At 36.4% G+C, this 288,358-nt stretch overlaps 1 protein-coding gene across 4 annotated transcripts; it reads right to left on the bottom strand.

Annotated features, from left to right (window-relative positions):
- Window positions 1-105,281: 105,281 nt before the first annotated feature.
- On the bottom strand, window positions 105,282-273,061 carry LOC131152416 (ATP-dependent DNA helicase 2 subunit KU70). 4 transcript variants are annotated; one of them, XM_058104282.1, is made up of 20 exons: window positions 272,970-273,061; window positions 272,722-272,872; window positions 272,556-272,633; window positions 259,592-259,708; window positions 239,134-239,248; window positions 224,502-224,607; window positions 224,247-224,364; window positions 224,082-224,165; window positions 223,939-223,997; window positions 216,565-216,698; window positions 216,380-216,423; window positions 214,729-214,805; window positions 179,717-179,877; window positions 161,539-161,596; window positions 124,408-124,468; window positions 107,108-107,200; window positions 106,909-107,029; window positions 106,412-106,514; window positions 106,108-106,288; window positions 105,282-105,684 (listed from the first exon to the last, which is right to left on the bottom strand). In XM_058104282.1, exons 2-20 carry the CDS (start codon window positions 272,785-272,787, stop codon window positions 105,571-105,573), a joined length of 1,890 nt encoding a protein of 629 aa, XP_057960265.1. In that variant the 5' UTR covers window positions 272,788-272,872; window positions 272,970-273,061; the 3' UTR covers window positions 105,282-105,570. The 4 variants fall into 4 exon arrangements, with proteins under 4 accessions (XP_057960265.1, XP_057960268.1, XP_057960267.1 ...); XM_058104285.1 differs by having other exon boundaries at window positions 161,539-161,600; window positions 179,730-179,877; XM_058104284.1 differs by having other exon boundaries at window positions 272,722-272,862.
- Between the last annotated feature and the right edge of the window lie 15,297 nt (window positions 273,062-288,358).

The raw sequence follows: 288,358 nt of genomic DNA, 5'->3' as shown, positions 1-288,358 counted from the left end.
TTTATTTCCTTAAATAAAATTTAAATTTACATAAAAAAAAAAGAATAAAATTACCTTAGCTTGGAAGAAATAAGAGTGCCATAACAAAAAAGACCATTTTTTTTTTTTGCTCAAGGGGGTCCTAAGGGTGTCAAATACCTCTCTATGTTGGCTACTAGAAAAATCCTTGAATGTGAGAGAATGATGAACATTAGCACAATTTAGAAGCATAATGATTATAATGAAACTTGTTAAAGATTTGGTGCCAATGCATTTATGTTAAAGAATGAAAGAAACTTCTTAAGATTTGATAAAAAGATGACTTCCAATTAATGTTCACTTGGACGGTGGAATAGGCCGCAACTTTGGTATTGTCAATAGTCATTTTTTACCCTACAAATGATAACTTTGGGTGGTCGATTGACCCCTTTCCCACCAAATGTAGCTTGGTGTCCCAATCGGCAGTTGACCAGCCCTAGTAGAATTTAAAAGTTTGAGTTATCTGCTTGTGATTGGTTAGGGAATTTTCGCATGCCACATGTCCCATTGATGTCATATGTCACACAACGATATTGGCAGTTGATGGTTGGTAGTTACTAGTAATTATTTTTGAATTTGAATTTTTGAATTTCAAATTTAAAAGGGGTTTTCCCTCGTTTTTATTGGAGGTCTATAAAAGGACCTCTCTAGGGAGAGAAATGGGCACGACTAGGTTGGGCCAAGGAAAGTGTTTGGGAGTGAGATAAGGGATTTGCAAAGGGGAATGGTTTGAAATAAAAGAAGAACAAATTCATTGCCAATTTGTTTTGCTTAGAGCATTTAGGGGGTAATTTAAGAGAGAAGGTCCTCCATTTGATCTATAGAGTGAAATTCTTCATTAAGGTTAGTGCCTAACCCTTCTCCTTCTAAAGATCCATTCATTTCTTAAAATATTATTATGTATGCGAGTTCTTTCATGTTTATAATTAAATTTGTTGTGTTCTTGACATTATTCCATGTCAATAATTACATTGTAGTGGTGTTAGCATGTTTAGTTTCCAAACCCACAAGGAAAAACATGTCAAAATGTCAAAAAATTGCATGTTTAGTATTTTTTTTTCTTGTAGGTGGTCGACTGGCCTATTCAGGTGGTCAATCGGACCTCTATCTTTTGAAAAAGTAGCCATTGGGCTACTAGGCGGTCGATCGTCCCTCTATAAGTGGTCAACCATCAAATCCTGAAAGTGTATTATTTTTTGCACTTTTCTTATGATTTATTTTGGGATTTTCATGTTTTTGAATCTCTGCACTCATTAGAGTGTAGTTGGTCAATTTTGCTTGTTGTTTGGATGAAGGTTTATATATATATATTTAAAAAAAAAAAAAAGAAAACCATTTTTTTCCACTTTAAAGACAAATTCACTCAATTTTTTTATATATATAAAAGTCTTCAAGTTTTTACCAAAATTTTTCAAACTTCCTTGGAGTCATACATCTATGATGCAGCTTTTGGATGTTCTCCAAGTTTCCAAACGTGATTTCAAGGCAAGATTGTTGTTCTCTCACAAAAAATCCACAAAGTTTTCAAGTTTTTACAATGAAAAATCATTTTCCCTAAGCAATCACATATGAAGTAGTTTAAGGGGGGAAAAGAGAATTTCTTAATGTTCAAACTTGATTTCAATCCCTTTTTCATTGAGTTTTCATTGAAAAATCAGTTTCTATTCAAGAAATAATGATTTTTCAATAAGGTTTCAAGTATTTTCAAAGAGTTTTCAAGTGATTTCAAGAGATTTCTTAAAGTATGCACCAAAATTGTTTTTTAAAAATTGTTTTTAAAAGTATTTTTGGAACTACAAATGGCTTGATTCCTCCAATAGAGGACATGTAGGTAGTCTACTTTGGTAAATTCAGCCATAACAAAAAATTTCACTATTTTTTTAAAATTTTTTCTTTGTTTTGTTTTGTTTAAGGATTTGTTAAGGCACTGTGGGATTCCCATGGCGCTTATGCCTTATGCCTTTGTATGAATTCCATAAAAGCCTTTTCAAATGGAAGTTAGTTGGGGGGGGGGGTGTGAAAGGTTCAAAGTTTGTAACAAATGGAAGAAACAAAAACTAGAGAGCAGTCGACGACCTGATGCTACAAGCCTTATTTTGAGCTATTTTCTTCAAAATTATCATTTTTAAGTAGAAAACGCACACTCATAGAGGATAAGTGCTAAAACCATTCTTAGAATAGGTGATTTAGGGTGCTAGGTCTTTGAAATCTCAAACTGAAGAGATTTAAAAGCCTATCTTTCTTATTCACAATGGTACTCTTGAACTGGATCTTTGAAAAGAAAACAATTTTTACTTTATTTTACCTTTCTAAAAAATTAAAATAAAGTGGTGACTCCATTTTAAATAAAGTTTGTAAGTAAGATAACCTAAGATGGCTATTTTACTTTGATTTATTGCAAGCCACCAAATGTTGGTAAGCCAAAATGGGTCCATAAAGCCATTGTCAACAACTTTGATGACTTTGTTGGGGACACTTGAGAGTTGGGCTACCTCTTATGTGTGTTTGCATGTTTGGTTTTTATCTTAAGTGTGCTTGCATGTGTTTTTCCTTCTATATTATGTTATATGTGTTGTGTTTGTGAAATGATGTGCCTTGAGATAAATACCTTGCCATGTTCATACATCCTTCGCATTTCCATTACACCACATGAGTTCTATATTGGACTCCTTGCCTTTTAGGTTGTAGGAGAAGGAAGAAGTAATGAGGTCCTTCATGGGGCTTTGTTCTCCATATAAGTCTTATGAAATTATTTTCACTCGATTTTTTCTCTTTGAATATAATCTAGGAACCTTTAGAGTTTGTGATATGTAAAGTATAACTATGCATTAGAAAACTTTGTCCTATACCTTAGGATAAAGCTTTAACTCAGTGTTTTGAGATGAACAAAAATGTTAAGATATAAGGGCCATAGACATGATCCTTAGCAACATGCTAACATGTCATGTCATAGCATCTTGCCTTACTTATTCTAGAATTGAATTGCATAGGTATACAACATGTAGTAACCTGAACCAAGAAAATAAAGAAATAAATAAAGAAAATCAGAAGGAAAAATTGAAAAAAGGGCAAAGCAGCAGGACTCGTCGACGAATCCCTGTTTTCATCGACAAGTGCCCTCCTGTAACTTGTCGACAAAGTGCTGGTGTCGCCAACGAAACAATCCAGAGAGCTAGGAATTCTTAGTCTTGAGGTTTGTCGATGAACCCCTTCTTTCGTTCATGAATGTTCTTCTGCAACTTGTTGATGAATGCTCCATTTCGTCAACGAATGTGGCTGGGTCAATGGCTTATAAAAGAAGCCACAAGAGATTTTTTTTTTAGAAAATAAAATATCTTCTCTCTCTCTCTCTCTCTCTCCCTCTCTCTAACCCATGAACCCCATATCCTGTCTCTTCGATTTCTCACCGTTTGTTGCCCGAATTGATGATCGGAAGTCACCATGATGATCTAGGAGCGTTTCTCTACAAGTCTAGCAGAGTAAATTTTTTAACTGGGCTTTCTAGACCCCACTCCAAGGCTAGGGTAAGATTTAGAGAATTAAGAAAATTTGATGTTTCTGTGAGTTTAATCATTTATTTGGAATTTATGGGCCAGGAAAATGTTAAAATAGTACTTTACCTGGGGTTGAGCTGATTAAACTAGGAGTTATGAATTCAGGGTTCGTGTGAGAGCCGTAGGCAGTTTTGGGATCCCTACAGGTGTAGCTTTAGGAAAACTGGTAAGAGGATTATATTATGTTAGTTATTTTTGAATTATGGACTCATTAGATTGCAATTTATGTTTATAGAAATGGTATGTATGATTTTATGAATGAATTGGGAATATGAAAATGGTAGTTTTGACTTTTATATGTTTTTGGGGAAAACTAATGTGAATAGTTTGAACATCTCCTATTTTCAATAAAATATGTAGTTTGAGTTAAATAAAACCCTGGAGATGCTCATACCCCTGTTTTCAGCAACTTGTATGTTTCCCCGTCGGTTTATTTTATTAATAATTTATCAGATAAAAATTGTGTGACATGAAAACAATTTTTGAATGACATATTTGAATAGAATGTTTTAAGTGATATAATATAGTGCGATGTGACGACTATAAGCCGAGATTTGATGTGACGACTATAAGCCAAGATTTGATATACCGGTTTTATACTGAGACAGAAAATGATAGAATTATGAACAACATATGTTTAATATAATGTTATGAAAAATGAATTATGATTTTTGTATTATTATGTAAATTGCCATATATGATTCTAGAACCCTGTGGATATGAGATGTGATATTATGAGCACGGTATTGTAGCTAGATTTGGGAGATGGTGCAATCATACGGGGATGAAAGTGTGATATGGGATAGTCGATTGGAAACCTGGGTACTGTACTAACCCAAGGCAATTCTAGGGGCCCCATCCGATGCAGTTCCAGGTGACCTTTAAAGGTAGGCACAATCGTACTTACTACCTTTTCTGATTCAGTTATGGTCGGCCGACTATACGTCGAGTCCAGCCTTCGGGCCGCCCAACCTATCATGGGGGGAAGCATGTCGTATGAGTATGTGATAGCATGATGACACTAATTCAGCAGTCCATGTTGTATCTTTTATGCATATATGAGCAAATTTACTATTTATGGGCTATATTGAGTCGACAGTACAGTTTAAATGTTACATTTTCATATACCGTTAAATAATGGAAGTTTTATATTCATACGAGAACTTATGCTAGCCGCACACTGATAATAATATAATCCATCTTACTGAGAAGTGTCTCATCCCATTATACAGATCATTTTTCAGGTCCTTTAGGGAATCGTGTCTAGTTTACTTCGGGGCAGAGATTAGACTTTTGAGGGTGATAGACAAAGTTGGTGAGTCACGAGTGGTTATATTTTGTTTTTTTGATGGGTTTTATTATATAGAGAAGTAGTTGCATGTATGTATTTGGAAACAATTAGAACTCTGGTAAAGTGTTTTGATGTTTTAGCATCTTCCGCTGTATGATTTTTAACTCTAGTAATGACAGGTGCACCCGAGATTCCTAGGTTAGGGTGGGTTGCAATATATATATATGTATGTGGTATCAGAGAGTATTTATATTTTTAGCAGGTTAAATTATCAGGTCATTATAGGTGGTATCAGAGCCTAGGTTGCTACGTTTTCAGACTAGGTCGGATGATCTTATTAGGGTATAGGTTCAAGTAGGATGAGGATAGGAATGGGTAGAATAGGAATTTTGAGTTTTGCTTCGTAAGCCTAGAGGCAAAAATTTCTTGACGAACTTTTATGTTTTTCTGAATTAGTCGAAGGGTTTAGAAAATCATGGCAATCCATCGATGGTTTTGTTTCCAAGCAGAAGGGCAAAAACTTGAAAACTAGAATGGAAGTATGAAATTGGCAAAGTATGTCGTAAATTAGGGGAGAAGATTTAGGCCAGTATTTGGAATTTATTTAAAGTGAGCATTTTAGGGTTAAAATTGCACCAGACATGTTAGGATATTAGAATTCTAAATTCGTTTCAGTTCTATCTTCAGGATGGATCCCAGGGACAGTAACGCTATTGCTAGAGGGAGTAGTAGTGAGGGGGCTGCCCATGAGGGTGGTAGTGATTCTACAATGGCGCTTTGGGATTTTGCCCAATAGTTTATGGCCAAGATTATGTGGAGTTCTTGGGGGCAAGATCGTTCCACTCCTGAGCTGGGAGGTTCTACAACCAGTTCACTCGCCTGAAGCCTCCTACCTTCGCGGAAAGTACCGACCCGATCCTTGAGAAGAATTAGATTTAAGAAATTGAAAAGATCTTGGCCGTATTGTGATGCATAGATAAGCAGAAGGTGCTCTGTGCCAAGTTTAAGCTGATTGGAGAGGCCGAGAGATGGGGGGAAGTGGTAAAGCTACTAGAGAAGCAGAGACTGGTACCAGTGGTGATGACGTGGAGCCATTTCAGAGAGGTTTTCTTTGATCGGTATTTTCCAGCCTCTCTAAAGAAAGCAAAGGCAGAAAAGTTTCTGAACTTGACTTAGGGATAGCTGACTATTTAGAAGTATGTCGCTCAATTTGACATGCATGATTTTGATATCATTTTGGGGATGAATTGGTTAGAAGCCAGCTATGTGAGTATTGACTTCCATAAGAAGGAGGTAGTGTTTAGACCTCAATGGGAACAAAAGTTTAAATTTGTTGGGTCGTGCATGCGTGCTGCACCACAAATTATTTCAGCTATTCAGGCAAGGAGGCTACTTATGGAGGGATGCCAGGGTGTATAGCATTTGTGAAAGAAGCACCGAGGGAGGAACTTAAATTGGAGGATATCCTCATGGTAAGGGAGTTCTCAGATATTTTCCTAGAGGATTTACTAGGATTGCCTCTTGATCGCGAGGTGGAGTTTGCCATTTACTTGCTTCCAGGGACAACATCTATTTCTAAGGCTCCATACAGAATGGCTCCAGTGGAACTAAAGGAGTTAAAGGTGTAGCTACAGGAACTTCTTCATAAAGGGTTTATTAAACCAAGCGTATCACCTTGGGGAGCATTGGTGTTGTTTGTAAAGAAGAAGGATGGGTCGATGAGAACGTGCATCAACTATAGAGAGATTAATAAAGTGACAGTAAAGAATAAATACCCGTTACCCCAAATTGACGATCTGTTTGACCAGTTACAGGGCACATAAGTCTTCTCCAAGATCGATCTGTAATCTGGGTATCATCAGGTGAGGGTTAAAGTAGAGGATGCACCAAAGACAGCTTTCCACACTAGGTATGACCACTACAAATTTCTGGTTATGCCTTTCAGATTGACCAATGTTTCTGTGACATTCATGGACTTGATGAGCAGGGTGTTCTATGAGTACTTAGATTAGTTCGTGGCGGTATTCATCGATGACATCCTGATTTATTCAAGGAGTCCTGAGGAGCATGCAACTCATTTGAGGTTGGTACTTCAAGCACTTAGAGGGAAAAAGTTGTTTGCCAAGTTCAAGAAATGGGAATTCTGGTTAGAGCAAGTGGCATTTCTAGGACATGTAGTGTCTAGAGAAGGTGCTTTAGTGGACCCGAGCAAAATAGAGGCAGTAGTGGATTGGACGAGATCGAAGAACGTGCATGAGGTTAGAAGTTTCTTGGGTCTGGCAGGATATTACCGCCAATTCGTAGTAGGATTTTCTAGACTATTAGGTCCTCTGACACGACTCACAAGGAAGAACATAAAGTTTGAGTGGACTGGTGAGTGTGAGCAGAGTTTTCAAGAACTGAAGCAGTGACTAGTTATTGCCCCAGTATTGACCATTCCATCAGGAGAGGGTGGATTTGTGATCTACAGTGACACGTCTCAAAAAGGAATGGTTTGTGTCTTAATGCAGCAAGGAAAGGTTATCGCATACACCTTTCACCAACTCAAAGAGTATGAGAAGAACTATTTGATGCATGACATGGAATTGGCAACAGTAGTCTATGCATTTAAAATATGGAGGCACTACCTGTATGGTGAAAGGTGCGAGATCTTTACTGATCACAAGAGTCTTAGGTACTTTTTCACTCAGAAGGAGTTAAAAAATGAGGCAGCGGAGATGACTTGAGTTGATAAAGGACTATGACTGTACCATCAGTTACCACCCAGGAAAAGCTAATATGGTAGTGGATGCTTTGAGTCGAAAGTCAGTGAATGCGTCAGTCTGAGTAGTTGGAATTTAGCATTGGATTAGGATGGACCTGGAAAGGTTGGGTGTGGAGTTAGTGAAAGGAAATCAACAGGCGTTCATTGCTAGCCTGGTAGTATAATTGACCTTATGGGAAAGGATTAGGACAACTTATACGAAAGATCTAGAGCTAGTAGACGTTGTGAATGGAGTACAGGATGGGTTGAGGGATGATTTCAATGTCTCAGATGACGAGATGTTGAGATTTCACACCACGATATGCGTACTGAATGATGCTGGGATTAAACGAACTATCCTGGATGAGGCACATCGCTTTCTATATATAGTGCATCCAGGGAGCACAAATGTAGAGACTCGAAAATATAATAAATGAAAATGATAAAGGAAAAAGGGAAAGGAAAGAGAAAAAGGGGAAAAGATATTTAAAAAGGGGCATCAGCAAGGATTCGTTGACGAACTCATGGTTTTCGTCGATAAACGTCCTTTTGGGTCTCGTCTATAAAGTGCATGTGTCTCGTTGACGAGAAGATACCGAGAGCAAGAAATTCAGGCCATTAAGGGTTCGTCAACGAACTCATTACCTTCGTCGATGAACACCCTTCTGTGGTTCATCTATGAGTACACGTGTCTTGTCAACAAAGCCACGTGGCCAATAGTCTATATATATATATATATATATATATATGTTAAAAATCAGATTTTTTAGTGAAAAATTCTTCTCTCTCTCTCTCTAGGTTCAACTAGCCGACCTTCTCTCTTTAGATTTGGCTCCGTTTTACCCCATTTTGACGATCGAAAGTTACCACGATGATCTTGGGGAGATTCTCTACAACTTAACCGAAGCAGATTGTTGATTTGGAGTCCTTGGGCACCACTCCAAAATTAGGGTAAGTAAGGTATTTTAGGGTTTAAGTGCTTATTTGGAGTATATAGGGCCTAGGAAATGCTAAATGAGAAATATTCTAGGGTTGAGTTGATTGAATTGGGGATAAATGCAGTTTCAGGGTTTGGAGTTTGGATGCTGTAGGTGTGATTTAGGTTTTTCAATGGGTTTCTCAGGAAACAGGTAAGGGGATAAATTAAGTCAAGTATTTTCATAAAGTTAATTATGGAATATACAATATTTGATTCAGGAATTCATGTATGGTTTAGTAAAGTTTTTGGGAATACTGATGTGGAACTGAGGAAACCTTGAAAACAGATTTAATATTATTTTGCTAGTAAAATATGTTTTTCTAGGTCAGATAATATGTTATAGTGTAGTACTCACTTATGTGTGGCATGAGTATAATTTTATTGTATACGATGATATGTCAGAATATTTATAATTTTACATAACAAACATGGTTTGATGACTGTGTTTGGAAAAAAATATAAAATGGAACAGAAATTATATTTTCAGTATATTATGATATTCAGTCGGTACAAATGCCGAGATATTCAGCAGGCGTAGATGCCGAGAAATTTAGATGGCGCAGATGCTGTGATAGTTTAGCCAGCGTAGATGTCGTGATAGATTAGCCAGCGTAGATGCCGTAACCAAATATGATATAAAGGTTATTTAGAAAATATTATTAGAACATATGTTGCATAGAATTATGAAACAGTTATATAACAGTATTATGAAATATATTATATGATAGTAGAACTTGGATGGCTTAGTTTAGATTCAGAGCACGGTACAATACCTATCATTTTAGGTAGTGCTACCACACGTCTTAGATAGAGTGTGGGAGATGGATATTCGATTGGGCATTAGAGTAGAGTAGTGTGGCCCCTTGGTAGTTCGGACAAGGCTGGGCAGGCTAATCATACTTAGAGACTTATCAATTTTGGTTCAGCGTGGTAGGCCAACCATTGCTTGGTCTCGCCTACGAGCCGCACAACCCAGTCATGTGGGGTTAATACATGACATCAGCTGACTATAAATCCATGGTATGATTTCAGTATTATATAGATATAGCAGATGATTTATATGTATACAGAAGTCTAGTATGAAACAGTATGTTGTATGGAAATATGATTTATTTAGATTTGTACATAATAGTTTTACCTAAATTATTAAATGCAATTAAATTATTTATAGATTTTCCTTACTTATCAGATACAGTTTAACATGTACGTTATATATTATAATATAATATACTCATGTTGCCACACATTGATTTTAGTTTATCTCCCTTACAAAGAGGTGTATCACCCCAACTATACTAACATTTCAGAAAACCCAAATAGACAAGCAGACCAAGCTTCGAGGTAGTGAAAGCTGATTGTGCTACCTTGGTTGAAGGGTAAGTAGTTGGAATGAAATTAGAATGGATTTTTGAGGATCTAATACTAGGATACTTACTATCTTTTCTTTTAGGATGTATATATATATATAAGTATTTACGGACATAGTATAACTTTGGTATTGTGTATTATGTTGTATAATTATGGTTTCCACTGTTTAGTTGGCGCATATGTATAAACAAGTGTATCCCTGGTACCTTTGGGTCTGGGTTGACTTTGACTTTGTTAGTATAGCTTGGTATCCAAGTTATTATGATTATAATTATGTGGAATATATATGTAGCAGAAATTTCGGGCCATTACAGTTTGGTATTAGAGCTTAGGTTGCTAGGTTTTGTAGACTTTAGGGTACAACGGAAACAATACCAGAGTTTAGGAATGATTTTGAAGGAGTTAGGGAATGGGTAGATCATGATTTTAGTGGGTTATTGTTGGGAAGTTGAGATGAGAATTTAGGGTTTTTTTCCGCAGTCTAGAAGCAGGATTTTCGTAGTGGTTTCTATGTCTTTCTTGGGGCGACGATTTTAGGAAAGACATAGTAAACTATTGTCTGGTTGTGTTTCTAAAGTGCAGGACCGAATCCTAAATTAAGAATAATGACATTAGGTTAAATGATGATACGAGATTTTAGTTAGATAAAATATACTAGATATGTTATGAAGATAGGGTCCTTAGACTATGTTTATTGACTTTTTCATGATGGACCCTAGGGGTAACAGTGCTCACGCCAGTGGTGATGATGGTGCAGGGCCCTTTAGTATGGGCGGGGGTGATTCAGACACAATCTTGCGTAGTGTAGCTTAGTAGGTTATAACTTAGATTGTATAGAACTCTAGGGAGCAAGGAGGCCCATCAGCAGAGCAAGGCTGCACTATAAAGCAATTCATTAAAATGAAGCCTCCAACTTTTTCAGGGGGCGTAGACCCGATTGCAGTGGAGAACTGAGTATAGGAAATGGAAAAGATATAGACTATACTACGCTACACTGATGAGCACAGAGTGTTATTTGCCACCTTCAAATTGACAGAGGAGGCTGAACGTTGGTGGTTAGCTGTGAAACTTTTGGAGGAGCAGAGACCAATACATGTAGCTCTAACTTGGAGCCGGTTTAAGGAGATATTCTTTGATAAATATTTCCCTGCCACCACCAGAGAAGCTAAAGTGGAGGAATTCTTGAATATGACCCAGGGACAACTGACAGTCCAGCAGCATGCCGAAAAATTTATTGAACTGTCCCGTTTTGCCCCGTACATTGTTCCTGATGAGGCAAAGAAAGCAAGGAAATTTAAGAGAGGCTTGAGGCAAGAAATTTACGAACAAGTGGCGGTGTTGAAAGTGCAGGATTTCGACGAGTTGGTGGGTAGAGCAGCTATGGCTGAGGTGAGCAGACAGATGGGTGCTGAGGTGCAGGGTTAGAGGAAGAGACCATCACGTCCTGGATTTCAGGCCAGCTCTATTTGAGGCCCATGGAGGAGAGGTGGACATAACAAGGGACAAAGGCAGGAGACTATAAGAAATGAGCTTTAGGGTGAGCAGACCTATCCTGTTTGTTCGACATGTGGTAAGAGACACATAGGAGAGTGCCAAGCGGTGAGAAATGTATGTTGCCATTGTGGTAGACCAGGTCATTTAGCACAAGAATGTCGTGCACAGTATAGCACTCCTCCCAGATTGTTCTGGGGTAATATCCAGGCGCCCTGAGGAGGCCAGTAAAGAAATACCGCGCAGGCGCGGGTTTACACACTGACCTAATAGTGTTAGACATGCATGGATTCAATTTGATTTTGGGAATGGATTAGTTAGCTACTAATTATGCCAACATAGTCTGTCATCTAAAAGTAGTGATATTCAGACCTCTTGGGAAGCAGAAGTTCAAATTCGTGGGGTCGCACATGCATTCCTCGCCACAGTTGGTGTTAGCCATTCAAGCGAGGAGGCTACTTCTGGACGGATGTCAGGGGTTTATAGCTTATGTAAAGGAAGTGACAGAGAAAGAAATGAAGCTTACCAATACTCTAGTGGTAAAGGAATTTATAGATGTCTTTCTAGAGGAGTTACCCGAATTGCCTCACGAATGCGAGGTTGATTTTGCCATCGATTTACTTCCAGGGAAGACACCAATTTCTAAGGCTCCCTACAGAATGGCCCCAGGAGAGGTGAGAGAATTAAAAGATCAGTTGCAGGATTTATTAGATAAAGGTTTTATTAGACCAAGTGTGTCACCATAGGGAGCTCCAGTTATGTTTGTGAAGAATAAAGATGGGACAATGAGGATGTGTATAGATTACAGAGAAATAAATAAAGTAACAGTTAAGAACAAGTACCCTCTTCTCCATATTGATGACTTGTTCGATCAGCTCCAGGGTACACGAGTTTATTCAAAGATTGATCTACGCTCTGGGTATCATCAAGTGATGGTCAAGGTAGAGGACATCTCCAAGACAACGTTTCGGACTCGATATGGCCACTATGAGTTTTTGGTAATGCCATTTGGATTGAGGAATGCTCCTGCTGTATTCATGGATTTGATGAACAAAGTTTTTCATCAGTACTTGGACCAGTTCGTAGTGGTTTTCATTGATTATATACTGGTCTATTTGAGGTGTTTCGAGGAGCGCAAGATACATTAAGGTTGGTACTTCAGATACTCAGGGAAAGGAAACTGTATGCTAAATTCAAGATGTGTGAATTCTGGTTAGAGAAAGTTGCATTCATTGGGCATGTCATATCTGGGGATGGAATCTCAGTAAATCCCAGCAAGATAGAGGTAGTGGTGAATTGGGCGAGACCAAGAAACATCCAGGAGATCAGAAGTTTCTTGGGACTGGCGGGATATTACTGTTGGTTTGTAAAGGGATTCTGTAGGCTTTTAGGTCCTCTGACACGACTAACTAGGAAGAATGCTAGGTTTGAATGGAATGATGATTGTGAGTAGAGCTTTCAGGAATTGAAACAACGACTCATCACTACACTAGTATTGACTATTCCATCAGGAAAGAGTGGATATGTAATCTATAGTGATGCATCTCCGAAGAGGCTCAGATTTTTTTTGATGCAATAGGGGAGAGTTGTTACATATGCCTCCAAACAGTTGAAAGAATATGAAAAAAATTACCCTACCCATGATCTGGAGTTAGCAGCGGTGGTTTATGCATTGAAAATTTGGAGGCATTATCTGTATGAAGGGAGATATGATATATTTTCTGATCATAAAAGTTTAAAGTACTTCTTCACATAAAAGGAGTTGAATATGAGATAGAGGTGATAGCTTGAGCTAATTAAAGACTATGATTGAACCATCAGTTATCACCTAGGGAAGGCTAATGTGGTAACTGATGCATTGAGTCATAAATTAGGGAGCGTGGTTGTATCAGCGATAGTAATTGCACATCAGATCAGAGTGGATTTGGAAAGGCTAGGGGTGGAGCTTGTAGAGGGTAATCATCAGGCATTTATAGCCAATCTAGTGGTACAATCCATGTTGCTAGATAAAATTAAAGCTGCTCTGGTGAAAGATATGGAGTTAATGAAGATTATGGATAAGGTACAGAGTGGTGAGGGGTAAGAGTTCAGTATTTTTGATGACGGAGCCTTGAGGTTTTGTACCAAACTTTGTGTGCCTGTAGCTACTGAAATTAAAAGAACCATTCTAGAACTATTCCCTGTATACAGTACATCTAGGGAGTATGAAAATGTACAAGGATTTAAGGTTATCCTTTTGGTGGAGTAATATGAAAAGGGAGATTGCAGAATATGTAGGGCAGTATTTGATATGCCACCAGGTGGAGACTGAGCATTAGAAACCGGTAAAGCCTTTCCAACCACTTCACATTCCTGAATGGAAGTGGGAGCATATTTGTATGGATTTCGTATCAGGGCCACCACCTGCGTTGCATGGACATGATGCCATCTGGGTGGTCATTGAAACACAGACGAAGACCACCCATTTTCTTCCCATCCGAGTTAATTACTCCATGGGTATATTGACAGAACTATACATACAGGAGATAGTCAAATTGCATGGAGTTCCTGTGCCTATTATTTCTGATTAGGATCCACATTTCATGTCTCAATTCTAGAAAAGCATACAGAGAGCTTTGGGATCCTAGTTGGCCTTTAGCACTGCCTTTCATCCTCAGAATGATGGATAGACGAAGAGGATGATTCAAATATTGGAGGATATGCTACGTGCCTATGTATTAGATTTTGGGGGTAGCTGGTTATAGTATCTTCCATTAGTGGAGTTTTCTTACAACAACATCTACCAGGTTAGTATTGGGATGGCCCCGTACGAGGCATTGTATGGTCAGAGATGTCGATCTATGTTATATTGGAATGAAATTGGAGAGAAGCAGATATTGAGGCCAAAGATGGTACAGTGGGCTTCTGAGAAAATCAAGGAGAGGATTAAGACAACTCAAAGTCGACAAAAAAGCTATGAAGATATCCATCGACGCGCGTTGGAATTTGAAATGGGTGATAATGTATTCTTAAAGATTGAACCGATGAAGGGAGTAATGAGATTCGGGAAGAAGGGTAAACTTAGCCCTAGGTATATTGGGCCGTTTGAGATATTAGAAAGAGTTGGCTCAGTCGCCTACAGGTTAGCGTTACCCCTAGTGCTATCTTGAATTCAAGATGTATTTCACGTCTCCATGATGAAGAAATACATCCCAGATCCATCTCGCATCATAAGTTATGAAACATTGGAGATTGGTGAGACCTTATCTTATGAAGAAATACCAATTCAAATCTTAGATTATAAAGAGCAGAAATTACGTACCAAGGAAATCCCACTAGTGAAAGTGCTATGGAGAAATCATGCAGTTGAAAAAGTTTCATAGGAATTAGAGGAGGAAATGCGCCTGAAGTACCCACATCTATTTTAGTGGGATTCAACATTAGCCAGAGGAAGGAAATGTTCAGGTAAGAAATCATGTAAATAGGTAGGTTTTTGTGTAGGTTAATCAAGTGTATGTAATAGTTTTCTATTTTGATTGGTTTTGGGAGAGTTTTTTTTTGGTTATTGTAATCTCCCAGGACCATAAGTGTAACCACAGTATTCCTTTGCCATAAGTGAGGGTAGTGAATAAAATTACAGTGGATTTTTCCTTAGAAAGTGATACATGTGAGAAATAGCAAATTTCAAGGACGAAATTTTTTATAAGGAGGGGAGGATGTAGAGATCCGAAAATATAATAAATGAAAATGATAAAGGAAAAAGAAAAAGGGAAAGGAAAGAGAAACAAAAATAAGGGGAAAAGAAATTTAAAAAGGGGCATCAATAAAGATTCGTCGACGAACTATGGTCTTCGTCGACGAACGTCCTTCTGGGTCTCTTCGACGAAGTGCACGTGTTTCATCGATGAGAAGATACCGAGAGTAGAAAAGTTAGGCCATTAAGGGTTTGTCGACGAACTCATTACCTTTGTCGATGAACACCCTTTTGTGGTTCCTCGGCGAAGCCATGTGGCCAGTAGTCTATATATATATATATATATATATATATATATATATATATATATGTTAAAAATCAGAAATTTTAGCAAAAAATTATTCTCTCTTCTCTCTCTCTCTCTCTCTAGGTTCAGCCAACCCACCTTCTCTCTTTAGATCCAGCTCTGTTTTACTCCATTTCGACGTTCAAAAGTTATCACGATGATCTCGGGGAAATTCTATACAACTTAACCGGAGCGGATTGTTGATTTGGAGTCCTTGGGCACCACTCCAAAATTAGGGTAAGTAAGGTATTTTAGGGTTTAAGTGCTTATTTGGAGTATATAGGGCCTAGGAAATGCTAAATGAGAAATATTCTGGGGTTGAGTTGATTGAACTGGGGGTAAATGCAATTTCAGGGTTTGGAGTTTGGACACTGTAGGCGTGATTTAGGGTTTTTCAACAAGTTTCTCAGAAAACAGGTAAGGGGATAAATTAAGTCAAGTATTTTCATAAATTTAATTATAGAATATACAATATTTGATTTAGGAATTCATGTATGGTTTAGTAAATTTTTTGAGAATACTAATGTGGAACCGAGGAAACCTTGAAAATAGATTTAATATTATTTTGCCAGTAAAATATGTTTTTTCAGGTCAGATAACATGTTATAGTGTAGTAATCACTTATGTGTGGCATGAGTATGATTTTATTGTATATGAAGATATGTTAGAATATTTATAGTTTTACAGAACAAACATGGTTTGACAACAGTGTTTAGAAAAATTATAAAACAAAATTGAAATTATATTTTTAGTATATTATGATATTCAACCGGCGCAGATGCCAAGATATTCTGTTGGCGCAGAAGTCGAGATATTCAGCTAGCGCAGATGCCGTGATATTTCAGCCGGCACAGATGCCGTGATAATATGATATAACGGTTATTTAGAAAATATTATCAGAACATATGTTGTATAGAATTATGAAATAGTTATATAATAGTATTATGAAATATATTATGTGATAGCAAAACCTGGATGACTTAGTTTAGATTCAGAGCATGTTACGGTAGCTATCAGTTCAGGTAGTGCTACCACACGTCTTAGATAGAGTGTGGGAGATGGATATTCAAATAAGCATCAAAGTAGAGTAATGTGCCCCCCTGGCAGTTCGGACCAAGCTAGGCAGGCCAATCGTACTTATAGACTTATCAGTTTTGGCTTAGCGTGATAGGCCAACCATTGCTAGGTCTGACATACGGGCAGCACAGCCCAGTCATGTGGGGTTAATACATGACATCAGCTAGCTATCTATGCAGGGTATGATTTCAATATTATACAAATATAGCAGATGATTCATATGTATACAGAAATCTAGTATGACATAGTATGTTATATGGAAATATGATTTATTTAGATTTATACATAATAGTTTTACCTAGATTATTAAATGCAATTAAATTATGTACATATATTCCTTACTTATCAGATACTCATGTTGCCACACATTGATTTTAGTTTATCTCCCTTACTGAGAGGTGTCTCACCCCAACCGTATAAACATTTCAGGAAACCTATATAGACGAGTGGACCAAGCTTCGAGGTAGTGAAGGCTGATTCTGCTACCCTAGTTGATGGGTAAGTAGTTGGAATGAAATCAGAATGGATTTTTGAGGATTTGATACTAGGATACTTACTGTCTTTTCTTTTGGTATGTGTATATATATATATATATATATATATATATATATATATATATATAAGTATTGACGGATATAGTAGAACTCTGGTATTATGTATTATGTTGTATAATTATGGTTTTCGCTGCTTAGTTGACACGTATGCGTAAACAGGTGTATCCCTGGTACCTTTGGGTTCGAGTTGACTTTGACTTTGTTAGTATAGCTCGGTATAAGAGTTATTATGATTATTATTATATAGAAAAAAAAAATATATATATATATATATAATAGAAATTTTGGGCCAATACAATAAAGATGTATAGGGATCTGCAGGAATATTTTTGGTGGTCTAACATGAAAAGAGAGGTCGCCCATTTTGTTGAGCAGTGCTTGATGTGTTAGCGGGTGAAGGCCAAGCACCAAAGGCTAGCATGACCGTTGCAACCACTTCTCATTCCTAAGTGGAAGCGGGAGCATATTTCCATGGACTTTATCACGGGACTGCCATCGGCACTTCATGGACAGAATGCTATCTGGGTAGTTGTTGACAAACTGATGAACATTGCCCATTTCATTCTGGTAAAGTCAATTATGCCATGAATAGGCTGGTAGAACTCTATGTGCAGGAGATAGTCAGATTGCACGGGGTGTCTGTGTCCATCGTTTCAGGTAGGCACCCATAGTTTACATCTTGATTTTGGAAGAGTCTAAAGGAAGCATTGGGATCTCAACTCACTTTTAGTACTGCTTTTCACCCGCAGACAGATGGTCAGTCAACGAGGACCATTCAGATTCTAGGGGATATGTTGTGGGCGTGTGTGCTGGATTTAGGGGTTAGTTGGATTAAATATCTACCGTTAGTTGAGTTCGCATACAATAACAATTATTAGGCTAGTATCGGGATAGCACCATATGAGGCACTATTGACCCTATGGGTCATACCCGGTTTTGATAATGACAAATACTTTTTGTATTTGATGACTTTCAAGTTTGTGTACATGATCATACTAACTGGATTATATTGATGGCATGTGACAACTTGAAGAAAAATGAAGACCCCGACATATTTGTTTATTGTAATTTATATTTATCATTTTGGGTTTATAATAGTAAATAGGAAATGGTCTATAATAATCAATGCATTACATGCATGATAGGGTAGATAAGCTCAAAGAATTATTGAATGACCTTAGGGATCCCCTTCGGTCGGCCGATGCTAGATTTTTGAGGTTAACTCACAAAGAACGTAGATTGTCTTTAGGACCTTAAATATTGCATAAAAATGTCCTCCATAGTCTTGAAATTAATCATCATATGAATAGGAAAAATTTTATAAGAGGAAAAGGACCGAAATGCCCAAAATAGGCATGTTCGGTCGACCGAACCCAACCAAGCTTATTCAGCTTGGTCAATCGAACTGGTCAGTGGTCAATGGTTTGACCAAAATACGGTCGACCAAACCTAGCCAAGCTTATATATCTTGGTCAACTGAACATCCTTGGGGTCAAAAGTTGACCCTTCGATTGATCGACCAGAAAATGAACTCCAACGCTCTGGTCGACCGAAAATCCTTGGGAGAAGCCCCAACCTCCTGGTCGACCGAACCTCCTAGTTCAAAATGATCTGGTCAACCAAACCGTGGAGTTTTGGAAAATCTCCTTCGAACCCTCAAGATGGTCGACCATCTTCTCAGTTCAATTTTTACTTGGTTGACCGAACTTGGCACTATGGTCGAACGAACCTTCAAGATGGTCGACCGACGTTCTCGGGTTGGCGAATTTTACCGATGTTAAAACACTGTTAAATTTAATAACCTCACTTAATTTTTTCTAAAATGACCAATATTTCCTGAATGGTTATCATTCTGGGGAATTCTATATATACTCCTTCATTTGCAAAGATTAGTGCAAGATTGGCAAAACAATTAGTAATTTTCTCTTTGAAATTCAAAAATTCCTACTCTGATTTTCAAGCGTCCTACACTCATACTTAATCACTCCTATTGCTAAAATCACTTTGTAAGATTGCTTGAGTGTTCTTCTCATTAGGCTTAAGCTCTCTTTTGTTCTTATTGATTGAGATTATTTTATTAGAGAGCAAAGCTTCAAGTTTCTCTAGAAGACATTGTTAGTAAGTCCTCCATAGAAAAACTTCATTGAGCTTGTGAGTTTTGCATATTCATTGCAATACTAAAAGAGTTCATATTGTGCTTTGGTTGCGAAAAATATTTTACAAATCGTTTTCAAATATCTCTTGTGCTTATCTTTGAGAAATATTTTGAGATATTTGCTTGCGTGCTGAAGATCTTTGTTGCTATATATTTTGATTGATATTATCATCTTGATACAAAGATCAAATAATTTTTACAAACCATTTTTGAATATCTTTTGTGGTTTATTTTGAAAAAAATATTTGTTGAGATATTTGAAGTGTGCTTGTGATCTTTGTTGCTACATTGTGATTGAGACTATTATTTTGACACAAAGATCCTATCACTTACACTCTCACATACTGATTGCAATATTTACATAAATATTTGAGAGTAGACACTAAGACTACATTGAGATTATCTTATCATATTATTCGGTAGTGTGTTGATTATATTGGTGCAAATCTGCTTGATTGAGAAGCATATAGCTTGTACGCAAATTTTATTAAAAATATGTTGCATTCCAGGCATGGCCTGAGGGGGCGGTAATCTAGTCCGGAAGGATTGGTTATAAAAGGTTGAGGTCAATCCTGTGTTAATTTGACCTAGTTGTAAAGGTTGAGGTAAGCCCTGTGCTAAGTGACCTGGTTGTATTTAGGTGCCGCTCCACCCGTTAAGTGAGCCCATAGTGTAATCCTTGTGCTGGTGAGCCAAGGCAAGGACGTAGGCAGTTTGCCGAACCTCAATAACATTTCTGGACTCGACTCTATTTACTACTTTATCGTGCATGCTTAATTAAATCACTTGTGCAGTTTAATTTTTGCTGAATATATATAATGATATATCTTATACACACTATATTGACCTTAGGCTTGTATAATACTACTTCTAGTGGATTGACCTAGGGGATTAATTTTTTTAAAATACCAATTCACCCCCTCTTGGGATTGCACCAAAGTCAATAGGCACTATATAGTCGAAGGTGCCAATCTCCGTTGTACTGGAATGAGGTCGGTGAGTGACAAATTTTGGGGCTGGAGCTTGTTTAGCAGACCTCTAAAAAGGTCCAGCTTATTAGGGAAAGAATTAAGACAGCTTATACTCAGTAGAAAAGCTATGCGGATATACGTTGGCGAGAGCTGGAGTTCGAGATAGGAGATGCCATATTTTTTACGATTGCTCCGATAAAAGGGGTAATGAGATTTGGGAAAAAGGGGAAGCTAAGACCTTGATACATTGGGTCATTCGAGATTCTGGAGAGAGTTGGTCCAGTGGCGTACAAAATAGCATTACCCTCAGCATTGTCTAGGATTCATGACATGTTCCACGTGTCCATGCTAAGGAAGTACATTCCAAATTCTTTGCATGTGATCAATTATGAGTCTTTGGAGCTCGGGGACACTTTGGCATATGATGAGATACGAGTAGAGATCCTAGACCATAAGGAGCAGGAGCTACGTACTAAGGGGATTCCGCTTGTAAAGGTACTTTGGCGTAATTATGCAGTGGAGGAGGCATCATGGGAATTAGAGACGAAGATATGTTAGAAATATCCACAACTATTCAGATAGGCTCAGCACTAAGCAGGTAAGTAGAATGGTAGGTAAGTGTTAGTTTTGTATATAGGTTGCTTAAAGTAGGTTTGTTAGCTTTATCAGTTGTTGCTATTTTGTTCATGGTTAGTCTTTGGAGGAGCTTGGTATAGATATTGTAATATCCCAAGACATTATGTGTAACCACGGTTTTCCTCCACCATAAGTGAGGGTAATTAATAAATTTGGGATAGGGCTGCTATATGGGTGGTCGCCGGCTTTTCCTAGGGTTGGATTAGCAGATCAGTAATCATTTCGTGGATGTGATGGAAATCAGTTAGCAAATTTTGAGGATGAAATTTTCTCAAGGAGGGGAGAATGTAGTAACCCGAACCAAGAAAATAAAAAAATAAATAAAGAAAAGAAGAAGGAAAAATTTAAAAAGGGCGAAGCAAAAGGACTCGTCGACGAATCCCTGTTTTTGTTGACGAGTGCCCTTCTTTAACTCATCGACGAAGTGCTGCCATCGTCGACGAATCAATCCAAAGAGCCACGAAATCTCAAGTTTGAGGTTCGTTGACAAACCCCTTCTTTCATCGACGAATGTTCTTTTGTAACTCGTCGACGAATGCTCCATTTCGTCGACGAATGTGCCTGGGTCAATGGATTATAAAAGAAGCCACAGATTTTTTTAGAAAATAAAATAATTTCTCTCTCTCTTTCTAAACTACGAACCCCATCTCCTCTCTCTTCGATTTCTCATCGTTCGTCTCCCGAATCGATGATCAGAAGTCACCATGATGATCTAGGAGCGTTTCTCTACAAGTCTAGCATAGTAGATTTTTGAACTGGGCTTTCCAGGCCTCACTCCAAGGCTAGGGTACGATTTAGGGAATTAAGCAAATTTGATGTTGCTGTGAGTTTAATCATTTATTTGGAATTTGTGGGCTTGGGAAATGTTAAAATAGTACTTTACCTTGGGTTGAGTTGATTAAATTAAGATTTATGAATTCAGGGTTCGTGTAAGCGCAGGCATTTTTGGGATCCCTGCAGGCCTAGCTTCAGGAAAATAGGTAAGGGGATTGTATTATGTCAGTTATTTTTGAATTATGGACCGATTAGATTGCAATTTATGTTTACAGAAACGATATATATGATTTTTTGAATGAATCAAACATATGAAAATGGCAGTTTTGACTTTTATACGTTTTTGGGAAAAACTAATGTGAATGGTTTGAACATCTCCCATTTTCAATAAAATATGTAGTTTAAGTTAAATAAAACCCTGTAGATGCTCATACCCCTATTTTCAGCAACTTGTATGTTTCCCCGTCGGTTTATTTTATTTATAATTTATCAGATAAAAATTGTGTGGCATGAGAACAGTTTTTAAATGACATATTTGAGCAGAATGTTTTAACTGATATAATACAATGTGATGTGACGGCTATAAACCGAGATTTGATATGCTAGTTTTATACCGAGACAAAAAATGACAGAATTATGAACAACATATGTTTTATACAATGTTATGGAAAATAAATTATGATTTCCATATTATTATGTAAATTGCCATATATAATTCTAGAATCATGTGGATATGAGATGTGATATTATGAGCACGGTACCGTAGCAAGATTTGGGAGATGGTGCAATCACATGGGGATGGAAGTGTGATATGGGATAGTCGATTGTAGACCTGGGTACAGTACTACCTCGACATAGTTTTGGGGGCCCCATCCGATGCAGTTCCTGGTGACCTTTAAGGGTAGGCACAATCGTACTTACTATCTTTTCAAACTTAGCAATGGTCGCCCGACCATATGTTGAGTCTAGCCTTCGGCATGCACAACCCGTCATGGGGGGAAGCATGTTGTATGAGTATGTGATAGCGTGATGATGCTAATTCAGTAGTCGAGGTTGTATCTTTTATGCATATATGGGAAAATTTACTATTTATGGACTATATTGAGCCAAAAGTACAGTTTAAATGTCACATTTTCATATACAGTTAAATAATAGAAGTTTTATATTCACACGAGAACTCATGCTAGCCACACACTGATAATAATATAATCCGTCTTATTGAGAAGTGTCTCGCCCCATTATACAAATCAATTTTTAGCTCCTTCAACGAACCGTGCCTAGCTTACTTCGAGGTAGGGATTAGGCTTTTGGGGGTGATAGACAGAGCTGGTGAGTCATCAACAGTTATTTTGTTATTTTGATGGGTTGTATTATATAGACAGGTAGTTGTATGTATGCATTTGGGAACAGTTAGAACTCTAGTAAAGTGTTTTGACATTTTAGCATTTTTCGCTGTATGGTTTTTAACTCTAGTAGTGATAGGTGCACCCGTGATTCTCAAGTTAGGGTGGGTTGCAATATATATATGTATGTGGTGTTAGAGAGTATTTATATTTTTAGTAGTTTAAATATTTGGGTCGTTACACAACATATGTCGATGAAACCAATAAATATAATAGAATAGGATTATCTTTTGGAAAAAGAATATGCCTTAGAAAGGGATGCCATTCCATTTGATTTTCAAAGTACACTACCAGAAAAGATGAACCTTTGGATAAAGAAACAAGATGTAGTCGGAATATTAGGGAGTTGGAATTGCTTATTGGAGGATGATCATAGGAATTCACTTTGACATATGGGCATATATAGATGTTCTTAGAGTGGATGTAGATAGAAGGTTCTAAATGTAATAATCCAACATTAGGATCCAATCTACTAATGCTTCGCATTTGGACCGACTGACATGGTTCCTCGCATTGAAGAATATGAAAGTTGCTACAAATTCTTACGTTCTCTTATGACAAAGTCTTCACATACATGCATTAATCTGAGCCATAAGGGGCAAAGCAAAGGATTTAGATAGGAACACTCAAAATAAAGATAAGACCGAGAGTTGGCATTGGAATGAAATAGAGAAACTCTTCAAAAAACATCTTGATAGCCTAAATTTGAAGTTTAAACTCCAATAGTTGGCCTTAGCAGTGTATGGATCTATCCTTCTACCTTCAACTACACACATCATTGTCCATGAAGCTCCTATGGTCTTTGTAGAGATGGAGCATAAAGGGCAATCACAAGTTTTTGTTGTCATTTCCAAGACTTTAACATCATCTAACTTTTTTTGGGAGAAAGGAAATAGAGGTTTGCTATATTGTACTCAACTTTTGTAAGTATGGTTCCTTGGTCATTTAGCTCCTCATTTGTTTTGAAGTGCTTTTATGGGAGGAAGGAACCCCTTGCTAGATTGTGCAACTAGAAACCAAATGGTAGACATAACAACTATTCTATAGAGTTTGGAAAGGAAGACAGCTCGATTGCTTGCAAAATAGATGCCTATTTGGTCCATGATTTTGAAGTGCTGGGTTATCTCTTCGATCCTAATTTTTTTGGAGCTAAGGGATGAATTAGATATGCACCAACCTTATGTCTACTCGGACCTTTTTAGTTTATACATTGGACTGTGAGACTTCACCAATTTCATTGCCGATACCGGGATAACAGAACAACTTTCTTCATTAAGTAAACTAAAAGGGCTTGGCTAAGTCCTAGGATTTTGAAGAAGGAAGGAACCACTGTTTGTACCTCATTAGTTATCCTACTTGGAAACTATGTAGAGCCAAAGGAATAAGGTCCCACATGCTTAGGGATGAGATAGTCCTATGCCTCACTATTATGAGTTAGAGGAATACTAAGAGGAGTTTTGGGCTAGGCAGTAGTAGCATCACCTAGAGTGGAAGGGAAAGGAGGCTTGTTGAAAGAATTGAATAGGAAGATGAGGAAAGAGAAGATATGAGAGCTCAAGTCTTTGAGCTAGAAATGATAGTCGATGATTTGGAGAAAGATTGGTAGATAGTTATGGTAAAGAAGATGAAATACAAGGCATCTAGGAGGAAGCTTCAAGATGAAGTGAGTAAGTTGACTAATAAAAACCAAGAGTTATAGAGATAGAAGATCATGATGTGAATGGTGTATTCCCAAGAGGAGGGGTGAATTGGATATTTAAAAACTTCCTAGGTCAATTTATCTCTATTTTAAGATCGATAATCAGTATTTCACAACCTAGGGTCTTTTCTACACAAACTCAAATCCCTAAATAATTAAAGCATGTATGTAAAACAATTAATGACAATAAATAATCAAACATACATGTGTAGAAATTCAATAGTCTAGGGAAGGAGAGAGACACAATATTTGTTATCGGGGTTCGACCAATCATTCCTATGTTCTCGCCTTAAGCTGTAGCTTAAGGGTTTCACTATTTGCTCACTTAACTGGGCAGAGCGACGCCGTTTACAATACTCCTTAGGAGGCAGAGTCTCCTCGGCTCACTTACGAGTGAAGCCAAACTGATGTAATTGGTATGATCCCAAAAAGGGGGGGGGGGGTGAATTGGAGATTTAAAACTTCTTAGGTCAATTTAATATCGCAATTAGTATTACACAACCTAGGGTCTTTTTAAGCAGTCTCAATTCCCCAAATTAATTAGGTATGCTAATATTTAAAACTAATAAGGCATTCATAAAAAATTAAATATTAGCATACGGATACCACATCATATCCCATTCAAATATTAAGGTGTGTATATGAAATGATTTACCAATTAATGCGAACATGTACGAGTGCAACATATCTCATTTAATTCAAATATGTGCATGCAGATAATCATAACAGTAAATAAACAAGCATACATATATGGAAATTAAAGTGCAAAAAATAAATGAGATAGATAGATAGAGAGAGAGAGAGAGAGAGAGAGAGAGAGAGAGAGAGAGAGAGAGAGAGAGAGAGAGAGAGAGAGAGAGAGAGAGAGAGAGACATACGATATTTGTTATCGAGGTTCGGCCAAACCAGCCTACGTCCCCACCTTGGGCATACCCCCTAAGGATTTCACTATCCCTGCTCACTTAAACGGGAGGAGCAGAAGCCGTTTACAAGTATGAAGATGGTTTCTCCAATAAAAATTTATCAAGAAAACATGTGGAGAGAACCAAGATTTACTCTCAAGAATGATTTTAAAACAATGAAAGAATTAATGAGAGTAAAATGCTTTTGATGATATGAATGCCTAAATAAAATACTCTCTTGTAAAATAAATTTTCAAAGTATGAATGAAATAGAGTTGGAGCCAGTGAAAGATTTTGCCCCAAAAGAAAATGTTGCAATGAAATGTTGTATGGGAGAACTTTGATTAAAAAATATTTGAGAGAGTTTTTGAAATTAATCAAAGAGTCTAATTAGAGTTATGAAGAGGGCATTTATAGATTTCTGAAAAATTTGACTGTTGGGGACATGCTTGATATTTTTAAAATTGTTTAATTAAAAAAATTAAGTGTGATTAGCGCTAGAAAATTACCACAACCCAAGAGGTTCGGTCGACCGGTATTTGTGCCGGTTGGTTGACCACATATAGCAATTTAAATTTTAAAACGGGTTTAGTTGGCCAAGGAAAGGGCCGGTTGGCTGGCCTAGGTGACTTTTCGAACCTTCGTAGGTTCAGTCGGCTGATGCTTAAACCTGTCTTTCGGTTCTTTAGGGTCGGTCGACTGAGGCTATTTTTGAACCAAAGCACCAGTCAGCTGAGGAAAGCAAAAAAGTTCAAGTTCTAAGTTCGGTCGACTGTGGAAGCTGAGTTCAAAAATGGTTGGCCGACTGAGCCTAGTCAAACATTTGACTTCTAGCCTAATGCTTGGTCAATCGACTGAGCTGCTTATAAGTTGAAGTGGCCGGTCGACCGAGGTCCTCATGAAAATCAATTTTGGCCCAGCTTTTGACCTTAAATTATTTTGAAAACCTTTGTATAAGTTTAGCTTTTACGAGCAACGTTTTTCCTAAAAATATTGGGTGCCCTAAGGTCTATTTATGGCCTTTGATTCCCTACGGTCAATCTATGGTTCGTCCAGTCTGAGCATTCAATCATACCATGCAGATGAATGCATTATTACAGACCAAAGATAAAAAGTAAATGCAATACAAATAAAATAAATAAGTCTCCTTCTTCTCCTTTGCACTTTTGTCTATATGGAATGTGCCAGATTGAGCTTTAAGTCATTTCTTGGCTTCCACTTTCCCTTTCCCTTATGTGTGTGCTGAATAATATACCTATTCACATGCTAAGTACACACATAACATACGAGTGCTTTGTCAGTATCAAAATAAAAATTGAACTCAAAAAGTCAACAATCTCCCCCTTTTTGATGATGACAAATGCACTAGAGCAAAATGGGTGCAACCTAAAAAGGCTCCCCCTAACAATATGCATAAGTTAAAATATAAACAGTAAAGTTCAAGCATATTTACGAAAGAAGACATTTCAAGTGAATTATGCATTTAGGTTTAGCATTAAAGCACAAACTCAGATATTTGCCCCTATGTTATTTACCCTAACAAATTTCTCCCTTTTTAGTCATTATCATTTTGCTCATAAGTCTCTCCCCCTTTTGACATCACCAAAAAGGTCTAAGCTAAGATAAAACACTTTGATCATTTAAAACAAACTTAGCTTAAAAGAGAAACTCCCCCCTTTTAAAATAATTTTTATTTTTCTTAGAAAACTCTCCCCCTTTTGGTATAGGATTTGGGCATAGAAAATTTAGAATTGTTTTAAAAATATTTGGCAATTTTGCACACAAGAACAGTTTAACTAGTCAATAAAAAATGACATGAAAAACATGGCTAGACCATAAATATACACAAACCATTTCAATTTGAGCATTATATAAGACCCATAAAAGATTAGAATTTGAAAGCATGCCGCATCTGAGTTAAGTAGATTTGAGCATAAAATTGGTCTAATTAGTTCACATGCATTTCATGTATAATTAATGAACTAGTTATGCAACACCCTTTGAGAAAAATTTAAAATTTCATGACATAAAATTTTAAAACAAGATAGCACAAGTCATGAAAACATTGAAGCACACAAGCAAGAAACAAGATATATTCTATATAAGTTCATTTAAGCACTCGATAAATGCTGAGGGCTATGCTTGCTGAAAAACTTTAATTCAAGGCTTAGGCAAGCAATGTTTTTCTGATGAGCAATAAAGAACATAGCATGAATTTACCAGATTTACCAACCATATGGATCCTAGAGATATCAAAAAATTTAAAACAAGGATCATATAACTGAACCTAGGACATTGTGACTAAGCAAAATATTGTCAATCAAGATATTCAATAAGAACATTATATTTAAACACACAAGCCACTAAATGTTTAATGCAGATCTAAGCTAATAGTTTGGGTGAGCACACAAGATAGAGATTTAAATTTAAATGCTCCCCGTATCAATTGGAATAGGTGCTTAGATTCACTTAGCTGCTTATATTGATACTAATTGTGAAAAATTCATTACAACAGTATAAGAAAAAAAAAATTCCACTGGTTATAGATCAAGCATTTTAATCAACCAATAGGGTCTTTTCTATAGAACACACATGCTTTAGAAAATTAACACTAAGTCATGCAAGGTGTTCATCCATACCATAAATAATCCATATCAAAGATTGATTTAGTAGGTGCAAGATATGATGTTCATGGTACATCGAAAAGTCTTAGGACTCAAAAAGTAGGAACAATAATAATGTGAGTCCATGGGACGAGTGACTTTTATTCATTTTTCTAAAGAATGGGGCTTAAACTCCCTAGTAAATTCTCAAGCACACAAAAGTGCATTTATGGGCAAGGATGAATTTCATTTAAGCACATTCAACATATGTTCATCCTTCATAACAAAACTTAATATGCAAGAGACGATAGACATTAAGCTTTTATTGATTTTTCCTAAGAGTGGGGCTTAAGCTCCCCTATATACATGCATGTATACATACTGCAATTTAGCTTAAGGATGATGTACATTTACACACACTTATCATATATTCATCCTTTCAAAGGATTTCAGCATGTAACAAAAGCTAGTCAAGGCTATACTTAAGATTATGTAATAGGGGTTTAATATAACGGTGGCATAACTCATTATACACAATGAGTGTGTGCAAAATGAGAACTCCCCCTAAGTCATGCAATTGTCCTAGTATATAGGCCATCATCAAAACATGTGATGTGTGATTACAAGGATGATGCTTTACCATTTAGGTCCTAAGTGAAAGTACATAACCCAAAGATTCGGATCAAATGGTGTCCACGAACTAGTTCTTCTTAGGACAATAAAATGTGTACATGTTTTTCAATTTATCACATAATATATAGGATTCAACATATACTAACCTATTAAATTATTTAGCATCCCAGGAAGAAGAGATAAGTTGTTTATACTAATCACAAACTAATTCCACTAAAGCATATAAAACAGTATAAGCACTCTTTCCAAAGTAACTACACTGGATATCTATCAAGGGCATTTTATCATTTGACTAGTATAGTCTTCCCTATAGAACACTCATGCATTGAAAGTATATATTAAGGCAATCTATAAAACTTATGAACCTTAGAACAATCCATATCAAATTATAATGCTAAACTGGATATGATGTTCAAGGTTTTTTAGAAGAGCCTTGATATTTGAAAAGGTACGCACGTATGATGCATATGAGTTTCTTAAGCTTTTTCCCAGAGGATGGAGCTCAGCTCTTCTAAATATTCAATGATTATGTAAGGATAAAGTTTTAATATTCATTTAGATTTCACTCATTCTTTTGAAACATTTTAACATTTTTTTTTTCTTATAATCATCTTATCACATGGTTTTGTTTTTGGGAAAATTCTAGCGAAATTTCAGCAGCATACCGTCTGTAAATTGGACATTTTTCCATAAAAACCATGCAAATAAACCTGATAGATTTAAGCAAGCAATTCATAATAATCTACATCATGTTGATACCATTCAATTCAAGCATGTGAGAACCTAGATCCACTACTAGCATGCAATACACAATATACTGCATCAACCATACAATTGGCGTTCCAATTCAAGCATGCAATTCAGTAGTGTAATCCGTGAAAATACATTATTTTTCCATTAAATGAGAATGGGTGCATAGCAGGGACTGAGAAAATATTTATAGGAGGAGATCTGAATGGACATGTTGGAAGAGATAATAAAAGTTATGAGAGGATGCATAGATGATATGGATATGGATATGGAGACAAAAATGAGCCTAGGGAGATGATCTTAGACTTTGCTATATCATATGATTTTAGTATAATGAATACTTGCTTTAAGAAGAGAGAAGAACACTTAATAACCTTTAAAAGTGGACAAAATAGAAGTCAAATAGATTTTTTTAACTAGGAGGGTAGATCGTTTATCATGCAAGGATTGTAAAGTTATTCCAAGTAAAACCCTAACCACAGAACATAGAGTCTTAGTGTTAGATACATGTATTAAAAAAATGGAAGAAAAATGATAAAATAAACCAGTGTAAAAGAACTAGATGGTGGAACCTAAAATGAGAAAATATAATAAAATTTAAAGATAAAATGATCAAAGATGGGGATTGGACCATAGAGGATGGGATAGATACAAATACTCTTTGGAATAGATTAGTTAGTTCTATTAAAAAGATAGCAAAAGAGATTTTAGGTGAATCAATGAGAAGATTCTAGAATAACAAAGAGAGTTGGTGGTGGGATAAAGATGCACAAAAAAGCAGAAAGAAAACAAGAATTTGGTATAAAACGTGGAAAAAATGTAGAAATTGAGATAACTTTGAAAAATATAAGGAGGCAAGAAAAGATGCAAAAAAGGCCATTAGTGAAGTTAAATATAGATCATTTAATAGTTTGTATGATAGATTAGCTACAAAAGAAGGGGAAAGAGATATATTTAAACTTGCTAAAGTTAGAGAAAGGAAGAGCAAGGACTTAGGAAATGTAAAATGCACAAAAAGTGAGGATGATATTGTCTTAGTTAAGGATAAAGATATTAAAGAAAAATGGCGAAGTTACTTTAGTAAGTTGTCTAACGAAAACCAAATAAAAGGCCTAAACTTAGAATTGTCAAATGAGGAAAAGACTAAAAATATAAGATTTATTCGCAAAATTAGAGTTAACAAAGTTAAGTTTGCTCTAAAAAAGATGAAAAATAGGAAAGCTATGAGACTAGATAACATCCTAATTGAAGTTTGGAAATACTTAGGTGATAACGGAATTATATGGTTAACTAGTTTATTTAATACAATTGTAAAAACTAAGAAAATGCCAGATGAATGGAGGAAAAATACTTTAATACCTATATACAAAAATAAAGGAGATATTCAAAATTGTAATAACTATCGTGGAATTAAACTTGTGAGTCATATGATGAAACTATGGGAAAGGGTAGTTGAACAAAGATTAAGGTTGGAAACGAAGATCTTAGAAAATCAATTTGGTTTATGCCTGAGAGATCTACCACAGAAGCTATTTATCTTTTAAGAAGATTAATGGAAAAGTTTAGGGAAAAAAAGAGGGAGTCGCATATGATATTTATTGATCTTAAAAAAACATATGATAGGATACCTAGGGAAGTTCTATGGTGGGTTTTAGAGAAAAGGGTGTATGTTGTAGGTATACTGATGTCATTAAGGATACGTACGATGGAGTAATGACTAGTGTAAGGACTATAGATGGAGAAATAAGAGAATTTCCAATCACCATAGGTGTACATCAAGGATCTTCTTTGAGTCCTTATCTTTTTTCTTTAGTGATGGACCAATTGACTAAGAGTATTCAAAAGGAGGTTCCATGGTATAAGTTGTTTGCAGATGATATTGTATTAATTGACAAAACTAGGGACGGAGTAGAGGCTGAGTTAGAATTATGAAGAGAAGCTTTGGAATCTAGAGACTTTAGGATAAGTAGAAATAAAACAGAATATGTGAAATGTAATTTTAGTAATGATAGGAGGAATATTGGAGACAAAGTTAAACTTGATGATGAAGAAATAAATTGCACTTGTAGATTTTGATTCCTTGGATCTATTATGCAAGCTGAAGGAGAAATTGAAGATGATGTAATGCATAAAGTTAAAGCAGGTTGGGAAAAATGGAGAAGTGCTTAAAGTGTGCCATGTGATCGTAGAATGCCCTTAAAATTGAAAGGGAAGTTTTATAGGACAGTTATAAGACCAGCTATGCTGTATGGATCGAAATGTTGGATGACGAAGAAACATAATATCCAAAAGGTAAAAGTTATCGAGATGAGAATGCTTAGATGGATGAGTGGTATAATATTGAAAGATAAATTAAGGAATGAACATATTAGTGGTAAGTTAGGTGTAGCTCCTATAGAAGATAAGATAAGGGAGGGACGACTCTGATGGTATGGACACTTGCAACGTAAGCCACATAGTGCACCTGTGAGGAAAAGTAACTTAGTTACTGTGGGGGGCAGTAGAAGGGGTAGGGGTAGACCTAAAATAACTTAGGAGGAGATAGTTAGTAAGGATTTAATATCCTTGAATCTATCAAAAGAAATGGTCCATGATCACATAAATTAGCGAAAAAGGATTCATATAGCCTACCCCACTTAGTGGGACTAAGGCTTGGTTTTGTTGTTGTTGTTTGTTAAATGAGAAGGGGCAGTAAGCTTTCAGTTCAAAATATCATACAATTCATTTTAATTCAATTATAAAATCATCCGTAAAGTAATTTATCATTTATTAATTAATGGATAGTAGCATTTAACCATAGTAACATGGTATTTTGAAAATAAGCACATTGCCATAAAAAGTTTATCAAATAAATTTTAATTTTTGTTCCTCCCCCTCAATTATGCAGCTTATGCATTAAATTCTTAGCCAAACTTTTTAAATTTTCAATAGACTTTACTTTGGACATTTTATGATTAAATTAAACTTAATAATTTTTAATGGAGGCAATGACCTTCAAATGTATTTGAATATGTTTGACCATTTAAGCTCCACTATGTGTTGACTTTTTGAGTCCAATCCCTATTTGGATGCTGAAAAAGTGTTTGTATCTCATGTGTGCATTTAGCATGTGAACAGATCTATATCTTAACATGCACATGAGGTAAAAGGAAAATGGAAGCCAGCAGGAACTTAAAGCTCATATCAACTGGCGCATTCCATGGAGAAGGGAAGAGCAAAAGAAGAAGAAGACGTTTATTTTATTATAAATGCATTTAGTATTTAAGTTTTTGTATGTAATAATGCATGACATGCATGATGTGGATGATTGATTATAGCGAACCGATCAATTTAGGGTCAAAATTATGCTTGTAAATAGCCCTGGTTGACTAAACCAAACTAGTAATAACTAGCTTGGTCGACTGAACACTTCGATGGCTGAAAAGTCAAAGTGTTGACTAAGCCTAGGTCGACCGAATCCTAGGAAGTCTAAAAGCCTTGGTTGACCAAACCGGTCAAAAGTCAATAGGTTGACTTCACGCTGTCGACCGTTCTGAAATGAACATATCGTCCAAGGTCGACCGTTCTGAAATGAACGTATCGTCCGAGGTCGACCGAACCAAAACGTGTCTGACCCCCAACTTTTCAGCCAACCAAATGTGTAGTTCATTTTGGCTACGGTCGACCGAACCTATATAAGTGGTCAACTGAACTTTAGCCATGGTCGAACGAACCTACGAAGGGTTCAAAATCGCCTTGAGATGGTCGACCATTTCTGTAGTTCAAAATTACCATGATCGAACGAACTTAGCAATATAGTCGACCGAACCTCTCGGGTTTGCAAGATTTTTACCGAGGTTAAATAGGGTTATTTTTCATTAAACATAATTAAACATTTTCAAAAATACCAAGTGAGTTCCCAACGGTTATATTTTTTCCCAACTCTATATATAGCCCCTCATTACTCATAATTAGTAACTTGATTAGCCCCAAAAACTCTCAAATTTTATCCTTAATTTTTCACTCTCTTTTGTTATTCCTTGATTTATCTTACAAGAGAGCATTGTTTTAAACATTCTTTGGGCATTGGTTTTACAAATCAAATATCTTTCATTCTCATATATAATTCATTTTCCATATCACATTTTGAGAGTATTAGTCAAGTTTTTCCCACATTATTCTTTGATAAACATTTTTGTGGAGAAATATTTTCTTTGCTTGTGAATCTTGCATTTACATTGCAAGATTCAAGGGCTCCTTTATGTTTATCTTCAAAAAATTTTTTGAGCCATAAATCCTAGATTCTCCAGCACCTTATTTAGAAAAATATTTTTGGAGAAATCTCTTATTTGGGCATAAAATCTTTGAGCACTCATCATACACATTTTTATTCAAAAATTATTTTTGTGAAAATCACATTCTCACATTGAGCTTATTTACATATCATACGTGAGTGCATTTATGCTTATTGTTGTACACATCTACTTGTAGTAGAAGCATTTCCTTGTACACAAAAATTATTGATTATCTGTTGTATTCCCGACGGGTTGTCGGAAGAGGGAGACTAGCCCTATGAAGAGTCTTGAATTGCTCAGACTTAGTTAGGAGAGCACCGGATTGGTTCATACCCGGTTAGGAGAATTAGGTGCACCATCCTGTTAAGGTGCTGTAAAGGTTGGGGTCAGCCCTGTTAATCTGACTTGGGGTATTCCCTTTCCTAGTAAGGAAAGGAACGTTGTAAATGGTGTCGCTCCACCTGCAAGTGAGCAACTAGTGGAATCCTTTCGCTTGTTAGCTTGAGGTGGGGACGTAGGCAGTATTGGTCAAACCCCGATAAAACTTTTCGTGTCTGCTTTTAATTTCCGCAATTTAAATTTCAGCACTTGAATGTTTGTATTTTATTACCATGAATGATTGGGTAACAGAGCCTGCTATACATGCTTTGATTATTTGCTCAATTAAATTCTTGTTGAGTGATTGGTATTTGCTTAGAAAGACCCTAAGTTGCGTATTACTGATTGCTAGTTAAATTGAACCTAGGAGAAAAATTTTAAATACCCAATTCAACCGTCCTCTTGGGATTACATGAATTCCAACAATTGGTATCAGAGCCTCGTTGCATAGACTTAAACGTTTTTCTTCAAAAAGATCGCAATGGCTCAAATTGGTGTATCTCCATTTGGCGAGGGACAGTTACCTACTAGCCCTCCATTGTTTTGTGGTGTAAGCTACACCCACTGAAAAATTAGAATGAGTATATTTATAAAATCAATGGACTGGAGGGCCTGGTAGGTGATTGTCAAAGGAATTTTTATGCCAGGTAAAGAAAATGATATAAGTTATTGCATGTGAATTCATATGCCATGGATTTATTATACTATGCTTTAGAGATTAATATTTTTCATGAGATTATGGCATGTAAAAGAACAAAAGATATATGGGAATAACTTGAAAAGAAATATGGAGAGTCCCAGGAGAAGGAGATCACCACTTCGATAGTGTCAAAATCAAATGATTGTAAATCATGAGGTGATAGCATTAACAGATCAAGAGGTATATGACTCTTACTCTACCTCATTTACTGATTCGTGCAATGGTGCATGTGATGATTCTTATGCTGAATGCTGTGTTGTGTCATATGATGAATCATCTGATATTCCTTGTGATAATCCTATTGACAAAGCATGCAATGATTCATGTAATAATTGTGATATATTGTATGATGAATCATCTATTATTTCTTATGATAATACTGTATGCATTGATTCATATGAATGTTATAATGTTAAATCTTATGATGAATCATGCATTGAAATTTGTGATGAAAGCATGCCCTCTCACGATGAGCTTGAAAAGAATTTATTTAAAATGCACAAGTTTCTGGCTAGGATGTTTAAGCAGAAAATCTTTTTGAAAAACGAAAGTAAAAGGTTGGCAGTACAATTAGAAAATCCAAAAGATTATCATGCTGCCTTAGAAAAGAAAAAGATTAAGAAGATATTGAAAATCATCTGCTTAGAGGAAATAATAAATGATTATTCTAGAGTTACGCTCAAAGTTAAATATGAAAAGGATAATCATGTTAAATCCTTTGAAATTAGAAGATATAAATCTTTCAGAATGGGTTCATCTTATAAAACCCACTATCACATGAATGGCTCATTGAGCAAAAACAGAATAAATAAGCATAGTCTTTTATGTATATTCAATACATATTTATTTTGCAAAACTATGTGGCATGTATGGTTTAATTATTTACTTATAAGTGCTAGAGGCTTAGATAAAGAAATGATGTGGGTTTTCATGATGGCGAATCCCGTAGGACCAAAGGAAGATCGAATCTCTATAGGAATTACATAAATGTTTTTAAATTCTTCCTTAGTTCTTGGGGTTAGGGTTAGTGGTGATTAAAAGTCTAAGTGATTGGGGCTTGAAATGAAAAATATTAGTGCATGCATTCATCATACAATATTATTATCATACTAAGATTCTTAGAAGATAATTAAGCCAATATGATAATTCAAAGTTACATACATCCAATCTGAACTTAATGCACATACATCATGATAATTGGGTAAGATATGAAAATATTGGATATGACATGCTAACTTTAAATTGAAAAAGAAGATTGCTCAAAGTAAAGGTTGAAAGCATAACTAAACATCTGAAACATTTCATTTTCTGAGATGAAATACATAAATCTTATCTTAAAGAACCTCTCAGAAGCATGCTAAATTAAAATCCACTTTCAAATGGACAAAACATTTTTGCTTGGCAAATAATTCTAAATGCTTAACTCACGCTTAAATATAAATATCTCAAGTTAAGCTTATTTCATCCATTACACAGGCCCGAGCCTTAGGGAATCAATCTTGCCACATATCATTATATACCCTAAGATCACTTCTAAACTTAAAAGCTTGATAAAAACTTTTGTCATCTTTCTTGACATAAGCACTGTTTATCAAAATGTCATACCTATTGTGTGCTTATTAAAAGTCATCATTCTCAATCAAATTAGAGGTAGCCTGGAAGGGATTCAAACTGTTCATCGAATTATAATAATAAAATCCCTTTGAGCTTTAAATGTAAAAATTATTTAATTTTGATCTATATAGAAGCTTTCTCCTCCATAGGAATTCTTTGCCCTTTCATGATCATATTTGGTAAAGACTCTTCCTATCCCTTGGTTCGTAACCTTGTCCAAATTGTGATCATATTTAAAGGATACTTCCAATCATCAAAGAGCTATGTTCAAGAACCATATACTCCTAAATGCACTTTGGTAAGATGACTAAAAATATATTCACTTGTACGAAAATATTTTGAATATTGTCTTGCTTTCCCCAAAATACTCTTCGAAACTTAATAGTGATTTAAATTCTTAAGAGTATTTATCCCTACTAGCTTCATATGCTCTCAAATGTTAACATCAAATTATTTAGAGCTTCATCTCATTAGAACAAGTTAAATGGCAAAGATGATTGCCTAGGTTTAGGAAGTATAAATTTCAAAGAAACCTATGCACATGCAGTTTAAATCAAAAACCATTTGAACTTGGGTCTCTCATACGTATTGAGATTTTTTGACCTTATTGGTCATATCTCGTTTTGATTATGACAAATGCTCTGATATTCAGTGGTTGATGAGTTTGCATGCAGGACCAATAAGAAGTATCATATGGTGCACGCACATGGTATATGAAGTGAAGACGTGAAGACCCTGATAATTATTTCATGTTGTATTGTAATTTAATCTTTTATTTGGGTCGGTAATAGTAACATAGGAAAATGGTCTGTAATAATTAATGCCCTACCTACATGGTAGGAATGATAAGCTCAAGACCATAGATGGTCTATGGACCTTAGGGAAGCGGTTGACTGACGCCAGATTTTTTCGGTGTCCTAAAAAAAACCTAGAATGACCCTAGGACACCTTTACATGCACACACACACACACATATATATATATATATATGGTTATATGGAAAGGGTGATCGTATAAGTGAAAAGAACTGAAATGCACTATATATGCATGTTCGATCGACCGAACATCTCAAGTATATATCTTTCGGTCGACTGAATCGAGGCCGGGTCAACACTTTGACCACTACCCAGTCGACCGAGACATGCCGATTCATTCTCACCCAGTCGACTGAGCTCCCTTCGAGTCAACCATTTGACTATATGGTCGATCGAGCCAAAATCATAAGCCAACACTTTGGTCGACCGAGTTCCCACGTGTGAGAACTCAACGCTCCGGCCAATCAAACTACTCAGCTCAAAACCTCCCGGTCAACCGAATCATGCAGAAAAGGAAAATCGCCCTTGGGACACTGTTGACTCTATGAGTCCAATCCGATTTTGATAATGACAAATCACTTGGTATTTGATATGTGCATTGAGTTTGTGAACAAGAACTATGTTAAGCATGCATGGAAGGATAACGAGATGGAAGCCATAAAGTAAAGCTGACATATCTTGGCAAGATCCATGGAACTCAAAGAGTATGAGAATTAAGATGCAAACGCAAAGTTCAAGAACATCATGGGAATGGGTACTTAGAACTCATGTATTTACATTTTCGTATGATTTAATTTGAGACTCAACTTATACCTTAGAATGAATTTAGGACTCATGCATTTCATGAACATCATTAGGGCACATTCATGGACTTAGAAATAATGTCAAAACCCTGGAAAATGTTTTTCTAAAAGAGCCAAGAAAGAAAGCAAAACAGATTTTTGAACTGAAAAGAAAATATGCAGAAATTGGGAAGTTCAAATAACCGAACTTTAAGTTCATTTAACTGAAGAATTACCTCAGACGTCTGAAGAATAAGCTCAGTCATCCGAAGATTTATGGGGGAGAAACAAAAACTGGCAGAAGCACCTCAGATGACTGAACCTTGTCTTCGGTCGTTTGAACTCGACACTTCGATCGTCTGACTCTTGACCTCGGTCGTTTGACCCTGTGTCTAGGTTATTTTTTCGAAGGATAAAAATGACTTCAGTCATTTGGGCCCTTAACCTCAGCCGTATGAACTTGCGGGAAAGATTAAAAATCTAATTTTTATTGAGGAAACAGGTGAGCTATCTTATAATCCAACGGTTGAGATCAATTCTAAGGGTAAGACACCATATATAAAGAATATAAAAACCCTATTAGGTGAGCCAAACGAAAAGAGAAGAGAAGAGAACTTCAGTTTGAAAGAGAATTGAGAAATCTAAGCATATTGATACACGATTGCCTGCACTCTAGCTTATATTCATCAAGCTTAAGCAAATCTACTTCGGAAATCAAAGGGGATTCATTCACACAACTTTATTTCTTATTGGTATTGAGTTTTGGTTGATTCATTTAGCTTTCCAAGAGATTCTTATGTCAACATCTGTTTTTGAACATCTTTAGAGAAGTTTGATATTGAGTTTTTTTTCATATTCATAAAAATATTGTTTTTGACAAGTTGAATACTTGAGAAAGTTTTTATTTGACTATTGTTTAAAGAGTAATCATTCAAGTGTGTTCAAAGTTAAAGACGTGATATTTTGGCTACTTCTAAACTAGTTGATTAGATATCCTATGAAGTGCATAACTATATCTATACATATTGAATGATAGTTTCTGAAAATCATATATTAAGTGTTTGATCCTGGTATTCTAATCATATAGTTACATATATATACATTAAGTCAAATATTACCAAGATAATCTTGAGATTGAAATATTGTTTGTTTGAAAAAGTGTGTTCAAAATCTTTGCAATCATAAAAGTTGTTTTTAAATTCAAATATTTACCCTAATATTCTCCAAAGTGCTTAAATCTATCACTACTTGGGAGTTTTGATAGAAAGGAAATTTGTGTGTTGAAGCATATCATTCATAGATGACTGTACCATTTCGTACATTCAGAGATTCAAGTTTAATCATATGTTAATGTATTAGGAATTTGAATTGTACTTACTAGCTTTTGTTAGAAGCAATTTTGAGTGTTTTATAGATTCATTGTATTCACGGTTTGGCTTGTGAATCGGGGTGTGAGGAGAGAGTTGTATCTCTTGTAAGCAGCGAAGTAGGAAGGAGTTGTACCTCTTGTAAGCAGTAGATTGTAAGGGAAGCTCTGTCCCAATTTAAGGAGCAGGGATTTTAGTGAATCCTTGAGTGGGTTGCTCAAGGCGAGGACGTAGGCCGAGTTGGTTAAACTTCATAAAAACTGCGTTTGTCTTCTCCCTTCCCTTAACTCTTTACTCCGCACTACATTATATTATTTGCATTGCATGTGGATGTTGAATTACTTTACACACAATTAATTGGGTAAAAAGAACTTATTAATAAAATCAATTTAAGTTAGTTACAATTCCCATCAATTGATTTGGTAAATATACAAATAGGAATTAAGTGGTAAATAGGTTCAAAGAATTTTAAAATACCCAATTCACCCCACCCCTCTTGGGATTACACCTTAATCAACAGACACCGTATCCGGTCGACCGAACTTCTAGTTTAATTTATGCTTGGTCGACCGAACGTGCACAACTCGGTCAACCAAACCTTGCTTCGGTCAACAAGTGCTCTCGAGTTGGCCCAATATTTTTACCATGGTTAAAATAATAAAACAGGGTTATTTTGGTTAAAATGTATTAAAACATTTATGATAATTCCCTATGTTTCTTGGACGACTAAAATCAAGGGAAACTCTATATATACCCCTTCATTTGCAAAAATTAGCATGAGAATAGCAAAATAATTAGCAAACATCCTCTGAATCTCAAAAAGCCTATTTTTCATATTCAAGCTTTATACTCCCATTCTTACTCATCCATATTGCAAATATCACTTAGTAAGAGTGCTCTTGTGTTCATCTCACCAAGCTTAAACTCTCACTTGCTCGTTTTGATTGAGATTAATTTTTCTTTGAGAGTAAGCTTCTAGTTTTTCTAAGGGGCTTTGTAAATAAGCCTTCCGTAGGAAAACTTCTTAGAGCTTCTGAGTTTTGCATTTTAATTGCAATACTCAAGAGTTCATCTTGTATGTTGATTTCTAAAATATTTTGTACATCATTTTCAAAATTATCTCTCGTGCCTATCTTTGAGAAATTTATTTTGAGATATCTGCTTGAGTGTTAAAAGATCTTTGTTGCTATACCTTTTGATTAAGATTATCATTTTATTACAAAGATCAAATAAATATTTTACAAACCATTGTTTGAATATCTCTTGTAGTTTATATTGAGAAAAATTATTTGTTGAGATATTTGAAGTGTGCTTGTGATCTTTGTTTGTGCATTGTGACTAAAATCATTATTTGACACAAAGATCATATCATTTACACTCTCACACACTGACTGCAATATTTGCATAAATATTTGAGAGTAAACACTTAGACTACACTGAGCTTATCAAATCCTATCTTTTGGTAGTGTATTGATTATACTGTGCATATTGGGTACACATCTGCTTTACATGAAAGCATAATCATTGTGCCATTTGATTGAGAAATTACTATCGTATTTCCAGGTGTGGCCTGAGAGGGCGGTAATCCAGCCCGGAAGGATTGTGTAGGTTGAGGTTAGCTCTGTGTTAATTGACCTGGTTGTAAAGGTTAAGGTCAGCCCTGTACTAATTGACTTGTTTGTTTAGGTGTCGCTCCACTGGTTAAGTGAGCCTATAGTGGTAATCCTTGTGCTTGTTAGCCGAGGCGGGGACGTAGGCAATTTGGCCGAACTTCGATAACATTTTTGGGTGTCATCTCCTTTATTGCTTTATTGCGCATGCTTGGTTAAATTTCTATTGCAGTTTAAATTCCGTTGTATATTTACATTGATTTATTTTACATGCACTAGATTGACCTTAGGCTTAGACATTGGTTTATCACCTTAATGGATATTCATTATGACTTTTTGGTCTGATAAGTCTAAAGAATTCATTGCCAAGCTTCCAAAGCCTAGTTCAAGTCATTGAAAATCTTAAGAACACTTGGCTAAGAATTTAAAGAATTGAAAAGGCATAAGATAGTAATTGTGCACAACTCAGGGGGAGCACTTATCTTTCATGACTATATAAATTAAAATGCTCTCATTTTTATATGTGCATATATCATTTATGCCTAAATGTTCATGTGAATACTGCAATGAATTTATAACTATTCTCTATGGTTTATTAATAATGCTATCTTTAATGGATAGTTTATATTTTTGAATGAACTGATGATTGTACTACTGGTTTGCATGCTTGTATTGAATGTCTCCTGCATGACAGATGCAGTAGATGTGAATTGCATGTTGGTAGTAGATTATAGGTTGTTGCATGCTTTATATGAACTATTTTGTTGAAAACAACCATTTATTAGGTATAGGTTTTATGGAAATATGTTCGATTTATAGATGGCATGCTGTCAAAATTTCATTAAAATTTTTCCAAATAAAACAATGTACAAAATATTTTTGAAAGGATGAGTGAAAATCAATTGAATATTAAATTTTATCCTTACTTGGTCATCAAACGTTTAGAGAAGCTAAGTACCTTCCCTATAGAAAGAGCACAAATAACTTACATGCATCACTTTCATTTATTGAAATATTGAGGCTCTTTAGAGATCACGAGCATCATATCCAGCTCTTAAAACTTCATAACTAGATATGGATTGTTCTTGGTTATGAACATTATTGTATGCCTTCATATGTATTTTCTAATGCATCTGTAGCCTATAAGGACGACTGTACTGATCAGAATGTAGTTGATTAATAATCAGTATGGTTGGTTTAAAAGATTCAAAATGATGGCTTATGCTACTAAGCATAATGAAATTAGTCTTTAACTGGTATAAGCAGTTTATTGCATCTAAACTAGGATTCCAATCGAAAGGGGGAGCACCTAGAAATTATTTTTCTATCTTGTTGTGCTCACAACATTTCTAGCTTAGATTTGGTTTTTGAATTCATTGTGGCTTGTGCTTAATTGTAATGTCTTTATTGAATATTATAAATGAACATAATTTGTTTGCCACAGTGTCTTGGGTTTCGCCATATGATCCCTATTCGTAAATTTTCCAGTATCTTTGGGATCGATGTAGTTAGCTTTTTCTGGTCATATTATGGATTGCACTTAAATGTCAAACTAGAAAAACATTTACTTGCTTGAACTTTATTTAAAGTTTCTTTTTCAGCAAGCATCGCCCCTTGTCTTTATCGAAAATCATAAGGGGATATATATATATATATATATTTTTATACATATACATTTATTTATATATACATTTTTAAAAGTAAGAATTGAACTTATATGGAACATATTTTTTTGTCTTGCTTGTGTGCTAAAATGCCTATCATGACTTGTGCTATTTTGTGTTAATTTTTTTTTTTTAAAAGTTATGAATTTTCAAATTTTTAATTGTGTTAAATAACTGGTTCATGCATCATTCATGAAACGCATGTGAACTAGTTAGATCATGTTTATGCTCAACCCTATTTTTTCATATGCCGCATATTTTAAATTCCAATCTTTGCAGGGTCTTACATTGTGCTTAAATTGAAATGGTTTGTGTATATTTCTGATCAGGCCTTGTTCATCATGTCATTTTCTTACATGACTAGTTAAACTATTTTGTATGCTTAATGGCTATATCTTTCAAACAGTTATAAAATTTTTATGCCTATAATATGTACTAAAAAGGGGAGAGTTTTTCAAAAAGGGGGAGTTCTCTTTGCTAAGCTTGTTTTAAATGATAACATTATTTTATACTTAGCTTAGCCTTCTTTGCTGATGCCAAAAGGGTGAGAACTTCTATGAGGAAAATGCTTGACCAAAAAGGGGAATTCTTTTTAAGGCAAATGTTTTTAATGGGATAATTATCTAAGTTGCATGCATGTCCGGTGTTGTGCCTTATTGCTAAAACTGAATGCAAATATTTTGAATTGTCTTCTTTCTTTAATATGCATGTGCTATATTGTTTAAATTTAATTTATATATATTCTTAGGGGGAGCCTTTTCAGGCTTATCCCATTTTGCTCTGATGCGTTTGTCATCATAAAAAGTGGGGAGATTGTTGACTTTTTGTGTCTGATCCCTATTTTGATGTTGACAAAGCTTCTGTATCTCATGTGTGCATTTAGTGTGTGAAAATATTTATATCTTAACATGCACATGAGGTAAAAGGAAAATAGAAGCCAGCAGGAACTTAAAAGCTCACATCAATTGGCACATTCCATGGAGAAGGAAAGAGCAAAAGAAGAAGAAGACATTTATTTTTATTGTAAATGCATTTAGTATTTAAATTTTGGTATGTAATAATGCATGGCATGCATGATGTGGAGGACAAGCTCAGAAAACCATAGATTGATCTTAGGGAACCGATCAATGGTGATAGATTGACCTTAGGACCTCGTGCACATAAATGAAAAATCACTTAAGCTAAAAATGTCACATTTATACAAATAGGGATAAAATTAAGGGTCAAAATTAGTGTCAAAATTATGCTTATAAATAGCTCTGACCGACCGAACCAAACTAGTAATAATTAGCTTGGTCGACCGAACACTTTGATGGTTGAAAAGTCAAAGTGTTGACTAAGCCTCGATCGACCAAACCCCAGGCAGTGTAAAAGCCTTGGTCGACTGAATCAGTCAGAAGTTAACATGTTGATTTTACGCGGCCGACCATTCTGAAATGAACGTATCATACTAGGTTGACCGAACTGAAACGTGTCTGACCCCCAACTTTTCGGCCAACCAAATGTGTAGTTCATTTTGGCCACGGTTGACCGAACCTAGATGAGCGGTCAACCAAACCTTAACCATGGTTGACTGAACCTACGAAGGGTTCAAAATCGCCTTGAGATGGTCGACCATTTTCGTAGTTCAAAATTTGCCAGATCGATCGAACTTAGCAATATGGTCGACCGAACCTCTCAGGTTGGAGAAATTTTTACCGAGGTTAAATAGGGTTATTTTTCATTAAACATAATTAAAAATTTTCAAAAATACCAAGTGAGTCTCCAACGGTTATATTTTTTCCCAACTCTATATATATCCCCTTATTACTCATAATTAGTAACTTGATTAGCCCAAAAACTCTCTCAAATTTTATCCTTAATTCTTCACTCTCTTTTGTTATTCCTTTGATATATCTTACAAGAGAGCATTGTTTTAAACATTCTCTGGGCATTGGTTTTACAAATCAAATATCTTTACCTCTCATATATTTAATTCGTTTTTCATATCACATTTTGAGAGTATTAGTCAAGTTTCTCCCATATTATTCTTTGATAAACATTTTTGTGAAGAAATATTTTTTTTACTTGTGAATCTTGCACTTCTGTTAGCTTTGGTGTATTCCCAAGAGGAAGGGAGGGGGGTGGAATTGGAATTTCTAAAACTTATTCCTAGGTTAAACCAGATGTTAGCAAAATATCATAACCTAGGGTCTTTCTATACAATCCCAAATGCGCTGATAAATATTTAATGCGGAAATTTAGATCATGCGCATCATTCACACTATAACATACACATTCGATAAATGTAAAGTGCGGAAATATAAACAGACACACGATATGTTATCGTGGTTCGACCAACTATGCTTACGTCCCCGCCTCTAGTTTGTAAGCCTGAGGATTCCACTAATGGCTCACTTAACGGGTGGAGCAGCACCTAATACAACCAGTTCAATTAGCATAGGGCTGACCTCAACCTTTACAAACTCTCCTTGTGGGGCGGAGAAGGCCCTAGGTCAAATTCACAGGACTAACCCTAACCTGATCCTTTCGCCCTAGATCAAACCCCCTCAGGCCACGCCTAGAAATACAACAGTATTTTTCTCAATCAAACTGGTACAGTGATTATGCTTTCATGTAAAGCAGATATGTACCGAATACATGCAATCACATACACATCAACAATGTTGGTCTTGTAAGCTCAGTGATGCAAATAGTTGTGCTAACAACACTCAATATGGTATAATCAGTGATATGCTCAAGAGTGTTCAAAACAAGCAGTATCCTGGAATCTAAGCAAGCACAGTTTAGTAGCAAATCAATATTCCAAAGATATGAATATGATAATCAAACTACTTCAAGAAGATTTTCTTCAATGAAATAAGCATAATACTAGTTTGAAAATATTTTTCTTGTTTGAAAAATCTTTGCATAGCCAAAAACAAAGATATAGGACACTTTCAATAACAATGCAAATATCCTAAGCTTACTAGGTTATCCCAACACAAGATTTATAGTATGAAAATCTGTAGGATAAATCTAAGTTAAACTTCCCAAAAAATAATATTTCAATCACACAAGCAAGTGGGAGTAATAGCAACCTAATATACACTAGCACAATCAATATACTCTCACACTACTAAAATGTATCAAGGGAATAGAAATTTGAGAGTATTTGGGCAAAATGTGATTTTGAGATAAAGAGAATTTTTACTAATGATTTTCGCTAATCTCACCTTAATTTTGCAAATGAGCTACTATAAATAGAGAATGGCAAAATTATAACCGTTGGGGACTTGGTATTATAAAATTTGTTTTAAAACCAATTTAAAAAATTAACCCAGTTTACTTAATTTTAAACCTTGTAAAAGTTAATTTAACCCAAGAAGTTCGGGTGCCCGGTCTGAGGTTCGGGTGCCCGAAACAAAGTTCGGTCACCTGAGCCCTTTTTGAACTGAAAAGTTCGGCAGCCCGAGTTGGTGAAAAGTAACCTTCTAAGGGTTCAGTCGCCTGAGGGTGATAGGGTCATTTTATGTTTGGTAGCCCAAACCCAAGTCAAACTGCCGACTTTTCAGCAGTTCGGACGCCTGAGGAGTTTTGAACTCTAGGGGTTCAGTCGCCCGAACTCTCACAATTTTTCCTATATTATTCAATTTTATTCATTTTTAACACACCTCAATTTTATATGATATATGCGCATGAGTGTTGGGACCTAGAGTCATACTAGGGTCTTTTTAAGGGCCGTTTTGAGATAGTACCAAAAATCCGGCGTTGCCCTAAGGTCATTCGGTCCCTATGGTCATTCTACGGTCTTGTTGAGCTTACAAAACCTATATGCATGACATGCAGAAATTATTACAGACCGATATCCTAATTACTATTACAGACCCAATAACATTACAATAAACAATAAATGTGCCAGGGTCTTCACTTTCCTCAAGTTGCCATGTGCCATCAATATGATCTTCCTAATTTGGTCTTGCACACAAACTTGGAAAACGTTAAATACCAAGAGTATTTGTCATTATCAAAACTAGGAATGACCCATAAGGTCAACAACTTCCATTGCAAAATTCAAGGGCTCCTTTGTGTTTATCTTCAAAAACATTTTTAAGCTATAAACCATAGATTCTCCAACACCTTATTTAGAAAAATATTTTTGGAGAAATCTCTTATTTGGGCATAAAATCTTTGAGCACTCATCATACACATTTTTATTCAAAGATTATTTTTGTGAAAATCACATTCTCACAATGAGCTTATTTGCATATCATATGTGAGTGTATTTATGCTTATTGTTGTACACATTTGCTTGTAGTAGAAGCATTTCCTTGTACACAAAAATTATTGATTATGTATTGTATTCTTGATGGGTTGTCGGAAGAGGGAGACTAGCTCTGTGAATAGTTTCGAATTGCTCAGACTCGGTCAGGAGAGCACTAGATTAGTTCAGACCCGGTTAGGAGAACTAGCTGCACCATCCTATTAAGGTGCTGTAAAGGTTGGGGTCAGCTCTGTTAATTTGACTTGGGGTATTCTCTTACCCAGTAAGGAGAGGGAGGTTGTAAACGATGTCGCTCCACCCACAAGTGAGCAACTAGTGGAATCCTCTTACTTGTTAGTTTGAGGTGGGGACGTAGGCAGTATTGGTCGAACCCCGATAACATTTCTTGTGCCTGCTTTTAATTTCTACAATTTAAATTTCAGCACTTGAATGTTTGTGTTTTATTATTGTGAATGATTGGATAACTGAGCTTGCTATACATTGTTTGATTATTTGCTTAGTTAAATTCTTGTTGAGCAATTGGTATTTGCTTAGAAAGACCCTAGGTTGTGTATTACTGACTTCTGGTTAAATTGAACCTAGGAGAAAAATTTTAAATATCCAATTCACCCCCTCTTGGAAGTACATTAATTCCAACAATTGGTATTAAAGCCTCGTTGCATAGACTTAAACGTTTTTTGTAAAAAGGTTGCAATGGCTTAAATTGGTGTGTCCGCATCCAGCGAGGGACAATTACTTACTAGCCCTCCATTTTTTTGTGGTGTAAACTACACCCACTAGAAAATTAGAATGAACGTATTTATAAAATCAATGGACTGAAGGGCCTGACAGGTGATTGTCAAAGGAATTTGTATGGCAGCTGAAGAAAATGATATAAAGTCATTGCATGCGAATTCATATGCCATGGATTTATTATACTGTGCTTTAGAGACTAATATATTTCATGAGATTATGGCATGTGAAAGTGCAAAAGATAAATGGGAAGAACTTGAAAAGAAATATGGAGAGTCATAGGAAAAGGAGATCACCACTTCGATAGTGTCAAACTCAAATGATTTGGAAGTGGTAAATCATAAGGTAATAGCATTAATAGATCAAGAGGTATATGACTCTTACTCTACCTCATTTACTGATTTGTGAAATGATGCATGTGATGATTCTTATGCTGAAAGCTGTGTTGTGTCATAAGATGAATCATCTGATATTCCTTGTGATAATCCTGTTGACATAGCATGCAATGATTCATGTAATAATTGAAATATATTGTATGATGAATCATCTATTGTTTCTGATGATAATGTTTTATGCATTGATTCATATGAATGTTATAATGATAAATCTTATGATAAATCATGCATTGAAATCTGTGATGAAAGCATACCCTCTCACGATGAACTTGAAAAGACTTTATTTAAAATGCATAAGTTTCTGGATAGGATGTCTAAGCAGAAAATATTTTTGAAAAATGAAAGTAAAAGGCTGACAATACAATTAGAAAATCTAAAATATTATCATGCTGCCTTAGAAAAGAAAAAGATTAAGAAGATATTGAAAATCATCTGCTTAGAGGAAGTAAAAAATGATTATTCTAGAGTTGCGCTCAAAGTTAAATAGGAAAAGAATAATCATGTTAAACCCTTTTAAAATTAAAAGAAATAAATCTTTCAGAAAGAGTTCATCTTATAAGACCCACTATCACATGAATGCCTTATTGAGAAAAAACGGAATAAATAAGCATAATCTTTTATGTTTATTCAATACCTGCTTATTTTGTAAAACTATGTGGCACGTATGGTTTAATTGTTTACTTAGAAGTGCTAGAGGCTTAGATAAAGAAATGATGTGGGTTGTCATGACGGCGAATCCCATAGGACCAAAGGAAGATCGAATCTCTATATGAATTACATAAATGTTTTTAAATTCTTCCTTTGTTCTTGGGGTTCGGGTTAGTGGTGACTAAAAGGCTTAGGAAGTGATTAAGGCTTGAAATGAAAAATCTTAGTACATGCATTCATCATACATTATTATTTTCATACTAAGATTCTTAGAAGATAATTAAGCCAATATGATAATTCAAAGTTATATATTTCCAATCTGAACTTAATACACATACATCATGATAATTGGGTAAGATATGAAAATATTGGATATGTCATGCAAACTTTTAACTGAAAAGGAAGATTGCTCAAAGTAAAGGCTGAAAGCATAACTAAACATCTGAAACCTTTCATTTCTGAGATGAAATACATAAATCTTATCTTAAAGAACATCTCAAAAGCATACTAAATTAAAATCCACTTCCAAATGGACAAAGCATTTTTGCTTGGCAAATAATTCTAAATGCTTAACTCACGCTTCAATAAAGTATAAGGAGGAAGATATGTACCTTTACATTTTACTCCTAAATAGTCTAAGCTTGGAGTGGCATTCCTCTCTCTCTCTCGGTCTTTCCATACTACTTATGGTTCCCATATTTCCTTAGTACTAATATAGGACATAAACTTTGCAAATGTCTTAGTAGCTAAGGCACAATGTAAGATACAAGACACTCAAATGATATGCATTAAGTTCATGTCATGCTCATTCAATTAATTTTTAGGTTTGGGAAACTTTGCATTTTTGAAAACATTTTTAGTGGGATATGATATCCTTTGCCAAACACTTTTCAAAAACTCCAATCAATTGATTTTGCAAAAGCATTTTCAATATCTAAATAATAAAATCTTCATGTTGGCCTAACATGGATTTTCAATCTTGTTTTGATGATAACAAATAAAGGATGATTTAATATGTTTTGGTTAAATGGTGATATTTCAGGAAAAACAAAGTTCAAAAGAAAAGCAATGGAAAGCTCAATGACTCAAAAAGCCACATTCATATGTAGAGTGATCTAAAAGAAGCTTAAGCAACACCAACATGAATGAAGTGCATGTGGAAACTTAAAGCTAACTCAAGCTCAAGTCAAAAGGGACATAAAGCAAAATAGATCATGGAAGACTTGAAGACTTGAGTTTTAGGCTTTAAGAACATTGATGTAAGTACTTCATGTCTAAATATCTTGTGAAATATGTTGAAGCTCTTTAGGGGTAATTATGGACTTAGAGACCTTATTTCAAACCTTGAAAAATATTTTATAAGTAATGAAAGCAAGAGAGCAAAAATAATTTTTGAAAACTAAAATGCAAAACTAGAAAATGGTTTATCCAGATGATTGAGGTACACTGCCAGAAGACTGAAGAGTCACTTCAAAAGATTGAAGATTTCATTTAGTCTACTGAAGAATTTCTTCAGAAGACTGAAGAATTAGTTCAGTCTGCTGAAGAATATCCTGAAGGAATACATAACATGCAGTATACCCTCAGAGGACTGAACCCTTAGTCTAGTCGTCTGACCCTATGTTCAGACTAAAATTTTTATTGTTTTAAAGTACTTCAGAAGACTGAACCTGACACTTCAGTCCTCTGAACACTGCTAGCGGTTAAATCTTTTAAATGTTATAAAATCCAAATAATGGTTTCTTGTGCCCCAAATTTTCTAAAAACTTGAAAAACACTTCAAGTAATCTTGGGCAACACGAAATTACTTTTCTAGGCTTATAAAAAAGTTTTGCAAATCAAATTAAACCAAGAAACTCAAAAATTTGTTCATAAGCTAAAATCCATCTTGCTATCAAAGTTCTCTCTTGCTCTCAACTTTTTGCAATACTGATTTACTGAATTTCTAAAGTGCTGATCATCCTACTACTGAGTTCTTATTACTAATTCTCATCTAGAGAAAGAACTTGGTGAATTCTTACTTGAGCTTCAATTTATTTTACTTTGATATTTAAATATTGAAGTATATAATGTTTGAAATTGTACTAATCTGCTCTTTGTGAGAGTGTTATTGTACTCATAAATTTTCTCTTGTAGTCTTGCAGTGTATTGACAATTCTAGGTTGTTGGATCATTGACCAAGTGTGGAGTATCGCTTGGAGAGGGATCTCTACCTTTAAAGAGGGAATTGTAATGGTTTGCTCCATTGGAAAGGAGTGTTAGTGGAATCCTTGGGTTGCATTGGCCCAAGGCGAGGACGTAGGCTGGGGATAAGTCGAACCTCATAAAAATCTCGGTATTTCTCTTTCTCTACTCTTTATTTTCAACATCAAGATAGATTGTGTCGTGTGTATGCCAAGTGCAGGTAGTTGAGATCAAAACTGAGATTAAAAGAAGACTCTTAATAAAGAATGTACGTTTTGATTAAAATTTTGTGGAAACCTAAAACGGGAGTACGTTGTTTAATCATTTGCGGAAATCTTTATTAAGAGAAGTGCAAACAAATTTTCATTCAATACAGGGATTGAAACAAACTCATACATTTACAGGGTTGCAAAAGCTGAAAGTGCTGAAGAGCTGCATACTTTATCTTGGTTTGATATCTTTGGTTGTTTACTTTAAGTTGTTGATTGTTTATTTGGTTGATTAAGTTTTTCATTACTTGTGTTCTGTTTTGGTTTGTGGATTGAATAAGTAAATAAGATTTTGCTATGTGATTGTTAAATCAACAAGAGGTTAAGAATTCATAAAAGATATTAAAAGAAAATTTTTATAACCCAATTCACCCCCCTCTTGGGATTACACCTCAACTTTCAATTGGTATCAGAGTGGGATTATAGAAAATCTTAATTAGAAGCTATACAAAGATCTAGATGGCACATGTAGGAGTAGCTCCCTTTGGAGAGGGCCAATCCTTAACCAGACCACCAATATTTTGTGGACTCAACTATACATTTTGGAAACAAAGAATGAGGATCTACATTCAAACCATGGATTGGAAAGCATGGAAGGTTATCGCACACAGTGACTTAATTCCTACAAAACTAGTTAATGGAAAAGAAGTACCTAAGGAAGAAAAAGACATGACTGAAATTGATCACGAGATGTTACAAGTAAAATCTAGTGCTATTAATGATTTATATTGTTCCCTTGACATAAATGAGTTCGATAGAGTCATGGCTTGCAAAACAACAAAAGAAATATGGGACAAACTAGAAGTGACTTATGAAGGCATCATTGATGTAAGAGATAATAGAATTGACATGCTTACTAGTGAGTATGAAGCTTTTAGAATGAACCTGGATGAATCTATCACAAGTATGTACACTAGGTTCACTCACATCATAAACTCCCTTAATGTCTTAGGAAAGAATTACTCAGCTTATAAAATGATTCAAAAAATCCTTAGAGGTCTTCCACCCATTTGGGAACCTAAAGCCACAACTATTACGGAAGGAAGAAACCTTAAGAATACTTCTTTAGATGAACTTATAGGATCTCTGCTCACCTTTAAGATGGCTATGAATGAAAGAAATGCTGAAAACAAAAATAAAAAATCCATAGCCATTAAGGTAGCAAAAGAAAGCTCTAGTGAAGAAGAAGAAGATACAAGTTGTGATGCCACGATTTTCGTACCAATTTTTTTCTAAAAAAAATAATATGAAACAATCATATATCGGCCACGTCAACAACTCTGATACCATACACATAACCCAACCCACATTGGGTACCAGGTAAATAGGTATTTCATATACACAACCTAACAACGGAAGACATAATGTACATATCATCCAGAATACAATATCCAGAGTATCAATATACATATACACCCATTCTATCGTACCCAAAAGCAACACAACCCTAGGGGAATTAAACCTCCCTAGTCCAAAAACTCACCCTGCATATCAGGGTCTCAGCCCCTACTATCTTGGAGCTTTATCACCTCGCCTATCTCTGTTTCCTAAAAAGTTTAAATAATTTAGGTGAGACATATCTTAGTAAGATGGAATAAATTATTTACAGTGTGTGACAGTATGTGTTAGAATTGGTGTATTCCCAAGAGGGGGGGGTGTGAATTGGAATTTAAAATTTATCGCTTAGGTTAAACCAAATGAACAACAGTATATACAAAACCTAGGGTCATTCTATTCAATTTCTGAATGTGTAGATAAATATAATATGGAATTTAAGTCATACGCATCATTCACCTATAACATACATGTACGGTAAATATAAAGTGCGGAAATGTAAATGAACACACGATATGTTATCGGGGTTCGGCCAACTGTGCCTACGTCCCTGCCTCAAGCTCGCAAGTTAGAGGATTCCACTAATAACTCACTTATGGGTGGAGTGGCACCATTTAGAACCAGGTCAAATTAACACAGGGTTGACCTCAACCTTAACTAGGTCAATTAGCGGGGCTAAACTCAACCTACACGCCTTAACAAGACGACGCACCTAGCTTTCCTAACCGGGTCTAAGCCAATCCGGGACTATTCCAGGGCTAGTCTCCCTCTTCAGGCCCGTTCCTGGAAATACAACAGTATTTGAAATACAATCAAATGGTACAATGAATATGCTTTCAAGTAAAGCAGATGTGTACCCAAATACGAGCAATTACAAACACCACAATATGATTTAATATGTAAGCTCAGTGTGGTTTATGATGTCTACTCTCAAATAAATTTACTATCGTGTAATGCGTACGTGAGAGTGTCAATCAAGCAGTCTTTGTATCACAAGATATTCAGGCAAGATGTTCATATAAAGATACTAGCCAAACAAAATATATATGTATTACAATGAGCGGATTTTCTCAATCGTATTATGCTCTAGTAATGTATATGTTTGGTTTGCAAAAGATATCTAATCTTTGTATTCAGAAAATAATATGTAGGTCAATGAATATTGCAACAAAGATCAATATCACATAAACAAATATCTTTTCAAAGTTATATCAAGATAAATCCCACAAGATATTTGGAAATGTTTTGAAGAGATTTTGCAATCCAAAAACAAATAAAAACTACACAAGATATTGCAATGAATGTGCAATACTTGGAAGTTTAATATAAGTCTTCTTAGGAGAGACTTATTAACAAAGTCCCCTAAGAATACTTGGGTTGGCTCTCAATTAAAATCGTTACAAACAACTACCACACTTGGGAGAGCAACCCTAGAAAACAACAACACTTAAATCACACTTACAAAATATATTTGAGTGGAAGATCTGGTAAGAATAAGTGTTGGAGACTCAATAAATGAGTATTATAAACTTTGGGATTTTCAGGGAATTTTTCTTAATTAGATATCCTAATCTCTTACTAATTTTCTCAAATGATTTCATATATATAGGCATAGGAGAAAATAAGACCGTTGGGGACCTATTGGGTATTATTAGGAAAGTTTAATGATGTTTAAAGCATTTTAACCCTGTTTAAAAAAATATTAACTACGGTAAAAAATCAGGGCAACCCGAGAGGTCCGGTCGACCAGAAATGTTTCGGTCGACCAAGTCTCAAATGGTTCGGTCGACCAGGGGAGTTTTGAACTAAATGGTCAGTCAACCGTATCGTTAATTTTGAAGCCATTTTCATGGTTCGGTCAACCAGGATTGAAATGAACTAACTTGTCGGTCGACCGGATGAGGCAATTTTTCATATGTCCGAGGTTCAGTTGACCAAGCCAATTTGAACTGGCTGGTTCGGTCGACCATATCGATGGGATTTTTCCCGAGGACCCTCAGTCGACCAAGTAGTTGGAGTATAAAATCTCTCGGTCGACCAGGAGGTCAAAATGTTGACCCGGTCAAGGTTCGGTCGATCGGCAAGAAATGAACTGTGAAGTTCGGTTGACTGGGCCTTGGTCAAAATGTTGACCTAGGGCCGGTTCGGTCAACCAGGCCAAAGTGAACTGTGTTGGCCGGTCGACCGAAAGTGCACCAAGTGTGCATTCGGTCCCTTCTTGCAACATATAAACCCTATTCAAGTGCCTATCAAACATAGGTGTAGGTGTATGTGTCCTAGGGTCATTTGGGGTCCAAAATTAAGACACTGAAAAAGTCCGAGGTCGGTCGACGAAGGTAAAACCCTAAGGTTTTTCTAAGATCACATTCAGTTTACGGTTTGTTTGAGCTTACGTAATAAATCAAGCAAGTGATGTGTGTGTGAGCTTATTACAAACCAGACCCCTAATTACTATTACAGACCCTTTACATCAAAGAAATACAACAATTAAATTATAACTAGGGTCTTCAAGGTCTTCATTTTCCTCCAAGGGTCTCCGAGTGCCATCATATGATACCGCCAAGATAAACTAGGGTCTTCAAGGTCTTCATTTTCCTCCAAGGGCCTCTGAGTGCCATCATATGATACCGCCAAGATAAACCTGCACATCAACTCAGCAGACATTAAATACATGAGTATTTGTCATAATCAAAACAGGGATATGACCTATAAGATCAACAGTATGAGTTTCATTATATAATAATATATAAACATATCACTGATTGTATCTTCTGAGAAAATATACCATTCAATATATATAGTCATATAGATATACAACACAACCTTTCAAAAGCTTTTAATTTCGTTTCCAAAATCATTCATACACAACTCATGTTTACCAGTGAAATTCCTGAGAATAGGGAAGCTTACCCGCCCATACAAGCAGCTTCCCTCTGCCCCGATATCGTTTGTATTTTTACCCGAATAACTCGAGTTCAGCCACAACTGATACTTATTAGGGCACTCACCTTATTTAGTAAGCCCTCAGGTGGTGAGTTTTACTTCGCTTTAATTATTTATAATGTTAACTCACAATTTCATTTCACATTTTCTTTCTCATTCCCATTTTCATTTCATTTCCATTTTCATTTCCTTTCCACTTTCATCTAGCTCATGAGTGTGCTTGGTAACTAATATACCCATGTATGTAACTCATGGTTGCCCTATGGATATTTGCTATGCCATGCTTCACCCTATGGTCGAGGTTTCACTCCATATTCCACGCCATGCTTCCCCCCATGGTCAAGGTTGTGCGGCCCGAAGGCAAGATCTAACCGTGGTTGGCCGACCCGGTTAGATCAAAATATCATATCATATATCCTGTATCTGTAGTACAACTGTTCGACCTATAGCCCTGATCCGGACTTAGGGGGCACAACAACCCTACTAAACAACTCAATTGACTGTCACGTCACACGCTCCATAGGTCCGTGTGGTTGCGCTAACACCACTAGCAACAGAACCGTACTCAATATCACAACCCATCATTAGGGTTTCTATATCCATCCCTCAGGGTTATCATTACCACATACTCGCAATCATTATGCGGTATTGGCATTTTATCAATCATATTTCAATGATCCCATTATAGCTTTTGCACTTTACAATGTTCACATTTCCCAGTATTTAATGATCCCATTGCAGCTTTCGCACTTTGCAATATTCACATTTCAATTCCACATTTCAATATTTATATTTTAGAATTTACATTACAATATTCCCATTTTTAATATTCACACTTCAGAATTCATTTCATAATATATCTCATTTCACATTATTCAACAATTCCCAGTGAAACATTTCTATACCGCATATTTCATCATTTTTCGGAAAATACTCTTCAATATATTTATATATCCTCATTTCAACGCTTCCCAATAAAACAATTCTCATATCAATATATTTTAATTCATCTTAATAAAAATATTCTCATCATTTTCTATGCACATTCCATCTTTTCATAATAGTATATACCATGTATCACGTATTTCAACATTTCTCAAAAAATACTCATTAGTATTTATCACTTTTCATCACCTCTTATATTTCAAATACCAAAACACCACAATTCAATATAAGTCATATGCCACACAATTTTATCTGATATTCATATCATAATAATTTCAGGCAAAATAACATATTCTTTTTTCTTACGTATTAACTAAATTAGTAATTCTTAAAAATAACTGTAATAATTTATTCCCCTTACCTAGCTTAGTGAGATCTCGCTAAAAATACCTAATTCCTACGCCCCTCAATGTTCGCAGCTCAAAAACCTGAAATTCACATTTATTCCAAATTATTCAACTCAACTCCCAAAATAACTTCCGTTTATCACTTCCTAGATTTCATATACTCCAAATTAACATTAAAATTCTAAAAATACTCTACTTACCCTGGTTTTCCAGAACTACGCCTGTAGGGATTCCAAAATTATACCTGCGGCGCTCACCCGAGTCCTGAATTCAATAACCCAAGTTCAACCTCAGAATGCCCAATATTCTAACATTCAAAATCTACATTAATTAAATAATAATTAATCCCTTAATAACCCCCTTATCCTAATTTTGGGGTTATGCTTACGACGACCCCACGAGAAATCCACTCTGCTAGACTTGTAGAGAATCATCCCTAAATTCTTGTTGTGGTGTCCGATTGTCAATTCGGCTTAAGAATTAAGAAAAAATGAGGTAAGAGTGAGAATTTACCTTACCCCAGAAGATATGTCTACACCGCTTCTACGATAAATCTGCTCTGGTAGAAATGTCGGTGGTGGAGAATAGAGTCCAACGGTATTTTTTGATTTTTGATCGGCGCCAGTTAGGTTGAAGAAACTGAAGAGAGAGAGACGTAGGCGGAGACGAGAGAGAAAGTGCAAGAGAGACTAGAGGGGGCGCAACTTCTTTTCTTTTCTGTAATTTGATAGTCAGATGCTTCAAGCTTTACTTTCATATATATATATATATATATATATATTATAATATTATATTATATTATATTATTTTAATTAATAATTATTATTTAATTATTTATTTAAATTTAAACTTATTTTTTTTATTTTTATATTACTTTTTATATTTTTTAATTTTAATTTTAATTTTTTTAAAAATTAATTAATAATTATAATTTTTTAAATCACCCCACTAATCTTGTATAACCATTTTTTGGATTATTACATTCTCCCCTCATAAAATTTTCGTCCTCGAAATTGCTATTCATTTGCTTCCCATTCTTAGAGAAAACACTTTCAATTTTTATTAATTACCTTCACTTATGGTGGAGGAACACCGAGGTTACAAAGAGGGTTCTAAGAGATTACAACTATTCAAAATTCTCTCAAAGCCATTCATATTCCAAAACTAAAAACTCTATATATCCTACGTTACACTATACAAATCAAAATACAACATTATTATTCACTCTTGTTCTAATTGGCTCAACTCTAAGCTCCACTGAATAGATGTGGGTACCTCTGGCACATCTGTTCTTCTAATTCCCACAAAACTTCTTTTACTGCATGATTGCGCCATAGTACCTTTACCAGTGGAATCTTCTTCGTGTGTAACTCTTTTTCCTCTAGTCTAAAATCTGCATTGGCGCCTCTTCATAAGCTAAGGTATCACCATGCTCTAGTGCTTCATAGTTGATCACATGGGAGGGGTTTGGCACGTATTTCCTCAGTATAGAAACGTAGAATACGTCATGGATCCTAGATAGGATTGATGGCAATGCCAACCTATAGGCAACTGGACCCACCTGTTCAAGAATCTCGAATGGTCCAATATACCTAGGGCTTAGCTTACTCTCCCTCTCAAATCTCATCATTCCCTTCAATGGTGTCACTTTAAAAAAAGCATGATCTCCTGTGTCAAACTCCAACTCTCGCCGGCGAGTATCTGCATAACTTTTCTGTTGGTTCTATGCTGCACTGATCCTGTCTCTGATCAGTCTGTTGTATCAGTTCTGGCCCCAAAAGCTATCTTTCCCCAATCTCCTCCTAGTATAACAGGGATCAACACCTCCTGCCATATAATGCCTCATACGGTGTCATCCCAATGCTGGCCTGGTAGCTGTTGTTATATGCAAACTCGATCAGTGGCAAATACTGCATCCAATGACCTCCAAATTCCAGCACACATGCTCACAACATATCTTCCAGAATCTGTATTATCCTCTCCGTATGCCCATCTGTTTAAGGATGCAAAGTTGTCCTGAACGACAATCGAGAACCCATGGCCCCTTGCAACTCCTCCAAAAACGAGATGTGAACCATGGGTCTTTTTCTGAAACTATGGACATTGAGACGCCATGGAGTCTAACTATCTTCTGGATATATAACTCAGCTAATCTATCCATGGAGTAGTTAACTCTAATCAGAAAAAAAGTGGGTAGTCTTCATCAGTTGATCCACAACTACCCAAATAGTGTTCTGTCCATACAATGTCGGCGGTAATCCTGTGACGAAATCCATCGTTATATGCTCCCACTTCCACTCAGAAATGTGGAGTGGCTGTAATATTCTCGTCGGTCTCTGATGCTCAGCTTTCACTTGCTGGCATATCAAACACTAATCCACATACTGATATCTCCCTCTTCATGTTGCTCCACCAAAAAGACTCTTGAAGATCCCTGCACATTTTAGTGCTACCCGAATGTACAGTATACAGGGACCGATGTGCTTCTTCCAAAATAACCCTCTTGATCTCAAGGTCAGCAGGAACACACAATCTGGTACGGAACCTCAAGGCTCCATCATCTGAGATGCTGAACTTTGTCTCCTAACCATCCTGTACCTTCTCCTTAAGCTACTAATTATGCATTATTCCTCTGAGTTGCTTTAATTCTCTTCTGTAAAGTTGGTTGCAAAACTAGGTTAGCAATAAATGTCTGGTGATTACCCTCTACCAGCTCCACACCAAGCCTCTCTAGATCCATCTAGATCAGATGTTGAATCTCCATTGCAGATACAGATGAATCCACTGATTTCCAGCTCAAAGCATCAGCGACTTCATTAGCCTTTCCTGGGTGGTAGCTGATAGCGTAGTCGTAATCCTTTATCAGGTCCAGCCATCTCCTCTGCCTCATAATTAACTCTTTCTGCATGAAAAAGTATTTTAAACTCTTATTGTTAGTGAAAATCTCACACGTACCCCCCATAAAGATAGTGCCTCCAAATTTTCAATGCATAGACCACTGCTGCTAACTCCAAATCATCGGTAGGGTGGTTCTTCTCATATTCTTTGAGCTATCGTGAGGCATAGGCTATCACTCTCCCCCGCTGCATCAACACGCATCTGAGCCCCTTATGGGATGCATCACTGTAAATTATGAATCCCTCTTCTCCTGAAGGAATCATCAACATAGGCGTAGTGATGAGTCATTGCTTTAACTCCTGGAAGCTCTATTCACATTTCTTCAGACCACTCAAACTTCACTCCCTTCCTGGTCAATTTGGTCAATGGGCTTGACAGTTTAGAGAAGCCCTCAACAAACCTGTGGTAGTACCCAACCAATCCCAAGAAAATCCTAGTCTCGTGCACATTCTTCGACCGTACCAGTTTACTACTGCCTCAATCTTACTCAGATCAACAAAAATACCACCCCTGGATATAACATGTCTAAGGGAGGTAACCTGTTCCAGCCAAAACTCACACTTCTTGAGCTTCACATACAACTTCTTTTCTCTTAGCACCTGAAACACTATTTTCAGATGTTCCTTATGCTCCACTAGGATCTTCGAATACACAAGTATATCATCAATAAATACTACCACAAACTGATCCAAATACTGGTGAAAGACCCTATTCATCAAATCTATAAACACTACAGGAGCATTTGTCAAACCAAATGGCAAAGCCAGAAATTCATAGTGGTCATACCATGTTCTAAATGCCATCTTCGGAACATCTTCCGCCCTGACTTTCACCTGATGGTACCTGGAGCATAAGTTTATCTTTGAAAAGATCTGTGTCCCCTATAGCTGATCAAACAAATCATCGATATGAGGGAGCAGATATTTATTCTTGATAGTTACTTTATTTATTTCCCTGTAGTCAATGCACAACCTCATCGACCCATCCTTCTTCCTCGCAAATAAAATCGGCGCTCCCCAAGGCAACACACTGGGCCGAAAAAACCCCTTATCTAATAGTTCTTGCAAATGTTGTTTCAATTCTTCTAGCTTTGTCGGTGCCATTCTGTACAGAACCTTTGAAATTAGTGTTGTCCTCAGAGCCAAATCAATAACAAACTCTACCTCATGCTCAAGAGGTAGTCCTGACAAATCCTTGGGAAAAACATCAGGAAAATCCCTCACTACCGAGATATCCTCTACCCTCAACTCTCATTCTGAGACCACCCTCACATAGGCCAAAAATCCCTGATAGCCTCCTAGTAGCAATCTACGCACCTAAATAGCGGATAGTTACTGAGGTGGGGTGCGCACACCTGATCCCACGAATTTGTACGGAACCTTTGAAATTAGTGTTGTCCTCAGAGCCAAATCAATAACAAACTCTACCTCATGCTCAAGAGGTAGTCCTGACAAATCCTTGGGGAACACATCAGGAAAATCCCTCACTACCGAGACATCCTCTATCCTCAACTCTCCTTCCGATACCGCCTTCACATAGGCCAAAAATCTCTGACAGCCTCCTAGTAGCAATCTACGCACCTAAATAGTGGATAGTTACTGAGGTGGGGTGCGCACACCTGATCCCACGAATCTGTACTTCTGTCCGTCTGGAGGTCTGAATACTAGCCCTCTCTAATGATAGTCAATGCTGGCATAGTGAACAGCTAGCCAATCCATCTCCAAGATTACCTCAAATCTATGCATATCTAAAACCACCAGATTAGCTAACAAAGATCTCCCCTAAATACCCACTAGACAGTCCTTGAGTACCTTTTGCATATCCCTACAACCTTAGTCGGCATAGCAATAGACAGACTAATATCTAATTGCTGAGGTTCAAACCCACACAACTTAACATATTCCCGGGTGATAAAAGAATGAGTCGCCCCTGAATCAAACAAAGTAGTAACTTTAAATGATAGTATTGAAACAATACCTGTCACCACGTCTCTTGCCGCCTCAAACATAAAGTCGCGCCGGAGCAATATTCCTTTACCATCCGCCTCAAGGTTCCTAATAGCCTCCTCTATATGGTCAAGGAGTAGCCGCTATTGCTGGCAGTGCCTGAAAGTTTCTTGCAATATGTCCAGGATGATAGCACCGATAACAGACAACCTCCCTTACTTGGCACTCTTTTGAGTGTCTCTTGTAGCATCTAGGATAAGGAGGGGGCATCTGTCTACCCTATACTGTTCGTTCTCCTCCTCCTTTTTGTTGTCTCCCTCTACTATCATATCTCCTCCACGGCCATCGACTGGACCCTGCCTGAAAATCAGGAGGCACGAACCTCTTTCCCTGGCTCTATGCTACTGCGCCTCTCTGTAGGCCGCTCTCAAATCACTCCAGCTCTGTCTACTATCTCTGAGAAGGTCTAAGTGTAGAAGCTTACCACCTGCTCATACAGGTTCTACCTTAGGCCCTCCTCAAACTTCGTCTCCTTCCTCTCCTCGTTTGGCACCAAATAGAGGGCGAATCGAGGCAGCTTAATGAATCTTGTTACATACTGCTGCACCGTCAAAGGCCCTTATGTCAGATACAAAAACTTTGATGCCTTCGCACTCCTTACAATAGCAAAAAATTAATGCTCGAAGAAAATCTACCTAAAGCGACTCCACGTTATTGCTACAGGGTCAGGCCTCTGCTTCTCCAGTAGTCTCATCGACCTCCACCAGCGCTTTGCTTTCCCAGTCAATTTAAATGTAGCAAATAACACCCTCTGCTCATTTGCACACGAGAGGACTGCCATTATGTCCTCTATGTCTTGGACCCAGTTCTCTGTTACTAGTGGGTCCGCTCCTCCAACAAAAGATGGGGGTTGCATGTGTGTGAACTGCTCGATCGTGCAGTTCCGCTCCCCCGAGCTCCTAGCCATCTTAGCCATCACCTGCTAGGTGATGCTACACAATACTGCGTCAGGGTCTCTGCCATCCATACTGGAAGGTCCTGCTCCATCACCTCTCGCACTCGTGTTACTGTTCCCTAGATCCATCCTACAAAGGGAACAACTAGTCTCAACATACAATTACTATCACACAACCAATACACTACTATAGCTCATAAATTACTCTCATATGATCATTTATCTCCACATCCTCAATCCCCATTTAAGATTCAGTCCTACCACTCCGAAACAAGACCCAACGATGATATCCATGGCTTTCCTGAAATCGTCACCCCAGGAGAAACAAAGAAACAACCCTCGGTACTCTTGTCTTTAGACCGTAAGATAGAACCCTAAATTCTCACCTCATCCTTCACAATGATTGACTCACATTTCTATCTACCCATCTCCTATTTTCCTCAAAATCCATTCCTATACTTTGGTATTGTATTCCACTATTTACTAAAGTCTGCAGAACCTAGTAACCTAGGCTTAGAGACCAAACTGTGACGCCCTAATTTTCATCCAATTTTTTTAAAAAAAATAATATTAAACAATCATATATTGGGCACGTCAACAACTCTAACACCATACACATAACCTGACCCGCATTGGGTACCAAGTAAACAGGCACTTCATATACACAACCTAACAACAGAAGACATAATGTACATACCACCAAAAATACAATATCCAGAGTATCAATATACATATACACCTATTCTATCGTACCCAAAAACAACATAACACTAGGGGAATTATACCTCCTTAGTCCAAAAACTCACTATGTATATCAGGGTCTCAGTTCCCTACTATCTCGGAGCTCTATCACCTCGCATATCTTTGTTCCCTGAAAAGTTTAGATAATTTGGGTGAGACACATCTCAGTAAGACAGAATAATTATTTACAGTGTGGCAGTATGAGTTTCATTATATCATAATATATAAACATATCAGTGATTGTATCTTCTGAGAAAATATACCATTCCATATATATAGTCATATAGATATACAACACAAGCTTTCAAAAGCTTTTAATTTCATTTCCAAAATCATTCGTACACAACTCATGTTTACCAGCAAAGGTCCTGAGAATAGGGAAGCTTACCCGCCCATACAAGCAGCTTCCCTCTGTCCTGATATCTTTTGTATTCTTACCCGAATATCTCGAATTTAACCACAACTGATACTTATCAGGGCACTCACCTTACTCAGTAAGCCCTCAGGCGGTGAGTTTTACTTCGCTTTAATTATTTATAATGTTAACTCACACAATTTCATTTCACATTTTCTTTCTCATTCCCATTTTCATTTAATTTCCATTTTCATTTCCTTTCGACTTTCATCTAGCTCATGAGTGTGCTTGGTAACTAATATACCCATGTATGTAACTCATGGCTTCCCTGAGGATATTCACTACGCCATGCTTCACCCCATGGTCAAGTCTCACTCCATATTCCACACTTGCTTCCCCTCATGGTCAAGGTTGTGCGGCCCAGATCTAACCGCGGTTGGCCAACTCAATTAGATCAAAATATCATATCATATATCCCATATCTGTAGTACGACTGGCCGGCCCATAACCCTAATTTGGACTTAGGGGGCACAATAACTTTACTAAATAACTCAGTCAACTATCATGCGACATGCTCCATGGGTTCGTGTGGTTGCACTAACACCACTAGTAATGGTACCGTGCTCAATATCACAACCCATCATTAGGGTTTTCATATCCATCCATCAAGGTTATCATTACCACATACCCGCAATCATTATATGGTATTGGTATTTTATCAATCATATTTCAATGATCCCATTGCAGATTTCACACTTTGCAATGTTCACATTTCCTAGTATTTAATGATCTCATTGCAGCTTTCGCACTTTACAATGTTCACATTTCAATTTTCACATTTCAATATTTATATTGCAGAATTTACATTGCAATATTCCCATTTTTAAATGTTCACACTTCAAAATTCATTTCATAATAATACATATATATCTCATTTCATATTATTCAACATTTCCCAATGAAACGTTTCTATAGCGCATATTTCATCATTTTTCAGAAAATACTCTTCAATATATTTATATATCCTTGTTTCAACGCTTCTCAATAAAACAATTCTCGTATCAGTATATTTTAATTCATCTCAATAAAAATATTCTCATCATTTTCTATGCATATTCCATCATCTCATAATAGTATAAACCATGTTTCACGTATTTCAATATTTCTCAAAAAATACTCATTAGTATTTATCACTTTTCATCACCTCTTATATTTCAAATACCAAAACACCACAATTCAATATAAGTCATATGCCACACAATTTTATCTGATATTCATATCATAATAATTTCAAGCAAAATAACATATTCTCATTTTCACTTATTAACTAAATCAGTAATTTTACAAAATTACTGTAATAATTTATTCCCCTTACCTGGCTTACTAAGATCTCACTAAAAATACCCAATTCCTACGCCCCTCAGCGTTCGCAGCCCAAAAACCTGAAATTCACATTTATTCCAAATTATTCAACTCAACTCCCAAATAACTTCCGTTTATCACTTCCTAGATTTCGTTTACTCCAAATTAACATTAAAATTCTAAAATACACTACTTATCCTAGTTTTACTGAAGTACGCCTATAGGGATCCCGAAATTATACTCTTGACACTCACCCGAATCCTGAATCTACATTATGCCCAATATTCTAACATTCAAAATCCACATTAATTAAATAATAATTAATCCCTTAATAACGCTCTTATTCTAATTTTGGGGTTATGCCTACAACGACCCCACGAGAAATCTGATCCACTATACTTGTAGAGAATCATCCCTAGATTCTCGTGATGGTGTCCGATCGTCAATTCGACTTAAGATTTAAGAAAAATTAGGGTAAGAGTGCAAATTTATCTTACCACAGGGGATATGCCTACACCGCTCCTATGACAAATCCGCTCTGGTAGAAATGTCAGTGGCGGAGAATGGAGCCCAGCAGTATTTTCTGATTTCGATCGGCGACAGTTAGGCAGAAGAAACCGAAGAGAGAAATTTAGCTTTGCTGTAATCCCAAGAGGGGGGTGAATTCGTATTTTAAAAATTAATCCCCTAGGTCAATCAACTAGCAGTAGTATTACACAATCCTAAGATCAATCTAGTTCAGATAAAATCAATCAATATATTCAGCTGAAATTAAACGTCACAAGTAAACTAATTAACCATTCAAAAAAAAAATAGTAAAGAAAGATAACACCAGATATGTTATCGAGGTTCAACAACATGTCCTACGTCCCCACCTTGGCTCACAAGTACAAGGATTACACTAAAGCTCACTTAACGGGTGGAGTAGCACCTAAATACAATCAGGTCAATTAGCACAGTTGTAACGACCTGCTTAATTTACTGTATAATTAACATAATCAATAAAGTGAACCCGAACCCATGGGTAACAGGGTATACCTGACTTACACAGTGGAAACCTAAGCAGCAATAAATATAAATTATATCCATCAAACCATAAAAAACATAATACCAAAGTCAACTACAATCCACAGTAATATTGTATTTATATACAATCCCCAAAATATCCAAAAATATTTCTAGGCTACCGCATCAAAATCTCTTGATCTTAGTTCAAAACTTACCCTCCTAGCGGGGTAACACAACTAACTCAACGGCGGCCTCACTCTGCCAGTCTTTTTGGGTTTCCTGAAAATTATTTAAGTTGGGATGAGACACCTCTAAGTAAGGGATAATAAACTAAATACAGTTGTATGAAAACATGAATATTTAATGCTAATATAGATATACAATACATTTTGCATACTAGAAAACATTAATCATTTAATAACTGCATAAACATATACTTTCATATTTCTAATAAATCGTACTGTTCATGAACTATCTGGTATAGCTAATAATACTAAAAATTTACCCAGGATGAATAGCTAGCTGATGTCATGTATTACCCCCCATGACGGGTTGTGTAGCTTGAAGGCGGGACTCGACAATGGTTGGTCGACTAATGCCAAGTCAAAAATGTCTGTAAGTACGATGGGCCTACCGCACCCTGGTCCGGACTGCCAGGTGGACGTCTACAACTCTACACTGAAAGCCACATCGACTATCTATCTCCCACCCCCTTTACTAGCAGAGGCGGTTAGCACAAGTCTGAAACATAATAATATGATCTGTATAGCTACGGTACCGTGCTCCTATAACTGAATTGAACTATCAATCGGGTTATGATAATATATACTACATGATAATATACAATTTAACGTAAATAGATTGATAGCATTTTCTGTAAGAGCATAAATACACACGACCTTGCGCCGAACATTTCATAAATATGGCCTTGCACTGAAATCATACATAATACACGACCTTGTGCCGGCTATCAATCACGGCATTGCACCGAACATTTTATAGATAATAATCTGAGTAAACATGTTATTTATCATGTATTGCAAAATCGTAATGTACTGCATTATTCCATATTTTCTAAAAACATACTTTATTTGTAAAATTGCCTTAACATAATACTTTTCACATAAAATAATATTCATGCCACACAATGCTAAATAAGACCATATATTCTATACTGAAATCATATTTTCTGGCATTTCATACTAATACATACATTTCAATATAATAGCAGTATTTTCCCAAATAAACATTTTCTCAATGATATTCAAATATAATACATCCTTTCTAAACATAAATCTACTAGTAATTTAATAGTATTTTCATGAAAAAATGACTGCTTTAGTTTATTTCCTTACCTGATTTCTGAAAAGAAACCCCTTAAAATACACTCGTCCTGCACCTGCATGGTTCCCCGTTCAACACCCTGAAATCAACATCTTTCAGAACTAAATTTCAGTATTTTTTTGTGTAGAACATTTCCTATAACTATGGAAAGACCAAATTTTGAGTAAAAAGCCTTACCTTAAACCAGCGATGAATTCCAAAGTAGCTCCACCAACGATCCACTCCAGTAAGTTTGTAGAGAACTTCCCCAGGAGCATTGTGGTGGCTTCAGATCGTCGAACCGGGGGGAATCTGACCCAAGATCTTAGAGAGAAGGCAGAAGGGAGGAGAGAGAGGGAAGTTTTCGCTCAATTTCTAGCCAAAAAAAATGAGAGTTAGGCCTATTTATACACTAGCCTTCGTCGACGAGCCACGTCACTTCATCGACGAGGTTAAGAAGGCAATTCGTAAATGAACTCTCACCCTTCGTCAACAAAATTTAATGTCGCCAAAACACCTCTCAGTATCTTCTTGTCGACGAAGCGCACCCTCGTCAACGACCTCAAAATGCCACGTCGTCCATGAAGTCTGCTGCCACCTCCTTTTATATTTCCATTTTCCTCTCTCTTTATTATTTAAATACCATTATTCTTCAAGTCATTACAACAGTGCTAACCTCAACCTTTATAACCAATCCTTTTGGGCTAGATTATCACCCCTTCAGGCCACGCTTAGAATACAACATATTCACAATACAATTTGCGTACAAAATATACACTTCTCAATTAAGCAGATTTATACTAGTATAATAAAAAAACTACCATATGATAAGATATGATAAGCTCAATGTATTTTTAATGTCAACTCTAAAAAATAAAGTAAGTATAGGAATCAGTACGTGAGAGTGTATGTGTTAGGATCTTTGTATCAAAATGATAATGGCAATCACAACAAGCAGTAACAAAGATCACAAGCACACTTCAAATATCTTCAACAAATATTTTTCTCAAAACAAACCACAAGATATATTTGAAATCAGTTTGTAAAAGCTTATTTCACAAACAAAATACAATACAAGCTCTTGAGTATTGCAATGATTAAGTAAAACTCACAAGCTCAAAGAAGTTTTTCCTATGGAATACTTATTAACAAAGTCTCCTAAAAAAAACTTAAAGCTTACTCTCAAAATAAAATGAATCTTAATCAAAACAAGCAAATGAGAGTGTAAGCTTAATGAGTTGAACACAATAACACTCTTACTAATTGATTTTGACTATATAGATTAGTAAGAATGAAAGTTGGAGGCTTGAATGTAAGAAATGAGACTTTTGAATTTTAGAGAAAATATGCTAATCGTATTTTCTAATCTTGTCCTAATCCATGCAAATGAGGGGGTATATATAGACACCCCTGAAATTATAACCTTTTGGGACCTATCTGGTATTTTTGGAAAAGTTTAAATGGGGTTAATAAAAATTAACAGCGTTTTAACCTCGATAAAATCCAAGCAACCTGAAAGGGTCGGTCGACCATTTTTATGGTTCGGTCGACTGGGTTGCCCAGTTCGGTCGACTAGAATTAATTTGAACTAGGAAGATGGTCGACCAGTCTTAAGGCGATTTTTAGAATGTTTGAAGTTTGGTCTACCAGATTGAGTTCGATTGACCAAACTTGGATGTTCGGTCAACCAGGTCAATTTTCTACAAAAATTTCAGTCAACCAGGGTGTTGGGATTTTCCATGTGTTAGTTTGGTCGACTAGCTACTTATTTTGAGGTTGGTTGACCGAAGTTCAAAGAGTGTTGGGCTTCGGTCGACCAAACATGCCAACTTTATGCATTTTGGTCCTATTCTTCTTATGAAGTTGTCCCTATTTAGATGATAATTAATTCTAAGATTATGGGGGACTTTCTAATGCAATATTATGGGTCCTATGGTCAATCTAAGGCCTTCGAGCTTATTTATCCTATCATGCAAGCGATGCATTAATTATTACAGACCTTTCCTATATTACTATTACAGACCCAAATAAGACAAGATATAAATTATAATAAGAATAAACATTTTGGGTCTTTAGTCTTCAAGTCTTCACAAGCCATCAAGTGATCTTGTTGATATGAACCTGCATACAAACTTCATAGACATAAAATACCTAAGTATTTGTCATAATCAAAACAGGGTATGACCTATCAGGTCAACATTCTCCCCTTTTTTGATGATGACAAATACATTATGCAAAAGTGGGTACAACTTTGAAAGGCTCCCCCTGACAGTATGCACAATGAGAATGTTTAAAGATTTAGGGTTCAAACATTTTTTTTTTTAAAAGTACTCAGTTTTGCCTCTTCTTCTCTTTTTGCAACAACAAAAAAGGCTATTAGAACAAGTAGTTAAGGGTCTTTCATTCCTACTATGTTTTGATGACAACAACCCATTAGCAGTTCTTCAAGGCTACTAACAACAACAACAAAACCAAGCCTTAGTCCCACTAAGTGGGGTCGGCTATATGAATCCTTTTCCGCCAATTTATGTGATCATGAACCATTTATTTTGATAGATTCAAAGATATTAAATCCTTACTCACTATCTCCTCCCAAGTTATTTTAGGTCTACCCCTACCCCTTCTACTGCCCCCCACAGTAACTAAGTCACTCTTCCTTACAGGTGCACTATAAGGCCTACGTTGCAAGTGTCCATACCATCTAAGTCGTCCCTCCTTTATCTTATCTTCTATAGGAGCTACACCTAACTTACCACGAATATGTTCATTCCTTAATTTATCTTTCAATGTTATACCACTCATCCATCTAAGCATCCTCATCTCGGCAACTTTTACTTTTTGGATATTATGTTTCTTCGTCGCCCAACATTCTGATCCATATAGCATAACTGGTCTTATAGCTGTTCTATAAAACTTCCCTTTCAATTTTAAGGATATTCTACGATCACATAGAACACTTGAAGCACTTCTCCATTTTACCCAACCTGCTTTAACTCTATGCATTACATCATCTTCAATTTCTTCTTCAGCTTGCATAATAGATCCAAGATATCGAAATCTACAAGTGTTATTTATTTCTTCATCATCAAGTTTAACTTTGTCTCCAATATTCCTCCTATCATTACTAAAATTACATTTCATATATTCTGTTTTATTTCTACTTATCTTAAAGCCTATAGATTCCAAAGCTTCTCTCCATAATTCTAACTCAGCCTCTACTCCATCCCTAGTTTCGTCAATTAATACAATATCATCTGCAAACAACATACACCATGGAACCTCCTTTTGAATACTCTTAGTCAATTGGTCCATCACTAAAGCAAAAAGATAAGGACTCAAAGCAGATCCTTGATGTACACCTATGGTAATTGGAAATTCTCTAGTTTCTCCATCTATAGTCTTTACACTAGTCATTACTCCATCGTACATATCCTTAATGACGTCGGTATACCTACAACATACACCCTTTTTTTATAAAATCCACCATAGAACTTCCCTAGGTATCCTATCATATGCTTTCTCAAGGTCAATAAATATCATATGCAAGTCCCTTTTCTTTTCCCTAAACTTTTCCATTAATCTTCTTAAAAGATAAATAGCTTCTATGGTAGATCTCCCAGGCATAAAACCAAATTGATTTTTTGAGATCTTCGTTTCTAACCTTAATCTTTGTTCAACTACTCTTTTCCATAGTTTCATCATATGACTCATAAGTTTAATTCCACGATAGTTATTACAATTTTGAATATCTCCTTTATTGTTGTATATAGGTATTAAAGTGCTTTTTCTCCATTCATCTGGCATTTTCTTAGTTTTTATAGTTGTATTAAATAAATTAGTTAACCATATAATTTCGTTATCACCCAAGCATTTCCAAACTTCAATTGGGATGTTATCTGGTCCCATAGCTTTCCCATTTTTCATCTTTTTTAGTGCAAACCTAACTTCATTAACTCTAATTTTGCGAATAATCTTATATTTTTAGTTTTTTCTTCATTTGACAATTCTAAATTTAAGCCTTCTATTTGGTTTTCATTAAACAACTTACTAAAGTAACTTCCCCATCTTTCTTTAATATCTTCATCCTTAACCAAGACAATATCATCCTCACTTTTTATACATTTTACATTTCCTAAGTCCTTGTTCTTCCTTTCTCTAGCTTTAGCAAGTTTAAATATATCTCTTTCCCCTTCTTTTGTACCTAATCTATCATACAAACTATTAAATGATCTATGTTTAGCTTCACTAACGGCCCTTTTTGCATCTTTTCTTGCCTCCTTATATTTTTCAAAGTTATCTCTGTTTCTACATTTTTGCCACGTTTTATACCAAATTCTTTTTGTCTTTATGATTTTTTGTACATCTTTATCCCACCACCAACTTTCTTTGCTATTTGAGAATCTTCCCTTTGATTCGCCTAAAATCTCTTTTGCAATCTTTTTAATAGAGCTAACTAATCTATTCCAAAGAGTAATTGAATCTATCCCATCCTCTAAGGTCCAATCCCCATCTTTGATCATTTTATCTTTAAATTTTATTATATTTTCTCCTTTTAGGTTCCACGATCTAGTTCTCCTACACTGGTTTATTTTATCCTTTTTTTTCCATTTTTTAATGCATATATCTAACACTAAGACTCTATGTTGTGTGGTTAGACTTTCACCTAGAATAACTTTACAATTCTTGCATGATAAACGATCTACTCTCCTAGTTAAAAAAAATCTATTTGACTTCTATTTTGTCTACTTTTAAAGGTTATTAAGTGTTCTTCTCTCTTCTTAAAGCAAGTATTCATTATACTAAAATCATATGACATAGCAAAGTCTAAGATCATCTCCCCAGACTCATTTTTGTCTCCATATCCTCTATGTATCCTTTCATAATTTTATTATCTCTTCCAACGTGTCCATTCAGATCTCCTCCTATAAATATTTTCTCAGTCCCTGGTATGCCTTGTATAATACTATACATATCTTCCCAAAATTGTCTCTTAAGATTTTCTGCTAAGCCAACTTGAGGAGCATGAGCACTAATGATATTTATTATCTCTTGTCCTAATACCATTTTGATTTTTATAATTCTATCCCTTACTCTAGTTACATCTACAACGCTATCTTTTAAGTTTTTGTCTATAATAATGCATACTCCATTCTTATGTTTTTCTTTTCTAGTGTACCAAAGTTTAAATCCTGATTTATCGATTTCTCTAGCTTTCTCCCCCACCCACCTTTCTCTCTAAGTCATGTTCAGCTATACAGAATGGCACCAGAATCAACAAGTCTTAAATCAGTCAAAGCAACTCGTGCCATGACCAAAAGCACAACCTCTCAAAGCATTCATGGACGCTACACAAAGTGATCTAAAGGATGAGTGTGAAAATGAGAGAGAGACTATCTTGTAAATCCCTTGAACATAGAGTAACTCAAAATTATGAGCAAGGAATGGGCATATCACACACACACACACAAAAAAAACAAGTAAAGTTATTAAAAGTGTGTAAAGAAACCCCCAAACGGACAAGGACCTTCTTTGAACTTAAAAGAAATTTTCTAAAGAAGAAGGGACTCGTCAACGAACACAGGGCTTCGTCGATGAGTGTAATACAGACCTTCGTCAACGAACACAGGTTCTCGTCTATGAAAAGAAACCGAGAGGTACTTGAATTCAAAACCAGGAATCGTCAACGAACACAGGGCGTCGTCGACGAATGTTATGAAGAACTCATCGATGAACATAGGTTTCTTGTTGACGAAAAGAAACCGAGAGGCACCTGAATTCAGAACCAGTAACTCGTCGATGAACACAAAGCTTCGTCGATGAATTTACTGAAGAGCTCGTCGATGAATTTCAGATTTCGTCGACGAACGTCGGGCAGCAGAGTTTATTAAATGTTGTAAAATGGCTAGTTTGACCCTTGTCTTACATTAATAAATGCCCAATGGCTCTCCAGCATTCCTCTCATCCATTTTGTGTTTAAATAGGAGTTATTGCATTTACTTCTTACCAAGAAAGTTAATATTGTATCAAGATCATTTATTGGTGCTTTCATTTCTAGGGTTTGCTCATACACTCACTTGCCCTCTTCTTGCTGCTCTTAGTTTTGTTTATACTCTATTGATAAGAGGACATTGAGTGAGGATTTTGTTGTAATACTCAGCTCAAAGGGAGCATTCAAATTCATATTTATTTCTCATCTACTTCTTGTAAAGAAAGGCTCTTTGTGAGCCATTGTAGGGTGTCTCTAAGTGAGCACCTTGTTGAAGCTCTTTGTGAGCAACCGTGTATTGGCTTCTCTGCCCGAAGGAGGATCATAGTGGATTTTGGGAATCCTTGAGTTGGTCTCAAGGGGTGGATGTAGGCGGGGTGCCAAACCACATAAATATCTTTGTGTTAAGTTTCTCTTCTCTCATATTTCTTTAATACTGTTATTGTGATTTCCTGCGTCTTTACACTGTGATTTTATGCACTTGTTCTTGGTAAGATTTCTGTGTTTGTAAAAAGTTTGCACATCCGCGAAAAACGTCTATTCACACCTCCCCCCCCCCCTCCTCTAAATGCTTAACCAAGCCAACAAGCAAAAATAATGCAAATAAGTTAAGACCCTAACGTGAAAACAAGATTTGTCTATATTGTTAAAGAAATGGTGATGTTAGATATTTTTTTTCCATTGAGAGGAGTTAGAGGCAAAGAAAGAAAAATGGAATGGGTTGTAAAGAAAAATCCATTGGGACCCAAGGAGGAATGGGTACCAAAAGGAAACACATAAGCTCTTTGAATTGTTTCCTTAGGACCTAGGATTAGGAATTAGGTTTAGGTAGATTTAAATCCCACCCAGGTAAAAGTATTTAATGAGCGAAAAATCCCAAATTTTGAATTGTTTAAATTACTTTGTTGGGAACTTTTGAAAAACATGCCAATATTGATGAGTTCAAATTATAAAACCAATGTGATGCTTTAATTGTATATGTCATTATTAAATGGTTCCTTTTTGAAAAAATTGGCTATTATTTATGGATAAATAGTATGTGCTCTAAGTTTATTAAATGGAAATACCTTGTTTTTCTCATATAAGTTTCTCAGGTTTTGAATTTAAGTTCAAAGACATACTATGATAGGTAAATCCATCTCTTATGGAAAAGAGATGTATTTCTTAGTCACATAATTCGTTTTGATGATATATGCTCTTGTTTGAATACATAGTAGAATATCTAAACATAGCATTCATAAATTGAGTAAAAATAATCATAACAACAAGTGGTATCAGAGCGCCAGTCGCTGAAATTCGAAGTAACTCCCAAGCGAAAAGATCAACATGGTGGATATGTTTGCCCAAGGTCAATCCGTGGACCGTCCACCCAAATTTTGTGGAACTAACTACCCAGCATGGAAAGATCGAATGTCAATCTTCATCCAGGCCTATGACTACCGTATATGGAACGTCATCACTGAAGGAGACTACACCTTCAAAAACGAAGACAATGATGACATACCCATTGGAAAATTTCCCGAGGTAGATGCAAGGCTAATACAGCTCAACTTTAAGACCAAGAACTTCCTATATTGCACCATAAGCGATGAAGAGTACAACCGAATATGCGGATGCAACACGGCCAAGGAAATGTGGGAAAAGCTTCAGGTAACATATGAAGGTACTACCCAGGTAAAAGGAAAAAAAATTTATATGCTAGTAAAAGAATATGAAATGTTCAAAATGGAAGAAGGTGAGACAATTACAACTATGTTCACTTGGTTCACACACATCACTAATGGACTAAAAGCTCTCGGTAGAGAGTACTCTATGGAAGATAATGTGCAGAAAGTTCTTCGTTCACTACCGACATCTTGGCACGCCAAGTCCACAACAATTGAAGAAGCAAAGGACCTCTCAAAGGTCACACTTGACGAACTAATTGGGTCTCCCATGACCTATGAGATCAAGAAGAAAAATGCTGCTGCAGAAGCTGAAGTACCCAAGAAGGCTACCGGAATAGCCCTAAAATCCGAGAAGCAAAAAGAACTCATAGAAGAGGAGGAGAATGATGATGATGATGAAGTCGCCCTCCTTACGAGAAGATTCAGAAATTTTCTGATGAACAAGCGAAATGGCAAACAAAAGTAGAAAGGCGAATCGAGTATTAGATGCTACAACTGCAAAAAGATCGAGCACCGCATGGCCGATTGTCCTCTCTTCAAAAACAAAGGCAACAATCAATAGGGAGACAAGAAGAAGTTCAAGGCAATGAATGCAACCGAATGGGATGACCTGGATGGAACCTCAACCGACAAAGAAGTCGAGGAAGAAGCTGCTCATTTCTGCCTTATAGCAGACGAACAAAGTGAGGTATGTTTAAAGACCAACTCCATAAGAAACAAATGGTTTCTCAATAGTGGATGTTCAAGACACATGACAGGAGACGCAAGCAAATTCCTCTCCCTTACCTACAAGAAGGAAGGGCTAGTCACGTTTGGAGACAATGCCAAGGGAAGAATCATCGATAAAGGTAAAATAGGTAATTCATCCTTGGCTATTGAAAATGTTGCTCTTGTAGATACTCTCAAACATAACTTGTTAAGAGTTAGTCAACTATGTGATAAAGGATTAAACATTACTTTTCAATCCACAAAATTCTTAGTAAATGATTTAAATGGAAATACCATCCTTGTAGGAAAACGTGAATCCAACATATACACAATTGAGTTTGATGATATCACAAATTGTAACATTAAATGTTTAGCTATTACAAATGAAAATTGTTGGTTATGGCATAGGAGACTAGGTCATGCAAGCATGGATCTACTTCATAAACTTTCATCCAAAGAACTAGTAAACGGTCTACCAAAAGACAATTGTGTGAAAGACAAAATATGTGATGCATGTCAATATGGAAAACAAGTTAAGACCTCTTTCAAAACTACGAAAGTAATTTCTGCCTCAATGTTAACCTTATAGGTCACGCCCGGTTTTGATAATGACAAATACTCCTGTATTTAATAAATATCTAGTTCATGTGTAGGTCCATTTTAGCAGATCATTAATGGCACGTGAAAGCTCAAAGCTTGGAGACAAATTCATGCTCTTGATTGTAATATTTTTGTAGTGCAATTTGTCTGTAATAGTAAGTAGAACTCTGGTTTGTAATAATCTCACACACATCACATGTATGATTTATTACGTAAGCTCAAACAAACCGTAAATGAGAAATGACCTTAGAAAGATCTTAGGATTTTCCCTTTCAGTCGACCAATACTGGACTTTTTCGGTTAGGCACTTCATTCGGGTTTGTATGCTTCAAGATTGGACCGAAATGCACATATGGTGCACTTTCGGTCGACCAGCATAGTCAATTCATTTTGGCCTGGCCGACCGAAACCTCCTTGGGTCAACTGATTGACCAAGGCCTTGGTTGACCGAACTAGAATAGTTCAAAAAGCCCCAGTCGACCAAAACCCTCTATGGTTAACATTTTGACTAGCTGGTCGACCGAACTAGGTAGTTCAAAAAGCCTTGGTCGACCAAAACCTCCCTGGGTCAAAAGTTTGACCATTTGGTCGACCGACCTTTTTTGTACTATAACTACCTGGTCGATCGAGGGTCCTCGGGAGAAATCCCAGCGGTCTGGTCAACCGAATCAGCTAGTTCAAAATGGTCTGGTCAACTGAACCTCAGAAAATTGAGAAATCGCCCTCTCCTGGTCGACTGAGCCCTCTATTCAAAAGTCCCCTAGTCGACTGAACCATATGAGTCCTGGTCGACTGAAACTGATCTGGTCGACCGGACCTCTCGGGTTGCACTTAATTTTTACCGCAATTAAAATTTTTAAACAGGGTTAAAATGCTTTAAATGTCATTAATCTTTTCTAACAATCCCTAATAGGTCCCTAACGGTCAAATATTTTGGTGTGTCTATATATACTCTTTCATTTGGGAGAATTAAGCATCGATTAGCAAAAATAGAAAATCAAATTCTCTTTCAAAGAAAAATATTTCTCATTGCTCATATTCTTCCAAATACACTCTAGCTTACCTCCAAAAGTTGTTAAATCATCTGTAAGTGTTCTTGAATGTTTAGATTGAAAGGTTTGTGTTAGCTTTACCGTGATCCCAAGAGAGGGGGTGAATTGGTATTTTTAAAATTTAACCCCTAGGTGTTCCTTCTAACAGCAGTATGTTCACAACCCTATGGTCAATCTAATGCGAATAATGTAAATATATCAGAAATTAAATAAAGCAATTTAATTAATCGCACAAGCACTAGAAAACAGTAAATAAAGGGTGACACGCAGATATGTTATCGAGGTTCGGCCAACTGCCTACGTCCCCGCCTTGGCTAACCAGCACAAGGATTATCACACTAACTTGCTCACTTGAACGGGTGGAGCGGCACTTATACAAACCAGGTCAAATTATTACAGGGCTGACCTCAACCTTTACACCAATCCTTACCGGGCTGGATTACCGCCCCCTCAGGCCACGCCTGGAATCTCTCAGATATACAATCAGAAGGTACAATATATGGGTGCTTTCATGTAAAGCAAATTTGTACCACAAATGCGCACAATATTACATACACCACAGATGATTTAATAATGTAAGCTCAATGTGGTCTAAGTAGTTTAACTCTCAAAGATGTATTCTATCAATGTAGTGAGTACGTGAGAGTATCAATAATAATCTGTGTATCTCAAAATATTCAATCAAACATGTTTACACATAACACCAAGCAAGCCTCAAGAATATCAATCAGAGAATATCTCAATCACACAAATGTGTATATGCTTGGATTGCAAAATAGATAATCTTTGTTTTCGGCAAATGATATATATACTTGTATAAATATTACCACAAAGATTAGTGTAACAAGCACAAATATCTTTTCACAAATAGTTCAATAAATTCCACAAGATATTTTAGTAAGCTTGAAATATGTTTTTGCAAACCAAAAACAAATACAAACTTCCAAAGATATTGCAATGATAATGCAACACTCGGAAGTTTACCACAAGTCTTCTTAGGGTAGGCTTATTAGCAAAGCCTTCTAAGAAAACTTAGGTTATGCTCTCGAGAGAAAAATCGATTCAACCACTTCAAACAATGAGAGCAAAACCTTTTAGAATATACACTCAAAGCACTTACAAATGATTTTGAACTTGAAGAAGTAAGCTAGAGTGTTTGTAAGAAAGGTATGAGCAATATGAATCAAAAGGAGTATTTTTGCTTGAGAGAGAAATCTTTAATCCTTTTTCGCTAATTGATGCTTAAACCACCAAATGAAAGAGTATATATAGACATACTGAAAATTTTGACCATTGGGGACCTATTTGGGATTGTTAGAAAAGATTAATGACATTTAAATCAATTTAACCCTGTTTAAAAAATTTAACCCGCGGTAAAAATGATGACAACCCGAGAGGTCCGGTCGACCAAAAAATGTTTTGGTCGACCAAGTTTCAAATGGTCCAGTTAACTAGGGGAATATTGAACTGAGGTCTTGGTCGACTAGGAGAGGGCGATTTCCCAATTTTCCGAGTTTCGGTCGAACAGGGCATTTTGAACTGCCTAGTTCGGTCGACCAGACCGCTAGGAATTCTCCCGAGAACCCTCCGATCGACCAGGTAGTTGTAGTACAAAAGTTCTCGATCGACTAGATGGTCAACTGTTGACCTAGGAGGGTTTCGGTCGACCAGGACCTTTTGAACTACCAGTTTCGGTCGACCAGTTGGTCAAAATTTTGACCCCAGGGAGTTTCGGTCGACCAGGGCCTTTTGAACTACCTTTTCTGGTAGACTGAGTGGTCGAACTTTGACCCAAGGGAGTTTCAATCGACCAGGCCAAAATGAACTGGCTTGGCTGGTCGACCGAAAGTGCATCATGTGTGCATTTCGGTTCCGTATTGAAGCAAACAAGCCCAATTCAAGTGCCTAACAAATATATGTGAAAGTGTGAGTGTCCTAGGGGCACTTGGGGTCCAATTTGAAGACACCAAAAAAGTCTGGTGTCGGTCAAACCCTAAGGTCTTTCTATGGTTATTTTTGGTTTGTATCTGGTTTGAGCTTACAAAATAAACCATGCATATGATGTGTGTGCTTATTACAAACCGAATACCCTAATTACTATTACAGACTAATTTCACTAAAAATTATTACAATTAAGAGCATGAGTTTGTCTTCAAGCTTTGAGCTTTTACGTGCCATTGATGATATGCTAATATGAACCTGCACATGAACTAGATATTTATTAAAATACAAGAGTATTTGTCATTATCAAAACCAGGGCGTGACCTATAAGATCAACAGTTGCTCTCTCTTTGCTGTGAGATTGTTTCATTTTGTTGAGAGCCAAACCTAAAAAGATTCTTAGGGGACTTTGCTGATAAGTTCATCCTAAGAAGACTTTACTAGATCTTCTAAGATTGCATATTCACTGCAACATCTTGAGAAGCTCGCATTTGCTTTTGGTTGCGAAATATTTTCAAAATCATTTACAAATATCTATCGCTCTTTATTTTGAAAACCATTTGAGGAGATATTTGTTTTTGAGGTGAAACATCTTTGTTGCAATATTTATTCACTCATATATTTTTGCTGAAAACAAAGATCATATATATTTTGCAAGTCCAAGCATATACATATTTATGTGATTGAGATACTCTACTGATTGACATTCTTGAGGCTTGTTTGATATTCTGTGTAAGCACGTTTGATTGAATATTTTGAAGTACACAAATTATTATTATTGACACTCTCACGTGCGTACTACACTGATAGAATATATATTTGAGAGTTGAACTATCTAGACCACACTGAGCTTACATTTTAAATCATATGTGGTGTTTGTGATTGTGCATATTTGGGGTACAAATCTGCTTTACGTGAAAGCACCTTTATACTGTACCTTTTGATTGTATATCTGAGAGATTCCAGGCATGGCCTAAGGGGGCGGTAATCCAGCCCGGTAAGGATTAGTGTAAAGGTTGAGGTCAGCCCTGTGTTAATTTGACCTGGTTTGTACAGGTCCCACTCCACCCGTTTAAGTGAGCTAGTTATTATGATAATCCTTGTGCTGGTTAGCCAAGGCGGGGACGTAGGCAGTTGGCCAAACCTCGATAACATATCTGTGTGTCACCCTTCTCTTTACTGCTTTTTGGTGCTTGTGTAAATTGATTAATCTGCTTTATTTAACTTCTAATATTACTTGCACTAGATTGATCGTAGGATTGTGAACATACTGTTGTTAGGAGGAATACCTAGGGGATAGATTTTAAAAATACCAATTCACCCCCCCCCCCCCCTCTTGGGATCACAGTAAAGCTAACACTCAAGACCCTTAGAGTTAATCCATCTTGATTTATTTGGACCTAATGACATAGCTAGCATTAGTGGAAAGTTGTATGCATTTGTTATAGTTGATGACTTCTCTAGATTTTCATGGGCAATTTTTCTTGCTAACAAAAGTGATATCTGTAATGCATTTATTCATTTCTGTGGAAAAATCCAAAATGAAAAGGGAATGTCAATTATAAACATTAGGAGTGATAGAGGGAGAGAATTTAGAAATAAAGAACTTGAAGACTTTTGCAACAAAAATGGTTATTCACACAACTTCTCCGCACCAAAAACTCCACAACAAAACGGAGTAGTTGAAATAAAAAATCGAACATGGACGTAGGCGGGGTGCCGAACCATGTAAATATCTTTGTGTGAAGTTTCTCTTCTCTCATATTTCATTTATACTGTTATTGTGATTTCCTGCGTCTTTACACTGTGATTTTATGCACTTGTTCTTGGTAAGATTTCTGTGTTTGTAGAAAGTTTGCACATCCGCAAAAAATTTCTATTCAGCCCCCCTCTAGATGCTTAATCGGGCCAACAAAGGCTATGATGAACATAAAGCACATAGGCATAGGCATTTAGTATGAATCATTTAAATACAAGACATGTTTGGGAAAGGTTTTAGAAATTTTCGCAGCATGCCATTTGAAAATAGAGCATTTTCCCAAAAAAGAAAAACCTGTATAGAAATAACCTGATTGAGTCTTCAATTAACAATTTATCCACAACTACTAACTCAAACAGTCCAATATGATCAAGATGGAAAACATAAATGTAGTTATCAATCACGCAAGAGATATTATAACCATGCATTGCAAATCACAACCAAATTCATGAAGTATAATGCAATGAAAGATTTAAAATTTTCAGACCCATATGTTTTCTATGCTAAGAAAATTCCCCCTAGGTTTATGCACTTTATCAGCAATCTATGTGGCTTCTCTGCTATGCATCAAACCTAGCTCACGTCTAATCTTTATGAACCTATCTTCCTGAAGAGGGTTGGTGAAAATATCAGCCCACTGCTCATTAGCGCACACAAACTCAAGTTCCACATCTCCTTTCTGCACATGATCACGAATGAAATGGTGCCTAATCTCAATATGTTTGGTTTGTGAGTGTGAGATAGGATTTTTAAAGATGTTGATCGCACTACTATTATCATATTTAATTGGAATCGTATCATAGTGCAATCCAAAATCCATAAGTTGTTGTTTCATATAAAGCGTTTGAGCACAACAACTCCCAGCCGCAATATATTCTGCTTCGTTTGTGGATAAGGCAACAAAGTTTTGTTTCTTGGAGAACCAAGAAACTAGAGATTTTCCTAAATAATGACGAGTTTCGCTAGTACTCTTCCTATCAATCTTACTACCAGCAAAGTCAGCATTAGTATAACTAACAATCCCAAATGTCGTATACTTAGGGTATCATAAGCCCAATTCTATAGTTCCAACTAGGTACCTAAGAATTCTATTCACAACTAATAGATGAGACTCCTTAGGAGCAGGTTGAAACCTAGCACACATACACACACTAAACATGATATCAGAATGACTAACAGTGAGGTATAGGAGGCTACCTATCATGCCACGATATAGCTTCACATCAACAGAGATGCCTTGCTCATCTTTATCAAGTTTTGTGGAAGAACTCATACGGGTACCAAGAATTTTACCATCTTCCATATTAAATTTTTTGAGCAAATCCCTAATATATTTAGATTGGCATATAAATGTTCCATGTTTAGCTTGTTTAATTTGAAGTCCTAAGAAGAAACTTAGTTCACCCATCATGCTCATTTCGAATTCACTTTGCACTCATTACACAGATCATCATTAGTTGCTCCAAAAATAATATCATCAACACAAATTTGAACAAAGTGCATATCATCATTTTTAGATTTGATGAAAAGTGTAGTGTCAATTTTGCCTTGGGTAAACCCATTTTATAAGAGAAAACCACTAAGCCTCTCATACCAAGCTCTAGGAGCTTGTTTCAATTTGTACGAGGCTTTGGACAACTGATATACATGATCAGGATATTTATGATTTTCAAAATCGGGAGGTTGTTCTACATACACTTCTTCATTTATATAGCCATTTAAGAATGCGCTTTTAACACCCATTTGGTACAATTTAAAGTTCTTAAAAATAGCATAAGCAAGCAACATATGAATGGCTTCTATTCTAGCTACGGGAGCATAAGTTTCCTAAAAATCTATCCTTTCTTCCTGATTATATCCATGGGCAACTAGTCTAGCTTTGTTTCTAGTAACTACCCCATTTTCATCCTTTTTATTTTGATAAACCCATTTAGTTCCAATAATGGTATGATCATCGGGCCTAAGAACTAGGGTCCACACTTTGCTTCTTTCAAATTGGTTAAGCTCTTCCTGCATAGACATTTCTCAAGATTCATCCTTTATGACTTCCTTAATATTTTTGGGTTCTTCCTGGGATAAAAATGCAAAATGACTCACTAAATTTCTTAAGGAAGATCAATTGGCTACACCATGTGAAGTTTCACCTATAATTTGATCTAAACGATGATTCCTAATGAATTTTCAATCCCTAGGTAGTTCATGAACCTCACTTTCAACTTTATTTTCTTCAATTGATTTATCACCGATTTATGAATTTTTGTCCACATTATTTTCAATAGATAGCTTATCTAACCCCTTTCTAATATCAATATCATCTTCATCATCTCTTTTGGAAAAAAAGTTAGATTCATCAAACACAACATGAATAAATTTAATAATAGTTAATGTTTTTTTATTAAAAACTCTATATGTTTTAGTGTTAAGTGAGTAACCTGGGAAAATGCCTTTATCAGATTTAGAGTCAAATTTCCCTAGGTATTCATTATCTCTATGAACAAAGCATTTACAACCAAAAACATGAAAATAAGAAATATAAGGTCTATGGTTGTTCCACAATTCATATGGAGTCTTATTAAGTGAAGGTCTAATTAACACTCTATTCATGACATAACATGCAGTATTCACAGCTTCTGCCCAGAAATATTTGGGTAATTTATGTTCATTTAGCATTTTCCTACATATTTCTGACAAGGACCTATTCTTTCTTTCTACAACTTTGTTTTGTTGTGGGGTCCTAGGTACAGAAAAATTATGTGAAATCCCCTCTAAGTCACAATAGTTTTCTATGCCATTATTTTTTAATTCAGTTCCCCTATCACTTCTTATATGTGTGATTTTATAGCCTTTTTCATTCTGAATTCTTCTACATAATTTAGTGAATTGTTCACAAGATTTATCTTTATGAGAAAGGAATAGCACCCATGTGATCCTACAATAATCATCCACAATAACAAAGGCATACAGTTTACCACCTAGACTTTGAACCTAATTAGGACCAAATAAATCTAAATGTAGCATTTCGAGTGGTCTAGTGGTGGATATGAATTTCTTTTTCTTAAAACTTGATTTTTTTTTGCTTACCCATCTGACATGCATCACAAATTTTATCTTTCACAAAGTGAGTTTTTGACAAGCCTTTAACTAAGTCCTTTTTCACAAGTTTTGACAAGAGATCCATACTAGTATGTCCTAATCGTCTATGCCACAACCAACTAGCTTCGTTTATTGCAGAAAAACATGTGACTTGTTGAGAAGTTAAATTATCAAAACTAGTTATATACACATTTTCACGATGTTCAGCAGTAAAAAGTATTTTGTTATCAAATATACTCTCAACAATGCATTTATCATTTTCAAAAGATACTTCATATCCTTTATCACACAATTGGCTAATACTCAACAAATTATATTTCAAACCATAAACCAATAATACATTATCAATAACCAGGGAAGGTTCCTTACCAACCTTACCTACGCCGATGATTCACCCCTTTGCATTATCTCTAAATGTCATGTATCCTCCATTTTGGGAGTGATGGATGCGAACTTAGCCTTGTCACCGGTCATATGTCATGAGCACCCGCTATTTAAGGTACCACTTGTCCTTGGAAGAGGACGATCTCAAACACACCTGCAAGAGAATCTAAGTAACTGACGCTGGTCCATATATTCTGTTGGGTCCAAAGGGGTTAGTTCCTGATTCACCTTTGACTCTCCACCTTTTCAATTTTGACATGCTTGTTTCTGAATGGACAATCAAATTGAATGTGACCAATCTGTTTGCATTTAAAACATATCAATCAATATCAAGGATCTTTAGGTGGAATTTGGGAGTTTGATTTTCGAGTAAAGTGTCCCAAGTAAAGATCAGGTCATCTCACGTTTTCAATACCATTAAATCCGAGACCTTCTTTACAAAGAGAGTTTCTTTGGGTCGTAAGGAGTTTTTCAAAATTGCGTTGGCCCTTAGTAAATTTATAAATAATTTTGGAGCTATCCTCCAATTTTATTTCCAATTCTGTCATTTTCAAATTCTTTTCTTCTTATCAAGAAGAATGAACAGATTTTCCCATTTCAACAAGCTTTGAATAATTTTCACATTTCTTTATCAAAAAATCATTTTCCTTGGTCATTTTATTTAGCAATTTTTTTCACGCGAATATATTCATATTGCAATTCTTTATAACTAGGCATACTATCGAAATAACAATCATTATCATCAGAATAATATGAATATAAGGAGCAGGAAGATAATACCTCATCACCGCGTGCCTCAAGCATAGGTTAGCAATCTCTGAATCACTGCGATCTGAATCTGAATCACTGCTACTTAGTTTATCCCATGAAGTGCTTGCTTTCATGGCTTTCTTCTTTTTCCTAGACTCCTTCTTTAGCAAAGGGCAGTCAGGTTTGATATGAACCAACCTTGTTGCAATTGTAGCATATGGGAGCATGCGATTTTTCCTTTCTTTTACTAGACTCTCCCTTATCTGATACTAAATCCCTAAATTTTCTATATGGCCTACTGTTCTTCCTGAAGAACTTGCTGAATTTTCTAGTAAGCATAGCCATGTCATCCCAAAATTCAGGTTCACTGCACTCACTAGATGTATTATTAGATGTTTTCAATGTAGTCACCTTCTTCATTCTATTGTGCTCATTTAGTCTTTCATTAATAGCTAACTCATAGGTGATAAGTCAACCTATCATTTCATTTAGTGACATAGCCTTAAGGTATCTGCCCTCAGATATGGCCATAGCCTTTGCTTCCCAAACAGGAGGCAAACCCCTAAGGACTTTCCTATTCATCTCATACGTAGGATAAGTCTCACCTAATGCATACAATGAATTAATGATGTGTGTGAATCTAGTGTGCATGCTAAATGGACTCACCAGTGTCCATTCTAAATGTTTCATAGTCATTGGTCAACATATCAATCATACTATCTTTTACATCTCTAGTAACCTCATAAGTGACCTTTAACTTGTCCTATATTTATTTACTAGAAGAACATGCCATAACTCTATTAAATTCATTAACATCGAGACCACAATATAGATTATTCATGGCAAAAGCATTTTTACTAAGAGCTTTCATATCATCATCAGTATATTCCTCTTCAGTCTTAGGAACTCTAGTTTCACCTTCAGTTTTCATAGGAACATAGTTTCCCTTAGAGACAACTCTCCACACCTTCCAGTCAATGTTCTGAAGGTAAATACGCATCCTTTGTTTCCAAATGGTGTAATTGACACCACTAAAAACATAACGGGTGGAAGAGGGTCCCTCAGGGAAAGGGGTTATAGTGTTATGGGCCATCTAGATCTTTTGAAAAATAACTATTAAGTTTAAGCTATTAGACTCTTATACCAATTGTTAGTTTTATTGTAATCCCAAGAGGGGGGGGGGGTGAATTGGTATTTTAAAAATTAATCCCCTAGGTCAATCAACTAGCAGTTGTATTACACAATCCTGAGGTCAATCTAGTGCAAATAAAATCAATCAATATATATTCAGCTGAAATTAAATGTCACAAGTAAACTAATTAACCATACAAAAAAAAAATAGTAAAGAGAGATAACACCAGATATGTTATTGAGGTTCAGCAATAGTGCCTACGTCCCCGCCTTGGCTCACAAGCACACGGATTACACTAAAGCTTACTTAATAGGTGGAACGACACCTAAATACAACTAGGTCAATTAGCACAGGGCTTATCTCAACCTTTACAATCAATCCTTCTGAGCTAGATTGTCACCCCTTTAGGCCATGCCTAGAATACAAAAGATTCAGAATACAATTTGCGTAAAAAAAAATATGCTTCTCAATCAAGAAAATTTGTACCAGTATAATCAACACACTACCATATGATACGATATGATAAGCTCAATGTAGTTTTAATGTCAACTTTCAAAAATAAATCAAGTATAGCAATCAGTACGTGAGAGTGTATGTGTTAGGATCTTTGTATCAAAATGATAATGGTAATCACAACAAGCAGTAACAAAGATCACAAGCACACTTCAAATATCTTCAACAAATATTTTTCTCGAAATAAACCACAAGAGATATTTGAAATAGGTTTGTAAAAGCTTATTTCACAAACAAAATACAATACAGGTTCTTGAGTAATGCAATGATTTTGAAAAACTCACAAGATCAAAGAAGTTTTTTCCTACGGAAGACTTATTAATGAAGTCTCCTAGAAAAACTTAAAGCTTACTCTAAAAATAAAATGAATCTCAATCAAAACAAGAAAATGAGAGTGTAAGTTTAATGAGTTGAGCACAAGAACACTCTTACCAATTGATTTTCGCAATATAGATGAGTAAGAGAAAGTAGGAGGCTTGAACGTGAGAAACGAGATTTTTGAATTTTAGAGAAAATATGCTTAGTGTATTTGCTAATCTTGTCCTAATCCATGCAAATGAGGGGGTATATATAGACACCCCTGAAATTATAACCGTTTCGGACCTATCTAGTATTTTTGGAAAAGTTCAAATGGGGTTAATAAACATTAACAACTTTTAAATCTCAGTAAAATTTGAGCAACCCGAGAGGGTCGGTCGACCATTTTTATGGTTTGGTCGACCGGGTTGCCCAGTTCGGTCGACCATGATGAATTTGAACTGGGAAGATGGTCGACCAGTCTTAAGGCGATTTTCAGAACCTCCGAGATTCGGTCGACCAGATTGAGCTCGGTTGACCGAACTTGGATGTTCAGTCGACCAGATCAATTTTCTACTAAATTGAGGTCGATCGACCGAAGGATCAAACCATTGACCCTGGGGAGGTTCAGTAGACTGAACATGCCAACTTTGTGCATTTTGGTCCTATTCTTCTTATGAAGTTGTCCCTATTTAGATGATAATTAATTCTAAGATTATGGGGGACTTTTTCATGCAATATTATGGATCCTATGGTCAATCTAAGGCCTTTGAGCTTATTTATCCTATCATGCAAGCGATGCATTAATTATTACAGACCTTTCCTATATTACTATTACATACCCAAATAAGACAAGAAATAAATTACAATAAGAATAAACATTTTGGGTCTTTAGTCTTCAAGTCTTCACAAGCCATCAAGTGATCTTGTTTATATGAACCCGCACACAAACTTGATAGACATAAAATACCTGAGTATTTGTCATAATCAAAACATGGTATGACCTATCAGGTCAATAGAGAGAGACACAGGCAGAGACGAGAAAGAAAGTGCGTGAGAGACCAGAGGGGGCGCATCTTCTTCTTCTTTTTTCTGTAATTTGATAGTCATATGCTTCCTGAAGCTTGGCTTCAGGATGCTTTGCTTGAAGAAGCTTTACTTTCACACACACACACACACACACACACACACACACACACATATATATATATATAATATTATATCATATTATTTTAATTAATAATTATTATTTAATTATTAAATTATTTATTTAAATTTAAAATTTAATTTTAAAATTTATTTATTTATTTAATTTTAATTTTAATTTAATGTTTTTTTAAATTTAATTAATTAATTTTTTTTTTTAAAATCACCCCACTAATCTTGTATAACCATTTTCGGGGTTATTACACAAGTGACCTAGATGATGAAGAACTAGCGTTCATTACTAAGAAAATTTTTTAAAAGAAACAAAAAGTTTGCTAGAAAATTTAAAATGTCAAATTCTGAAAAAGGAGAATCTAGTAAAAAGGAAAACAAGAAAGAACCTCCTTGTTACAATTGTAAAAAGGTAGGACATATTAAATCCGATTGTCCACAGCTCAAAAAGGATACCAAAAAGAAGAAAAAGAAGGCGATGAAAGCTACTTTGGATGACACCAGCTCAAGTGAATCAAAGAACGAATCAAGTGATCAAGAAGTGGCCAACATATGCTTCATGGCGCACGATGATGAGGTAAATTCCTACTATTCATTTGATGAATCAAGTGATAGTTCGTGTAGTGATTCTAGTGATAGTATGCCATCATACAAAGAAATGCATGCTGAACTTTTTTGCTTTACACAATAGATTTGTAAAAGTCACAAAAAGGAACATTGCTTTAAAATAACAAAATGAATCATTCAAAAATCAACTTGACACATTAAAATCAGTTGAAAAAGAAAAAGAATCACATATTGATGAACTTATGAAGAAGATAAATGACTTATCTCAAGAGATAGTTAAATTACAAGTGAATGGTCAAAGTAAGAAAGACTTAGAAATAAAGGACCTTAAAGAAAAAATGAGGACAAAGAGAAAATCATATACAATTTTACTAAAGGAAAGGAGAACTTTGAAAAGTTGCTTGGTAAACAAAAGATGTCATTAGACAAGGAAGGAATTGGATATAATGGGATTAAGAACAAAAATAAAAAGGGTCTTTATATGGGATACTTTGTCAAAGAATCAAAATACTATGCAAGCACTTCCTCAAACAACATCTATCAACACACTACGTGCTTTTTATGTAAGAAAAAGGGGCACATTAAATTTGATTGTCCATTTAAAAGAAAGAGTGTAAAAGTAAAGAAAGTATGGAAAATTAAAGAAAACAAAAATGAATCTATAAAGTCTAAGAAAGTTTGGATTCCTAAGAGCACCACATTGAATCCTTCTTGTAGGTTTGCCTTAGGACAATCACAACAAAAGACAAATGGTACTTGGATAGCGGATGTTCTAGGCACATGACCAGAGATAGATCCAAATTCACCACACTCATGCTAAAATATGGTGGATACATCACTTTTGGAGACAATGTTAAGGGCAAGATCATTGGAATTAGTAAGATATGTAAAGAACCTTGCCTTACTATTAATGATGTGTTATTAGTAGAAGGACTAGAGCATAATCTCTTAAGCATAATCCAATTAAGTGACAAAGGGTTTGATGTAATCTTTAAACAAGATAAATGTGTTATTGAAAATAGAGAAAAACATAATGTTCTCTTCACCGCTCAAAGAATTGATAATGTATATTGCATAAACTTTGAAAAGATAAAATCTCATAATATCACATGCTTAGTAACTATGAATGAGGCTAGTTGGTTATGACATAGAAGACTAGGACATGCTAGTACAGACCTATTATCAAGATTTGCTAAAAAAACTTAGTAAGAGGACTTCCTAGTACAAAGTTTGTTAAAGATAAAATATGTGATGCTTGTCAATTACGAAAATAAACCAAGTCCAGCTTTAAGAAGAAGAAACATATCTCCTCTAGCAGGCCTTTAGAGCTTATTCACCTAGACTTGTTTGGACCAACTAGGAAACAAAGTTTAGGAGGAAAGCAATATGCTTTCGTCATCATTGATGACTACTCTAGGTTTACCTAGGCACTCCTCTTAGCCTCAAAGGATGAAGCACGCAATATGTTAGTAAATTTATGTAAAAGACTTCAAAATGAAAAAGGTTATGACATCATGAACATAAGAAATGATCAAGGAAGAGAATTTAATAGTAAAGACGTTGAAAATTTCTGCAATGAACATGGAATTAGACATAACTTTTCAGTACCTAGAACTCCACAACAAAATGGAGTTGTAAAAAGAAAGAATAGTACTCTTCAAGAAATGGCTAGGACTATGTTAAATGAAAACAAACTACCTAAATACTTTTGGGCTGAAGCGGTTAACACCGCATGTTATGTGATAAATAGAGTTTCTATAAGATCAAGTTTAAATAAAACTCCCTACGAATTATGGAAAGGAAGAAGACCCAATATAACTTACTTTCATGTATTTGGATGTAAGTGCTTTGTGCTTAATGACAAAAATGACTTAGGGAAATTTGATGCTAAGTCTGATGAGGGTGTTTTCCTAAGATATGCAGCCAATAGCAAAGCATATAGAATCTATAATAAAAGAACACTCACAATAATTGAAACAATCCATGTAACGTTTGATGAAGCTAATCCTTATACTAAGACAATTCAAATTGAAGAGAAAGATGACTCTTTACAAAAACTAGAAAATTTAGATATTGAAGAAGTCAAAGAAAAGGAAGAGAATAAAGAAGAAACTCCAAAATAAAATCCTATAGAAAATTCTAAATTGCCAAGGGAATGGAAATATGTAAGAAATCACCCCAAGGATCAAATAATTGGAGAACCTACTAGAGGAGTAACCACTAGATCATCATTGAAAAACCTATGTAATCACTATGCATTCTTATCTCAAGATGAAGCCAAAAATATTGAGGAAGCTTTATATCATTCATGGATAATAGCTATGCAAGAAGAACTACATCAATTCGAAAGAAATAGAGTATGGAAACTAGTTCCAAAATCCCATGACCACTCAATAATAGGAACAAAATGGGTATTTAGGAACAAAAAGGATGAATGTGGAATAGTTGTAAGAAATAAGGCAAGACTTGTTGCACAAGGATACAATCAAGAGGAAGGAATAGACCACAATGAGACTTTTGCTCCCGCAGCTAGAATGGAAGCCATAAGAATATTGTTAGCATATGCATCACATAACAAATTCAAATTATATCAAATGGATGTAAAAAGTGCCTTCCTAAATGGTTTCATAAATGAAGAAGTATATGTAAAACAACCACCGGGCTTTGAAGATATTCAATATCCCGATCATGTATTTAAATTGACTAAAGCCTTATATGGATTGAAACAAGCCCCTAGGGCTTGGTATGAAAGATTAAGTGGATTTCTATTAGAAAATGGATTTTCTAGAGGAAAAGCCGATAGTACGTTGTTTATCAAAACTAAGAAGAAAGACATGCTTATTATCCAAATCTATGTGGATGACATCATATTTGGTGCAACAAATGAAAACTTATGTAAGGAATTTGCAAAATGTATGCAAGATGAGTTTGAAATGAGCATGATGAGAGAATTAAACTACTTCCTTGGACTGACTACAAATTAAGCAAGCCAAAAATGGAACTAATCAATCTAAATATATAAAAGACATGCTGAAGAAATTTGATATGGAAGGAAGTAAGCCCATAGGAACTCCCAGGAGTACCTCAATAAGCCTTGATAAGGTTGAAAAAGGAAAATCTGTAGATATGAAATATTATCGAGGCATGATAGGAAGCTTGTTATATTTGACAGCAAATAGACCGGACATAATGTTTAGCGTATGTATGTGCACTCGATTTCAATCCGCTCCCAAAGAATCTCATCAAATAGCTATTAAAAGAATACTAAGATACTTGATAGGTACTCTTGACCTAGGATTATGGTATCCTAAGGACACTAGTTTTGAAATGATTAGTTACTTAGACGCGGACTATGCAGGTTCTAAAATTGATAGAAAAAGTACAAGTGAGACTTGTCACTTCCTAAGATGGTCTCTTGTCTCTTGGTTCTCCAAGAAACAAAATTTCATAGCATTATCCACAGATGAAGTTGAATATATAGCTACTGAAAGTCTAATGATTTTTTGATTCTACCCCTTGATTCTTTTTTGAATGATATCAAAGGGGAAGAAACTATTGTAAGAAAATATGTGTTATGAAAGCTAATATATAGAAAAATATGGATTTTGATATTCTTTGAAGCATATTTGAATATGTTAAAATATATAATATGAATGAATGTTAAAAATGGCACACTACAAATGAAATATTGAAATGGATTGTGTGTTAAGACCTAGAAAAATATTAGTAATTAAGTAAAGAGGGAAAAGGAAAATTTAAGGAGGTAAAGCAGGGTTCATCGACGAATACTCTAGATTCGTCGACGAACTCCTTTATACGGTTCGTGGATGAAATTCAATGCCTCGTTGACGAAGAGATACCAAGAGGGGGACACGCAGACCCCGTGGGCATAAGTTAGGAATCAGTAAACAAACTTAGTTTATCAGGCAAGGGAAATATGCTATGCTAGTAAATTCAGAAATTTTTTCGGTAAATTATAGTATTTGTTTATTAAGATACAGGGTATAAATTATATAGTTTATAGATTTCAGAACCTGAGTTTTATTAATTGTGTGGCATGAGTAGGTATTTGTTTAGTAGAGAGTTTATATAACTTTTAAGAATATCCTGATATACAGTATTTTTGTACAGAAAAATACGCCTTACCAGATTTTACAGAATTATACAAACAGATATTTTACAGACAAATATTTTGTAGTATTTACAAAATACCACGATTTTCAGAATTTCAAAACCATAACACTCAGATATTACAGTTTATTTAGTCAAATAATACAGATAAAATGTTACAGTTATTTTAGTCAGATATTACAGTATTTTCATATGAGATTTACAGTGTTATGGTTATTTTGGAATCATGATGAAACACATCCCTAAGTGGAAGTGGGACCATATATCCATGGATTTTGTCTCAAGTTTATCGTCGCCGCTACATGATCAGAATGATATTTAGGTGATTGTTGACTGGCTGACGAAGACTGCCCACTTCCTACCTATTAAAGTTAGCTACCCTATGAACAGACTAGCAGAGATCTACATTCAGAAGATAGTTCGACCTCATGGAGTGCAATATCCATAGTCTCAAACCGTGACCCACATTTCACATCACAGCTTTGGAGAAGCTTGCATGGGGGCTTTGGGGTCTCAGTTAACATTCAACATGACATTTTATCCTCAGATCGATTGGCAGACAGAGAGGACGATCTAAATAGTTAAGGATATGCTGCGAGCATGCATACTGGATTTCATGGGTAGCTAGACCCAGTATATGCCGCTGGTTGAGTTCACGTATAATAATATCTATCAGGCCAACATCGGCATAGCACCTTACGAGGTATTGTATGGTAAGAGGTGTCGTTCTCCACTATACTGGGATGAAATGGGTGAAAGGCGAGTTCTAGGACCAGAATCGGTGCAATAGACGTACGATAAAGTCCGACTAATTAATTAAAGATAGAATTAGTGTAGTTCAGAGTCGGCAGAAAAGCTACGCAGATATTCACCGCCGGGAATTGGAGTTTGATATGGAAGATCAGGTGTTTTTGAAAATAGTATCGCTAAGAGGCGCTATGAGATTTGGGAGGAAGGGTAAGCTGAGCCCTAGGTTTATTGGCCCATTCGAGATACTTGAGAGAGTGGATCCAGTCGCTTATAAGCTTGCTTTACCACCAGCTCTATCTAGAATACACGACGTATTTTATGTTTTTATGTTAAAGAAATACGTCCTAGATCCCTCCCACGTAATTACCTATGAGGAGATAGAGCTCAAAGATACACTAGCATATGAGGAGACTTTAATGCAGATTCTAGAAAAAAAAAAACAAAACAAAACAAAAAAAAAACAAGACTTGCATACTAAAAGAATTCCATTAGTAAAAGTCCTGTGGAGGAATCATGCAGTAGAAGATGCCTCATGGGAGTTAGAGGAGGAAATATGATAGAAATACCCACACCTGTTTGGTGGGATAGGTAGTAGTTAGGAAAAATAAATTAGATATAATCAATCATGTTAAATTCAGTGCAAAATAGTTAAGGTATGATTTGTATGTTAGATTATAGGATAAATAGTGTTTTTAGTTTTGGGAGAGTGTTCTTTTATGTATATATTTGTAATCTCCCAAAACCCTAAAAGAAACCACGGTATTCCTCCACCATAAGTGAGGGTTAGTAATAAAATAAGTAGCCAATTTTTCTTAGAGGATAGTGTATAATACATATAGTAAATTTTGAGGACGAAATTTTATAAGGAGGGGAGAATGTAAAGACCCAAAAAAATAATAATAATTAAATAAAGAGGGAAAAGGAAAATTTAAGGAGGTAAAACAGGGTTCATCGACGAATGCCTTGGATTCGTCGACGAACTCCCTTATACGGTTCGTGGACGAAGTTTAGTGCCTCGTCAGTGAAGAGATACTGAGAGGGGGACATGCAGACCCTTTGGTTCGCTGACGAACTCATTATCCTCACCAACGAACTTCCTTCTTTGACTCGTCGACGAAGCCACATGGCAGTAGTTTATATATATATATATATATATATATGCAAAAATCACGTTTCAGCGAGAATTCTTTTCCCTATTTCATTTTCTCTCACTAGTTTTTGATCCCTCTGCCTTCTCTCTAGATTTTCGGCCCCATTTCTCCCTGATTCGATGATCATAAGCTACCACGATGATCCTGGGGAGATTCTCTACAACTTAGCTGGAGCAGAATTTTGATTTGAGAAGCTTGGGTACCATCCCAAAATCAGGAAAAGTAGATTATTTAAGGGTTATTTGGTTTACAGGTTTTTCTGAACCTAGATTTAGTAGTAGATGTTGTTATACTAGTGTTTGGGATGATTTATGTGGGTGTCATGAATTTAGGGTTTTGGGGCTTTTACTGTAGGCAGGTTAGTGAACCTAGTGGGTGTTCCTCGGAATCCAAGTAAGATGATGAATAGTTTATAATTTAGGCAATGCAATTATGAAAATTATTCTAAGAATTCAATTATTTGACTGGAATATATATATATATATATATATATATATGTGTGTGTGTGTGTGTGTGTGTGTGTGTGTGTGTGTGTGTGTAATTTTAGGATTGTGAAATTATAAATGTCGTGGGCGTAAGTTAGGAATCAGTAAATGAGCCTAGTTTATCAGGTAAGGGAAATATGCTATGCTAGCAAATTCAGAAATTTTATCAATAAATTATAATATTTGTTTATTAAGATATAGGAAATAAATTATACAATTTTACAGAAATTTTATCAATAAATTATAATATTTGTTTTTTAAGATATAGGAAATAAATTATACAATTTTACAGATTTCAGAACATGAGTTTTATTAATTGTTTGACATGAGGTATTTGTTCAGTACAGAGTTTATATAGTTTTTCAGAATATCCAGATATAAAGTATTTTTGTACATAAAAATATGTCTTACCAGATTTTAAAAAATTATACATATAGATATTTTACAGACATATATTTTGCAGTATTTACAGAATACCATGATTTTCAAAATTTCAAAACCATAACACTCAGATATTACAGTTTATTCAGTCAGATATTACAGTATTTTCATATTAGATTTACAGTGTTATGGTTATTTTGGAATCATGATGAAATAGTAAGATAATTATATATATTAGTATTATATAATATCAGACCCTGATGAATTATTTCAGTCAGATTCAGTCAGCAGAGCACGGTAGTGTAGCTATTTCATATCAAAGTGCAACCACATATCTCAGATAGTATGTGGATTTCCATCAACTGTGCCTTGGAGGGATTGCAGGCTCCTTAGAATTTTTGGTAGAGGTGGCCGTTTTGACGAGGGAGAGGCCAACTACCAAGCCTTTGGAGCGATTGCAGTAAGGCCGGTCTGAGGATTGATAGAGTATCAGTTGACTTATCCTGATGGGTGAACTAGAGTTAAGACCCGCCTACGGGCCGCACAACCCTGTCATAAGGGGGTTAAATCATGAAATATAGATTTCCAGGGTAGTTTTCACACACACACACACACACATATATATATATATATATATATATTTACAAGATAACAGTAGATATATTATAATATTAGCATTATGAATTAATAGAAAGCTTAGATAATACAGTTGTATTTTAAGCCACATAGGTGTGAGTTATACTGTGTATAATTTTATAGGCTATCTCAGTTTCAGTTATTTATTAGTAAATTGTTTATGTAAACTCAGTTGCCACACACTGGTAATAGCATATTTCGTCTTATTGAGCGTTGTCTCATTCCAGTAACTTAACATTTTTCAAGTGATCTAGTTAGACGAGCAAGTCAGGGTCGGAGATAGAGAAGATATTTGCACTGCCCTATTTGTAGGGTAAGTGTTTCCAAGAGAAAAGTATTTTTAGGTAGATCTCAGGAGTTTTAATAGATGATATTTGGAAAGTTTTGTTTTTATGTATGTATATTTTAGGGAGATACTAAATTCTAGTATTGTGTATATAGTTGTACAGTTTTGTGTTTTTTGCTGCATAGGTATGTTATTTTGTGAACAGGATTTTCCTCAGTGCCCTCCTGGGACCTGAGGTGTTATAGCAGATAATATAGGGGTATCAGAGTATTTTATTTTGCAGTATATTTTATGAAAAAAAATGGTATGAAATTTCAGGTCGTTACATTGTGTGTGTACATATGATTGATATACGTGTTCGGTGTTCATTTGCTTAATTGTTGTTTTCTTTGAACTTTATCATATTTGATATTATCACTTTTCAAAATTATTAAAAGGAATGCTTATTGTAAGAGGAAACCTTTTTCAAAAGAACCCTCATCTTTGCTCCTTGTCTGTCATCATAGAAAAGGGGGAGATTGTTGGCCTAACATAGCTTTTCAATCTTATTTTGATGATAAAAAATAAATGATGATTTAATATGTGTTGGTTAAGTGGTGATGTTTTAGGAGAAACAAAGTTCAAAAGAAAAGCAATGGAAAGCTCAATGACTCAAAAAGCCACATTCATATGTAAAGTGATCCAAAAGAAGCTCAAGCAACACCAACATGAATGAAGTGCGTGTGGAAACTTAAAACTAACTCAAGCTCAAGTCAAAAGGGACATAGAGCAAAATAGATCATGGAAGACTTAAAGACTAGAGTTTTAGGCTTTAAAAACATTGATGTAAGTACTTCATGTCTATTGTGAAATATGTTGAAGCTCTTTAGGGGTAATTATGGACTTAGAGACCTTATTTCAAACCCCGAAAAATGTTTTATAAGTAATGAAAGCAAAAAAGAAAAAAGAATTTTTGAAAACTAAAATGCAAAACCAGAAAATGGTCTATCTGGATGAAGAATTTTTGAAAACTAAAATGCAAAACCAGAAAATGGTCTATCTGGATGATTGAGGTACACTGCCAGAAAACTGAAGAGTCACTTCAGAAGACTGAAGATTTCGTTCAGTCTTCAGTCTACTGAAGAATTTCTTTAGAAGACTGAAGAATTAGTTCAGTCTACTAAAGAATTTCCTGAAAGAATACAGAACATGTAGTATACCCTCAGAAGACTGAACCCTCAGTTCAGTTGTCTGACCCTGTGTCTAGACTAAAATTTTTAGTGTTTAAGGTACTTTAGAAGACTGAACTCGACACTTTAGTCTACTAAACACTGTTAACAGTTAATTTTTTAAAATATTTTAAAATCCAAATAATGGTTTCTTATGCCCCAAATTTTCTAAAGACTTGGAAAACACTCTAAGTAATCTTGGGCAACACGAAATTACTTTTCTAAACCTATAAATACATGGTTTTAAAAATCAAATTAAACCAAGAAACTCAAAAAATATGTTCATAAGTTGAAAGTCATCTTGCTATCAAAGCTCTCTCTTGCTCTCAACTTTTTGCAATACTGATTTGTTGAATTTCTGAAATATTGATCATCCTACTATTGAGTTCTTATTACTAATTCTCATTTGGAGAAAGAACTTGGTGAAATCTTACTTGAGCTTCAATTTATTTTACTTTGATATTTAAATATTGAAGTATATAGTGTTTGAAATTGTACTAATCTGCTCTTTGTGAGAGTGTTATTTTACGCAGAAATTATCTCTTGTAGTCTTGCAGTGTATTGACGGTTCTAGGTTGTTGGATCGTTGATCAAGCATAGGATATCGCTTGGAGAGAGATCTCTACCTTTAAAGAGGGAATTGTAACGGTTTGCTCTACCCGGAAAGGAGTGTTCTAGTGGAATCCTTGGGTGGTATTGGCCCAAGGCAAGGACGTAGGCTGGGGATAAGTTGAACCTTATAAAAATCTCGGAGTTTCTCTTTCCTTACTCTTTATTTTCAGCATCTAGATACACTGTGCTGTGTGTATGCCAAGTGCAAGTAGCTGAGATCAAAACTGAGATTAAAAGAAGACACTTAATAAAGAAAATACGTTTTGACTATACTTTTTTGAAAACCTAAAAAGGGAGTACGTTGTTTAATCGTTTACGGAAATTTTTATTTAGAGAAGTGCAAACAAATTTTCATTCAATACAGAGCTTGAAACAAACTCATACATTCACAGGGTTGCAAAAGATGAAAGTGCTGAAGAGTTGCATACTTTTATCTTGGTTTGATATCTTTGGTTGTTTACTTTAAGTTGTTGATTAGTTATTTGGTTGATTAAGTTTTTCATTACTTGTGTTGTGTTTTGGTTTGTGGATTGAATAAGTAAATAAGATTTTGCTGTTTGATTGTTAAATCAACAAGATGTTAAGAATTCATAAAAGATATTAAAAGAAAATTTTAGAACCCAATTCACCCGCCTCTTGGGACTACACATCAACCTTCACTTCACAATAAAGGCGGCGGAGGATTTGCAAAGGTATGACCCTCAATAGGGATACACCAAACATGAATCGTTGCAATCTTTATGCAAATAGCAGTTAAGCTTATTGCAACTTGGCTCTAATACCAATTGATGTAATTGGTGTGATCCCAAGAGGAGAGGGGTGAATTGGGTATTTAAAAATTTCTTTCTAGGTTAGGTTCAAGATCACAATTAGTATTACACAACCTAAGGTCTTTTTAAGCAGTCTCAATTCCCCAAATTAATCAAGTATGCTAATATTTTAAAAAATTAAGGCATTCATAACAAATAAATATTAGCATGCATATACCACATCATATCCCATTTAAAAATTAAAGTGTTTATGTGAAATGATTTACCAATTAATGCAAACACACACAAGTGCAGCATATCTCAGTTAATTTAAATGTCTGCATGCAGATAATCATAACAGTAAATAAACAAGCATACACATATGGAAATTAAAGTACAGAAAATAAATGAGATAGAGAGAGACACACACATAATATATGTTATTGAGGTTCAGCCAAACATGCCTACGTCCCCGCCTTGGGCATACCCCCCAGGATTTCACTATCCCTGCTTACTTACATGAGCGTAGCAAAAACCATTTACAACCTCTCCTTACAGGGCGAGGAATACCCCAACTCAATTATAGGGCTGAGTCAACCATACAACCTCTCCATAAGGGGCAAGGAGTACCCCAGCTCAATTACCAGGCTGAGCCTAATTGGTCTCCTTTACGGGGCGGAGACACCCCAATTCAATTTACCGGGTTGAACCAAACTGGTCTCCCTTACAAGACAGAGACTCCCCAGTTCAATTTACAGGCTGAACCCAACTAGTCTCCTTTACGGGGCAAAGATTCTCCAGTTCAATTTACGAGCTGAACCCAACCGATCTATAAAAACAGTTTTTCGTACATAATGTATACTTCTAAATACAAGCAGAGATGTACAACAATAAAACTCTTAAAATGCACTCTCGTATGATATGAAATATGCTCAAGAGAGTAAGAGTGTTATTCTCAAAATAATATTTTCAATCTTTGAAAGATGATGTATATAATGAGTATTCAAAGATTTGACCCTAATAAAATTTTCTCCAAAAATATTTTTAAATAAAATTTGGGAGAACCTAGGGTTTGCTTTCAAAGGTATTTTGCACAAATATGATCTTTTGATTAAAAAATGAAGTACCTTAAATATCTTCAAATCCTCAAATGAAATTTTTCAAAACAAAGTATAAGAGATTTTAGAGTTTTAGCTCAGAAAGGAATTTGTGCAATAAAGCAAGATGAACTTATGAATCTTACAATGGAAGTGCAAAAGATTCACAAGCACAAAGATGCTTTCTCCAATAAACATTTATCAAGAAAACATGTGGAGAGAACCAAGATTTACTCTCAAGAATGATTTTAAAACAATAAAAGAATTAATGAGAGTAAAATGCTTTTGATGATATGAATGCCCAAATAAAATACTCTCTTGTAAAATAAATTTTCAAAGTATGAATGAAAAAGAGTTGAAGATAGTGAAAGATTTTGCCCCAAAAGAAAATTTTGCAATGAAATGTTGTATGGGGGAACTTTGATTACAAAAATATATATATTTGAGAGAGTTTTTGAAATTAATCAAAGTTTCTAATCAGAGTTATGAAGGGGGTATTTATAGATTTTTGAAAATTTTTCCTGTTGGGGACACGCTTGGTATTTTAAAAATTGTTTAATTAAAAAATTAAGTGTGATTAGCGCTGGAAAATTACCGCAACCCAATAGGTTTGATTGACTAGTGCTTGCGTAGGTCTGCTGACCACACACAACAATTTAAATTTTAAAACGGGTTCGGTCAGCCAAAGAAAGGGTCAATCGGCTGACTGGGGTTACTTTCCAAAGCTTCGTAGGTTCATTCAGCTGATGCTTAAGTCGGTCTGCCGATTCTTTAGGGTCGGTCGGCTAAGGCTGTTTTTGAACCATAGCACCGGTTGGTTGAGGAAGGCTAAAAGGTTCAAGTTCTAAGGTTGGTTGACCGTGGAACCTAAGTTAAAAAATGGTCGGTCGACCAAGCCTAGTCAAACATTTGACTTCTAGCCTAATGCTTGGTCGGTCGATTGAACTGTTTATAACTTGAAGTGGCCGGTCGACCGAGGTCCTTATGAAAATCAATTTTGGCCCATTTTTTTTACCTTAAATTATTTTGAAAACCTTTGTATAAGCTTACCTTTCAAGAGCAAGGTTTTTCCTGAAAATATTGGGTGCCCTAAGGTCTGTCTATGACATTTGATTGCCTACAGTCAGTCTATGGTTCGTCTAGTCTGAGCATTCAATCATATCATGCAAATGCATGCATTATTACAAACCAAAGATAAAAACTAAATGCAATACAAATAAAACAAATAAGTTTTCTTCTTCTCCTGAACCTGAACCAAACCCAAAGACCAACTAGAATGAGAACCAGAAACCTGCACAGGAACCAAACCATTGAAGCCCAACCTAACCCTCAAACGAACCAAGCCAACCTCATTCTTAAAAGACCCGAGCCTAAAACATTTTAAGGACCCAAGCCCACCTGCATTTTAAAAGAACCAAGCCCAACCCTATGCTTAAAAGACTCGAGCCCTACACATTTTAAAAGACCCAAGCCCACCTACGTTTTAAAAGACCCAAGCCCACCTTCATTTTAAAATAAAACCCAAGCCTAACATTCATTTTTAAAGAAACTTGCCTAAATCCCATTTTTTAAAACACCCGTGCCCAACATCATTTTTAAAACCCGAGCCCAACTCATTCTTTAAACACCCGGGCCCAAATCATTTAAATAAACAAACGGGCCCAACCCTTGTTTTAAAACAACCAAACCCATTTTAAAAATAACCAAACCCATTTGTTTAAAACCAAGCCCATTCTTTTAAAACAAAACCCAGGCCCACCTGAACCCATCCAAGCCCACAAGAACTCAGAGGTTGACTCGTGCAAGTCAACCCAATAAAAACTTGGTTGGGGGTTCGGACGAGTCAACTCGTCCCTAAACCCTGTTCTAAAGAACACATAAACCCTAGAACCACTAGATTAATAGCCTTCGAATCACAAGAATCACAAACACAATCCAGCACTTTAACCACAATCATCATAACAGTCAAAGCACGCATGCGCGCACACACACACACACACAGTCACAAAAACCAAATAGAAAGAGAGAACAAATAAAGTTGGGGGGGGGGGGAGGGTTACTTATCTTCTGCATCACACACAATCAATCAAAATAGGGTAACCCCATTTTGAAACTTGGGTCAGACCCCTCCTAAGTCTCAAAACGAGCCCCTCATCAAGATCAGAACACTCATAAGTGTTCGTTGGGCTCTCAGTAGCTCGCAACAATAGAGAGAAAAGGAAGTTAGGGTTTCAAAAATTAGATCCAAGAAGTAGAGAGATATAGAGGGTTAGAGAGGGGTATGTGAGTGAGGAAGTTCAAAATAGAAGTTAGGGTTTCATATCTAAGAGAGAGAAGTTAGAGTTTCAGAGAAGAGAAACAAAGAGAACAGAGAGTTTAGGGTTTCGAGAGAGAGAAAGAGTTTAGGGGTGTCAAGGATTTTCGGAAAAGAAGAGCGAGGAGGAGAGTTAGGGTTTCAGTAAGGAGAGTAGGGTTTCAAGAATTCGCAGGGTTGGAGAAGGAGAGAGAATAAAGATGAGGGAGATAAGAAAGAGTGTGATAATGAACGAAAAAGGAAAAAACTGGTTTTCATATGATCAGTTTTGAAGGCCACGTGTCACAACCGATGGGTGACACGCGACACAATATCCTCCGCGTATTTTGACAAGGCGTGACTAATTCTCAATCGTAGGATCTATGTTTCTTGGGGTCGATTTGGATCGTGTCACGTCACTGATCCATGTCCTCAACGATTTACCCTTATGGCTGCCAACACATGGCTAAGTAACATCTCTGTGACGTCACCATCCCTATTCCCGTAGTACTGATAATTAATAACCAAGGCCACATGTCTTCACCCAATGATGACATGTGGCTTATTCATGGACCCGACCCGTTTCCCATGAACCGATTGACCCACCTGAGTTGGTTCAAACCAGATTCTCTTATTTTTTAAAATTATTTTGTTATTACCTTATTTATTTGATTTTAAAATTGGGAAAAATAGTAGAAAAATCACAAAAAAAATCAGGAAAAATCAGAAACATTATGGAAAAATATCTTTGAGGTTAGGAAAATATATTAATTCATTTTTTACTTGGGAAAATGAAAAAGGACTTTGAGAACCTCCCGAAAATATTAAAAATATTATAAAATATTTTAAAAAATTCTACAAAGTTTTGAAATAAATCTAGGAGCTATTTTCTTAAAATAGTTTCTTGATTTTTAAATGGAGCTTGTCCCTATGATTTCAAAAAGGGCAATGGACCTTCTAGGCCTCACCTGTATTAGCTCTGAGGGAGGTTTTTATAGCGAGACCTCCACTTCCAAGGGTCTTATTAAACAATTCCTAAATCACACCCTATTTTAAATATATCCCATAGAGATGTACGTACCTGTTTGCTTACTTGATTGTATATACTTAGGTAATGTGTTTGTTTAAAAATGAGTAAATTAAGAGGATATTGAAATTTAATTTGAGATAATTTTTAATTAATTAGATACCATTTATAGAATAAGTGCGTAGGGGGTGCTAGTACCTTCCCCTCACATAATTGAACTCTCGAACCCAATCCTAGCATACGCAGTACATTCCCCTCACATAATTGAACTCTTGAGCCCAATCTTAGTATACGCAGGCCGATACTACTCTTAATTGAATAGTAATCAAGTTTTCTAACCACACCAAGAAAGATGTTAGTGGTGACTTCAACTTCAATTTTTCTCGAAAATCAAATCATTTATTATTTTTTATTTGCCCTCACTGGGGCACCCTCGCTCTCGGGACATTGTGACATCTTGATGACTCCGCTGGAGACATTAGAAAGTCAGGGCATTAATTAATTAAAAATTATCCCAAATATGAATTTAATAAGTCTTTTAATTACTCCTTACTTTGTGATTATTGTTTATATATTTACAAATATTTGATTACATACAACAACAAAATCAAGCCTTAGTCTCACTAAGTGAGGTCAGCTATATGAATTCTTTTCCCCAAATATTTGATTGCATATGTTTAAATATTTACTTGCACATATATTTTGTGAATATTGTGATAAATATTTAATTGTATATATAGGCTTGAATATATTTGATTAAATTGTTAATATTTGTTTTATACCTTTTTGAATAAGCATGTAAATAAAGAAATAATTGTGAATATCATTATGACAGATTTTATTTCTATATCTATTTATATGCATTTGAATAGTTGCTTGAATATCAATCTTGTGAATATTATTATAAAGATTTGATTATATATGTTTGATATGTGATTGTGAACATGTGATTAGCATCTGAACATTGTATGATATATGAGATAACAGGAATAGGTCAAACTTTATGAATTCACACATTTTCACAAGTTTTCTCCACGGGCTTCACCTATTAGGACTAGAAAGGAGTGTAATATCATTTGTCCCACGTGGCAGGGCTTGTGAAAAATAACATTTAATTTAATACTTTATACTTGGATATAAAATATGCACGCCCAATATTTGTTGTACCATTAATCAGTATTTGAGCCCTGGCCAATCTCTCAATAACTTCTACCAAGCTTTTCAAATGTAAACTCATATATATATATATATATATTAGCAAGTTAAACAGCTATTTTGACCTCTGCTTTCTTGACTTCATATGTGCGCACGTGATTATTGCATACGCATTCCACATACATCATATTCTTCGCACGTGGTACATAATCATTTTACCTGAAAAGTGCAAACTCTTAGCTCTAAAGGCAAGAAAACCTTTTATCATTGGTAGCCCAAGACTCCCAAGGCACCAAGCAAGTGTAGCATTATATTATGTTCCAAGATTACTAGGAATCGCGATTATATTTTCCGTTCAAACCACGACATCAGAAATATTTGTAACAAAAGCATTCTCCTTTCAAGTGTAGCATTTTTTTTTCCCCCCCGGCCTCATATGGTCAAAACTGAAAGTTGGTGCCTGCAACTTGCACAAAGATATTGTCTGCTCCTTTAGCCAAAGGGCTACATAGTTGTGGCCGCAATCACTCACTTCCCCATGTGAGTTAAGATCCGACTGATCAGGGCTTCCTTTTTTCCAGTAAGAGGAAGGTTGTGTGCTGCCAAGTAGTACTTCAACTGCACCACCGTCAAGTACTTCAACTGGAAGACAAGACCATACAAAACGCGTTATTTACTTCATCTAAGGTCAAGCAATCATAACCAAGTTAGGAAGCATTAAGATTCTAAAAACTCAAGTATTTTGCTGAATCCAAACAGTCTATATTAAAATACGTCCATTTGGACATCCATATCTTTTAATTGCTTTTCTCATTCCATCCCAACTTTTGCAATCTGGATGATTTTGACATTTCAATATAGCAATAAGAACGGGAATTCGTCCAATGATCATCACTTCTAAATTTCCACCTGCATTATTTCAGTTCAGGCTGAATCTAAAATAAATAAATAAAATTTCCCTCATTTCCATTCAGGTACAATCCTAGTCACAATCTACCAAATTTTGATGCAAGCACAGTGCAATGGTAAGACTAGCAAAAAAGGAGAGACGAAGTTTATTCTCACCTCTCCACTGTCGGCAAGCTTGTGCCAGTCATACTTTGCACACTCCGGATCTGCATTGCCAGCAACTGTTTTTGGTTTTTTAAAAGCCTGAGTCACTTTTACATCATCAAGATCATTTGCCTCATGGTCTTCCCCATAGACAGAAAGTTTGAATTCTTCCAACGCTTTAACCACGCCTGGCCTGCAGCCAATAAACATAAATAGGTCACACCAAAATTTTCTAGATATCAATTAAGAGAAATGGATGCTGAAGTGAAAGACAAAGGAAGAAGACTCTAACAAGGGGTTACATCCCAGCCAGTACCTGGCCATGCCTTCCTCATCAGGAATAGTTTCATCTTTTGTTTCTGGGATGTCATCTTCATCCAGAGCTAGAGCCTGTAATACTGCATAGTGCCTCTGCAAGGCTGGAAGAAGTTGCTCGATTACCATTACTAAAGAGACTGCCCTTTCGGGCACTCTGCCGCTAATAAAGAGGCATATGACATATACTGGTGTGTACTAATATAAATGTACAAGAAACGAAGAAATCACCAAACATTTATGACTCATGAATTAATGGTTTGCTTCCGAAAAACATACATTTGTTCCAGTTGACTATTGAAAAGCTTTAAATATTAAAATATAGCATGCAGAGAAGCTTTTCTAGGTCAGGAAGGAGCTATATTTAGATTAATTAAAAATTTGGAATTGGAACCAGAGGCATAGGATCCTGCATGATGAATACAGAGAAAAGGATTTCATTGGACACAAAAAACCTGTGGTGGTTACACAAATGCTCATCTATTATAGATAATTTACCAGGGTTAGAAAACTGGCATACTGAAAAATCTTTCAAGTCTATACGTCTCATTAAAGCAGTGGCATTCTTAATTTGTCCATCACTTGCTCGAAGTGTTGCAGCAGTTGTATCAGAAAGAAGCTGCAGAATGTGACCAAAAATTTTCAGTGATAACCTTGCTTAGAAATATGTTCAACGCAGCATGAATAATTCACTTACCTCTTCAACATTTCTTATATCATTGGAATATGGAAGACAAATCATATGCATTCCTGGAGGCTCAATCTGACCGCTGGCACTAATTATTTCATCCTGGATTCAAAGAAATTAGAAAATAATACAAAAATAAAGAATGCAAAAGATATTAAAATATTAAAAGGAAACAAAGCAATATAATTTTAGAAATTGAGAAAACTAGAAAGGGACTCTTCAAGCTAAGAGATAACGTTATTACTTGAAGCAATTTCTACTTAAAAATTACATACAGAATATATTGCTGAATTAGTATTGAAATTGTATAAAATCCAAAAAGAAAATATAATTAGTGCATAAAGAACTGCAACAAAGCATTGGTAAGATACAGAGAACTAACCCCAGTTTGGTTTGCAGGATCAGATTATGGATATTCACTAGAATGATGATCTGAATGGAACGAAAGATAAAATATTTTCCAAAAATACCCTTTCAAAATCAGGTTTTTTACTTTGATTTTATTCTTTAAAATTTCTTTCTAGGAATATATTTTTAAAAATAAATAAATAAATTTTAGGAATGGAGACTGTCCCCATTAGAAACCTTACTGGAGAGTGGAGAAGCCACATTTCTTCTATCTGCCTGCCAGAAATAATAAAGGTCATCACTGTAGAGAAAGTTTGTTGCATCAATGAGCATGATTTGCAAGCTTAGACCACTAAATCTAGAGATTTTGTCACCAAGTTGCAAGATCTGCAAGCTCAGATCACGATCAGCATGTTGGTCACAAGGTCAGACCACCAACACCAGAGATATTACTGCTGATTTGCACAATCTGCAAGACGAGCATGCTATGCGAGCTTAGATCACCAATGCCAAGATTTTCTCAAATTATAAACTGCATGCCAGCCATGATCCCGCGGCGCCATAGCTCCTCAAGGGAGAAGTTCATCACTAGGGAGACAGGTTCTTGCATCACTGTTTGTTTCTGACTAGCCATGATTTTGACAATGGCAACACCTGTAAGGGCAATGTGGGAAGGGGAGATTCCATGGTATGGATAAGAATTCCAACCCATCTGGACCGGAATTGCAATTTTGCCACTAGGAATTATTTTTCCATTTGGAATTGAATTTGGAATTTTGTGTTGCCACCAAACGGAGGAATGGGAATTAGGGCCTGATTTTTTATCCCATTCCGGTCCTGATTCCAAAAGCCAAATGAGGGGTAATTCTAGTGAATTTAGGAATGTGTAATAAATGTAGATTAATACTAGGAGAAAGCTTAACCATATAACATGAATTGAAATTACTAATATTGTACAGTTGGGGAAATAGAGATCCTATAGTTTGGTATGAAATTAGGAAGGAGGAAAAAAAAATTTGATGCAAATAGGTGTAGAAATAAAACAAGAAATTCAGAAATAAAGACTGAGAAGTAGGATAGTGTTTTAGCAACCTTCTTGATTCAAATAACTACTAAATCCGAAAATAATAAAGAAATCACTGACATGAATTTCAGTTCATCAAATAATATAAATTCTAGTCACAACGGCAACTTAAGTGTCAAATCAGTAACTGTCTTGTTGCTGTTTCAGAACTGTAACAGCAGCTTTTTGCTAGCCTCTCGTGCCTTTAGCAGTGAACGAGGGATCGGTAGGCACCGCAACATTGACTCCTCAAAACCCAAGCCTCCAAAACTTCAAACCCTAGCTGATCTTGAGCTGAGCTCTGGGGGGAAATCTTCTCAAAGATTAAATGCCAAAAAGCCTTTGGAAAAGTGGCTGAAGAATCCTATTTATACTAGGTGTAACGGTCTTGGCCCACCTCCAATGAGGTATTGTCTGCTTTGGTCCACTGGCCTCACAAGTTTGTCTAATAAAAGACACTTCACAAAGTTGGACTTCAAACCAACCTTATTAAGCTCAAGATTTCCCTAGTACACATCCAATGTGGGATTGAGACTAAGCCTAAAGCTTCCAAAAGAAGCCAACTCCTATTTTTGCATATAACCCTTCTAAAAGCCACTTATCTTCTAAAGCCCCACTAAAAATAACCACAAAAAATGCCCCTGAAATATTACAAAATGACCCCCAAAGCTAATTTGACAAAAATAAACCCCCTAAAATTACGAAATTACAAAAATACCCCTAGAAGCAGTAAATGACCACACTCGATATAAACAGAAAATTAAATTTATACAGCAGAATTGCATCATTCTCCCCTTCTTAGAAAGGACTCACCTCCATGCGAGTTTGTTATCTTTGTTGCACGGCACATGTTAGGGTCAATCTTCATGAATTCTCATAATCAGGCCTGCCAGCCCATTTTACCAAGAATCTGAAATAAATTCCAGCCCTAGTCTTCACCTCTTGCACATGTATGACATCGTCAATTTTTTTTTTCCTTTTGTTGTTGCTAGAAGTGACTTCGGTGGAGTTTTTGCACTAACACTTTGTATATCACCATGGAATGGGTACAAAAAAATCACATTAAAGATTGATGATATCGGCCTTTAAGAACTCCTATCATCACTAGAGCTGTCAATTTCAGCCTCAGATTGCTCACTTATTTCATTTCTAGCTCCTCTAATAAAATCATATTCATTATCACCATCGTTTCCACAGCCTCGATTTCCCATAACTTGTTCCTGAAGCTGTCCAAACATCTCGACAGTCATGTATCTACATCTGTGGTCCCTATTTGCTCTTCCACCTCTTGCAGCCACGAACCTACAAGCTGAACTTGCTCTGATACCAATATGATGCAAATAGGGGCTTTAATAGAACAAGAAATTCAAATATAAAGACTGAGAATTCAGGATACTGTTTTAGCAACCTTTCTTGACTCAAATAATTACTAAATCCATAAAATAATAAAGAGATGACTGCTGTGAATTTCAGTTCAGAAAATAATATAAATTCTAGTCACAACAGCATCTTAATCCTCAAATCAATACCTGCCTTGGCACTGTTTCAGAACTGTAACAGCGGCTTTTTTCTAGTCTCTCATGCTAAAGCCTTTAGCAGTGATGGAGGAATTGGCAGGCACTGCAGGGTTGACTCCTCAAAATCCCAGCCTCCAAATCTTCAAACCCTAGCTGGTCTTGAGTTGAGCACTGAAGAGAAACCTTCTCAAAGATAAAACGTCAAAAAACCTCTAGGAAAAGTGGCTGAAGACTCCAATTTATACTATATCTGAAGCTTCCAAGGGAAGCTAACTCCTATTTTGCATATAACTCCCCTCTAAAAGCCACTTATCTTCTAAAGCCCCACTAAAAATAACTACAATAAAAAAAATGCCCCTGAAATATTACAAAATGACCCTCCAAAGCGAATTTGACAAAAATAAACCCCCTCCCAAATTTTGAAATTACAAAAACACCCCTAGCGATATATCCACACTTGACATAAACAAAAAATTAAATTTATACTGCAGAATTGCATCAAAATCATACTTAAAAACCAATATAAGGGTCAACTTATTAAAGGAACTGCAGTCTTGATATAACAATCAATTTCATGAGCATTAAGAAGGTTGGATGTTTCGGAAAAAGAATCTTTAAAATTTGAAGGAAAATTGGACAGCATTTAGACTCCATTTGGACTTGAAAAACATACAGGAAAAGAGAAGGCAAGAAATTCAATTTTTCTTGTTTCATTTTCAAGGAAAAAAAGAAAATAGAAAATACAGTAAATCCAATTATGCTTAATTTCTAGATCTAGATCTAGGGCATGCTTTAGATAATTTTTGTTGAATAATTAGGTAATATGGAAGACCTAAACTCAATGATAGGACTCTCCCCCATTTATACAATTCAAATTACCATAATACCCTTACTAACATAACTCCAACACATACTAATAATGATAAATGACCCAATTACCATTAACACTACCCCTCAAGCTGGAGCATATATATCATATGCTCCTAGCTTGTTACAAATGAATTTCACAAAACCACCTCCCAAGGCTTTAGTGAATAAATCAGCAAAATCAAAATCATATTTCACACAAGGGGTTGTAATGAGCTTATGTACAAGTTTATCTCGAACAAAATAGCAAATCAACTTTGAGGTGCTTTGTCCGCTCATGGAAGACTAGGTTGGAGGCAGTATGAATAGTAGTTCGATTATCACATATCCCTCCACATGCTGGAAATGTGGAAAACCTAGTTCTTCCAACATGTTCTTCAACCAAACAAGTTCACATGTAGTGTGAGTCATAGCCCTATACTCTAACTTAGCACTTGAACTGGCCACCACAGTTTGTTTCTTACTCTTCTAAGAAACCAAATTACAACCAAAAAATATACAATATCTAATTGTGGGTCTTCGGTCGGAAGGCAACCCAACCCAATCTGCATCTGTATATCCCTGAATACAAATGTGATCCTAATATAAGAGACCTCTCCTTGGTGCATCTTTGAGATATCTTAAAAGGTGAATTACAGCATCCCAATGACTTGTTTTGGAGAATCAGACTCACAACACTACTTGTGAAATATATATCTGGTCGAGTGACTGTGAGATAATTCAACTTCCCAACAAGCCTCTGATACCATCTTGGATTAAGCAAACAAATCACCCATATCTAGCACTAACTTACTATTGGGATCCATGGGTGTACGATCAGGTTTGGATCCTAACAGCCCAATCTCATCTAAAAGATTAAGAACTTACTTTCTTTGTGAAAAGATCATTCCCATACGAGATCTCAATGCTTATATACCCAAGAATACTTCAATGATCCCAAATCCTTAGCCTGAAATTTAGTATGTAGGAAAAGCTTTAGATCCTAGATGCCTTGATCATCTCCAATAGTCACAGTATCATTCACATACACAATAGGAAAAATCCTACCAAATGGAATATATCGATAAAATACGGAACAATCCATTGCACATTAAAGGCCAAACTCAAGTACAACAACAATGAATCAACCAACTCATGCTCTTGTAAACTGTTTTAAACCATATAATGATTTCTTGAGCGGACACACTAAGTCTAACACCACCCCTAAACAACAAACTTAGGTGGTTGCTCCATATAGACCTCCTCCTGAAGATCACCATGTAAAAAAGCATTCTTCACATCTAACTAATGTAGAGGCTAATTACAAGTAGTGAACAAGGAGATGAACAAAGATACTGAAGCAAGTTTAGAGATTGGAGAGAATGTATCTAAACAATCCATACACTTTAGTATATCCCTTAACAACAAGGCAGACCTTCAATTGAGCCAAGGAACCATCTAGGATTCTTCACAATACACACCCAATGAGCACCAACCACAAACTTATCAAAAGGTAGAGGTACCAACCCCCAAGTATCACTATCTTGTAGAGCATGCATCTTTTCAATCATTGCATTCCTTCACCCAGAATGGGATAGAGCTTTAGAAATAGATTTTGGAGAAGCAACAGAAGACAATATACTAACAAAACAGTAATATAAGGATGAAAAGAAATCATAAAAAGAAAAATTAGAGATTGGATGTTGAGTACAACTACGTTTTCCTTTTTCAAACAACAATGGGAGGATCAACATCGGGGGAAATAGGATCATTTGATGAAGGAAGGAGTAGAAGTAGAAGGAGGCTCCTCCCTTGAGTTGTCATGTGTATAGCTGCAAATTGAGATGATCCAAGTGATGAGAAGGACTCAAACTAGATGAAGATGCAAGAGGATTGGGTGCAAATATTTAGGTTAGGATCTAGAACGCAAGGTAGAGGAAGGGACTCATTTAAGATCAACAGAACTCAAAGAATCATAATATTGAGTAGAATAAAAAAAAGGTGACATCAACAAAGACAAAAAAATCGATGTAAAGTAGGGCTCTAACGTCAATATTCCTTTTGAGTATAGGAATACCCCAAAAAAATACATTTGATAGCACAATGAGCCAACTTATCCTTTCCTGAAGTTAATTGATGGACAAAAGATATACAACTGAATATACGAGGTGGAAGGGAGAACAAAGAAGCCTTAGGGAAGATAATCGAATGTGGGATTAAACTACCAAGGACATAGTATGGCCATTTATTAATGAGAGAGGAAGCAATGAGCACATCACTCCAAAAAACTTTGGGGGCATTCATTTGATACGATAGGGTATGAGTGACTTTGAGAACATGCCTACTTTTCCATTCTGCAGCTCCATTTTGTTGTGGAGCGTTGGCACAAGATGACTAATGGATCATACCAAAAATAGTCGTATAGGTACTGAATTGGGTACTAAAGCACTCATTAACATTATCACTATGAAGTATCTTGACTGGCATATCAAATTGAGTCTTCATTTGAGAATGGAAGGCATAAAAAGGTATTAAACAACTCAAAACAATCTTTCATTAAATACAACCAAGTCATCCTAGAGTAGTCATTGACAAATATAAGAAAGTATCGGAACTCCAATTTCGACGTAACACGACTATGACCCCAAACATTAAAATGGACAAGCATGAAAGGACTATCAGCCTATTTTTTGACTCGAGAAGCAAAGGGAACATGATGATGTTTTCCCAACTGACAAGACTCACACTAAAGACTAACACAGTACTCAATGAAGGAACTAGCTATTTCAATTTGTCCATGGATGGATGATCCACGCGACAATGGATTTGAAGTGGTGTAGCAAGGGCAGTGCAGGCTATGGAACAAGAGAGTGACTCAAAGTAGTAAAGTCCATGAGCCTCACAAACTATGCCAAGGTAGGAATATGTTTCAATTTTTTTATTCTGCATTTCATTTATCTTCCATGTTTCTTAATCTCACAATCATATTTGAATATTTTTCACTTATAACAATATTTTAAGACAAAGAGACTATATGATGGAAAACTGATTTGTGCACTCCTTGATCCAAATGGACCCGTAAGACAAGTTTAATCTTTCAGAATTCTGGAAAATTTCAGTTCCCAAGTATTACTAGAAACTTGACTGGTTATTTGAAAACGCAAGAACTTTATTCATCAAGAAAGCATAGGAGTATAAATTTCAACCTCTAATGGAAGGAATTGCCAATTTCCGAGGCATTGACTTTTTGACAATAAATAATTTTAGACCATGTTTTTTCTGTGTATTTTTTTTTTCTAAAACTAAATATGGAGTTTTATGGGTGTGAATTTTGCAAAAAATCTCAAACAAAATCTCAGCCCCAATCAAATCGCATCCAAGCCAATATTGAAACCAAAATCAACCCTAGTTATTGCATCTGGTCATTGTATATTCAAGCCTTAATAAATCCTTACATAATATAAAACATTAATATAAAAATAAATCCTGACCCTTAAACTGCCTATTCACAACAATTGATTTTGAGAAAAGAGCTTAAAGACTTAAAAGCCCGTCAATAATTCTGTTAAAAGTTTAGATGCTATTAATGGTATATCGTCATTTTACATATGTGAGGTATATCATAAACAAAGTGGGAGACCTAATTATTGTGTAGTTTCTACAAGAAACATTCTTTCCTTCTCTCTATCTTTCAACTAGGCATCAGAGCAAGGATCCTAAAACCCTAAAGTTGTCACCACCATTCACATGATTTCTCATGCCCCTATCATACTCAGCACAATCCTGTCTCATCCTTCCTCTATCATCATCGAAACTCTCACAGGAAACCTCTCGTCACTGCCACTCTAATCAGATGTAGTTCTTGACTATTTCTAAAAAATCAGCCCATCTCTTCTCAGTGGGTGCAGATTTACATAATTTAAAAAGCTAGAGTGCAGCTGCCAATGCATGTGTCCTCTCAGGCAGGTTATATAAAGTGGTGTAAGGAGAGTGCTTTGCCCCTCTTTTCAGTGTAATAAGAATGATTTTTTAATAGACATCCTTTCCAACTATCAAAGTTTAGAACCCTGAACCCCATTCTTTTTCTATGAGATGGGAACTAAGGTAATGAGCGAATTGGTTTCTTACTAGCTTCGGCTTTATAGGAATAATCTATAGCTTCTTTGCAACCTAACAGCCCAATACCATGCACCAGTGCGTGAAGACCCCTCTAGCCACGTTTTTCACCCAGGCTTGTTTCATTTGGCCTAGCAAGTTTTCATAGCTCTTGGGTATCCATGTTTTTTTTCCTGGAGATTGAATCTCCATGTTTATGTTTGTTCATAATAGAGCTCTGTAATGAGTTTAATTGTATAAGAAGTTTGCCTCCACCAACATGCTGTTTGTGATCATGCTTGGTTGTTAGCAACATCCTGAAACAGCAGCCCTTAAGACAGCCTGCACTATAAGTCCAAAGAGAAGCCAAATACCATACCCTGTCCCAAAGAAGCCCAATTGATCTTCCCAGAAAAAATTATAGCATTACTTTCCAGCTAAATTTCCATAACACAGAAAAGAGAAGACACTTCCAAAGCCTCTTAACATCCTTGCCCTTCCCAAAACCAGTAAAAGTTAGTCAAGAGCTCCTTCATCAACAAAATAAAACCCCTTGCTGTCTCTCTTCTCCAATGCTCTCCAATCCATCCCTCCCAATGGGCACCTTAGGCTCTTTTTTTCATGCAAAATTGGAGTTTTCTAGAGTTGAGGTTTTTTCTTGGAGGTAACGACGGTGATCTAAGGGTCTAGAATTGCCTGAAAATTCATCTAAAATCAGAAAGAGTGTAAATGAAAAAGATGGCCACTGTCATCAGGGCAAATATTGGTGAAAAAATGAAAATTAGGTGACTGGGGGCAAGCAACAATTGACCCTAGCACCTGGCACCAGCATGCACTAATGCCTTTCCTGTTATATCCTCTTTTTTACTGTGAATTAATTTATACCTTATGCTTCCCCACACAGCCTACTTACGAAATTAGATTAAAGCAAACCTCGTTTCACTTAAGTTGTGTTCAAAATACCCTTGCAATGCTCAATTATTCAAAAAATAAGTTATTGATGGATTTGGGCTCAAAAATCAGACAATTGATCTGGGTACTCATAGTAAAAATGGGCAGGAGAAATTGTGGGCAAACATGAGGTGCCTATATACCCAGCCAAAAATAATATCAGCTAAATGTGAAGTTATCAAATGGACCTGATTTTAAAGACAAGCGTAGGTACATGAAGGTTATTGAGAAAGTTATTTATGTGATTGGTGCTAGATCAGACACATCCTTCGCTGTCTCTCAAAAGTTCTTTTGCTAGAGGTCACTGTACAGGTGTAATAGAACCTTTAATACTGTGGGGTAATTTGATGTCGAATATACTGGTTTAGTTGAAGATTGAAGCTCTACTATCTGTACCATTGTTCATGGAAATCTTGTGGAGCCTCACTGCACCACCATGAGCCTCCTCACAGCGCTGCCCCTTAAGCCATTGTCGCCACGTGAACCTATCATCAGCTGGTGCAGGTCAATTTCTATCTTGCCTTGCGACGTTTGATCTGAGGGTGGATATAGTCTCTGCCGAGCCCCGACCTTATGCCAACAAGCTCAGATCTAGTGTCGTGAAGTTAGATCTCCCTCGCGAACTTCTTCAACAAGACAGATGCTCCTCTATTATCAAAGATTCAATTGAGTTAGCCTCCTTTGATTTCAGATCTAGCATCCTCCGGCACTGTAGCCATCTGCCCCCTGCATGCTGCTTCCCCTCATTTGCCTCTCTTTTTCCATTACATTGGGTTACCTGGTTGTTTTAGGGTTTAGACTATCAATGACCTTGTTATAGCGGGGCTTTAGCACTGGCCACCCTAAAAAGGATCACTGCGATGTCAAGGGAAACAATCTTCAGATCAAAGACATTATAGAAAAATCGGACTTAGTTACAATGAGGGAGACCTTGGCCGCAGATGAGATCTGTTAAAGCTTGATATACATTGTTAGCTCACAACCTAAATGCACTTAATCTTTTAGGTAAAGTGGTAATCTAACATGGTATTAGAGCTAGGTTACCAAGAGATCTTAGGTTCAATCTTGCTGCCTGTGTTTATTGTGTGGTGGTTAAAAATTATTGTATTCCCTATCATGGGTGTTATTTATCGTGTGTTTATCTCTCCACGTGCTGTCGAGCTGCACATGTGGCAGAGTGTAAGAAGCTTGACATACATTGTTGGCCCATAACCTACCAGCCTAAGCTTTTAGGCAAAGTGGTAATTTAACAATATCTTTCTCTATTATTTTTCACATTATTTTTGTAAAAAAGATCTTTGTGATGCCAAGGGAAACAATACTTGGAACAAAGAAATCTTAGAAAAATCGGTTGGTGAGATCTTCTTGCCCGCTGGTGAGATCTTCCTCAACTATTAGTTACATAAATTTTTTTGTAATATTACTGGCTTAACTTGTTTGTATTTCATCAATTTGTTCTTATCTTGCTGATTGGTAGATTTAGGTTTTTATGTTTTTTGTTTTGTAGAATTAAACACACACATTTGACTTCACTTGTTTTGGACCTCAAGACAAAAATCAATTGCAAATCTTGAATTCTACAAAAAAAAAATTTCAAAATTACAATTGCATGAGTCTGGATTTAAGTCTTGCATAGATTCACACGTTAAACTTGCATGCTTTAGATTTTAGGTTCATTGAGATGTATGTGTGATTTCTAGATCTAGGGCGTGCTTTAGATAATTGTGAACTAGACATAGGGTAGGGTATTTAGTAGACTAATTAGTTTAGTTTTAGTGTGTAGATTGTGTGCGTATTTTGTTCTTGTTTTACTGAATTTGCGAAAACAGTTTGCATCTTTCAATTAGTTTTTTACTTTTATCAATAATGAAATGGTTGATACTTATGTGACACAAGTTGCCCTAAATCATTTTACACACAGCCGGTCCCAAGCCCAAATAGAGGAGTAGGGTTGCGTTATGTAACTGACAACCAACATAAAACTTGTTAGATCTTTATAACATGAATCCTTACCAAATATTGTGGGGCATCCCCTACAAGTGACGTGTTGCACTTATACCACCTCGTCTTAGATAAAAACCTCGAAACACAATTTTGGGAAGATATGGATAGTATTATACAAGGGATAGCAAGGTCTGAAAAAAAAAATTTCATAGGAGCTTATTTGAATGGACACATTGGAAAATAAAATGTAGGTTATGAGAGGATGCATGTAGGCCAAGGGTATAGAGATAAAAATGAGGCCGGTGAGACGATTTCAGATTTTGCCATGTCCTACGATTTGGTTATATTGAATACCTACTTTATAAAAAGAGAAGAACACTATATAACTTTTAAAAGTGATCAAAATAAAAGCCAAGTAGATTTCTTCTTAAGTAGGAAGGAGGATCGTCTAAAGTAATTTAGGTGAAAGTTTAGCTGCACAACAAAGTCTTAGCATTCAATATATATATATATATATATATATATATATATATATATATGTTACACACACTAAAAAATCAACACAAGGACTAAGTGGTGGAGCTTGAAGAGAGAAAATATTTTCAAAAATAAAATGATCAAAGAGAGCGATTGAACAATACTCGATAAAGTAGATGCAGGCACTGTATGGAATAGAATGGCTAACTCTATCACAAAGATAGAAAATGAGATTTTAGGTGAATCCAAATACTCAAGTAGGAGAGAAAGTTGGTGATGGGATCAAGATGTCCAAAAGGCTATCAAAGGAAAAAAAAAAAATTGGTATAAAACATGGCAGAGTTGTAGGAATATAGGAAACCTTGCAAAGTACAAAGCGGCAAGAAAATTGCAAAGAAAGGCCAATAGTGAAGCTAAACATAGACCTTATGATAAATTTATATCATAGAGTAAATGCAAAAGAAGGAGAAGGGACAATTATAAACTAGCTAGAGCTAGAGAAAGAAAATGCGAAGATTTAGGTAATTCAAAATACATAAAGGATGAGAATGATAAAGTCTAACTAAAGAAGAAGGCATAAAAGAGAGGTGGTGGAGATACTTTAATAAGTTTAATAAAAACCAAACTGAAAACTTGAACTTTGAAGTGACAAATGAGGAAAAGACTAAAAATGAGAGATTTATTCACAAAATTAGAGTCACTAAAGTTAAGATGGCTTTAAAAAAATGAAAAGTCAGAAATCTATAGGACTAGATAACATACCAATTGAAGTTCGGAAATGTTTAGGAGATAAAATAAGTATATAGTTAACTAGTCTATTTAGCATTATTATAAAAACCAAGAAAAAGGTCGTAGGAATGCAGAAAAAGCATGTTACTATCCACAAAATTAGGATTATAAGCCATTCAATGAAACTGCGGGATAGGGTAATTGAATAAAAAATTAGACTAGAAACAAGGGTCTCAAAGAATCAATTTGGTTTTAAGCCTGGGAGATCAACAACAGAAGTTATTTATCTGTTAAGAAGATCAATGGAAAAGTTTGGACAAAAGAAGAGAGACTTACATATGGCTTTTATTGACCTGGAGAAAGCCTATGATAAAGTACCTAGGGAAATTCTATGATGGGTTTTAGAAAAGAATGAAGTTTGTAGTAGATATACTGAGGTCATTAAGGATACGTATGATAGAGCAACAACTAGCATTAGGGCTGTAGGAGGAAAGTCTAGAGAATTTCCAATCACAAAATAGGTGTACATCAAGGTTCTAATTTAAGCCCTTATCAATTTGCTTTATTGATTGATGAACTCACTAGAAATATCCAAAACAAGATCCCTTGGTGCATGTCATTTGCAAATAATATTGTCTTGATTAATGAAAGGAGTGGTGTGGAATCTAAGTTAGAATTTTGGAAAATCGCTTTAGAGACTAAAAGTTTAGGATAAGCAGAAATAAGAAAAAATATATAAAATGTAATTTCAATAACGTAAGGAGGAGAATTTGAGATAAGAGTAAACTTGATAATCAAGAAATTAATAGCAATAGTAGACTTCAAAATCATGGATGTATTATACAAGCAGAAGGAGAAATTGAAGAGGAAGCGATACATAGACTTAAAGCTAGACGGATAAAATGGAGGAGTGTGTCAAGCATGTTGTGTGATCACTATATACCCTTAAAATAAGGAAATTCTATAAGATGGCTATAAGGCCAGCCATGCTTTATGAATCAGAATATTGGGAAACTAAGAAACAACATGTACAAAAAGTAAAAGTTGTCAAAATGTGAATGTTAATATGGATGAGTGGTATAACATTAAAAGATATACGCAATAAGCTAGACATAGCATCGGTCGAAGACAAGATAAGGAGGGGCGGCTAGATGGTTTGGGCCTTTGAAATGCAGGCCAAGCAGCACACTTGTAAGGAGTGAATTAGTTACGGTTTCTGATATTAAAAAGGGTAGGGGCAGACCTAAAATAACCAACAATGAGGTAGTGAGAAAAGACCTAATAATTCTTAGGTTACGAAGGAAATTACCCATACTTGAGTGAAAATACGAAAAAGGATTCATGTAGTCAACCCCATTTAGTGGAATTTAAGGCTTGTTGTTGTTGTTCATGGTAATCTTGTTTCCACAAAGTTGGCTGAGAAACATTTTTTTAATGTTACCAGGCTAAAAATGTCCTTCATTGCAAGGCTTCCTAGTTAATGGGGAATCCCAACTAGGCACAATTAGATAATGTGCATCAAAAGCTCAACAGGTTGGTACATAGATGTAATAGGAGCTTTTATATCATAAGGTATGCACATGTTGATTGAACTAGTTTAGCTAAGTAGAAATATGTTGAAATGTAAGTCATGTGTTTGTCTATATAAATTTCAATATATTTCATGTTTAGAGTTTTGATGATTTCCAAAACATAATTATTATCCTTATGTTATCACTTTCATATACTCAATTTATCTTGTTGAACAAATACAAGAATTGAAAATTCCTGCTCATGAGATGACTAGCATGACTAGTCATGACACGACGCTTAAGGTGCCATATGCATAGCTGTATCACTTTATTTTTCAACATGCTAACTATGTAATTTCTAATTAGGTTTCTTACTCACGTGCAATAATTTTTTTCTTTAATATTTTATTTGTGGATTCCACTTAATTTAAAATTTACCTCATGTTTTTTTTTTTTTTTGGTCAAAAAGGTTAAAAAGATACTTCGTCTCTAAAATATTAAACTCATTGGATACAATTTGAATCGACTTATATCTCCTAATTATCTATCTGCCTAAATTTTTTGAACATATTCTATGGTATATTTATTGCAAATTTAAACTGAGATTTTGTCTTGTATTCTCTTTGGAAAGTAATTAGAGTGTTAAACTCATAGCTGACTTACCAGAATTAGGAGAGCTGAATATTCTCTTGACAACGTATGTTTCTTCTTGTTGATTTTTAAATTGCTATTGGGAGAATTGAAGCAGCTGAACACTCTCCTCACCTACACACCGTTCATGCTCATTATACTTCATCTCTGACAAGTTGACTTCTCAAATGGAAATGTTTTTTAAATGATCATAATTTATCTTATTGAACAAATGCAAAAATTGAAAAAAAAAAAATTCCAACTCATGAGATGACTAGCCAAACTAATGACCCTTAATTGCAAGATCTTCTCTCACTCACATGCAATAATTATTCTCCTTAATACTTATACATGGACCCAATTTAAGCCAAACTTTAATTCATGTTTTTTTTTGTTAAAAAAAGTTAAAATATTCTTAGTCTCAAGTCTTAAATTCATCGGAAACAATTCGAATTGACATTCATCGGAAAGTATCTCCTAATTTATTATTCATTGGCTGAATTTTTTGAATTGATTCTATGATATATTTATTGCAAGTTTAGATTGAGATTCTATCTTGCATTCTCTTTGGAAAGAAATTTGAAGACTCATATTTGACTTATGAAAATTAGGAAAGCTGAATATTCTCTTGACAGGGTATGTTTCTCTAAATCTTGATGACTTTTGAATTTCTATTGTGAGAATTGAAGCAACTGAACACTCTCATCTCCTATACACAGTTCATAAACCTTGTTAGATTACCACTTTACCAAAAAAGCTTAAGCTATTAAGTTTTGGAGTGACAATGTATATCAAGTTTTAACACTCCCCCACCACGCATCCCAATAAAACATGGAGAGAGAAACAAACCATAAATAACACCCATTCAAGAGAATATTATAATTTTTAAAAACCACAAAGTAAACATGGAAACAAGACTAGAACCCCAAACCTCCTGGAAACCAGCTCTGATATCATGTTAGATTACCATTTTACCTAAAAGCTTAAGTGCCCGCTTAATTGTGGAAAACATTTTTCATTTTCTATCTAGCTTTTTCAAGGGGACAAAAAAAAATTAAGATTATTTTTCATTTTTACAATATTTGACTACGTATTGAGTTTCTTTAAAATCCACAAAAATCTAAATTCAAAGCCCAAAACCCACATTTTTTTGGAAAATTGAAAAACAAGTTGTCTTTCTTATTTACTGTAAAATGTTGAAATAAAAAGTAAAAATTGTTTTGTACATTTAAACGAACTTCTTATTTCCTACCCTTTTAATATGAATCTTGAAAAACTAAAAGATAATTTAGGGCCGGTTTAGCTGTGGAAACTATTTTCCATTTTTCAAATTTTTACTTTTCCAAAGAATTATAAAAATTTTAAAAGTTCTAAGATTCGTATTTAAAAGGTAGAAAACAAAGAGTTTGCTTAAATGTGCAAAACAATTTTTTTATTTTTCATTTTTAGATTTCAAATAATCACAAAAAAGGACAACTTGCTTTCCAATTTTCCAAATTTTATATAAGGTATTGTTTGAAATCATGCGTTTCGGGGCTTGAATTTGGATTTGCATGGATTTAGAATAAACTCTATGCATAATCCACAAAAATTAAAAGTCCAATATTCGAAACGATGCTCTCGTATGCAAAGTAAGAGTTAGAAAGTTAGAACAACAATCAAAAGGTGTTTTCCAACTTTTCTATAAATTTGGAAAATTGGAAAACAATGTGGCACTTTTGTAATTATTTGAAAATTTAGAAATATAAAATAAAACTATTTTCACAAGTAAATAGTGTCAAATTGCTTGTTGTCGTTCATTTATTTCACAATATGTTATAAAAAATAAAAAATTAGCTAAATATTTGAAACTTTTTGGAAAACAAAAATGGAAAACGAAAATTGTTTTCCACAACTAAATAGACCCGTACAATTTTTATAATTATTTGAAAAACTAAAAAGTGGAAAATGTTTTCCATAACTAAAAGGGCCCTAAGCTATTATGTTGTGGGTCAACAACGTATGTCAAGCATTAAGACACCTTATACTTCAACTCCCTTTGAGAAGTTGGCTTGCTCAAATCAAAATCTTGTTTAAATGATAATGTTTTATTCTTGATTGATTTTGGATCATTCATTGGCCATTGTTTATAGTATTAAAGCAAACTCAATATATTTGTGTGCATCTATGAGACTTTGTGACAAAGCTTATGCGTCTGTTCTATAAAAATCATGCTATCATCACATTGCAAGTAATAATGTGTTTTATGAGAGGACTAAGCACATATTGTAGCTACCACGTTTGTGGATCCTTGTAACTAGCAAGGGGATATGTTCACTAAAGCCATGTTAAACCGATTGCTTTGCCAAGCTGGGGTTGGAGATATTTATGCACCCAAATTTGAGGGAGAGCTTTAAAGAGTAGCATCAATTTTAGTATGCGATTGTATTATATTATGTGCTTAGGGGCATGTTAATCCTAAAAACTTCATATTAGATTACCATGTTACCTAAAATCTTAAGTTGTTAGCTTGGGGGGCAACAATGCATATCAAGCTTTTTTAACAGTCCGCCACATGTGCAGCCTGATTGCATGTGGGGAGATAAAAAACAATGAAGAACACCCATATTGGCAACATGATATTTTTTTTAACATACTTACATTAAATGTGGGAAACAAGACTGGAACCAAGGACCTCCTAGTAACAAGCTTTGATACCATGTTATATTAGCACAAAGCTGTTAGGATGTGAGCCAACAATGTGCATCAATCCTTTTAACACCACATAATTTTGAAGTGTGCTTGTATGTCTACCTTAGCCCAACCACACTCTCTCACCCACTCTCTTTTACAATTTTTTTTACCCTTGTTTCTATTCTCCTGTTCCATGGTTAACTGAATCATATTTCTTAGATTTACAGCATTCTTGTTTTGAAGAACAATAACACAACTTACCAAAATGTATTTTGGGCATAGGAAAATCATATATCCACCCTAATCAACCTTGAATTAGTAAAATACGCATTTACACTATGATGTGTGGGCAATGTTTATACAAATGCATGCTAATAAAGTAAAGAAAATTGCAATAGCAAAGATGAAGAGAAGAATAAGGTAGATGATAAAATAAAATTTTAATTTTGAAGACACAAACACACACACAAGCAGTATTCATAGATACGAAGTATCAAAAATCCTTTTTAAAAGAGGGAATCTTACTTGCGCAACAAGGGCAACCAATTGAGGATGAGTTGAGCTGCCATAAAATGCGACTGCAAAACTGAAAAAAGATAATTATATAAATAAAAGATAACCTTATGCGCACACACATATGTATTGACATATATGTGCATGCACATGCAAGTGCAACAGATAGACGCACATCTATACATGCACACGCATACACAAGCACATAAACACAGATTCATGCATGTGAATGTACGTATGTATTATACTGCTACTTCCATATTATTTTGAGTTTTCAATTACGCAGCTTGTTATATGCTTGTATTGAAGTACAATTATTTATTATGTTTATGAATCTAACTTTAGGGTATTTCCACAATCCTCAATTTTTATGTTGTGCCTTGCACTTGCCAAGTAGCTAAAGAAATCATGGATAGGATAAAAAATAATAATAACTAAATTGGTGCCAGTATGTATTCTCTAGTAAGCACTAAGTAATCATTTATGGAGAGGGTGCATTTTAAAACTATATAATATGCTATATCTTAATATTCTTCATGCAATCATCCATTTATTGCTGTTGCTGTTTTAGCAAAGCAAACGATGCATATCATGCAATCATCCATTTGTAATTTAAGGACGTTTAACTATTTTTTACACTATATTAATTTTCAAAACTTATATACTGTACTAAGACAACTTTTCCTTGAACTATTCAAGGCAACCGAATGGTGGAATCATTATGGCATGTGTGCTACTTAACTTCAGTGAATAGATATCAAATTTCTTAACCAAACCATATCCTACTTAAACCAAGAACATAATCGAAGCACATTTAGCCTCCTCCATATTAAAACAAGGGCTGAAATTCATAAGGTTACAAAAACATATTTTCGTGCATTAGAAGAGCTACAGTTAGCCCACAACCTACCAACTTAAGCTTAGTAATCTAACATGGTATAAGAGCTACAGTTGCCAGGAGGTCCTGGGTTCTAGTTAGACCTGGCAAAATGGATAAAAATCCGTTAATCCGAACCGTATCCGACCCGTTCTAACCGACTCATGATCATCCGTTTGTTAAATGAGTCGAATATGAGTTTTAATTTTCATATCCGCCCCCTTAGCGGGTCGGGTCGGGTTTATCCGGCGGATATCCGCCAACCCGCTTAACTATTAACTCATAAAAATAGCCCACAAGCCACAACCCACTGCCCCTAAGCCCACTGACACTGAAGCACTGCCCAAAACTCAAAGGCCCAATGGTCAATGCCCCGGCCCAAGCACCCACAGCCCACATGCGTGCCCCTCTTGACTATTGAGTCTCCCTCGGCCCTCCCAGACTCCCACCCTCAGGCTCCCAATCTTCCAGCCCCCACCCAGGTCAGCCCCATTCGCGATTCTTCCATTCGAGCCCTAGCCACAGACACTAGAGACTGAATCACTCAGACAAGGAGAAGTGGAAACCAGTCTAGGCGTCGCTGCCGCCGCACAAGACCCTTCTTCTTCGACCCTTCGAAGCCCTCTTCCCTCGGCCCTCTGAGTCGTGAGTTTCTTCGATCCTTCGAACCAGTCTTTGCAATCGCCATAGCAGGTTCCAGGAGCTTTGCGCTTCGAATCAATAGGAGCTTCAAACCAGCAGGTGCGAGGAGCTTCGAACCAGCAGGAGGGGGCTTTAGAACTCAGAACTCAGAAGGTAGTTTGGTTACTGGTAATCCCTCCGAGCTCCGCTCTGGTTTATGCCTTCCAGGCTTCCACAGTTCCACCCCTATTTGTCTGTTCCACAATCCACACTTCCACTGTCACTGTGTTGTGTATTTTTATTTTATTTTTCTACTTTTCTTCTTCATGCATCCATGAGCCATGCTACTGTGTATTGTATTTTTATTTTATTTTTTTACTTTTCTTCTTCATGCATCCATGAGCCATGCTTCTATTTTTATTTAATTTTAAATATATTAAATATTGATTCCTTGCAAATTGTTTAAAGAATTGGTATTTGCAAATTGTAACTTAGGCTTGCCACAGCAGTGTTTATGTTTTCCCCTAATTATGCATGGATGTTTCCCGTTGTGGGCATATTTGGTACTGCAATCCAGTCATTGAAAAAGTTAAAGGACCTCAGTTGTGAAAAATAATTTTTATTTTTTCAAAGAATTACAAAAGATGACATACCTTGCTTTGTAGTTTTCTAGTATTTGTGCAGAAGAGCTGGAAAACAATAATAGAAGAAATCCTTTTCTAGCTTTCTTGAAAATAAAAACTCATTTTTGTAAAACATACACTTACAGGAAATACAATTTGACATTGCAAAACATTACTAAATATATTGTCGTGTAAATTGATAAGAGTTGGATGGAATGAAAAATGTAAATGAAGAGAATGACAAAACTGAGTAATAAATATGATTTCATGTCGCTTGATTTCATTATATTCTTATGTACTAAACATGCAATAAACCATAACATGCATGGATAGTGTTATGAGCTTGGATTTTGGAACATGGAATTGAATTTGTGTGGATTTTTGAAATAAAATCAACACAATTTTGTATTATGGTTTGTTCAAAGTAACGCATATCCAAATCTATGTCCTAAAAATCTATGCTCTTCCCATGAATCCTATGCATGGTTAGTGTTTGTTGCTCAAACAATCATAATATTCAAATTGTACTGTTCATAGAAAACGTGTTATTGTCATAAAAAAAAATTAACAATATAATATACATAGGCCTATAAAAATAAAGTTCTCTTAATCCATCTATCAACCTTGAGATTATTACTAAAGTCTTAGCTAATAGGTTGAGTGCAATTCTTTGATAATGGAGTCCTTAGTAAAAGCATTAATTCCTCCTTTAAAGCCTTGGTACCGAAGAAATTTAATTCTATTTAATTCCTCCTTTATAGAAAAAAAAACCAATGTTCAAGTTAGTGAAGGCTAGTGAAAATATGAATTTTTAGCTCTAAGCCAATACTTCTAGCAACTACATTATTTGTCATGTTAAATACTTTGACATTTCTGCATTGCTATTGTTGTAGGCCTTTGTCATTTTAAATACTTTGACATCTCTACCTTGTTATTGTTGTAGGCCTGCATAGTAGCATTGTTTTTGTTTCAAGATGAATTTAATCTTTCGCTAGGCAATGTAAACATTTAATCCCATTTCATAATTTTTTGCAGTGCATTACAAGGATTTGGGAAAAAAAATGTCTCAGTCAATAGCAAATTCAATTGATCAAAATGATGAAATGAGTGAAGAAGAAGTTCAGTTGCCAGATTCATCAAACACAGAACCTACAAAAGAAACAACTCCACAGGTAAAAAGAGCTAGGAAAAAAACATCTAGTATTTGGACAGATTTTGAGTTGATTGAAAGTGGAGATAAACAATATGCTCAATGTAAGTATTGTCCTAAGAAATATCTTTACCATAGTAAGAACTCTAGGACATCAAACTTACATTGTCATATGAAAAAATGCATAGGAAAGAAAAATAGTGATTTGAAACAAATGCTAATGAGTCAAGGTGATGGAAAGTTGTCTTTGCATACACGAAAACTTGATCAAGTTGTACAACGTAGGAAGTTGGCAATGGCAATTGTGAGACACAATTTGCCATTTTCTTTTGTTGAGTATGAAGGAATTCATGAATGGGCTTTAGAATTAAATCCAGAGACAAAATTTGTGACAAGAAATACTGCAAAAGCTGATGTTATGAGGGTTTTTTTCAAGGAAAAAGAGCACATTCGTGAGCTTTTATTGAATAATTCTAGTAGAATTTCTCTTACTTCGGACTTATGGACTTCGTTAAATACTGATGGCTATTTATGTTTAACTGCACATTTTGTGGATAAAAATTGGAAGCTTCAGAAGAAAGTATTGAGTTTTTCAAGCATGCCTCCTCCACACACTGGTCTAGCACTTAGTAACAAAGTCATGGACTTATTGGTGAATTGGGGTATAGACAAGAAGCTATTTTCCATAACATTGGACAATGCTACATCCAATGACTGTTTTGTAGAGTTTTTGAAGTCTAATTTGAACTTGAAAAATGCTTTGGTAAGGAAAGGAAAATTTTTTCATCTTCGTTGTTGCACTCACATATTGAATCTCATTGTCCAAGATGGCCTAAAATTATCTCATTTCGCTGTGGACAAAATACGAGATTATGTCAAATATGTGAAGCATTCACAACACCGAAAGTTTAGATTTCATGAATGTTGTGAAAAGGTGAGAGTGCCACGTGTGAGAGGATTTCGCCAAGATTGTCCTACTAGGTGGAATTCTACTTATATGATGCTTGAAAGTGCTTTATACTATAGAGATGCTATTTGCCAATTCAGGTTTAGTGAGGAGAATTTCAAGTTTTGCCCAAACGATGATGAATGGAAGGAAATTGAGAAAATTGCTAGTTTCTTGAAGGTTTTTTATGACTTGACAAATCTTTTTTCTGGGACATCTTATCCAACTGCAAATTTGTACTTTCAAGGAGTATGGAAGGTACAAGTAACTTTACTTAATGCAGCATTGGGTGATGATATCTTTTTAAAGAATGTGGCTACTCAAATGCAAGGGAAATTTGACAAATACTGGTCAGATTATAGTAAAATTTTGGCAATGGTTGTTATTCTGGATCCTCGTTTCAAGATACAATTTGTATCTTTTTGTTTAAAAGAAGTGCAACCAATGTCTTGGAAAGATCGAGTAAACGACATCCAACGTGATATGCATTCACTTTTTGATGAGTATGTGAAGCACCACTCCCCTTCGACTTCTAATAAAATGCCTTCCTTTGAAGCATCTATTAGTCATGATCGTGGTCATATGACACCTATTGCAACATCAGTTGACGTGACACTAAAAGTAAGATTTTTTTTTAAGTACAAATTTTATTTACTTTTATTATACATCTATAGAATTTTTATATTTCTATTGTTATATACTTGTTTTTAGGGTTTTAAAGCTTTTGCTAAGGAAGATGAAGAAGCTCCAATGTCAGAACTAGAAATGTTTTTTAGAGAGAGGATGGTAGATTGTGATAAAGAATTGGATATTTTGGACTTTTGGAGGAGTCATGAATATAGGTATCCAATTCTTTCTCGAATGGCAAGAGATATCTTATCAATTCCAATATCAACTGTTGCATCGGAATCAGCATTTAGTATTGGAGGAAAAGTGATAAATATGTCACGTAGTTCTCTTACGCCTGATAATGCTGAAACTATCATTTTAACTCGTGATTGGCTGTATAGTCGAGGAGGTATGCTTATTTAATTATATTTCTATGTTATTATAAATACTATGTATTATGCAATATTTATTTATATTTTAAAATTTGAATGCAGTTGAAGAATTTGTAGATAAGGAAGAACTTGCTGAAGATATTGCTCAAGCTGAAAGAGCAGGTCGTACCTCATCTAGTGTATCATCTTGCTCTATTTGACCTTATTTGAATATTACTACACTAGCACAGGTTGTGCAGCTAGTGCTTCTATTTATCTTTGAAAATTATGTAGTCGATAAATTATTATTTATTTGTTGTTTTAACTTGTAGTGTTGAATAAATTATTTGTAATTTTTTTTCCAGTTTGATAACTTGTAACTTTTGAGATGTTAATTAATAAGTTCAATTTATGTTATTCAATTAATAACTTAAATTATATTTTGAATTCTTTCATGATAGGCACACGAGTAGAAGAAGATGAAAGCTTTGATGTCACAAATGAAAGCATTTCAATTAATTCAAGGCATTCAAATAATTTTGAAGTTATTTGAAGGATGGATTGAGATTTTTTTTAGTTTGTTGATAGTTTTATTTTGAGAGATTCACACGATTTGAAAATAGTTGTATTTAAAGAAACTCACATGCTGTAAGAACAATTATAATGTTTAGATTTTAGACTCACACTCACACGAGTCACACAGTTTGAGTTTTTATTTTGAGTTGTATTGAGATTAATTTATTGTGTTTTACTGTTTACAGCTTTACTTGTATGAATTAGGAGTTGTTAATTAGTATAAATGATTGAATGATTGATATAGTTACTAAAAAAGTTAATACACAAACTAATTGCAAGTTTTAGTATACAATTTAAATTATTATGACAAAAATAAATTATTAATAAAATTATATTTGAGAATGGCGGATTATCCCCTCATCCGCCATGAATTATCCGACCCGAAACCGCCTAATCCGCCACTTAAACGAGTCGAATATGGATTATGATTTTTTCACCCGATAATCCGCCTTATCCGCCACGGATAAACCGACCCGATCCGCTTTGCCAGGTCTAGTTCTAGTCTTGTTGCCCACTTTATTGTGTATTGGTTAAAAATTATCTTATTCCCTGTGTGAGGTGTTGTCTAAAGTGGCTTACAATCCTAAAGTAGCTCACATCCATACTTAAACTTCATGTCAACTCTAACACTTAATCAGGAATACAACTCCAATGAAAAATTAAAGATAAGAGGTTGACAAAGCTCTAATCTTATAAGATAGTTGATGGTGGTGGTAGTTTTTTATCATGGAGGAATTAATCTTAGGTGAATGTAGTAAGAATAAGATGATGGAGGGTTGGACTGTTGGAGTTACAAGAATTATCAAGTAATTCAAGAAACAGGGGTGTTTTATTGAGTTGACATTTCTCCAAGTACTTCTACATGTCAAGGTTTTGGAGATGACGAGTCACTTGAAGATGGAAAGGGCAAATGGAAAGAGTTTTAAGTTTGTGAACAATATCAATAGAATTGAAAACGTTAAGGATGAGAATCTAAGAAAAAATTGTCCATTAAATAGTCCCATAATATTTCAAGATTGGAGTGAACTAAATTTAGATTAACCTATTCTTATTTTTATCAATATTCTGAGAACCAAATTTCAAGGAAGGGTCTCCAGACTCTAGGTGCAGTTGACAGGAAGGCTTGAACAAAGATGCTCATCAAACTAATAATATAGGCTATAGTAGTTTAAATAGAAAAGCAGAGACTGTTATGGGCATAATGTTCAGGGTAGGTCTGGGGTGGAAATTCTGTGAGATGTAACACAAGGAGACGGGAAGTTGAAATCATATTCTGGGAGATGGAGGAGCAGTTTTGTTTATTCATTTTACAGGGCGGTTGCCATATCTCCTGAAGAACTGATGGTAGAGTTTGGTTTTCAGATTCATCAAGCAATTATTTGCGTAAATTTTTCTTCTCCTATCTTACCAAGGTTGAGGTAGGTTTTCCCCTCTATTGGGGTATTTGGGAGGCTAAAGTTCCTCCCAGGATAAGGTGGTTGTTTGGCTGGCAGCCCATAATAGAGTTAACAGCGGCAATCAGCTGCGAAATAGAAGGCATTCTAAAGCTCTTTCGCTGGATATATGTCTCATGCATGGAAATTCTTCATAGGATGTACCACATTTGTTTATTCATTGTTCTTTTAATTCGAACTTGTGGAATACTCTTTTGTGAGTTTTGAGAAAGGCAAGGACGTTAAAAGGTTGTGAGGATGAGCTCTTTTTGCTGTTTTATAAGGAATTTGGCTGGAAAGACATGCTAGATTTTTTTCTGCCAAGATGTCATCAAGACTTGGGGGGGCTATATTAAGTTGATGTAGATTTATTTTCTCTTTTTTTCTCTTGAGCGTGGCTTTGCTCCAGGAGACAACAAAGGATGCACTGGTGACAATGAGAATATATCACCTTAAATTTTAAAATGTAAACAAGGAGAATGTTTATGGCGGAGGACAATTTAAACAAGGAGGTGCACGACATGAGAGAAATTGATCACATCAAAAAAGTTAATGGTCCTTCACTGCATTGCGAAGTCCCATGTGTTGTTTTGTGGTATTAGCAGGTTTGTTTTTGTGTGTAGCCTAGACATTAGTTTGGTTGTTGCACTGTTTAGTTGCGCTTCAGAATGCAAGAATTTGGAGCAAAGTCAGTGAGTAATTTTGGTAGTGCAACTCACACTGTCGCTGGTTTTTCTACAAGTAGCTCTTTCCTATTTTATACTTACCTGCAGCTTCGGTTTTTGGCCTCTGCTCCTGAACGAAGGTTGTGCTTATCTGGAGACCATTTGCCGGTACTCATTTCAAGCTGTTATTTTGGCTATCTAGGTTCTCATTCAAGATTTTATGTATTTTGACTTTCTGGGTTGTTTTCTTTTGTTCTGGATTTGTGATTGTATTAAGAACTGATAACACTAATAAAGTGTCTTTCTATGATACTAAGAGAAAAACAACAATTGCCCAAGAAAGCTTCATCCGCGTCCACAATCAACCAAGGATATTTGTTTCAATCTTCCATGCCAGGGAGTTTGTGACAATCAACTGACTTTCAATAAACAGCGCCTAAAAGTAGACATCTCTTCTTTCTCAAGGGCCCTCCTGTTCCTTTCCATCCATTTGAAAAATGGCGGGAGGAATTAGCACAACTTTCTTCCTCTCACCCACAAAAGTGTGTTTCATATGCAGCACTCTCAAAAGTATGCCTAAGGTACATGAGGCAGAAAGCCCCAAGGCCAATGTGCTTATAAGACCCTAGGCAATGAGCATTGACCAAGGTGAAGTTTTAAGCGCAGCAAGAAGATGCCTAGGCTGGGACAAATAGGCACAAAGAAACATGGCTTTTACCTTTTTCCCTCCTGATTCAAATAATTATATTTTTTTGAGAAATGTTTGTTTATTAGGGTCTCAAAAAAGGAATGAAATAATATTATAAAGTATATAATTAAATTACAAAATAGTAACCTGCTACCTTAATTCTCCTGTACTTCAATTGAGATATTTAATTCCCTATAAAAAATCTCCCATTTGTAAAGGTAGTAAAAAAGTACTATTATGACTTTTATCTAGCTTTTTCCTGTTATGCATAAAATCTTTTCAATTTAAAGTATTATACATTTTATTTCAAAGAGTAACCTACCACTTCACTCAGCTGCACACATACTTATTGTGCCTCAGACCTAGGCTGCAAGATCTTCCATGCTTAAGTGCGTACAGTGCTCTTAAGAACATTGTTCATAGTTTATTATCACTGTACATGACTGCAGGCTAGGTTGTACATGCACCTACTATAAATAGTTGGCCTTTGTTCTGTGTGTGTATGTGTGCGTGTGAGAGAGAGAGAGAGAGAGAGCCCATTCATTTGTTTTAAATTTTATAAGAAAAGAAGAAAAGAAAAAAAGATGTTGTTGATGGTTTTCTTAGTCAACTAGCATTGTTAGTGCATGTTGTATTAACAAGTGAGAGTTAGTAAGGGCATTATGGTCATTGGAATGTGCTTTGACATATATTATAAATAGAGGGAGAGACCTATTATTGTGATAAGGTCTTCCATTTTACCCAATCATTCAACATGGTATCAGAGCAAGATCCGACCTAAACCCTAATTGCATGACCGCTGCGCTAAATCAAACCGAAGTCCAGGAGCAGGTTCAGCAGCTGCTGGAAAAAGCTGCAGTTGCCAGAAAAATCCTGGACAGCGCTGTCCTCTTCAACACCTCAAGAAATATCTAATATTTTGCAAATCTAACCACATAGCAAGCTACCTCTACAAGCCCTCAAAATTTCACAGCCAGAGGATCCTCCACATGCTGGCCGAAAGCTGGCAGCACCGACCCCAAGGTGCGTGAGACACTTTTGAGCAGCCATTTTGCTCTGATTTCCTCCCTAATGTCTTGAATCCTTCCTCAAACCATAATACCAAGTTGTTTGTCATCTTTCTTGTCCAAAGATATCGCCTTTTTTATTTGCACATGTGAGGCATTCCAGGAATGATTTGCTTGCTAATGCCTGATGATGTTGGTCAATGCTTATAGATTTCATTGAGGCCTGAAACAGTGGTATTTCTGTGTTCTTGATTCGTTTTTATATTTCTTGTTCATTGTGTGCTTGTGGTTTGCTCCATTTTCGAACGTTGTGTGTTGGGATTGTGGCCATGAATTCCAGGAGGATCTTGTTTGCTGTGACTTCAGATTTTCTACTTTATAGAGGCCGTTTGTTACTGTTAGAGCTGTATGTTGGTTTCTTGGGGCTGTGTCGAAGTCTCTTGGAGCAGTGGCAGCATTTATACATTGATTTTGTAGGGTTGTGGCAGTGCTATGTCCAGTTGTTGGTGACTCATTCGTGGTTGAATCAGTGGTTGACTTGTTTGTGTTTGGTTTGGTTGGTCTGGATTGTGGCTGTTTTGGTTGGCCCAGAATTTAACTTTTGGAATCTTAAGAGCATTTTGTTCACACTGTATTTCTGATTTGCTGCTGTATTGAGGTTGTGTGTGTTGGGATGACGTCCTCCAATCCCAAAAGTGTGTTTCCATTGTCAAGCCCTGTTGAGGTGAACAGTGTACTATAACTATATCAGAGGAAGAGTATACCAGGTTCCTACAGTATCAAACATCCCAACAAGCATCTCATCACATTGCATGTTTTGCTAAGAAGGGTAATCCTACAGTTTGCATCTTTTGCTCCTAGTCCTTAGATTATCGACCCTGCTGCTATTGACATATGACAGGTGCAATCAACTTTTTTCCCTCCAGTATCCTAAAATGTACATTAAGTTACCCTTGCTAATGGGTCCACAATTACAGTTAAGGGATAGGATCAGTAAATCCTACTCCCTCCATCTCTCTTTCTTCTTTTTTAAATATTCCTAAGTCCCCCTTCAGTCTCATGTCAATTAGTAAGCTTACAAAGGCACTAAATTATTCTATAACCTTTTTTCCTAATTCTATGTTTATTCAAGGTCTGAAGACAAGGAAGACAATTAGCACAAGACGTGAGGCTTATGGACTCTACTATTTTGAGTCGCTCTTCTCCCACTGCCTGCACAGCCGCTGCTACACCACTTCAAATCCATTGTCGCCTTGGTTATCCGTCCTTGGACAAATTAAAACAGCTAGTTCCTACCTTGAGTTTTGTGTCTAGTCTTAAGTGTGAGTCTTTTCAGTTGGCAAAACAACATCACGTTCCTTTTGCTTCCTAAGTCAACAAACGGCAAGTCAGTCCTTTCATGCTCGTCCATTCTGATGTCACAACAAAATTGGGGTTTCAGTACTTTATTACGTTTGTTGATGACTACAAGATCACTTGGCTGTATTTAATAAAAAATTATTCTGAGTTGTTTAATATCTTTTGTGCCTTCTATCCTCAAATAAAGACTCAGTTGATATGCCAATCAAGATACTTTGTAGTGACAATGCCATGGAGTACTTTAGTACCGAATTTAGTACTTATATAACTAATTCAAGTGTGATCCATCAGTCATCTTGTGTCCACACTCCACAACAAAATGGAGTTACCAAATGGAAAAACAAGCATATTCTCGAAGTCACTCAGACCCTATTGTATTTGTATCAAATGAATGTCCCCAAAGTTTTTTGGAGTGATCTCATGCTCATTGCTTGCTCTCTCATTAATCAAATGTCATCCTTTGTCCTTGGTGGTAATTATCTTCTCTAAGGCTCCTTTGTTCTCCTTTCAACCTTGTATATTTGGTTGTGTCTTTTATCCATCAATTAACTCCAGGAACGAATAAGTTGGATCCTCACGCTATCAAATGTACTTTTTTCTAGGGTATTCTTAAACTCAAAATCGATATCGATGTTAGAGCCCTACTTTACAGCAATTCTTTGTCTTTGCTGATGTCACCTTTTTTGAGTCTACACCATACTAATATGATTCCTTAAGTTTTGTTGACCTTAATGAGTCCCTTCCACTGCCTAGTCTTTCAGATCCTAACCTAAGATCTATGCTTAATCCTCCAACATCTTCATCCAATTTGAGTCCTTCTCATCACAAGGATCATCCCAATTTGCAAGTATACACGCGTAGAGTCAAAGGAGTAGAACCTCCTCCACTTCTATGCCTTTTGTTCCCTTGACAGATGATCCTATTTCCCAAGATGTTGATCCACCCATTATTGTTCGAAAAAGAAAATGTAGTTACACCCAACATCCAATCTCTAATTTTGTTTGCTATGATTTCTTGTCACTATTATATTACAGTTTTTTTAGTACTTTGGCTTATGTTGCTCTTCCAAAATCTATTTTTGAAGCCTTGTCAAATTTTGGGTGGAGGAATGCAATGATAGAAGAGATGCATGCTTTACAGGATAATGACACTTAAGATTTGGTATGTCTTCCTCCTGATAAGTCTATGGTTGGTTGTCGTTGGGTGTACATTGTGAAGGTTAATCCAGATGGTTCCCTGGTTGATTGAAGGCCCGCCTAGTTGCTAAGGGATATACTCAAGAGTATAGCCTGAACTATTCAGACACTATCTCCCTGTAGCAAAACTTGCCTCAGCACGTTTGTTCATCTCCTTAGCCACCACTTATCATTGGCCTCTACACCAATTAGACGTGAAGAAAGCTTTCCTACATGGTGATCTTTTGGAGGACGTCTATATGAAGCAACCACCTGGAATTGTTGCTAAGGAGGAGTCAGGCTTAATGTTGCTTCAGTGTTGCAGTACTTGAGTTTGGCCTTCAATGGTGTGCAGTAGGTCATTCTACATTTACCGCCATGTTCCAGCTAGAAGGATTCTGCTTATTGTGTATGTAGATGATATTGTGATTACTGGTGATGATGATCAAGGTATTCAATGCCTAAAGCATTTCCTGCAGACTAAGTTTCAAATAAAGAATTTGGGACCATTGAAGTACTTCTTGGGTATAGAAGTATCAAGATCTCATACCTAATAAGGGTAATTATCTCACAGTCACTCGGTCGGATATATCTTTCGCAACAAGTGTTGTGAGTCAGTTTCTTGATTCTTCGAGAACAAGTCACTGGGATGCAGTAATTCACATCTTGAGATATCTCAAAGGTGCACCTAGGAGAGGTCTCTTATACCAAAATCGAGGTCACACTCATATTCAAGGATATACTGATGCAGATTGGGTCAGGCCACCTTCTAATAGAACATCCACAACCGGGTATTGTATCCTTGGCGGAAATTTGATTTCTTAGAGAAGTAAGAAACAAGATGTGGTGGCCAAGTCAAGTTCTGAGTAAGAGTATAGGGTTATGGCTCACACTACATGTGAACTTGTTTGGCTGAAGAATATGTTGGGAAAACTAGGTTTTCCACATTCTCAGTCTAGGGAGCTAATGTGTGCTAATCAAGTTGACATTCATATTGCCTTCAACCCAATCTTCCATGAGCGGACAAAAGACATTCAGGTTGATTCCACTTTGGTCAGGAGAAACTTGTGCAGAAGCTCATTACCACCACTTATGTGAAGTCTAATTTGTAGCTTGCTGATTTATTTACTAAAGCCTTGGGATGTGATTGTGTTAAATTCATTTGCAACAAGCTAGGAGCATATGATGTATATGCTCCAGCTTTGGGGGAGTGCTGATGGTTTTCTAAGTCATTTAGCATTGTTAGTGTGTGTGTTATGTTAACAAATGTGAGTTAGTAAGGGCATTATGGTCATTGGTATGTAATTTGACATAGATTATAAATAGAGGGGGAGACCTATGATTGTGATAGGGAGTGTTGATGGTTATCTAAGTCATTTAGCATTGTTAGTGTGTGACTATTATGTTAACAAATGTGAGTTTGTAAAGGCATTATGGTCATTGCTATGTAATTTGACATATATTATAAATAGAGGGAGAGACCTATTATTGTGATGAGGTCTTCCATTTTACCCAATTATTCAACAGATATGTTAAAATATGGATTGTCCTTGAAAAGTAAATAGTACGAAAGAATGACTTAATCATTTACAAAAAGAGTATGTTGTTTGCCCTGAACCAAAATGTCAAAATACAGCATTCACTTATAATATTTCATTTAAGAAGAATTTTAAAAACATAACAGCAGCAACAACAAAACAAGCCTTGATTCCCAATAGGTGGGTCAGCTACATGAGTTCTCTTTTGCCTCTCCAAGGCAATAGCCGCAATACCCTCTAACAAAGGAAGGACTCTTAAACCCTTACCTACTATCTCACTCCAAGTTTTCTAGGTCTATACCTTCCCATTCCTACTACCAATAAGATTAGCTAGCTCACTCATCACTGCTGTGTTAGTCGCCTAGGTTGCACATGCTGAAGCCATGTTAACCGCCTTTCCCTTATCTTCTGTTAGTACTATGTCCAACTTACCATGAATATGTTCATTCCTTAATTTATCTTTTAAGGCTATACCACTTAACATTCTCATTATGACAACTTTTAATTTTTCGATATGTTGTTTCTTAGCTGCCCAACATTCTAAACCATAAAGCATAGCTGGTCTAGAAGCCACCTTAAGCTTTCCTTTTAATTTTTATATTGCTCTTCGATCACACAACACAACCAACGAACTTCTCTGTTTTACCCAACTTGCTTTAACTCTGTGTATTACATCTTCAATTTTTCCTTTAGCCTGCCTAACCGACTCAAGGTATCCGAATTTGTTACTGCTATTAATTCCTTGACCATCAAGTTTAATTATTTCTCAAATATACCTAACAAGACTAAAATTATGTGTCATATTAGTTCTTCTAATTTTATAGCCTCTTGATTCTAAAAGACAAGTGAAATTGGTTGGACCATTATAAAATAAAAAAAGCAAGACAATGAATCCACCAAAAAAGGGGTAAAACAAAAAAAAAACAAAAACAAAAAAGCAAAACAAAACAAAACCAAATCAAACTATAGTTACACAAAAGCATGAGCAGACATGGCACAGGTGCTGAAAAGGATCCAAGTAAGGAGTTGTAGAAACATCAATGGCTGGAAGTGTCGAGGAAACATCTATGAAACTATAGACAACATTGGCTAAAAATGTATAAAAAATTATAAAATACAGTCTGAGATATAACATTTCCTGAAAGAAATATGTCGACTCCAACAGATTAACCAGCACATAGAAAAAACAGCAGTTTCACATAAATGCCTCTAAAAGTTGCAATACATTGTAACTTCACTCCTATTTAATAAAAAAATAAAATAAAATAACTCTCACTCACATCCTACAGAATTATATTGTGGTTAACATTTTTGGGAATGGAATTTTGCCAAGAAAGGAGAAATTTTGTCATGATTGAAGCAAAGTTCTACCAATGTTATATGTAAAACAACTCTCAATTGAAGCGCAGAGAGGGTTGTCAACTAGCAAGGAGGTTCCAGTAAATAAGAATCAAATGACTAAAGTCTTCCAATCACACTAATGCGAGCAAAAGGCTATATTGCAAAATCTCCATGACAGAAAGAGAAGCAAAGCAACCTCACTCTCCAACAAGTACAAACGAATAAAATCATCTATGAAAATCCTAATATATATTTCCACTTGAGACCACTATTTTATCATTAACAAATTCATTCTCAACTTACTATTGCTATTCTTTTTTCACTATATCAGCATCAACATACATTCTTTTAGTGGTCCATATATTTTTATTGCAAGTATCATCATGTCCATATCTATTGATGACTTGGCAAATAAATAAAATAAATAAATGAAAGCGTTTCAAGATTTGAGTCCTATAAACATGCAATGCACATCCTTTTACTAGATAGCGTATGCATGCACTTATGTGTATGTATGCATACAGAAATGTGGACATGCAAGTACGCATGGTCATGAATATATGTGTCTGCATTATGTATGATGTGCACCCCTGTGGTTGTGCGTGTGAATATATTGTTTTGTTTTCTGAGGCAGTTGTTGAAGTGGGTGTGAAGAAAGATATAACAAGCTATATCCAAAGGAAAAGAACCACTAATTTGAACATACTGCTACTTTATTTATCATCAGTTCATGGGTTTGAGGCATGGAAACAGTCTCTTGCAAAAATGCAAGGTAAGGCTGCGTACTATAGACCCATTGTGGTCCGCCCCTTCCCCGGACCTCACATATGCGGGAGCTTTGTGCACCAGGCTGCCCTTTTTTAGTTCAAAGATATAAGCTAGTCCAAAAAAATGTGCATTACATAAAAATTTACATGATTTAGAAGAAGAAAAAGGAAGAACGGGTAAAGTTAGGGACCTAATACACCAAATGTAGAAGGCAATCACATCTCCAAAAAGAGCACAAGGATGAAACTCTTCATTCATTCATTGCTTCCATAAGATACCTCCACAAAACCACACAACCATGGATGTATTTGACTGGAGTTGAGTCGATATAATATAGTGGGATACTCAAACCTAACTCCTAACTTGAACTCAATTAATCCCCAAATTATTGAACTTGAACTTGAGCTGCAAGTTCTCAAAACTTGAGCTCGACTTGATTACACTCAATTTGATTATAAAATAAAATACATGTATACAATATACAAAATTATATAATATTAAATATATGGACTTGTTGAAGCTTCATATAGATTGTTGGCACTCAAACTCAATTAATCCCCAAATTATTGAACTTGAACTTGAGCTGCAAGTTCTCAAAACTTGAGCTCGATTTAATTACACAATTTGATTATAAAATAAAATACATGTACACAATATACAAAATTATATAATATTAAATATATGGACTTGTTGAAGCTTGATATAGATTGTTGGCCTATGATGCAATCAGCAGTCTTTATCTAGTTTTCTTCTTATATCAAATGTTGCAATTTTTGGCAAATAGGGGTATTTTTGCAATTTCAGAATGTTGGTGGGTTTATTTTTGTCAAATTAGCTTTGGGGGATCATTTGTAATATTTCAGAGATATTTTTGTGATTGTAGTTATTTTTCGTGAAGCTTTAGAAGATAAGTGGCTTTTAGAAGGGGTTATATACAAAATAGGAGTTGGCTTCTTTTGGAAGCTTCAGGTCTAGTATAAATAGGAGTCTTCAGCCACTTTTCTGGAAGGTATTTTGGCATTTTATCTTTGACAAAATTTCTCTCCAGAGCTCAGCTCAAGGCCAGCTAGGGTTTGAAGATTTGAATGCTAAGGTTTTAAGGAGCCGACCCCGCAGTGCCTACCAGTCCCTCCATCGCTGCTAAAGGTGCACAAGGCTAGCAAAATGCTGCTGTTACAGTTCTGAAACAGTGTCAACACAGGTACTGATTTGAGGATTAAGTTGCTGTGGTGACTAGAATTTATATTATTTACAGAACTGAAATTCATAATAGTCGTCTCTTTATCGTTTTATGGATTTAGTAATTATTTGAGTCAAGAAAGGTTGCTAAAACACTATCCTGAATTCTCAGTCTTTATTTCTGAATTTCTTCTTCTATTTCTACACCTATGGCTATTTGCATCAAATCGGTATCAAAGCAAGTTTGATCTTGTGGGTTCATGGCTTCAAAGGGTGGGAGAGGAAATTGAGACCATAGAGGTAGATACATCACTGTTGAGATGTTTGGAGAGCTGCAGGAACAAGTTAGACAGCTTACTTAGCTTGTTACACAATCTATGGATAATCAAGGTTGTCAAAATGATGGTGATAATGAACATAATTTTGTTAAAGGAGCAAGAAATGAAATAAGTGAGCTAAAATTGACAGATATAGTGATGATAAGGGCTCTGAAATTGAAACGCCTGCACGACAAAAATGAAAGGCCTTCAAGATGGAAAGATCACATTGTACGTGCTCAACAAAACTCCAAAGAGAATGGTACACAAGTACATATTTCAGAATTTGGTGGTGATATGTAGCCAAAGAATTCTCAGAATGGGTTGATAGCATTGAGAGTTATTTTGAATGGAAAGATGTGCCGAAAGAGACGAAAGTGAAGCTTGTGGGAGCAAAGCTCAAAATGATTGTGTCAACAAAGGCAAAAAGAAAACCAGAAGATGGGATAAAGACGAAAAGGAAGCTGAAAGCTCAATTCCTACCCCGAGATTAAGAGCAGACCTTGTACCAAAGGGTTCAAAATTTGAGGCAGCATGAGAAGCCAGTCAAAGAGTACACCCAGCAGTTTTATAGCTTTCATTGAGGTGCAATCTTGCTGAAACCGATGCTCAAAAGGTTGGTCGCTATGTGAATGGTCTACAAATGACCATACAAAACCAAGTACGCTTGCCGCATCCTTATAAGGTTAGTGATGCCTATCAGCTTGCACTAAAAGTTGAGTCACAACTTATCCGCATCATGCCTAAGAAGCTTGCGACAGGATGCAGGAATGGTGCATCAACTAGTAAGGTTGGTGGCAGCACTAGAAGTGTTCAAACAAAAGTCCCTACATGTGCTAACCAACCAACCAGTAACAGTAGTGGGAAGATAGCTCAAGTAAACCAGGGGAAAACAGTGGTGAAATGCTACAGATGCTTCGAGCTTGGGAACAAGTCCAACAAGTGTCCAAAGAGGGCTGAATGTAGAGTTAATCTTGCCGAGGATTCAGAGGCTGATGGTGAAGAGAATTTTGCGATTCTTGAGGACCAAGAGCAGCAACTGGAAGCTGAAAAGGATGTGGCCAAAGAAGGGATTGAGGGCAATGCACTTGGTGAGGCTTTAGTCATTCAAAGGTTATTACTTTCCCCTCCAGCCAGCAGCAGTAATTCTCTATGTAATAATATCTTCCAAACTAAATGTACGGCTCATGGAAAGCTTTGCAAATTGATAAGTGATAGTGGAAGCAGTGAGAATCTGGTTTCTCGAGAGATGGCAGACAAGCTGGGATTTAAAATTGAAAGACATCCACAGCCATACTGGATTCAGTGGTTCAACAACAGAAATGAGATGATAGTCTCTTAAAGATGCCTCGTTCATTTCTTGGTTGGTTTCATTAAAGAATATGTTTATTGTGATGTGGCTCCCATGGATGCATATCATATTCTTCTTGAGCAGTCGGGGCAATATGATAGAGGCACAATCCATTTTTAAGAATACTAACTCATTTTTTGTGAGTGATGGTGAGAGAAAGAAGAAGCTTGTGCTGAAACCAATGAAGGAAGATAATGTTGAGAGGCAAGAAAATAGTTGTTCACTTGCTCTCTTAAATAAAATGGATTTTGCTCAAGAAAGTAAGGAAAGTGGGCTGATTTATGTCCTCTTTCAAAAGGACGGAAGCTGCAAATGGAGTTTCCAAATGATGTCAAGGAGATTCTGAATGAGTTCAAAGATGTGATGCCAAATGAGTTAATGAACTCCCTCCCATGAGGGATATACAACATCCAATTGATCTTTACCAGGTGCTACATTACCTAATTTGCCCCACAATAAAACGAGCCCAAAGGAGCATGAAGAGCTTCAAAAGCAGGTTTGGGATTTGTAGAATTATTAGATATCAGTCAGCCTTTATTAGAGGCAGATCTTTAGGAGATTTACAGCTAACAAATCAGTTGATTTGTTAGCTATTTTTGGTTCCACGATTCTAGGGGATCTGGGTAGCATGTTACCCGATTCTATAGATAGTCTTTCCTATTTTACTGCTTTCTATTTTAAATAGGATATTATATTTTCAGTAGGTTGTAAATATCCCTAGTAATTAGATAAGAATTATCATCTATTTAAAGGGAATGTGTGGAATGACAGTCAGCAGTGTGAATGACGGCCACAGTTGGTGAATGACGGCCACCTACCATGAGATCTTGCCACAAGCCAGAGGCTATAAATTGAGACCCCCCACCAAAGCTAAACTACACATCTCAACTGCAAGTTGTGTCCTTCTCTATTTTTCCATGTTTTATTCTCTGTGTACAGGTTAAATAGGGACCCAAGTATGTAAAGAATACACAATTGAATATACAATTGATTCATTCTCATTCTCTACATGGTATCAGAGCTCGGGTTACTCTAAAACCCTAAGCAATCCATGGCTGCCCAAAAAGGAGACAGCCATGAGTCCTGCCAGTCACAACCCAGCAAGAAGAGTCGGAGATAACCTCCTCCATGGGATCGACTGGCGTATTCAAGAATTCCCCACTCCATCTTACTGTTGAAAAATTTAGTGGTAAGAATTACAGAGAATGGGCATAGTTAATCAAGCTCGTTATCGATGGTAAGGGAAAGCTCGGCTTTCTTACCGGCGAGACTTGGCGACCACCTCCTACCGATGCGGTGGCATCCCAAAAATGGCAGTCCGAGAACTCCTTGATAATGTCATGCTTGATAAACTCTATGAAGCCACCCATTGGCAAAATGTACCTATTTCTCCCAACAGCAAAGGACGTGTGGGATGCGGTGTGTGAGACATACTCCGATGCTAAAAATGCTTCCCAGATTTTCAAGTTGAAGACACGGCTATGGTAGACGAAGCAAGGAGATCGGGAAGTCGTGGAATACTACCCCAAGATGCTTGGACTTTGGCAAGAACTCGATCTCAGCTGCGAAGAGGAATGGGACTGCACGGGTGACAGTGTACATTTCAAGAAGAAGATGGAGAACAAGAGGGTATTCGAGTTTCTGGCAGGTCTGAATCAAAAGCTTGACGACGTGAGAAGCAGGATTCTAGGTCGTCGGTCGCTGCCCTCCAACCGAGAAGTCTTCTCTGAGGTTCGGCGTGAGGAAAGTAGGAGGAACGTGATGTTGAAGGAGCAAAACAAGTTTGGGCCGAAGGCATCAACTCTTATAACCCGTGGGCCTCATACTGGATCCAACCCAAAATAGTCCAGAAGGCCCTATTGTGAGCATTGCAAAAAAAAAACGGGTCATACTAAAGACATTTGTTGGACTTTACATGGCAAGCCCATGAATTGGAAGCCCAGACAGCCCAATAAAACCCATGGTCATCAGTCCTCCACCGAAACCCAGGCAAAAAAAATACCCACAGAAGCCCATGGCCCAACAGCTTCTAGTGGGGGATTTAATTCCGACCAACTTGCGAAAATATATGAGCTATTTTCCAATTTCCAAGCCTCGGGTCAATCTGCTAACACTATGTCATCTGGCTCTTTAGCCCACAAAGGTACTTTTTTAACAACCCTTAGTACCACTCCTCATTTTACCCCTTGGATTATTGACTCTGGTGCATCTGACCATATGACTGATGCTCATCATTTATTTTCAATATACTCAGCTAAATTCCTACCCTCTCATTGTGTCTTTCAAGACCTATCATTAGAGAAGACGATTGGCAATTCTAAGGAATGTGATGGGCTCTACTACTTTGACAAAGCTAATGTGAATGGACCGTGTCCTCCTACTGTTTATAATTCTGCATCTAGTCCTAGGGAAAGTGAACTTTTGTTATGGCACAAAAGGATGGGGCATCCTAGTTTTCAGTATTTGCAACACTTATTTCCTTTAATATGTTCAAATAAAATTGCCTTGGATTTTCAGTGTGAAGTGTGTGAACTTGCCATAGACCATCGTACTACTTTTCCTAGATCTTAGTATAAACCATCCATGTCATTTAGTCTGATTCACAGTGATCTATGGGGACCTTCTCGTACTCCTAATAGGACCCATACAAAATGGTTTATTACTTTTATTGATGAACACACTCGTCTGTGATGGGTATATTTATTGACTGATAAAACTGAGGTTCGGTCAGTTTTTATGAATTTTCACTCCATGATACAAACCCAGTTTCACACAAAAATCCAAATCCTTCATACTGACAATGGTACTGAGGATTTCAATCACTCCTTCGACACGTATCTTCAAGAGAATGGTATTATCCATCAAAGCTTTTGCGTTGACACCCCTCAACAAAATGGGGTTGCTGAACAGAAATATCGGCATATCCTTGAAGTTGCTTGTGCCCTATCGTTCACCTCTCACATGCCAACAAAATTTTGGGGTGACTCAATTTTGACAGCCATATACCTCATTAACCGAATGCCTAGTAGAGTCCTATCCCTTGCAACTCCACTCCAAAAACTCCAAGAGACTTTTCACAATTCTAGGCTCGGCTCACATCTTCCGCTTTGTGACGTGCCCAAGCAAAATAAATTGGATCCCAAAGCACTTAAATGTATCTTTCTTGGTTACTCTCCCACACAGAAGGGCTACAAATGCTATGACTCGATCTCCCAGAAACTCTATGTTAGCCTGTATGTCACCTTCTTCGAACAAACCCCCTACTACTCGCTTCAGGGGGAGTCCTTGAGTAAAGCTCAATCCTCAAACTCAGACTACTTTGATATTGCTGCTTTCGAGACCACTCCATACCCTATATTCGCTCATTCGCCTAGAATAGAAGGAAACTTGAGCTCAAGGGGAGATGCAAAAATACAAACAAATAGGGAAACACTTGTCTACTCAAGGAGGCCAAAATCGAAGTCCAGTGAGACAATCACTTCCGAAGCACCAAAAGAGTCAAAACCAATGATAATTCCAACTTTTCATTAGTCCGACTCCAATCCCGACCAGGTAAAACATGACTTACCCATTGCTTTAAGAAAACAACGCCATTCATGTACTCTCCACCCTATCTCAAAATTTGTATCTTACAATGCTCGGTCTGCCTAGTGTCGTGCTTTTACTTCTAACCTTGATAGAATCTAGATTCCTAAAAACATTCAAGAAGCCGTGGAGATTCCAAAGTGGAGAGAGGCAGTGATGGAAGAGATAAGGGCACTAGAAAAGAATGGAACTTGGGAGGTGATGACTTTGCCAAGCGGGAAGAAACCAGTGGGCTGTAAGTGGGTGTTCATAGTAAAGTACAAGGCTGATGGCACAGTAGAACGATACAAAGCCCGCCTTGTGGCAAAGGGGTTCACTCAAACATATGGTATTGACTACACTGAGGCGTTTTCACCAATAGCAAAGCTGAACACTATACGGGTTCTCTTGTCCCAGGCAACAAACCTAGACTGGCCACTCCATCATTTTGACATCAAGAATGCTTTTCTGAATGGTGAGCTAGAAGAAGAAGTTATCATGACACTACCACCAGGATTTTGCAAGGAGGGAGAAGAAACCAGAGTGTGTAAATTGAAGAAATCTCTATATGGACTCGAGCAATCACCGAGGGCATGGTTTGATAGATTTGCAAAGGTGATAAAGCATCAAGGATACCAACAGGGGCAGTCGGATCACACTATGTTCTTCAAACAGTCCAATGATGGAAGAAGGACCGTCCTGATTGTGTACGTCGATGACATCATTCTCACTAGAGATGACACAAGAGAGGTGGAGAGATTGAAGAAGATCTTAGCCACAGAGTTTGAGGTAAAAGACCTAGGTCAAATGCAACATTTCCTGGGAATGGAGGTCGCCAGATCAAGGAAGGGAATTAGTGTCTCCCAGAGAAAGTTGACCTTTTGACCGAGACTGGCATGCTTGGTTGTAAACCAAGCAATACTCCTATCGAGGCAGGAAAAAAACGGAAGACGTAGGAAAGCCTATGGATAGAGAGAGATATCAAAGGCTAGTAGATAGATTGATCTACCTCTCTCACACTAGATCTGACATTGCTTTCGCTATAAGTGTGGTCAACCAACACATGCACTCACCAAAGCAGAGTCACCTAGAAGCAGTATATAAGATTCTCATATATCTAGAAGGCTCTCCAGGGCGAGGACTTTCTTCAAGAAAGGTGATAGTAAGAAGGTAGAGATCCACAGAGATGCGGATTGGGCAGGATCAGCAGAAGACAGAAGGTCTACTACCGGCTACTGTACCTATGTTTGGGGAAATGTAGTAACATGGAGGAGTAAGAAGCAGAGTGTGGTAGCTAGAAGCAGTGCCAAGGCTGAATTCAGAGTTGTTGCACAAAGGATGTGTGAAGGGTTATGGTTACAAAAACTTTTGGAAGAACTACACACCACAGTAGAGCTCCCTATCAAACTCTATTGCGACAACAAAGCCACCATTAGTATTTCTCATAATCATGTTCAGCACAACAAGACTAAACATATAGAAGTGGACAGGCATTTTATAAAGGAAAAAATTGAGAAGGGGACAATTTGCATGACCTATATCCTTACAAGAGAACAATTAGCAGATATTTTTACTAAGGGATTACAAAGATCTAGCTCTGAAGAGTTTATTTGCAAGTTGGACATGATAAATATCTATGATCCAACTTAAGGGGGAGTGTGGAATCATGCCCAGTAGTGTGAACGACGGCCATGATTGGTGAATGACGGCCACCTACCATGGTGGGTGAGCCACCACCACCTACCATGAGATCTTGCCACAAGCCAGAGGCTATAAATTGAGACCCCCCACCGAAGCTATACTACACATCTCAACTGCAAGTTGTGTCCTCTTTAGTTTTTCCATATTTTATTCTCTATGTACATGTTACATAGGGACCCGAGTATGTAAAGAATTCACAATTGAATATACAATTGATTCATTCTCATTCTCTACATAATGTAATCTTGTTCATATGTTAGTGGAATATTCAGTTTTCTTTTCCACATTTTAACATGGTATCAAAGCAGAAAATTATTAGCAAATCTTCAACAACCCTTGCTACTGTGGTAGGTAATGGTTCTTTGGCACACAAAGGTAATTTTTTTAGGTGCTCTTAATGTTAAAAAGGAGAAGCTAGGCCCATGGATTATAGACTCGAGAGCATCAGACCATATGACCAGAGATGGAAATGGTTTTTTTTATATATAGTCTCTGTTATGAAAATTTAACAGTCGGATAGCAGATGGTTCACTCTCTAAGGTGGCTAGTACAAGTTCTGTTAAAATTTCAGAGAACATAACACTCAACTCAGTTCTATTAGTGCCAAATTTGGATTGCAATTTATTGTCTATTAGTATACTCACTCAGGATCTCAATTGTGTAACTAAATTTTTCCCAAATATGTGTGAATTTCAAGTCTTGGATTCGGGGAAGACAATTGGCAATGCTAAGATGTGTTTGGTGTTAATTTTGGTGTGAGTGCCCTTCCCATCAGGTTTGCTTTCAATATATAGAAGAAATTTACATAGTTGTTGCCTGATTTTCAGCACTTAAATGCTGCCAGATTTTCAACATTATTTATAGCCTAATCAACATTATTTACAGCCTAATTGCCTGAATTATCTCCGTTAACATCCCCCCTCAAATTGATGCTAGTAAATCAAGAAGCATCAACTTTTCAACCAAGAACTGATGCCGGTGCCGAGAAAGAGCTTTAGTGAATATGTCTGCAGTTTGACGTTAGATGGAAATGTGAGGAAGAGTAATCACTCATTTGTAAAAGGATTCACGTATGGAATGGCAATCGACTTCGATATGTTTCGTACACTCATGGAAGATAGGATTAGCAGTGATCTGAATAGCACTGGTATTATCAGCATGAAGAGGAGTGGAATGAAGCTAGGAAAAAAAAAGTTCACCTAATAACCCACAAACCCATGTGATCTCAAAACATGCGGAAGACATAGCACGATACTCAGGCTCAATGGAGGACTTGGAAACTCTATCTTGCTTCTTACTCATCCAAGAAATGAGTGCATTGCCTAAGAACATGCACCAGCCAGTAACAGAGTGACGAGTATCCGCACATCCAACCCAATCAGCACCACTATACCCGACCAACTATAAGGAAGATTCCTTAGGAAAGAACAACCCATGTGTAAAGGTGCCCTTCAGATATCGGATAATGCGGAGGACAGCGGCTAAATGAAGATGTCGGGGAGCCTGCATAAATTGATTGACTTGCTGCACAGCAAAAGAAATATCAGGACGAGTAATCGTTAAGTAGTTCAAACTCCCAACAAGCTAACAATACAAGGATGGATCTGATAGAAACTCGCCTTCCTCTTGACGAAGCTTAAGATTTACCTCCAAGGGAGTAAGAACAGAATTACCCAATTGGAGACCAGCCAATGAAATCACTTCCTGCATGTATTTGTGTTGGTGTAACAAGTAAGTTGCACCTCAAGGCCAAGAAAGTACTGCAATAGACCAAGGTCTTTCATGTGAAAAGAGTCCGTGCGATGCTGTTGTATTTGCTTAATTAACTTAGTATTAGAGCCACTAATTACAATGTCATCAACATATACCAGAAGCAATACAATTCCTCCAGAAGTCTTGCAAAGAAAAAGAGAGGAATCAAACTAACTCTGAGTAAAATGAAAAGCAAGCAGGGTAGAGTGAAACTTATGCAACCATGCACGCGGAGCCTGTTTCAATCCATACAAGGATCAACCTAGCCGACAAACCTCTGAACAAGGTGTAGCAAACATGCCGGGAGGTGGAGACATAGCTTTCTTCCTTCAAATCCCCATGTAGAAAAGCATTCTTCACATCTATCTGTCGGAGAGACCACCCATTGGCGCAGCAAGTGCCAAGATAATCCGCATAGTAGTCATTTTGGCAATAGGTGCAAAGGTCTCTTCATAATCCATACCATACTCCTTCCGATTCCCAAGAGCCACAAGATGGGCCTTATATCCTTCCAGTGACCCATCAGACCGAAATTTGACTGAGTACACCCTTTTACAACCTAGGTTTGACACTAGAGGGGCAAGTCACAAGATCCCAAGTGTGATTATCTTCAAGAGCTTGGATTTCTTCTTGCATGGCATGCTGCCAACATGCTTGGGTGGCTACTTGGGTATATGAGTGAGGAACAGAAACAGTGTCGAGAATGGCAATAAGCGAGGTATGAGGAAAACCATATCTATCCGATGGATGTGTAACTCGGGTGGAGGGCCGAGGAACAACAGAATCAGATGACGGATCAGTGTCTGGAAAGGGCATTGAAGAAGGAGGACGTCAATGATACACCACACCTGGTTTAAATCGCTTAATAGAAGAAGACACGTCATCAAAAGCGGGAAGAAGAGTAATAGGAGCATGAGAAATAACCTGAGACTAAAAGAAATATTGACTTTCAGAGAAAATAACATTGCGAAAATTCAGAATTTGTTTGCACGAGCATCATAACAAACAAATCCTTTCTGAGTAGGGCTATATCCCATAAAGGCACACTTGACAGACTAGGCAACAAGCTTGTGACACTCAACAGGTGGTAGATGAGCAAAACAACCACACCCAAAAGTATGAAAGGATTGATACTCAAGAGATATGCCAAATAATAAAAAATAGGGAGAATCATAATTTAGAGTGGCAATAGGTAAACGATTGATCAAATAGACAGCAGTAGATAAAGCTTCTACCTAGAACTTAGAAGGTATAGAAGAATCAATCAACAAAGTACGAACGACATCTAAGATATAACGATTCTTATGCTCAGCAACTCCATTTTGTTGAAGGGTATAAGGACAAGAACGCTGGGAAATGATCCGCTTTTGCTAAAGAAAATTCTGAAAAGAATGAGAAATGTACTACCCCCTAGAGTCGAAGCGTAAAGTTTTTATACAAGTACTGAACTGTGTCTCGACAAACGCAACAAATTTTTGAAAGACATAAAACACGTCAGCTTTAGAGCGGAAAAAATATATCCAAGTGAATCAACTACAATCATCAATAAACGTCACAAAATAAAGATACTAACCATGAGAAATAACAAGACTCACATCCCAAACATTAGTATGCACGATCTTAAAACAATTAGAAGCATGACTACCATGAGCATGAAAAGGTACAACTTTACTTTTACCAAGACGACAAGTAGCACAATCAAAAGATACATGAGAAGAAGAAAAGGAATCTTTATTGCCCAAAAAACCATGTTTCATAAGATGAGCCAAAACAACAAAATTAGGATGACCCAATTTCTTATGCCAGACTTCATTATTATTGGCAGTAATCATACAAGCAAGAGAAACAGCATTAGGAATAGAAAACTATAAAGGGAATAAACGTCCCACTTAAGGCCCCTTGCGCGATTACCGACCCCGACACCTGATCTTGCACAAGACAACCACCACAAGAAAAATGAACATCACAGTTATTATCTACCAATTGTCCAACAGAAATCAAATTGGTAGACAATCCAGGAGACAAAAACATCGCGAAATGAAGAGCCCAAATTACCAACAGCAATAATTGGAAGAGTATTGCCATCAACAACCTGAATATTTTGCATGCCTCTATAATTACGAACACCATGGAGACCCGTCATATTACCAGTCATATGATTAGAAGCGGCCAAATCAACAATCCAAGAAGTTAAGTTAGTAGTCATACCTTGCAGGCCTAAGGCTGTAAAAGTACACACAATCATCTGTTGGACTATTGCTAGTGTGAGAACAAACGAGTCAGAGTTTACAGTGGGTGGCGCAGAAGACGAAGAAGAAGAAAAGGACTAAACAGCAGCCTAAAAAGCTTGGGATTGGTGATTTTGAGGCCACACTCAACAGTCTTTGATGATATGGCCTTCTTTCTTGCAATAGTTACAAACTTTCTTAGGACAGTTACAAGCAATATGACCAAACTCCTTGCAACTGAAACACTGCAACTTGATCCTCCCACTCCCTTATGCTGCATATGCTACATTCACAGCCTCAAAAAATACATTCTCAAAAGTCATACCCATTTGAGTGGATAACCGCTGTTCTTCATGCAATAAATCTCCCAAACAAATATCCAAAGAAGGAACCAGATTACGGTTCAATAAACTGGCTCGAACAGGCTCACATTCAGGTCACAGTTTCATAAAAAACTGATCGCGTTGACTCTCAGCATGAACAGATTAAAGAGTCACGCGTGCCGTAGGGGGAACCTTAGCATGAACAATAGTAGAATTCTCGCTCCAAAGATTAACAAAACCAGAATAAAATTGTTCAATAGGTAAATTACCTTGACTGTAATTACTAATTTCCAACTCCAATTGGAACTACCGAGCACTATGATCTTGGTGGTAAATGGTGGAGATAATCCCACATAGCTTGAGCTGTAGTAAAACAGCGAAGATTGGTCACAAGGTGAGACTCAATTGTCCCCAACAACCAAGAGATCACCTTAGCATCCTTGACCTCCCATTGTGCAAATTCTTTTTCATCGGTGGGAACTTGAGCAGAACTATCAATATGATTTGATAATTCGTTCCCTTTCAAGAACAATTTAAATTGGAATTCCCACGTAGAGAAATTCTTTCCAGTAAATCAAACAATAGGCTTTTCAATAGACACGATGAAAGGCACTAAAAAAAATTAAGCCCATGCAGTCAACCAATTAAACAGCAAGCCTAACACAAATCATGTCCAAATCCAAATAAGAAGAGGCCCAAAGACACAACCAGATTACAAAAGCCCAGCAGAAATAAAAAAACCCATATCAAACACGGAAGGCCCAGATCAAACACGGAAGCCTAACTCAAAATACCTGCTCTGTGTGAAAAACGACACAGCATGGGAAGAAACACAGCCCCTTCATCAATCACACCAGGAGTCGAAGCTTCTGACCACCACAGAAACTGCCAATAGCCAAAAAGATATGCAGCCACCACAAGAAAAACATCGAGGTGAGTAGCCCACAATGAAGGACAGCGTGCGCAACTAGAAAAAGATTCCAGCAGCCCCAAACAAAACTCAAAACCACCAAAGTGGACACCACAGAGAAGGCCGGCGCCCACGAAAAGCAAGAAAGAACTTGCTGAAACTGAGAGAAAGGAAAAAAAAAAAAAAAGGCAATTAGAATCGCACCGAGTGATTAAGACCAAAGAGACGGAATCAGAAGAGGGGCTTTGAACCCATGTTAATTTTGGTCTCAATGCCCTTTCCATCAGTTGGCTTTCATTATATAGAAGATATTTACATAGTTGTTGCCTGATTTTCAGCACTTAAATGCTGCCAGATTTTCAACATTATTTACAGCCTAATCAGCATTATTTACAGCCTAATTGCCTGATTTTCAGCACTTAAATTCTGCCAGATTTTCAGCATTATTTACATCCTAATCAGCATTATTTAAAGTCTAATTGCCTGAATTATATCCGTTAACATTCGGGGCTCTATCTTCTCGAGGTTAATGATCCTCCTGAAGGAACAACTCACAAATCCGATTGTTTAGTGTCTAGAAGTCAAAGTTATTTTTCTGTCATTCGTTCTAATAATGATAGTGCAATTATGTTGTGGCACTATAGGTTAGGACATCCAAATTTCTTGTATCTCAAGAAATTCTTTCCTTCATTATTCAATAATAAAAATCCAAATGATTTTCGGTGTGAGATGTGTCAATTTTCAAAACATGTTCGCAACTCTAATCCCAACCGACCCTATAAAGCATCCCAGCCCTTTTCAATGATTCATAGTGATGTGCGGGAGCCATCTAGGATCAAGAATATTATGGGATCTCGCAGGTTGATATCTTTTATAGATGATCACACTACACTTACCTGGATATCCCTCATGAAAGAAATGTCAGAGGAAGGTAATATTTGTTGGACTAACAAGGCTTAATCTCGTTTTGATAATGACAAACCAAGGCATCTAATTGTGCTGTTTAGCGTGTATACGGGTATTACAATATAAAAACACAATGAAAGATACAAATTGGAAAGCCATGAAGCAAACAAGCAAATGAAAGATGGCTATTGAAGAAAAGCTTGGATGAAGACCAAGCATAAGGATATGAAGACCTAGCTAGTTTATCATATGTATTGTAAAATAGGTTTCATGTAAGTACATCTCAATTGGTTTTTGTTACGAAACTCTTAGGCTATTTATTTGGACCCTAGATACCTTTTAAAGTCTTGGAAAATATTTTTACAAAGTCCAAATGTTATTTCAAAAGTTTAAAATCATTTTTGGAATTTAAAATAAAAAGGAATTTGAATTTCTGAACAAACTGGTCTTGCATCAAAGAGTTCGGACAACCAAACCTCAAGTTCAGTCGACCGAATGGCTACTGCCACTATAAAGTTCCAGACACAGTAAATTCGGGCGACCAAACTAAGAGTTCAGTTGACCGAATGGCTACTATCAATTTTGAAATTTAGATTTAAATTGGTTCGGGCGACCGAACTATTTGTTCAGTCAATCGAAGCACTAGGATAAGTTTCACAAACAGCAAGAAATCTTTTCAATTTTCAAATATTATGTTACCAAAACACGCACAAATGCCCAAAATTCTAACCTACATATAAATAGCCAACCCAAATCATGTTTTACACACTGAACATAACGATTTACACTGATCAATCATGCTTTTGTGCTGTTCTTGCTAAAAATATTTTCTGAGTTGTTCTTTCAAGCGCACAGCTTTCAAATAGAAAACTTAGCCTATCTCTTTGAGCTTCTTAGCAAACATCTTCTGAGAGTGCAGTATAGTGTTTATTGTGTACAAATCCACTCTAGTTAGAGAGTTATTATTGTACAATTCCATTCTTATTTGTTTGTGAAACTAACAACTCTGGGACTGAGTTGTTGAAAGGCGGAAGGTTGTTTTCGCTTGAGAGGCTTCTGCGCCTACTGAAGGAGAGAGGTGTCCCCACCTATTGAAGGAGAAATTAGTGAATCCTCATAGCGGGTTGCTTGAGACAAGGACGTAGGCACGGTTGCCGAACCTTGTAAAAAATTTGGTGTCATTCTTATCCCTTAGTCTTTTCATATTTGTGAATATTGTGATTTATTTCCCAGGAATTTTATTGTATTGGTTTATTACTCATTCAAGTTATAGCATAAACTATTTTGTGGTTGAGCATATTTTTATTAATATTAATCAACTGTAAGTATTGTCAATATCATGTAGTTTAGTTTCATAAATAACTTTTAGCTTATACTCTTTAGAATTTAAGGATATATAAATTGATAAGAATATTGTTTGAGAATACCGCTATTGTTAAGAAGTTAGAGCACGTGTAAAATCAGTTTTAAAATTGATTAAGCTTCTGCAATAAATTTTAAAAATACCCAATTCACCCTCCCCCCCCCCCCCCTCTCTTGGGATTACACCTCAACTTTCAATATTTTCAAAAATTTTAACACCATGATCCAAACACAATTCCAAGCAAAAATACAGATTGTGAAAACCGATTATGCCAAAGAATATTTCAAATCCATTCTTGACGATTATCTCTTGAGTCAAGGTATAATACACCAAAGTTCCTGTGTCGACACTCTTCAACAAAATGGAATTGCTGAAAGAGAAAACCGGCACCTACTAGATGTTGCCCGCTCCCTCATGCTCTCTACACATGTACCAAGACCCTTTTGGGGTGAAGCCATTCTCACTGTAGCCTACCTCATAAATAGGATGCCCTCTCGCATTCTCAAATTCCAAACTCCCTGTCAAACTCTACTTCGGTCCTTTCCCAATGCTCGACTCATCTCCATTATTCCCTTCAAAGTATTCGGGTGCTCAGCTTTTGTTCATGTTCATAGTCAACATTGTGGTAAACTTGATCCTAGAGCCCTTAAGTGCATTTTTCTCAAGTACTATCCAAACCAAAAGCGTTATAAATGCTATTAACTAGCTACTAAAAGATATTATCACTCCGTGGATGTCACCTTTTTTGAGCAACAACCATATTACCCCAAATTTGAAATTCAAGGGGAGATTACATAGGAATTCTAGCTTTGGGATATTGAAGAGTTATCTCACCCGTCTTCTGATTTTGGCCCTTTTCACCTATCACAAATTTCTAAATCTAATCCAACTACCGACTCCATTTCTCCTTCACATCCCTGCTTAGAATCTCCCATGAACCATTAGCATCTGGACACTATTCAACCAACAAGAAAATGAGTTGATTACCTATTTACAAAGGAGAAGGAACCAAAAGGAGATAGAACAATAAGCAACCCTTGAGCCAAATCCAAGAGTCTGATCTGAACCCTAGATCAAGTGAAAATCCACCAGGTAACTCTAATCCTAAGACTTCCCATAATGAGTTAACTAATGATGATAGTGATTATCCTATTGCTGTGAGAAAAGGTGTGAGATCATGCACAAAACACCCAATATACACTTTTGTTTCATATTAGGGGCTGTCGTCGAATTTTAGACCTTTTGTTGCCAACCTCGACAAAATCTAGGTTCCTAATAACATACAAGAGGCTCTTGGTACACCTGAATGGAAGTTTGTTGCCTAGGAAGAAATCAGTGCACTAGAAAAGAATGGAACATGGGAGAACACAAAATTACCAATTGGAAAACGTCAAGTAGATTGCAAATTGATACTCACTGTGAAATACAATGAAGATGGAAGTGTTAATCGATTCAAAGCTTGGTTGGTAGCAAAGGGATTCACTCAATCATATGGAATTGACTACGAAGAGACATTTTCCCTGGTAGCCAAGTTAAATACAGTATGGGTCCTCTTATCTTTGGAAGCAAATTTAGACTGGCCTCTTCACCAACTAGATGTCAAGAATGCCTTCCTCAGTGGAGACCTAGCTGAAGAAATCTACATGGAAATTCCTCCTAGATTCGATACACAAGACACACAACAAAGTCTGCAGACTCAGAAGATCTTTATATGGGCTCAAGCAATCCCCAAGAGCCTAGATCAAGAGATTCACAAAAGTAGTCTAGAGGTATGGCTATTCTCAATGTCAATCAGATCATACACTATTTGTTAAATACTCTCCTGAAGGAAAAATTTCTATCCTCATTGTATATGTGGACGACATCATTCTAACAGAAGATTATAAGGAGGAAATGACTAGTCTCAAAAGTCTTCTAGCTAAAGAATACGAAATCAAGGACCTTGGGGATCTCAAATACTTCCTAGGCATGGAAGTGGCACAGTCAAGGAAGGGAATCTTTGTCTCCCAAAGGAAATATGTTCTAGATCTATTGAAAGATACTGGGACGTTTGGATGCAAGCCAGCAGATACTCCTATGGATTCAACAACCAAACTAGGATCCAAGGAAGACAATGCACTAGTGGATAAAGGCAGATATCAAAGACTAGTTGGGAAACTTATATATTTGTCTCACACCCGACCTGATATTGGCTTCCCTGTCAATATGGTGAGTCAATTCATGAACAATCCCAATGAAGAACATATGCAGGTAGTTTATAGAATTCTACGATATCTGAAGCTAACACCAGGTAAAGGATTATTTTTTGAGAAGAATCAAAGAAGAGATATTGAAGTATTCAGTGATGTAGATTGGGCAGGATCAATACATGATCGAAGGTCAAATTCTGGGTATTGCACATATGTGTGGGGAAACCTAGTTACATGGCGAAGTAAGAAGCAATTAGTTGTGTCAAGAAGCAGTGCAGAAGCTGAATTCAGGGCAATGGCACACGACATCTGTGAAGGAATATGGCTAAGAAGGCTTCTAAAGGAATTAAAGATTTCAGGTGAAGAACCCATGGAGACTCTCTGTGACAATCAGTCAGCCATCAGCATAGCAAAGAACCCAGTGCATCATGATAGAACAAAGCACGTGGAGATTGATCGACATTTCATAAAAGAAAAAATAGAGGAAGGAATAATCAAAATGTTGTATGTACCTACATGTCTCCAAACAGCCGATATCCTTACAAAGGCTCTGCCAAGAAAGAATTTTGACGATTTGAGTTCCAAGCTGGGCCTAATCAATATTTACAGCCCAACTTGAGGGGGAGTGTAGAATTATTAGATATCTGTCAGCCTTTATTAAAGGCTGATCTTTACAAGATTTACAGCTAACAAATCAATTGATTTGTTAGCTATTTTTGGTTCCACAATCCTAGGGAATTTGGGTAGCATGTTACCCAATTTTGTAGATAGTCTATCCTATTTTACTGCTTTCCATTTTAAATAGGATATTATATTTTCAGTAGGTTGTAAATATCCCAAGTAATTAGATGAGAATTATCATCTATTTAAAGGGAATGTAATATTTTTCATATGTTAGTGGAATATTCAGTTTTCTTTTCCACATTTTAACAGGATTTATTCAAGAAAGCCCAAGTCCTTGTGTCGTACCATCTTTACTCACTCCTAAGAAGGATGGAACTTAAAGAATGTGTGTGGACAGCAAGGCTATGAACTGCAGCCATAGAGATGAATATCAAATGAAGAAAATTTCAAAAATGGTCACCTGAAAAGGAGAAGATGTGGCGAAAAGGGCAATCAAAGTGCAGGAAATTAAAAGAAAAAATGATAATCACTTCAGATTTCTAGTCAAGTGGAAAGGAAAGCCAGACCATCAAAAGTCTTAGATAATCGAATGGAAGCATATGCTGTATGATGCCAAGATGTTTAAACCAACTCTATAAGAAAGTTGTTAATCAACATAGGCAGTTCAAGCAGTATCAGGTTCATGACTGGGTGATGTTTTTCCTTTAAAAAGAGAGTTTTTTGTGCTAACCAAAAGTTGAAAGGTTGAAAGATTGGTGCCCTAATTTGGTGAAAATGCCTATGAAGTTAAACACCCTCGTGGCTTGCATATATCACCAATCTTAAATGTGGCTGATTTATGCTCATTCCCTGGTGATATACAAAGTGTTAAGTGCAACAACTACACGAAAGTAACTTTAAGAAAGGTAGAAAAAAAAATTTGAGGCTGTCAGCCTGTCACACATGTGCAAGGGGAAAAGATTAGGGCCGGACTTTTATTCAGGTTCTTGGTAAAATGGGCTGGCAGACTTGATTATCAGAACTCATGGATCGAGGAGGAATTCATGAAGATAGACCCTGAAATTTGTCAGGCAGCCAAGATGACATGACAACTCACACGGAGGTGAGTCCTTTTCAATATTGGGAGGGGGATGATGCAATCGGCAATCTTTAGTTAATTTTCTGCTTATATCAACTGTTGCTATTTTTGAGAGCTAGGGGTTTTTTTTGTAATTTCTGAATGTTAGTGGGTTTCTTTTTGTCAAATTATATTTGCAGGGTCATTTGTAATATTTCAGAGTTATTTTTGAGATTGTAAATATTTATTGTGCAGCTTTAGAAGATAAATGGCTTTTAGAAGGGGTTATATGCAAAATAAGAGTTGGCTTCTCTTGGAAGCTTCAGGCCTAACATAAATAGGAGCCTTCGGCCACTTTTCCGGAGGATATTTTGGCATTTTATCTTTGAGAAGATTTCTCTCCAGAGCTCAGCTCAAGACCAGTTAGGGTTTGAAGGTTTGGAAACTAAGGTTTTGAGAAGCCAACTCCACAATACCCACCAGTCCCTCGTTGCTGCTAAAGGCACAAGAGGCTAGCACAAAGCCACTGCTACAGTTCTGAAATAGTACCAAGACAGCTACAAGTTTGAGGATTAAGTTGCTGTTGTGACTAGAATTTATATTATTTGCTGATCTGAAATTCACATCGGTCATCTCTTTATCTTTTTACAGATTTTGTAATTATTTGAGTCACGAATGCTAAAACACTAACCTGAATTCTCATTCTTTATTTCTGAATTTCTTGTTCTAATTCTACACATATTTGCAACAGCCCCCAACCTAATAGCTTAAGCAAAGTGGTTGCTTAACATGGTAACAGAGCTATCGTTGCCACGAGGTCCTAAGATTCTAGCCTTGTCACCCACATTTCTTGTGTGGTGGTAAAAAATTATCATATGCCCTGTAATCGTTGTTATTCATTGTTTGTTTATTGCTCCATATCCCTCCCCATGCAATCGTGCTGCACGTGCAGGCGGCTGTTAAATATAATATGAAAATAATAAATTATAGAAGCTGAAAGCTCAATGAGGTTTGCAAGTCACATCGCAAAATTTAAACTGAACTGGTCGAGCTACTCAAGTAGCTCGGGCTTGACTTTTAACTCCACTAGGATCAAACCAAGTTGAGTTATAGAGCAAGTCAAGCTGAAGTAGCTCGCAAGCTGGCTTGACTCATGTACACCCCTAGCCTGGTCACCAAAGAAAATTTGGGACTAAGTTAATACATGAAAAATAAAAAATAAAGCCATCATGGACTCATTTAGGAATATTCAGGCATAAGAACTTAGTTGAAACAATGGAGGCCTGTTAGTTAGGTCCAAATGTCCAATAAAACAAGCTTAACGATAAAGCCTCACCATCTTAGAGCCAACCCAAGAAACTAAGCAAATTACAAAAATAACTTAATATAAACAAGCTTAACGATAAAGCCTCACCATCTAAGAGCCAACCCAAGAAACTAAGCAAATTACCAAAATAACTTAATATAAGAACTTAAAGAGAGCAACCAAATAAAGATTATTTCACTCCTTGGGCTAATTCTGATAGAGAATCTTGCGAAACAATAATATTAACCTTTGATTTTGTAGTGACCTTCTACTGTAACATTTCCTAAATCCCCTGAGCATGTAATTTGTGATATTAAACAATTTTAAAGGTGAAATTCTTAAATGGCATAACACGTGTGGACTTGAGTTCATTGACCAAAAAAATAAAAAGATTGCAAAAATAACCAAGGGAAGCATTAATCATTTAGGCAAATAGTTTTCAAGAGTCAAAAACTATTTTTACATAGACCTTTTGATATAGAAGACTCATCCATGGCCAAGAAATGTGAAAGAATGAAAAAAAATGAAAAAAAAAAAGAGACAACCACATCAACTAGGAGATTGTAACTAAAAGAACAGCCAAAAATTATGCACATATAATGCCCGGATGTCTGTGGAGAACTAACCGCTTAAGTCGTAGCATGGATTGATGAAGAGCAATGAAGATGCGAGTACTTCCAACAACTTCCTGAGTGAAAAATAGAACATAGAGAGTTAAACCAAAAGGAATACAGCTCATTGATTCATATACTCTATGCATGCATTCATGCAAGTGCACCATAATTTTTGGACACATGAGGAGACATGGTTTAGCAGGCCCCTTGTTTTCTGGTAGAATGTTTCTGAAAAGAACAGAGAAATGTTACTTGTTTTCAGGTATGTTCCCAAAAATATTGATGTTAGCATCTCACACCACTATGCACTTTCAGAATTTCAACTTCTCTTTAGAATTAACAATGGAGCTCCTCCTATAAAACTAGCAGCGACGCTGAGTCACTGACCATGGGATGTCTCCACCACTCTTGCACCAACTCACTTGATACCTCCATATTTAGCCACATATTATTGAAACAAGACAGCTTTAACTTGCCAAATGCCCCTACATTTTAATAAGATTGAGTGATGATCAGACAGGTTATGGGAGGGGGGACACTGTCAACTTGGAACAAGTAAAATCCAACCCCACCCCCAACCCCCCCCCCCCCCCCCCCAACTTTGCCCCAAAGTCTCTGTAAGAAAAATCAATCAACATTGGTAAGTCAAAGAATTCTGCAAGCTCCCTGAAAGTCCAGACAAGAAGCTCTTAGGTTCTTCAATCCACCGCTGCAACCCATGGGTTATTCACATAGATTTCAGCAAATTCAGGTCTTGCCATACCATTTTCCCTATCAATGCCCATTCTAACCAAACATTTTTTTTCCCCCAACACAACCCCCTCAAATTTGAGCCCACTAAAGGTTCATTGTCATGGTGAGATCAAAGAGAGTTGTGCCTATATTTTGGTGGTCTGTTGGGGACATTTGTCTTTAAGTAGGTGAAATACCAAAACGCCTCTAGCCCCCATGGGCTGTACTTAAATTTAAATAAAAACGAAAAAAAAAAAAAAAAAGGCATCCTCAAGCCACAAGGCTCCCTACTTTGAAAGGGTAAGGGGAGGGTCATCATAAGGTACACAACCTTATCCCCACTTTATGCACAGAGGCTATTTCCTTAAAATCGAACCCGTGACAAATCAGTCACAAAGAAGGAACCTTACCGTTTATCCAAAGCATGTCCTCATTATGGGGTGTACTTGCATCTCAATTTTAAAATGAGGGGTTCAACTTCTGAGTTTTGAAAAAATAGTGGAAAAATACTAGATTTGGTGAATACCACTTCAAGGGACAAAAATTTATATTCACACTTAATGTCTGTTTTCTGAAAAAAAAAAAAAAATCAAATTTGCAATCTCATTTATTGTACTTGGGGGTTCAAACTCTAATTTTTGAAAGAAAGTGGTTGAGAATCAGAAGAGAGAGTTGACTTCCTTTATAAAAGCAGACAAACCTGCATTTATTGCTTTATCTCCCCCAAAGTCAATGTAACACCCCGGTCCCAACTTACGGCCCGAGTGTTACTGTAGTGACGACTGTGTACCTGATATATTTCTCAACAAATATATACGCAACGGAAAACATAAACATTCATCAAACTATTACCAGAGTTCTAACTGCTTGATAGATACATACAGCTATTCCAACATCCATATACAATACTGTATGATACTCAACACATCCTCGAGTCTTACATCATTTTACAAGTTCTGAAAACCTATAACATAACCTACAAAATTGAGCTCGTGGAGACGCTCACTCAAAAACAGATCGCTACCCTGCCCCAATCCTTGCTAATCTCAACCTCGATAAGGACCTGAAAAGACAGTTTGTATGATAGGGTGAGACACCTCTCAGTAAGGGACGATTAAGCTAATAACAGTGTGTGGCCAGCATGCTTTAAGTGTTTAACAAAACCATAAACATATATAATCATCGTTTCCGTAATTGTAAAATACGTAGCCCATTTTCATCATATGAACAGCCCCATAGTATATAACAACAATTACATAAATGTACAGAGATGCAGGATAGGACACGCCCTCAAACACTATACCATGTATAAATCCCCACAATCGGGGTTGACCGCCCCTACTGTCTCAATACAGCCTGAGTGCACGATCAAGAGGCAAACTCACACTACAACCGCCCCTATTGTCTCAATACAGCCTGGGTTCATATAGCTCAAAAGTATGGTGCCCTCACTGGCAATGGATTTGTGGCTACACTATTAGTCCCCACCAGTTGGTTTTGAAAATAAAGCCAGTTTACCGAACCGAGACCCGGAAACCCTAAAACCGCCATAACTTGATATCTAAAAGTTATTTCAACATTTCAATCGATTCATATTGTATAAATCACTATATTAACATAACCCCCTTACTTGCGTGTGAATCGGAGTCCGAAACGACCCGGAACTCAAGCCCTAGCTTTCCGAACCCCGAAGCTAATCGGTTCAAAACAACGACACGAAACCCCCGAAACCTAATACTCAAAGAACAACACTTCAATATAATCTTGTATACTATAGATCTACAAGACCAAAAGCAAAAACCGACCCTTACCTCGTTTTTTGGGAAAAACTCGGAAATCACCGAAATAAAATTATGATTCGTAGAACCTGTAGACATTCCTTCCCTTATCCACGTAGCAACAACGGATCGTCGACTCCGACAACACACGGCCTGGAAATCTTAAAGAGAGAGAGAGTGGAGTTCGTGTCTAGAGAGAGAGAGAGAGAGAGAGAGAGAGAGAGAATGAGAGTTTATAAAGAAAAACCTAACTTAACCTTTAAGTAATCAAAATAAATATCTCCTCCAAAATATTTATATATAAATAACTCAAAATATCTCCTTTCAAATATCTTCTCTAAAATATCTCATCCAAAATATCTCTTTATTTATTTATTTATTTATTTATTTATTTATTTTATATATATATATATATATATATATTTTTTATCGGGTTACTACTATCTCCCCTCCTTATAAAATTTCGTCCTCGAAATTTTGCTAACTGTTCCTATCACATCGTCTAAACTCTAACTACTCTGTCTCTAGAAAGAGCCAACAACCACCCACATAGCAGCCCCGTCCCAAATTTATTACCTACCCTCACTCATGGCGGAGGATACCGTGGTTACATATAATAGTTTCGGAAGCTCACATTACATATACAAACTCTCCCAAAGACAATCCACATACCCTTACCATAAGCAAAAAGGGATACACTCACATATCTACATTACCTGTCTAACTCTGAATATCTCTGAATAGTTAAGGATACTTCTGACGTATCTCGGCCTCTAATTCCCAAGAACCTCCTCAACTAAGTGGTTACGCCATAGCACCTTTACCAATGTTATCTCCTTGGCATGCAGCTTCCGTACCTTCTGAACTAGTACCTCACCATAAGCTAGCGCTTCACTAATCTCTAAGGACTCATAACTGATCACGTGCAACGGATCTAACACGTACTTCCTCAGCACCAACACGTGAAACACATCATGCACCCTAGATAAGGTCAGGGGTAAGGCTACCCGATAAGCAACTGGACCTATCCTCTCCAGGATCTCGAACGGCCCAATGCACTGAGGACTCAACTTGCCCTTCCGCCCAAACTTCATCAGTCCTTTCATAGGAGGAACCCTCAGAAATACCATATCTCCGATATCAAATTTCAGTTCCCGTCAACGAGTATCGGCATAACTCTTCTGCCGACTCTGAGCTGATCTAATCCTTTCTCTGATAAGCTCGACCTTCGCAAAGGTCTGCTGAACCAACTCCAATCCCAAAATCTGCCACTCACCTACCTCATCCCAATACAACGGAGTTCAACACCGACGACCATACAAGGCCTCATATGGTGTCATCTCAATACTAGCTTGGTAGCTATTGTTATAAGCAAATTCTACGAGTGGTAGATACCGGATCCAACTATTACCGAAATCCAACACGCATGCCCGCAACATATCCTCCAAAATTTGAATCGTCCCTTCAAACTGCCCATCCGTCTGCGGGTGAAACGTCGTGCTAAACATGAGCTGTGACCCCAAAGCATCCTGCAACCCCTTCCAAAATTGAGACGTGAAACGTGGATCTCGATTTGAAGCGATAGACACCAGGACGTCATGCAGTCGTATTACCTCCTGTACGTACAACTCAGTCAGCCTATTCATAGAATAGCTAACTTTGATTGGAATGAAGTGTGCCTTCTTCGTCAGCCGATCCACCACCACCCAGATAGCATTCTGTCTGTGCACCACTGAAGGCAACCCCGAAACAAAATCCATCGAGATGTGTTCTCACTTCCACTTGGGAATGTCAAGCGACTGTAGTGGTTCTGCTGGTCTCTGATGCTCAGCCTTCACCTGCTGACATGTCAGGCATTGCCCAACAAACCCAGCCACTTCCCTCTTCATATTACTCCACCAGAACAATTCTTGCAGATCTCTATACATTTTCGAGCTCCCTAGATGAACAATATAGAGAGAGCGATGAGACTCCTCCGGAATCATCCTCGTTATCTCTGCGTCGTCTGGTATACACAATCTGGGGTGGAATCTGAGAACTCCATCCTCAAGAGACATTAAAGTCTGAATGTGGTTCGCTCAGCAATTTCTCCAGAATCTTTACCAACTCTGCGTTGTTCAACTGAGCAGCTTTGATTCGTTCTCGTAAGGTCGGCTGAACCACCAACCCGGCAACAAAGGCCTGGGGATCCCCGTCAACCAGCTCTACCCTCAATCTCTCTAGATCCATCCTGATCTGATGCTGCCCCACAACTGCTGAAACCGATGCCTCCACTAACTTCCGACTCAGCGCATCAGCTACCACATTAACTTTTCCGAGGTGATAGCTAATGGTGCAGTCGTAGTCTTTGATCAATTTGAGCCACCTGCACTGCCTCATATTCAACTCCTTCTGGGTGAAGAAGTATTTGAGACTCCTATGATTGGTAAAGATCTCGCACTTCTCACCATACAAATAGTGCTACAGATCTTTAAAGCAAACACAACTGCTGCCAGCTCCAAATCATGCGTAGGGTAATTCTTCTCGTACTCCTTGAGCTGACGAGAAGCGTAGGAAACTACTTTACCCTGTTGCATCAAAACACAACCTAGCCCTTTCAGGGACGCATCACTGTAGATCACGAAGTTACCATCCCCTGATGGAATGGTCAACACTGGAGCCATGACCAAGCACCGCTTCAACTCTTGGAAACTCTGCTCGCAGTCTCCAGTCCACGCAAACCTGCTACCCTTCCTGGTAAGTTGCGTCAAAGGGCCCGACAACTTAGAAAAGCCCTCGACGAACCGGCGATAATACCTAGCCAGACCCAAGAAACTACGAACCTCATGCACGTTCCTTGGTCTTGCCCAATCAACTACCACCTCAACTTTACCTGGGTCAACTGAAATTCCCTCCTTGGACACCACATGCCCTAGAAATGCAACCTGCTCAAGCCAGAATTCGCATTTCTTGAATTTAGCAAATAGTTCCTTCTCTCTAAGTACCTTAAGGACTAGTCCAAGATGAGCATCATGCTCTGCTTGACTCTTCGAATACACCAAGATGTCGTCGATGAACACCACCACGAATTTATCCAGGTACTCGTGGAACACCCTGTTCATCAAGTCCATGAATGCTACAGGTGCATTCGTCAAACCAAACGGCATAACCAAAAACTCATAATGGTCATACCGGGTTCGAAAAGCAATCTTCGATACATCCTCTGCTTTCACCTTCACTTGGTGATACCCCGACCGTAGATCGATCTTCAAAAAGACTTGAGTGCCCTGCAACTGGTCAAACAAGTCATCAATCCGAGGCAACGGATATATGTTCTTCACGGTCACCTTATTGATCTCCTGGTAATCGATGCACATCCTCATCGATCCGTCCTTCTTTTTCACAAACAACACAGGCGCACCCCAGGGTGACACGCTCGGCCCGATGAACCCTTTGTCCAAAAGTTTTTGCAGCTGCTCCTTTAGCTCCTTCAACTCAACAAGAGTCATCCTGTAAGGCGCCTTGGAGATTGGTGTCGTCCTCGATGATAATTCAATAGCAAACTCCACTTCCCTATCTGGAGGCAACCTTGGCAAGTCTTCAAGAAATACATAGGAGAACTCCCTTATCACCGGGATATCCTCCAACTTCAATCTCTCCTTAGGTGACTCTTTCACACTCGCCAAGTATCCCTAACAACCCTCTAGAAGCAGTTGTCTCGCCTACATCGCCGAGAAGATCCGTGGTGCAGAATGCACACAAGACCCAACAAATAGAAATTCCTGCTCTCTGGGAGGCCAAAACACTACTTCCTTCCTACAAAAGTCAATGCTCGCAAAACTGGAAGCCAGTCAATCCATCCTTAGAATTACATCAAACTAATGCATATCAAACACGATTAGACTGGCAAGCAGCATCCTCCCCTGAATCTCTATCAGGTAATCCCTGACCACTCTACTGCATACCACCACTAACCCTGATGGCGTATCCACACCTAACTCGACCTCTAGCGGTTGAGCCTCCACTCCACACCGTTTAACAAATTCTCGAGTCATAAAGGAGTGGGTTGCACCCAAATCAAAACGAACTACAGCATTATATGATAAGCTGTAAATGGTACCTGTCACCACATTACTGGCATTCTCTGCATCGCCCGGCGGCATTGAGTACACCCTAGCCTAAGCGGTGCCTCCCTGGTGACCACCTCGAGGTGCCTGGTTACCACCCCAGTTCTAAGCTTGTGCTGAAGGGAGTCACTGTCATCCGACAGTCTCGTATCAAATGCCCTGACTTCCCACACCTATAGCAGCCCACGAATCGAGACTTGCACTCATCCCAATGCTGCTTCTGGCACATGGGACACATTGGCTTCTCCGAACTCCCCTGGGAAGCCTAAGATCCCGACTGCTGCTGCTATTGGCCCGAAGGACCACGGAACTTCTTCCAATAACTCTTGCCAAAGCCTAACTATGAGATCTGGGGAAAAGGCCTCTTCTTCTGATTCGCCTCTCTCTCCCACTCGTGGATGCTGGCTTCAGCCGCCATGGCTCTATCCAAGAGCTCGTAAAAGCCCTGGACCATCAACGCTACCACCAAAGTAGCATTTTGTTAATAAAAAGAGCAAGCAGTGAGCATAACATCACTTTGAAGCACTTTGATGACATATGTCCCAATAGGGTACTAGTAACTTTAACGATGTGTCTACTTTTCCCCTTTCAAACTCCATTCTATCATGGGTCGTGGGCCATGGTCTTAATATTTCATGAAATTATCAAAAATTCCACTTCCATCTCCCTTAAAATCAAAATGGCAGCCGATTTCCATTGTACATAATTTATGCCAAAATTTCAAAGAATCATTCAAAATTTATAGCAAAAACACGAAATTTTAGCGAAACTTGTCGAAATGTTAACTATAGAATGAAATTCAAATATGAGATTAAGGCACAAAATTTCTCTCTTAATTTATCTTTTTTTTCATTGAAACAAAATATTATTAAAAGGGTTTATATGAAAAATTAAACTTACAACAACTTTTTATTTTTAACTACTATTCATTATCAAATTATCTTTATTTGTCTAATAAATATTATTTAATTCATTTATGAATTTCATTTATATTAAGAAAATATGATTATAAACATTATCATATGAATATGTTCAATACACATTATATTACAACTACTGCACCTTATACACAACATAGATAGATGCATTTAATTTGTAATATATCCGTATAAAAACTTACATTATTATGGTTAATATGAGAGCTCCATGCTTTACTACTAATTTCCATTGTTTACTCATATCGAAATCAAAATTTCAGTCAAAATTTCGGACTTTTGGAGCTTCAAATTTTAGTCAAAATCGAAGTTCAAGCCCTTGATGTGGGCACAAGAAGACTCATGGATCATGGTATATTTAGTCATATAGGTAGAGAATTGGATACTATACTCCTTCACATTCTTACAATGAAAGGTAAATTAGACTAAATTTTAATTTTCATAAAATAAAATAACATCTTGGAATGATCACTGACTGATTAACGCTAGGTAATCCTTGAGCAATAATCGACACAATTTAAAAAATATTGAAAGCCCAACTTTGACACAACACGACTAGGATCCAAACATCATAATTAACACAAAAAGGTTGACCATCTGTTTATCGAGTAGAAGAAGAAAACGAGAAACAATTTGTTCTCCAATTAAAAAGACCTGCACTCAAGATCAAACTAGAATTCAAAGTAGGAATAGAGTGTCTTAGTTTGTCCAACAAAGGATGACCAATGCGGCAATGGGTGTAGTGCAACTGAAAGAGATAGCAACTCAAAGTAGCAAAGTCCACCAGCCTCGTGTCCTCCACCAATTATCTTCCTTGTCCTTAAATTTGATATTGTAATCTTACTAAATAAGTATCAAATCAAAGGAGAATCTAGGAATATACAAGACAAAAGATAGAGAAAGACTCGGGGAGTAAGATATACTGATCTATTCCCTAACTACAGCAGTGGACTGTGAACCCATCGAGAAGGGAAACACAAGGACAATATTGTAACTATGAGGGCAGAAAAGAAGCTCATTAAATGTGTTAGAATTAATGACATGAGGACTTGTGGGAGAGATGCTCGACAACAAACAAGTTGTAGGGTTACCTATCTCAACAATAGATGCAACAGGAAGAGAAAAAAGAAACTTGCCGAAACACCTTACAGTGTGGGAAATACTACTCCTTTAAGACAGATGTGGTTCACTCATCTCCAAGGGCTAAACCATTAGGGGTGAAATTTGCTATAGTTACACTGGCAACACTCTTAACAATACTCAATAGTATCAACCCCTCATCCAATGAGTACACTTGCATGGGTACCTTTACCACACCAAAACAAAACATCCTTGCAATCAAGTATTACAAATAGTCCATTACCTCCATTCGAATGTTGAGAATTTTCAGCCATCTTTTCCTCTTACATAGACAAATCTAAGGTAGTAAATTGGCTAGAAAGTGGTGGCAAAGGTGGACAAGGCAATGGCATGTTCTTAGACTTTTCCCTATTTCATTCTTCATTTCCCAATCTCTGCATTTCAACAAGATATCCCATAGATACTATAGAATATGAGTGCTTATAAGACAGTTGACAGTTGCACTGAAGACTGAAGTTTCCACCTCCCTCATTTAATCTCCCTAATTTAGTAATTTTAAAGAATGAGAATGAATCGATTGTATATTCAATTGTGTATTCTTTACGTACTTAGGTCCCTATTTAACATGTACACAGAGAATAAAATATGGAAAAACAAAAAAGGACACAACTTGCAGTTGAGATATGTGTAGTTTAGCTTCGGTGGGGGTCTCAATTTATAGCCTTGGCTTGTGGCAAGATCTCATAGTAGGTGGTGGTGGCTCACCCACCATGGTAGGTGGCGGTGGCTCACCTACCATGGTAGGTGGCCGTCATTCATCAACCGTGGTCGTCGTTCACACTGCTAGCCGTCATTCACCAACTGTGGTCTTCGTTCACACTGCTGGCCGTCATTCCACACTCCCCCTCAAGTTGGATCATAGATATTGACCATATCCAACTTGTATGTGAAATCATCAAAACTTTGTCGAGGTAGTCCTTTGGTAAAGATGTCGGTTGTTTGTTCTTTCGTAGGAACATAAGTCATGCAAATGGTTCCTTCTTCAACCTTTTCCTTGATAAAGTGTCTATCCACTTCTACATGTTTGGTCTTGTCGTGCTTGACTGGATTAAGAGAGACGTTAATGGCTCCTTTGCTATACAGTAGGGTTTGATAGGGAACTTTACGGTGACATGCAACTCCTCCAAGAGTTTCCGTAACCACAGTCCTTCACATATCCTTTGCTCCACTGCTCTAAACTCTACTTTAGCACTACTTTTGGCCACAACGTTCTGTTTTTTGCTTCTCCAAGTCACCAAGTTTCCTCATACAAAGGTGCAGTACCCAAAAGTGCACCTTCTATCTTCTGCTAATCTTGCCCAATCAACATCTGTGAAGACTTCTATTTCTTTGCTTTCACATTTTTTGAAGAATAGTCCTTTGCCCAACGATCCCTTGAGACATCTAAGAATCCTGTACACTGCCTCTAGGTGACTTTCCCTTGGTGAATGCATGTGTTGACTCACAACACTTACTGAAAATGCAATGTCGAGTCTAGTGTGTGATAAGTAAATTAGTTTGCCAACTAATTTCTGATATCTTTCTCGTTCAACAGGTTTTCCGATGTCTTCTCTTCTTTTTCCTACTTCAATGGGGGTATCACTTGGTTTGCACCCGAGCATGTTGGTTTTAGTTAGGAGATCTAGGGCATACTTCCTCTGAGAAACACTGATTCCCTTCTTTGATCTAGCAACTACCATCCCCAAAAAATACCGCATTTGTCCCAAATCTTTAACCTCAAACTTAGTGGCCAAGACTTTCTTCAACCTGTCCATCTCTGCTATGTTGTCGAAAGAACATAGTATGGTCTGATTGTCCTTGCCAATATCTTTGGTTCCTAATCACCTTTGTAAATCTATCGAACCAGGCTCTTGGAGTGTGTTTGAGTCCATACAGGGACTTTTTGAGTTTGCATACTTTGTTTTCTTCACCCTTTTTACAAAAGCTCGGTGGTATCGTCATGAAGACTTCTTCTTCTAGTTTGCCATTCAAAAATCATTCTTGATGTCAAGTTGCTAGAGTGGCCAATCCAGGTTGGCTGCCAAGGCTAGGAGAACACGAACGGTATTCAGTTTCGCCACGGGTACAAAAGTCTCTACGTAGTCAATGCCATAGGTTTGAATAAACCCTTTTGCAACAAGGCGAGCTTTGTACCGTTCCACTATCCCATCAGCTTTGTATTTCACAGTGAACACCAATTTGTAGCCCACTAGTTTCTGCCCTCTCAATAGATTTATCACATCCCACATTCCATTTTTTTCCAAGGCCCGCATTTCCTCCATAACTGCCTCTCTCCATTCAGGGATCTTATGGGCTTCCTAAATATTCTTTGGAAGTTTTATCCTGTCAAGATTAGAGGTATAAGTACGACACCCTGTAGAAAAATTATTGTAAGACATGAATTTGGAAATGGGATGGAGAGTACATGACCGAGTTTGTTTTCTGAGAGCAATGGGTAAATTGAGATCAGCATGTGCAAGTTTATCAAAAGAGGACTCAAGATTACTTGAAGACATAACCTGATTAAGAGTGGATGAAGACTCATGGTTGCTTGTTGCTTGGATCTATCACCAGTTCCGACTCTTTTGGTGCCTCAGGTATGAGATTCTCTGTGTCCTTTAATTTTGACTTTCTTGAGTAGACAAGTATCTCCTTGTTATAATGTTTTCATGCATCTCCCCCTGAGTTCAAGTTTTCTTATGTATTTGGCAGATTAGAAGCACTTTTCAAGACAGGCTCGGTGTTTGGGATAGGTTCAACGTTTGGGACATGCTCAGGTTCAGTAATAAAGGTATTGAAGTCCAAAACTTGAGCTTCTTTACTACTCAAGGTCTCCCCCTTAAGCGAGGGCTTTTGGAAGTAAGGAGTGGTCAAAGAAAGTAACATCAAGACTAACAAATACCCTTTCTGTTTCAGGATCATAACATTTGTACCCTTTTTGGGTAAGAGAATAGCCAAGAAAGACACACTTGAGGGCGCGTGGATCCAATTTATGTCGGCGATGTATATGGACAAAAGCAGTACAACCAAACACTTTGAGAGAGAGATTTGAGCTGAGACGAGTGTTTATAAAAAATGCTTGGAATTTTTAAGAGGTGAGACAAAAGAGAGAACTCAACTAGGCATTCTATTAATGAGATATGTAGCTTTGAGAATGGCATCACCCCAAAACATTTTTGGCATATTGGTAGTAAACAGCAATGCACGAGCTACTTCAAGGATATGTTTGTTTTTTCGTTCGGCAACCACAATTTTGTTGGGGGGTGTCGACATAGGAACTTTGATGAATTATTCCATGTTCTTGGAGATAATTTCCCAGAATTTGATTAAAATATTTTGTGCCATTATCTATACACATAATTTGAATTTTCGTGTGAAATTGTGTTTGAATCATGGAATAAAAATTGATAAACACAAAACGCACTTCAGTTTTGCCTTCAACAAGTATACCCAACAAATACGAGTGTGGTCATCAATTAAAGTAACAAACCATTTTGTGTCGGTACAATTGAGAGTGCTAGACATACATCATTGTGAATCATAGTAAACGGTGAGGTTTGTTTGTATTTGGACTTTGGGAAAGAAGTACGTTGGTGTTTTGCAATTTCACAAATCTCACATTGAAAATCAAATGATGTTTTATTAGAACAAATGGAAGGAAATAAATGTCTCAAATACTGGAAATTGGGATGACCCATTCTAAAATGCCATAAAAAACTATCACTATCCTTAGGAACAGATGCAGAATCACAGATAGCAATTTGAGGTTGTTCACTCACATTAGCCTCCTCAAAGTAGTAGAGTCCCTAATACTCCTTAGCACTGCCAATCGTCTTCCCCGATAATAGGTCCTGAAAAACACAATGAAAGGGAAGAAATTTAGCAGAACAATTGGAATTCTTAGTTAACTAGCTAATGGATAGTAAGTTGCAAGATAAATTAGGAACATGAAGAACGGACTCCAGTGTGATGGAGTCAGAGATTCGGATATTTCCTTTGCCTGCGATAGACGAGAGTGATCCATCTGCAATTTTAACTTTCAAATTTCCAGCACAGGGTGATGAGAAAAGATGATAGCCATCGGTCATATGGTCAGAGGCACCAAATAATCCAAGGAGTTTTGGATCTAGAGGTTATACTCAAGGCTTGCAAAAAATTACGTCTTTGGGGTAAAGAACCCAAAGAAATATTTGTGGAAGACTAACCCGAAGTCTGAAAGGTAGAGACTATCTTGTAGAGTTGTTATCAACTGCTCATAGTTAAATGCACCGCTTGAATTGGAACTATTACTGCTTTTCTTCCCTTGAGGTCTCTCGGCTTGATTATCATTGTGGCTTGGTAGCCCCGATTTTTGTTGCCTTGCCGTGGCTTCCAGTTGAAAATCTGGGAAGCATTTTTAGCATCAAAGTATGTCTCACGCACCGCATCCCACATGTCCTTTTCCGTCGGGAGAAAGAGGTACGTTTTGCCAATGGCTGGCTTCATAGAGTTTATCAAGCATGATGTTATCAAGGAGTTCTCATACCGCCATTTCTGGGATGCCACTGCATTAGTAGGAGGTGGTTGCCAAGTCTCAAAACCGAGCTTTCCCTTACCGTCGATAACGAGCTTGATTGACTATGCCCGTTCTCTGTAATTCTTACCATTGAATTTTTAAACAATAAGATGGAGTGGGGAATACTCCAATACGCCGGTTGAGACCATGGGGGAGGTTATCCCTAACTCTCCTTCCTGGGTTGCCGACTGGCTGGACTCATGGCTGTCTCCTTTTTGGGCAGCCATGGATTGCTTAGGGTTTTAGAGTAACCTAAGCTCAGATACCATGTAGAGAATGAGAATGAATCAATTGTATATTAAATTGTGTATCCTTTACATACTCGGGTCCCTATTTAACATGTACACAGAGAATAAAATATGGAAAAACAGAAGAGGAGACAACTTGCAGTTGAGATGCGTGTAGTTTAGCTTCGGTGGGGGGTCTCAATTTATAGCCTCTGGCTTGTGGCAAGATCTTATGGTAGGTGGTGGTGGCTCACCCACCATGGTAGGTGGCCGTCATTCACCAACCGTGGCTATCATTCACATTGCTGGCCGTCATTCAACAACTGTGGCCGTCGTTCACACTGCTGGCCGTCATTCCACAGTAATACAAGCCCAAAAAGCAGTATTATCATGTTCTAGAAGCCCAAAAAATATGTCAAAACAGGTACAAAGAAAACCACGAACAACCTGCCTGCACTAAAAAATAAATCTTGAACCAAAAAAACCTGTTGTGCCGAGAATCACGAGGACAGAGAAGCACCAGAAACAGCAATAGAGAGAACCAAGACCAACCTTCCTACACTAAAAAATAAATCTTGAACCAAGAGACCTGTTGTGCTGAGAATCACAAGGAGAGAAACCTGCTGTGCCGAGAGAGAGAAGAACCAGAAACAGCAACAAAAAGCTGTTGCCTGCACTAAAATAAATTGCAAACCAGAAAACCTCCGAAACCGAGAAGACAAAAAAATTCGACGGGGAAACCTGCTGTGCCGAGAATCACAAGGACAGAAACGTGCTGTATCGAGATAAAGAAGCACCAGAAACAGCAACAGAAAGCTTTTTTCTGCACTAAAATAAATGGCAAACCAGAAAAACCTGCTGTGCTGACAGCCACTCAGCCACAGAAATACCAAAAGAACAGAGAACAAGAAAAATTCCAGAAGAGAAAAAAAAAAAACAACAAAAAAAAAAAGAAACAACCACAACCACCACAGAAATATTGAAAGAACAGAGAAAAAAATTCGAAGGGGAAAAAAAAAACCTAGCAGTCGGCTGGCTGCCTGGCCCTGGTAGCATGTCAAAATATTGTGAATGGCCGAATGCTATACATGGAAAGTAAATAAGTTCTAGCATGATTCTATCCCTATACATGTAAACTATAATCTGTCAAGCCCTATACATGTAAACTAAATATATGTTAACTGTACAAAATAATGAACTGAAAATAAGGAAATAATTGTGGGCTGAAGTAAGGAAAGAAATCTTTTGCTGTTAGCTGTTCCGTTGACAGATATGGGATACAGATATGACAAAATACTAATTTGGCATTTTGAAAAACAATGATAGGACAGCCAAGATACACTAGTTAATTAATATAAAAAATACATATTTAGGCATGTTTTTCCTTCTAAATGATATTAAGGTAATACCATAATAGGCATTATTCATGCTCAATTATGAATTGCATAATCATTAACAACACTCACATTAGAAAACTCAAGAAACATTCATTATTCATCACAATAAAAAAAAAAATGGTCCAAGGCTTCCAAGAAAAATACAAAAATATCTGTCCAACTATAAACCTAATTTACAAAATACAAGTCATGAGACATCCATCAACATTGCATTATGATTTCCACCATCACCATCTATTAAAAATACAGGCTCCATATCTGTTTCATCAAGGGAAAGATTTGCAACCACAAGCACCTCAACACCTCCAAATGGTTCATCCTAAGTTTTTCCTCCAACATCCCACAACTTGTTTGGTCCTTTATTGTATGCTTCAATATTTATTAATAAAAGCTTATTTTGCACATTTACCAAATCTTCAGCACGTTTTGCTGCCATCTTCTTCCTTTTAATGAATGCATGAATGAATAGATTGTCCTATAAACTCCAAGGAAAATGATTGAAGCATGTGTGCTAATGCACCATGGACATACCACCAATAGTTTGGCTCTATCTTGCACAAATTTAGGGCTACCAAACATATCCATCAAACTAGAAAGTCTGGCAATTTCTACGCGCATGTTTGGCAACGTTGTTGTTTTCTATTTTCTGTTTCTGTTTCTCCACTGTGGAAAAACATATTATAAAACGTGTTTGTTTCTGTTGTCATCTGTTTCTTTTTCCGGCTTTCAGTTGTTTGCCAAAAAACTGAAAACCAGATTTTATGATTTTTTAGTTGCTTTGACAACTTGTTGCAAGAAATTTTAATATCCAGAAATAGTTTTTCTGGATTAAATTATTCATTTTATACACTTTTAAATTAAAATCAAAATTAAATGATCATATGAATTAAAATATAATTAAAAAATTTATATGTAAATTTCAAAAAATAATAATGAAGCCAATTACAGAATACTTTTACTATTTTACAATTTTCATGCCCAATCAAATTTTTATTATAAAGTAAATTTTGAAAGTAGAACAATTAAGTAAAATAATTATAATCATTTTTTTATTGCAGCCATTTTTTTAATGTATATTATTTGTAATTTTATTATTTTAATCATATTTTTATAATATTTTGATTTAAAGATGAAAATGAGCATTTTTTAATTAGGTTTTTAATTTGTATTAGTCTTGTAAATGTTAACCAAACAGGTTGTTGGTTTCTAGTTTTTAGTTTCTGTTTCTGATTTTTGGTTTTCGTTTCTGATTTTTGTTTCTCTATTTTTGACAGTGATACCAAACGGCACCAACATTTTCTTTATTCTTATCCTTGGGGTCAAGAAAAAAAATTCAATGCATTGTTCCTTCCCTCATAAATTTCATACCCACATATGAAGGAACTTGATTTGTAGCCCTTACAAGACATTGATGGCTAAAAAAAATATAAAAATTTACATAGGTTTGTTAGAAAAGGGAGTAATAAGCATATAATTTATGGAACTTGAAACTCTAAAGATTATCAAAAAGAGTACCTCGGATTCAAACAGTGAACTAAGCAACCAAGTGACGTAGAAGTTTTTGTCTATCGAGAAACTAATATGTTATACACTACCTTACAAAAGGATCATGAATCCCCTGCTACCAAGCCTACACGCTAATATATTGCCTTCCTCACTTCCTCTATCATGGTTTCCAACATTTCATATACCAAGTACATAAAAGGTTTATCAATTTCAGTTGCTCTAAGTATATCATAGATAGGCTAGGTGAAAGATGAAATGTAATCAAGTTTTTTTTTTCCACCAAACATCATTAAAAATGATTTCCAACACACGCATAGCTTCCCAAATATCGTGTTCTTTATAAGAAGCCCACATATCCCTAATGACCATGGTTTTTTAGAGGCATGTCTTTATTAGTTTCATCCATTTAATAAAAACTACCACCAAAGCAAATCTAGTCTGAGCTATAGCAAGCAATTTAGGTTGAAAATACTAATTAAAAATTGCTAATCCCGTCAAGTGATTTGTGATGAAAATGCAAATGAATGAAGCATCCTCCACCACAGAACCAACTACCCTCCTGATAAGCAATTTCATTTTGCTCAGTATTATTTTCTGTGCATATCTTCTTCAGAGCAAGAATAAGTGTGTGCATGGAGTCCAAAAAAATATAAGGATATTTAGACTCCAAAATTGATCCCACAGCCTTCATTACAGGTACATTATCAGTAATAATTTGGACCACATTTTCTGAACCAACATCCCTAACAACATCCAACATCAACTAGGTAATGAAATGTCCATCCTTCTATTCTTTTGTCCCATCAACAACCTTCAAGAAAATTGGATCCCCTCCCGGTATAGCCAAAAAATTAGTCCATGGCCTTTTTGTGGTTCAATCCACCCATCAAACACAATGCCCACCCCGTTTTCTTTCCAAGTCTCCCTAACTGATTGCAAAACAATGCCCACCCCTTTTTCTTTCCAAGTCTCCCTAACTGTTTTTTGTAAAACAACTTAAAGCATATTGTCCTAGAGGAACAAAATGAACAATAGGATTTCTGGCAGCACAATAAATGCTCCCAAATAATATGGATTTCTAGTGAAGTGGAAGGGTAGACCACCTGAATAGAACATTCTTGCAATCAAGCCTCGCTCTACTTGAAATGCCCTCCCAAATGGAGAATTTCCAGCCACTTTTTTTCCTCTTAAACAAGGATGACTCCAAGGTATTACATTAGCTAGGAAGTGGTGGCGGAGTTGGGGCATGGCAACGACACTTGCTTAGGCTTTTCCTATTTTCTGCTTCATTTTCCAATCTTTACATATCAGCAAAAGACTCTTTGGGTCCCCAACCCAAATGCATTAGGTTTAATTTAATTAGTTAATTTATGTTTATGCTGGTTTATTGTTAACTAGTGTGTCTTCTGGTTGTTTATTTAATTAGCATGGAGTGTCTTTGTAATATTCTTATTTTAGTCTTTCACATAAATTAGCATGTAGTAGTGTAAGGGGAGGTTGGTTATTTTGAATTGACTTGGAGTTAACATGTATTTCTTTGTCTCCCTTGTACAATATTCCTTTGTCCTCCCTTCAGTTTCTTCTCTTCTGGTTCATGATCTGTGTGCATTCCACATCAAAAGGTTTCCTAAATTTAATTTTTTATCTGACAAAATGTATGAATATACACCATATTAGAAATATTAAACAAGACAGATAAGAAGTAGGAAGCACAAACTATATATTAGATGATGTGTGAGCAAAGCTTATGACACAACAGGGATCAAATAGGGCAACTCGGCAAGACGATGCAGTGAAAACCGTAGTAAGTGAATATTCAAATTGCTGAAGCATACGTGATAAAGCAACCTCATCACTAGGAAAAAGGAAAGTTGAAGGCCTCAAATTGTGATAATCTCTTAAGCAACTGAGTGGCTTGAAACCTAGAAGACGAAGATGTCCAGTTGAAACTCTCTTTGTTTCCAATAGCTCCTCCGTTGTAAACTTAATATTCTCACTGTAAAGTAAAAGAAATCATCAAACAAATTTTGAAGTACAGCCAAAAAAGAAACAAAATAAATTGCTAGATGATGAGAACCAGAGTATTCAAGGATAAAGAATGTAAGTATCTAAATACAATTCTCCAATAGCTGGTATGCTAGATGAGATAAACTTGTATCCTTCTCCAAATGTACAACAAAATATATTAAATCTTAAAAATAAGAGCATGAGATGCATGACATTTTAAAGCTTTATATTTTCAGGTTAGATATGAATTTTACTAAATAATATAAACAGAGAAATGAGGAAGTTACTGTTACAAACAACTGAAGTAACTGCCAAAATATGGCCACTAAGACCCGAAGCCAAAGGTGTCAAAAATAAGCTAGCAATAGAAAGAATGTAAGTATCTAAATACAATTCTCCAATAGCTGGTATGCTAGATGAGATAAACTTCTATCCTTCTCCAAATGTACAACAAGAGCATGAGATGCATGACATTTTAAAGCTTCATATTTTCAGGTTAGATATGAATTTTACTAAATAATATAAACAGAGAAATGAGGAAGTTACTGTTACAAACAACTGAAGTAACTGCCAAAATATGGCCACTAAGACCCGAAGCCAAAGGTGTCAAAAATAAGCTAGCAATAGAAAGGTGTCTCCCCCTGAATTGAGTGTAGGAAACCAACACAAGGAAGAGAAATGGGATGATATCATCCACCTTCTGTGATTCCAAACTATGCCATCTAAAGTTTTTGCTTTTCTTTTTCCTTCACGAACACAATATAGAAAAAGAAGGCAAGAGAGAGAGAGCACAAGAACAAGTGGAAAAAAAAACCTTTTACAGCATAATTCCCTTAGGGCCAAAAGCCTTGGTACACAAGCCATCAGTATCCATGAAGCTATGCACTCAGTACAATAATCAGCAGTAATGAAAAACATCATCATTATGAAATTTACCCATAAGGTAAAGCCTGATTTATTTCAGGGCATTGTAGATGCAAATTCTATTTGACCATGCTTGTTAAAGACACAAGGCCCATGGAAGGGCAAAGGATACATTGAGGTGCAAGGTGTAGGTGCACACATCACAAAGGCAATGCACACATTTGTTAAGATTGCATGGAAGTGACCAATATAATGGATTCTTAATTTCTAAATACATTAGTGCACATATGAATTCAAAAAATACAAAAAATTTCAATAGTTTTGACATATCATCGACACTTAAGTAGCACACAGAGAATACAACAGTCCAGCACCTGCAGGAAGAAAAAATTTAGATAAATATTTTTTTTTTTAAAAAAGGAAGAATCCAGATGCTTGCTGTGATCAAAAGTCAAAAGGGAGGATTAGTTTTTTTTTTTGTTTGGGGGGGGGGGGGGGGGGGGGGGGGGAGGGGGAAGCGGACAGTGTTCCTGCTAGAGAAAAAGCAATGGAAATTCCAGGAAAAAGAAAAGGCAGCAGAAATGCCAGAAAGGGGAAAAGCAGCAGAAACGTAGGAGAAATACAGCCAGCTATGAGAAGAAATAAGAAGAGGAATACAGCAGGAAAATAAAAAGAAGAGGAAGATAAACCAAGAGCTGGCCACGAGAAGAAAAAAGAAAAGGGAATACAGCAGCTCTCTAATGAGAAAAGGCCAAGAAGAAGAACAAGAACAAGAAGATGAAGAAGGCGACGAAGACCTGATCATCCCTGTCATCGGAAGAGCTGGTTAATCATCCCAGTTGCAAGAATCTAGGATTCTAGTTGCTGCTTCTATCAAAATAGAGAGATGAGCTTGAGAGAATTAGTATCTTGCACACAAACAATAATATACATTCTGATCCAGTATTGTTCCCCTCTTTTATCATATGCATGAGAAGGCTTAAATTAGAGAAGAGGAATAAAAAGTTACAAGACTCGGAATGAGTTAAAAATGGAAGAGGCACGCCTCACACAAGCTCTCATCTGGTGGTCATGGCATGCACTCACTGAGCCTTTACCAGGTGCAGGTCACCTTGTCACAACCTGGTCAAGGTGGAAAGCCTGTCACCTCACTGCATCTCACGCCACTGACAACTATATCTTTGACCAGAAAATTGGTTAGCAGAATGGATACAAATTACTGAAACTAAACCTTGCTGAGCATCACATGCAGACTACAAATTTGTTAGCTAGCAATGTCAACACAAGACAAAAATGTGGGAGATGAGTACAATATATTGTGTCCAAAAACAAAAGTAATTGGCAGATCCAACTAGAAGAGAAAAATACACTCCTCTTTCACAAGTATAGCAAAGATGTCAGTCTTCACCCACAAAAAACTGAAAAGGGATATTAGTGTACTACAATGCCACACGCACACACTAAAAAAAATCACGGTGCAAATTAATTCTTAAAATGGCTCATTGTTATGAAAAACTTACAAGGGCTTTTCTTCTACCATTCACTTACACAAAGAAATCATAGCATAAGTTTATAACCATTTATATCATCAGCACGGTCACTCCTTCCAACCCATTGAACCACATTTGTAATTTGTTTAACTAATCCCTGACTTAGCACTCCATATAAATTAATCCATTTATTGAGTTACTTATTCAACCTCAGGGAAAGAATACTAACAATAAATAACTCAAAGCCACAATCTAGAAAATAACTAACAAAAGTAATAGCTTATTTATTTAATACAACAATTGTTGAAGCCAAAAGCCACAGAATCTATAAATCCTGATTGTTAGGTCACCACGTTAACAAAAAGCATAGGATGCTAGATTTTGGGTCAACAAGTATCAAGCCTTCACACAGCCCCAAACATGCAGTCTGATCGCATGTGAACAAATAAATAAACTATACAATAAAGTAGGCAACAACTAATAAAATAATTTTTAACAACCATACAATTAAATACAGGCAACGAGTAGTAACCAAGACTCTGAAACCATGTTAGATTCCCACTTTGCCTAAAAGATTAAGCTGTTAGTGGGCCAACAACGTGTATCAGTGGCTATCAAGCCTTAACACCTAAGCATCTGCCTCACTATCCTAGGGTACAGAGCTGCATTAAGCATTGCCCTCGCTACATCATAAGGCAGTAGCTTCACTCCAGGAAGAATCAGGGTAGCAGAGGAAAAGCCAATGAATGATTAACTCAAATCATATAAAGATCCAAGAAAAGCTCAAGGAGTCAAAATGTACCCAAGTACTACATTAACAGTAAACATAATTAAAAAGCACAATTTGCAAGATAGATGGCAGCTCCCCTTTCAATCTTTTGATTATAGTATAATTAGTGTAAGTACATGCTTGATTTATGGGGGCATTAATACATACGCTTCAAATTAATAAATATATTTCAAATTAAAAATGTTTTAAGTGGGGCTTGGATGAAATTCAAGTATGAAGGAGGTCAGAAGAAGAGTAATTTTCAGGATCTTGGGCTCAAAGAAAAAAGATGCACTGGGAGAGGAATGCCATGATTATCAAGGGTATTTTTCACCTCTTCTATAGCACTGGGTTTGGAGTAGAGTGCTTTATCTAGCATTGCTTTGAGGTGCTGCTAATGGCCTTTCTAGAGGTGTCCCTTTAACAGATATACAGCAGCACAAGAATGCTTTGCTCCATTAGTTTTGTTTTGTGGATCATTGTTCTTAATCTTTCTCCACATTGTATAGTCCTCTTCTCTCTTGATAAAATTCTTTGTTTATCAATAAAGTAGAAGAAAAAGAAAACAAGTTGAAAGGGAGAGAAATTCTGCACAAAATTCAGAAAAGTAGTAATAATTAGAAAATTCTTCTTCTTATCTCCATAGCAAAGGAAAATTTTTAAGAATAGAAAAGGAGCATGTACAACAAAAAAAAAAGAATCTCAAACACAAAAGGAAAACGAAAAGACAAAATACAATCAGCTTAATAAAGCCTTCTAGCCACAGTGTCGCACTTAACATCTTTAAAATGAAAAGGCCTCGAAACAGCATGCACTAAAAGCCCAAAGAGATGCCGAATGCCAAAGCCTGTCCCAAAGAAAAGTAAGGACCCTGCCAGAAAAGATAAGACTGTTCCATACCAACCAAATCCCGCAGAACACAGAAAAACATACCTCCACAACATTCCGGCATACTCACACTTCTCAAACCCTATCAAAGAAATACTCAAAAACTCCTCCATCAAGTTCAGATAAACCCAAACCTCTCGAAATAATCAAAATACCCTATTCCACATGATCCAAAAAAACTGACAGTGGAAAAACAAGAGGGAAACAGTCTCCAAACTGCTACGACACATAAAGCACAGATTAGGGGGCAAAACCTTCGAGGCCTCCTATGATGCAGCAGATTTAGAGCCACCTACCACTTAATCTTAGAAAGGACTTTAGCCTCCCATATGCAACAATGAGGGGGAAAGGGCACATTAGACCTGATGAGATGAGATAAGAAGGACTCACAACAATATGCACTCAGAGAATCCAAAACCTAAACCCTGAGATACCACCTGATAGAGATATGGAAACTCTGCAACACAACAAGCAAAAAAGAGAGCTCCTCCGAGTCCATATCATTCATATCTCTTCTAAAATGAAAATTCAAAGAAAAAGAATCATCTCCATAATAAGAAAGGAAGAAATAACAGCATTATGAACGAAAGAAAGACGATCAAAGGTAATCACCAATGTTGATTCCCCCACCCAAACAGGTTTCCAAAAACGAATACGATTACGGTTCCCCAATTTAAGCTTTGTCAAGGAATAAACAGGTAAACTTGCACTGAAACTCGAAGGGCTCAGTGAAGAACATCTAAGACCCATATTAGCATCCGAAACATTTTCATGCAAGCCAAGTTCACTTCCTATAACTCAGTGCCAAAGGAAGCTGATGTAGGCCAGTAAGGACCAGAAACAAAGATGAAACAAAGGGAATTGAATGAGAGAAACATAGAGAAAAGAGAAGATGAGAAGAAGGAAACACTGTAGCAGGACAGGACAGGACAGGACAGGACAGAAAACCAGAAACAGACCAGAGAGAGAGAGGAAGAGGAAGAGGAAGAGGAAGAGGAAGAGGAAGAGGAAGAGGAAGAGGAAGAGGATAGAGGGCGAGGGAAACAGGAAGTTAATCCTGAATCATAATGAGATAACAGTCTAATACTACACAAAAGAAATACTTATTCACCCAACATTATAACTAAAACAAATTATTACAAAATAACCCCAAAGTACTTAAAATACAGGGGGAAAAAACAAAGAAAAAGCACTAAATTAACTAAGCTTCTAAATATCAAAATTTACTTCTTTAAACAAAATTGGTGGCTTTTACATCTTCAATTGAAACATGATTGCCCCTAAAATAATCCACAAATGATCCTCCATCACAAGTTCACCCCTAAGGGGAACTGCCACAACCATATTCCCCAAAAAGAGCAGAGTGTTTAGACACCAACTTGCAAAGACCCAACCCCCACATAACCAAATGACCATTGTTGGCCTAACAAGGTTTAGAATCTTGTTTTGATGATAACAAATCAAGGGTGTACTTAACATGTTTGTTTAAGTATCTATCAGGTCTTCAAAAAGAACTTATGAGATTGAGTTCATGTGTTAGAAGAAAATGGATGAAGTTTTGCTCAAGGAAATGAGCTAGATGTCAAAGTATATTGAAGTTAGAAAGCTTCAAGTTGGATATAGAAAGCAAGCCAAAGCATGAAGACTTTGTTCTTAAGATAGAGTTATTATATATATGTCTCATGTAAGTACTTCGCAAATTCAATATTGATGCATGAAGCTCTTAGGAAAATTTAAGTGACTTAGAGACCTTATTTCAAAATCATGGAAAATGTTTTAAAGTCTTGCGTATGTTTTTCCAAGATCCAAGTAAAGTTTTGAAATTAAAATTTGAAAAATCACTTAAGATGAAAGCAGGACAAGCGACTGATGAATCATCATCAGGCGACAAACATTTTTATGTGCTTTTTAAGAAAGCAAACAGAACTGAGATAGGCAACTGACCCTTAAAGCTCAGTCGACTGACCCAACACTATGTTTTCAAAATATGCTGAACTTAAAAGGCTCAGGCGACTGACCTCGGGCATAGTCAACTGAAGTTCGTGTTTTAACTTTTAAACAGCGTTTGAAAAGTTTCCAAATTTGATTTATTGGGCTCCAAACTTAGAGATTACTAGGGAAATACTGCAAGTAACTTGGGGAAAACGTAAAGTAACTTTACTACTCTATAAATACTTGTTATTTTCACAAATTACACACAACCAATCAAGCACATACAAATTCAAAGTTCTCCTACTGAAATATTTTCTGAAGTATTGCTGTGTTTTTGCTGAAAAAACCCATGGTTTTCTGATATTTTCTACTGAGAATTTCAATTCAAATAAGAACCCTAGTGATATTCTACTGAGCTTCACTCTTCTATATTGATTATTGTTGAAGTATATTGTTTTTCAATTGTACAAATATGCTCTAACTGAGAGTTTCAATTGTACGAACAAAGTTTGTTCTTGTTTCTTGTTTTCTTGACGATTCAGGATTGTTGGATCGTTGCCTAGCGAGAGGGGATTCTCGTTAGAGAGGTGAACTCCACCTTTGAGGGAGAGAAGTTGTAACTTCACCTGATAACGAAGTTGGAAAGGAAAACCCTCACAGCGTGTCGCTTGGGGCAAGGACGTAGGCTTCTGGCCGAACCTTGTAAAAAATATGGTCTTCAACTCTTCTTCCCTAATCTCTTTACTTTATTGCAAGTTTATAATTTGCGTGTATGTTTATTGAGAACTTGCTGTATATTGGAAGTTGCTGAAATACAGATTTTGTTTCATACTTGGAGTCAAAGAACATATTGGTTATCATTGAGTGGTTTAACAAGTTCAAAGTTGAATACTGATTTTTATATCACAGCCAAAGTTAATCTTCCTTAATTAATTAAAGAAAAGTTTCAGGCTCTATAAAATTAATCTTCTGAAATCATTTTAACATTGTCACTATTCGTTGTTGAAGAAAATTCTGATTCCAAATATTGAAGTTCTGAGATTTTAATCAAGCTGGTCTTTAACATCATTCATTTATAAACGATTGATTTTGGATTGAACAAAGGATTGTTGACTTCAAGATTATTGCTGATTGTGTGATTGTTAGACATTAAATTTAAAAGGGTAATACTTAACTAAGGTATTTACAAACCTAAGATACAAAGAAATTTTGAAAACCCAATTCACCCCACCCCCCCTCTTGGGAGTATACCTAAATTCTCAACCATTCCTCTCACTTACCCACAAGGTTTCAAATTTCGAAGCTCCAGAAGTACATAACTTTCAATAGAAATTTCAATTTCAATGTCGATTTCAATTTCAATTTCGATTTGAAAAAATAATGAAAATCAGTAGTAAAGCATCGAATTCTTTTATGAAACTTTAGAAATGGTTAATATACATAAAAATATAAGTCTTATGACTAATATATTACAAGTAAAATACATCTATGTTATGCATGAGGTGGAAAAGTTGCAATATAATATATGTATCAAACATACTTGTAAGATAATGTGCATTAAACATATTCAGTTAAAACAAATGAAATTCATAAATCATTTAAATACTATTTATTATACAAATAATGATAATTTGGACATGAATGGTTAGATAAAATGTTTTTGTAAGTTTATTTTTTCATATAATTTCAAAAGCCCTAGTAATAATCTTTTTGTTTCAAACAAAAATAAAATAAAATTAATTAAGAGATCAAATTCCCTTTGTTCCCAAATCTCTCATTTGAATTTTGAAAAAATTTTATTCTATCATAAAACTTTTGACAAGTTCGCTAAAATTTCAGGATTTCAATAAATTGCGGATGATTCATTGAAAATTCAATGAGAATTATGTAAAACAAAAATCGACGGCCATTTTGATTTCGAGGGTGACGGAAACTGGAAATTTCGACGGAATTTTCAACAATTTCATGGAATTTAAGACCATAGTTACCCCCAGCGACAAAAAATCCCTTATAATCCTTCCAATTTTTTAACTACCGTACCAGTGATCATGAACAAAGACAAATGAAATAAAGAAATGGAAGAAAGACTAGCTTGAATGAGAGCGACACAACTAACCATTGCATTAAATTTCCACAAAATTGTCAAATTTTCCATCAAAATTACTGAGTTCACCACACCGAAAATCAAAAATGGAAGTTGATTCCATATTGCAAAATTTCAATCAAAATTTTCACAAATCACTCAAAATCTCAAAACTTTAGCAAAACTTACCGAAATTCTATGTAAAATTTCCTTTAATTTAAAATATGAGAATCAAAACCCAAAATTGAAACTTCTCTCTTAATTAATATTTTTTTTTTTTTTTTGGAAACTAGAGATAATTACAACAAGTATATGAATTATAGCATTCAAACTATTAAAATTGTATAAAAAATAAATTTAGATAATTAGATACAACATTTTATTTGACTACATATGACCAAGTTATTTGTATTTGTAAAATAAACAATATTAAACTAATCTATAAATTTAGCTTTTTATTAATTGAATATGTTTAATATGATTATTTCATTACAATATTGCACCTCATATACACCATATACATGTCAATGACGCATTTTATTAATAATAGTTTCATCCTGAATCTTGCATTATTATATTCATTTAACAGTTTCTAAAGTTTCATAACAGAATCCTATGCTTTACTACTAGTTTCCATCGTTTTTAAAATCAAAATCAAAATCGACATCAATATCACTGTTAAAATTTCCATAATTTTGCAGCCTCAAAAAATTTTACTGAAATCAAAGTTTAAGGCCTTGCAACCACCTAAATAAAATGAAGCGCCTCTCCACCCGTCCAAACACTAAGCCATCTTACTAACCACAGATCCCAAAAGGCTAAAGAACAAGACTTGTCTCCATTTCCATCTTGTAACCACAGGATCCCAAAAAGAACGAGAATTTACTCCATTTCCGTCTTAGTAATCGCAGGAACCCAGACAGAAGGCTAGAGAAGGAGGCTGCCCTTCCCTCTCAATGGGGTTTCTAAGTTGAAAGATATTCTAAAGCACCACACCTAGCTAAGGAAGAGAACTTAAAACCCTATCAAAACTAAGATTAACAGCCCTAACTCCATTCTTCCCCAGGTTAATTCTAAGACCAGAAATACGCTCAAAAATCTGTAATATGGTAAAGAGTACTTCAAAAAACTCAATATCATCATCTAATAAAATAATATTTCTGTTAGCCAACTTCATATGGGAAACAACCACCCCCTCCTCCAAACCTCAATACCTCTCACTAAGCCACTATCCACTGCCCTATCAATCAGTCCACTCAACACCATCCACAACAAGAACAAAAAAGAAAGGTGATAACTTATCCCCTTGTGTATCCCCCCAGGACCTAAACCAAGCTTTCAGCTCCCCATTGAATTTTTTTTAAATAGAAAAAGAACTCCATAAATCATAAAAAAGAAAAAAGAAAAAAAAAAAGAATATACAATGATAACGATAAGAAAACAAAAAAATGAGAAAGAATACAATCAAAACATCAAAGCCTTTAAGTCCTACTAACATCCTCAAGATGTACCCCTAAAACATCCTGTACCAAATGCCCAAAGCGACCATAAATAACAAATCCTATCCCAATACAAATTTGAAGAAAATTTCTTCCCATTAAAATTTGTGACTTCCACTCCAACCAGATCTCCCACATGACAGCAAAGAGCACCCACTTGCACAATTCCTCTCCTATTGAAATAGAATATGTGCATATGTGTTTTTTTTTTATGATTTCAAAAACACTAGTTTTAATGTTGAAATATCTTGTGAGTTTGATTTATCTTATGAATTAAATTTGCATGTATGAGAAGCTCCATAAGAAGTATCTAAAAGAAGATGCATAAGAAGCAGAATAATAAGATTTATAAAAATCCGTATGAGAAGCCTCATGAGAAGCAATATGAGAAGCATTAAAAGAAGCTTAATAAGAAGCATTATAAGAAGACTTATAAGAAGTCTTGTGAATGATGAACTAAATGAATATGTGATCTGATTGAATATTTTTAGTTCTAATTATCTACATTGATTTAAGAGATTATTGGACTAACAATCATACTTACTCAAGGTTATCTCATGGATTGAATATTTTATGGTGTAAGCATTATTTATCTGTTTGCTTTATTTGAAATTTTAAATTAGTAATGAACATAGCTCAAACGAAATGTTAACTACTAAATTATTCTTGAAATTAAACTTACTCCTAGAAATTCAATTTTCCTAAAGACAAGGTCAGGTAATGGTTCACTTTCAAAATTTTCTGTTTGTTGAGCATTAACTCAGCATAGCTGGTATCCAAACAAGATCACGTATTGTCTATATATTCAAAGACGTACTAGCACGCAAAGATTATTAGAATACATATTGTGAGTGAATCATACTATGATATTTTCCCGTACTGTAAAAGCTTCATCTCCTATGGTATTTCTGACTATTTTGTGCTTATTGTCATATATCCTAACAAGTTGAGACTATTCTAAGTCTCCCTAACTTCACAAATTCTAATCAAGAATGTATATCAGAGAGCTAGAAAAATTGATGATCAAACATTTCTTTTCATTTGTAAAAGGGTAGGTTACCCGAGGAAGTAAAGGGCAAGTTGCTCAGAGTGCAGGTTGCACTTAGTTTGGAAAGTAGCCAAGAGAGAGTGAGAGGATTCTATAAAGGACAGATTGAGAGTCTCACTGAATTTTTGAAATATTTGAAACTTAGTGAAAAATATCAAGCATGTTTACTTGAGGAATGGAAGTAGGTCATAGTAGACCGAATCACTATAAATCTATATGTTCCTCTCTGTCTTGTGGTTTGATTGTTTAAATATCTTGTCTCTTGTGATTGATTTAAATGCTTGCATAAATTTATCATTGTTTTAAAGTTTTGAATTGAGTCAAACAATACTTAAAGAGATCAATTTTTATTGGACTAACAATTGGTACTAGAGGAGGTGCTCTTGTACTTCATTTTGTACACTAGAGTTATAATCCATGGGGAATCTATGGCAAGAAATGGTTTTGTCAAAGGACTATCAACTTTTGGGCCTTGTTTGTTTGATGAATCTAACTACACATATTGGAAGGCTAGAATAACAATATATATTCAATTCATTGATGTTAATTTGTGGAAGATAATTATGAATGATCACATACCATCTAAATTGGTTGATGGTGTTTCTATTGTCAAATCCAATGTTTTAAAAGGCGTTCTTAAGGCGCTCCACTTGAGGCATTTTGAGCATAGAACGCCCTAAGGCATAAAGCCTAAAATGCATATGCCTCAGAAAGAAAAACTTGCATTTCACGCCTCAGTTGGGAAGGCATACACATTTTTGGAGGACCTGATTTGAAATATAAATAAAAAAGAAAAAAAGAACAATCGCAGCCTAGAGTGTCAAAACCCCTTGACGAAGCTTCTTTCCTCCCTTTCTCAACGAAGTTTCCGTAGCTCTCCCATGATTCCTCCAGCTCCTTCTCCCTCTCCGACGAATCGACGAAGCTTCCATAGCTTTCCTGCAGCTCCTTCTGCCTCTCTAACGATTCCTCCAAGCTTCTTGTCTCTCTCCAATGAGTCGTGGATCCCTTCCAAGCTTTGATCTGCCTTTAAACTTTGTTCATTTAGATTTAGATTCTTAGAAATTAGAATCTTGGATGATGAGACATTGTGCTGCTTTAATTTGGCTTTTTCTTTTCTTTTGGTAATGTTATGGCTCATGCTTATTTTTGAACATGTATTGTTTGTGTTTGTAAGCTAAAATTGGCCTAAATGATATTTAAAAATTATGTTTTTATTTTTTTCTCCATTATTCTAAATTTTTCTCATTTTTTTTACTATATATAATTGATTTTATGTATTAATTATTTTAAAAAAAAACAGTCCCAAAATGCTTACACATCAACGCCTTAAGGCTTACGCCTCGCCTTGCAGAGGGTAAAACGCCTCGCCTTACGCCTTCACTTTTAAAACATTAGTCAAATCTAAGCATGAATGGAATAGAAATGATAAGAAAATTCAGCTTAATGCTAAGGCTATGAAAGTTGTTTATTGAGCATTAAATCCTAATGAATTCAATAAATTTGCTGGTCCGGAGTCTACAAAAGAAATTTGGGATTGACTGGAAGTAATTCATGAAGGCGCAAATCAAGTGAACAAGTGAAACAGTCTAAAATAAATCTGTTAATTATGGAATTTGAAATGTTTCATATGCAAGAGTTTGAAACTATAACAAAAACGTAAACAAGATCAACTAATATCACAAATCCTTTGAAAGCTTGAGGTAAGATTTTTGCAGATCATGATCTTGCTAAGAAAGTTCTTAGGTTTTGGCCAAAAAGATGGGAAGCTAAGATTGTGGTGATAGAAACAAAGGACCTCAATTCTCTGTCTGTGGATGAGCTGATTAGGTTTCTCATTATGCATGAGATGACAATAAAGACAAATGAACAGCCTGGTACAATAAAAATATATACATACATACATATATATATATATACATACATACATATATATATATATATATATATATATGGCCTTCAAAAGGGCATTACAGAACTAACTGTCCTCTCATTAAGAAAAGGAAAGCTAAATGCCATAAGAAGGTGGTGGTAGCAACAGACTCTAGAACAGACAATGCAACAGATTTTAACAGTGAGTCTGATGAAAAACAAACAGACAGTATGTGTCTGATGGCAGATCAAAAGAAAGAATCTGAAGTTCTTCTACACCTACATTTTCTATGGATGAAATTCAAGTTACATTTGAGAAATCATATTCTGCATGTTCAAAAAACAATAAAAAGATGATTGCTTTAGAAAATGAGAATTATGAGCTAAAAAATATAAATCAAGATAAGGTAGAAGAGTTGAATTTCCAAAGAAATGATTTTGAAAAAGAGAAAAATTTTTCAAAAGAGAACTGGAAACTTTGAAATTGAAGACATTTTTTTGAAAAATCAAGTAAATGATTTGAAAAAGATTCTTAAAAAGTTTACAAATGGACAAGAAAATATGAATATCCTTTCGAGTAATCAAAAGTGTGTTTGAAAAATTGGTTTAGGTTCTAAACCAACTCTAAACAAAAAAGAGTAAGAATTTCTTTGCCAAACCCTCTCAATATTCATCTCCTTTCACAAGATGTCATTTTTGTAACAAAAGGGACACTTAGAAAGAAATTGTTTTAAAATATGAAATCCTTTCAAAATAAAGTTAAAATAAAACAAGTATGGATTCCTAAAGATAGATTGCATGTTCATAGTACCCTTATGGACCCAACCTAGCACGGGTACCATGATCAAAATTCTACTGCAAGGAAATCCAAGCAAGTGGGAACTTAAAGCATACTCCAACTTACGTAAAGGGTTATGGCAATAGTAATGGGTAAGGTGTATTTACAAGGATACCAAACATCATAATTGAGGATCAACTTGTATACTTCAACCATGATTAGCTCAACCTAATAATCATCTTCTCTAAGGTGTTCTAATTGTTCAGAAAGACATTGATTTTTATAATAAGTAGATTTGCACATTTCATTGCTTTTTAAGCAAAATGGATTGCATTTTCAAAATGAATTCAAAAATCAGAGAATAATTCTGCTTCTTTGAAAATATGTTTTTACACTCAATTTTCAATGAGGGGCTGACTTTCAAATTGACATTTTAAAAAATATATATATAATTTCTTAACACAGGAGAAATTCCTTGTGTGCAGCCGTTTGTATTATTAACTTGGTAGATTTTATCTTATGTGGTTCTGACTCCTTCCCTTAATCTCTTTAATGTTAACAAAAACAGGAAGAGATAATTGATATTAAAGAAATGGTATGTTGTCTACTACTGTTGATCTTTTTTTAATGAAATCTGAATTTGCATCTAATGACAATTTGATATGAATGTTTGTGAATCTATTCAGAATCTAATTATGAATCGGTTTGTGAATCTGTTCTAAATCTTATCATGAGTCTGTTTGTAAAGCTGTTCTGAATCAAATTAGGAATCCGTTTGTGATTTTGTTCTAGTCTACTAAAGAATTTTTGGGCAGAAGCTTTGAACAATGCATGCTATACAATAAGTAGAATGTTTATGCTTGAGAAAACTCCATATGAATTGATGCTTAAAAAAAAAAATCAAATATAAATCATTTTCATATGTTCGGTTACAAATGTTACATTCTTAACAAGAAAGAAAACATAGATTTGAGGCCAAATGTGGTGAAGATATTCTTTTGGAATCCCACATCAAGCAAGGCATATAGAATCATCAACAAAAGAACCTTAGAGGTTGAAGAAAGTGTAAATGTTACATTTGATGAAAGTTATTTTCTTCACAAAAAAAATTTGCAGATGAGAAAATTCACAGTTCATCATAATAAGGGACAGAACCAAAAATATAAGCAAGAACAGCAGCAATAACAAAAGCAGGAACGAAAGAAACGGATGCAGGAACAAACATCTAATAAAAAAAAACACACATTCCCAATACAATCTATAAGAATAAATTCTCATCATCTTCTAAAAACAGACCTCAGGAAATTTAAAATCCTAGTGTGCAAACTAGATCTATCTTAACAATTTTTTGTGGAAACTACATCTCAACTTGAACATAAGACCTTTCAAGAAGATGCATACAATGAATTCTAGATGATAGCCATGCAGAAAAATTAACCAAATAATGTATGGATTTTTGCCCCTAAACCTGAAAGTCATCATATTGTTGGAACTAAATATATTTTTATAAATAAAACTGATGAATCTGGGAATATTATAAGAAATAAAGCTAGATTGGTTGCACAAGGACAGACACAGAAAAGGTAGACTTCGATGAAACTTTTGCACTGGTAGCTAGATCATAAGCTATATTGCTTGTTTTCTCATGCTATATGGATTTTAAATTGTTTCATATGAGTGAGAAAAGTTCATTTTTTAATGGATTCATTGAAGAAGAAGCCTATATATCACTACTTTCTGGTGTTGAGGACCATATATAAAGCTTTACATGGACTCAAGCAGGGTTCTCCCACATAATATGAAAGACCAAGTAAATTTTTCACAGATAATTAGTTTTCTAGAGGAAATGATGACAAGACTTTGCTCACCAAATTAAAACACAAAGAAATACTGATTGTACAAATCTATGTGGATGACATCATATTTGGTGCAATGAATTTATTGTGCAAAGCATTCTCTCCTACAAAATGAATTTGAGATGAGCTTAACGATTGCATTAATCTATTTTCCATTACATTACTTAACCCACTACCACTACTTAAAACTTTGTTATTATTAAAAGGATTTTAATGTATCTGTTTGGCACTTTAAATATGGATTAAGGGGGAGACATATCTAGTGATGGTATGTTCTTGGCCAAGGGCCATTGGCCTTTTATTCAATGTCAATGCTATCAATCCATCCCACATTTGGTTCTCTAAGTAACTATGAATGCTCTCTAAAGTTCTTATATATGTGATCGCTACTAATATATGGATAATTGCTCATAATGCTCATATATACTGCTTACATTATCTAAATTGCTTATACATGAAAAATTGTTTTATAATGCGTAAATATGCAAATTGTTGAATATATGTGGTACTTCTGAGTTGACAATATAAGAGTATGCCATATATTTATATTGGAATAAGTGATTTATACTAGTGAGAAAATATTTGTAACTTTAGGAAACCTATGCTATTGCTCCCATAATGAGCTCAACCTGAGATATTTTGAAAAATGTGGCATATTTTGACTGGGGGTTTTGAATATATGATTAAGCAGGAGTATAATGAAAATTCTAACTGAAATTCTTGAATTCTTTTATATTGTATGGATATTTTTACTGTCCGTACAAATTCAGACGATGCTTTCAAAATATTTTTATTTTTGTTTCTTCCCTCGTATACTCTTTTTGACGATAACAAAAAGGAGAGAAATTGTAGGAGGAAATGTGAAGAAAAATGGTGATACTTCTTTGATAAAATTGTAGGAGGAAATGCAAAAAAATATTGGAAAAGTTGTAGGAGTGTAAAGAAAAATTCTGATATTTCTTTGATGGCATAGATATAGGGAGAGACTAAACTTGATATTTTATTCAACCCTCAAACCTTGTTTCTTGTGTTTTGTCATCATCAAAGAGGGGGAGAATGTTGATATACCTTGTGTGCATATGTGTTTGTTTTGATGATTTCAGAAACACTAGTTTTAATGTGTTTGAATTTGAGTTTGCATGTATGAGAAGCTCAAAAAGAAGTATCTATAAGCAGATGCAAAAGAAGCAAAATGAGAAGCTTCATGAGAAGCAGTATGAGAAGCATTATAAGAAACATTGCGAGAAGCTTGATATGAAGCATTATAAGAAGACTTGCAACAAGTCTTATGAATGATGAACTAAAAAAATATATGATCTAATTGAATATCTTTAGTTCTGATTATTTACACTGATTTAAGAACTTATGGTAATAATAATCATATTAATCGAAGCTATCTCATGGATTAAATATTTTAGGGTTTAAGCATCACTAATCTATTTGCACTATTTGAAATTTTTAGAAATGAATACAGCTCAAACAAAATGCTGGCTAGTGAATTATTCTTGAAACTCAAGTTACTCTTGGAAATTTAATATTCATGAAGACAGGATGGGATGACAGTTCACTTCTCAAAATTTTCCATCCATCAAGCATTAACTAAGCAGCTGGTATCTAAACAAGATCATGTATTGTCTATATATCTGAAGATGTACTAGCATGGAACGATTTCAGAATACATACTTTGTGTGAATCATACTCTAATATTTTCACATATTACTAGAGCTTCAATTCCTATCTAAATATTAATTAAATTAAGCTTATTGTAATATCCTAACGGGTTGAGACTAGTGTCTCTCTAACTTCACATATTCTAATCAAGTATATATATTAATGAGCTAGAAAAGAACCTGAGCATCAAACATTTATTTTCATTTGTAAAAAGGGTAGGTTACCAAAGGAAGTAAAGGGCAAGTTGCCCTAAGAGCAAGTTGCCCAGAGCATAGGTTGCACTAATTTTGGAGAGTATCCAACAGAGAGTGAGGGAGGATTCTGAAAAGGACAGGTTGTCCTCCTCAGATCATTGTATTTTGGAATATTTGAACTAAGTGAAAAAATCTCAAGCATTTTTGCTCGAATGAACAGGTGACCAAAGCATTATAAATATCAGTGTTCCTCTTCGCTTGTGCTTTGATTGTTTAAATATCTTGTCTCTTGTTTAAACACAATAACCTTGTTTATCCTATGCGAACCCTCCACCAGCTCATTTGCTACTAAGACAACATCCACAATTTGGCTGTCTCCCACAAAAGCACTCTAAGTAAGAGAAAAAGTATCACCAAGCATCAAATTCAAACCAATCAACAAGGACTTCTGCAATGGTCTAATAAATATTACTTCTCAATAAACTTAATATCTAACACCTTAATTGATCTACTCTTCTTAGGCACCAAGGTGATAAAGTTAGAATTGACACCTCCCCCCAAAATTCCAATCCCATGGAACTCATGAAAGATCCTCAATAAATCCTCACACGCCACATTCTAGCACTCCTGATAAAAAATCATGTTAAACCCCCTCTCTGAGCGAAGCACCATCATCATCCTCAGTTCCTCTTTCTCAAAAAGCCCATCCAACCAAGACACTTGCGAACTAGAAATAGGATTCCAACCTAACCCCTCAATCATTGGCCTATCATAATCCTCCTCGATATAAAGATCTCTAGACAAATAAGTTACTTCATCAAAGTGAACATCCCTCACCACCTCCCATCCCTAAACTACAATGCTCTAATACAATTGCATCTTAGTTGCCCATTAGCCATTCTATGGAAAAAAAATTTGATTTAAAATCATCCTCTATGACACACTTAAACTTAGTTTTGCACCTTAAACTTAGTATTCTACCTTGAACTCCTAATAGCTAAAGCTTTTAGGTAAAGTGGCTGTAACATGATACTAGAACTTAGATCCATGGTTGTCAGGAGGTCTTGGGTTCTAGTTTTGTTGCCCATGTTCATTGTTTGGTCCTCGAAAATTATCTTATTTCTTATTATGGGTGTCATTTATTGTTCATTTATCTCTCCATGTGCAATTGTGTGGCACATGTGGGGGGAGTGTTTAGGCTTAATCTACATTGTTGAGCCATAAGCTAACTGCTTAAGCATTTACATTTTTGCATATACTAGGGTAGGACAACACCCCCCCCCCCCCGACCCTCGCAAAGCAAGAAGCCTTGTGGCCCAAAGATACCTAGGGTCGATTAACATGGCACCAAAGCTATAGTTGCAAGAGGTCCTAGGTTCTAATCATGTTTCTAGTTTATTGTTTGTCAGGAATTATCTTCTGCCCTATAATGGCCGCTGTTTATGGTTTGTTTCAAACCACCCCCCCCCCCCTCTCTGCAATCAGGCTGCATGCACGGGGGAGCATTAAGGCTTGATATACATAATTGGCCCATAACCTAATAGTTTAAGCTTTTAGGTGAAGTGGTAATCTAACACCCCAAAACATGAAATAGAACACACCTCCACAAGCTACCAGGATCCTTACTCTTCCCAAATCTCATAAAAGAAACACTCAAAAACTTTTCACTTCTTTCTTTCTTTCTAGAGGAAAGGCTTAACTCTTAGGAACCAATTTTGTTTTTAAGATTTTATTTCTTTTGCCATAGCTTCATTCCACTTTGCATTTTCATTGCTAATTTCCAATCCAAAGAAAAAGAAATACAAGAAAAATACAAGACCAAAGCATGGTATGAAGGAGTCAAGGAATTATACAAGACATTTAGAAATAGGCGTTGGGCACAACATCAAACACCTCTCCTTAATGCAATGAGAAGTTTGAAAAAAATTCCACTAGATCATCACTACTAAGAAACTCTTCCCCCAAAGAGGCAAAATTTTGGTTGAATTTTATGATGGAAATTGATATACTAGAAAATGTTATGTTTGCCTTTGAGAATTAAGTCAAATGATTCATCCTTTTTAGAAGTTAGAAGTGACTTACTCCTATACATGCTCCCTTGCTCTGGTGGAGTCTCATATCTGTCATTTCCTTTCTATCATTTTGAACATTGCAAAGGTTTCAAAATGAAAGATTAAGAGGCAAGAGGAAAAGCAGAATTGTAATCGAGAAAAAAAGGATGACATCTCTTTCACATTATCATTCTCCCCTTAAAAAGGTGTTAGATAAGAAAAGAATCTTTCAGATCATGAATAGTACCATCCATAAAATGAAAAGTTTCTAGATGGATGATGATAGCACTTATACCCTTTCTGAGTTGCAAAAGAACCAATGAAGATGCAGAGGGACTAAAGATTGAGTTTACCTTAAGATGGCACATCATATTGACCAAAGCAAACACATCCAAATAGATGGAACAAGAGGAGAAGGTAAACCCAAATCAAGAAGATCAATAGGGTTTTTAAAATGAAGAATCTTTAATCACATACAACTGATAATCTATGCAACAGTAACAGCAGCATCTGCTCAAAAAAAGATTTCGGAATCCCGTAGCAAATATTAAAGATCGAGCAACTTCAAGAAGATGAAAATATTTCCACTCAGCCACCCATTTTGCTAAAAGTTCCACCACAACTATTTTCATACAGGATGCCATGATTAAAGTCATGCTTTAAACTCTCCATCAACGTATTCAGCCCCACTATCACTCAACAAACTTTGATCTTGACATCAACTACGCAGCAACCATTGAAAAAGCTTTAATACAAGTATCAATTTCTGACTGAAGCAAATAGCAACACAAGAATAAAAAGGAAGATGAAAAAACCAATGACGTGTAAAAATTGAGGGTGCATCTGAGGGTCCCCACACATCATAATGAACAAGTGCAAAATGAGAAACACCTCTATTATTATTACTTGGATATGAAATACATTTATGCTACACAAATATACAAAATAATTTGGCTATTTAGTAAGAAATAATTTTTCTAACATACAAAAAAAGGAGGTCTCAATTGTCCATGCCACTATTTCTCCTAATGCAGATTGACTAGAAACCTAAAGTGCTCCTCCAGTTGATAACATATCTGAAATCAACGCCCCTAAAACCCTAAATCTGTTGCATGTCTTCCATAGTAGGAGAATTGCCAGCACTGCTGTAGGCATGAAAACCAGCCAGCAATTGCCAGAAATTCCATGGACGACACTGCAGTTCAGGAACACAAAAACTCCTTTATATTTTGCAACACCAACACCATAGCCACCCACAAAAATTTCCGATCTGTCTACCACTGAAATCCCATCGCCAGAGCTGCTCCCACACACCCTCACGTGTCAGTCAAAGGCAGGCAGGGGTGACCCCATTTGCCAGCTTGTGAAGCTTCAAGCATGTTTTGGCCTGACTTGATCCTACACTGTTCGAATCCCTCTATAAACATATTATTTAGTTTTGGTGATGGTTTTGTCCACAGCCCACAACATTCTAGCTGCTCATATGTGGCACCATGGGAATAACTGTTTGGTACTGCCCGAAGCTGTTTGTCAATGTTTATTGAGTTCATTATGGACTGAAACAATGGTATTTGCTGTTTGTTCAGCTGTTTATCTTGTTTCTCATGTGTTTGTGGTTTCCTCCAGTTATTGAAGGTTGTGCGTTGGGATGGAGTCCATGAATCCAAAAAGTATGGTATTTGCTGTGTTTTTCAGATGTGCTGCCATAGACGAGATTGTGTGTGTTGGGATGGAGTTCCCAAAGTCAAATGTGTGTTTCTCTCAACAGTCCCTTGTTTGGGCATCAGTGAACAGCATACCATACTATCTCAAAGGAGGAGTATTCAAGGCTCCAGGAGTATCATGCATCTCAACAAGCATCTCATCACATTGCATCTTTTGCTCTAATCCTACATCCTGATGCCAGGTGTAGGACTGTGCAATCGGTCGGTTCGGCCAATTCAGCCAATTAACCGAATTTTTTCGGTTAACCCCACCCCATAACTGAACCGACCGAATTGAGCCCTTTAACCGAACCATACCCAACCAAACCGAATTGTCGGATAATTCAGTTAACCGAATTTAACCGAATAAAATTAAAATTAATTATAGAAAATAATTATGAATGTATAATTTGAATGCCGAAATGGAGATGGGAATGCCGAAATTCAAAAAAATATGAATGTATAATTTGTATGCCAAAATTAAAATTAAAAATAAAAAATTAATTATAGAAAAAAAATTAATTTATATTTAATTATTAATTAATTAAAATTCAGGTAATTCGGTTAACCGAATTACATTTTCCCCATAACCAAACCGAAAACGAAATACCCGAACTTACCCCATTATGAAACCGAACTGAACCGAACTACAAATTAACAGAACTGAACTGACCGAATTCGGCTAGTTAATTCGGTTAAAACCGAATTATGCTTACCCCTAGCCAAGTGGTCACACTCCCACTAGTCCTTGGGTGATCAATTCTGCTGCCACTACCATATGCTAGGTGTAACCAACTTCTTTTGTACCCTCCAATATTCTAAAAATGTACCTTGAACTACCCTTGTCCATGGGTTCTACAATTAAGGAGATAGGAATAGTAAATCCTACTACTTGAATCTCTCTTTCTTCTTGTTGTAAAGCTAGAGATGGAGACGAGGAGAAGAAAAGAAAAGAAGAAGAAAGAAAGAGAAAGGAGAAGGCGGCAGTTTCCTTAGTTACGTTCAGCTCCAGATCTGCCTTTCAAAATATTAATAATAAAAAATCTTCAAAGACAAAAATACCCCTACTTACACCACATAATTACTAAAATAGCCAATTTCTTCTAACACTTCCCCTCAAACTAGAGGTGTCTAAATATCACCTAGCCCCAGCTTGTTAGAAAAATTAGACAATGCAGGCTTAAATAAACCCTTCATGGAAACATCGCCAAACTAAGCATAGATTTCACAAATGGAGTCATTACAACCTTCTTCAACATAGCATCCATTGGACCCTCACAAAATGAGGGTCAACTTCAATGTGCTTTGTTCTCTCATGAAACACTGGGTTGCAAGCAATATAAATGGCAGCTCAATTATCACAAAACATATCCATGGGCTTCTTGGCCAAGAATCTCATCTCTGACATAAGAGATTTCAACCACATATGCTCACTCAAAATATGAGCCCAGAGCTCGGTATTCTGCTTCAAAACTATATCTAGCTATAGTAGTTTGTTTTTTGCTACCCAAGTAACAAGATTACCCCCCACAAATGTACAGTATCCAATAGTAGACCTTTGATCAACAACTAAGCCAGCCCAATCTGCATCAAAGTATCCCATGACGTCATAGTTTCTATCACATTTATATATCAAGCCTCTACAAGGAGAGCTTTGGAGATACCTTAGAATCCTACAAACAGCATCCTAATGTGGTTATTTGAAATTTTCCATAAACTAACTCACCACCCCCACAACAAAGGACATGTCAAGTCTAGTAATAGTTAGGTAGATCAACTTGCCAAGCAACTACCTTTATCGACATTTATCTTCAGAGTCTAGTCCAACATCCCTAGATAGCTTCACATTGGGATCAATGGGAGAATCAACCCTTTTAGCTCTCAATATACTGGTCTCACTTAGCAAGTCCAAGATATATTTTCGTTAAGATAGATTCAACCCTTTGTTACACCATGTAATCTCAATATCAATAAAGTAATGTAGAGTACCCAACTCCTTGATTTGAAATTTTTCTTGAAACCACTACTTGACATCTGCAATCCCACTTTGGTCACTGCTAGTAATGATGATGCCATCAATATAAACTACTAGAAGCACCACACCTACCTCGTTTTGGAGAATAAAGACCGAATGAATAGAGTAGCACTGATGAAACCAAATGCAGAGGCCACCTCACTAAATTTGTCAAACCAGGTTTGTGGAGATTGCTCAAGACCATAAATGGCCTTATGCAATCAAAATACCTTATCATCCTCCCTTTGAGCAACATAGCCAAGTGTTGCTCCATGTATTCCTCTTCCTGCAAATCTATACAAGATATTCTTCACATCCAATTGGTATAAGAGCCAATCAAAATTAACTGCCAATGAGATCAATTCATGAACAAAATTGAGTCTAGCAACAAAGAGAATGCCTCAAAATAATGAATATCATATGTTTGAGTGCACCACTTGGCAACTAATCGAGCCTTAAGCCATAAAATAAAGCCATCAGGAAGATATTTGACAGTGTAGACCCAATGACACCTAATCAACTCCTTACAAAGAGGAAGATCCACCAAATCCCATGTCCCCCGAGTGGTATATGCATCCAATTCCACATCCATTGCATGCTTCCCCGGGTTTAGCAAGTTTTTTAGCATGTGAAAAAAACAATAGAAACAAAGGTCATTGACAAGGCAAAAGAATGCATAGGACTAGGAAGGAGTTGAACTGAAATGAAATCAGCAATAATATAAGTTCTTGATGAGTGTTGAGTACATGTTCAAGTACCTTTCCGTTGTGCAACCGAAAAATCCAAATCGCACATGGATAAATATCCAAAACTAGAAGTCGAAACAACAGAGGGCAGAAGAGGCGGTTGCATAGTGGTAGCGATGTCTATGCCTGTTCTCCGTTGTTCATAAACCCTCAACTGTTTCTTTGGATCAATAATTGATGGATCTGGAGGACGATCAAGATTTTTCGCTAAAGGGTAGGGATCAGAGGATCAATGCATGAGGGGGAGCTAGAAATCATTGACGCACTCAAAATGTATTCATTCAATAAGGACTCAACACTAGAGAAATAAGGTGACCCCTCAAAAAAGGTAACATTTGCACTACCATATTTCTTGCGAGTGTGAGGATCATAAGATCTATATCTTTTATGAGTTCACGAGTAACCAATAAAGATAGATTTAATAGCACGAGGAGAAAATTTGTCCTGACCTGTATATGGAACATGAACAGAACTTGTGCACCCAAAGGCACAAGGAACAACTGAGAACATGGATGTTTTTGGATACACAATAGAGAAGGAAATTTGTCCCCCTAGAACACTGGATGGCGCCCTATTAAGCATAAAACAAGCTGTAAGAAGAGCATCGGTCCAAAGGATTTTGGGAATATGCATATAAAAGAGTATAGACCATCCTATGTCAAGTAAATGTCTATTTTTTTGTTCAACAACTCCATTTTACTAAGGGGTATGTACACATGATGTTTGATGAATAATCCCCCTTTGACCAATAAAAAAAGTTTGAAGCTCATTTTGAACAAATTCAAGTGCCTTATCAAGTTGAAAATTTTGAATACTGATGCCAAATTGAGTTTTTATTTCCTCATGGAACTAAGTAAAATACATTAAGAAATCCAGGTCTATATTTTAACAAATAGATCCAGGTCATACACAAAAAATCATCCACAAAAGACAAAATATTGACCAATCAAATTCTTGACTCTACATGGACCCCCCAAAAGTCACATCCTTGTTTTTTGGCTTGTGACCAGCCATGACTCCATCAAAATCTAATGGAGGCACCATGCCTAGGCAAGAATTTGCTTTACAAAACCATCATTTTTTTTTATTTGGATACAAAAATAAATTCATTTAAAAAAAAAAAACTGAGAGAATTTACATGGGGGAGAAAAGGTCTCTACCAAAAAAACTAAAACATCAAAAAATACAAATCAATCCAACCAATTCTTCCAATCCCTATTTAAATCCTGAAAGCTAGCTTCTCAAAAAATTCCAAACCCAATACACCATAAAGAAGTCAAGAACTGAATCTTTTCCCACGCGAAATATGAATTCAACTTCTTCCCAAAAAAACTCCGCGCATTACGTTCCAACAAAAGACCCCATAAAATTGCATACTTACAACACTTCCATAGAGCTGCCCTATTCTTCCTTCTAGCAAAGCCCACAAAAGAAGTGATTAACAAATCTTTAATTGAGTAGGGGCAGACCCAACTCTCTTCTATAAAACTAAACAATTTATCCCAAATCCTCCATACAAAATCAAAATGCACAAAAAGATGAGAGGTTGTTTGGGAATTCCTATAAAGAGCACGAAAACATTTGGCTAGAGCCTTCAAAGGTCTCCTAATCTGCAACAAGTTATTGGTATTAATTTTGTAAAGCACAACCAACCAAGAAAATGCTTTAATTTTTGCAGGAACTTTAACCTTCCAAATAATCAAATAAAAAAGAAATGGATGGATCAAAAATTCAAAGAATGATTTACAAGAAACACCCCTAAATGATCCTAACACCAATAATGAATAAAATTACCCAAGGATAATTTCCAATGTTCAATACAAACAATAAAGAAGACAACTCCACCATCTCCTTATCATTCAGAGATCTCCTGAAATGAAGATTCCAAGAGACTAGGAAGCAACTAAAAACATTCTACTTTCAGTGACAAGCTTTTTACATTGGGTTGTACTTTACATAAAACATTTTTCACGCTTCCTAGCCTACATACATAACCACAAACCAAATACATGCTTAGTATCTCTATCATCTTCCTACAACCTATAATACATGTCAAAAATGGCAGTCTCTTGGAGAACTTAACAAGTGGGGTTGTCCTTTAGTTCAAACTTGAAATTATTAAGGAATAGAGTGAGCAACCATGAGCTCAATAAACATTCTTAATTCCCCCTTATTCAAATAAGGATGTCAATACATAACACACAACCTCTTTCATCCACGCAAGGTGCATGAACACACTTTTTATTCTAAGCAATATGCACAAATATACTCTTTATTCCAAGCAATTTCTTCATCTAAAATTACCATCGCAAAACAACCAAATAACATGCATTTACACTTTTTCCTCAACATAACAGCACCAACCCAACTAAGTGCATATTTTATCTCAAACAAGCGCCAAATTCCAGCTTGGCCAACCATCGCTTAACGCAAAAATACCAACAAGTGCCAAATTCCAGCTTGGCCAAAGCTTAATGCAGAAATACCCTCTGCCCTCCTCTCTGGTTGACGAAAATGGGGTTTCAAATCACTAACTTACAAGAAAACAAGTTTCGTGAGTTTCACGACCTTATTGTATGTTAGGGATGAAATTGCCACTACCGCAATGTCCTCTACAATCTTCTCTAGGTTTTTAAAGTTTCAATCTTCTCCTGACGATAGAAAAGAGCAATCGAAGAGGGGTGGGTGCCAGGTGGGTCTAGGGTTTTGAAGGCAAGCATGACAATAATGGTGGAGGAACAACTACAATGGAGGTGAATCGATTTTTTTGTGAAAGGGAGGGCTAGGAAATGATTAAAGGAAGGAGATGCCATACTCAAGGACTCAAGGGCCAATGACAAGGGAGCCAAGAGGAGAGCATCAAGTAGTCCATCTTAGGTGCTTCTCAAAAATGAATATGAGACCTCGCTAGAGAAGAGTACCTTGCTAGAGAAGATTATTGGTAGTCAGCTGCTAGTGGAGCGAGCCTAATGGGCACATTACTAATAGGCTAGTATGAACTTGCTTAATACAAAACAAAGCAAAATCATGTCAATTTATCGAAGCAATTTAAATTTACCATGGTCTAAAGGGCATGGTTATCACAACTCTGTCCCACTTAAGAAATTTCGTTCTTGAAATTTCATTCGATCTTAGGCTGCAAACAAATGAGGAAACTATCAATCATAACAATTTTTTATTCCTAGGTTGCTTTTTCAATGCCAGGTGTTGCCATAGTATTTTGACCAAAGCAATCATCTTTTTCCTTAAGACCCGTTCCGTCATTTCACGACTCTTGATAGGATTTTCTTCATAATTGACATCCTCCCTCAACGGAATATTGGACCATTCACAAACATGACTCAGATCTTGTTCATACTTTTACAGCATCAAGACATGGAAAACATCATGAATGTGACCTAATTCAGATGGCAACATCAATTATATGCTGCTTCTTCAACTCGTTTGATAATTTCAAATGGCCCAACATAACAAGATTGTAGTTTTATCCTTTTTCTCAAATCTAAGAATCCCTGTTCAAGGTGACATACTAAGGAATACAAAATCTCCAATTTCGAATTCCAGTGGCCTTCTTCTTTTATCAGCATAACTCTTATGTCATCTTTGGGCTGCAAGGAGATGATTTCTTCCTTGCTTAATCTTCTTAGTACTTTCTTGAATTAAATCTAAACCAAGCATTTGATTTTCTCCTATCTCTGCCAAACACACCAATGATCTACAAGGTCTCCCATATAAAGCTTCATGAATCATGAGGTGTCATATTTATACTTGATTGAAAACTATTGTTGTAGGCAAATTCTATTAAGGGTATATGCTCACTCCAACTCCCTTTGAAGTCTAGAATGCAAGCCCTTAACATATCCCCTAAGATTTGAATTACCTTTTTAGATTGGGATAGGCAATGTTGAAAATTGTAACTGTGTGCCCATATCCTTTAGGAGACTTTGCCAAAATTGAGTGGTAAATCTTGGGTCTCTATCTAACATCATAGATAAGGAAACCCCATGTAACCATACAATTTCAAAGTTGGATCCTGACCGGAACTATGGTGATGACACATGTCGGGGGCAACATGTCTCGGTAGGGTGGGTGCTACCACTATCTTGTGCCTTATGGGGGCAAGAGACAACCCAGAACTGAGGTTCTTGGCGTGGGGAGGAGTCCCACATCGCTCGAAGAGGTGAAGGGGCCTCAGCATATATGAGGATTGGATCCCCCTCCAACTCTAGATGGAAAATATGCCCTAGTATCTTCTCCTTTTTGACATGTAAAACACTCAAAACAAGAAATAGACTTGAACATCCAAAAACATGTTGCAAATTCTGAAGGAATGGATGACCCAAACGAGCATGCCATTGAGCTAGAGAAATGCCATGGGTATAAATTGAAGTTGTATGAAAAAAACTAGATCTACCACAACCACCATCGAAAAGGTACAGACCATCCTTTTCACGCCCTCCACCAATCCACTTCTTTGTCTGGAGATCCTAAATAACACAATGAGAAGAGAAAAAAAAGGGCCACAAAACAATTATGAGATCTAGCTAATTGACTAACTGATAACAAGTTCAAGAAAAAGTTAGACATATATAACACAAAAGATAAAAGAATAGAAAGAAACAAAAGAATATTGCCACAACCAAACATTGGTGTAACCAAACCATCAGCAAGAGTAAGATTCGAGTGTAAAGTAGTAGGTTTTATGGACTAAATTAAATTAGGACTCCAAATCAAATGGGAGGAGGCACCAAAGTCAATAATTCATAGTGAAGGGGACGAAAAGAGGCAAGAAGCCTAGTTGCCCGAAATAGCCCAAAGTAACAGTAGATGTAGAAGACTAGGTTTGAAGTTGTTAAATCATGATGAGAAGACTATTATACCCTTCTCAAAACACGATAGACGATGAACTCAACTCCCTAATGGAATGGTCAGGTGCACTAGAAGCGTCAACTGTAGAATCACCCTCAATAAGAGACTTATTGGACCAACTAGGTTTGCCATGGAGGTCCCACATCAATCAATAATATGATTGTCCTAGCCACAATGAGTGCAAATACAAGAATTGCCACAACAAACTCCTTGTCCTGATACAGTACTTTTGCCACAACTGCCATCCAAACCTCGTACTCATCCTCTAACACTTCCCCGACCACAGCTAAAAGTGTATGCAAAACATGGCGGAACTATCATGTGAAGAAGTTGAGATCCATCTTTGGTGATCCTTTGTATTCTAGCATTTGCTTCATTCAAAGATGGAATGGATTCACTGAAAAAAATTTGATCAAAGATTGGTTGAGCTCTCGACTTAACCCAGCTAAAAACTTGGCAGCCAAGAACTCTGCCTGTTGCCTCTTAAAACATCTGAATGTTAGAACTAATTGGCTGATAAATGTTGAGTTCCTCCCACATAGCCTTTAGAGTGCAATAATATCACTAATAAGTTTACCTTCTTGGTCATAATTGAAAATTTTCTCATATAGGTCAAAAACACAATTTTGATTTTTATCTTGTGAGAAGCTTTCACAGAGATCACCCCATACAGCTTTCTTTGTTCCATGAAACAACACGTTTGCAGCAATTTGCAGCTCCATGCTATTCCAAAATCACACAAGAAATATGTCATTCTCTTTCATCCAATCTTCATAATCCTTGGAGTCTGGAGAGGAAGGAGAATGCAACAAATACTTGGACTTTCCTTTCCCATTAGAAGGTAGTTGAAGGATCCAACCAATTTGATGGCTGTGATCCATACGTTAACAGTATCAGTTGAAACTCTCTCTGTAGAGGCTATCAAAACCATCTCCAATATGCTACAATAAGTGCACATCAGTACTGGAATGAACATAGCAACAATGTGAAATCCAGCAGCACACAGAATCACAGAGCAGAACTTCAGTACTTTAAAGAGCTGCTCTAACTACACAAACAAGTAACAACATCCTACGAAGAATTACTTTAGCATGCAGGAGTGTGCAGCCCATAACAAGCACCACAGGCACTCGACAAACAAGCTGGCAGCGCAGCAGCTACAGGTATGATGGATGCCAGCTACTAGATTTGTGCCGGCAAGAGCAGGAAATAAAACCACTGAACACCAATAAAAAAACACCAGAAATTAAATACAATATTGCAGAGAATAACCCTGCTACAACCAAACAGTTTACAGCAGCACAGCAACATCAGATACCAGAAACAGAGTTTCACAGAGCAACTGCAGATACCAGAAACAGGGCATCACTTCCCATCAGCAAATCACCATGAACACACACAGCATCCTCCCAGGGATGCTGCACAGCAAAACCAAGACGAGAAGTGATCTCAAACGACTCTCAAACCGACCAGAAAATCAGATTTGACAGCTGATTATAGGGGAAGATAAGAAAGAAAACGAAAAACAGGGTGTCTTAAGAAAAAACTCACAGAAATCAGATTTTGAGGAGATTAATAATGCTTTGATACCACATTGTAAAGTTAGAGATGGGGATGAGAAAAAGAAAAGAAGAGAAAAAAAAGAAGAAAGAGAAAGAAGGGGACAGCAGTTTCCTAGAATTACGTTCAGCTCCAGGTCTACCATTTTATATATTAATAATAAAAAAGCTTGAAATACAAAAACACCCCTACTTATACCACATAATTACTCAAATAGCCTACTTCTTCGAACACTTCTATTTTGTATATTCCTAAATCCCCCTTCAATTTCATGTCTGTTAATAAGATTACAAAGTCACTAAATTGTTTAGTAACCTTTTTTGTCGATTTTGCTGTTATTCAGGATCGAAAGATGCGAGAGACAATTGGCACAGGATGTGAGGCAAGTGGACTTTACTACTCCAAGTGGCTCTCTCCCCCTATTGCATGCAGTGCCACGACACAACACTTCAAATTCAATGTCGCCTTGGTCATCCTTCTGTGAACAAGTAAAAACACCTAGTTCCTACTTTGAGTTATGTCTCTAATCTTGAGCATTAGTCTTGTCAATTGAGAAAGCACCATCATGTTCCCTTTGCTTTTTGAATCAATAAATGGGCGGTCAACCCTTTCATAATAGTCTATTCCGATATTTGGGGTCCTAGTCATGCCACATCAAAGTTGGGGTTCATATTCTTTGTTACGTTTGTAGATGACTACTCTATGATGACTTGGTAATGAAAGATCATTTGCCATTTGTCCTCAAATAAGGACTCAATTTGATGTAGCAATTAGGATGAATATTGATAATGCTAAGGAATCTTCAATGCCCCATTCATTACCTATGTGACTAACTCTAGACTGGTCCAAAGTCATCTTGTGCCCACGCTCCACAACAAAATGGAGGTGCAAAGCAAAAAAGAAATATATATTCTTGAAGTCACTCGTACCCAAGGCCTTAAATTTCGATTTCAACTCAAATTTCAAAGCTCCAAAAGTAAGGAAATTTCGATTTCGACGTCAATTTCGAATTCGATTTGAAAAAATAACGGAAATTTGTAATAAAACATGGATTCCTTTGTGAAACGTTAGAAATGGTTAACAAACATAATAATATAAGTTTTAGGGCTAATATTTTACAAATTAAATACATCTATGTTTTGTATGAGGTGGAAAAGTTGTAAAATAGTATGTGTATCAAACATATTTGTAAGATAATGTACATTAAATATATTCAGTTAATACAAATGAAATTCAAAAATCATTTAAATATTTTTTTTTTGTACAAATAACGATAACATAGACATGAATGGTTAAACAAAATGTTACTGTAAGTTTATTTTTTCATATAATTTCAAAAACACTTGTAATAATCTTTTGTTTTGATAAAATAAATTAAGATAGAAATTTCACTTCACTCCTAAATTTTTCATATGAATTCTGACAAAATATCATCGTATAGTTAAAATTTCGACAAGTTTCGCCAAAATTTCGAGATTTCGACAAATTTCGGATGATTTATTGAGATTTCAACGAAAATTATGCAACACGAAAATCGACTGCCATTTCAATTTTTAGGGTGACGGAAATCAGAAATTTCGACAATTTTGTAGAAATTTAAGACCATGCTCGTATCCTATTATATCAAATGAATGTCCTCATAGCTCTTTGGAGCGATGCTATGCTCGGTACTTGCTCTCTCATCAATAAAATGCCATCCTTTGTCCTTGCTAGTAAAATCACGTATTATATTATCTTCCTAGAGACTCCTTTATTCTCACTTCCTCATATATTTGGATATGTGTCCTTTTCCCATTAGTTAAGTCAAGGAATGGATAAGTTGGATCCGCTTGCCACCAACTACATTTTTCTAGGCGACTCTTGTGCTCAAAAGGGATACCGATGTTATAGCACCACTTTACATCAACCCTTTACTAATGTCACCTTCTTTGAGTCTATATTATATATTGCAAGTCCTTGAGTCCTATTGACCTTGATGAGTCCTTCCTCTGCCTAGCCTTTCAAATCCTAACATACTATCTATGCCCAATCCTAGTCCTCCTGCATCCTAGTCAAGCGTAATTCCTTCTCATTGCTTGGATCATCTGAAAATGTGTGTAGGGGGAGACACAACAATGACCCAATTCCCTAGTGTACTCATCTTATGATCCTATTTCCCAAGATGTTGATGCTCCTATTGTTGTTTGGAAAGGTAAACACACTTGTTCCTAGAATACAATCTATGATTTCTTTTGCAATTATTTCTTGCCACCCTCGTTTTAGTGTAATGTTAGTACTCTTATCTTTCGTTCCTTTTCCCAAATATGTTTCAAAAGTCGTATCCCATTCTGGGTGGAGGACTAAACGGTTGAAAAAGAAATGCATGTATTAAAAAGCAATGATACTAGGGAACTGGTACCTCTTCCTCCTGATAAGTTTATGGTTGATTGTTGCTATGCATATACCATTAAAGTCAGTCCAAATGGTTTCATGGTTCATTTGAAGGTTAGTCTTGTTGTTAAGAGATACACTTACATGTACAGTTTGAATTACTCTAACGCACTCTCTCCAATCATCAAACTTACCTCTGTTGATTTGTTCATCTCCCTTGCCACCACATGTTATTGGCCTCTACATCATTGCCTTTCCACATGGTGATCTTTAGGAGGAGGTCTATATGGAGCAACCATTTGAGTTTGTTGCTCAAGGGAGTCACAATCAGCGTGTCGGCTCACAAAATCCGAACCAAAGCATCTTTTGGTCAATTCAGTGTCATGGTACTTGAGTTTGTTCCTAGCGGTATGCAATAGATCACTTCATACTTTGTCGTCAAACTACTTGTGCTACAATTTTGCTCATTGTGTATATGGATGATATTGTGATCACCACTAATGATGATCGAGGCACTCAACACCTAAAGCATTTTTCTACAAACTTAACTTCAGATCAAGGATTTAGGGCCGCTAAAATAATTCTCAAATTTAGAAGTATCTAGATCTTGTACAAAACCATATAGTAACAAAGGAAGAATGTTCTAGACTCTTTAGATGAAACTAGCCTATTAGGATTCAAACTTGTTGATACACCCACGAATCCTAACAAGTTAGTGATAGATGTGGGTGATTTGGTGGCTGACCTTATAAGATATTGGAGATTTGGTGAAAAGTTGAACTATCCCACAATCACTCGACCCAGTGTCTTCTGTAACAAGTTGTGTGAGTGGAGTTGCGTAATTCTCTGAGAACAAGTCACTAAGATGCAGTCATCGTATCCTGAGATAGCTCAAAGGTACACCTAGGAGAGGTCTCTTGTATTGAAATCAAGGTCTATATACAGTTGCAGATATGGTTGAGTCACCTTGATCCACAGCTGTGTACTATGTTTTTATTGGTGGTAACCTGGTATCCTAGAAAGTAAATAACAAATTGTGGTGGCTGGTCATAGCTCAAAAGTACAATAGGAGAGGTCTCTTGTATTAAAATCAAGGTCTATATAAAGTTGCAGATAGGGTCGGGTCACCTTGATCCACAACAATGTACTATGTTTTTGTTGGTGGTAACTTGGTATCCTAGAAAAGTAAAAAACAAATTGTGGTGGCTGGTTAAGTGGTGAGTCAAAGTATCAAGCCATGGCCCATAACACATGTGAATATTTGGCTAAATAACATGTTAGAGGAACTTCATTTTCCATATTTTTGGCCTGCCTCCAACCCAATCTTTCAAGTGTGGACGAAAGTCACGAAACACACAAAAGTTGATTGTCACTTTGTTCAAGAGAAAGCAAAGCTCATTACAAGGGCTCGTGAGGTATAAATTCCACCTTGTTGATGTGCTCACTAAATCCTTGGGAGGTACTCGGGCTAACTCCATTTGTAACAAACTAGGAGCATATGAAATCAATGTTACAATTGTTATTGTTGAGTTCGTAAAAGTGAGCTAGTGCACGAGTTAGTAAGGGTAATATGGTGATTGTTCAAACATGTTAATTGCCTTTCCATGTGTTCACACTAATGAGTGATTAAAAGTTGTTTAGGATTATCTAATGACCTAAGGTCGCTACCCCAAATTTTAGGTCATTTTATGACCAAGAAGGAAATATGTAACATTTGCCCCAAAGTTGGTTGTATATGCATAGATAAAACTTGTCAACATGATAAGAGAACATTTTTCTTGTGTTTAGCTCTGTCGAATATGGTCAAGGACATAGCTAAGAAAGTAATCTAAAATGTAGTATCACAAATATACAGAAATTTACTAGACCGCTTTTGAACAGGCTTTGTGAATGTGAAACTTCTCTTGGCGATGTCTAATTTTTGGCAGTGGAAACTAAATAGAATTTTTCAAATTAAAATGTTGAAGGATTGATGGGCATAAATAGACTTTGGAACCATCCAGCATAGATAGAATGAGGTATCTTTCATGTAATCAACTAGTGCCATTTGTTTTCCCTTCTAAATAATTTTCATTACCTTTTTTTTGTCAAACTAGTTCGTCACATAAACATTGAAGGCTTCCGATTTTCAATATAAAAACAAACATTTTCAGACTACAGGTTCTGTAATTTGAATGGCCGTTGGTAACTGGCCCACCATTACGGGTTCATACGTTCAGCAAGCTTACCATGGATGGGAACATGACTAGGATGTGACCCATCATGTTAGAAATATTGTAACATAAAGAAGGCTGACAGAGAACGAAACATCTTGTATAGTTATATATAAAAATACAACCATTAATTATAGCCAAGCAACAAAAACCCAGTCAAATATTGAAAAATAAAATAATGCTTGAGATCTGAATTCTTTTTCATTCAAATTACCATCCATAAACACAGAATTATCGAAATAAATGAAACCCGAGACAGAAGGAAATCAGAATATCCAAAAAACTATAAACCTTTTGAGAAAAGGGAAAAAGAATTTAAACATAGGTGCAGAACGAATGAAAGTGATCAGCTCAATCAAAATAAACATACTTTTTATAAGAATGGAAACGTTTTACTGGCCCCTGCACCAATGCACCAGTATCCGCACAGATGAATGATCTCTCAGACTGTACAGTGCCAGAACAAAGAACATGAATCAAAAGTGGACTGTGACACATCTTTACCAAATATGGAGAAAACTAAAATAGAATGAAATATGAACCCATGCTACCCCCACCCCAAAAGACAAACCAATTTTAAAAGGAAAAAAGACACTAACCTCCCTAAGGTTTGGCAGAAGGACAAGGACCGCTCCTGAGGTTTCAAAAATCCAACTGACCTACCTTGAGGTTTCAAAAATGCTACAAACCTCCCCTAAGATCTGCCAAAAAGACACAAACATCCCCTCAAAAGACTTGTCTTTTTACAAAATACAAGAGGAGGTTTATGTCTTTTTGACAAATCTCAGGAAAGGTCCCTAGAATTCTTGAAGCCTCAAGGGAGGTTCTAGGGATTTTTGAAACCTAAGTGGACATCCTTGTCTTTTTTCCAAACCTCAGGGGAGGTCATTGTCTTTTACCCATTTTAAAATTATCTCAACATGCTCTTGCTTTAAGATTATTTGTTTATCGGTTTACTTGATGGGCAAGCACATGTTTCTGATCTTAGTGACAAGAAGCAAGCTGGTTGGAGGGAGGATGTGTATTGCAGTGCAATTCTTCCTTTTGAAGAATAAAGAATTTAGATACTACTGAGTCATCAATTTCCAAGGATTCTCCTGCTTGGTTCTACATCAAGGATGAGGTTTATTGGGTGAGAAGAACGTATCAGCTGGTCTTTCAAATAATAAGGACCGCATAAGATCTTTGGGTTTTGAAATTTATGGAGATATGTTTAGGGTTGGCCAGTGTGCTCAAAAGTTAAAACACTACACTGGCATGCTTCGCAAAATTTCTTACCAAAGAATGAGAATGTACGTAAAGAATCCTGATGGGAGTTTGCGTTTCAGGTGTGGCTTCCATCCTGAATTGGAGAGGAATGTCTTGGTGAAATGCAGCATGGCTAGGTATATTTGGGGGCGTGCAGTATCTTGAACCAAAAGACTCCTTCCTCTTGGGGATCTTATTTTAGGAGCTGATTCCTCAATGTTTGCAAACAGTTGGTCCCAGAGTGTATTGCTCTCTTTGTTATAACTCATGCAGATATGTGTAAACAGTTGGTGCTGTGTCTCACATGGATATCAGTGTGGGATCCAGGGGGTTGATTAGAGATTCTTTTTAGAAATGCAATTTTGCAGCGGCAAAGAAAATACAGTGGTCTCGGTCAGATTGCTGAGATGGCTACAGCTCATTTTGCTGTTCAGCTTCCCAATGGTTGGGGGTTATCAAGGATTATCGTGGAAGGAGATGCCTTCGATCAAGGAGTCATCGTCATTGTCAATGAAAAGAACTGGCTGCTAGCCTGATAATTGAGGACACAACAGGATTATTTCCTTTTTTCGTAGCTGTTCCTTCTCCTTAGTTGTTAGACACGGCTATGAGGTTTCTCACAGGATGGCCAGAATCAAAGTGTAAAGTAGTCATGACTCAATTTCTTTCTTTGGGTTGTTCCCATGTTTTCAGATCAATAAAAACACCAGATAGACAATGTATCTGTATGAAAAACCCAAAAACCTCGAAGTATTAATAGCAGTCAGTCATACCTTCAAAGGAAGATTTGTGATGGAATCAAGCCAGGTAATTGTTCCTACAAAAGATACAAAAAAATAAACAATTATAATCAACATAGAAAAGTTGAACAAAAAAGAGTACATTTCCTAGATATAACTAAAACTTATTTCAAAATCAGCAACAAGAACAAAAGTAAAAGACAAAATGAAAAGCACACCAAAAGAGGTTGGCCGAATCAATGCATATGTATCCATCTCGATAGATACGCCATTGGCAATTGAAAATGCAATTCTTTTAACTTTTCGTTTGCTGAACATACGCTTTCTCAGCTGATCTTTCATGTCCTCCAATCTGAAAATTAAAAAATATATATATATTTACAGGGGCTGGTAGATGCAAGGAGCAAGGGAAAAAAATTAATAACCAAATATTCTGCTAAAATGTAGGCTGGTTTGAAAATTTAATTCTATTATGAAGTATAAACACTAGCTCACAAGCTTCATGCAGGCTACTCACCCCAGAACCTCATTTGAGCAATATAAAAATAATTATAGTTCAAAATTTTACATAACAAATCAAATAGACATTCTCAATAACACCAGAAATGGCATTTTTTTACAGCAGTGTGGGCAGGTTAGCGTAGGATGATTAGGTTTAGGGTTTGGTTTCGCAGCAGCTATGCACTTAGGGTTTAGGTCAAATCTTGCTCTGATACCATGTTGAAGTATCGGGTAAATTGGACTACCTAATCACAACAATAGGTCTCTCCTTCTATTTACTATATATGTCAAGCACATCTGCACATAATGATGACCATAATACACCTACTAACTCATGCTTACTAACATAACAATAACACAAATTAGTAATGCTAAATGATCAAAAAACCAGTAACAAAACCATCCAACAAAGCTGGGCAAAGTCATGGCGGTCCAAACCAACAAAAAAGCCTGAACACATACTCCACGCAGTAGAACAATGACAGAAAAGATTAGAATAAGATTCACCACTATTGAAACACATCAAACAAATATTCCAAATGGTTGTTCGTGATCGTTCTATTAAGGAATTTTCTGTGGTGGCCGTATTAAAGACTAACAATCCAACAAAAGCCCTCACAGGAACTTTAGCTTCTCAAATATGAACTAGATAGAAGGAAGCAAGAGATTCAATAAGATGACAATAGCAAAACACTTGCTACAACTCCATAACTATTTGAAGTCCAAATCCTACTACAATCACATCTAAAAGAAGATTGAAAAGAATGCAAAGCTAACTCATTTAAATCCCTATTGTCAAGATCCTTGGAAAAATGAAGGTTCCAAGAGAAAGCTTCCACTCAACCACCATAAATTATCAATTTGAGCACTATGAAGAATATAGGCAGCAAAAACAACGAAAGAACGTAGGAAAAGAAACATCAACTCTCCCAGAGGTCTTCCTAAGGGCAGACCCAAAGCCCGTTTTCATTATATATTTGACCAAAGGAAAGAACAAAGTAAAATTTGAGAAATGAAATTTCAAGGACTCCCATCGGCAACTTAGCATTCTAACCATTTTCCTAAAGACCATAATTAACCTTTTATCACTAGGCTAAAGGGAACTAATTTCTAAGGGAAAATGCCATTCCCCACTACAGCAATGTTCCTAGACACTAAAGTACAGATTTAGGCCTTTAAACTACCAGACAACTGATGAACTAATCCTCCTCTCCTAACCTCAACCACAGGAAATCCCTCATCACGTTCCCCATCCTAGCTGCAACACCTAGGCAATCTTAAACAAAGATGAGAAATAAAAGTGACATAAGCTAAAGATGCCAAATTAAAGAAATACAACCACCCAAAGGGGATAAAGCACCTTTCCAACTATCCAATCACTTAGAAAATCTTAGCTACCATAATATACCAGAAAGCACTCAAGCAAGATGACCACTCGAAGGAATTTCTAAATAAGTTAAGAGACAATCAAGACTACAGTGCCTAATTAACAAAGTAGTGGTGGATGGAAGGATTGGCTGAGTCATCCCAGTCCCAAGACCCTAACTTCTAAATTTAAACATAAGCCCCTTAAATTTTTATATATATATAAAACACAAAATTTTAATTCCCAACCCCCTCACAGCCCCTCCTCCCTCCCCCAAAAACTGGATGTACCTTAGAACTTGTTGGAAAGTCAAGAAAAATAAGCAACAGGGCTTATGCATTCCAGAATCTTGTAAGGCTCATAGAACCAAGGAGATTTCTTCATTCAAGAATGAACAATCATATATGTCTCACTAAAGGGTTGTTGCCTGAGAAAACCCCAATCCTCCATTAGAATTCCCCTTCACTACAATGCTTATCAGCTGGATGTTTCATATGAGCATGAGCTAGAAGAAGATTTTTCTTAAAGAGCTTAAGCGCTTTGTCCCAATTATGCAACTCCTTGTCAACTTGATCAATTCTGGAGGATCCAGTTAAATATCTAGCAAGGACAGGAGGAGCTTGAAGATAAAGAGCCACAAATGGAGACAACTTGATGGAGGAATGATAAGTGGTCTTGGACCACCATTCAACCCATGGAAGCCATCACACCCAATCCTTTGGTTTGTCGCTAGCAAAGCAACGAAGATAAGTCTCCAAGCACCTATTAACAACTTTAGTCTACCTATCTGATTGTGGATATGCAATGCTCATATTCAATTGTGTTCCTTGCAAATGGAAAAGATCCTTCCAAAAGTTGCTGGTAAAGACTTTGTCACGATTAGTGACGATAGACTAAGCAATTCCATGCAACTTGATAATGTTCTCAACAAAAGTACTAGCAACACTTGTAGCAGTAAAAGGGTGAGTTGAGCACAAAAATGAGCATATTTTGTGAGACAATCCACAACCCCAAAAAAACAAAAGTAGATTTATCGTGACAAGATTGCAGTCGTCAGTGAAATACATGGAGATATCAATCCAAGCTTCTTTTGAAACAAGAAGAGGTTGTAGAAGGCCTAGGCTTGCCACTATTTCACCCTGTTGCCATTGACAAACACTACATTCCACCACAAACTTTTTTATTTCATCCTTCATTCCCTTCCAGTAAAACACTTGAGAAATGTGCTTGTCGGTTCAAAGAAATTCACAATGGCCTGCAATTGGTGAAGTGTGTGGTTCTTGCAGTATGGTTTGTTTGTGGGTTGAATTACACCCTAACAAAATCCTCCCCTTATACAATTAGTTTAAACAGTCCCAAAAGTAAGGAGGGACTGAAGTTGGTTCTTCTTGTAGCCTTCGAATTATATCTCTAGTCTCCAGATATTGCCACAAACCCTTCCTGATTTGGTTAAGAGTAGTCCATGCAGGTACAAAAATAGCAACAAGTTCAACTTGCTCAGGAAGTCATGAGAGTCTATCTGCCACAACATTCTCAACCACTTTCTTGCAAATAATCTCAGTCATAGCCCAATAACTTAGTGACCCACTTATGTTCTTCCATGAAAGAGATTTGTTGCTCCAAAAAATGCTTTAGGCTCTTGTGATGAGTTCATATTTGTAAATCCCGGCTAATTAAGTATGGTCTCCACTTTGTAATTGCATTCACAACGGCTAGCATCTCTTTGTGGTAAACAGACATGCTAATGTGGGATGGAGAAAGAGCCATTGTCTTAAATTTCCATAAAATTGTTGAAATTTTCATCAAAATTTCTTCTTTTCATCCCCCTCGAAATAGAAATCGCAGTCGATTTTCGTTTGACATAATTTCCATCGAAATTTCAATGAATCATCCAAAATTTATCGAAATCTCAAAATTTTAGTGAAACTTGTTGAAATTTTAACTATGGAATGAAATTTCCTAGAAATTTAAATGTGAGATTTAAATGTGAAGTGAAATTTCTCTCTTATTTTACCTAATTTTTTTATTAAAACAAAAGATTAATACAGGGGCTATTGAATTTTTATGAAAAAAATTAGAACTTACAACATTTTATTTTACCATTCAAGTCTAAATTGTCTTTATTTATATAATAAATCATACTTAATAGTACGATAAATTTCATTTATATTAACCGAATATGTTTAATACACGTATCATAGGAATATGTTTAATACACACATTATATTAAAACTAGTGCACCTCACACACAGCATAGATGTATTTAGTTTGTAATATATTAGTCCTAAAACTACGTAATGCCAACTCTTGATCTGACTAAATGATGAACACCTTGTTGAAATCTAGCAAGGCAAAACTAGTGCTATGGGCATTGAGTGCTTACGCTTAATGAAGGCTTATTTAGCTTCTTCACTACATTTGAATGCATCCTTTTTCAGTAGAGCAGTTAATGGAGCGCCAATCTTTCCATAATCCTTGGCAAACTTGCAGTAGTAACAACCCAAAACTACTTGCGGAATTTTGACTGTCTGTGGAATAGCCCAATCTTTCATCACTTGTATTTTTAAGGATCAATTGAAACACCTTCTTGGGAAACAATATGTTCAAGGTATTCCACAAGAAATTAATCAAAGCTATATCTATATTTTTTGACAAATAGATTGTGCTCATGGAGAGGTGCGAGTACAATTTGCACATAAGATAAATGATATTCGAGAGATGATCTATATATCAGATAACATCAAAAAAAATGAGAACAAACTTACGAAGGTAAGGTTGTAAAATGTCATTCATAAGACTCTAGAAGGTGGAAGATGCATTGGTTAACCCAAAAGGCACAACCAAGAACTCGTAATGGCCATCGTGAGTTCTAAACGCAGTCTTTTAAATGTCATCCCTTGAGTTTGGTGAACTGTTGGGCACCTCCCAACTCATCTATCAACGCATTCACAACAAGGATGGGATATTTATCACAGTGCTTTTGTTCATTGCTCGATAATCAACACACATCTGCCAAACACCATATCAACTCATTCACAACAAGGATAGGATATTTATCATAGTGCTTTTGTTCATTGCTCGATAATCAACACACATCCACCAAAAACCATCCTTCTACTTCACCAATAAGACACGAAAAGAGTATTTACTAACACTTGGTTGAATTATGCCAGCATCTAACATTTCTTTCACTATCTTTCCGATTTCTGCTTTCTAAAAATAAAGATAGCAATAAGGACAAACATTACTAGGGACACTACCTAGCATTGAGGAATGCTGCTATCATGTGTTCACCCAGGGGCTCCACAAACAAGTCAGAAATTTTTAAAATAAGAGATTCTAGCCCTTGATCCTAGCCAAATTGATATTGTAACTCCTTCGGGGCTCAAAGTTATACTAGGCAGCCATGTCACTCCTTTTTAAGAAGCTTGATGTCTTGAAACTATAGTGACATTACCACAACATTTGCCTTTAGGAGTCAATCTTTAGCCATTCACGGCAAACTTCATAACCAGTTTAGAAAAATTCCAAGCTATATCACCTAAAGCTTGTAACCATTCAATACCCAAACCCACTTCATAATCTTCTAGTGGCAGCAAAAGAAATCAACATACAACTCATGATTCTACATAGTAAGCTTACCCTTTGGATACTAGCTCTAACATGTCAAGGTTCTTGCATCTACAACCTTCATATCAAACTTTTCATATTGCTCCAGAGTCCAGAGGATAGGCTAGCTGTTTGGCAGTTTTAGTATCCATGAAATTATTAGTGGAATCAACATCAATTAAGATAGTGACAAGCTGAAGTTTAAGGCAGCCATTAATTTTCATGGTTCGAGATAGCATACCCAGCTAAAGCATGAACTAAAGAAGTTATAAATTCATTATTATGATTAGATTCCACACCATCCTAATCTAAATCAGCAGAGTCATCCTCAACCTCCTCTGGCTCCTCCACTGGTTCAATCAACAAGAGTCGTCCCCTTTTTGCAATGTTGTCCCCTATGTCACTTCTCATCACAATGCCAGCACAAAGCCTTTGCCGTTCGCTTTTATGTTCCTCCACAACCAATCATTTGGTAGGAGGATTCCAAGGAGCAGGTGGTGCAATATTCTGCTAACATTATGATTGCTAATGGTCCTGCTGCAACTTCCTTTGCAGGGTTAGAAGAGGATAAGTTGGAGAAGAATGACATCACACTGAATTTCAAGAGGAGCCTTTCAATAAAAGTACTGACAAGTTGGCTTTCACTTTAGTCTTTAGTTCTATTCGACAACCACTTAAATCATGTCTAGTACTCCACGAAAGTGCTAGTTTGGCATATTTTGGAAAGTTGTCCATCAATATTCTCATACAAGTGGGCTCAAATTAGACAAGTAATCTAGAAACAAATTCTCCCCATGAACGCATTCCATAACGAGCTTCAAACAATTCATATCACTGAATAGCATCGCCATCTAGGATTATAGCAACAATCTCAACTTTCGATGTTTCTGGAGTGAGGTGAAAGTGAGTATTTTTCAACCCTAGAAACCCAACCAGTAGGGTTATCATAGTCCCACTGAGGAAATTCCATCTTCATACGTAAAGGACCATGATCACGCTCTCCTTGGTAACATCCTTTGCAGTGCTCACTCTGATTAGCTAATGTAGAGGAATCATCTTCTCTCACTTTATGCAAAGATGCATTGAGTAGCTTAGAGAGGGATGCCTCGGTTTGTTCGAATTGAGGCTTAAACATATTGCTAAGTTCAGCCTTTAGCCTAGCTTCCATCTAGCGCTCTGCTGAATTTTCTGAGGCCATTGCATATGAGTGAAGATCAATAATTCCAAGATCTAGCTTTTATCGACAGGTTAACAACATCCACAACAATGGCAGCTCCAACATGAAATAAAAAGACCCTAGGGATTTATCATAGGGAAATTCAAAAATTGAAAGGATGGAAAATAGAAAGAGAAAATGGGGTTGATCACAATCATAGGACCCTAGGGTTTTATCGCAAGGAAATTGGGGGAATCGAAAGGATAGAAAATAGAAAGTGAAAATAGCGTTGAACACTTCGAGAGGAACTTCCTACAAATTAGCCAAAGGCTATGAATTTGTTATTGCTTGAATGAAAAAGCCCCATAGTGTTACATATATATAGGTAGAGAACCCTACTCCTATTAGAAATGTTAAAAAATCCCAATCCAAATCCAAGTCCTTAATGGACTCAATCCTAATAGATATGGGAATCTAAACACATTAATTAGAAATGCCAATTGAATTGAGAATCCTAACATTAAATAGTAATCCCAATTGATTTGGGAATCCTAACACATTAAATAGAAATCCTAATTGATTTGGAAATCCTAACACATTAAGTAGAAACCCAATTCGATTTGGGAATCCTAACATTAGCCAAAATAAATAACTCAATAGAACATAAACAGATAGCAACCAACCCACTCTTAGACATATCCATCCTCCAAAGAAAAATCCTCTCAAAAACTTCCAAAACCACAAATTTAGACAATGCAAAACCCCAATCTCAAACATCCAAGAACTATCACACTTAACAAGGTGGCCATTCAAATTCTTTTTTTTTCTCCCATAGACTTCACTTACATATAAACGAAATGCAACAACATAGTCATCCACTTGCAACTTAAGAAGTAAGCCCTCACTCCTTAGTCCTCACAATCACACAAGAAAAAGGAAATGTTGGATTGAAACACAAACCTTTCTCTTGTCGACTGTACAAATTGAGTGAGAGCATCACCCTCCAGGCCAAGCAGTTCCTGAAACACGAGGTTAATAGTTACAAATGAGAAGATTATAGATAGCCATAAACTCAAATAAATTAAGATGCAAAAAGGGCATACAGCATAGAAATTGGACACGTTGAACTCCTCATTGGGCTTACTCAAGGGTAGAAGTTCAATTGAGATGCCAAGATCTCGTGCGTCCTGGGAGAAAAACACCAATAAGAAGTTCCAGCAATGATATTTCCTTCAATTGAAATATGATACTGAAAACAAAATGAGTACCTTAGCTCGCTGCAGTGTGGTTCCGGTCATATCTACTTTCGTAATGCCTTTGATATTTCCAAAAGGATCATCTTCATTTGTGAACACAAGTATTCGTTTGTCAGCTGTTTTTGCAGAACTGAAATAGTTTGTGTTAATTATTACCAAAATGTCCATTCAGTTATCCTTATGGTCAACTTGATCTTTTTTTCAATTTTGCGGAGGGGAGAGGTTAAACATAAAAGAGGGGAAAAGGCCTAAAAAATGCAGCATTACCCTTTTCGCAGGAGCGCTTGTGCAACCCAAAGAGCATTGTAAAGAGAATTCTCCCTAGACCCAGGCACAATGCCGTACTGGCTCCCAATATTTTTACTAAATGAATCTACATGGACATGGCCCAAAAATTAGAGAGAACTTTCACTTCAACAAATCTCCACATAAGAGGCATTTATTAGAAGAAACTTTTCTTATTCCAAAACAATGTCAGTGTGAAGCTTGCAAGGGCTATATTACAGTCCACCAACAGCATGCAACAAAAGTAATTTATGACTTGAAAAAACAAGAGAATCAACTACCAAGACACAAACTAATCAGGAATTTCATAAATAGTTTTACCACACTATATTTATTATTTATGGCATGTTTCTTGTATTAGAATCCTTTGTATGTCTCAAAACTATGTGAATCAGTTAATTGAAATAGTAAAACATTTAGCAGTTGTGGTTTTAGTCCTCAATTTTCTTTGACATCATCATTGAGCAATATCAAAAATATTTAATAATTTTTCTATTATATAAAATACTATGATTTGGATCTCCCTAGTACTTTCTTTTAGTTTAAGCACAAAAGAATAATTAAATTTCAGTTCTCAGGCCTCAGCACCAAAATTCCTTTTTTCCCTCCATAGGGGAGAGTGCACCCTCTTAAAGATCATGAGGTAGTTCAACTTTCTCCGTGCTTAGTTTGTCGGATTCCTTTTAGTATTCCTCTAAGAGCGATTCTAGATGGTTTTGGGGTCTTTTCTTGCAATCATTTTTTTTCTTAGTTCATTTCTTTATTTTTTTTCCCTAGTAATCAAATTTCAAGAGTTAAGATTCTTTCCAAGGTTAGGACACTAGTTTAGCATTCTATTCCTGACTAAGAGGACTCACGGGGCTTTTATCCCTAGATTTTTGCTTGATGTCTTTTGATAGTGAAGAGACTTCTTTCATAGGTTTTGAAGGGATATGGACCATGGTTTTGGAGAAAGGAAAAAAAAAAAAAGGAACTAGTCTGCATATTGATAACTGTCACAATGCAACGTTTGTGGCCATCACAAATGTTACATAATGAATAACAAAAACCATGTCCATGAATTCATTTTTGCATTAGCAAACCTATTAAAGACATAAAGTCACATGTTTGGATCTTAGAATCCTACATGCTAATGTTCCAAAAGATAATTTAGTAAATTTTAACCAATTTAAATATAACATTTAGTACAAGTATTAGATGTCATCTTGGTTGCTTTAGGTGCCATCGGCTAGAAAAAGCAAGCATTTGCTACTTTTCACTACTTTACTGATTATAAGTGAACTAAGAAACCATATATACAAAGAAATAAAGAAATCTAACTATAGCTATGAATGTACCAGGTGATGTCAAAGTTCACGAATAAGATTCAAGGGAAAACTTTCGAATTGAGTTTGGACAAGGAGAGAGATATTCAGTTTCAGCTCATGCTGGAGAAAAAATCCCACTCGGAATAGATGGGTTAAACTTCCGAAGGAGGTAGTTCTATAGTTTGACAATGGTCTTTCAGACTTTGTTCAGTTGGTTAGGGGTTCTTGAAAGGTTCAAATGGGGAATATGCTGTTTTGAATGTCGATTAAGTGGACTAGGGTGGGGCAGTTTTTGGACATGGCATTGGGTTGGAATGGTGAGATGTTCTCTATTATTATCCCTGGTGGAGCAAACGGGGTTGGTTGGTACAACTTTGAGAGCAAGTTCTGTGAATTAGCCTAACAGTTTGGGTTTCAATCGCGCGGCACAGGTGTGAGTAGGCCTTCAGAGCTCAGATGGTGGAATCAAGTGGTGATGAAAGGGAAGGCCGGTGAAGAAGAAGGTTGTGGAAGCAAATTCCAACAAGATGCTGCGAATGGGATAGATGACATGTGCATTCAATGTGGGGCTCAGCACTCGCAGATTGCAGAGGAGCCGACACTAGAAGATTCCCGGCCAAAGCCACATGTTCGTATTGCTCAGTAAGTCGGGCATGCTGATACAGCAATGGTGGCTAGAGTTTGGGATGATGGTGCAGCTCTAGTTGAGGCAGCTAGGGTTACGGTAGGGAAGAGGAATATAAAAAAAGTGGGCTGGGCCAATTGGTTATTGTATTGGACCTAAACAAGTTAATGGAAAAAAAAGGCCTCATTTTTATATGAAATGGTCAGACAAACCCATAATTTGCAGGGCCCTATTTCGGATGGCTAGCCTAAGGGAAAGGACATTTGAGCCATTCATAAGGGGCAGGCCCAAGACTTTCAGAGCCCTATTTTGGATAGCCAGCCTAAAGGAAAGGAGGATTAGGCCAATCATTATGGGCAGGCCCAAGATGCTCAACTTTCAAGCCCCAATAAGCAGGTAGGGAAGGGCAATATAGGGAAAAAGGATCACCCATCTGTAAACGAAGGCCAAAATCTCTCTCCAGATCCCCAAGATTCAAGCGGAACAAATCATATCATGGAGCACTTACAGGAAACCGGCAGCTCAATTTCGAAAAGGTTTCTTGATGATAATAAGGAAATAACTAGAAGTGTTTAAGAGGTTGAAGATTCTGGTTTTGCAGAGGGGCAAGAGCATGCTGCATAGGTTATCTAATGCCTCGGACATGAAGGCAAAGGGATCTAAGGGCCCCACGGTTTATACTTGTCAGAAGTTTGCACATACGGGTGCAGAAATGAAAAAATTGTTCAAAGATAAGAGAAAGCACTCTTGTGAGGTTATGCCAAAGATTTTAAAGAGGAATTTAGTAGAAGAGTTGGGTATTGTTTGAAGATATGAATGCTAAGAAAAATATGGGAAATTCTTGTGATAGAATCAAATTGTTTGTCCTTACTTCAACAAAGGAAGCATGAGCCCCTTCTATCGAAGAGCTTTTTTTTGTCTTGGTCCCAATTCAAAACTAAACATTCCCGAACAAATTGAATACTTGTGCCAGAAATTTCCTGAAGTGATTTTCCATTTCCATAAAGGATATAATTGACAACTCGAAGTTGCACATTATTTCCTCCCTGCAACAAATCTTGTGGGAAAAGTGTTGCTAAATTTATACCATTCGCTATTTTTTCTTCATATGCGACTATGGGTCGAACCAAAACAAAATATTTTTTCTTGGTAACTGTAATCCATTGGATATAGCAGGGGAAAGGAGGTAATGAACTGGGGGATTTATAAGATAATGAAAACGATGGTCTTAGTGAGTTCGATTGTGGCTGGGGTTTACTGTTGGATGAAATTAGGGAACAATGTGGATATGTTTCTGATTCCAATGACATTTTAGGGGACTTGTCTTATGTACATCCATCCCCTTTGGAAGGATTGGAGGGGGTCTCTATATTTGAAAATAATGATCTGGTTAATGAGATGCAGCACAAGGACAGTATCTTACCAACACCAGTGGAGGAGATTTCAAGGAAGGATTTAGAGGTTCATGATCTCATGAATAAATTAGATTTAAAGTTTTGTGATCCTAGGGGAAATGAAGTCCATTTTGATGGCTGCAAAAAATAAAGCTAGAAAGGGCCACAAGGAGTTAACTAACTTGATGTTCTGTGAATTATGAAGGAAGAGGATTGAAGAGGGGGATCCTTGTTTAATTATATATTTTTATTTTTATTATTTTCATTACATTTTATTTTATTTTATTTGTATGGGGTGGACATCTTGCCCTCTTTCATTGTAATTTCTCTTTTTCTATCTATACCTTTTTTATTATCAACAAGTATACATACATATTTATTATCAAAAAGAATACATACATATATATATATATATATATGTGTGTGTGTGTGTGTGTGTGTGTATATATATATAAAGAAATCTAAAATATAGAATGCCATCTTTTGTAATTTTTAGGTCTTTAATGGAATTTTTGTCATCTAAAAAATAAAATAATGTCCATATATTAAACAATAACAAAAATGAATAGCAATAGAATGTATTTTTGTCTCGAGATTAGGTGTAAGAAAGCAAAAAAAAAAATGGAAAAACATAGAATATGAAAATATTTATAAAAAAAAAATACTTGCAATATGAAAACATGTAATTTTAATGAGTTAAAAAGTTAAGTTTATTTGAATGCTAGCTATGCAAAAAAAAAAATACAAGTCAAAGAAACTAAACCCAAAAAATGAATTTTTTTTATATAAAAATACTAACTAAAATAAACCAACTTAAATTTGAGTTTCTAAGCTTCAGTAAAGGGGAAAAATAGGAAAATGAATGAAAAGGGCACAAAAATCAAATTTAGTCATTCAAAATGATTATGACAAAGTAATGGGTCGTAAGGGCGAATGACGACCATAAGGTTGTGAATCAAAGGCCCTATGAGATATTGCCCTATTACAGTCTCAAACGCCATCGACACCATTATCTAAGCACTAAAACCGCCGTTACGCTCTAATTTTTAAAAACTATGTTATAGATGCCTATAGGTTGCAAAGTCTGCTATCGTTGTGTGTTTTGGGGCATCTAGATGAAGGAATACTTCTAGTTTTTAAAACTGTTGACTCTATGAGTCCAATGAATAGGAACAATATTTAGCATGCATGGAAGGCTAGCAAGTCATGAAAGCCATGAAGATTAAAGTATATACATCTTGGCACAAATCCATGGAACTAAAAGAGTAGAAGAATGAAGATGCAAGCGGCAAGTTCAAGATCGTCATGGGAATGGGTATTTAGAACTGAATGTATTTACATATTTCATATGATTTAATTCGAAACTCAAAATATACCCTAAACTGACTTTAGGACTCATGCATCTCATGAACATCTTTAGGGGATATTTATGAACTTAGAGATATTTTAAAACCCCGGTAAATATTTTATAAAAGAGCAAAGAAAGAGTGCAAAAGCAGATTTTTAAAACTAAAAGAAAATTCCAGAAAATGGTCTGTTCAGAAGACCGAACTCCCTGATTAGAAGACTGAAGTGTCAACTTTAGAAGAATGAAATGAAGTGTACGCTCAGTCGTCTGAAGATTCAACTTCAGAAGACTGAAGTTTAAGCTGAGTCGTCTGAAGAATTTCTGCAGAAGACCGAAGATTAAGTTCAGTCATCTGAAGAATTATTGGAGACACAGAAACAGGCAGAAGCATACTAGAAAACTGAACCCTGACTTCAGTCGTCTGAACCCGCAACTTCAGAAGTCCGAACCCCAACTTCAGATGCCTAAACCTGTGCCCAAGTTAATTTTTCGAAGCTCTAAGGGACTTCAGTCGTCTAAGCCTTAACCCTCAATTGTCCAAACCTGCGGGAAAGTTAAAAATTTAATTTTTAATGAGAGACCACGCGAGTTATTTTTTAATTAAGTTGATCCAATGGTTAAGATTCATCCTAAGGGCAAGTTTACCTATATAATCAACATCTAAACCCTAGTGCCCAAAAACTTTTTGGCATACGATTGAGTGTATTGAACGTTTAGCACAACTTGAGAGAGCATTGAACACACTGCTGAAACTTCTGCTTGGGATTTCAAAGTTTATATGTCAAATCTGAGCTAAGGCTATCTTGATCTTCAAAAGGCATTCTAGCAATTGTTGTGCATTCAACTTGGTATTGAGGTTTGGTAAATCGATTGGTTTGTCAATATTTATTCTCAAAGAGTTTTTCATCTCAAAATCCATTATTGAATATTATTTGAGAGATTGATCTTGAGTGTGCTTATATTAGATTGTATTTGACAAGATCACTACTTGAGAAAAGTTTTGCCATTGGTTAAATTATTTTGATTCAAATATGTATTCATTTAAAACTCAATATTTTCGATATTACAAAACCACTTGATTAAATATCCTTAGGAGTTCATAACTATATATATTATTGAGGGATATTTTTTGAAAAATCTTATATTAGGTTTTTGATCTTTGGAACTCATATCATATATATATATAAATATTTACATATTACAAAGATCATATTGTGTTTGGATATTTGGAAGAAAACTTATTGATCTAGATCTTTATAATATTCAAGACAAACCTTTTAATAAGATAACATTTGGTATTCGTGCATCTAGTAAATTGAAATAGAACCCTAATTTCTCCAAAGCATTTACTCATATAATTATTTTGGGAGATTTGATAAAAGGGAAATTTTGTGAAGCATATCATTCATATAACGATTACATCGTTTCATACATACTGAACTTCAAGTTTTATCATATGGATATGTGTTAGGCTTTCAATTGTACTCACTAGCTTTGTTAGAAGCAATATTGAGTTGTTTTGCAGATTTGAAATTCTATATTGTAATCACAGTTCGGGTTGTGAACCGGGTGAGGAGGAAGTTGTGCCTCTTGTAAGCAGCGGATGTAAGGGAAGCTCCGTCCCAGTAAAAGGAGCAGGGATTTAGTGGAATCCTTGAGTAGGTTGCTTAAGACGAGGACGTAGGCCGGGTTGGCTGAACCTCGTAAAAACTATGTTTGCCTTCTCTCTTCCTTTACTCCTTTTAATTTCCGCAACGCATTTCATTACTTATATTGCATGTGTGTATGTTGAATAACCCCACACGGATTTGATAATTAATTGGATAAAATAGAATTCATTGAGATAATAATTTGAATCAGTTTCAAACCCCTGCAATTAATTTGTTAAATATAGAAATAGGGATTAAGTGATATATAAAATTAAAGGTTTTTTAAAATTACCCAATTCACCCCCCCTCTTGGGATTACACCTAAATTAACAAAGACTATTCATTGCTTTGCAGCTATTTTGGAAAGTTTCAAGGTCTAGTAAGGTTGTGCAAATCAAACAACTCCAACATAGGGACAAAATCTTAGATATGAATATGGTTAATTGTTAGTGGAGCAAGGCCGTGATGGAAGTGCTTTAGATACATCCATTCATGGCATGGTCTTAAATTTCCATGAAATTGTCGAAATTTCCAATTTTCATCACCCTCGAAATCAAAATGGCAATTGATTTCTATCTTACATAATTTCTATTGAAATTTCAACAAATCATCCAAAAATCATTGAAATCTCCAAATTTTAGCAAAACCTGACAAAATTTTATCTATAAAATAAATTTCCTCCAAATTCAAATGAGAGATTTAGGAACAAAGTGAAATTTCCCTTTTAATTAAACTTTCTTTTGTTTGAAACGAAAAAAAAAATTATTAATAGAGCTTATGAAATTATATGAAAAAATAAACTTACAATAAGACTTTACCTAACTGTTCATGTCTAAATTATCATTATTTGTATAATAAATAGCATTTAAATAACTTATGAATTTCATTTGTATTAACCGAATATGTTTAATGCACATTATCTTACAAATATGTTCGATATAAATATTATATTACAACTTTTCCATCTCACACATAATAGAGATGTATTTTACTTGTAATATATTAGTCCTAAGAGTTATATTATTACGTATATTAACCATTTCTATAGTTTCATAAAAGAATTCCATGCTTTCCTACTGATTTCCATTATTTTTTTAAATCGAAATTGACATCGAAATCAAAATTTTTGTCAAAATTTTTGTACGTTTGGAGCTTCAAAATTTGAGTTGAAATCGAAATTTAAGACCTTGATTCATGGATGGTAGTTTCCAAGTTGTGGTAGTGTTACAGCTTGTTAGCAGAAGGAAGATGAATAGGCATGGAACATGTCAATTAGGGTTATTTTAGGGCAACGCAAATTGAAAGGTTGGGGGAGCTAGTGTTAGTGCCAATGGTGATCCAACACTTGTTAGACTTAGGTGATTTGTTGTACAAGTTGGTTGTGGTCTAGCCCAACAAAGCGTTACTAGTAGGAATCGCTAATTTTTTTAGATAAGAAACATCAAATTCATTTTTCATTATAAGCGAAATTCCATTTAATAAAACTAAATACAAGTCGACCAATGGAGTACAAGAATGGTTAGTTGGAATTTTTTGGACAAGGTTTTTGTTAAAAATGGATTTTAGGAGAGGTGGCTTTCTTGGATGAGCATTGCCTGACCAGTGTTCTCTTCTATTATAGCAAATGCTGAACCTAAATCTTGGTTTGGTGCGTCCAGGGATGTAAGACAAGGGGATCAGCTCCCCCCATTTTTGTTTTGGTGGTTGATGTTTTGAGTAGAATGGTCAATAGGGTGGTGCATAAGGGGTTGGTGAAAGGGCTAGAAGTGGGTAGCAAAGGAACAGTTGTGTACCATCTCCAAGTTTACTGATGATATTTTCTTCTTAGGCACATGAACATCAACGAGCAACAATAAGAGCTCAACGACGACACCATGTGACAACAAAGCTCATTTGTCTCCATTGCCTGAACTTGGTACCAAATCAACTTCTTTGCAATAAGTCACCAAAACCATGTGTTGTTTACTGTTCTCCGATTGGGGATATTGAATAACCGCAATCCTCAGGCACAAGACGAACCCGCACCTAAACAGTTAACACCAATCGAACTCCGCCGGCTATAACAAACCATCTCTCCTCTCACCTACTGAGGCAAAACATCTTTGGCACTTGTCAATGGTCCTCCTTTAATCATCACCTTGTCTGTCGAAACTCCTTGTCTTCGCTTCCTCATTGACTGTGTTTTTCTGAGCTTGCTATTATGTTATCAATATCGAAAATTTTGGAGCCCTCGTGTCTCTCTAACCTTGCTGTTCAACTATTTGTTGCTGTTCGCCTAATTGCTGTTATTTGACTACTTGATGTTGTTCAACTACCTGCTAGTCAACTACTCGCTGTTGGTCATGTAACTCTGACCTTGTGCATCTCAGACCTTTACCCATCAACTGATACTCATAGTCTTCTTGTTTCATATCCTGCGTAGATATGGTGGGAGGGAGTGAGATGGGTGGAAATTCTACAGTGAAGATTAAAAGAAAAAATTTCAATGCAAACCACCTCGATTTTACAGCATTCAGACTTTCAGAATTTGCAGGGAGATTCTTCTCATTTATCTTATTGAAGGAGCTTTTATGGATTCTGAGATCTTTGGGATTGATCTGTTCGGGTCCTCGTGGGACAGCAGCTGGGTTTTCTTTTATGAGGATTGGGGGCGGGGCAGGGGTAGTGGTGATGTGGGGGGTATGCCCACCGTATCCCAGAAGGGAATCAAAATGAAGGATGGCATAAGTTTTTGGAACCCTTGATTAAAATAGGGGTTAAATTTTTTTTGACACGATATTTTGTTTAAGATAGTGTATTCGCACTCTAATTCCACTAATTTTATTGTTTTTTTCTGGAGAGAAAAAGAAAAAGATTTTCTTGAAACGAAGAGAAAACTAAAAAAAAAAAAAAAGCATAAGAAATCCTAATTAAATTCAGCTTTTATTTCTAGATAAACCATAGAAATATATATTGAGAGAGAGAGGAAGAGAAATTACAAGAGAACAATGAACCAAAAGCCCCCACAAGAAGAAAACAGAAAAAAACACAAAGCAAAAAAATAAAAGAACTAACACTATCTTAAACCCCCCCCCCCAGGGCGTCCAAATCAGCATTTCAAATTAGATAGCTTCACCTTACCATTACATCTAAATGAACTTCTTGACCAGCACAGTCACACAACCACAATCCCATTTGATCCACCATTTTTTGCTCTTCAATATCCTTCCGTTTTCTCTCTTCTGTAGGTGAAGCCTAGGTAGGCAAAAGGCCATCTATGGTCTACTTGAGACCTCCCTGTTATTTATCCATAGCATCATCCAAAAAAATTGGAATATTTCCAAACCTTCAAGTGACATTGGATTCACATGAGAAATATCCTCAACTATAGTGAATGAATCTAAAACATGCCCATATTGTTCCCAGACCTCATCCACTAATAACCCATTGTCAGAAAAAGAACTCATTATCAGCATCATTTTCACTCTCAAAACACGTCGGCTCAATTCTTCATATCCTTTGATTCCTTCATTTCTTTAGAATAAGCCCCACCCCCAGTTTCCTTGCCACCTAAATTACTACTTAGCAACTGAGCTTCTACAATAAATAACTGCCCCTCTCTTCTCTTCCAAGGACTTTTACATCTTCATGTGACAACTAGTTTGTTTCCCTTTAAAATATTTCCTCATTTTAGGAGCTAACTTTTTACGTTCTTCTTCTTCTTCGTCTTCTTCAGTTCTTCTTTTGCTTCTTCTTCAGTTCTTCTGCTGCCTGCTGCTTCTTCTTCTAATATTATATGTCATTAATTATGTAGTTTAATGCAAGTTTATATAACATTTTTTTTTACTGAATTTAGCTGCTGTTTTGTAATTTGTTTGGAAATGCAGTATACAAACTATACATTTTCTTGAAATATATAATACATTGCTTTTGCATTTAGGATAACAGGTCTTAAATCTTAAATGGATTCTAGAAGTGGAAACTCTGCTTCTGCAAAGAAAGATCTTGCATGGAAGTATGCACATTTGGATGATCAAACAAATATAAATAATTTGACTTGCAATTTTTGTGGCAAAGTCACAAAGGGAGGAATATTTCTGGCAAAACAACATATTGTTGGAGAATTTTGAAATGTAAAAGAATGCGCTAAGTGCCCTGCTCATGTACGTGAGGAGATTAGGGAGCATATGTTGAAGAAAAATATAGAGGAAAATGAGTTATTGCTTTGATGACATATATTGTTACGGTGAAGGTGAAGAGGATGAAGTTCAAGAAATTGACTCCCATGGCAAGAGGGTGCTTAGTTGTGGAAGTCGAAGTCGAAGTCGAAGTTCATACCAATCCACCTTGAAGAAACCAAAACAGAAGGGGCCTATAGACTTGTTTTTTACTCCTGATCCAAGGAAAGCGATTCAAGCTAGGAAAGAAAGGAATATGAAGCAAACATCAATAAATGAGGCCTGCAAGAAAGAATTAAGACAAAAGGCAATAGCATATTTTGCTAGGTGGATGTATGATGTTGAAATACCATTTAATGTTGTATGTTTGGACAACTTTGCTATGGCACTTGAATCGATTGGGCAATATGGTCATAAAATAAAGCCGCTTAGCTATCATGAAGTGAGAGTTCCTTTCCTAAAGCAGGAAGTTGGTTGAATGAAAGAGTTGATGAAGGCCCATAAGGAGGAATGGGAAAAATATGGATGCTCGATTATGTCTGATGGTTGGAGAGATTGGGTTGCTAATAAGGGCATAATAAACTTCTTAATGAACTCTCCAAGGGGATTAGTGTTCATCAAGTCTATTGATGCTTCTAATATTGTCAAGAATGCAGATAGAATGTACAAATTACTTGATGAAATGGTGGAGGAAATTATAGAATCAAATGTGATTCAAGTAGTAACTGATAATGCTTCAAACTATGTTGCAACAAGGAAGAGCTTATTTCTAGAACTACATTCTATAGTGTATATATTGTTTATGTTAATATTCTAATGGCTTTCACTCCTTGATTTTTGAACAAGGAGATTGTTGGAAGCAAAAGGTCACATTTATATTGGACACCGTGTGCTGCCCATTGCCTCGATTTCATATTGGAGGATATTAGGAAGATGCCTTCATACATACAACTTTGAAAAGGGCAATATTTTTGAATGGTTATATTTATAACCGTGTTGGTGTGGTGAACTTGATGAGATAGTTCACTGGAATAAAGGAGTTACTAAGGCCTGAAGTTACAAGACTTGCAACTGCCTTCATCACTCTTCGTTCGATCCACCTTCAAAATAACAATTTTAGGAAGATGTTTACTTATGAAGATTGGAATACTACTAAATGGTCAAAGGAGGGCGCTGGAAAAAGAGCAGCTAGTATTGTTTTGATGTCTACCCTTTGGAGAACCAATGTCTATGCTTTTAAATTGACAGGGCCACTTGTCTGTGTACTCCGTTAGGTTGATGGGGAAAAGAAACCTGCAATGCGATACTTTTATGAAGCAATGGATAGGGCTAAGGAAGCCATAGCTAAGGCTTTCGTTGAGGGAGAAGATAAATTCAAGGAGGCATTTGAAATTACTGATATGAGGTGAGGATGCCAACTCCATCAACCTTTGCATGCAGCTGCACACTACTTGAACCCGGAATTTTTCTATTCAAACCCCCACATTTCGCAAGATGAAGAAATCATGGCGGATTTGTACAAATGTATTGCAAGGTTGGTGCCAACCATTGAAGTGCAAGATAAAGTTTTACATGAGTTGGAAAATTACACTAGCACTAGTGGCCTCTTTGGAATTGATTTGGCAGTGAGACAGAGGAAGATAAAGCACCAGGTAAAGTGGCATTTTTACCACCTCTTCCTATCTAAAATTATTTTTTCTATTTTGCCAGTAGGTATTCATTTAAAATTTATTCTATAACAGCACAATGGTGGATGTCATTTGGATCATCGACCCCAAACTTGCAAAAGTTTGCTGTGAAAATCCTTAGCCTCACATGTAGTGCTACCGGCTGCGAAAGAAATTGGAGCATATTCCAACATGTAAGTCATTAGGATATCATGGATTACAGAACATAAACTACCATTCTACTGCTTTTTAGAATCATTGTTTACTATATTACTCTAAACCTTTTGCAGCTTCAAAGCAAAAGGAGAAATAGGCTAGCCCAACAACGCTTGAATGATTTGGTATTTGTGAAATATAATTGAACTTTGAGGCGTCGATACAACAAGCATGACACCATTGATCCCATCCTTCTAAAGGACAATGATGATAGTAACGAGTGGTTGATTGGTAGGATGGATGGAAATTCCGATGAGGATGATGAACTTGTGTTCGAAGATAATCTTCTGACTTGGGTTTTTGTTGCTAGAGTTATTGGAGTAAATAACCCCCTACATCACACTAGATCAAGAATAAGTGCAAATATGTCATCATCTTCTAGAGGAAGAGCTTCATCTAGCAGTGCTAGGTGCTGGACTACATGTTGGAACTTGTAGATGAGGATGAGATCCAAGTGGATAGTGCAGAGGAGGTAGAAGAGGAAAAAATGCTGGATAAGAAATTTATGATGATGAAGAGGAAGATGATGATATCTTGGCAGACTTGGTTGATGAGTGAAAACTGATGATTGAGGAGGATTTTCAGATTTTAGACTTTGAAATCTTTTATTGTACTTTTTCTTTTGATATTGAACTATGTTGATGCTTTTGGCCTTCAGCCTGGCAGTTTCATTAAATTTCCAATTTTGGCATTGAATATTTTGGCATTTTAAATTATAATATTACTAGATGTGTTCATATATCAATTACCCACCAAATAGGCATTGTACACAATTTTAATAATTGTGCGCCTCACCTTAGTGAGGCGTGTGCCTTCACCTTGCACCTCAGCTCCAAATACCCTTTGCGCCTTGCTGCACCTTGCGCCTCTGACTACTATGGATGCCTCACAAACTTTATCAGGCCCATAACCTATATTATTTAGAATTGTCCCAAGTGCAAAGTGATATTAATAAATCCAGGCCCAGCCCACTCTTGGCCCACACCTATCTCAAGCTCCCATACATATATTGTCTTCATCCCACAAACCCTGGCTGACCCGAGACTCGAATAAACCTCAGCCACTGCCACTCCACCACAAAGAAACCCAAGCACACCACATTTGTTGCACCAAGTTCGTCCTTATGGACAACTGCCTGTGTCCTTCCGTGTCACCTCCTTCTAACTCCAGATCCACGATCCAATCTGAAGATTTGGAAAATACTAGCAACTGTAGCACCTCCATGTATCTTTGCCATGTCATCACATCCAGACCTCCATGAATGAAATAAAACACCCGTTCCAAAACTATCAGAACCCCAATTCCGAGTACTTACCATTCCAATTAGCCTTTATTGCAACCCAAGATTGAACCTTTCCAATCTTTCTACACCAAACAAAGCGGTTCAATTGAGAGAATACCAAAACTATCTGACCCATCAATTCCTTTATTGAGATTTCTTTCCAAAAGAACAGAACTCCCTTCCCCAACATTTTCCAAAATGCAAACTCAAAATTCCCCAGTTTCAAGGAGGAAAAAGGAAACCGAAAGAGAAAGTAAAGACTAGCAATAGAGTAGAGAGCATCGTAGACCTTTCAATCATTACTTAAATCTAGGCATTTGTAGCTATCATTTTTCATCGTCCATGACAAAAGACAATATGTCCAATATCAGCTTCATCAATGACCAAACACTTGCTTTCTTGCCAACTGGTGTTCCCAGAATTTTTCGTGCTCGTGCCATTGCGATGCTATCGTCAAGTTGCTTGCTCAGTGCATCATCATGCAGTAAAGGTTGAAACCGAGCTTCTTTTGTCCATTATATGCATCAGTGAAAATAACTTTATCAACAACGAAAAGCACTTACAAGCCGCCATTAAACAATTCTTGCCTAAGTCATTAAGCAAGAACAATGGTCTCTTGTGCATGGTCTGCTCCATAAAAGTTTTAATTACTATCCAAAGTCGGTCATGTAAGGGACTATGATCATTGGACTTATATTTGGGCTCACACTTTAAATTAGTGGATCAGAATGTATATGGATTTGGAAAGTAATGAACCAAATGGGGTGTCTACACATATCCCAGATACTGAAACAATTTTTCAGAAGTTTCTGGAATATTAAGGCATAACCTTTAAAGTCAATTAAATAACACAGTTTAAAACTTAATGAATAGCAAAGAAAAAGGCCATGATTTCAATCAGAGACTCATAAACCATCAGCACAAAATGCAAATTAGTTAAAAAAACAGGCCTGGGACACCACAGCTTACCCTCTATGTGATCAAATTCTTTTATAAGCCTTACTGTTGGCCTGTCAAGATTCTCTCGCTCCATAACATTAAATACAAAAACGCCATCCAAATCCTGCATATTCTTCTTTTCCTTCTGCAAATGAAAAGTAAATGGATGATATATTCACTATGAGGATGAACACTAACATTAAGTAGCAGGGGCTCTGAACTATGTATGTCCAGAAAGGATTTTTATGCTACCTTCCATATTAATTATGGCTAAAGGAGTCACGTAAAATATTGGAACAACTAATAAAGAACAGCTTCAATAGATAAATCTCATATACAATATTTCACATGCAATACAAATCAAAATATCAAATGATCCCAGACCCAAAAAAAAGATTAGTTGCACAAAGCAACAGACAGATGACAGAAAAAAAAGAAAAAATTCTAATGCATAATAGCAGTTCTTTAGAAGCGCGGGTAGTATAAATTAAAAAAACATAACTATGTTTAGCATGTGAAAGTAGCACAAAGCAACAGGCAGATGGCAGAAAAAAAATCTCCTAATGCATCATAGCAGTTCTTTAGAAGCGCAGGGAGTATAAATGACAAAAGATAAACATAATGTTTAGCATGTGATACATGTACTTAATATTTTATGACTAAGGGTAAGATCCACAATGACAAAAGAAATGGTCATACATGGAACTTTTGCAACGAAACTGTGTTTCACTTGCCAATAATCAGCATGGCAACTAGGTGGTCACGTGGTCCAATAGGTGCTCCATGAACTCTAGCAACTGCCAGCTGAGTTCTGTTTTGAAACAAGCAGTTTAGCTGAGGTCAAGTGTTAAACCAACTCTATCCCCACCCCCCTCTCCCATTTCGGTCTCTGTACTTCTTTTATTTCATTTCATGTGCATCCACTTCTATATTTTGACATAGCCACATATAAAGGTTCAGTTCTATACATAGGAAACTGCATACTTGTGCATCAATAATCCCCAATACAAAACTTGAGTTCACATAGATATTTGTCTAAACATTACAAGTCATGTGAAGAACAACTCAAAAACATTGACTAGGCTGACACAAGAATTCTACAAAGTTAGGCCTCAAATTCTCTTTCTTAGGCATGCTGGCATGGTAAGTGAGTGAGAGACCATTGAACTTAGATAGTAGTTGTTTTAGTGAGCCAAAATCACCCAAGCAATGTCTATGGTTAGCCCTCAAAAATCACAACCTAAAATGCTTTTAAGTTATTTTTCTTTTTAAAATGTTAATTATTGGTATTCTGAGGATTATTGAAGCTCACTCAACACATATTGATTACGTACTGATCCAAAAATGGTGCCTTGTTAGCCTATTGATCCCTTGTCATCAGTTTTTTAAGTTTCTTTTCTTATTGGATTGTGATTTTTTTTTAATTAACAAAAAACATTCATTGATAGATTAAGAATGTACAAAGAGGAGAAAAAACATCTCCTTTTCAAAGTCTGGGTAACCTAGAAAAAGCAAAAAGGGAAAACAAAAAGGCACTAAAAAATGACCCAAAATAATCAGCATGACCTAACAACTCATCAAAGAATGTCAATCATGCAGAATTTCCAAAAAAAACACCCCCTTGAAGTTCCCATTACCCACACACAAAGAGAAGCCAATAGTGAATCTTCTCTCAAACCAACAGAAACGACAGTTTCTTCCCTGAGAAAATACGTGCATTTTGTTCCATCCACAGGCCCCAAAATACTGCAAAGAGGGCACAATTCCATAACTCTTTTCCTTCCTTTATCCTACCAAAACCAACAAAATGAATTACCAAAAACTCCTCCACCATCTCTGGACAAACCCAACATCCCCAAAATAATTAAATAGCTTGTTCCAAATCCTCCATGCATAATCACAATGAATGAAAAGATGCAGAGCAGTTTCAGAGCAATTAAAACAAGACACACATACATCCAAGAGCCTGCAACGGCCTACTAATCTGAAACAAGTTATTGGTGTTCATCTTATCAAGCACAACCAGCCAGAGAAAAGTTTTGATTTTAGGGGGGTACTTTGTTCTTCCAATAGTTTTATAGAGAAGAAAGGAAAAGTCAGTGCTAGTCAGGAACTAACAAAAAGATTTGCAGGAATAAAACACCAAGGGTCCCAAGAATAAGAGCGGCTATCAGCTTCCAAAGAGACTAGACAATTATTCAACAAGACTAACAAAGAGGATAACACCTCTGTCTCCCTATCATTCACGAAATTCTGAAAGTGGAAATCCCATGAAGGAAAAGGACCACCCGGCTCTACAATAAAAGAAGAAATGTATTCATACTGTCCTAAGCTCAAACAAAATAGGCAAGGAAAGGAGGTGGACAAAACAACATTACCCAACCAAAGGACTTCCCAAAATCAAATATTGCAACCCCTACCCAGCAAAGTTTAATGTGGGGAATAAAGAGGGAATAAATCTGAGAAACAGCTTTCCACAGAATTTCTGGAGAACATCTAAGACCCAAATTAGTATCCCATCCATTCTCATCAAGTTCAAACTTGCTTTTTATAAAATTATGCCACAAAGAAGAATCCTCTAGTAGGAACTGATTACGCGTCAAAGTTGTGTAATTAGGCGTTTAAAATTGTTAATTAAATACTACAATTTCACTTAAATGCTTGATTATGTCCCGTATTTTAACATTGAGCTCATTTGATAATTTTAAGATAATTATCCTATTTTTGCCGTAAATTTATGGATACACGTGTTTTATTATTGCAGGATCATTTTTGGACATTAAAGTCAAAATTAAAATGTACGTGGGTCGTGTGTGAGAAGACTATGTGGGCTTCAAGCACATGAATCCGTGTCATACATTAAAGTGGGACCGTGTGAGGCAAAGAAGACTCATGGGCCATGCATGCGTGACGTGAGATGAAATTGGCTACTTGAGCAGCGTGCATGCATGAAAAGGCCGGGCCGTGAGCATGGAAGAATAGGAAAATGCTAGGCCATTCTCGTGAGCTGGGAAGAGGGCAGGCCGGTGAGCAAATAAAAGGAAAAGCCCATGCGTGAAAATAGGCCCATGATGTGACCACGTGAAGGGAAGGTGTAGCATGGCCCATGCGCTGCCCTTGGGGCAGCCGAATACACACAAGCAAAGAAAGCTGGGGCGCCCAAATTTGAAATGGGAAGCTGGGACATTTATTAAAAGGCTCACTTTTGGAGGCATTAAAGAAAAAAGGGGAGTAGGGTTTAAAGGAGGCTTTAGTAGGGTTTGTTTTGAGGTGGTTCATTGGACGGGAAGTAACCACAGCAGAGCAGCCTTGCTGCTTGTGGAGAGGAACCCGAGCAGATTCTCTTTCATCTCACAGCTTGCTCTCAACTCTCTCTCTCTCTCTCTCTCTCTCGCATTTAAATACTTGTTGAAATCAGTATTGTTAATTTTAGCGTGTTTTATTTAAAGTCTTGGAATTTTAAATTTTTGTTGGGTTATCATTATTAAATTCAGTTGGTCTTTTCTTTTTATTGAATATCATTGTTGGAATGAATTTTGGTTTGGATTATTTTTCGTTGTTAAGTTTGGTTTGTTCTTTTTAAAATCTTTCTATAGAATTTGAATATTTGTTGGGATCATTTCTCTTACGTTTTGGTTTATTTGAAAATCGAGTTTATTATTGTGTTTTCGTTTAATTCCATTTATAAGTTTTTAAAGAGTCAAATTCGTTTTTTAGTGAAACCATTGTGGATTAAGTTTAATATTTTTGTTCCAGTTATTCGTTGGGTTAAAGTTTTTAAATTTTTAAGTTGGGTGTTTAATTGGGTTTTTTATGGTTGAATGCTTAAGTGAGTATAAGTTTTCATCTTCGGGCTTTTATCCGAAATTTCAAACATAGGTTTTATTTCCTGTCCGAATGTTTAACGTAGGAATGTTTTCCGCATTTAAATTGAGTAATATAGTTTATGTTTTACTTCGTTTTAATGTCGTCACAAATTCTCACAAACCCCAGAAACCGAATCTAAACTGTGTTCAGTAAAAATTTCTTTCTTTTCTTTTGGGTTTATACAAAGTTTGGAATTAATCTACATTCCCTAAGGAGACAATCTGATCTTTGGGCTAAATATTATACGACAGAACTCTTATACTTGGGATAGCCTTTGCGCTGCTCATTTTTAGAGTGAGTCAGGAACAACCAAAGCCATTTGGCCAAGAGAGCCATGATTTTAGACCCCAAATTTCCAGGACCCAACCCACCCTCCTGTTTGGACCTATAAATCACCTCCCACCTCACCAAATGGTCCCCAAAACCTCCCACCCCTGATCAAAGGAAATCTCTCATAATTCTACAAATCTTACAAGCCATCCCCGCCGGATTTTTGAAAATAGAAAGAAAATACAAAAGGATACTAGAAAGACAAGCCTGAATGAGAGTAATCATACCTCCTATCAGAAAAAAGAGCACGCTTCTACCCACCCATCTAAACGCTTAGACACTCTTTTGACAACCAGATCCCAAAAATTAGCAAATCTAGGATCACCCCTGAAGGAACCCTAGGATAATGGCAAATCCATTGCAACACAAGCTACATTCAAGGATAACTCCCTAATTGGCTCCACCGGCATATTAATAGCTGTGATACACCAAAACCCTTTCAAAAATATGGTGAAGCCCCAAAATATTCAAAAAAGAAGACTTATGGCCCTCTAAGAAAAAGATAGTGTCGTCAACAAGAGGTGTGAAACCATTACCTCATCCCTCTCCATCCCCAAACCTTTCACTAAACCTTTAATGAAAACTCCATCAACCAGCCTACTTAAGAGATCCACCACTAAAACAAACAAAAATAGGGAAAGAGGATCCCCTTTTCTAATCCCCCTTGTAGCCCGAAACAAAGATTTAAGCTTACAGCTCGCTAACACCGAATAAAAAACATTGACGTATAGCCTTTCATCAAACTATGCCATCTCTCTCCAAAACTGAGCTTTATAAAAATCTTATCCAAGAAGTTCCAATTCACCCTATCATATACTTTCTTGAAATCCAACTTAAAAATGAACCCCTTCTTCTTCCTTCTCTTAATATCCTTAACAACATCGTTCGCAATCTAAACGGCATCCACAATCTATCTACCCCCAACGAGCGCACTTGGGCCTTAAACATAAGTCCTTATCAAACACCACAGTCAACCTTTTAGCAAGTACTTCAGTGATTATTTGTAAACATAGATACTAACTAATAGGTCGATAATTAGATATCTTATAGACCTGCTTTCTTAGGCACCAAAGCTATAAACGTAGAATTATTATTGTTTACATAAATTTTGATGTCCATGTAAAATTTATTAAAAAACTTCAAATCAAGTCACCTTTAAACCACAAGCCCAACATTCCTTTCTTGAAATAAAGCTAGATTGAAACATCCGGCCCTAAAGATCCTTTCCATCCCTAAGACTGTAGACCTCACTTCCTCTTCATTGAGCCCTCTTTAAACCAGCTTACTTATTCATCATACAAGGGTCACATTCTAACTCCTTCCACTCTCAGTCTTTTCTTTCTGGTCCTCCTCAAGAAGCAAATGATAGTAACAATTATGTGATCTCTAAAGTTAAATCCCCGCACTATTACTGAGATAATTCTCCTCCCCCCTATCCAACTCCACTCCCTAATCAAATTCCTCATTTTTCCCACTTGCTTATCCTATAAAAGTCCTAGAATTACAATCACATTGTCACTTACACCCTTAAACTGCGTCCTTTTGCCACCAACTTCTCAATTCCTTAAAAATAATTGCTTCCAATTTGTACTTTAAGAAAACTCTTTTCAAAAACTCCTCGCAATGATATTAGCAACCGCTTCCTTTTCTATCTAACTCAACCAGCTATCCTAAAATACTAGTTTTTTAAGCCTATGTCTCAAGCACTACTATTCCACTTTTTTTCGATTTTTCTTTCATCATTCAGCCTCTTCAATTTTCTTTCTTCATAATCTAAGCCTTCCCAAACCATATTCACTCCTTACTCCAATAATCCCTCAATCAAAGGCTGGAAAGTATCATATTCCTATCTAGCCACGTGTTTTCAAACCAAACGGTCTATGTCCCTAAGACACACTCCCTTAATCCAATCAGAATAGGAAGGTTCAAAGGTGGATCTATTAGAAAGACTTGGAAGATTAGGGAACTCATATCCTCCCACTCCTATTCAAATCATATCAAAGGATCATCTAAGTGTAGGTTTCAATGATTTTGCATGGCATAACTAACAATGGTTTCCTAATTGAAAGACCAAAACTAGTATTTTTGTGCTTTTTAAGTTTCTTTGGTAAAAGGAATGCTAATAGAAAAATGTCATAGAGTATGGACTTTTAATAATTAAAAATATTGATGTCATTTATAACACCAATTATCATACAAAGTTTTTGTTATTCTATCAACATGAAATAGGATAGGACATTTTCCATCGTGAAGGTTGGGAATCATCATACGCTCTTCTATGTTGTCATGAATAATAAAATTTTTTGCATTAACATTTGTTGTTAGAAAACAAATATTTTTTCTTTCTTTGAAGCTAATAAATCCTTATATATAGCATTCTAGTTACAGCAAAGACACTGCAAATCAATGTACCTTAGTTTCTTAAGACACGCCAAATAATCCTTAAATCATCTTCAGGTGACTTTCTCGAATTGAGGTCACAATTCCGGCTCACATTTAGCTCATAAACAAACAGATGGATGTCAGAAGCATAAGAATTGGATGTAGATTGCTGTATTCCCACGTCCTCCTCATATTGGTTCACATATGATCAGAAGAGGGAATTGGATTGCATTCTTGCTGTTTTGTATGTATGTACTAATTGGAAATCAGTAATTTTCAATTATGGATCTTCATGGTGAGCAGAGGATATTGTCACGGCTAAGTTGTCAGGCATATGCTTGCCTATGACCGCTTATCTCGTGGTGCTTAGGATGGGTTCCATCATAAATACTCGTGTAGAGTTAATTTCTCTGCTAGTAGAGTCTTTGTAAGCCCAATAAGGCAGTATGACTCCTTGTCACTTTGAATGTTTCCTAGTGGCAGGATGATAATTAGCATCAAAACTCTTTAGGGGAGGTGAGTGTTCATCAATCAATTGAACCTCAGAGCAAGTGTCAACGTGCTTACCTACTTCCTCCCATCAGCTAAGTAAAACATGTCAATGGAGGATTTTTTAATGAATTACGTTTGCTTAATATTTACTCTTGGTTGCCACGGCTTTCCATGAATTGATTATTATTTCCCCGCTGCGATCTATGAACGTTAATGAAAGTGCCTCGTGGATTGAATGTTGGTAAACAAAAGGCTGGGCTAGTTACGCACGAGTGCTTTAGCTAGCGCCGCTCGGCCCTTCACAACACACGTGTGAAAAAGGCGGGCCGTGACATTTGGTATCAGAGCCCAAGTCGGTGACCTTGGTGAGGCCCCGGTTTAGTTGCTAAACGTAATTCGATTGCCTTCTTGTTGGGCTTGGAAGCTTGGTAAAGTGACCATGGCACCAAACACTGCCGAAGATCATCGCTGGAAGCACAGGTTGAGGGAAACAACGCAATACATGGCCCGCGGACTGGCCCAAATGAGAAAACTTTGTTGATGAAGTGAGAGGATCACAAAAACATCAAGCAGGTTTGATAGGCGACATGTTCAGAGGACCTTTCGTCCACACGTGGAAACTTGCAAGCCGATGGCAGATCTGGATGCAAAGGTAAATTTGATGGTTCTTAAGCTATGGGACTCCAACACGCACACTCCGGAGTCACAAGACCAGGGGCCAGAAATCCCAGACGTATGGGGGTTGCCCGAAGATGCCAGGAGTGAGAAACTTCTTGTTGATTGGACAGTACTACTTTCGCGTGTAGATGGCCGCAGAACAAGCAAAGGTGGATACTACTGCACCATGTACGTGGTTGGTGATGCCAAACTGTGTGGCGTACCAATGACAGAGAAATTGAAAATGGAAACTGTGTGATTGATAGTTGGGCAACTGAGGAGAGCTCAGGCCATTCTTCCGAAACGTTGAGATAGCAGGAAGGAACACTGAGAGAATCTCAAGCATACGGGTCAATCATTGCTATGTGAAACAATTTTTCCTGCGTTAAATTTGGATATTTCGGGATATGTCGAGAAGGACAAGTTGTTTTATTTTATAAAGGGGATGAAACCGTGGGCAAGAACGAACTTCATAGATACACAAAGGGTTCAAGACTTGTCAACGCACAATCGGCTGCAGAACGCTTACAACTAGCTACGCTGTGAGAAACGCACTTCGTCCAACGATTTGGCGGAGAGGGAAACGGTGGGAAAGTCTTTCAAGAATGGCAAACCAAGCGTGGGGGAGCCGACCCCTAATTCATCAACCTCACAGGAGCTTCGTCGTCTCGAGGCTTCCACACACCAATGGAAAGGGGAAGAGTAAAATTGAGTGTTTTCTTGTGTCGAGGTCCCTCATAGAGTTTTTTGAGTGCCTCACAAGCATCACTTATGCCTTACAGGCTTCTATTGCCAGACAGGCATGGAAGACGATGGGGAAGAGGATGATGCCCCGAGGGTGGTTCAGTGCGGTTGGGGAACGCATTGGAAAAGAGGCACAAACAACCGAAAGTTACACGAGCAAAAGGGTTATTTTTTGTGGACTTGAGGATAAATGGGGAAGATTACTCTCGCTATGGTGGATACGGAGCTACTCATAATTTTTTTTCCAGTTGGAAGGCAGGAAGACCTCACTTATCCTAGAAAGGATACAGGACGCGTGAAGCAGTAACTCGTGCCCAGCCTACTCTGGGAGTAGCCAACAAGTGGCCTAAAAGGCTGACAGTGGGAAGGTCACTCAATTTCACAGCGGTAGTACCATTGGATGACTATCCATCATTCTAGGAATGGAGTTTCCTATGGGGACGAGGGCAGTGCGGATGCCTTCGCTGGTTTTCCCTGTGTTGATGGGAGATCACTCGTGCTGATGCAAGTCGTTGCAACGACAGGATACTACGGAAAGTCCCTTCAGCATACCTCAATGAAGGATGGTTCAGGGTGAGCAACACGTCTAGCCACGGTGTGGTAGACAAAGAAGTAGGCCAAGAGCTTGAGCCTACGACCATCCCATTCCAAGCGGTGTTTGATTAGGAATAAGGAGTGTTGCCGGATAAGCTGCCTCAAATTTGCCTTTCACGACGGACTGTGGAGCAAGAGATCGAGTGGTTATCAAGAGTGAAACCACCTACTATCATATACTTTCTTGAAATCCAACTTAAAAATGAACCCCTTCTTCTTCCTTCTCTTAATATCCTTAACAACATCGTTCGCAATCTAAACGGCATCCACAATCTATCTACCCCCAACGAGCGCACTTTGGGACTTAAAAATAGTCTTATCAAACACCACAGTCAACCTTTTAGCAAGTACTTCAGTGATTATTTTGTAAACAATAGATACTAGACTAATAGGTCTATAATTAGATATCTTGATAGACCTGCTTTTCTTAGGCACCAAAGCTATAAACGTAGAATTATTATTGTTACATAAAATTTGATTCCAGTAAAATTTAATAAAAAACTTCATCAAGTCACCTTTAACCACAGCCCAACATTCTTGAAATAAAGCTAGATTGAAACCATCCGGCCCTAAAGATCCCTTTCCATCCCTAAGACTGTAGACCTCACTTCCTCTTCATTGAAAGCCCTCTTTAACCAAGCTATCTTATCATCATACAAAGGGTCACATTCTAACCCTTCCACTCTCAGTCTATTTCTGTCCTCCTCAAGAAGCAAATTATAGTAAAAATTAGTGATATCTAAAGTTATCCTACTATTATCTGAGATAATTTCCCCCCTATCCAACTCCAACTCCCTAATCAAATTTTCCTCATTTTCCCACTTGCTATCCTATGAAAAAGTCTAGAATTACAATCATTGTCACTTACACACTTAAACTTCGTCTTTTGCCACCAACTTCTCAATTCCTTAAAAATAATGTCTTCCAATTTGTACTTTAAGAAAACTCTTTTCAACTCCTCCGCAATGAGATTAGCAACCTCTTCCTTTCTATCTAACTCAACCAGCTATCCTAAAATACTAGTTTTTTTAAGCCTAATGTCTCCAAGCACCTAACTATTCCACTTTTTCAATTTTTCTTTCAGCCTCTTCAATTTCTTCATAAATCTAAAGCCTTCCCAAACCATATGCAACTCCTTACTCCAATAATCCCTCATCAAAGGCTGGAAAGTATCATGATTCATGATCTAGCCACGTGTTTTCAAACCCAAACGGGCTAGGTCCCTAAGACACCTCCCTTAGACTCCAACAGAATAGGAAAGTGTTCAAAGGTGGATCTATGTAGAAAGACTTGGGAAAGATTAGGGAACTCATCCTCCCACTTCCTATTCAAATCATATCAAAGGATCATCTAAGTGTAGGTTCATGATTTTGCATGGACATAACTAAACAAATGGTTTCCTAATTGAAAGACCAAAAAACTAGTATTTTTTGTGCTTTTTAAGTTTCATTTGGTAAAAGGAATGCTAGGAATAAAATGGTCATAGTATAGGACTTTAATAAATTAAAAGAAAATATTTGATGTCATTATAACACAAATGATCATACAAAAGTTTTTGTTATTCTATCAAACATGAAATAGGATAGGACATTTTCATCGTGAAGGTTGGGAATAATCATACCTCTTCTATGTCGTGTCATGAATTAATAAAATTTTTTGCATTAACATTTGTTTTATGAAAACAATATTTTTTTTCTTTTGTAAGCTATCAAATCCTTATATTATGAGCATTCTATTACTAGGCAAAGACATTCTGCAAATCAAATGTAACCTTAGTTTCTTTAAGACACTCCAAATAATCCTTAAATCATCTTCAGGTGACTTTCTCGAGAATTTGAGGTCACAATTCCCGAGCTCACATTTAGCTCATGAACAAAATCAGAATTGGATTCAGAATGCATAAGAATTGGATGTGAGATTGCTAGTTCCCACTTCCCTCCTCATATTTGGTTCAACATATGATCAGAAGAGGAATTGCATTATTGCTGTTTTGTATGTATGTACATAATTGGAATCAGTAATTTTTCAATTATGGATCTGCATGGTATAGCATAGGATAGTGTCACGGGCTAAGCTTGTTCAGGGCATTATGCTTGCCTATGACCGCTTATCTCGTGTGCTTAGGATGGGTTTCCATCATGTAAATACTAGTGTAGGGTTAATTTCTGCTAGTAGAGTCTTTGTAAGCCAAATAAGGCAGTATGACTCCTCGGTCACTTTGATGTTTCCTAGTGGCAGGATGATAATTACATAAAAACCTCTTTAGGGGAGGGTGAGTGTTCATCAATCATTGTAAAACTCACTAGCAATTGTCAACGTGCTTAGCCTACTTGCCTCCCTCGCTAAGTACAACATGTCAATGGAGGATTTGTTAATGAATTACGTTTGCTTCAATATTTACTGCTTGGTTGCCACGGCTTTCATGAATTGATTATTATTTCCGCTGCTATCTGATTGAACGTTAATGAAAGTGCTTCGTGGATGAATGTTGGTAAACAAAAGGCTGGCTAGTTAAGCAAGAGTGCTTTAGCTAGCGCCGCACGGCCCTTCACAACGGTGTGAAAAAGGCGGGCCGTGACATTTGGTATCAGAGCCCAAGTCGGTGACACTTGGTGAGAGCCCAAGGTTGAGTTGCTACGTGAATTCGATTGCCTTCGTTGTTGTGCTTGGAAAGCTTTGGTAAGTGACCATGGCACCAAACACTGCTGAGAGGATCAGCGTGCTGGAAGCACAGGTTGAGGAAACAACCAATACTATGGCCGCGGAGGTGGCCCAAATGAGAGAACTTGTTGATGAAGTGAGAGGATCACAAAAACATCAAGCAGGTTTGATAGGCGACATGTCAGAGGACTTTCGCCACACTGTGGAAACTTTGCAAGCCCGGATGGCAGATCTGGATGCAAAGGTAAATGTGATGGTTCTTGCTATGGGGAACTCCAACACTCCGGGAGTCAGCAAGACCAAGGTGCCAGAACCCAGGACGTATGGGGGTGCCCGAGATGCCAAGGAGTTAGAGAACTTCTTGTTTGATGTGGAGCAGTACTTTCGCGTTGTGAGGATGGCCTCAGAACAAGCAAAGGTGGATACTGCGACCATGTACTTGGTTGGTGATGCCAAACTGTGGTGGCGTACCAAGTACAGAGAAATTGAAAATGGAAACTGTGTGATTGATAGTTGGGCAGACTTGAGGAGAGAGCTCAAGGGCCAATTCTTTCCTGAGAACGTTGAGTATAATGCAAGGAGAAAACTGAGAGATCTCAAGCATACGGGGTCAATCAGTGACTATGTGAAACAATTTTCTGCTTTAATGTTGGATATTCGGGATATGTCGGAGAAGGACAAGTTGTTTTATTTTATAAAGGGGATGAAACCGTGGGCAAGAACTGAACTTCATAGACAAAGGGTTCAAGACTTGTCAACTGCACAAGCGGCTGCAGAACGCTTGACAGACTACGCTGGTGATGAGACCACTTCGTCCAAACGATTTGGCGGAGAGGGAAACGGTGGAAAGTCTTTCAAGAATGGCAAACCCAAGAGTGGGGGAGCCGACCCTAATTCATCAACCTCACAGGAAGCTTCGTCGTCTCGAGGCTTCAACACACCCAATGGAAAGGGGAAGAGTAAAATTGAGTGTTTCTTGTGTCGAGGTCCTCATAGAGTTTTTGAGTGCCCTCACAAAGCATCACTTAATGCCTTACAGGCTTCTATTGCAGAACAGGCAGTGGAAGACGATGGGGAAGAGGATGATGCCCCGAGGGTGGGTTCAGTGCGGTTGGTGAACGCATTGGAAAAGCAGGCAAAAACACCGAAAGTTACACGAGCAAAAGGGTTAATGTTTGTGGACTTGAGGATAAATGGGAAGAGTACTCGCGCTATGGTGGATACGGGAGCTACTCATAATTTTGTTTCGCAGTTGGAAGCAGGAAGACTCAACTTATCCTTAGAGAAGGATACAGGACGCGTGAAAGCAGTTAACTCTGTAGCCCAGCCTACTCTGGGAGTAGCCAAGCAAGTGGCTATAAAGCTTGGACAGTGGGAAGGTCATGCGAATTTCACAGCGGTACCATTGGATGACTATCCAGTCATTCTAGGAATGGAGTTCCTAATGGGGACGAGGGCAGTGCTGATGCCTTCGGCTGGTTCCCTGTGTCTGATGGGAGATCACTCGTGCATGATGCAAGTCGTTGCAACGAAAGGAGACGACGGGAAGTCCCTTTCAGCCATACAACTCAATGAAGGATTGGGTCAGGGTGAGCAGACACGTCTAGCCACGGTGGTGGTAGACAAAGAAGTAGGCCAAGAGCTGGAGCCTACGACCATCCAAGCGGTGTTGGATGAGGATAAGGAGGTGTTGCCGGATAAGCTGCCTCAAAATTTGCCTTCACGACGGACTGTGGAGCAAGAGATCGAGTTGTTATCAGGAGTGAAACCACCTACTAAAAGGCCATGTCGGATTGCACCTCGAGAGATAGTAGAGTTGGGAAAACAGCTTGATGAAGTGGAAGCGGGATGTGTTCACCCTTCCAAAACACCGTTGGGAGCATCGGTGTCGTTTCAGGGGAAACATGAAGAGCATCTACGGAAGGTGTTCGACAGGCTGAAGGGAAACAGTCTGAATTTGAAGAAGGAGAATTTCTCTTTCGCTCGGCGGAGCAACAAATTCCTTGGTCAAGTCGTTGAACAAGGTCGTATCCGGAGGGGTATGGAGAAGGTAAGGATGATTCAAGAACGGAAGATCCCCACGACAGTGAAGGAGTTGCGTTCCTTTCTTGGCCTTACTGGATACTGCAGGAAGTTCGTTAAGGGGTATTCGCAGAGAATGACTCCAATGACAGGACTACTGGGAAGGTATTATTGGTCGCACACGCGGGATGATGTGGTTGATTATACCAAAACTTGTCTCACTTGCCAACAAGACAAGGGGGAGCGGAAGAAGTATGGTACTTTCATGGCCGCACCAAAGTACTGTTCGGCAGAGGGGACAACACAATTGTTCCTTGTGACTGTTGTGAAACATTGGGGTTTTCCCCAAGTTATTATTTGTGACCAAGATTTAATGTTCACTGACAACTTCTTAACAGAGTTTTTCAGGATATTCAGGTCACGTCTTGACATCTCTTCGAGTTATGATCGACAGACAGACGAACAGGAGAAGAGATTCAGAGAGCTACTAGGTGAGTACTTGTGCCATTGTGTCAACGACAACCAGAAGAATGGCGTGCAACTACTTGATGTGGCTCCGTTCTGTGGCAACGCCCAAAGGCGCTCAACAACCAACAAGAGCCCTTTTGAGCTTGTTACAGGCCAGCTGCCGCTGTTACCTCACACAGTGGGTGAGCCGTACAGACGAAAGAGTCCCAAGGCGTACATCTTCACCAGTGAAGGGAGACAAAATGCATAGTTTGCCCAAGCCTATCTAGAGAAAGCTTCTAAGCAGATGAAGAAGTGGGCAGATCAGGAGAGAAGACGCAATTTCATGTTAATTGCGTCAAGCCATTCAACGCCAACACCAACGACCTGAGCAGAAGTCAGTCAAACAGCGTAGAGTTGAAAACAGTGCAACCTGACAGACATGATGTTAAAGAGATCCTTGCAGACAGAAAGTTCATATCCTCAAGGAAGAAGCGGCAGAAGTTCCTAGTGTAGTGGAAGTGCCTTGATGACAAAGAAATCAGCTGGATTTCTGCGGAAGATTTGAAGCCATTCGTGGACAAAGTTGAAGTGTACCTATCGCCAAAAGTCTACGAGGACGTCGACCGCATAAGTGGGGGAGAATGTCACGGGCTAAGCTTGTTCAGGGCATTATGCTTGCCTATGACCGCTTATCTCGTGTGCTTAGGATGGGTTTCCATCATGTAAATACTAGTGTAGGGTTAATTTCTGCTAGTAGAGTCTTTGTAAGCCAAATAAGGCAGTATGACTCCTCGGTCACTTTGATGTTTCCCAGTGGCAGGATGATAATTACATAAAAACCTCTTTAGGGGAGGGTGAGTGTTCATCAATCATTGTAAAACTCACTAGCAATTGTCAACGTGCTTAGCCTACTTGCCTCCCTCGCTAAGTACAACATGTCAACGGAGGATTTGTTAATGAATTACGTTTGCTTCAATATTTACTGCTTGGTTGCCACGGCTTTCATGAATTGATTATTATTTCCGCTACTATCTGATTGAATGTTAATGAAAGTGCTTCGTGGATGAATGTTGGTAAACAAAAGGCTGGCTAGTTAAGCAAGAGTGCTTTAGCTAGCGCCGCACGGCCCTTCACAACGGTGTGAAAAAGGCGGACCGTGACAGATAGCATAGTATAGTCTATTATTTTATGTTAAGTAGTATATGATATAATGTATGAATACATAATGCATTAAAATGTGTAATAATGTATGGTAAATTTTATACAATTATATATTTATATGTACAAATATTTCTACCATAATGTGCTATGATACAATGTAATAGTACATCCAATATGCTCTTTGCATATAATACAACATAATACAATTAAAATACTGTCATTTATACTACAAAATATAGTAGTATACTATACAAGTAAACATAGTAGGATATTATATAATGTAACATAATATAGCATAATCTATAAATATATAATTATTTAATACTAATATTGTGGTTTATAATATGTGTAGACATAGTACAATACTGTATGACGTAACATAACAACAACAAAGCCTTAGAGTTCCACTAGATTGGGTTGGCTATCAATGATATTCTAGCTCTAGCCGCCTTCCACTCTCCCCAACCCCACCTTTTTTTTTTTACCTACAGCCTTTAACATCAACTATATCACTCATTCTGGATTGGCACACCAAACCATCTATCACATCCCTGCCCACATCTTATATTCAATAGGTGTTATAACTAAACTCAGATGTGTTGAGTCCTCAATTTATCTTTTAGAGTTATTCTGCTCATCAATCTTCTTATTCTCATTTCTGCAACTTTTAATCTTTGTATTTTTTCCCGAGTTGGTCAAAATTCAGATCCATACAATATAGGTAAACATTTTTTATATAGAAAAAGATTTATTGAAGAGAAAGAACAAAAACCAACTAAAAACGAACTCTCTCTCTGGTCTCTGCAAAATCAGATTGAAGGAAAGAGTTGCTGGATTACTTTCTTGAATGCTTCAAACTAGATAGAGGAAAGGAGAGAATTATGGGCTGAATTGCTGATTCAAGCAAGGAAAATTGGTGAAGATCCATGGCTTGTCATACAAGACTTCAATACTGTAAAATTGACTAAGAGCACCAACGCTATTTCTACAGGTAGTATGGCCAGTATCAAGAATCTTAACGCGTTCCTTTGTAATACAGGTCTGGATTACTTTCCTTATGTAGGCCCTATTTTTACATGGATAAATAAAAGAGTAAACTTGATATACTGTCTTCCCAGAGCTGCAGTGGTTCTTTCCCTGAAATAATGGCCAAATTTTTATTACCATGGTTTCAGATCACTGTCCTGCACTGGTCTTAATCAACATCAAGGTGCTTAGTCAACATCAAGGTGTGAGAAATATGAACACTCCCTTTAGCTTTTTAAATTGTTGGGTTAAAAACTAGGATTTTCATAAAATAGAGCTGAATCTCAGAATGTAATTGTCAATAGGGCTGTGCAATAGGTCGGTTCGGTCAGTGGACCAACATTTAAGAGAATCAGACTTTTGCAGTTCAGCAAAGAACTGAACCAAGCTTGTCCCGTAAACCGAACCTGAATCGAACCAAACGTTTTGGTTGAGCTCAATGTAAACTGAACCAAAACAGTTATTACAATCTAATTCCCCTCACAAAATATCATTCAGTGATATTCAGAACCTCCACAATCTCCTTCATTATAATACAGCCCCAGCCTACATTTTTAAAGTTTTTTCTTGCAGATCACACAAGCAAATCACTCAAGAAATATACTTCTAATTTTGTGGAGCATAGCTAGAGATTTCAAGAAAAACCAACAAAAAACCCAAGTTTAAGCTATCCTTATTTTGGACGGTAGGATTTCCAAAAAAAAGGTCCAATGAATCAAATAACAAGAAATCAAATTTTAGAGATCCTCTCACAGTAGCTGAGATTAAGAAAAGAAAAGATTAATTCAGAAATCAAACCTCTTTGATTTCCCAATACCATCTTTCATGATTGATGACAGCACTGCAAAGTTTTCCAAATTCAAATTGTCTCAGAATATCTTCTGTTCAATATTCTCAGATCAAAGTTGTGATTTTTGAGGCTAGAGAGGGCCAATATCCCAGATTTGAGAACCAAGAGTTATGATTCGAGAAGTGAAAACCTTGCCAGGTTTGAGAGCTGAGTCTTCAAAGTCGGCCATGTGGGACCGGCAGTGCCGCTGTGGACGAAGTGGGAAGTGATGACAAGATTGTAAACACTAGGAGGCGTGGAGGGCTCGAGTCTAGGAGGATGAGGAGTTAAAGTAGAAAATTGGAAGAAGAGGAACCAAGGAAAGTAAGAAATATATTGCTTTCTTACTTTAACCAAACCTTGGGAACATTCAATGTCAGAATGAGTTTATTTTTAAGCATGTTTCAGAGTTCTGTTTAATCAGGCTTTTGGAGTTGCAAAACCAACACCAAAAAACCCAATATTAATCGGTTTTATTATTTTGAACTGAACCAAACTGTTTCAGGTATACAACTGAACCGCTTGGACCAAAATGGTTTGATTCAATCAGTTTATCAGTTTTGACTGATGTGTCCACAGCCCTACTTGTCATGGCACTCCAATGTTCGTATTAAGCCAAAAAAATGAAGATTCCGAAGGAGAACCTAAACATCTTTAACAAAAGTTATTTTTCCAACCTAAATAGCAGAATTAATGCTGCTAGACAGGAGCACAATCTGACCTACACTCCCTCTCTGGTAGGCCTGAGGTGGTTAATTCTTAAAAATGGAGGTCCTTTTGGGCTTATTGAATATTGAAGAGGAATTGCTAAGACAGAAGGATAAAGCTGATTGGCTAAATCTTGGTGATAGGAACAATAAGTTCTTTTAGCTGGTGGTAATGCCAGAAGGGTTAAAGACCAAATAAGATTTTTGAACAGTGCTAATGGCAAATATGCTACAGCAATGTTTTGGATCATTCAACAGTACAAATCAAACAGCTTTTATAAGGGGCGGAAGATTCATGATAATATCTTGTTGGCCCAAGACTTGCTGCAAAGATATCATGCTAACGAAAAAGCCTCCTAGGCTTGCTCTCAAGGTCGACTTAATGAAAGCATTTGACTCAGTGCACTGGGGATCTCTTTTGCTACTTCTTGAAAGCACTAACACTATGAGCTTCATTGGATGGATAAAAGAGTGTATTACTGCAACATGCTTCTCAATTCTGATTAATGAGTCTATAAGGTTTCTTTAAGGGGCACAAAGGAATCAGACAGAGGGATCCAATATCCCTCTGCTTGGACTGATCATAGAGATACTTATAAGGTCATTGCAGTACACTGACATTCACGGACAGCTGGATTTCCACCCAAATGCAAGACGACAAACCTAATAAACCTCTGTTTTGCAGATGATTTATTGATTTTAGCACATGGTGATGTGAGGTCTGCGGCAAGTATAAGGATACACTCTACATTTTTTTTTTAATAGCAAAAAAGGATCTATTAGTGAAAAGAATAACTACAAAGAATGGAGGATAAGAAATACTCTAGGAAAGAACTGAAACTAACAAAGAAGCGCAATTACATTAAAGCTGCCTTCCTATCTCTTTGGACATCAGACAGCGAGAAACCCTTAAAATCCGAAAAGAATGTGCCAAAAGAGAGGCAAAAAAATGACTTTCTCCCAGAGTAGAGGAGGGGTATTCTTATCTCTGAAAATTCAGGCATTCCATTCAATTCACATCACCCACAGCACTGAAAAAACTGTGCAGACCCAAAAATTCCTCCCTGTTTTATTCTTTTACAAATTGATAGGCCTGAAGGGGAATCTTACAAAATCAGAATTATTTGTCCTGGGATTTCAGAAAGCACAGTAAATGATACTGCCCAAGTGCTAGGGTTTCCTTTTAGTCAACCATGTAAGACACCATGGCTTGCCTTCGGTTGCAAAAAGAATAAGCAGGGACTCAAACCAAACAGAACAGAAACGATACCAAACAGACCCCTAATCTGTTGGTATCATTTCTGTTTTCTATTTGCTGTTTTCGTTTCTGCAAGTGAAGAAACAGATTATGAAAATGTGTTTGTTTACCTGACCAGTTTTCTGTTTCTATTATCGGTTTTCAGCTGCTATCCAAAAAGCTAAAAACCAAATTTTATAGCTTTCAATTATATTGGTAACTTGTTGCCAGCATACTTTAATGTCTAGAATTAACTTTTGTGGATTAAATTGTTCATTTTAGATTTTTTTTTTTTACTTAAAAATAAATAAATGACCACATGAAATTAAAATATAATTAAAACGAAAATATTTCTAAAATCTCTAAAATAATAAAGAAATTTAGGGAATATTTTTACTATTTCCCGTTGTCATGTACAATAAGATTGTTATTGTAAGCAAATCCTGAAATATAATAATTAAGTTAAATAATTATAATAATTTTTTTATTTTTATTATAATATTGTATTTGTACTTTTATTATTTTTAGTCATTATTTTTTAGATGTTATTTGTTTCATGGACAAAAACGAATATTTGCTCAATCAAGTTTAAATTTGTTTTAGCTTTAGGTATATTAAACAGGTTGCTAGTTTTCAGATTTTAGTTTCTATTTCTGGTTTTTAGTCTTTGTTTCTAGTTTTTGTTTTCATAATTTTTGACAGTGATACCAAATGGCCCCTAAGGTTAGCTTCACTGACAGCTGTATTTGCATACTTTCTTGCATTTTTTTTAATCAGAAAATAAAGATTATTTTTTAAGAAATAGGACAAGAATATACAATACAAAGAACAAGAGGTCCACCCATAAACAATCTTATTCCCTTTAACAAATGTCATTTATCATTTGCAATCAGGTTGCACATGCAGCGAGTGTTAAGGCTTGATATGCATTGTTGGCTCACAGGCCATATACCAACAGCATAAGCTTTCAGGTAAAGTGGTAATCTAACAAATAAAAATAACCAAATCAAATTCCCAAAATAATTGAATTTCCAATTTGAAGGAAAAAACCCAATTCAAAATCTGGCCTACAATATAAGTGCTAAGATCCTCTATAAATGGTCCTTCATCACCAATACACTAACTTCGTGATCACAAAAAATTTGGAAATCCTCCCTTGAAACCTACACAACATATTTTGAGACTAGAAAAAGATAAACCCACGCAATCTCGATGTAAAGAGCATCCCTGGATAAAAGAAACAAAAAAAGTAAAAGAACAAGCATTTGTAAAGAAAAATACATATTTCAGACTAAGATGTTTCAGGGTATCAAAGTATCAACATCTTACAGTGTTAAAGAAACATATTGCAACTTCATCATTAGATCTATTAATAATTTGGGTCTTCAGTGACTGAGAGATGCAATCAACAGCAACATGAAAATGAGTTTCATCCTTTTGACCTTCCTGAAAATGTTAATAATCAACGAGCTTTAGTCATAAGATATTCACAAAGCAATAATTATAGCTGTTTGACAACTGTCTTTTAAGCAGCAGCAAACTGATGCACTGTTGCAAAGTGCAAGGAAACAAGACAGACACAATCAAACTAAGCTACAAAACACAAAAGTACATTATTTTGATCAAATGAGCAGTTTGACCGATTAATTTGACTACAAACCAGATAAAGCAGCAGACTGTCAATGCTGTCATGTAATATTTAGTATTTACTCCACCAGGTGTTAACTTTTTAGGGTGCAGCATATAGTTTTCAAGCCTCTTTGCAATAAACTGCTTCAGATAATCCTGAAGGAATTTCTGTCTGAATTGCACAAAGACAGAATTGCTTTGATATGTTACCTTAGAATTTTATGTTTGTTTTATTTTTAGTTTTGAACAATTTCAGAAGGAACCCCAGTCCCCTTTTCATTGTACTTTTTCTTTTGTCCAAAAAAAGAATTCTTTAGAATTTGCTCCCTTCAATTGCACAATATTTTTTTTGGATAAGAGAAAAAAAATAATTAAGAACTGAAACAATGTACAAAAGGATGAGGACAAGATGTCCTCAAGGTACAATGACTTACAACCAAAAGGATAACAATAAAGCTGCCTTCCAATCCCTTTGAAGGTTGGACAGCAATAAACCCCAAAAAAGCCAAAAGAAAGAGCACAAAAAAAAAAAACGTCAACAACACCACTCTATCCCATAACAAACAAGGACAAGTTGTGCAGCCCTTCAAAATTCTCACACTGCTCTCAGTCCAAAGAATTCATAAGATAACAAATGCTGCTCCATTCCATAGAATGCAGCCCTTACTACTTTATCCAACACCCCACCCCAATGTCTCATGAGCGAGAGATTCCCCACATTCTGAGGTGACACCTAAGCATCACCACAGTAAGGGAAGAGAGCATCCAAAGATGGGTAGCTACCTTACAATGTGGAAAAAGGTGAGCATTTTTTGTTCAGCGCATCAAGAACATGTCAAGACTAAGAGACATGTAGAGCCTTCTTATCTGTAATATATCACGCGTATGAATCCTATTCAAGATTACAGCCCTGATGAATGTCTAAATCTTCCAAGGAACCTCAGATTTCTAAATGAAGTGGCTCCAAGGAAAACTCTATAATATATCACACAAAATCACAGCCCTGCTCCCCATTTCGAGTCAAGAGATAAATAAATAGAAACATCCCATTGCACTGATCGGGGGGCGTTCATATCATAGACTGAGGGGGTCGAAAACCAAGAAGTGAGTTATTTCTACCAAGCATTCTTCTTACGGCTAGATCCAATCTTCTGGTCCCTGCGGAAAGGAAAAATAATTTCACGTTCTTCCTTTCAAGAAGAGAGGACTAGGGAAATCCTATAGATTATAGATTGCGGTTTTCTCTAGACCTCCAGAAAAAAGCATGAAAAAAAAAAAAACAAAACAAAACAAAACAAAAACAAAAAAAACGAATGGCAGAATCTCTCCGTCATCCCTTTCATTCTAGGGTGATCTCGTAGTTCTTGGCCTGTGAAGATGCATTGTTAGGTGCTCCATTTGATTTTCCCATTGAGGCCGAACCTAAACCTGTGCTCAAGAGATAGCTACCCATACACTAATAAGGGATGTATGGATTCTCAAGAAGAGAGGAGCCGTGGTGGTCCCCCCAAGACCGCCCGGAACCCACAAGTGAATAAAAAGTTGGATCTACATTGGATCTCACTTGAATCACCCCATCTATCCTCCTGAGGAGAAGTTTAGTTTCAAACCAAGGTTCGAACAGGAGGAGTACACCATGCTAATGTGCCTTGGATGATCCACATCTCAGGGTCAGACACTAATGAGCACATTGAACTATCCATGTGGCTGAGAGCCCTCACAGCCCAAGCACAACGATGCAATTATTAGGGGTGTACTCTACCCTGTGCTAATAGCCCATTGTGTGGGGCTCCCACTGAGGCCCGCTATGCCAAAAGCGAGAGATCTTCCAAGGAGCCTTAGACTTCCAAATGATGTGGCTCCAAGGAAAACTCTCTCATCCTCCCTTATGGAAGGAACAAGATGGTCCAATGCAAAAAGCAAGGTTGTAACCTCCTGGACCTCTCTTCTGTTGAGATTCCTGAAAAAATATGTCCCCCGAAAGAAAGCACCCTCCCCACTCAACCCTTACCCAAAAAAAACACAATAACGACAACGACGACGACGACAGCGACAACAACAAAAGAATGAGCTGATAGGTGCATTGTGGAGAGAAAAAAACTTAAACAAACAAGACACTTTTAGCTCCAAAGAATCCTCACGCACCAAAAAATCTTCCCAGAAGCAAACTCTGTTGTTGTTTACTACTTTGAAGCAAGTGAGAGGGCAAATTCGACTCACCAGCTAGGACACAAACTTCCAAGGGCATGCATAAGATATAATATCACTTCACCCACCCATTTCAATGGAGCCCATACTTACTTTTAATTGCCTTGTGCCATAGGGAATTCACTTCCAAAGAGGAAACCTCCACAACCATTTACCAACAAGGGAGATGTTTTAAGATACCACATTGCCAAGCCTAGTCGCCCTTTAGGTTAGGGTCTTCTAACAACCTTTTAACTAATTGGATGGTCTCTCCTACTGTCCCCATAACCTTACCAGACGAAGTCAGGCATCAACATCTCTAAAGCCTTTGCTACTTTAGAGGGAACCGAGAGAAAGGAACTAAAATAGGATGTTGCAAAGTGAGGCACTAATAAGTGTGACAAGACCCCCAAGGCAAATACGCCCAATTCCAGTCCTCCAATCTTCTACCCACCCTCTCAATCATAGGGTCCCAAAAAGTTGAGCGATTTGGATTGCCCCTTAAGGGAGGACCAATATAAAAAAGCAGACACTCTAAGAGATATGCAACTTGCCAAGGTTCTAAAACTCTCTAGGTCCTAAACTCCCAAGCCTAAAATTGATACCAGCCATCCCACTCTTGGACAATTTGATTTTTAAAAACAAAAGATATTCTCAAAGATGGTATCTTCAACAATTGAAGATGAGACACCTCCCAAATTGATCAAACTCAAGCAACACTCGATCCACTTTCTCCACACCTTGCCAAAACCTTTCCTACACTTCACCTTATCCAAGAAGCCCCAATTTACCAATCATAAATTTTCTCAAAATCCAATTTAAATAAAAGCATGCACCCCCCCCCCCCCCAATTTACCAAATCATAAGCTTTCTCGAAGTCCTTTACTCTCAAGGATATCTCCTTAGGGCTAGAAAGCTAGAACTCACACAGTCACACTATTACCCACCACCCCATTACAACAAAACTATTTGAAAAACCTTGAGATGTCTTTTTGCAAGACCTCCCAATTTTCTTGAAAAAACCATCATGAAATCATCAAGATCAAGACCTTTATCCTTGCTTAGCACAAACACCATTTTTTTTTATTTCTACAGCCTCAAAAGGTCTCTTAAGCTATGTTGAACTCACCTAATGGGGCTCTAATTGAGACCATCCTGACCCTCATCAATCTTTTTGGGAGCTCCTTAGTGAACAATTTGTTAAAGTTAATAATCTAAGCCCCAATTCTGAGAGTGCCCCCCACACCACATTCCTTGAATTTAATTTCAACTCTTTCATGTAGCCTTTCTTCCTCCTCCCACACACCACCCTTCAGAAAAAAAACAGAATTGCAGTCCCCCTCCTTGACCCATTTCTTCCTCGCTTTTTGATGCCAACTCATGTCCTCCTTCAATAAGGGCAACTCTAACTCACTGCAAAGGGTAAACCTCCTAGCCCTAACCTCCTCATCTCACAAACCACACTTCTGTAGCCTATACAACACAAAAAATTTAATATAATATGTTTTTTGTCTCTTAAGGGTTGGTTTATTGTTGTTGTTGTCTTCCAACTTCACCTTGACATACTTCAGTTTTTTCATCAATTTAAAATCCTCCCACCCCTAGACCTAACACTCACCCAATCATTCTTTCACACGCTTCTGAAAGGGGGGATGCATCAGCCACATGTTTTGTCATTCTATGAGTCTCTTTTTGTATATGGCATCACCACTCCCTTTAGCAGCATCCACGAATTTGAAACTTAATTTGAAAGCCATATTTCTACCCAAACATTATCGGGATGCCCTTAATAACCAACGAATGGCAAGTGTTTTCCCTTGAGTAGATCTTATTTCAATGGGAACTTGATAAGTCGATCCACCTACCCTATTTCCAACTAGAGCAATTGACAATTGAATCCAATTTTTCTTTTCCCATTCTTTTTGCGCTATTATGGATATGAAAAGAAGGCTCGGGTCCAAGTTGTTCAAGAATAGGGGCATAGAGTTTCTCGACCCTTTTGACTTAGGATTAGTCAATTCTATTTCTTGATGGCAGCATAGAAAGGATATAACTCAACAATAGAGTGTCACCTTGACATGGGGGTGGGTCCCTTCTGCAACGAGTTGGGATCAAGGAGCAAAGGGCAATGGTCAACAGAAGGTCTAGGAAAGGATTTCCTATACTAGATGTGTAGAAAAGCGTCTTACCATGTCTTAGAAAAGATGAATCTATCAATGCAATAGGAAGCCTACCTATATCCTCATGCCAACCAAAAGTGGCCATTGCTTATAGGAATGTCCCTACGCCCGAAGTACCAAATGAGAAAATCAAACCTCCTCATACTCGTAGAGATCCTCGAACCCCTATTTTGTCTCTTGAGTTTCAAATAGTGTTGAAATCCCCAACACCACTCAATACGGACATTCACCTACTCGCTCATCAAAGAAAAAAAATATTAGGACAATTTTGGACCGTAAGCATACGTAACCCACCACTAGACTCAAATCTCTAACAAGATCACCACAAATAAAAACCCCTCAAAGCAATCCTTAATGGAGGCCACCCTCATATCCCAAGACAACATTTGACCTTGAACGCCCCAAATGAAGGTAAAGCCACCCAATCTTTGTTCCTAAAATTCCAAAAGTTTCTAACAAGGAAAGAGTTTACTTCCTTCGACGTAATCTCCTAAAGAAACAAAATGTCAAGACTAACCTTTTTTACTAAATTCTTATCCACTCCCCTCTTACTAGCCCTCCAACATTCCAAGAGAGAGGTTTCACTTTGCACTGCTAAAGACCCTCACAGATTGCCTCCCTTGTCGCAGTTAAGGAATGACGTTGGTCTATCCAACTCCCTCCTCAAATCTTAGACCTTTTCCTATCACTGAACTCCTATTTCCTCAACCTATCTCTCCATCCTCTAAAATTCACCAAAGTCATCCAGGAGATCTCGAGCTACCACATTTTCCATCTAACAATCTAAAAAATCCACAATTTTGGAAGGCTCCTCTTCAGTCTTTAGTTGACTCCCTATGACACAAAAGCGACTTCAAGTGTTTGTGAGTTGCTAGCAAAATCAGTTACTATTTATTTGCATTCCTACAAAGTGTCGCTTCCAAACTCCATTATTCCCAAAATTAGGAAGCAATTGAGCCACAAAGGAATTACATACTTAAAGTTGGGTATCCAAGGTATTTTGGCTAAAGAACATCCTAGTTTTGAACTTCATCTAGGACTGCACTTCTCAAAATAGCATTGCGGCAATACTTGTCAATTTTCAAGGTCCCTACAAAATATCTCTATTGGACTTTAACAATTTTGCCTCTAAGATCTCACCTTTCATACGCAATGTTCGATTTAGAAGCCCATCAAATCCAATAAAGTGAGAATCAAAAGAATAGTTGTTATCCCCTTCAAAGCTTACACTAGACTCTTCTCCCTCCAAATCAGCCATCTACTTCCTTTGTTTAGTGGATTGAAACCCTTAATTCCCAAGCACAAATTTATCCATGTGGGTTTTCAAAAGCCTTTGCAAAGTCACTTTTGGTAGTTCCGCAATTCCATTAGGCAAAGACCCTATTCTCCCTTCATCATTCTTGAAGGTACAAACCATGGTTGGTTCGTGGACTCTAGAGGAAGCCCCTAAAGAATCGAGCTTGGGCAGCCCACTCACTAGCCCCTCCTTATAACTCCTTTGGGCTTCAATCTAGGGCTTTTCATTTGCTACTACATTTTATGGGCTCACCTTTCAGAATGCCCTCAGCTTTCCCAACTTTGGGTATGGATCTAACTAGGCTTTAGTTGGCTAGGCCTAAACAAGAGCCTCAAGCTGAATATGAACTTGGATTCATATTTTCTTCCCCCAATACAATCTCTCATTTTGAATCCCCCACAAAATTCCTTGTCTTGCTTCCCATTTTTCAGGTTTCTACTTTCTAGACTAAGCTCGTTGAAGGTCCTCCCATTGCTGACGAAACAAAGATGCGGTTGTTGAAAGCACTAACTAATCTCTACCCGTGAGGCACAAAAATTGTACGGTACATAGGAAGTTGGTATTTTCTCAACATGGTGTATAGCACGAAAAGAACCTTAGATACACGATCGGATCGTTCACATGAAAAAAAAGAATAAAGTATTAATTCTCTTCTTTCTCGAGGAGGAAAGAGAAAGAGGTCTTATAAAGAGAGGGAAAAGGGGAAAGGCTTGGCCCTACCTATCCAATAAGACTCTATAAAGGAACAGCAGCCTATTAAGAGGTTTTATATTGTTGAGCTGAAGGGCAAAACTCTTGTATTCGATCATTATATGTCACGCCGCTTGCCCCGCTACATCAAAGAGTACTTATGCACTATGCCCCGGTTTACTGACTAGGAATATAGAGTTCGGGTGGTCTATGATGATACTCAAGCATGACTTGGGGAGATACAAGCTAAGTTGTAACTATGGGTAGGAAGCAGCGAACATCATGTGAAAAATGTCCAAGGGCTGGTTTACAAATTTGTTATACTATGATCAAACTATAGAGCGGAACTACCAGAAAAAAGAAGTTAAAGTTAGAAAGGCATATGATAAGTGGTAACGATCCCGTATAGTTCAGAATATAATCGGTGCACTACGATTAGTGGGGGAATCTTTGGCTATAACAAACATACAAGGAATTGGAGGTAGCATTCCACCGATTTCAAGTCATGGATTGGTTCCTTTAGACCCTTTTTTATGTGTTGGTGTTCTATATCACTAACATAAGACTCGACTTGTTAGATGAGCACCATGTCAAAATCTCCCTACCATTTCCTTCTTTTCCACTATAACCAATATGAGTTCACCTAGTACTAGCAGCATTATCAAGGAATTTTCCATCATATTAGGAGCTTTCCAAATAAATATCTTAATCACAACATTACTACCCTAGCAGCGCTTGGGATGATTATTAGGTGCAGCGTATTCCTTTTTGGCTAAATAATTGTGCGATTTCGGAAATTTAAAGCCTGAGAGGAGCAACAATCAAGGCATCGCAGCTCATTGTGGTTCTTCACAATGTCACTTCCACCTACCATTCCCTATGAAACTTCCCGAAACTTCTTCCAACTTGACGCCCCCTCACCAACCAATTAATCGCCTTCTTCATTGAAATGAACCGTCGAGATATATTAGCTCTCAATTGAAGCATAAATGTGATCGGTACCCTAAAGGTCTTCACCATAGGGTTTAAGGTTTTTTTTTTTGGGGGGGGGGGGGGGGGTTTGAGGAATTAGTTCTATCACCAACCGTCATCGCTCCTCCTCTAAAAGGGAGATAAAGAAACGGCATCGTCTAGTTCTGTATAATAATGCACCATAATCTCCCCTTTCTTTGCATATGAACCGCTTCTTGTTGATTGAGATTATGTTCCTCCACTTGTCGCCCATGGTTGCTCAACATGCTTCCTTAAGAAGGTTACATGTGCATTGTCTCAATAATATGCCTCAGAAAAATATAAACTATTTCCAATAGCAAAGTAGGAAACAAAGTGACGAAGGACCACCTAAATCTTTTAGTCCGCCTACTGCAAACTTATATTAGGCATAGATTTAGGAAATTATGATTGCACTAAACATTTCTTCGTATTGTGTAATTCCCTATTTTGTTGGGGTTTATATGTAAATATGTTTTTCAGTAGTAGGTATAAATACTTGGCATGTAAGTTATTTGAATAAATTTGATTTTAGAATTCCTATACTGTTCCCCCCCCCCCCCCTCTCTCCTTAATTTGGTATCATAGCAAGTTACAATTCGCCACAATCTTCCTCTATCATCAAGAACCATCCAAAAAAAAGTTGGAAGTTCGAAGCACTACTTATTTGCAATTTTTTAAAAATTTACAGTGGTGCCTCTCAAACCCTAATTTCCAGCCAATGTTTCACAACATCACCCACACCATTGAAGACATGACCCCAAAAAACGATCCCCTGAAACTTTTTGATCACCAAAGACACCCCCCCCCCCAACATGTTGATTGAAACCTTCCCAACCACTCTTCAAATCCTACACTTGCTAGCATTTTCTTGACATGTCGCCACCATCAATAGACTCGCCAACACCTCATCTGGCTCAATAACATCTCCATAAGCTTATCACTGGTGGCACATCCGCCAGTAACACACAAGTGAAACATAGGCAGGACTCTCTATAACTTCCAGACTCAAAAGAAATTGTTTGTAGTTGTGATATTTTGGTTTTTTCCCTAAGATTTTAAAGCTAAGGAAATTGAAGTGCTAGTGTTTGCATGATTTTGGAGGATAATTTCACTGCCGACAACAGATTCAGACTTGTTTGGTGCTGTCTAAAAGGTTGTTTTCTAAGGACTTGATAATTATTGCAATTGTGGTTAAAGTCTTTGGTAAGGTGACCAAAATTCTCCCATTCATCTTGATCAATGTTTACATGAATGGGAAAGTTAGTAATTTGCAAAATTCCTAGTTTCTTATTACCATTTAAAAAATGGAAGGAAAAAAAATTATCCTCATTGTCATGTGAGGTCCTCTAATTCATTCATTGCTTGAATCTTGTTCACATCCGTACTCCTTTGTTGTTATATTTTGTAGGCCCATGTCAACTCCTGTGCATTGTGTTCAATAGCTTAATGTGTGTGCATTGTACTAATTCCTCTGACATGGATATACTACTTTGCCCCCCACTCGACCCCAAAGGTGTGGAGTTGGTGGTGGCTGCATCGGCTGCCCCCAAAGGTGTGAAGTCGGTTATGGCTGCATTGGCAACATCCGAAGGTCCAGCGTGGAGATCCCAACACTGCTCAATAGTATGGTTACTTCATCCATAATGAGTGCATTCGCAAGGAGTGCCTCTACCTCATCCATCTCTACCACCACGACCACTTGAACCACCTCAATAACTTCTACAATTGTTTGGTAAAGAACTAGAATCACCCTGTGTAGCAACGGTTGTTCCTCAGAGCCAAATGCAAGAGCAGGAGAAAGTGTGCTAAAGGAAGCACAGAGGACACAAGAATGAACATTGACAAATGATGGCAATCCTGTAGTACTAAGTATCTAGGACTGCACTGCCTCAAACTCAGGTCTCAAACCTACTAGAACCCAAAGAACTGTCATCTACTCCCTTTACTTCTGCGTCTCACAAACATTGGCAATTATAGGTTGCACGATGTTAAGCTCCTCATGAATAAGCTTTATCTCTCCAAAATAATGTACAATGCTCCTATCTCCTTGTTGTGACTAAAAGTACTCTGAGACAAATCATACATACGTGTAATGCTGCTAGAGAATAGAAGCTTGGCATAGCCCAAATCTCCTTGCACGTATCTAATTCCATACACATCCGTGCAATTTGTGGCTCCATCGAATTCCACAAGAGGGAAACAATCGAGTCATCTTCTTGAATCCACACTTCTTTTCTATTCTCATCAAAAGGATCAATTTGGAAGTGGTCAAATTTTCCTAATCCTGTTAAATAAACCTGAACAGCGTTAGACCATTGAACATAATTCTTTCCATCCAACTTTCGAATTGTTATATGTGACAGCGAAGAAGGAAACATATTTTTTGGGTTCGTAGACTCCATAACAACATTCACAAACTTGCAACCACACCAATGTCAAACAAGAAGATCAATCAAAACTAATCAGGACAATTACAAACTATGTGAAGCACTAACACAACCACGGACGAGGTGAATGACTTACCAACTAAGATAGCACTGCCACATCCTCACAATCTTAACTTCCTATGCTGCCACTGCTCCAAGAAACTCATAAAGAAGCCTTTACAAACACCAAAAAAATATAACGGATTACCACGAGTGCATGGTAAAAAAAGGTTAGATCTTTGGTCAAAAAACATGCCCAACAACTTGACAATATTGTCTAGAGAAGGAATCTGAACATGGCAGAGGAAAAGAAAAAAGAAAAAAGAAAAAGGTGGTCAAAAACTCTCTCCCACGCAGGCGCATGGGGTCGGCACTACTGGCAATTGGCCTATGCATGGTGGTGCATGGCGATGTTTCCGGCGATGGGGTTTTGTCGGGGTAGGCTTCAGAGGGTTCTATTTTTTGGCTATACGATTGGATTTGTGAAATAATGAAGGGTGGACGTGAATCTAAGAAGGGCAGCGACGGGAATGTGTTTTCCGACAATGACCAAGTCTAATAGGGTTTAGGTTGGATCATGCTCTAATACCATGTTGAGATTTTGATTAAATGAATGACCTAACTTGAAATAAGTCTCTTCCTCTATTTATGATATAAATCAAATACATTCTAATAACAATAGTACCCTTACTAACTCTCACTAATTAACAAACTAACACATTTAATAATAATAATACTAAAAGACATAAATAACCTCTAACAATGTACTATTGTGTGTGGGAGGAGGGATAACTTTGTCATGTGGTATTTTACTAATTAAATAACTAATGTCCAAAAGGTGTACTGAGAATACAAGATAACTGTCTCCAATCAATTTCCTCTCCCTGCTCTTCTCCCCTCATCTTCCTTCATCTATCTTTTTCCCTAACTCTAAACTTCTTGTTCTTTCTCAAGTTAACTTAGATTTCTCAGTTTGCAATAGGGTTGTTCAAAAAATTTGAAAACTTATCCGATCCGAAACTCTAACCTGAAGCAAACCAAAATTTTGGTTAACCGTTTTGTTTGGCTCAGTTTCGGATCATTTTTTTCATAGTTTTCGGTTATCAATTCAGTTTGATTTTTATGTTTATGAACCGATGGTTAGCCGAACCAAACCGATATATCTATTTACAATATGAATTACTTATATTCCATATTAGTATATAATAATACATATATAAAATATCTTTAAATTACAAAATAGCATGCACAAATATTTTTTGGATAATTAATTTATATAAATAAAGTGTAAATGCACACACTAAATCAAAACCCAAGTAAAATATCTCATTTTTCTTTTAAAAAAAAATTATAATGGTTTGAAAATCAGTTCAGATCGGTTTCGATTATAAAAATAACAACCAAAACCTTCAGTTCAGTTTGGTTTCTAGAGGTTCAATTTGGGTAACCAAACCATGACCACCCCTAGTTTGCAACGTATATTCATACATGAATACACACACACACATACATATATATATATATATATATATATATATATATATATATATATATGCATATATCCATCTCACCATGGAATCATTGGTTGGACAACCAACCCAGTGACCTAGTCCCTTTCCCAAGTCAAGGGCCTGGGTTTTAAAACATTAGCAAAAACCTTACAATAAGCAACCTAATCCCAAACTAAATTACTATAAATATATATATATATATATACACCGTGCACGGTTTTCTCCTACATAAACAAAAAAGAATCAAATATTATCTTAAGCCAAAGTTGATGCAAGCCTCTTGTTATTGATGCATCCACCTACTTCAAGGTAAAGGAAGAGGATGAAATCATGCAAGTAGAAAAAAAAAATCCTAGACAAAAAAAAGGCTTCTCCAAGGGGCTACAAGTTGAGGAAATGGACATAACTAATAATCAAAACACCAACACAGTAGTCAAGCAATGTATAGAAATATCACATTGGGAATTGGGCTTAAAAGTCCATCCCATAACCACCAAAAATAAACAACATGATAATTAGTATATATATATATATATATATATATAAAAACTGTGCACAGTTTTCTCCTACATAAGCAAAAAGAATCAACTATTAGCTCAAGTCATAGTTGATGCAAGCCTCTTGTTATAGATGCATCCACCTACTTCAAGGAAGAGGAAGAGAATGAAATCATGAAAGTAGTTCCAGAATATGGAAATAAAAAAATTTACGAGACCAATAAAAAAGGCATTTTCCTTCTCCATGGGGCAACGAGTTGAGAAAATGGACATAACTAATAATCAAAACACCATCATAGTAGTAAAGCAATGTATAGAAATATCACATTGGGAATTGGGCTTAGAAGTCCATCCCAAAACCACCAAAAACAAACAACATAATCATGCATCCATCACTTAAAACCATTGTAAAACTTACGTGGTAAATTCTTCAGAGGGAAAGGAAGGTAAGAGGGAGGAAGGAAGAGTGGATGGAGAGTTTCTTTTTTTCCCGTTTGATTAAAATAAGGAGGCAAAGAAAATGGAATGAAAAAGGACTTTTGCTCTCTTTTACAAGTCATCCCTCCAAAAGTAAGACAAAAATGGATGGAGAAAAGACCTAACAATTTGGGCGATAACCACTTTTTTGCTTTCAGTTTCCTTCTTTAAACAACACATGCGGAGGGAAATGAGAGCCCCTGAAATCTCCATTCCTCCATTTTATCTTTCTCTTTCCATCACTTTTTCGTTCTACCTACCAATCAAACCCTAAGAAATTCAATTTTTTTCTATTCTATAAACCAATGCTATGCTAGAAATTGAAATTTAAAAAAAAAAAAATTGACTCATAAATGATAATATATAGTTAATGGATGGGAGTGGAACCAAAAAATAAAAAACTCACATCTTGAAAAGTTGTGCTGAACATTTTAGGCGACGCATCCACCAAGTACGCCACAAATTCTTTACTGGATTCTCTTCCCTGAAATTAAACCAAAATTCAATTATTAAACGTCCGACCACCAATCTACATTTAAACCTAAAAAAACAGAATATTAGGCGAGCAAAACCTGAAACAATTCGCTGTCGGAATCGGCTTCGTCATCTCGAAAGATATCGTCCGGGTCCAAATCCATACTCAGCTACTTTTCTCAAAGGTTGATAATTACAATTTTGGCTGCGCGACGCGGGTCTCCACTCGCCCTTGCAGTCTGTTAGCGGCTTTTTCGGTTCAAGGCCAAAAGGTATGCCAGCTTGCTATTCAAGACTCAACAGAACAAAACCAAAACAGAGTCAACACAATAGGCTAAGAGCATACCAACTTGCTATACGATTCTGGCTGAACGACATTTTCCTTCGCGGCTTTAAGAACTATGGAACATCTATGGAACTTGAAAAAGCTCTTGCAATGGAGTACTAATGCCAAGAAAGGAGATTTATTGGCGGGAACCCCGAAAAAAAACAATAATATCAGAAAATTAAAAAAATATATATATACCATTTACTTCCGTCATTTACTAAAATATAATTATTTTTAATTAAAAAATAAAACTATACAACTCTTGTTGAAATATTTACATATGTGCAAGCTTACGGACTTATGGCAGGTCAATGAGCTGAGTACAACAACAAAAAGATCAAGCCTTAATTTTCACTAGCTTTGGTTGGCTATATCAATCCTTTTTTCGTTAATTTATGCGATCATTGACTATTTTTTTCTACAGATTTAAGGATATTAAATTCCTACTCATTATCTCTCCTCAAGTTATTTTAGATCTACCCTTACCCTTCTATTATCTACCGCAATAACTAATTCACTCTTCCTAACTCGTGCACTATGTGACCTACGTTGTAAATGTCCATAACATTTAAGTTGTCCCTCCCTTGTCTTATTTTTTATAGGAATTATACCTAACTTACTGCAAATATATTCATTCCTTAATTTATTTTCCATGTTATACCACTCATCTATCTAAGCATGCTCATCTCGGCAACTTTTACTCTTTTAATACTATGTTTCTTCGTAGCCCAATATTCTGATCCATATAGCATAGCTAGTCTTATAGATGTCATATAAAACTTCTCTTTTAATTTTAAGGAGATTGTTTGATCACAAAGCGCACTTGAAACACTTTTCCATTTTACCCAACATGTTTTAACTCTATGCATTATATCATCTTCAATTTCTCCTTTAGCTTGTATAATAGATCTAAGGTATCAAAATCTACAAGTGTTATTTATTTCTTCATCATCAAGTTTAACTGTCTCTAATATTTCTCATATCATTACTAAAATTACATTTCATATAGTTTGTCTTATTTCTGCTTATCCTAAAGTTTATAGATTCCAAAGCTTCATACCAAAATTCTAACTCAATCTCTACTCCACCCTTAGTTTCATCAATGAATACAATATTATCCGCAAACAACATACATCATGGAACCTCATTTTGAACACTCTTAGTCAGTTGGTTCATCACTAAAATAAAATAAAAAATAATGACTCAAAGCAGATCATTGATGTACAACTATGGTAATTGGAAAGTTCTCTAGTTTCTCCATCTATGGTCTTTACACTAGTCATTACCTCATCGTACATGTTCTTAATGACATCATTATACCTACTACATACACCATTTTTTTATAAAACCCACCATAAAACTTCCCTAGATATCCTATTATATGTTTTCTCAAGGTCAATAAATATCATATGCAAGTTCCTCTTCCCTAAACTTTTCAATTAATCTTCTTAAAAGATATATAGCTATCTCCAAATATAAAACCAAATTGATTTTCTAAGACCTTCATTTATAACCTTAATCTTTGTTACCCTTTCTCACAATTTCATCGTTTGACTCATAAGTTTAATTTCACGATAGTTATTACAATTTTGAATATCTCATTTATTTTTGTATATAGATATTAAATTTTTTTTTCTCCATTCATCTGGCATTTTCTTATTTTTTATAATTGTATTAAATAAATTAATTAACCATATAATTCCATTATCACTTAAGCATTTCCAAACTTCAATTGAGATGTTATCTAATCTCATAACTTTCTCATTTTTCATCTTTTTTTGTGCAAACTTAACTTCGTTAACTATAATTTTGCGAATTAATCTCATATTTTTAGTATTTTCTTCATTTGACAATTCTAAATTTAAGTCTTCTATTTTGTTTTCATTAAACAACTTACTAAAATAATTTCGTCATCTTTTTTTAATGTTTTCGCCCTTAACCAAAACAAAATCATCATCACTTTTTATACATTTTACATTTCCTAAATCATTACTCTTCCTTTCTCTAGCTTTATCAAGTTTAAATATATCCATTTCCCCTTATTTTGTATCTAATATATCATACAAACTATTAAATGATCTGAATTTAGCTTCACTAACAATTTTTTTTTTTTTTGCATCTTTTATCCCCTCCTTATACTTTTCAAAGTTTTCCCTATTTCTACATTTTTGCCATGTTTTATACCAAATTCTTTGTATCTTTACAACTTTTTGTACATATTTATCTCATCACCAACTTTTTTTGCTATTCGAGAATCTTCCCCTGGATTCACCTAAAATCTCTTTTGCTATCTTTTTAATAGATCTAACTAATTTACTCCAAAGAGTATTTGTATCTATCCCCTCCTCTATAGTTCAATCCCCATCTTTGATCATTTTATATTTAAATTTTATTATATTTTATCCTTTTAGGTCTCACCACCTAGTTCTCTTACATTGGTTTATTTTATCTATTTTCTTTATTTTTTTAATACATATATCTAATACTAAGACTTTATGTTGTGTGGTTAGGCTTTCACCTGGAATAGCTTTACAATCCTTGCATGATAAACGATCTACACTCCTAGTTAAAAAAAAAAATTATTTGACTTCTAGTTTGTCAACTTTTAAATGTTATTAAGTGTTATTCTCTCTTATTACAGTAAGTATTCATTATACTAAAATTATATTACATATCGAAGTCTAAGATCATCTCCCCTGTCTCATTTTTATCCTCGTATCCATATCCTCTATACATCATCTCATAATTTTTATTATCCTTTCCAACATGTCCACTCAGATCGCCTCCTATAAATATTTACTCAGTCCCTGGCAACACGTCGCTTGTAGGGGACTCTCGAGCAAATATTTAGTAAAGATTCATATCATAGTGACATGACAAATTTTACGCTGGCTATCAGCTACCTAACACAACCCTCCTTCTTTACCCGAGCTTGGGACTAGTTGTGTGTGAAAAAATTAGGACATTAAGTGCATCACATGTGGAGTTAGGTCAATGAGCTAATTGACTCATGAAAAGTCAATTTTTATTAAAATATTAGAATGGTCACTAAGGTCTGTACATATTTAATATATACACATCTTATTTATTAAGTGCATGGAGAATGTAAGGTCATTTTGTGTCTATAAATAGATTCTTGAGTCATTGACATCATACACCAATTTCTTTACATCATTCTCATTAGGTCATACTTCTTTCAAGTTTAGAGAGTTTGACAAGCAAAGAAATATGTTTTTTTTTTTAGCTCTAGACTATTCCATTTGTGCAGAATTTGAGAGAGTCGTACGATTCAAATCAGGTTGTGATATATAGGGCAAAAATAAGTCTTTAGGAGTTATGTTGTACTAGTTCATGGGCTAAGCCAAATTTGCAGAGGGCTTGAATCTCATTAAAGGGAATGAAATATCTGTGTCTCGGTCAATTTGTTAATCGTGTTTATATTATTATTTTTATTTGCATTTAACTTTATTGATTTTAATTTTATATTAAATTTCCAATCAATTTATCGCGTCAAGCAGGGGAATAGGGTCATTTCACTTCAGTGCCAGAGGAAACTGACTTGTGAAAGTCGGTTGACCCTCTACAAATCAACTTTCCATAATTCCGTAAGTTATATAAAAACCGACTTATAGAAAGTCGATTTCTATTTCTCTCTCCATTGCTTGCTTCCTTCTTCCTCCTTTGCGCGAACGAGTTCTCTACTTCGGCCATTTTCCCCCCTCCCTCTTTCTTGTTGCTGTTTCTCTTCCTCCTCACTTTCCCCTCTAATGGTCACTAAGCACTACGGAAATAAGTTATCGATGAATGTTTTCACTAAGAAGAAGAAACATCCACAAATATATATTCTCATTCATCTTAAAATCAGGTATCTCAAAATTCACCTCTCTCAATTTAAAGTTCTTTCTTATTTTGTATTAAGTTTTATAGTAAAAACAAGCATTTGGAGTTTGAGCTTTGATTTTTAATATTAATTTCATTGTTATTAAAGGTATTTCATGATTAGGATTTATGTGTGTTAATATATTTCACAATCAAGGTGTATGTATGCTAAGTAAGATTTATTTATCACTACTGTGATTTAATCATAATATTTATTATTGTGCTATAATTTTGCATTATTTGATAAAGTAAAATTATTTATTTTAACTTTCATCACATAATATTGTGAAAATAATGGTTTAGAAGGACTTAAAAATGATTTTCTGTTGAAATTCTTTTAGAAACAAAGTTGAGTTGCTTTGAAAATTTGTTATTGAGGTATTTGTTTTGCTAAAAAGTAATAATTATATTATTTTAGTCAAAATATATATAATAATTTTATTTGAAACTTTATTATTTTGTAAAAATAATAACAATCGCATTAGTTTAGCTAAATGTTGAATAACTTCATTTGATTTCAAATTGTTGGTACAAAATAAATTGTTAAAATAAAAGCGTGTTTGCATGGCAAACATTTGACAAGAGACCTTGGAGGTTTGTAGTTGTGTGGACAAGTGGATCGTGAAAGGATACGATATTGTGTAGTAAGTGGAAGATATAATGAAAGGAATTTGATACAATTAAAGGTAAAATAAAAATAAACTACTTCTAATAGTGTAAAATAAAAAAATATGGCAGTCCACAAAGTGACAAAATTTGTAATGTCAATTTTACCCTTCATCGTGTATTTTACATAGAATAGAAATTTCAAATGTGTCCCAAAACTCAAATTTAAAAGCTTCAAGCCCTTTCAAATTTTACCATTAGCCATTGAACTCCTTTCTATTCAAACTCCATTTTCTCTTCTTCAAGCCATCTATCTTCATAAAGAAGTTACAAATTCTTTCAATTTAAAAGGTGATTACATGTATCTACAATTCTAAAATTTCTTTTCTACTCCAATAAGAAGTCTTACCAAATCTAAAAACTAAAAAACACCAAAACTTTCAGTTCATGCAATCCTAATGATCAAGTATTCTAATATCTCTTTACTATTGCAAACAAGATACTAAAGCCAACCAAGAGCAGAATTCTTGATTACAAATGTGGAATTCTTCTTAATTTCTTGGAGCAATCATTTTTCACTAGCTCTCCGTACTTCAGTGGTACAACTTTCTAGCATCGACACAAACATGAAATATCATTTAATTGCAAAGGAGAAGGAAATCGTTTAAAGAGTATAGTCTTATTAGTTGACATTAATGGTTATTAGGATGAACAAACCATTGGAAAACTCAAATCAAAATGATAATTTTGATTTAATATTTATTATCTTATAAAAAATATATTTAAAGGTCTATTATATTTTCTTATTTATTGCTTCGTGGTTGTTCATTTTTTATTTTATTTTGACCTTGACACCTATAATTAAAGCTTTTGAGAACTTATTTTATTTATAGCCAAAATGAAGGTAGATTAAGGCATACTAAAGAACTTTATTGTAATAACCCATAAATGACACGTGGCCTTGTCGACGAACATAGGGACTTTGTCGACGAGTGCATAAGGGGGACTCGTCGATGAAGCCATGCTTGGTCGACGAGAAGATACTGAGAGAGATTTTAAAGGTAGATTGAAACTCGTCGACGAGGGTGCAGGTTCGTCTACGAACTTTCTCTAGGACTCGTCGACGAGGTGACGTGTCTCGTCGACGAATCCGGTCCTATAAATAGCTGAAACTCAATTTTTTAATCAAAATCTTCAGCACTGAAACCCTTCTCTCTCTCTCACGACCCCCTCCCCTTCTCTCTTTGATCCTGGTCCCATTTCTCGCCGGATTGAAGATCTAAGGCCACCACTACGCTCCTAGCAAAGCTCTTTGCAAGTTTGCCGGAGCTAATCGTGGGGAAAGTTGGTTTGAAATTCATCCCAAATACAGGGTAAGGTGTTTTATTCAGTATTTGCTTTCCCTACAGTTATAAGAAACGTTGTATGCAAGAAAATACTAATATTTTGTTCCGAGGAATACTGTTTTTAAGATGTTGAGTGAGGAACCTTGCGGGTATAGGGCCAGAAGTTAGTAGGGGGCTTTTCAGAGTTAAGGTAAAGGAATTATGCTATTATAAGATATTTTAGAAGGTTTATTAACAGATTATATATGTATGTTACCAATATGATGATCAGTTATTTTCCATAATATTATGAATATTATTTATACAGCAGAATTACAAAATTTGAGCATGAGACTTTGTTTTACTCAAATATGTGGCATGAGTTTAATATAGTATAACATGTAGATTTTTTTTTTTTTTTGTATTACAGATATTCAGATATTTCAAATTATTAGCAATGAATGAGACATACAACATTTCTCAGAAAAAAATGATTTTTATACCATAACACTCAGACAAATTATACAAACAGATTAAGCAGTTATAGCATCAAGATGCTAAATGAGATTATATAGAGATTTCAGATATTATACACTGATTATAAAGATATTATATACAGATATTTTATACAGTTATTACAGATAGTACAGACAAAAATCACAGATGATACAGATAGATGCTATATATACATTTTAGTCAGATATTTCAGATAATACAGTTCAGAACTATAGTGTTATGGTTGTTTTTGGAAATAATGTTAAAAGCAGCAAGATAGTTATATATTTATTTATGTACTCAGTGTTACACGATATCAGATCCTTATGGAAATTACAGATAGATATATATAGCAGAGCACGGTACCGTTGCTAGTTCAAACACATGCAACCACATAACTCAGATAGTATGTGGATTCTGTCTAACCGTGCAAGGAGAGATTGCAGACTCCCCAGCATGCTGGGTTGAGGTTGCCGGTTAGACGATGATCAGAGGTTAGAGATGGCCTGGAGTGATTGCAGTGGGCTAGATTGATACAGATTGGCGGATGTACAGATACAGATTGACTAACCTGGAGGGCCGACCAGGTTAAGTCCAGCCTACGGGCCACACAACCCTATCATGAGGGGATATATCATGATATACAGATCCCAGGGTATAGTAGAACTTCCTATGTACAGATATACCACACAGCAGCAATTTATACTATTATATTAGCAGTACCTTCAGATAGCAAACTCAGATGCACAACTATGTTTTAAATTATATTCCATATACTCTGTATAGTTTATTAGTTTTCTCAGACTATAGTATCAGTATTATTTCAGTATCTTAAATACTTAACTCAGCCACCATACACTAGTAATAGCATATTTGCACTTACTGAGTGTTGTCTCATCCCAGTGACTTAATGTTTTTCAGGAGATCCAGTTAGACGAGCAGACCATGCTCGCGGGTAGAGGTTGACTTGAGCTGCCCTTGTGGGAAGGGTAGGTATTTTGAGATACCGGTGTTTTGGGATAGTTTTCAGATTATAGTGACGTCACTGGGTATTTTGTATTGTAAACATATTTCATAGTATTATAGTTTTCTGGTATTGTGTATAAGACAGTGTACAATTTTTCAGTTACCGCTGCTTAGATGCATATGATATACAGAATTATTCTCAGCACTCCTTGGAGCCTGAGTTTACCAGTAGTACTACAGATAGATGACATTTATTTTGTTTAGATATATAAAAAAAAGTTAAATAAATAGCAGGTCGTTACATTTATCGTTTACAATTTCAATGCATTTAAAATATATTGAGTTAGTAAGTCTAACATATTCATTAATTTCATGCATAGTCCATGGTTACTAGGAGTGCTAGATTGATCTGAGACAATATAAATCGACTAAAAACTACTTCTTAAAGTGTAAAACCAAAAATATGGTAGTCCTCAAACTGACAAAATTTATAATGCCAATTTAACCCTCTATCATGTATTTTACATAAAATAAAAAGATAATGAACATCAAAAGCAAGGCACATGCATGTATACATATAATGGGCATGGGCATTTGTATATATGGTGGACAGAGAAACGTGCATGGAATTATATGTTATACGGGTATTAGGAGAGAAGTTGGTATTTGGAATTTTTAGGCAATGTTTGACCATTAGTTGTGTAATCGATTTTATATAGTTCAGTTATGCCTAAATTGACAACTAAATCAAATTGCTCAGTTGTTAAATTACTAAACCGAAAGCACACTATAAACTGTGAATTTAAGGAAGACAAAATCCGTTTGTACAATTATTCGATTAAGTTATTTTCAATTTTTAAAATTTAACCACACAAATTAACTCTATTAAGGCCAATAAGAATTGCTACATAATTATAGCCTCAATCTCAACTCAAGTCAAGAGTAGGCCTATGACTTGGAAGTGCAACGAAAGAAGAGCACTGCAAGGGTAATTATAGAAGTGGAAGAAGTTCCTTTCTTCTACTCAATCAATAATGATGTAAATTCAAGAAAAAAAAAGTTTCAATCTTTTGATTTTAAAAAAGTTAGTCTAGCAAAATGTGTGAAATCATTAATAATTGCAGGAGTAAAACGTTTTTTCACTAATGTTGGTAGTTTTTTTTTTTTTGCATGGGACTAAATACATCTAGATGAAGTCAATGATGTTTATTGGTAGAAATCATGTTGTTGGAATTAAAAGATATTTTTTCTTTCATGCATGTATCACAAATAACATCTTTGTTAATTTCTTAACTTGGTGAACTTTGAACAATATTATTATCGAAAGATGAAAGAATCAAAAGTACTGTAACTAAATCTTTTATGTTTATAATCAGCATTCATTATGTAAATACACTAGGCATTTACTAATATATGTAATATCAAAATTAATCAAATATAAATTATATGTAAGAAGTATTACTATCTTGATTTTTTATGATGCTCTAAGATTTAAAGAAGATGACAAAAGTACCTTTATTGCATAATTAACTCATGTTGAGTAAGTTGTGCTCAATTCAATCAACCAATAAGATATTTTATACTACCCCAATCCCAACTAGAAAAATAAAAAAAAGGAATCCAAGTTCCGCATAGATGTTTGGTGTCTTATCAACCTTTATCACATTATTGACTTACGTTGAGTATGTTGTACTAAATCCCATCAACTAAAAAGATATTTTCTAGTCCCCCTAAAAAAAAAAAAAAAAAGCAAGTCCCATATAGGTGTTTGGTCCCTTATCAAGCATATTTTCATAAGTAACTTTACTTTTGTTACCAAAAGTGGCATGCCCAAAATCATTGGGTTGGATGGAATAAATTATGTTTCTATATCCAACCATGTGTTTTGAACAAGTACTATTAGCGTACCTTTCTCGGCTTACTTGAATCTTCCTACAAAAACAAATTAAGAGTCAAATTTGCTTGGCTTACTTTAATATGTATGCATCTTATTTATTAAGTGCATGGTGAATGTAAGGTCATTTTGTGTAGAGACCCGGAGAATTTATAATAATTAAATAATAGGAAAAGGAAAGAAAGAAAGGGAAAATTTCACAAAAGGGAGTGTTCGTCGATGAATCATCTTCTTGGGATCGTCAATGTGGACGTGTGTCTCATCGATGAGAATTTACCAAGAGGCTGTTTTCAGGGTCTGAATTTCGTCGACGAGGGCACCATCTTCGTCTACGAACCGCCTTCATGGACTCGGCAACAAGGCGATGTGGCTCGTCAACGAGGCCACGTGGATAGCATTTTATATATATATATATATATATATCCCTAAAATAGATTTTTGAAGGGAAATTTATTTTATAATTCTTCTCTCTCTCTCTCTCTCTCTCTAAAACGGTTTCTCTGAATTCTCTCTAAGATTTCGGCTCCGTCTCTCCTCAGTTCAATGATTAGAAGCTACCACGATGATCCTGGGGAGATTCTCTGCAATCTAACTGGAGCGGAAATTCAATTTGAGCAGTTTGGGAACCATCCTAAAATTTGGGTAAGTAAATGTTTAGGTATTTTCAGTATTACCAGTATTATTTGGGGTCAGATTTTGTAAACCATGAGAATATACTGGTGTTTTGTGGAATAAATTTGGGGTGTCATATTTTCAGGAATAGGGTGTTTTGGGCTCCTATAGTCATGGGGTGAGGACCCCCGCAAGTATCTGTTCGGGAACCCAAGTAAATTATAGTTTAAGAAATTTATGAATAGACAATTTTAGGAATTACCGGTGTATTGATTTACTGGAAAATTTATATATGTAAATGTAGGTTTTTGAGGTTGGTACACCGAGGGTGCGAGAGTGGAGTGGAGTGGAGGCCAGCTTCCCAATCAATTAGTTAAGGGAGATATGCTATGATAGGAATTTTAAAAAGTTTACCAGAAAATTATGTATATATATATATATATATATATATCAATTTATTATTTAGTTTTTCCATAATATTAATATTATATTAGGAGATGCAGATTTTAGAGCATGAGATTTTAATTACTCAATTGTGTGGAATGAGTTCATTACAGTTTAGTATGGTATTTATACAGCTTTACAGATATCATGTTATACAGTATATTAGCAGAAAATATCAATATCTAGTTTTTCAGAAAATATGATTTATAGTATTTTTCAGAATGTCATGACTTAAGAACCATAACACTCAGTTATTCAGTTATACAGTTAGATATACAGATTATGCAGATCAATTTAAAAATGTTATGGTTATATCAAAATCATTGTAAAAACAGTAAGATAATTTTAAATATCAGTACTAAATAGTATCAGACCCTGAGAAAATATTCAATCAGATCTAGATAGCAGAGCACGGTACCGTTGTTATTTCAGATAAGAGGGCAACCACATATCTCAGATAGTGTGTGGATTCCGTCTAGCATGCCAAGAGAGATTGCAGTCTCCCCAGAGAGACGGGTTGAGGTGGTCGATTTGACGAGGTAGAGATTAGTATCGTACTATGGAGACTACAGTGGGTCAGATTGTTGATTGATAGAGTTTCAAATTAACTTACCTGATAGGCCAACTAGAGTTAAGTCCCGCCTACGGGCCGCACAACCCTGTTATAAGGGGTTAAATCATAACATTCAGTTCCCAGGGTATTATCACAGCTATTTCTTTAAATACAAATTTATAGTACAACAGTAGATTTATTATAATATTAAAATTATGTGTAACTAGAAAACTCAGATATACAGTTGTATTTTAAACTATAATAAATGTAATATGTACGGTATACTAGACAATCAGTTTTACAGTTTCAGTATTATATCAGTATATTATATGTGTAACTCAGTTGCCACACATTAGTGATATCATATCTTCTCTTACTGAGCGTTGTCTCATCCTAGTGACTTAACAATTTTCAGGTGATCCAACTAAACGAGCAGATCAGGCTAGCGGGTAGAGAGGTTCTTGCGCTGCCCTTTTCGAAAGGGTGAGTGTTTCCTGAGTGTTAGTTATTTGGGTAAATCCCAGGATTTTTGATTGATGTCACTGGGTATTTTGTGATGTATGTTTTGGGACTTTCTAGATTTCTGGTATTGTAAATATAGTTGTAAGTTTTATGTTTACCGCTACCTAGAAATGTAATGTGAACAAAGTTTCCTTAGTGCTTCCCTGGGGTCTGAGATGCTTTTAGCAGATAATATAGAGAGAAATGCTATATATGTTTAAATGGGAAAAAAATTGCATGAAAAATCAGGTTGTTACATTTCATGTCTATAAATAGACTATTGAATCATTGGCATTATACACCAATTTCTTTACATCATTTTTACTTGTATTTAAGTTTATTGATTTTAATTTTATATTAAATTTCCTATCAATTTATTGCATAAAGCAGGGGAATAGGGTCGTTTCACTTTAGTGCCAGAGGAATCTAACTTGTGAAAGTCGGTAGACCCTCTGCAAATCAACTTTCCATAATTCCGTAAGTTATATAGAAACCGACTTATAGGAAGTCGATTTCTATTTCTCTCTCCATCGCTCACTTCCTTCTTCCTCCTCTGCGTGAACGAGTCCTCTACTTCAACCATTTATCCTCCTCCCCTTTTTGTTGTTGCTTTTCTTCCTCCTCACTTTTTCCTCTATTGGTCACTGAGCACTACGGAAGTAGGTTATCAATGAATGTTTTCACTAAGAAGAAGAAGCATCCACAAATATATATTCTCATTTATCTTAAAATCAGGTATCCGAAAATTCTCCTCTCTCAATTTAAAGTTCTCTCTTTTTTTGTATTAAGTTTTATAGTATAAGCGAGCATTTGGAGTTTGAGCTTTGATTTCTAACATTAATTTCATTGTTATTAAAGGTATTTCATGATAAGGATTTATGTGTGTTAATATATTTCACAATCAAGATGTATGTATGCTAAGTAAGATTTGTTTATCATTATTGTGATTTAATCATAATATTTATTATTGTGCTATAATTTTTCATTTTTTGATTATGTGTGAAATTATTTATTTTAACTTTCATCGAATAATATTGTGAAAATAATGGTTTAGAAGGACTTAAAAATGATTTTTTGTTGACACTTTTTTAGAAACAAAGTTGAGTTGAAGCAAACAAAAACTAGTTTTTGTTGAACAAAATAAATTGTTAAAATAATAGAGTGTTTGCATTGGGAGACATTTGGAAAGAGACCTTGGAGGTTTGTAGTTGTGTGTACAAGTGGATCGTGAAATGATACGATATACTGGAAGATATAATGAAAGGAGTTTGATATAATTAAAAGTAAAATAAAAGTAAACTACTTCTAACAGTGTAAAATAAAAAATATGGTAGTCCACAAGTGACAATTTACCTTTCTGATTTACCATTAGCTATTGAACTCCTTTCAGATTTAAAAGCTTCAAGCCCTTTTAGATTTTACCATTAGCCATTGAACTCCTTTTTATTCAAACTCCATCTTCTCTTCTTCGAGCCATCTATCTTCACAAAGAAGTTACGAATTTTTTCAATTTAAAAGGTGATTACATGTATCTACAATTCTAAAATTTCCTTTCCACTCCAATAAGAATTCTTGCCAAATCTAAAAACTAAAAATCACCAAAACTTGTAATTCATGCAATCCCAATGATCAAGTCTTCTAATATCTCTTTACTATTGCAAACAAGATACTAAAGCCAACCAAGAGTAGAATTCTTGATTGCAAGTGTGGAATTCTCCTTGATTTCCTGGAGTAATCATTTTTCACTCGCTCTTCACACTTTAGAGGTACAAATTTGTAGCTTCGATGCAAACATGAAATATCAATTAATTGCAATGGAGAAGGAAATCATTTAAAGGGTCTAGTCTTATTAGTTGACATTAATGGTTATTTAGGATAAACAAATCATTGGAAGTCTCAAATCGGAATTAAACAAACATGCAGAAATTCCCAAAACACTAAACCTATGAGAAACAAGATAGAGACAAGCACACGCCAAAGAAAATAATCACATGCACGCATAAGACAATATTTACGTGGTTCGGCAATTATGCCTACGTCAACGGAGTTGCAGGGATTTCACTATTATTAGGGAAGTATACAGAGTGCAGAAATTACAGTTTCTCTCACTCTCAACAAGGAAGAAACAACGTGCACACACCCTAAACACCAAAGCGAACACCTTTGCATCGTGCACACAAGAGTCTCACACTCTCTCCACGCTGCTACACCACTCCATGCCGCTCTCTACATATAGACGAACATTAAAAACATATATCTTAGGGTTTACAAGATCATGACTTTCGAAATAGGAAAGTTCTGCCAAAATCTCGCACAGAAAATCATCATCGTCGACCTAGTTGCAGTATTTCTGGCCAGGTCTGGGCCTTCATGGATTAAACATAACTAGGCTCCACAAAGCCCAACAAATCTCCCACTTGGAGACTAGTTCAATCACCAACATCAACCTCAATTCTCCGAAAGAATAATCCCTCACTGCAACTCATCCTCTTGTCCTCAAGTTAGCAGGCCAACTGAAGCTGCACACATCTTCAACTTCTCAATAGTGACACCCTTAGTCAACATGTCTGCCGGGTTCTTAGATCCACAGATCTTCTCAAGTATTACCAGCTTATCTTCAATAAGGTAATGAATAAAGTGGTATTTTGTCTATATATGCTTTGACTTTGAATGAAAAGCCAATTTTTTAGCGAGAAAGATTGCACTCTGATTATCACTGTGTAGAATGCCCATCTTCTGCTTCTTACCCAATTCATCTAAGAAGCCATGTAACCAAATCATTTCCTTTCCAGCTTCAGTTGCTGTAACATACTCAGCTTCTATAGTAGATAAAGTAACAATATTTTGTAGATTTGAAGCCCAAGATATAGACGTACAACCCATAGTAAATACAAACCTTGTAGTACTTTTTTCACTATCAGTATCGCCAGAAAAATCAGCATCAACAAAACCCTGCAGTTTCAAACTTGCACCTGTGAAGCAAAGACATGCATCTGATGTACCCCTCAAATTTCTCAGAATCCATTTGACTGCCCCCCAATGCTGATTTCCTGACCTACTCATGAATCTGCTCACAACTCCCACTGCATATGCAATGTTTGTCCTTATACACACCATGGCATACATCAAGCTACCAATAGCTGAGGCATAGGGCACCTTGCTCATGTGGTCCCTTTTTTTTTTTATGACTATTCTTTGCTTAGTTTGAATTGGCTACCCAAGGGCGTGCTCACTGGTTTAGCTTCATTCATGTTGAACTTGCTGAGAATTTTCTTCACATACTCTGACTGTGAATGCTTCAATATACCATTAGCCTTGTCTCTACTAATCCTCATTCCAAGGATTTGCTTTACAACTCCAAAATCCTTCATTACAAACTGTCTTGACAATTGTTTCTTTAGATTGTTAATCTCCTCAATGCTAGAGCCTACAATGAGCATATCATCTACATATAATAGAAAAATGATGTAATATTTGTCAAAGTACCTAACATAGCAACAATGGTCAACTTTACATCTCTTGAATTCAATTTTATGCACAAAACTATCAAATTTCTCGTACCATTGTCTTGGAGCTTGTTTTAGGTCATACAAGCTCTTTCTCAGTTTGTAGACTAAATTTTCTCATCCCTAAACAATGAACCCTTCTGGTTGACTCATGTAAATGTCTTACTCCAAGTCACCATGAAAGAATGTTGTTTTCACATCTAACTACTCAAGATATAGGTTTTCAGCAACCACCATTCCTAATACTAGTCTAACTATAGACATCTTCACAACTGGAGAAAATATTTTTGTGAAGTCAATGCCTTCCTTCTGCTGGAATCCTTTAACAACTAATCTGGTTTTGTAACACTTACTACCATCATGTTCATTCTTTATTTTCTATACCCACTTGTTGTGCAAAGCCTTCTTCCCTACTGGTAATTTAGTCAATTCCCATGTCTGATTCCCCAACAAGGAATCCATTTCATCCTTCATGGATAACTCCCAGTTGCTTGAATTTTCATCCTACAAGGTTTTACCATAACACTTTAGCTCACCACCATCAATTAATAGGAGATAATTTAGAGCAGGTGAATAACGTTGTGGAGGTCTAATGGTCCTGGAAGATATACGGACCGCAGCTACAG

This window comes from Malania oleifera, chromosome 3 (assembly GCF_029873635.1).
Source record: "Malania oleifera isolate guangnan ecotype guangnan chromosome 3, ASM2987363v1, whole genome shotgun sequence".
Classification (NCBI taxonomy): Eukaryota; Viridiplantae; Streptophyta; class Magnoliopsida; order Santalales; family Ximeniaceae; genus Malania; species Malania oleifera.
This window is presented reverse-complemented; position numbering and strand designations above follow the sequence as displayed.

Excerpts from the sequence above, each read along its gene's own strand:
- LOC131152416 (XM_058104283.1), bottom strand. The coding sequence starts at position 272,787 with ATGGATTTGGACCCGGACGATATCTTTCGAGATGACGAAGCCGATTCC. Across the intron at positions 216,699-223,938 it reads GTACAGTCGACAAGAGAAAG|ATTGGAGGACATGAAAGATC; the intron begins GTTTGTGTTTCA and ends TTTAATTTTCAG. Across the intron at positions 105,685-106,107 it reads AGCTTGCCGACAGTGGAGAG|TTGAAGTACTTGACGGTGGT; the intron begins GTGAGAATAAAC and ends CTTGTCTTCCAG.